The sequence below is a fragment of the Salmo trutta genome, chromosome 24, assembly GCF_901001165.1.
Source record: "Salmo trutta chromosome 24, fSalTru1.1, whole genome shotgun sequence".
In the NCBI taxonomy this organism is placed as follows: domain Eukaryota; kingdom Metazoa; phylum Chordata; class Actinopteri; order Salmoniformes; family Salmonidae; genus Salmo; species Salmo trutta.
Window position 1 is genome coordinate 16,065,274 of NC_042980.1, and position 288,358 is coordinate 16,353,631.

At 43.0% G+C, this 288,358-nt stretch overlaps 8 protein-coding genes and 1 long non-coding RNA gene across 16 annotated transcripts; 4 read left to right on the forward strand and 5 right to left on the reverse strand.

Annotated features, from left to right (window-relative positions):
• Positions 1 to 279: 279 nt before the first annotated feature.
• On the forward strand, positions 280 to 2,109 carry LOC115160808 (2-oxoglutarate receptor 1). The gene is made up of 2 exons (XM_029711259.1): positions 280 to 379; positions 488 to 2,109. The coding sequence occupies exon 2, from the start codon at positions 517 to 519 to the stop codon at positions 1,543 to 1,545; it is 1,029 nt and encodes a 342-aa protein (XP_029567119.1). The 5' UTR covers positions 280 to 379; positions 488 to 516; the 3' UTR covers positions 1,546 to 2,109.
• A 1,339-nt stretch (positions 2,110 to 3,448) lies between these two features.
• hs6st3b (heparan sulfate 6-O-sulfotransferase 3b) lies at positions 3,449 to 104,432 on the reverse strand. Its single transcript, XM_029711258.1, has 2 exons — positions 103,071 to 104,432; positions 3,449 to 7,148 (listed from the first exon to the last, which is right to left on the reverse strand). The coding sequence occupies exons 1-2, from the start codon at positions 103,607 to 103,609 to the stop codon at positions 6,419 to 6,421; spliced, it is 1,269 nt and encodes a 422-aa protein (XP_029567118.1). The 5' UTR covers positions 103,610 to 104,432; the 3' UTR covers positions 3,449 to 6,418.
• Positions 104,433 to 112,212: 7,780 nt separating this feature from the next.
• uggt2 (UDP-glucose glycoprotein glucosyltransferase 2) lies at positions 112,213 to 155,377 on the forward strand. Of its 3 annotated transcripts, none has more exons than XM_029711260.1 (41): positions 112,213 to 112,267; positions 112,778 to 112,908; positions 113,279 to 113,361; positions 113,656 to 113,786; positions 118,357 to 118,469; positions 118,683 to 118,860; positions 120,023 to 120,119; positions 120,212 to 120,281; positions 120,381 to 120,481; positions 122,337 to 122,436; positions 122,771 to 122,831; positions 123,073 to 123,164; positions 123,388 to 123,538; positions 125,324 to 125,443; positions 125,664 to 125,749; positions 125,865 to 126,000; positions 126,284 to 126,415; positions 126,952 to 127,116; positions 127,286 to 127,409; positions 127,505 to 127,603; positions 128,514 to 128,608; positions 130,742 to 130,951; positions 134,703 to 134,834; positions 135,727 to 135,857; positions 136,436 to 136,531; positions 136,733 to 136,835; positions 137,844 to 137,923; positions 139,285 to 139,474; positions 139,588 to 139,746; positions 139,970 to 140,055; positions 143,930 to 144,026; positions 145,393 to 145,475; positions 145,625 to 145,708; positions 147,886 to 147,990; positions 148,150 to 148,234; positions 148,846 to 149,028; positions 149,195 to 149,355; positions 152,231 to 152,345; positions 152,521 to 152,637; positions 153,634 to 153,817; positions 154,158 to 155,377. In XM_029711260.1, the coding sequence occupies exons 1-41, from the start codon at positions 112,244 to 112,246 to the stop codon at positions 154,178 to 154,180; spliced, it is 4,713 nt and encodes a 1,570-aa protein (XP_029567120.1). In that variant the 5' UTR covers positions 112,213 to 112,243; the 3' UTR covers positions 154,181 to 155,377. The 3 variants fall into 3 exon arrangements, with proteins under 3 accessions (XP_029567120.1, XP_029567121.1, XP_029567122.1); XM_029711261.1 differs by lacking the exon at positions 145,625 to 145,708 and adding an exon at positions 145,812 to 145,835; XM_029711262.1 differs by lacking the exon at positions 145,625 to 145,708.
• Positions 155,378 to 157,126: 1,749 nt separating this feature from the next.
• On the reverse strand, positions 157,127 to 174,215 carry dnajc3a (DnaJ (Hsp40) homolog, subfamily C, member 3a). The gene is made up of 12 exons (XM_029711263.1): positions 174,015 to 174,215; positions 170,274 to 170,381; positions 169,985 to 170,109; positions 169,713 to 169,787; positions 167,583 to 167,735; positions 167,231 to 167,412; positions 166,985 to 167,104; positions 163,489 to 163,594; positions 163,234 to 163,357; positions 158,456 to 158,588; positions 158,193 to 158,341; positions 157,127 to 157,649 (listed from the first exon to the last, which is right to left on the reverse strand). Exons 1-12 carry the CDS (start codon positions 174,094 to 174,096, stop codon positions 157,504 to 157,506), a joined length of 1,503 nt encoding a protein of 500 aa, XP_029567123.1. The 5' UTR covers positions 174,097 to 174,215; the 3' UTR covers positions 157,127 to 157,503.
• Positions 174,216 to 175,146: 931 nt separating this feature from the next.
• Positions 175,147 to 176,785, reverse strand: LOC115160813 (uncharacterized). 2 transcript variants are annotated; one of them, XR_003869119.1, is made up of 4 exons: positions 176,370 to 176,785; positions 176,017 to 176,163; positions 175,562 to 175,680; positions 175,147 to 175,449 (listed from the first exon to the last, which is right to left on the reverse strand). It is a non-coding gene; the product is annotated as an uncharacterized LOC115160813 (long non-coding RNA). The 2 variants fall into 2 exon arrangements; XR_003869118.1 differs by having other exon boundaries at positions 175,562 to 176,163.
• A 267-nt stretch (positions 176,786 to 177,052) lies between these two features.
• cldn10l2 (claudin 10-like 2) lies at positions 177,053 to 179,207 on the reverse strand. The gene is made up of 5 exons (XM_029711264.1): positions 178,819 to 179,207; positions 178,407 to 178,568; positions 178,233 to 178,317; positions 178,010 to 178,120; positions 177,053 to 177,846 (listed from the first exon to the last, which is right to left on the reverse strand). The coding sequence occupies exons 1-5, from the start codon at positions 179,048 to 179,050 to the stop codon at positions 177,648 to 177,650; spliced, it is 789 nt and encodes a 262-aa protein (XP_029567124.1). The 5' UTR covers positions 179,051 to 179,207; the 3' UTR covers positions 177,053 to 177,647.
• Positions 179,208 to 180,138: 931 nt separating this feature from the next.
• Positions 180,139 to 188,099, reverse strand: cldn10b (claudin 10b). The gene is made up of 5 exons (XM_029712483.1): positions 187,710 to 188,099; positions 186,238 to 186,399; positions 186,070 to 186,151; positions 180,887 to 180,991; positions 180,139 to 180,797 (listed from the first exon to the last, which is right to left on the reverse strand). Exons 1-5 carry the CDS (start codon positions 187,927 to 187,929, stop codon positions 180,653 to 180,655), a joined length of 714 nt encoding a protein of 237 aa, XP_029568343.1. The 5' UTR covers positions 187,930 to 188,099; the 3' UTR covers positions 180,139 to 180,652.
• Positions 188,100 to 201,570: 13,471 nt separating this feature from the next.
• Positions 201,571 to 248,868, forward strand: LOC115160814 (multidrug resistance-associated protein 4). 5 transcript variants are annotated; one of them, XM_029711267.1, is made up of 32 exons: positions 201,571 to 201,655; positions 202,151 to 202,267; positions 202,807 to 202,917; positions 203,239 to 203,359; positions 203,533 to 203,757; positions 204,009 to 204,098; positions 204,186 to 204,349; positions 205,211 to 205,336; positions 206,559 to 206,808; positions 207,159 to 207,269; positions 207,620 to 207,709; positions 208,204 to 208,395; positions 208,540 to 208,634; positions 208,871 to 208,957; positions 209,091 to 209,187; positions 209,550 to 209,774; positions 212,801 to 212,932; positions 213,099 to 213,136; positions 213,469 to 213,569; positions 214,031 to 214,177; positions 222,004 to 222,083; positions 230,191 to 230,341; positions 231,080 to 231,199; positions 231,310 to 231,420; positions 233,040 to 233,140; positions 236,860 to 237,051; positions 238,325 to 238,480; positions 241,759 to 241,848; positions 242,334 to 242,506; positions 242,830 to 242,935; positions 245,146 to 245,280; positions 246,779 to 248,868. In XM_029711267.1, exons 2-32 carry the CDS (start codon positions 202,194 to 202,196, stop codon positions 246,872 to 246,874), a joined length of 3,987 nt encoding a protein of 1,328 aa, XP_029567127.1. In that variant the 5' UTR covers positions 201,571 to 201,655; positions 202,151 to 202,193; the 3' UTR covers positions 246,875 to 248,868. The 5 variants fall into 5 exon arrangements, 4 of the variants coding, with proteins under 4 accessions (XP_029567127.1, XP_029567126.1, XP_029567128.1 ...); XM_029711266.1 differs by lacking the exon at positions 201,571 to 201,655 and adding an exon at positions 201,749 to 201,790; XM_029711268.1 differs by lacking the exon at positions 201,571 to 201,655 and adding an exon at positions 201,804 to 202,092 and having other exon boundaries at positions 202,174 to 202,267.
• A 30,274-nt stretch (positions 248,869 to 279,142) lies between these two features.
• On the forward strand, positions 279,143 to 281,712 carry LOC115160815 (transcription factor Sox-21-B). The gene is made up of 2 exons (XM_029711270.1): positions 279,143 to 279,651; positions 279,853 to 281,712. The coding sequence occupies exon 2, from the start codon at positions 279,875 to 279,877 to the stop codon at positions 280,604 to 280,606; it is 732 nt and encodes a 243-aa protein (XP_029567130.1). The 5' UTR covers positions 279,143 to 279,651; positions 279,853 to 279,874; the 3' UTR covers positions 280,607 to 281,712.
• Positions 281,713 to 288,358: the final 6,646 nt, after the last annotated feature.

Here is a 288,358-nt window from a genome sequence, read left to right on the forward strand (position 1 = left end):
ATTTACATAAAACATGTCAAAGTAAGACGTTGCACAATTTGGTTTAATGAGTGACCTAAAATCACTCTCAATGAGGTAGTAATGGTATAATTTTCTACTTTCTATTTAAACCCACCAATGTCAAGTAATCTAACCATTGTGTCAAATCACAACTGTACTGTATACATCACTACTACTGATTCTTGTGGGCTTAGTTTGAGTAGATCGTTGATACCTTTAAAGCTGTAAGGACACCTAATGCATCCTGCTGAAGAAATAATGGGTGTGCTACACATTCTTTGGGGGAGGGCTCTGGGATGCTGTTCAAACTGACTGCTGCCTGAAGAATCAGGAAATTCAGAAGTGACACACAGATACTGGAGCAACATTGCAGCTAATAGTAAGAACAGATGCATTTTCCTCATCCGATTTCTTTGTACGATTCTCTATTTCTTTCTATGATTTTTATTGTAATAACATGAGCAATCTCCACTTGTGTTTGTCGTAGGTCATTTTGTTGGCTCGCACAACACAACCATGTCTAGCGATGACAGGGATAATAAGACTCCTGAATGTTTCCCAGTGGATGACTACATAAAGAGATCCTACCTTCCGATCATGTATGGGATCATATTTGTAGTGGGGCTTGTGGGTAACATCACCTCAATCATCATCTACGTGGTCAGGCTGCGCCCATGGAAGAGCAGCAGCATCATCATGGTGAACCTTGCCTTGGCAGACCTCCTGTATGTTCTGTGTCTGCCCTTCCTGGTCCACTACTACATCCACGACGACTGGATCATGGGCGAGGTCATGTGTCGCATTGTTCGCTTTAGCTTCCACTTCAACCTGTACGGCAGCATCCTCTTCCTCACCTGCCTGAGTGTGTTCCGCTATGTGGTCGTGGTTCACCCGCTGAGGGCAGCCCAGGTGCAGAGGACGAGCTGGGGTGTGATCGCCTGCCTGGCTGTGTGGTTCATATCTGTGTTGGAGATTATACCCATGGTCTACATGATCACTGTGAAAAAGACTGAGAACAATATGACGTCATGCCTGGATTTTGCTAGTAATGATCCAGAAGAGGTGTGGGTCTATGGCTGGCTACTCACTGTCCTGGGCTACCTACTCCCCCTAGTGGTGGTGTGCCTGAGTTACGTCCGTGTTGCATGTGAGCTGGCCGGTGGGCCACATGAGAGCCGTCCGAACAGGGTGCGTGCCCGCAGGCTGACTGTGCTGATCCTGGTTGTGTTTGTGCTATGCTTCACACCCTTCCACATCCTCCGTGCCCTGCGGGTGTACACCCAGATGGAAGCCCAAAGGCCGGTGCCCTGTATGCTGCTGATAGGGGTCAATGCAGCCTACACCATCTCCAGACCCCTGGCAGGGCTCAACACCTTCTTCAACCTGGCTCTGTACACGCTGGCTGGAGACAGGTTTCACCAGGCGGTCCTTGGTCTCCTCCGCTGGAGACCCCAGTTTCTCAAGACCAAGAGACCCATCATAGTGGCAGTGATTGGCCAACCAGGAAGCAACAGTATGTCACAGGCTAACGTGCTAAAGAGCTGAGTCAAAATACTACACAACATTTTATATACATATGGTTGATTTATTTCATTTCAAAACACAGAAGTCAATTTTTTGGTGTTGACAAAAATAACTATGTCCTCTTTACTACTTACTAACTTAGTAACTTACAAATGTACTGCTCACCTTTGAGTAACTTTATTAGGTGCTGTCTTTCTAGGGTGACCATGTTTCTGAACGTTTCTGATATTGTCAAAATGTTTTTGCCATGAAACTGGTTCTGTCAACTGCAGTACAAGATAAATCACAGCAGTGTGCTCTTATCTTGAGTAGACTGGGTTCAGTTCTAGGTTTCTGGGTCAGTCATTCATTTTTAATACATTGCATTATAACAAGCTGTACAATCATACAACATACAATAATGTTAACATGTTGGTTTGCTGAAGTTTAATCAATTAAATGTGTTAATCACTGTCAGTAAATATTGGACTTTTATTTTATTTAACCTTTATTTTATCAGGCGGTCATACTGAGACCAATGTCCCTTCTACAGATGAGCCCTGAATTACATAAATTACAGAAAATACCCACATCAAAATATAAATACAAAATGCAAGCAGAAAGAAAAACATCTTCATAAAATGCAAACACATTCATCATTATTAAGATCCTCAATCAGCTTTCTGAATTGCCCTAGAGGCACCAGAACATCACATTTAATAACAGAGAAGACTTACAACATTGGACTCAAGTATTGTCTCAAAACATTGGACTGAGGATAGAACACTGTCATCTATGATCTAGCTATAGAGTCATAGATTTAAAAGAATATCAGACTTCGCTGCAGGTGATTGCCCTTGTGATTCACTTAGAACAGATGTGAGCCTTTTCCTTTCATATGGCTGGCACTCGAGTGGGGAAGATTAGTAGAAAAGCTCAGAAAGCTTTCACAAGTGAATAATAATAATCAGTTATTTAGGGAATAAATACAGTATATATGTACGACAATGGGTTTTATATGACATTATATCCTGATAGTGTAACGATCCGTTTGTGGAGGTGGACAACTGCTTGTTCACATCAGCCAGCAGTAAATAATCAACAGTTATTTCACATTTCACTAAAGGTGCCTGGTCTGTAATAATCCAGACATCTGAACTTCCTCAAACAAACCTAGTAGGATTGGAACCACAAAGCAGGAGCATATAAAATAATACAGTACATTTTATGTTACCTGTCTGAGAAGCTATTCTCCTTGTTTGTGGGTATGAGTCGTTTTCCTTCCTCATACCACAGCTAGGAGGAAATAAGCGGGATCTGTCGGGAGTAGACTAGACAGTAGAGTCTGTCTGTTTGTCTGTCTGTCTGTCTGGTGGTTCCTGTCTGGTGGTTCCACTTTTTTTTGCAATAAAATGAATGAGGTTTTTGAGTCTTCATTCATTCAACTTATTAACTGCACTATGTTGAGAGTCAGGGCAATTTCCTCCATAGAGAGAAGCTTGTATTAGGCAGGTAATAGTCCAATCAGTGTCTTATAAGCAGACCAATATTTCCTTACCTTGTCACTGCTGAATAACAGCAAATGAAAGAGACTGATGATTGTACAGTGCATATACCTGTATATATAAACTGCTATTTCTGGACCAGAACATTCTGAATTATTCTCCCTTGTTCCCTTAGTTCTCCCTTAGTAATAATCTCACTATAGCAACAGGAAAGGATCTTGACTATTTCCTTTAACAAGTAGTGTTCTTCTCAATGGTCCTCTCCTTTCTGTGTAATGTTGGTGTTATACAATGCATATAATATATCTTATTGAAATGTAATTCTCAGGAGACAGACACACACATGAAGTGAAACACATCCACTATACCACACTTCATTATGATGCATGATTATGACAATATTGATGGAGAAAATACAGGCCAAAATCTTGCAAACACAACCAATGCTAATAATTCATGTAAACAAGTTTCATTTCGACACTTTTAGTGTCATCAGTTACTAACCTACTGATGAAGATAGATGTTGGATGCCTGGTCACCTGACTGGGACTGTGTTTATTTGGGCTGTTTGCTAACACAGACAAAGCTAGTGCTTGCATTGCATTTTAAAGGTCAAGACCTCATGAATGTGGTTAAATGTCGTTGAATAACTTTCCTAATGTCTATGGCTTCATACCAATGATTCCAGGCAGAAAAGGGTCATGTTTGTTCAATGCATTTATTTCTAATATCTGAAGTAGTATTCACCCAGCCTTGCAGACCTGACAAGAACATTGCTGATAAAGTATAACACATCAAATGGCATCAAGACTGTCCTTTTCATTCACAATCATTTGAACAGGAACATACAGATACATAAATGTAGAAAGTTCTCCCTCGTGTGAGGGGATTCTAACCTTTTTCCTTTTAGACAAACTCCCTTGTTTGCAATAAATAAATGCAAGATTACCTGTTTTTCAAAGATGTGCACTTAAGTTGAGTGGCAGTTGAAGTTCATTCAAATCACTCTTTCACAACATGGCATTTCACAGGGCTGTGGGGATGGCAGTACAATATCTAGTGTGACATTCTCTTTTTAGGCTTGATTTCATCACTATATTTACACTGAGGTCTGATAAGGATAATAGGTTTGAAATATTCATTTCAGACTTTTCAGACTTTCCAGACTTTGCGTCAATATACACATCACACTACCGTAAGTTTGAGCAGATAACAAGTACATGAATATATAAGCAGTTTTTTTCATCAGGGAGATTGTTTCACAGCACATTCCACCCCCCACCAAAAAAAAAACTTGGTATTGTATCCATAATGTTGATTTGAAAATGCTGGGGCAATGTATAAACATGGTGTGTTGGCTCACTGAAATTGCAGGCAAACTTGTGATCAATATACAATAATGGCACACACACTCCAATAATTGTATAGTTTGAACAATTACTTAAAACTAAAAAAAAAACAGTTTCCTGCAAACAGATGCTGCATTTTCCTGAATGAAAAATTATTTTCAATAGAGCTTTTCCATTTAGCAGGTTTTTTAGTCCAAGAGCAGGCCTAATCTGGATTAGGGATACAAACCCAAACTGTGATAATGGTTACTATTACATTACAGTAAATCAACTAACTGGATACAAACTTACTTAAACAACAAAAAATTACACTCATCGGTTAAGGTTAATGGACCAAAACTGTGCTCAGTGATCAGACAGACCTACATCTTCTGAATTTTTTTTTGTAAAAACAGGATAAATGTGAAAATGAAAGCAGCAGCAAATTTCTATTTTTATAAAAAATATTGCCATTGGAGAGTTGAAATGTTCATAACAGAACAACAGATCAGAATAGCAAATCCAATATTTAATCTAACATGATATCATCATCACAGCCATCTGCAAGTAATTCTACCTTAACAATTAGATTCATCTCCTTTGATACTTTCATGTTTGTTTAATGTTCATTCAGAAGTTACCTGTATTTTGAGGGGGGCAATCAGACATGAAACTAGATATGGTACATTTCATCTCCTTCCTACTACAGGAAACTACTGTATTCTGCTACCGTGTCATCTCAGGCTGTTATTCTGGTAGCATTAGAACCCCCCTCACAGCCCACAATGCCGTTGGCGTGGGCTCCACAAACATGTTAAACCCCGGAGTGTGACGGGGTGAGCACGAGGGCCGAATGCTGATCACCTCATTGACAGTCAGTCCACACACCAACCACACTGACCTGGCTCCTCAGTCCTCACCTAGAGCATTTACCTACTGGTTATCTCTACCTTCTGGAAAAGACAACTTAAACAATCCAAGCTTAACATTTTTGGAGAAATCTTCCTTGAGGAGTTCTTTCCATTTGTAATGTGAAAGCTGAATGTGGTAAGTCTGGTCAGTGCAGAATAGAAATCAGGCTGATTTTCTTCAGGGTAATCCTCTCTTTGTGAGTCTATGATTGACTTCACATTCCAACACACAGATAGTGGATGAGCGGGAACAGCAGTTCCTCCGAGTTGAAACTTGAAAGGTGTTGCATGTAGACAAACTCTACTGAATATTGCACCCTAGAAAACATTTTTGCGTCATAATCAAAACATCTGACATTATCTTGACTGACTACAACTACACTATATTTGTTTGAGGGAAATTGAAATATAATTGAAACTGCCACGATAAGATGAAATGAAATACATCATCTTATTTCTGAGAAGTTGTCAATTTGCAAGGTCCCATTAAGGAAACATTAGCTACGTAAACAAAGACAAATATTTCCTACGTCGGTGTACTTTGGCTCTCATCATTTCTTTTGGAAGTAACTCTCCATCCTCAAACCGTTTCTCAAATATAATATGGACACATGACATGCGAGAATCAGCACTTTTATATTGTTTTCTGTTGAACTACTATATTCCTGCTAGTCGCAACAAAAAAACTGATTGATATCCACCCCTTGACATTGAGTCCCAATAAAAAAGTATTTACTAGCAGCGTCTTTTGATTGTGTCTTCTTTAAGCTTAATTTACTGCTTTTAAAGAGTTATCATAATCTACATGATAATAAATAACCATGACTAAGAGGCAGGAAAGCAAAGGAGCAGCAAAACAATTAATTACAAATAAATACATTAAACCATCCATTTGAAGATTTAAGACACCAAAGGGCACTCCAAGGCAGAGCTTCTGTGATACTGACTCACAGACTTGGCAGTTTCATAACCAGAAAGAAACTTTAGCAGAGCACTAGGATCACACTGAAGCTGAGAAAGAGATGAAGATAGAGATAGTAGACAGAAAAAGATAGAGCGATAGAGAGAAATTGACAGAGGCAGAGAGAGAGAGAGAGAGAGTACCATGTGAGACGATTCTGGAGGTGATCACCAGTGACCTCTCTCTGTGTGCGTGGCCAGGGGTATGACCTCACCAGCGGGCCACCTGGCTGGTGTAGTCTTCAGTGGTCGTGGCCAGGTCGCCTCCGCCCCCGTACCCCCGGCGTCTGGGGAGTGAGGCCCTGCTCTGCTCCCTCTGCTCCCGAAGCCAACGGCGTTCCTCGCGCCTCTTCAATCGCTCCGCCTGGTGCTCGCGCTGGCGGGTGTATTGGAACCGCTGGAGGAACAGGTCCTTGGCGTACTCGTACAGCTGCACGTCCAGATAGTTGAGCTCCTCGATGCGGCGGCGCACGGCCTCGCTCAGGTCCACGTTGGCGGCGCGCGTGCTGTTGATCTGAGTGAAGGCGGCGATGAAGCGCAGGCTGAACGTCCGCTCAAACAGGTACTGCGTCTTGCGCTGGAACTCGGTTAGGCCGTAGAAGGCCATGTTCTTCAGGTTGTTCATGGCGCTGCCCAGCAGGATGTGGTTGCGATCGCTCTCGTTCATGGAGGACAGGTTGTAGCAGCCTACCAGGTTAAGGTCGGCCAGCATGCGCACCTGTCGGTTGTTGGCCAGGTTGGACGGGCAGTCCATGAACTCGGTTAGGGTGACGCCCGACCAGTCGTCCCCGCTGTAGCAGGTGGGCAGTTCGTCCTGTGTGGGCGAGCGCCCGTCACACATGTGCAGGGAGGTCTTCCAGGTGGCGCCTCGCTGCACGTGCTTCCACTCGCTCAGGTAGCGGGAGACGGGGTCACGCAGCATGGTGATGTAGTAGAAGTCCCTGCAGCCAAAACAAACACAGTCAGAGTGCTACGAACACATCAACATCACACAGGCCCACGCAGCATTGTACTGACAGATGGTGACTTTTGTGACTGTGTATCGCACTTCAAGGTTGGATGCTAATTACCAAACTGAAACTTTAGAGAGATTATCAGAGAGGTCTTTTTCCCTATTGTCCTTGAACACAAAAGTGATTTATCGTGTCAATGGTAGGGGACTATCAACAAAGTAATGGGTGTTTTACAACTCACCTAAGGTTGTACTATTTGATCATGAGCATGTCTAGTCATCAGAAATAACCTGAAGCAAAAACCTAGTTGACCAATGATGTATATAAAACATATCGGATCCATTCCTCAATGTTCTGGCTTATCTGAATGAGGATAAAGTATTTTTGACAGAAGTCTTTTGCAGTCCTAATCAAGTGCTTTACCCATCAGTTGTCTACCAAACGAAGCTCTACGTTTTAGAGGAGAAATTCCAGTAGCACTTTGGAGAGGAGAGCTGTTAAATGAAAGATATTATTTTTATACACATCACTGCCTCTCCTACAGAGAGGGACTATCTCCTCAATCATTGTAAGCCTAGGGACAGCCACTAAACATGAAAAAAATTCAATTAATCAGTTTCCTGCAGTGCCAACTTAAGGACATTCAAAGGAGAGGAACTCAGTACAGGCTACAGTAAAATTGGAGAATGTGCTGGAAAAATCCATAGCAGTAAGCAATGTAGTACAGAGTGAAAACATCGTCAAAAAGATGTTGAGAACATACTCTGCAACCTATTCAATAAAAATGTATGTAGGCAGTAGAAATCATATACAGTACTACAATTCCACGATACCTAGTTAAATAAAGGTACATGTAAAAAAAAATTATACACGATACTAACCAGCTCCAAATGGCAAAACATACAGTACCAGTCAAAGGTTTACACACACCTACTCATTACCAGGTTTTTCTTTATTTTTACTATTTTATATAAAGTATAATAATAGTGCAGACATCAAAACTATGAAATAACACATATGGAATCATGTAGTAACCAAAAAAGTGTTTAAAAATCTAAATATATTTCAGATTCTTATAAGTAGCCACTCTTCGCCTTGATGACAGCTTTGCACACTCTTGGCATTCTCTCAACTTGCTTCATGGGGAATGCTTTTACAACAGTCTTGAAGGAGTTCCCACATATGCTGAGCACTTGTTGGCTGCTTTTCCTTCACTCTGCGGTCCAACTCATCCCAAACCATCTCAATTGGGTTGAGGTCAGGTGATTGTGGAGACCAGGTTATCTGATGCCACACTCCATCACTCTCCTTGGTCAAATAGCCTTTACACAGTCTGGAGGTGTGTTTTGTGTCATTGTCCTGTTGAAAAACAGATGATAGTCCCACTAAGCTCAAATCAGATGGGATGGTTTATCACTGCAGACTGCTGTGGTAGACAGTGTGCCTTGAATTCTAAATAAATCACAGACATAGTCACCAGCAAGGCACCCTAACACCATCACACCTCTTCCTCCATGCTTCATGGTGGGAACCATCCGTTCACCTACTCTGCGTCTCACAAAGACACGGCAGTTGGAACCCAACATCTCAAATTTGGACTCATCAGACCAAATGACAGATTTCCACTGGTCTAATGTCCATTGCTCGTGTTTCTTGGCCCAAACAAGACTCTTCTTCTTATTGGTGTCCTTTAGTAGTGGTTTCTTCGCAGCAATTTGACCATGAAGGCCTGATTCAGTCAACATCAACAGTTGATGTTGAAATGTGTCTGTTACTTGAACTCTGTGAAGCATTTATTTGGGCTGCAATTTCTGAGGCTGGTAACTCTAATGAACTAATCCTCTGCAGTAGAGGTAACTCTGCATCTTCCTTTCCTGTGGCGGTCCTCATGAGAGCCAGTTTCATAATAGCGCTTGATGGTTTTTGTGACTGCACTTGAAGAAACTTTAAAAGTTCTTGAAATGTTCCAGATTGACTGACCTTAATGTCTTAAAGTAATGATGGACTGTCACCTATTAATTGAAATGCATTCCAGGTGACTACCTCATGAGGCTGGTTGAGAGAATGCCAAGAGTGTGCAAAGCTGTCATCAAGGAAAAGGGTGGCTACTTTGAAGAATCTCAAATATAAAATATATTTTGATTTGTTTAACACTTTTTGGTTACTACATGATTCCATATGTGTTATTTCATAGTTTCTATGTCTTCACTATTCCTCTACAATGTATAAAATAGTAAAAATAAAGAAATACACTTTTGACTGGTACTGTATAAGAAAAGACACCTCATATAATGTTTTCGTCACTTTACATTGCAAAGACAGCTGTCCATTTACACAAATTCCACAGCTGCTCTATCACCACAAGGCTTTCTGACAACTTCAAAGGAAAAACATCAGACTCCCAAACTCCAGGTCGGTATGTCAAGGCAGCCTGAGGTAGAGAGCAGTGAAGGGCTGGGGCGGGTGTTGGCTGGGCAGGCCTCCCCTAAGGTGACGTCCTCTGAGTGCCAGTGAATATTTAATGGGGCCGCATTCGGATGTGACCCGGGAGAGCAGACTGGCCGGATAAAGTGGGATGTGCCGCTGAGACTTCACACTGATTCCAAAGCTGCTCGGCTTTTCAGGTCCTCCATAAACACACACACACACACACACACACACACACGCAGGGTTGTACGTACGCAGGTATACACGCACGCACACACTCATGGCCCAGTTTATTAACCAATGGTACAGTCTCGTATAGTCATTGTTTTAGGTATTCTGAGGAGGAGGTCCTGTTCCTTGTGTTCTACAACAAATTATATTTCTCCCTTGTCAGTTCTGTAAAATCTGCACTTTAAAAATAAGAGTGCTGCGATTACGACACTGTCATGACCATAGTCACAGTCTGCAAGGATACACCACAAAGTAACATTCAAGAATCTAGAAATCTTTGTTGATGGTCTACACTTAGCTTATTTTGTGTCACTGATCTAGACACAATACCCCATAATGTCAAAGTGGAATTTGTTTTTTACATAATTTTTTTTACAAATGAATAACAAATGAAAAGCTGAATGTCTTGAGTCAATAAGTATTCAACCCCTTTGTTATGGCAAGCCTAAATAAGTCCAGGAGTAAAAATGTGCTTAACAAGACACATAAAAAGTTGCATGGACTCACTCTGTGTGCAATAATAGTGGTTAACATGATTTTGGAATGACTACCCCATCTCTGTACCACAAACATCTGTAAGGTCCCTCAGTCGAAAAGTGAATTTCAACCACAGATTCAACCACAAAAACCAGGGAGGTTTCCCAATGCCTCACAAAGAAGAGCACCTATTAGTAGATGGGTGAAAATAAAAAAGCAGACACTGAATATTTATTTGAGCATGGTGAAATTATCAATTACGCTTTGGATGGTGTAGCAATACACCCAGTCACTATAAAGATACACGTGTCCTTCCTAACTCAGTTGCAGGTGAGAAAGGAAAGACTCAAGGATTTCACCATGGTGATTTTAAAACAGTTACAAAGTTTAATGGCTGTGATAGGAGAAAACTGAAGATGGATACACTACATTGTAGTTACTCCACAATACTAACCTAAATGACAAAGAGATATGAAGGAAGCCTGTACAGAATAAAAATATTCCAGAATATGCATCCTGTTTGCAATATGGCACTAAAGTAAAACTGCAAAAAAAGGTGCCAAAGAAATTAACTCCTGAATACAAAGTGTTATGTTTGGGGAAAGTCCATCACAACACATAACTAAGTACCACTCTTCATATTTTCAACTATGGTGATGGCTGCGTCATGTTATGGGTATGCTTGTCTTGGAAAAGGACTAGGGAGTTTTATAGGATAAAAATAAAGGTAATAGAGCTAAGCACAGGAAAAGTCCTAGAGGAAAAACAAGTTCAGTCTGCATTCCAACAGACACTGGGAGACAAATTCACCTTCCAGCAGGACAATAACCAAAAACACAAGGACAAATATACACTGGAGTTGCTTACCAGGACAACATTGAATGTTCCTGAGTGGCCTAGTTACAGTTTTTACTTAAATCGGCTTGAAAATCAATGGCAAGACTTGAAAATGGCTGTCTAGCAATGATCAACCACCAACTCGACAGAAGTTGAAGAATTTTAAAAAGAATAATAGCATTATATTGTACAATCCAGGTATGCTCTTAGAAACTTACCCCAAAACATTAACAGCTGTAATTGTTGCCAACGGGGATTCTAACATGTATTGACTCAGGGGGTTGAATACTTATCTAATCAAGATATATGAGTGTTTTATTTTTAATAATAACAAAAAAAACATTGTACAATTTTTTTTACACTTTGACATTACAGAGTATTGTGAGTGGATCATTAACAAAAAAATGACAATTAAATCCATTTTAAATTCAGTCTATAACACAACAAAATGTGTAAAAAGTAAAGGAGTGTGAATACTCTGTACATATTAAGACCCCCTGAATATTAGCAACATAGAAAAGCAATATTTATGGCTATTTTTCTGTCTCCAGGCAACACATGGCATCTTCACAGTAATATCATATTATTATTAAATGACACTAAAGTATTTAATACAAAATACTTGTTTGTTCCTTATGCATCAATTACTTAACAGCAATGACACGATCAATCATGATTACCATGATTATCACTAAATCAAATATTGTGAGGAAAAGATTTTAGAAAGTCTACCCTAACACTCCAATCACTCCCATATGATGTAACTATGTGCCATGGCGTCAGTATGTATGGGTGCAGGAGAGTGCAGTGTAGTGAGTGGGTGGTGAGTAGAGCAGAGCACCCTCTCTCTCTCCCGCCCGTGGTGAGTTGGCAGTGTGTCTCAGGCAGTAAGCTGTGATTAGAGCCCCGCTGGCAGCAGCTGTATCCTGGCTCTTCTCTTCCTCCTGGAGTGGATCGCCCAGCCCCGGCTACAGCAGACAGACACATCCTCATTAGCCTGTATCGGGGACACAAACACATGCAGCAAGTGTTGCCTGAGCACGCCAGCACGCTCAAAGGTCATCCGTGTGCACCATCAGTGTCACGGCGCATCAGCATCAAAGTATCGAGAGAGAAAGGAGACTGGCCCTGCATGCCACAGACGGACTTTAGACAGGGGGGTGAGTCGGCCCAGCGAGCTACCGCCCATCGTCCTGTTTTAATAATCACTTCATATAGCCGTTATCTGCAATCACAAGTGGAGCTGGCAGTTGCTATCTTGAATCTTCAGAGATAATAATTGGAGTTTGTTAATATGCTGATGATTTCTCCCTGTTGATTTGTTTACGTGTTGATTGGGTAAACAGAAAATGATTAAAGGACATAAAACATTTTTTAATTTGGCGTCGTTCCGTAAAGCCCCCAGGATGCAGACAGAGACACATCCTGTGCCAAGAATTTCCAGCCCACTTAAAGTGTTTAAGTTGAGAGGCCTGCTGAACCCCAGTTAATCATGGATCAATAATGGATGTGAAGCATATTGCATCTCAGTCAGCTCCAGAATGCTACCTCTAAGAATCTGCAGCAAGACCCAACTGGAGTGGAGACTAACTACAGGTCATTAACATGGAAGAGGACTCTAAGAGCATATTAATTCCAATAAGGCTGAGAGGAAGTAATGCGGCTCTGGATGTTTATGGACGTTTAAACTTTTATAGAAACTGTGCACTATGCACACGAGGAAGACATCATATTTACTGAATCTGATGAATATCTGATTAAAATGTCAGATTTATCTACTATAACTTCAATTCCAATCACTATCAACACAATATGCTCCAATTTCTGCTATTGCAATCGAGAATTTGAGAGAGAGAGAGTTATTTACTGGGAAACAATTTTTTTTACATTTACATTTTAGTCATTTAGCAGACACTCTTATACAGAGTGACTTACAGTAGTGAATGCATACATTTTTTTTATTTTTCAGACTGGTCCCCTGTGGGAATCAAACCCACAACCCTGGCATTGCACACACCATGCTCTACCACCTGAGCCAACATAGCGGCTTTACAGTAGCTGAGGACTTACCTACACAGTACCACTCTTTTTTAGGATTTCTTCCATAAACAAAGCTGGATAAAAGCAGTATGAAGGACATCAGCCTCTCCTAAAGACTGGCACAGCACCACAGGAAGAGTGACAGAGACTTGCCCCTTCCTCCTCCATCTCTACCTCCTCTCCCATCTCTCCACACAGGGACCCATCTGTGCAGACGGTAAACTACTATTCATCCAAGCCAGTGTCAGCTCAACAGCCAACTGGCTTTTAATTGCCTGTAATTAACCTCAACGACTTGATGCCATGCTACTAAAAAGGAAAGTATACATTTAGCCCCAGCACATGGTCTTCACTGAGGTGAGGGAACTGGCTTCACATGTCAACCAACTTTACAAGCATTTTGCTACACCTGCAATAACATCTGCTAAACACGTGCATGTGACCAATAAAATTGGATTGGATTTAGAACTGGAATCAGTAAAGTCTGGGCAGAATCTTGTAGCAGATGCCTGAAGGTAGAACCAAACTACAGATCTGTCTGCTAACTGTGCAGAACTTTGCTATAAACTACTATGCTACTAAATGTCTACCACTGTGTGCCTGCAAATAAGTAAGGCAAACCTTGTCCAGAAACTTCAGCACCAAAGCGGACTGATCTCGTGTCAGGGAGAACTATGGAGTGTTGTTTGAAGAAATTGCCTCTGATATCTTTCCCTTGAGGTTCTCCCTCAATCTGCTCACTTGCTATTGTGCCATGTCTGGTTTACAGTCGCTTTAGAAAAGCTTTGATCGCTTTGTTTGCTAGCTCGATGTGGTCTGCTGGAATTAGAAAGGGGATGTGTAGTGTGTGCTGAGTCTAACTTTATGTTCTGCGGCTGATTAGACTTGCTCGACACCTATTTGTGCTCTCCATCATGTAATAGAAATGAATACGCAACAAATTCCAGCGGACTGCGCTTGAGGTCATTTCAGAGGGGCGCGCTGCGTTTCATCTTGGACCTGGCGAAACCTCAAACCTACTGCTCCCTCCGTCGAAAGCTTGCTGATCAGACCACTGAGGTATAATAAGGATCAGACGCTGCTTTTCAGGAGCCTCAGAAGTTCACAGTCTGCCCAGCAGGGTTACAAGGGTCAAACAACTCTCTGTGCTGATACCTTTATTCAAAGGAGGTCGCCGCTTATTAAAGAGATGTATCACAGAGAAAACGATAAAGCTTGACAAAAGCAAGCATAAACTAGTCTGTGCCTTAAATCATGTGAACGTATTAATATTGGTCTATCCCCTTAGACATAATAAAAAAAGCATTATATCCAACCTTCAATATGCATCGCAGGTCATGCTTTTGGGCAGACACTTCCTGCGACTTGTTTAACATCCATGTCATTGGAACAGGAGTGTCTGTATAAACTTGGCTTATTATGCAAGTGTCATTGTCAATATCATGTCAATAAATCGCCTTAATGAGTTTGACTTTACTCAAACCAATCTAGAACATGTCCACAGAGCAAACACTGTATTATAGTTAGAGGTGACCGTTTCCATTCCCAGTCCTTTGATGTCAATATACAAGAAGACTGTCCAATCACAAGGGTTTTACCTGAGGAGATGTTCTTCCTGTAGATTTATACCTCACTTGACTCCTGGCCTTTCCTCCCTTCTCCACTCTGCTTCTCCTCCATGGCCTACAGACATCAGCGCTCCCTCAGGATTCCCAACCTTTCACTGCTCTAAAGGTTGTCAGATTAATCACGCTTCTGATTCCAGTCGTCTGTCTCTTCCACCACCTCCTTCACTCTACCCATCTCTTTCCCTCTCCCTGTGTTTTGCTCTCTCCTCTCTCTCATACTGATTTTAATAACTGTGGAGCTTTCGTTCATACATTTTAGTGTTAGATCTGGTTGTTTAAAAATATTAAATTGCTGTGAAAAAAAGTCTATGTATGTATCCTAGTGTTGACAAAAAAGAAGCCAAACTCCAGCAGACAGTTTGATTTAATGGGGACAAACAAATTTAGTCTGCTACTGTATGCCTGCCTCATCCGAGATTGCAGCTTGCTTTATCTGAAATCACTATAAGGGAGAATGTGATCCAGTGCAAGCTGTTTCAGGAGAGGAGAAATCAATTCCTAATATAGAAACTGTGCTGACGGTTTGGGACGATGTATTAGTTCTATCATACTGTCTGTAGAGAGATGATTATTTACTCTACTTCATTACTCATATTAGCAAGTTTTATTAAAAACAGTCACTAATTTGGGTTTCATACACCTGAATCAACAACCTAATGAAATGCAGAAGTGAAAGAGATACAGGTCAAAGAAGAAATCCTTGGCTATTATTCTCCTCAGTAAATTGCCACTTAACAAAGTAATGCGGACATAAAGTTCCGCATACAGCCAGCCAGGTCCAACATTAGTGGCACCCTTGACAAATATGAGCAAAATAGACTGTATAAAAGAAAAAACACAAATACTGAGCTATACTTTATGCTCCAAAAAATTGGGAAATTATATTATTTTATACTAATACAATTGTCTAATAAAAAGCAAAAATAAAATGATTTTGTGTAGAGTTGCTGACTAACGGAGAATAAACTCGCACGCTGCATATGTATAACCACCCAGTCATTTATTGGGTAAAAAAAAAACAAAGTTTCGGCTTTCCCTTCAGGGTGAAGAAGGCACAGTGATGCCGAAACGTTGGTGTTTTTTTACCCAATAAATGACTGGGTGGTTATACATATGGAGCGTACTAATTCAGTTGCTCAGAGAAATAGATTTTGTTTAACAAGTAATACTTTTTTACTTGCCAAGGCAGCAGCTACTCTTCCTGGGGTCCAAAAGCATTAAGGCACTTACATTACATATAAAACAAAAGATAAAACAGTACATCATATAACATTATTACACTACTACATATTTACAATACAAAATGTATAATACCACCATACAACAATATTACAATGTACGTGTGTGTAGAGTGTGTGTGCTAGCGTGTGTGTGTGTGTATGCGTGTGTCTGTACCTGTGTGTGTGTCTTTTCAGAGTCTCTGCTGTTCCATAAGGTGTATTTTTACCTGTTTATTTTATCTGATCCTACTGCTTGCATCAGTTACCTGCTGTGGAATAGAGTTCCATGTAGTCATGGCTCTATGTAGTACTGTGCGCCTCCCATAGTCTGTTCTGGACTTGGGGACTGGGAAGAGACCTCTGGTGGCATGTCTTGTGGGGTATGCATGGGTGTCCGAGCTGTGTGCTAGTAGTTTAAACAAACAGCTCGGTACATTCAGCTTGTCAACACTTCTTACAAAAACAAGTAGTGATGAAGTCAATCTCTCTTCCACTTTGAGCCATGACAGATTGCATGCATATTATTAATGTACCTCTTTGTGGCACTTGACCACACTACTGAACAGTAGTCTAGGTGCGACAAAACTTGGGTATGTGGGACCTGCGTTGTTGACAGTGTCGTTAAGGCAGAGCAGCGCTTTATTATGGACAGACTTCTCCCCATTTTAGCTACTGTTGTATCAATATGTTTTGACCATGACAGTTTACAATCCAGGGTTACACCAAGCAGTTTAGTCACCTCAACTTGCTCAATTTCCACATGATTCATTACAAGATTAAGTTGAGGTTTACGGTTTAGTGAATGATTTGTCCCAAATACAATGCTTCTAGTTTTTGAAATATTTAGGACTAACTTATTCCTTGCCACCCATTCTGAAACTAACTGCAGCTCTTCGTTAAGCATAACGACACTGAGCCTTTTTCTGAAATGTTTTATGAGATTGGAGAGCATATTGTAAGGGATCTTAGAACATTCCTCCATACACAATCTTTCCAGATCCTTCATGTCCTTCATCTGCGCTTATTATGGCCTGCCCTCTTCAATTCAAACCACAGGTTTTTAATGGGGTCCAAGCTTAGAGACTGAGGGCCAATGCAAAATGTTGATTTTGTTGTCAATTAACCATTTATTTGTGGATTTTCATTTGTGCTTGGGGTTATTGTCTTGCTGGAAGATCCACTTGCAGCCAAGTGTTCGGCTAAACCAGGTGTTTTGACTAAAATGTCCTGGTACTGTGTAAAGTTCATGATGTTGTTGACTTTAACAAGGGCCCCAGGACCAGTGGAAGCAAAATAGTTCCATAACGTCAAAGATTCACCACCATATTTTACAGAAGGTATGGGGCTATTTTCTGCTCATGCATCCTTATTTAGACTCCAAACCCACCACTGGTGTGTGTGGCCAAAGACATTTGTTTTCATGTCATCTGCCCGTAGCACCGGTTCCAATCCAAGTTCCAATGTCATTTAGCAAACTCCAGGTTTATATTTGTTGGATGACATGAAAATAGACCTCTTTGGCCACACACACCAGTGGTGGGTTTGGCGTTGAAATTAGGACGCAAAATAACTCCATACCTACTGTAAAATATGGTGGTGGATCTTTGATGTTATGGGTCTATTTTGCTTCCACTGGTCCTGGGGCCCTTGTTAAGCCTATCAGTCCTGAGAGCCCAGCAAAAATCGTCTTTTCATTTATCTGACTTACATTTATCTGCATGACCAGCCCTCATGAACTATACCCAATACCAGGATCTTTTTGCCCAGAAACCTGGTTACTTCTGCCAGGAGGGTGAAACTTGGCAGCAAGTGAATCCTTTAGTACGACAATAACCCCAAGGCCACATCAAAATCCATTGGCGACAAAAATCAGCATTTTGCAATAGCCATCTTAGTCTCCGGACTTAAACCTCATCGAAAACCTGTGGTTTAAATTGAAGAAGGCAGTCCATAAGCTGATATCAAGGATCTGGAAAGGTTCTGTATGAGGAATGTTCCAAGATCCCTCCCAATGTGTTCGCCAATCTCATAAAACCTTTTAGAAAAAAGGCCATGTCATTATCCTCACAAGGGGAAGGTGCTGGAGTACTGAAAATGGCTGCCAATCATTTTGACCCCTATCTTTTAGTGATTTGTTTTTATAACAAGATCTCTTTCTCTGAGCAATTGTATTGTTATACTAAACTAATAGAATTGTTCATTTTGTTTTTCATGCAACATATTTTCTATTACTTATTTTATACAGCCTTTTTTGCTCATCTTTATCAAGAGTATCAATCATTTGAGACCTGATTGTATCTAGTATCCCTTAGACAGGCTACACTACCATTAAGCTACAATACTGCATTATTCTCCTCATCTACCCCTGACCGTCAGGCTCACCTGCTGTGCTCTCCTGTCAATAGAGTGTTTCTGTGCTCCCCATCCCCACAGCATCAGCCTCAGTTATTTCACTACCCCCTGACAGGATCTGAGTAGCATGTATCTGAGTACCAGATCATGTCAGGCCTTAGCCAGGCAACAGCATGACATTATGGAGATAGGGGTATGCTGCTAGTGCCACCCCAGGCTAAACTGCTGCTTCGCTCAGCCTTAAGAGCACTCATCCTCCTCGGCCTGCGAAACAACCTTCTAAACGCGCTTGTGCTCAACAACATAGAGTCTTGTACAAACTCAACTTCTTGTGATATACATAGAAAAAGCAGGGCAATGTTTACAGTAGTGTACACATCAGATGGAAGATTCTATAGAGGGCAAACAATGTCCTCTTGGTTCCACCATCTACATCGTCTCATTAACGCAGGAGCGGTATCCTGTGGGAGAAATGTGCTTCCCAGCAGTGAGAAAGCATTGCCTCCTCACCAGTTTATCTGCATGGAGTAAGACACATGAGCCGTGGTCTTACAGCTAGAAAGTGAAGGAGAGGGAAAAAAACACGGTGGTACCTCGTCTTTGCCCTGCTTGAAGCATCTCCCTGGGATTGCCTGGTGTGAAGCCAAGAAATAAGTTCGGTAATAATGTAGCCTGGGGTTATTCACTATAAATACTGCCTCCTGCTCCGCTACACGCTATGGGTCCCAGCTCAAATAAATCTTCTGCTGTTCAGCTAACATGAGGATACATTTCTTTGGACTTAGCCTAGCGTAATTGGTGACCTTCAACATCACTCTCATATTCTGCTCTTCAGACCCATGAGGTTAATGACAGTGTTACAGTAAGACAGAATAAGTGCCCTTCCTAAAGTGTCTGATAATTTCATGAGAAACCAGGGGAATAATTAGGCTGCATTTCATTCACAGTTCTGTGATAGATACACAGCACAAAAAGCAGTTCATAATTTCAACATTCTCATCTGAGTCAATGACAGCCCACAATTATGTTTTTAATTGCTAGCCTATTTATGGCAGTCAGGGTGACAGACATCAGATCTATTGCTGTATGCCCCTTTTGATCTTCCACTGCCACACCGGTGGCATAATCACTTCCACTCCCAAAGAGAACACACACACACACACACACACACACACACACACACACACACACACACACACACACACTGAGAAGAGCACTGAACTGCAGCCAGACCAAACAATGCAATTACATCCCAGGCTTTGGAGAAAGTTTCAATTTCCACTCCCTTGAGAAAGTAAGAAATAGCCTAACCTTCAGGGAGAAGTGTTCTCCACCAGGAACTGCAATCTTTTATCATTTCATCAGTTTCAGCATGCGCTATTGCCAAGGACAGATGTTGTCAGAGTTAGCTATTTCTCTTCTTTAAGTAGGTGAAACATTCTGGCAAATGACACTACAACAGAATCAGTACCTAGGCCTACACTGTTATAAACATAATAGCTACAGACTTGCACTAGGGCAAACTAGCAGATATGTTATTTTTCTTATGATTGATCTTAATTGCTGACGGTAGCAAACATACAGTACAATGTTATTTTTTTCTATCCCTGCTTTTTATCAAATGTATTTGCTTCCACTTAGGCTAATCCACTGACAAGATAACATTAGCGCTCAAACCTCCCTTCATCTCTTCAGTAATGGTTCACTACTGTGCCTGTCAATTTGGGCCAATTATTCCAAGACCTTCATGACCACAATCAAGAAGAAAACTATCCCTCTGTATTTTTCATCTGGCATGATTACAGTGTAAGTACCAAAGGCTTCTCTCATGGTTATTGAAGACATTAGAAGTAAACAGAGAATGGGCATAGGAGACATGGTCTAATCATTAGAGCATACAGCAGAATCAAATTAATTTCAAACTTGAAAGATTCATTTCCTGACTATCATTCTCATTTCACAACCCAAATGACTCACATTTGATTCCCGCTCTATGTGGCAGGTTGACGTTTACTGTCATTCGTCTTATTCTGAAGGCAGGACTGAGCGATTTCCCCTTAGATAGGCTAGCTATATAGGATGTCCATTTCGTATGATATGTTACGGATTACAATTCGTATGACATATTATGATTCGCAATTCGTACGTGTTAAGAATTTGCTAAATGTATGATACGTTATGAATTCCAATTTGTTGTGGCTAACGTTAGCTAGGTGGCTAATGCTAATGTTAGCTAGGTGGTTAACGTTAGCTAGGCTAGGGGTTAAGGTTAGGAGCTAGGTTAAAGGGTTAAGGTTAGGGGAAGGGTTAGCTAACATGCTAAGTAGTTGCAAAGTAGCTAAAAAGTAGTAAGCAGTTGCAAGGTTATCCGCGATGAGAATCGGACACACAACCTCTGGGTTGCTAGACGTTTGCATTATATGCCTGACCAACCACCCTACTTTTGTTTTTGCGTAAGTAACCTTCTGTCTTATGTAACCATACCAAACGTAACATACAGTATCATACTAATTTGTGTGTCCCAGATTGACATTTACTATGTTACCTCTAGTCTATGAGACCAGGCTGGCCAGCTAGTGACCACTCTGCACTGCAGAGCTGCCGAACAAGATTGATAAAAAAAAAGAAGCTAACCTGCCTCTATGGGATGAGTTATAATTTACATCTCTACAGGAGTTTGATGTAAGTACACTTTCCGTCAATACATGAGCTCTAACCATGTGTGCATAGGAATACTACGACAACATATTGTATCTATACCTCCTCTAGTCTATAGGAGGTAGGGGGTATTAAAATCATGTATTATCACGACTCATAACTAATGTAACCAGGGAAACAGGGAGGCTGGTATAAAAGTAATAGAGCCCGCACACTCATAAGCGCCACCACGTCGTACCTTCATTCACAAACATGCTAAAAAGTAGCAAGTAAATGCTAATGGTCCTGTGTGGCTCAGTTGGTCGAGCATAGTGTTTGCAATGCCAGGGTTGTGGGTTCGATTCCCACGGGGGACCAGTACAGAGAAAAAAAATGTATGATATGTATGCATTCGCTCTGGATAAGAGTGTCTGCTAAATGACTTAAATGTTATCTGTGATGAGATTTGAACATGCAACCTCTGGGTTGCTAGACATTTGCGTTATATGCCCGACCAACCCCCCTACTTAAATATTTGTCCTAAATAAGGATTTTTTAAATGTATTTTTGGCTCCTTTAAACTTAAACGCTGAATGTATAGACTGTCCTAATTGGTTCTTGTCCAAGACCTAGGTCAATAAATATGGGTGTGGTACACTTCAGGTGAAATGACCTGATGAAGATCCTTGCAGGATCGAAACGTTGTTTGTTTGTGAATAAAAGTACGTGGTGGAGTTTAAAAGGGATCACACTAAACATGGAGGCTGCACCATAGAAACAGATCCATGCTGTTATGGTAACAGCAAAGTGAGACCCAGCTCTCTCCAGCCCTAATTTCCTTAAAGGAATAATCCACACATAACCACACAATTCTTTCATTTCGTGTTAAATAACACTAATATGTGAGAACGATATTTTTTGTGAACAAATGTTTCATTTTGGCCTTATAATAAGGTTGGTAGCAGCATGGAGAAGTGTTATGGGAATCTGTTGCAGCTCAAATCGACTACAAAATCCACAATACAATTATCTCTATGGGCTGGCAAGCTAGCTACACACAATAACATCAAAGACAATATCAGCATGTAAGGCAGCTAGTTAGCTGTAAAATTGCCTAAACAAAATGCCCTATCAATTTAGGAGTGTACAATCTCACCATATTCAACCTGCAGATTGATGTGGCTCACAGAGTTGTCTGACATTCAGCAACGTGAACATGATTGGTCGACAGTCTGCTGGGTGAGCGTTATACGTTCCTTTATTCATTGGATTCCTATTTCCTTTTTCTAATATCTCTGGCAACGGCACAATGCAATAGCACCCAGGACTAAAGAGCCAGACAAACAGGAAAAATGTTCTAGACCCTCAGTTAAATTACACATTTCTCGAGGTAGGAATATCGCAAAAATGTGATCAATGGCTCATTCCAGAGAAGACATCCTCCCGAGTTATGACATTGGCTAGAATTGAATTCTAACATGTATGATACACCTTTTCGCGATCTAAAAGTCGTATTCCTATTAACTTCCAGTGTAGTGAGAGCGACTATGTCATACTGTCCGGGTATCTGCCTGATTGAACGCCATTATCTGAGATACACATGAAAACAGAAATGACCTAGGGAATCATGTTATACCACTCAGAAATTCACAAAAACAATATAACATTCAAAATGGGTGAACCTTTCCATTAATAAATGAGGCAAATCTTTGTAGTGTTTACTGCTACTCTGGAGAACAAAACATCTGGGAGATATTGTTTATTTCATACAGACTGTAGCATATTAAAATCTTGATAAAACCAAAGACTGATAAATTCGCCCGGACAACTATCCTGCATAACACAGATTCTTCACTTATGAGGTTTAAAAGGAGCTGTACGGTATTTATAAAGTAAGCTACCAAGTCTGACTTGCTCTCCCAGAGGATAACTACCCTTGACACAGTTTGTATTTAATTCCATACTTTGATTAACAGTATAACTGTGAGAGGCATCCTATTTGTGAATAGTCATGTCAATCTTTTGTCTACATAAATCAGCCATTTTTCCATAAAATGTTCACTCTTTTGCAGATGTCTTCCACATGGTCATCAGTGAAGACCCTAATGCTATGGCCCATACAATGGCAGTCATAAACCAGTAGTCTGTAAGGTTTCCATTTGCATAAAACTCACATGCGTATGAAGGCAATTTTGCTCCTCCATTAAAAATACATAAATGCCGCAGAGCCTAATAGCATCTTACAACTAAAAGACTGAGCCTACAGAGTTTTGAGATTCAATTTTAAGATTATTACACTTATAAAACTGGAAGTACTATTATAAACTCAGCACCATTGCCTTTTCATTCCAATTTAGAAGGAAATTACCAAATGTGAAATCCTCCAACTATTTGACTATCAAGTTCTGATTAAGACAGCCAGATGGATGCTAAATTAGATCAAGCTCATATACTGAAATGTGTGCAGTTCCTCCACTGTATTTACAGTGCTTACAAGGGCATGTTCTTAACTGACCCATGAGACTCTGTGGTAAATTGATTTCCATCACTCTCTCCGGATCTTTCTGCCAAGATGATTTTCCACCATGGCCACAGGAAGTGACCCCAGTGAGTATGGGATTTAATGCTTAGCAGAGTGGCATAATGTTGTTCTCTAGCTAATCCACCACAACCCACAGTTTCACCCTACACCTGTTCTCGGTTTACACATCCAAAACCTGGCCAATAAAGCTACAGTATTGCTACAGGGAGATGTGGGATGTGAGGATCGCATTTTAAGAGCGGAAAATTGCTGAGTGTGCTATGCGGGGTTCCTTCAGTGCATGCTGCTGCTCTAGGGTCATTAATGTAATGAAGGGTCACAGCATGAATACAGAGGTTTGACCACATCACATTTGTGGCCAGTTATCAGAGTTCAATACTGTCTGCCGATTCAGTGGTATGTGAGGATTAGGGTTGCCAAATTATGGGAACTTTCAATAAATTCCCTGTTTTTTTTCTTCTCAGAAATCCTGGTTGGATTCCGGCCTTTACTTCTTATTCCCTCCTGAATCCGGAAAACCTCCAACCGGGATTTCGGGAAAACCGAGGAATTTATAGAAAGTTCAAGGAATTTTGCAACCCTAGTGAGGATACAGACGGCTTCTTGTATTCCAATTCCAATGTGACCTAATATGAGAGACTTATCATCAGTCTCAATAACCTTACCGCTGGCGTTATCAATGTCACTTTGCACGACTGCTGATATTACGCCATTACTAAGAGGACCATGTCTCTAACAATTTAGACTCTAAAGTCTATGAATCAGCACCGACCAGTCTGTTCTAATCAGCCTCTGCATTCACAAACACACGGAGATTATGTAGATATGCAGACAGCTAGAGTCATACAACATCGTATCTACTGTGTCTGTATCTGTAAGACGCTAAAGATTGTTGTATGAGAAGGCATTAATTAACCAAGACATTTTTTAAAGACTGATGAGTAAAAATATAGATCTATAGATTCAGATGCGTGTGTAGGAGTGAGGAGGCGACTCTCTGGTGCATCTCTCTCTACATATGTGCGACTTCCCTTCCCCTCCTCCCTCAGACAAAATGAACACGTTCCCTAACGCGGTCTGTTTCCCCCTGGCAGCCCATAATGTGGAGATTCAGAGTTTCTCTGCATCTTGTTCAGCTTTCTGATGGTGACGGAATGGGGACAGTGTGTCACCTGGGAAGGAATAAGAACGAGGGGGTCTTTCATTTACTTGTCAGAGAGCTGGCATAGACGGCACTTGACATGGTGCGCATATTGAAAGTGCTTATACTGGCTGATATCAACAAGGAGAAAAACGGCCCTTTAGCCGAGAAAGACAGACTCCACCCCCTTCCGTCTTGGTGTACACCAGTGTCAAATGGAGTGCCATGTTATCTCTATAGAACTACTGTAAATATATATGTTTTTAGAAAAAGTATATTGAAAATAGCCGATATTAGGACACTGGTCACATTGTTCCCAGTCTAAAATCTGAAAGAGGTGACTTGTAAACAAGATTAGGGCATCGATTATGGTATGGAATCAAAAAGGAGTGAGAGAAAATATGACCTCACTCAATTTAAAATTGTCATAAAATCTTGCCTATTACACATGTCATCATTTGAGACTTTTGGGCTGTAACCAGAATCTGTCCATTGAGGGACAAAGGATTTTCCAAAGCATCTCCACAGACATACAGACAGACGGTTGTGGCTTGACATAAGGAAGATGTACAGTAGTTACAGTCAGCCTGCTCTGAGACATGAGAATCCACTTAATGGATGGTGACAACAGCAAGCACAGACATTTACTGGCTGAACACAGTAAGTCTCTAGTGACAGAGACAAGACTTCAAAGGGCAGTTTCAGGTGGTTGTTCTCTTCAAGAGAATAATAACATTATGTTGTTAAAAAATACACACCTTTAACATTTTGCAATGGAAGAGAATTTGACTAAAATGCACAATACTACAGACTACATGAAATATACTATCATGTTAGATCAATAGGTCCCAACGTGTTAAACATCTGTCTGCCTAACATAGTCATGTAAGAGCAGAGGAGAATACACGTTTTTAGAGGTTACTTCCAAAGTTGTTAGTGCAGCCGGCGCCTGAATGCTGAATACACAGTTTACTTCCAGGAGAATCAACTGAGGAGGCGGCTTAAGGAATGGCCTTTTTAATTAAAGCATCTCAGGTCTATTCTGAATGACTGTCTATCTGTAATGAGATCTAACATCTCTTTCAGCACCACGGACAGCAGCGTCTCCTCGACCCTCTGTTTGTTTATCGGCACAGAACAAGGCTATAAGTGGGTGGCTATGAGATACTAGGTGTACAGGGAATTTACATTTGACATTTTAGTCATTTACCAGATTATCTTGTCCAGAGAGACTTACTACTGAGTGCATTTTGTACTTTTCATTTTCCTTATCTTTACAACTACTCTCTAGTGTTATAGAAATGAACGTTTAGAACTTGAATTCAAGGTTATCACTTGGCAATTCAGTGGTCCTGTATGGCTCAGTTGGTAGAGTATGGCACTTGCACTACCAGGGTGTGGGTTTGATTCCTGGGGCCACACACACTTAAAAACGTGTGCACAAATGACTAAGTCGCTTTGGATAAAAGCGTCTGCTAAATGGCATATAGTATTATTTATGTAACACACAGGTAGAGAATTGATATTCTCTGAAACGTTGAGTCCAAAAAATAGCAATTGTTTGAGGTGAAGTCAGTTGACATGTGAGAAAAACTCTTAGTTGTACTCCGTCATTCTGATTGATCTCTTGTAATTTGAGGCCAATTAGATATTCTAATTTGACAGCACCAATTCAATTATCAGGACACTGAAAAATCTCCTGTCTAATTATGCCCTCTCCTTCATTCCTAGCTAAGATATTTCTCTTTCTCCTCGCTCTTGCTCTTTCTCTCTCTTTCTCCTTTCTCTCCTTTCTCTCTCTCTCTCTCTCTCTCTCCCACTCTCTTTCCCCCTCTCTCTCTTTTTCCAAGAGGCTAGGGAAGGAGGAGGAGGAGACCAGGCCGAATTTCCTTCACACACGTCATGCGATCTCTGAATAAATGATAATGGCAGAAGAGATGCATGTGCACTGGCCGGACTGGGGTTTAAAATGTCACCCAGCACATTACATCACAGTGACTCTATGCGACTCTGGGAGACTTACATCCATCCTAACCTCCCGGTGGCAAAACTCCACCGTTAATCTCCCTTACCATCATGCCTTACCATCATCATCTTCATCACCAACATGATATGCCTTCCACCATCATTTAAAGTGTTGTGAATTAGGTGTATGATATATTCATGAAGATGTGTCAGTAGTGGGATTGGTATTACCAAGTGAATCCTTCTTTAATGCCTGATCCATACGGGTATAATAATCAGCAGATTCTAGTCACACCAGTTCTTCCAGACTTCTTTTTTATGAGCCAGTCATGGAAGCATCCCTCCCCTAAAAGTGGCTACATAAAGCACCTCTGTCACAAAAGATCCATTCCCAGATATACCGTTGGATTGGTATGCCAAGGTGGTAGCTCACTCACTTTTCAGACTGAGAGAATCTGACATCCATCAAGCAACATATCTCTCTTACACAACGCACAAATAATGCATCACATACCATTATTGTACTAGTTTCGCGAGCCAGACACTCAGCACAGTATTCTCTGAGTAATGTTGGCCTGCAGCTCAAGGATACTGACAGATAGTTTTCATTCTTGATTTTGACCAGTCAGTTACTAGTTCTAGACCTGATTTAGACGAGTTGAGTTCCAGATAGAACAACCTAGCAGATAGACTACTGCTGCCCCCTAGTTAAACATTCTTAAAAGCAGGGTAGCCTAAATTACTTTGTAACTATAGTAATGTTACTGTCCCACTTGTTTGACCTCTGGATAACATTTTATGTGCATTACCACGTACTTAAAACCTGTTACTTCCATTAATTAATATTTCGAATGGAATTATTTTTCTGCCTATTTAGCTCCATTGTGGTCCGTGCTGAGCCCGTTGAGGGGAAAATGAGGGTACAATTCACACCATTGAGGGCACATTTCCCTGTGCAGAGAGCCCGTACACTGACTGACTTCATTTCCACTTGACTTACCCTATCCTTCCATCCTCAATATCAGCATATCCTCAGACCTATTAAAACCAACCACTCAATAAAATCCCCCAGGTGATGTCGAATCAATAGCCAACATAGCATGTTAGCAACAGCATTGTCTGTTCAGGTATGGAGACTGAAGTCTCTAAAGGTATGGAGACTGGTATTGTCCCTGTGACTATATATATATAAGACAGCGAAAGGCTAACAATAGTGTAGACTGTGGGTGTCTGGTTGATCCTGGTCCTTCCTTGGCCCGTGGCTCAGATCAACCCAGTACTGGCAGAGCTTCAACTAGGGCTTATTCCTGCTCTGCTGAAAAGCTATAGAATATGGATGGAACAGGAGAGAGAGAGTGGGGAGAGAGAGACGCTCACTCTTAAGTCTCCTTTCCTCAGAGAAGCCAATCAGACGTCTGACAGTGCAAACAGCCGTTCTCCCTCCCTCCCTCTCCGCCTATCTCCCTCTCTGTCTCCCCCTACCTACCTACCTACCTACCTACCTACCTACCTATCTCTCTCTCTCTCTCTCTCTCTCTCTCTCTCTCTCTCACTCTCTCTCACTCCCTCACAGTAATCACTGTGGTAGGGCACTGGCCTCTGAGCAGTCTGCCAGAAAGAGCAGCTTAAGACAGACATGTCAGTCTAGAAGCCCTCACACAAGCTCACAGATAATGACGTTACAAACTGAGAGACGGTTCTACCTACTGTACAATAGCAATGCCCTTGGCCTGCAACAAAAGCATGAGTTACCTAACCTTTTACACACCACAAGAAACATCCTCATATTTCTCTAGGACTAACACATGATAATATGTAACATTTACGTCCATGCGAACGCCGTATCTGATATCAATGGAATTATTAAAAGAAGTATTGCAAGTTATGTTGGCGCACTGAACTCTGAATTTAGGAAGAAGATCATCAGATAATTGCCAATACAATACAGCTTTGCCGGTGCTCTTGGTTGCTGATGCTTTTACCACTAATGTGATAACTGCAGATTAATAATGCATAAGTGCCAGTTTCTCTCAAGTTAATGGAAATACACATCAACCTTCCAAGAGCGCCTGGTTCTGCAAGACATCCGAGTTTAAAGCCATCAAACATCACTGATCTGATGCAAAAGTGATCTCAGACTGGCTGTTACTTTTGAAAACCATTTCAAAACGCGTTCTGAAAAGGTATTTTGCATCTCAGAAACAGAACAGCTAATCAAAATGAATGTTCTCTTTTTAGGGTTCCTCCCTGTCTCTCTCTTTCTCTCTCTCTCCCTCTCTCCCTCTCTCTCTCTCTTCCTCTCCCTCTCTCTTGAAGATGCCCTTTTATTTCCTGTCTGAGCCAAGGCCAGGTCTGTTGGAGGGAGCTGGGGAGAAGAGGTTATAGGGGGCTGAGCTGGCTGGTTTCACAGTGGTGTGTAGCCATAGGGCTTATTGACAGCCAGGGAGCAGGAATTCATCCCCACTCCTCAGATCAGGAGGTTAATCAAACAACAGACACATATCTGAACCTGGAATAGAACTGGATGAATTATTTACAGCTGTCACAGACTTCCTGAGGAGGAAGCCATGTGTGTGTCGTGGGGGATGTGTGTGTGTGGTGGGGGATACGTGTGTGTGTGTGTTGGGGGATACTTGTGTGTGTGTATGATGTGGCGACCCTCCAGGGGCTTGTGCTGTGATTAAATGTGTTTTGAATGAAATCCTAGTGTTATATCCTACATCTGAGAAGTGTATAGAATTGGGGGGACACTGACTGACACAAATACCTTCCTGAGGGAACTAGCATTCTGTGTCTACAATAGTACACCAGAAACTGGTCAATTAAGTAATTTCATTACTTGGGAAAGCAACACAACCATAATATCAATTATTGTGTATGACTCTATCTCATTACTCGGTGTATCATGACAGTGTGTACACAGAGCTGGATAAAGTGCATGGGCTAAGGGTTCCCAAGTTGTCACGATCGTGAGGAAAGACGGACCAAGGCGCAGCGTGATTTGAGTTCCACATGCTTTTAATCCAAAGTGAAACTACAACAAACAATACCGACCGTGAACAAACAGAGTGCACATCAGCACTCAACAAAACAATATCCCACAAAGCAGGTGGGAGAAAGGGCTTCCTAAATATGATCCCCAATTAGAGGCAACGATTACCAGCTGCCTCTAATTGGGAACCATACAAACCACCAACATAGAAATACAATGACTAGAACACCCCCCTAGTTACGCTCTGACATTAACACCATAGAGAACCAAGGGCTCTCTATGGTCAGGGCATGACAGTACCCCCCCCCCCCCCCACAAAGGTGCCGACTCCGGCCGCAAAACCTGAAACCAAATGGGGAGGGTAGGGGGGGTGACTAGTGTCGGTGGCAGCTCCGGTGCGGGTCATAGCCCCCGCCCAGACCACGGATCCGGCCACGGAGTTGGGCTGGACGGCGCACCCGGACTGGGCACCGGCGCAGAGGAAGGCTCCGTCCTTGGAGCGGTCCTGGATGCCGTGCCTGGACTGGGCACCGGCGCAGAGGAGGGCTCCGGCCATGCAGCTGGGTTGGACACCGTGCCTGGACTGGGCACCGGCACAGAGGAGGGCTTCTGCCATGGAGTGGGATGCCGTGTCTGGACTGGGCACCGGCGCAGAGGAAGACTCCTGCCAGGGAAGGGACTGGACACCGTGCCTGGACTGGGCATTGGCACAGGTTGCACCGGACTGTTGACACACACTTCAGGGCGAGTGCGAGGAGCCGGCATAGGTGGCACCGGACTGGTGACACGCACTTCAGGGCGAGTGCGGGGAAATGGCACAGGACGAACCGGACTGGGGAGGTGCACTGGAGGCTTGGTGTGTGGAGCCGGCATAGGTGGCACAGGACTGGTGACACGCACTTCAGGGCGAGTGCGGGGAGCTGGCACAGGACGTACCAGACTGGGGAGGCGCACTGGAGGTCTGGTGCATGGAGCCGGCACAGGTGGCACCAGACTGTTGACACGCTCTTCAGGGAGGGTGCGGGGAGCTTGCACAGGACTCACCAGACTGCTGACAGGCTCTTCAGGTCGAATGTTGTGCAGAACACACCTGCACAACATCTCTGTCCTCTCTCTCCCAACTTCTCCATCGCCTCCCTGACGGTCTCTGGCTCTTCAGGGCGAGTGCGAGGAACCGGCACAGGACGTACCGGGCTGAGAAGGCTCACTGGAGGCCTGGTGCGTGGAGCCGGTGCAGATGGAACCGGACTGGTGTCACGCTCTTCAGCACGCCTGCGCTGCAGCATACTCCTAGCCAACATCATTCTCCAATATCCCTCCTCACCCTGCTCCATCGACTCCCAGGCGGGCTCTGGCTCTCTCCTTGGCTCGGCCGACCACGCCTTGTGCTCCCCCCCCAAAAAATCTTGGGGTTTCTGTGGCCGCGGTCCCCGGCATCGTCGCTGTCCTTCCTGAGTCCTCTGCGACTCCCGCCAAGGAAGGGTCTTGCATCCACTCATGATCTCCTCCCAGGTCCAACTCCCCTTATCCTCCATGGCATGCTGCTTGGTCCTTTTGAGGTGGGATATTCTGTCACGATCGTGAGGAAAGACGGACCAAGGTGCAGCGTGATTTGAGTTCCACATACTTTTAATCCAAAGGAAAACTACAACAAACAACAAACAATACCGACCGTGAACAAACAGAGTGCACATCAACACTCAACAAAACAATATCCCACAAAGCAGGTGGGAGAAAGGGCTTCCTAAATATGATCCCCAATTAGAGGCAACGATTACCAGCTGCCTCTAATTGGGAACCATACAAACCACCAACATAGAAATACAATTACTAGAACACCCCCCTAGTCACGCTCTGACCTAAACAGCATAGAGAACCAAGGGCTCTCTATGGTCAGGGCGTGACACAAGTGGAAACACTGGCCTGTTGTTTAATGAAATATTTAGTTTTATTTCTCAAATTGAGCACAGTGGAGCTCGGAGGGCTCCAATGCACTTGTCCTCCAACTATCAGTGGCACAATCTTCAAGTCAGTATTATTTACAGAGCCTAGCCCTTTATCCACAATATCTAAACGTAATCCAATGAACTGAATGAAGATGAACATGAACTGAATGAAGACGAACAGTGAACGTGGATAAATCATTCTAATCCTATGGTGCTGAAAGGCTGCTGGGGAAATGGCAATTATTCTGTATATTAATGCAAAGCAAAAGACGGTGAGGGCTGATCTTGTCTTGAAGAAACTAGATCAGAAGCACATTTCTGCCACATTCGACAATTATTCATATAAGCCTTGCTAGGTGGTGTCAGACAGGGGGCTAGGCAGGCTCAAAGCCCCTGTCTGCCCTCCCTGTGCTGAAGCCATCAGCCTGAAGCCAACTGTAGCCAACTGCCCCATCACTCTCACTGTCACTCCTCCACAGCGGCCAGGCCACAGACTGCTACACCCATGGATCCAGACACGCACACACCTCCAGTTGTCCCGGGGAGTTGACCTTTCAGGGCTTTATCGATGGGTTTGAGTGACTGAGTTTTGATTACTGCTGGTTCACTGACTCCCTCCGGGCAGACTGCATCAGGGACGCTTGCTCAAGACCTTCATTACACCACAGGTGATCTCTCTCTGTGTGTGTGTGTGTGTGTGTGTGTGTGTGTGTGTGTGTGTGTGTGTGTAATTACTGGAATCTCAAGAACCTGTATGTCACTCACACACACAATCACCACTGACACTACTCTATATTACAACCGCCAGGCCCACAGAGTTTGAGAGAACTTCTGGACCTTTCGGTTAAGTCAAACTGAAGATGCATCACTGATTCTGACTCAAATATAATCAGTCAAGCATAAACACTCAATTCAATTGACCAAGCCAATGATGATGTTTTGGTAAATTTGAGCACAGTGAGAACTGTATTGGAATCTATAAATCATAGCAATAAAATATTCACCCTAGATGTTTTGTTGATGGTTTCAATTATTGAGCCAATGGTTTATTAACATGTCTCTCTGGTCGGTTGTTAAAAGCTAAGCTGAAATCGTAGTGAAGGTTTTCAGGGATGTCACATTAAGTGCAAACCGAAGAAAAACAAATGTGGCAAAAGGGTTCGGCTTGAGGTCTTTTGCACGTTTTAAAGGTCTTGTTCATGTAAATACTTGGGCTAGAGAGAAAGGTCTTGAACTTGAAAAGCACCCTCACTCTAAGACTGCTGTCCTTAAACTAGGAGAGCGATAAGAGCTGCTAACACTGGTTACAGTCAAGGTCCCCATTCAACCATTTCTGACACCGTAGGTGGAGACTGAGCATGGTGCTCTCTCAGAGTTAACTCCTGTTCTGGTTCGGTCAAACTGTCATGTCGGTCTCACAAACAACATTAATGGAGAAAAACATGGAGCTGTCGAGATATCTAATAACGCTGTAATTCATTTACTGACTCCCCATGTGTCAGTTGATGCGATTGATATATAGACTAACAACATAGCCTTGTGCTATTATAGGTAGACTCAGCAAAGATGACGTTGCCACGAGCAACGCTGCAGATATTGGGACGAGCGAGAAGCAACACTTCGCTCTCACACATTCACACCCAGTATCTGCGCATGTGCACTGTTACAGCGTGGGTGCCAGGGGACCAAAACAGCGGGGAAGTTGAGCCTCGCACTTCAACGCTCTTAGTTGTTGCGTAAATTGACCCACTTTGCTGTTTACTTTCTGCATCCACCACATATCACCGAGTCTACCTTTAAGTCGTTACGTTCCTAAAATCCTAAACACATACTCACTCAAACAGTCATTGAAATGATTTGCCAGTTCTCATAATCAATGTTCCGTTGCCTTTATCTTAGCCATTTATTCAGGCTGACAAATCAAGATGGTCTTTTCATGGTCAAATTAACTGAGTCACCTTTGTCTGCTTTGTAAATGGAATGCGATCGATTTCCAGGAATTGTAGCAGGACCTAAAATGTTTTGTCCGTCTGTTCCTTCACCTCGTAGCTTGGTCACGCTGCTAAAACTGAGAAATGAAGACCCTGAAATCAATACTTGCCAAGACAATTTTCCTTCATTATAATCAAGGTCACGGACATTATTCAGAGTCAATTCCAGGAAAATGCATTTAGAATGCCTAATATTTCAGAGACTCTACTATATACACAAGCGCTGTGGAACTCCCATGCATTATAAACCCTTCCCATACCCACAGTAATCACATGCTCCGTACAATACATTTAGTGAGCATCAGTCTGTAATTGTTTCTGTAGGTACAGTACAATTGTGAATGGCTGTTGAAATTTTCCTCACTCTTTTAACATTCTCGGTTCATATGAAATGCCGATGCTAAATAGGCCTATCAATTTCAATAAAATAATTTGCATAATGAAAATGTAACTGTGGTGATTTAAAATTAAGCATTTGCATGATTAAATGCAGATGAGATCAAACGGTTTTGGGAAGGGGGGGGGGGTGAAAAGGAATCTTTATTCCAAAACTTTTTACTAATGTTTAAACGCCCTTTCATGCTTAACTGACATTTCTTTCAGTCATCATTTATCCTGAAGCTATAGCCCATCATTTTTCAAAAAAGCTGAAAACTCCTACGGCAATCACACTGCAATGTCTGCTATGGTATGTATCTCGGTTTGACTGTCATTCAATTGAGGGACTGTAAGGGAATACAATATCTGCATCTGGAGCCGGTTACTTATTCAAGCTAATGATCAATGCAGTGAACACTGCTTTCTGTAGAGAATGGATGTGGATCGATGAGGTTAATCTCCCCTGCTTTCGGATGACTTTAAGTGCATTGTAACCAAGGCAAAGGCAAGGTCTGCTAAATCGCCCCGGGGCCCTGTGGTACGGCGGTCTACACAGGGCAACAAGGGGGCACAGTGGGGCGCGGAGGGCACAAGGGGGCACTGACACAGCAGCAACACCATGTCACAGGGGGGAACAGATATTGATCTCTGCCCTTGGAAATCCCAGCAGCATTAACACTGTGGGATGAGTGACCTGAGAGGGGCTTGGGGACACTTCATACTGAAGGGACTGCTACTACATTAAAATACGCTTACTGTTTATAACACAGGGTGCTGTTCATTAAGAGTGAGAAGATATTACTGTTGAGATAATCATCTGAAAACAGAATAAACAGCAGAATAAAATAAGATTAGGACATGGTGTTAGGCTATGTACTGACATTTAATTACTTGTAATCCAGTGCTTATTTACATTCCATATTTTCATGTATTAAATGATTACATCAATGCATTCCCCCAAAAAATTCAGTGTGCATGTTGACCATTTCTGTAGGCATTTATTATGCTCTTACTTGAAAGGAGGTTTGATAAATACCAGTGAACAGAACGCCTTGAAGACAGAGTTGTCGTTAAATCAGAGTGTCAGCGATAATGAGTGGGAGAGGCGTTTAAAGGCCTGTTTTGTGGCTGTGTTATTGATGTTGCAGATACAGCGGTGGCGTGTTGTTGGTTAAAGAGATATGTGATTTATCTCCCTGGGCTGGTCTCTGTAACAGTGTGGAATCTAGAAGCAGGAGGCAGAAGCCCGGACCCTGATTGAGACAAATAAATCAAGGTGTCAAGGTGATTGGTAACAGTTCCCTCCCTTTGAAGTAAAATCCCACTGAGTTCTTCCTGGCCTTCGTCTATCCTCTATCAATTATTTAGGCTCATCATGCAGGAATGAAGATTGTTCTCTTTGCATGGAAATGAGGCTGGCTGGCTATGTGGTGAATAACAGAAATTCCTATTTGATGGTTCCTCTAATAAAGCTTTTACCTCCAACTTAACCTTAGCTCAGTCTCGGAGATACTTTCCTCCATGCACTGTTGGGCTTCATACATAAGAGCTACAGCAACACAGATAAATAACATCATTGCCTTGTGTATTACCGAGTGCTGTGGCTGAGATGTTGTACCCAGATATAATGGTCCTTTTTAGTCCATAGATTCAGTTAGTCTCGCTTATGTCCAGTTTAGTGTATTAACAATTTCATTGACGCTTTCTGCTCATGGGTGAATGTTCACAGGCCTACCAACGGTAAGTATAAACATAACAGTTAGTATAATATCAGGCAAGGTTTTTTCCCACTGGGTTTTAGAGAATGCCATTGTAAGTCAGTGGTTCAACTGTCCAAAAAAACGGGTATTTCTTTGTTGTGTATGTTGCATACAGGTACTAACGCTCTGTTGCTTCGATGAAGGTCTGTACGTATAACCTAAATGTTGTGTACATCAATCGATTGTAGCTATACCGTACACGGTGTGTGGGAGTCCATGCCACTATTTCAAATCCCATAATCATTTTCAGAATCATGATAAAGACCCCTAAGAAAGACTGTAAATCATTACTCGCCAGAGGTAACCAGGCAACACAAGAACAAACACGCGGCATGGATCTCACCACATTATTAAGTCAATAAATATTTAGTGAGGCTATTCCAATACACAGTACATCTACGCACTGTTTTCCTTATTCAATGATGTACAGTATATGGTCAGTTGACATATTCAGTTTGCTCATTTTGTTCAGGCTAAGTCCACAGGGCTGGAGTTTTGAGGATGAGGCCCCAGTAATAGCTTTGACCTATTACCGAGCTCATCTCTCTTCTCTCCCCACAGCCCAGCCTGCCATCCGGCATCTGTGTTCCTTTAGCCATGTATTACTTCTGCTGTGCACCGCCGTAATCTAAGGGAGCACTTGAGGTCCCTGCCAGGCGTGGCCCAGTGCAAGGATGACAAGGCTCGGTCGTGTAGCCACGCGTTACCCTAATCGATCTCCTCTCGACTTGTCTTCGTCTGTCTCTGCTTGCGCAGAGCTCAGAGCCCCCAATGCTCAGCCTTTTTAAACTAGTGGTCTACGGACTGATGCAAAGTGAGACTAATTCACACTAGCACTTCCTGTGCTCTTTGTGTGTCCCGCTCGCCCTATTCCCTTGTCTTTCCTGGAAAGAGAAAGAGAGAACAGTGTTCACACATAGGTGTTTCAATGGACATGGTCAAATTATTTGGATATCATATTTCACGCAATATTCTGCTCTCTCTTTTATAATCTCCAAAGCCCTTTTGAAGACCTACTATGCATTCTGGACATGCTCTGTGGGACCTATTGAAGGCCGATAGCGGAGGATAAAATGATCTACTGTACTGTATCACTGATTTTGTTCAGAGCATCCTCCCTGTGCAATTCCTACACGGAGACAGTTCCTCATTTGAAATGATGTAGCGTTCAGATAAAGACACAAAGACCGAGCAAAGCGTCCCTGTTCCCCTATCTTCCTAAGGCAACAGGGAATATTCAGAGGAGAAATACGGGGAAGGCTTTTGCAGTCGGAAAAGGGGAACAAGTGACAGTCAGTGAGAGGAGAGGAGAGGAGAGGGAAAGGGGAGGGGGAGGAGAGTAGAGTCCTTGGGAGAGGCAAGGTCGTAGCCCTACCAGGCTAATTACCTCAGAGAGGCCATGCTGCTTGGCCTGGCAGTGGCACAGATCTCTGGATGGGAATACTGGCATCTCTACATACATGGGCACATTTTCACGTCACAAAAAAAGTGCCACTCTAGTCAAAATGGACAGTGTCATTTCAAATAGCCTACGTTGCATTTATTTTTCAGAAGAATTTAGAAAGCAACATACTTGCACTTTTGCTGTTCAACTTTTCCTTACCACTTTCACCTTTGCCCTGTGATTTGACATGTTGAGTGCAGAGTGCCAATCAAGAGACAAATTCATATTGAATTATTCAGTGACAATAATTGCCATTAGTACACTTCCCACTGGGAACACCATGTCAATTTACCATCGACAATTGTGTAATATTTGGTTGAGAAGTTGATTGATGAGATTACAGCCTAAAGTGCATTCGAAAAGTATTCAGACCCCTTGACTTTTCCCCAAAAAATGTATGTTACAGCCTTATTCTAAAATGGATTAAATTGTTTTTTGTCCTAATCAATCTACACACAATACTCCATAATGACAAAGCAAACAAATTGTTTTTAGATATTTTTGCAAATGTATAAAAAATGAAATATAACATTTACATAAGTATTCAGAACCTTTACTTAGTACTTTGTTGAAGCACCTTTGGCAGTGATTACAGCCTTGAGTCTTCTTGGGTATGACGCTACAAAATTGGCACACCTGTATTTGGGGAGTTTCTCCCATTCTTCTCTGCAGATCCTCTCAAGCTCTGTCAGGTTGGATGGGGAGCGTCACTACACAGCTATTTTCAGGTCTCTCCAGAGCTGTTCGATTGGGTTCAAGTCCGGGCTCTGGCTTGGCCACTCAAGGACATTGAGACTTGTTCCGAAGCCACTCCTGTGTTGTCTTGGCTGTGTGCTTAGGGTTGTTGTCCTGTTGGAAGGTGAACCTTCGGCCCAGTCTGGGGTCCTGAGTGCTCTGTTTTAATCAAGAATCTCTCCATTCATCTTTCCCTCAACCCTGACTAGTCTCCCAGTCCCTGCTGCTGAAAAATATCCCCGCAGCATGATGCTGCCACCACCATGCTTCACCGTAGGGATGGTATTGGCCAGGTGATGAGCGATGCCTAGTTTCCTCCAGATGTAACGCTTGGCATTCAGGCCAACGAGTTCGATCTTGGTTTCATCTGACCAGAGAATCTTGTTTCTCATGGTCTGAGAGTGCCTTAGTGCCATTTGGCAAACTCCAAGCGGGCTGTCATGTGCCTTCGACTGAGGAGTGGCTTCCGTCTGGCCACTCTACCATAAAGGCCTGATTGGTGGAGTGCTGCAGAGATGGTTGTCCTTCTGGAAGATTCTCCCATCTCCACAGAGGAACTCTGGAGCTCTGTCAGAGTGACCATCGGGCTCTTGGTCACCTCCTTGATTGATCAGTTTGTCCAGGCAGCCAGCTCTAGGAAGAGTCTTGGTGGTTCCAAACGTCTTCCATTTAAGAATGATGGAGGCCACTGTGTTCTTGGGGACCTTCAATGCTGCAGAAATGTTTTGGTACCCTTCCCCAGATCTGTGCCTTGACACAATCCTGTCTTGGAGCTCTATGGACACAGTAATTCCATTGTCTATTTTCTGTTGAACCCAGGGTTGAATTGAAACAATAGCTGTAGAGGACTTTTCGAATGCTATATATTCCTTGATGGTATATGACTGATAAAGTGTGGTTACATTTAATTTGCTCTGATAAACTTACCCTTTGGAATGACTTCGATAGCAACAATACATCTATTTCATTTTTAAGTGGAAAGAGATGCTGCCCAACCTATAGTTTTTTTTCTTCTTGTAGTGTGTATAAGGTTTAAGATAAGACGTTGTTTTAAAGGTACAAATTAAACATATTTGATACAAGGTTTGTCAATGTTTAAATTTGGTTACCATGGTAACCAAATGTACTGCCAGGCACGACTCCAACGCTATCGTTAAGTTTGCCGATGACACAACAGTGGTAGGCCTGGTCACCGACAAAACGACGAGACAGCCTATAGGGAGGAGGTCAAAGACCTGACCGTGTTGTGTAAGGACAACAACCTCTACCTCAACGTGATCAAGACAAAAGAGATTATTGTGGAATACAGGAAAAGGAGGACCGAGCACGCCCCCATTCTCATCGACGGGGCTGCAGTGGAGCAGGTTGAGTTCCTTGGCGTCCACATCACCAACAAAACTAACATGGTCCAAGCACATCAAGACAGTCGTGAAGAGGGCACGACAAAACCTATTCCCCCTCAGGAGAATGAAAAGATTTGGCATGGGTCCTCAGATCCTAAAAAGGTTATACAGCTGCACCATTGAGAGCATCCTGACAGGTTGCATCACTGCCTGGTATGGCAACTGCTCGGCCTCCGACCGCAAGGCACTACAGAGGGTAGTGCGAATGGCCCAGTACATCACCGGGGCCAAGCTTCCTGCCATCCAGGACCTCTATACCAGGCAGTGTCAGAGGAAGGCCCTAAAAATTGTCAAAGACTCCAGCCACCCTAGTCATAGACTGTTCTCTCTGCTACCGCACGGCAAGCGGTACCGGAGCGCCAAATCTAGATCCAAGAGGCTTCTAAACATCTTCTACCCCCAAGCCATTAGACTCCTGAACATCTAATCAAATGGCTACCCAGACTATTTGCATTGCCCCCCCCCCCCTTCTACGCTGATGCTACTCTCTGTTATTATCTATGCATTGTCACTTGAATAACTCTACCTACATGTACATGTTACTAAACTAAATGCATGCTTTTCAACCGATCGCTGCCTGCACCTGCCCGCCCGTCCAGTATCACTACTCTGGACGGTTCTAACTTAGAGTATGTGGACAACTACAAATACCTAGGTGCCTGGTTAGACTGTAAACTCTCCTTCCAGACTCACATCAAGCATCTCCAATCCAAAGTTAAATCTAGAATTGACTTCCTATTTCGCAACAAAGCATCCTTCACTCATGCTGCCAAACGTACCCTTGTAAAACTGACCATCCTACTGATCCTCGACTTCGGCGATGTCATTTACAAAATAGCCTCCAATACCCTACTCAATAAATTGGATGCAGTCTCACAGTGCCATCCGTTTTGTCACCAAAGCCCCATATACTACCCACCACTGCGACTGTAGTCTCTCGTTGGCTGGCCCTCGCTTCATACTCGTCGCCAAACCCACTGGCTCCAGGTCATCTCTACAAGACCCTGCTAGGTAAAGTCCCCCCTTATCTCAGCTCGCTGGTCACCATAGCAGCACCCACCTGTAGCACGCCCTCCAGCAGGTATATCTCTCTGGTCACCCCCAAAGCCAATTCCCCCTTCGGCCGCCTCTCCTTCCAGTTCTCTGCTGCCAATGACTGGAACGAACTACAAAAATCTCTGAAACTGGAAACACTTATCTCCCTCACTAGCTTTAAGCACCAGCTGTCAGAGCAGCTCACAGATTACTGCACCTGTACATAGCCCATCTATAATTTAGCCTAAACAACTACCTCTTCCCCTACTGTATTTACTTATTTATTTTGCTCCTTTGCACCCCATTATTTCTATTTCCAATTTGCACTTTCTTCCACTGCAAATCTACCATTCCAGTGTTTTACTTGCTATATTGTATTTACTTTGCCACCATGGCCTTTTATTTTGCCTTTACCTTCCTTATCTCACCTCATTTGCTCACATTGTATATAGACTTATTTTTCTACTGTATTATTGACTGTGTTTGTTTTACTCCATGTGTAACTCTGTGTTGTTGTATGTGTCGAACTGCTTTGCTTTATCTTGGCCATGTCGCAATTGTAAATGAGAACTTGTTCTCAACTTGCCTCAACTTACCTCGACCGCACCCGCACATTGACTCTCTACCGGTACCCCCTGTATATAGCCTCGCTATTGTTATCTTACTGCTGCTCTGTAATTATATTTAACTTTTATTTCTTACTTTTTGTAGGTATTTTCCTAAAACTGCATTGTTGGTTAAGGGCTTGTAAGTAAGGATTTAATTCTAAGGTTGTATTCGGCGCATGTGACAAATACAATTTGATTTGATTTGACATAATCCCGTGGTTGAAATTTCACCCTCAAAACGACAGTATTTTCCACATATATTCGACATCACAATACATTGACAAATTGTGTTGAAACAATGTTGATTCAACCAGTTTGTGTCCAGTGGGTTTTGCCTACTTCAAATATTTAAAATGGCAGGCAGTGTATGATTAAACTGTTGGCCTATTCATACATTTTACTAACAACAACAGTAGGCTACAGGAAGGGATCCTCACAGGTCTATGCAGAAATATAGAAATACACAAATCTTCATCTGCTAACTCACACTGCCACAAAACATGTACAGTAAACATACTAATTCCCAACTAATGAACTAAAGAAGCACAACCCATTTTGCCCATGAGAATAACCCATCAGATTGGAATTAAACACAACTTTGGTGCAGAGTTCACCCAGCAGCTATAAGCCACAGAGCACAATGGGAGTAGTGCCATAGTAAGCCGGATATCTCCCATCCAGACAATCTCTCCAGGCTCTACCCAGGTTCCAAACCATAGCTCTGCCCCTTCTCCAATTTGCCACGTATTAAGCATTAATGCGGCTCGTCTGTCTATTGATTTGTTAGCCACGAATTAGCAGTCCTCCTTTGATGTCATTATAATTCCACTGTATGGAAGATTCAATATAAAATTATAGAGGGTTTAGCCCATAAGCTTGTTATTTCAGGGGATTATTGGGGCCGCAGCTGAATTATCATTCTGTTTTTGGCCCAAACTGGATTACGTGTCTCTGTATTACAGCAGCGATATCAAATACTCATCTCTGATTTGCTATTACGGCCATGAACTCCCTCCACAACTGAAGATAGGCTACTGTGATTGGGTCTGGGGAGCTCTCTGTGTAGAGGATCTCTCTGGATTTACCTCTAAAGCTCTGCAGCACAACAATATACACACATGGTGCTTGTGAGCCACGGTAAAACAACAACAATATCAACAAACACATTTAATGCCAAAGATGTACTGTCACTGTCATATACTGTCATTGAATATGTATGTACTTTTGTAAAACACGCCTCCAAAATGACACTGATTCTGTGTTATATGCTCTCATTTATACAACGGGTGGGTCTAATCCTCAATGCTGATTGGTTAAAACCGCATTCCAACCGGTGTCTATTCCACAAGTTACCACCGGCTAAATCTATGACGTTAAAATACCTATTTACCCTGTTCCATCTGACTATTACTATTTTTGTTGCCGTAGGTGAACCCACCATTTTGGATGTTTGTATGTCTGTGTTTATCCTACCGGAAAAAGGAGTCCATTAGATTCAGTTGACCTAGAGGGACCCTATTACCGTCAGATAGAATCCCTCCACCGGCACCAGAGAAATGACCCTCCCAGCCCTCCGCTCTACAGACCCGGCTGGATGCAGACCATTGGTCTGGCCTCTCTCCTCTCCTCAGCATCCCAGCTCTTTGAAAAGGAAGTCTGTTGTGAAATATTCTAGGCTTCAGTGAACTAACAAAGCACCTCCAGAACTACGAGATTCAATGGAGTACAAAAGCAGAGATTCTGCCTTTATTGAAACCATTGCAAATATATTTTCCTTTACTGTAGTCTGGAGAGCAAAAAGGTTTTAATGGTTCATTAATCTCCAGAAGTTTCACCTTCAGTAAAAGTGTCTCTTTGATCTTTTCTCCAAGCCTCTCCCTAGCCTGTATACAGCATCTGGGCTAAAGCCCATTCATCCTTTCTCTTATCTGAGGGAGAAGATCTGATTCACCTTGACATTAAAACTACTCCAAAGCTCTCCCTCTAAAATATTATTCAGTGCGGCACCATGGAAAACGGTTAGATTATTTTAAGGCAATACACAAAGGATTTTGAGTGCTAGATGAAAAGTTCTTCAAGAGACTATTTTTGAGAGGTGTTGAGGAGAGGCCTAATTCTCTCAAAGATTTCATTCCACTTCTGGCAGCTGGTCTTTAGTGTATCCATTACCAGGAACAACCACTTCATTCTCTTGAAGAATCCCAAAAAGGCTTGGCACCTCACTATGCACGATTACTTACCTATCATTAGACATGTGCCAGGCTAAAGAGTGGTATAAAATGTATACTTGTATAGTGGTCTCTGAAATGGGAGTGACTGGGGTGATGCAGCTAAGAGGAGTGTGGATGGCAGGCAGGCAGGCAGGCAGGCAGGCAGGCAGGCAGGCAGGCAGGCAGGCAGGCAGGCAGGCAGGCAGGCAGGCAGGCAGCTCCAGGGCAGTGAAGCTGGTACTGCTGTCTGATTCCTCCAGCCTGCTCACTGCTCTCCTGTGAAGCATAGATAATACTGCACCATTCTGGAGACCTGGCTGATCTACACACTCCCGCAGAGCCAAGTGCATAGACAGACCACATCACAGCTCACACAGGAATCCTCCCAGCAAAACACATCCATGCCATGTTCTGTATAAAACACACATACGGACACACACTCACACACTAACAGTTCGTAGTGGACATGCATTTAATCACAACTACTGTACCAACTCTACTGAGACCCATGTATTATGTATTATCAGATCACACACAAAGGTGTGATGCATAACCACCGCCACACAACTGCTTGTGCATCTGCTGTCCTGTTGAATTCCAGCTCCATCCCCACAGTTTCACAGTGTCTCTGCCATCCTAGCGCCGTTGGCTGTGTGAGAGGTGGAAGGACCCACGGTGACACTTTCGTTCTGCTCCTGCTCTCTGTTACCTCATTACATCAATATATCCCACTGCTAACAGCCCACATTTCCTGACAGGATAACAGGCATGATATCACCACAGAGGAACGTGTCCCGCCCCCGGATTATGCTCAGATTCCACTGTCCTTTCCCCTTGACAAAAATGGGGTTTCAGCTTGTGCTTCGGACCATGTGAAGGGCATTTCTGTGGAAATATGAAACCACCGCTGTGACCTTTCCCAAGGCCTCTAAGGAAGGCTTCTAATTGGCAGATATTATTGTTATGGACTAGGGCAGACAGAGACATCGTGCTGTACTATACACTTGCATGTCGCCCACAAAATACACACATTCTGGTCATTAAACACGAAATGTAATATGTTGCTTTTTATCGATCCAGGCAAGATCTCTGAGACAAAAAAGTTCTGTATTTCCCTACCTTGCCTCAAAATCATGCATGATCAATACCAGAAGGGTAAGATAAACCCTGTTCATCACAGACATAATGTGTGTGGCCATAATCGATAGGGTTCATCATACACAACTATAGGAAAGGTCATACCTCACAATATGCTGGGCCTTTCCTCAATCTTTCAGTCAATTGGGCGGCAGGGTAGCCTAGTGGTTAGAGTGTTGGGCTAGTAACCGAAAGGTTGCAAGTTTGAATCCCCGAGCTGACAAGGTACAAATCTGTTGTTCTGCCCCTGAACAAGGCAGTTAACCCACTGTTCCTAGGCCATCATTGAAAATAAGAATTTGTCCTTAACTGACTTACCAAGTTAAATAAAGGTAAAAAAATATATATAATAATTAAAAATATATATATAAAATTGTGGCATTTCTGCCTTGGAGATATGGTATAGAGATTACAGTACTGGAGCTAATCAGCCAAGCCTGCAGACAGAGATATTTTATCAAAAACACACATACAGTAAGGCTTTTCCTTACAGCTAGTGGACGTCAGGAAGGAGTTATTTGATGCTGCTGTAAAGTGAGTTTTAAAGCCATTTCAGGGTAGTCAAATCAATGTGGCATAATGCTACTCTGTGTTAAGATATGCTACGTCTTGTCGTGTCAGGTCATGTTATGTGTATAATCTTGGTTATCGATAGTGAAGCCTCCAGTAGCCGGGGCGCTGTAAGCTCTGTCATCCCTACCCATCACACCAGATGGACACACAGATGGACGCAGCAACATTCTATTAGTCCGTGGGTTCATACTGCCTCCCCGCCAACACGTCATGCTGCAGTCTATCATAGATCTGGGTCCAACTCCCACAATTAGACATTTATTTGTCTATAAATCACACATTCAACATCATCAAGCAGATGACAGACCATGGAAGGGAAGAGGTTGGGTATCCTATCCTCTGACTGAATCCAGTACAGTTCATAAAGTCCACCATTATAGTGTGTTGTCTCAGAGCCGACTTCAGATGCTTGTTAGTGAAGCTGTATGTCAGGGACACTGACAGGGTCAGGTGAACCTCTTGTGTAATATCCTCTCCTTCTCTCCCTCTCTGTTACGTGTGATGTGTGTCCGCCAAGGTCGAGGAGAAATACAATCCATCTTTTCTGACCATCATTACCAGACAGATGTAGCTAGCAGTAGTGGTGCAGTGTAGCGTTTCATTGTTTCATCGCTACAGCGGCGCGCTCTCTCTCTGCTGCTCCGGAGCATTTAGTTATCAGGCCAGGGCATCTCTGAGAAACCAGGCCGGACGGCTCCTCTGATCCGCTAAGAGTTTGAGTGAAGGAGCGCCGTGGTCCCACTCTCCAGCTGATAACATCAGTGATTTATCTCCCCCATGTTCTCCTGCTCGATTACAGGCCGTCTCCTGTAGCCAGCCGGCTGCAGACAGCCGGGCCAGCGTGCTGCCCCGCAGCCCCGCAGCACCGCAGCACCACAGCACCACAGCACCACAGCACGGCTTCAGTTACAGCCAAATCAGCTCCCCTTCCAGGATGAGATACACAGACAGTCTCAGCCATGTAACTCAAACTACTGGAAACAGGGGGTTTTATAGACTGTCATAAGTGCATTCAGTTGGATGTCTTTAAACACTGGATTATGGTAGAATAACTGTAAGTGGAACGTGAAGAAACAGCCACTATGAAAGTCTCAGCCAACCAAGGTGCAGTCATTTGAGACCGTGTTTGTGTACGGTTTTGATTTGTGGGGACTGTTCAGTCTGTGTGAAAAAGAAAATGCTAATTTCATACCCTGGCATGCATTAGCTTAAGAATAGGACATGGAATGTTTTTGAAGGATTTCATATAGCACAGTACAGTTGAGCAAACAAATCAGTGCTACAGCAAATCTCCCACAGCCTCGCTATGATTACAGGCCAATAGACTAACGGCTCAGTCTGACAGACGAGAAGAACTTTGACTGCCTGCCTCGCTATAGCACAGACACTAAGTTTCATTGACAATCTGAGTAGAAAGACTTGTTCAATGAACAAAGGGATTGGCAGAGCTGACACCCTGATCAGAGGACTACAGGGAGGAGAAAAAGTATGTTCTGCTGGCTGCTACTACTGCTACTCACCGCTGGTTTTCATGTTGCTGTTCTGGAGATGTGCAAACTTCATACAAAGTCCTTATCAGTTAAAGACAACTCTGGCTTGACACTCTGGGGGTGACATGGGAACTCTCGCATACACACAAACACACACAGGCTGGCACTGCTTTCCTCACTCTTCTGTGAGACAAGTTCTCCTTTCACTGTCAGGCTGAGGCTGGCACCTTCTTGGCGGAGCATGGGTCTCTCAGTTAAAGTACATGAAGTATTTGAATAAAAGAAAATGCTGTTCCAACAGATGCAGAAACATTGCAAGACTTTTTTTTTGTTTGAATGTGCGAAGAATACCGAGGCAAACACTGTAAGAGGTCTCTGTAGCGTAATAATGGCTATAACTCAAGAGTGTTGCATAAACAACCTTGTTGTTTGTATTGGTAATGTGATTGATAAGCCAGTGGGGGAGTACTATATACATAATTAACATGAATCAATTATGTGGTTGATCCAATGGCACAGCACAGTTGAAAACGTGAAAGGGAAGTTTTTTTTTAAAGTTGAAGGAGTTCTAGAGACTAAAACACCAAAAGAGTGTCCAATGGCCCTATCGCAGTCCTCCTCTATCTTCCTCCCTTCTTTTAATCTTTTCCTCTGACTGACGAAGACAGGTTTTTATGAAAGCCCAAACTCAGCCACCAGCCCAATGGAGGCAGTGAAATACACTCACACTTCATTTACTGTGCCTGGTGCTTTTATGGCTCCCAAGAGGTACCCAAAAGTCGTCTTTGTGCAGCTCAGCAGAAACGTTCCACTTTAACTGCTCCGTCTGGCTTTAATCTCTATAGGTACCTACCAGACGTATATCAGAGACTGTCAAAGTACGTTTCCTCGGTTCAACCATCCCAGCAAACACTTTTTTATTGATCTCCTGCGAAATACGCCAACACAGAAGGGCAACCTTAAGAGGGGGTGTGAGAGGGATGACGTCAATAAGCTAAAGATGACCACTGTGTGCTATTGTCAACCAAACCTAACTTGCCATAATCATGAAAGCCCAAGGCACAGTATATTTCTGCATGGGGAAAAATATTATATTGGACGTATAAAGCACAGAACTATAGAACAACAAAACACATGCATCCAATTGAACAGCTCAAACCCCCAGCTGTGTTTCTGTAGATGCAATGAAATCCTTCAAAGCTCCTACTGTAGTGAGTCAGAATAAACTGATACAGATGGTCAGACTGATGCATACTGGTCCGAATTCATTGTCCAAACACAGCTGTCTCGTAGGTATTCCAATCATGGGTATTTATATGCTAAACCAGTCTGGAAGAATGAAAGGCAAATGAAAGGTTGTATGTGATGTCTATAGTGAATCTGAATCTGCCCTGGAAGCTCTGAAACCAGCTGTATTCACTGCCAAAATGTCTCTACTCTAGCCATGCCACAGGCAAAGAGTGCCATAGAGGAGAAGGGCTAAATTGGGCTTCGCTATCAAAGAGTTTCTCCATTGAGAGAGAAAATTAGGTTAACAAAAAAGGTTGTTCTATTTTGACCTCAGTTTAATATAAGACCATGTTTCCCAAATGTGGCGGCCCTGCTGGTTGTGGATTTAAAGGTAATATCATTACATTTTCACCCCTCTGGCATTTTAAATTCCCCTAATGTTTCAAATCCTATCGATCTAGCCTTCCTGGGACTCTACAGTACCTGCTCTCCAATTACTCACATAGGCTGGATTGGCCGCAAGTCGTCACAAAAAGCTTAGCGAGGTAAACTAGCAGGCAGGAAATAAGGTGAGGGATGCCAGCCTTTACGAATGGACAAATAGAAGTGCATTCAATTCCCTGGGAGGAGGCAAGCTCTGCAGGCTAGGCAGATTTACACTGTTCTTCCTCCACAGCCCCTCTGTCTGTCTTCTCTTCTCTCTGGAGGCTGACTGAGGACCTTGCTCGCCCAACAAAAACACTGTCAGAGATAGTTCAGCCAGCCATGAAATTGATTTTGTATTAACAAACAAGGGGATCTGTTTCTCCTCTACTGTTAATCAAATCATTTCGAGGAATGAAAGGAAGATGAGAGTAAAATCATTAAGTTCCAAAGGTAAATCACATTCACTGCCAACCTGTTGTCCCATTAACCCTGAAACCTGTTCAATAGCTAATTAAGGCAATTACTTCAGGCATGACACGCCACTTAATCATGAATGTCTAGCCCATTTATAATGGTGGCTTCATTACCATTGGCAGCCTTCACTGATGGGCTCCCCCTCCATCTCTACACTGTGGAAATATACTGTGGGAACAACTTGACTGACTGTCTATGCCTCCTCCTTTATCTCAATAGTCAGCTATTACTGAAGGAATGTTGAAGCTGTTACTGAGGGAATACTGAAGCTGTTACTGAAGGAATGTTGAAGCTGTTACTGAGGGAATACTGAAGCTGTTACTGAGGGAATACTGAAGCTGTTACTGAGGGAATACTGAAGCTGTTACTGAGGGAATACTGAAGCTGTTACTGAGGGAATACTGAAGGTGTTACTGAAGGAATGTTGAAGCTGTTACTGAGGGAATACTGAAGCTGTTACTGAGGGAATACTGAAGCTGTTACTGAGGGAATGTTGAAGCTGTTACGGAGGGAATCTTGAAGCTGTTACTGAAGGAATGTTGAAGCTGTTACTGAGGGAATGTTGAAGCTGTTACTGAGGGAATGTTGAAGCTGTTACTGGGATTGTTACTTAGGGAATGGTGAAGCTGTTACTGAGGGAATACTGAAGCTGTTACTGAGGGAATGTTGAAGCTGTTACTGAGGGAATGTTGAAGCTGTTACTGAGGGAATACTGAAGCTGTTACTGAAGGAATGTTGAAGCTGTTACTGGGATTGTTACTTAGGGAATGGTGAAGCTGTTACTGAGGGAATGTTGAAGCTATTACTGAAGGAATGCTGAAGCTGTTACTGAGGGAATACTGAAGCTGTTACTGAGGGAATACTGAAGCTGTTACTTAGGGAATGGTGAAGCTGTTACTGAGCGAATGTTGAAGCTGTTACTGAGGGAATGTTGAAGCTGTTACTGAGGGAATACTGAAGTTGTTACTGAGGGAATGTTGAAGCGGATACTGAGGGAATGTTGAAGCTGTTACTGAGGGAATACTGAAGCTGTTACTGAGGGAATACTGAAGCTGTTACTGAGGGAATGTTGAAGCGGATACTGAGGGAATGTTGAAGCTGTTACTGAGGGAATGTTGAAGCGGATATTGAGGGAATGTTGAAGCTGTCAGTAAAGCCATAGGTGTAGCCTAAAATCTGCATTGAACAAGCTGCTGTATGGCCTTCAAAAAACACATAATTCATTTTTAGTTACAGTCCAACATAAAGAATGAAAGTCCTCATTGACCTGTAAAACATATCTGCAAGTGTTACACTCTCATTGCCATGCATTATATTCTGACTGTAGTGCTGACCCATCTTTCTCTCTCTACACACCTCTGTCTGGACTCCTCTCTCTGGACACCTCTGTCTGGACACCTCTGTCTGGACACCTCTCTATTTCTCTCTCTGGACACCTCTCTCTTTCTCTCTCTGGACACCTCTCTCTTTCTCTCTCTGGACACCTCTCTCTTTCTCTCTCTGGACACATCTCTCTTTCTCTCTCTGGACACCTCTGTCTGGACACCTCTCTCTTTCTCTCTCTGGACACCTCTGTCTAGACACCTCTCTCTTTCTCTCTCTGGACACCTCTGTCTGGACACCTCTCTCTTTCTCTCTCTGTAGACATCTCTCTTGCTAGACACCTCTCTCACTCTTTCTTTCAGAACCCTTCCATCTCTTCCTCTCTCTCTCTGAACTCTTTCCGTCTCCCTCTCTCCCCCCCTCTCAATCCCTCTGTGATGGTGTGCTCAGTGTGGTCTGACACCTCTCTTGTCAGCAGTTCCCGTCTTGCCTGTGACAGACAATGTTACTGAGGGAGGCCCTTGTAGTGAGCTGTCCTGAGTGGGACTATTGATTTTCCTGTTTGTCTCCTCTGACTGCGGCAGGGCAAGGCTGGGGTAGTCATAGCTGGGATGGCTCCTTTAGCCCTATGGCCCATTCATTCCTCTCTGCTTCCTCCGTCCTCTCTCTCTCTCCTCTATAATAATGACTAGACTCAGATAGAGACTTGTAGAATGTATGTGGGTGGGGCCTCTGTTGCTGTTCGACTGTGGCTGTGCACTCAAGCTGGACGGAGGGAGGCTAGTCTCCTCCTCACACAGTTAAATGTCACTCTCTTCCCCCCGCCACACATCAATAACAGGGGCCGGCGCTGCAGGACACCTCTCACACTCATTTAATTTCCATTTGCTCCCATGAATACAAATTTCAGGAGGACCTGCCACTCTCTGAGGCAGAGGGGAATGTCACAGCACCTCCATCCTGACAGGAAGCCTCCAAATGTGGAGTGACATTAAACACCAGCAATATATATTTCCCCCTGCAGCTCCCAGATGACACCCATTCAAACACGTTGGGGAACAAAAGGCTCACCTCAAACTGCTCAGTTGGGTTTGACTTTGATATACTTTCATTAGACAGCAACGGCGGACAGGTTTATTGCTGTGATTACGTGTGGCACGTTAATTAAAACCAGCGGTAGTTACCCTCCCATCGATGTTGTTTGTCTTCCTAACATGAAAAGCACAGCGCATTCATCAAAGCCCTGTATAAACATGAGCCTGTTTGCGTTAGCTTATCAAGCATCAGCGCTTAGGACCTAAGGGAGCGTGTGGTGCGGCGCCCGTGCTTTTAAAAAAATGAGAAAAGATATACAAGGGGACTGGGAAGGGAAGGAGATCAGGCACACTGCCTAAACTTTGTGACACTGTGCATTATAATGTAAATGTCAGAGTGCTTTATCCTGGGCAAAGACTCCCAATGGACTCAACGTGTTTTGCATTGAAAGACAGCCCAGGGCAGATGGCTTTCATTCATGTCCATATGGTGGGGATATGCTTGACGTCTTGTTAAAGGTCCCACACAGTCATTCTATTTCCCAAGTAAAAATAGCCTTTCAAGGACCAAAACATCACCCATAATATTTTTACCTTATTAACATTTTTTTTTTTTTTAATTTCTCCCTTTTCTCTCATCTCTAACTATCAGGAAGCCTGAAATAACAGGCTGTGTGGGCGGAGAGCTTATATTCATGGTCCACCTATCATTGATGACAAGGTAAACAATGGGCCACATGTCATTCAGAGCCTAAATAGTAGGCCTCAACCCATTTTCTCTGTAAAATGCTCTCATGGTCCACAGAGCTGTCCATGGACTGTTGGATATCAGACAGACAGCAGCAATACACAATTGCATTGTTATTGTTATGGAACTAATTACAGAATGCAGTTCATTGATACACTTCTTCACAATAATTAGTCATGTCTGAGTCACCTTAGAATCTTAGACATAAAGGGAAACGACATACAATTATGGACAATTTATTGGTGCCTCTGCATTAGCATTATGAAATAAAAATAAAATGTTCATAATTGTATGCATTGATCAGACATTTATTTGATAGTTTACAATAGGCCGGTATTGCCGAAATGAGAAACAAATGCCTAATATCGGCACCTGGCCACCCTACACTGTCCAGGGCCCCATCAATTTGTACAATTTGTAACACTCATCTCCCGTCCGATGCTTAAAAAAAACATACAAAGAAACAAAATGTGACATCATGTAAAAGTGAATTACTTAGGCTTTAGGAAATGCAACCAACTACAGAGATTGATGGGGAGTGGGAGAGGGGGGGGGGATACATGTAATCAAGCAGGCTTCAGTCACCCACTTGGCTTCAGTCACCCCCAAGATTGAAGCGGGAGACAAATCCAGCTATGGCCTCCTCTGGGCAGACAGGGGTCCTGGGATGGACAGCTCGCACAGCTTCTCCACATACGGCGCTGGATTAAGGCTGACCTCATTGAAGAGGTGATCCAGGAGCCTGTCTACGTAGCCTGTAATGTTTTTGAAAAGGGAAATGTTTGTTAAATGGGTAGTGAATTTTATTTACTTTTATTTACTGTTCTGAGTTATGATGCTATCATTGATGTAGTGATCTACTCACTCTACAATGTGTTTTATGGTACTTTAGAACTACTCAATTTGAAATATGTAATATTTGGTTGTGGACATTTTGTAAAACTTTCCAATGTTTCATTTGGAATTTCTGTGTGGCTGAAATGCTCAATTGATGCATATTTGAAATGAATAACTATGACTTCCAATATGTTGGATCTTCGCAGCAGATACCCGCTTCTTTGGCTTGGGAAAGCAGATTTTGTATCACAGCACCCAGATCCCAAGCACGCAGTGTCCTCTACGTGCTTGGGATCTTAACATTGTCATTGTGTTGAAGCTATGATACATACAGTAGGTCTCCACCACGGCATATGAACCTATAGTTCTTTACAACTACAGTTGCTATTCTCTGTCTATATCCATCATTGTCTTAGCTTTTCACAACAATTATGAAGAATATTATATTCTGTCACTTAACGGCCAAAATCATAATGCAAATGAAGAGAAGTGGGACAGTGGTTTGCTACTTTCCCCTCTCCTAATTCATCAACCAATTTGAGACGATGAACCACTCTGTTATTCTGGGAAATGTGAAGCCAACCATTTTGGACCTGATTTCCAATGGTTACACTTCTTATTAAGGTACAGTAAAATGGCTGCCACCATGAATTAGGAACACAACAAAGAATGCAAGGCCCCTTCTACACATCCAAGAGTAAACCGCATGGTCCCTTTCCCAGTCGAATGTGACATTTGATCAATACCACCAACGATAAAAAAAAACGACAAAAAACACCCCACACTAAAGTAAACAAGAGCATCAAGATTAATTTATCTCCCAATTAAAAGCTTAACACCTCTCACATGACTGGCTGAGCTGCATTAAGTGGCTTTTATCTCAGCTTTCTCAGCAGGACAATGGGAAGGCCCCACTGAGCTCCAGGCCCATTATTTCAGCGATTGAAAGCATCCCCCCACTGGGAGAACCATTACCACAGCCCATGTTTGGGGCTGAGGGGTGTGAGGTACTGAGGCTTCCCTGGGGGGGAGGGGGGGGGGCTCTCCCTCTCCAATAAAACAATGTCATGTAGCTCTATGGGGGCCATTATACCCCCTGGCAATCATTTTCATGCCAGGTAAAATAACACTTTGGTAATTAGCTCATACCTGTCACGACATAGCTCATTAAAAGTTGGGCTAGAGTGAAACTTTGGCATTGAAATGAGAGAGAACACACAGATATGCACAGCTAAAGTTGCATCACCATGTATAGGATTCTCAAAAATATTAAACTATAGGAAACATACACTGGGGAAAGTACAAAATTAGATCTGGGTGCAGAAAGAATAGGAAAACAGATAGCACCTAAATCAAACTCATTCCACGGAGGGCAGAATGTCTGCGGGTTTTTGGTTTTGCCTTTCAATTAAGACCTAGACAACCAGGTGAGTTTTTTTTTACTATAGTAGCAAAGGCCATGTGTACAGAGACTCAGACAGAGTAAAACAGATGGTACGATATGCACACACTTGACCTTTCTGTCAATGTCAAAGCATGAGTGAAATGAGTAAACCAGTGTGAATTGCATTGTGTGCTCTGCGCTTTCTCTTTGAGCCTCTCTGATTGCATTTCTTTGGCAATTCTCGTTTCATTTCTCCTGCAAGTACAAGCACAGCCTCAAGTCAAATTAGCAAGCGCTATCCAGTTGATATGTAAATAGGATGTGACTGTGCCAGTCAGGCTGTGCCAGCTTCACATCTGTTTCTGGACACCGCAGGATCCGTCTAATGGCCACAGATGATTTTACTTTTTTTGAACACTTCACATTAACTTTTATATTATACCAGCAATTGCTTTTATATTACTTGTACATTATTACCAGCAATATTATACCAGAAATATATTATACCAGCAATTGCTGTATGATTACATTGTAATAGCAGTGTTGCCGCTGTTGACTATGATTAATTGACTCTATCCCTCTGTGAAGATAATATACTGTATTAAATCTGTCATCGCACCAGTTCAATTAGTTGTTCTGTGTGTAGATGCATGTAAGTGAGGGGTTGTGTGTATGTTCTTCAGCTATAGCTGTAGCTAGGATGGTGTTGAAAATTCCACAGCAGTAGACTTTTTTTGGTGTTTATATTTCTTATATCTGAGAGCAAATCCTTAAGCAACACCAATATCCTAAAACTAAGAGTGGGAGAAAGAGCTGAAAGCTCTAAGCATTCTCTAAAGCTAGAAAGTGTCCCTTCCACGGACTGTAGTTGATTGATTCAGGCGCAGTGAACAGGGAACGGAGGGCAAGGAGGGAGAGGCTCTGGGCTGTGTTCGTTAATCATGCTACATTAGCAAACAGAAGGCATTTATCACACAAGACCAAAGGCTTCAGTCTAAAGGGAATGTTGGACGCAATCTCGCAGCTCACGCCCAATCCATCCAGGCCCACAAAAAAGGAAGACTGGAGAGCCAACCACATCCATTTATTGGACACGAAGGAGAAAGACTAGAGTAGAAGAGAATCCCTGGAAATCTAACAGCCATTCAGTTTTTCAGTCTTGCATGTCACATTTGGAGTATTATTGTGTGACACCAATTCACTATGAGCTCAACCGGATCTGGCAGTTATGAACTACAGGGCTTTAGACTGAGGTCGTATGTTTCAAACTCATTCCACGGAGGGCCGAGTGTCTGCGGGTTTTTCTCCCCGTCCCTTGTGCTTGAATGATTAATAAAGTTCACTAATTACACTGAACAAAAACATAAACGCAACATGCAACAATTTCAAAGATTCTACTGAGTTACAGTTTGTATAAGGAAATCGGACAATTGAAATGAATTTGTTAGTCCCTAATCTATGGATTTCACATGACTGGGAATATAGATATGCATCTATTGGCCACAGATACCTTAAAAAAAAGGTAGGGGCGTGAATCAGAAAACCAGTCAGTATCTGGTGTGACCACCATTTGTCTCATGCAGTGCGACACATCTCCTTGATCAGGCTGTTGATTGTGGCCTGTGGAATGTTGTCCCACTCCTCTTCAATGGCTGTGTGAAGTTGTTGGATATTGACGGGAACTGGAACACACTGCTGTAAACGTCAATCCAGAGCATCACAAACATGCTCAATGGGTGATATGTCTGGTGAGTATGCAGGCCAGAACTGGGACATTTTCAGCTTCCAGGAATGCTGTACAGTATCGTGGTGGATCTGGTCACGGTATCTCTGTACATTCAGATTGCCATCAATAAAATGCCATTTTGTCCATTGTCCGTTGTCCGTAGCCTATGCCTGCCCATACCATAACCCCTCCGCCACTATGGGGCACTCTGTTCACAACGTTGAGATCAGCAAACCGCTTGCCCGCACGACGCCATTCACGCTGTCTACCATCGACGACCCCATAGGTGAAGGAGGTCCTGGGCTGGGTGGTTACACGTGGTCTGCGGTTGTGAGGCCGGTTGGACGCACTGCCAAATTGGAGGCGGCTTACGGTAGAGAAATTAACATTTGATTCTTTGGCAACAGCTCTGGTGGACATTCCTGCAGTCAGCATGCCAATTGGAAACTCCCTGAAAGATTTAGACATCTGTGGCACTGCACATTTTCGAGGGTCCTTTTATTGTCCCCAGCACAAGTTGCACATGTGTAATGATCATGCTGTTTAATCAACTTCTTGATATGCCACACCTGTCAGGTGGAAGGATTATATTGGAAAAGGAGACATGCTCACTAACATGGATGCAAACAAATTTATGCACATCAGTTGAGAGAAATAAGCTTTTCGTGCATATGGAACATTTCTGGGATATTTTATTTCAGCTCATGAAACTTGGGACCAACACTTTACAGGTTGTGTTTAGATTTTGGTTCAGTATATAATGATTTTCTGATTATGAATGCCATTCACAGACTTCAGTCAAGGACTTCTCCACAGAGTATTGCTGGACTTGAACCCAAGACATTACTCAATTATGAAGATGTGTAGTGTTTTGTTCTCAGTGGCAGGGAGCACAAAATCACAGACATTCATATTCCTTAAAACTAAGAGGGAAGGGTGAGTTAATTGGCAGGCTGACATATACTCTGAATATTTAAATCCAAGTCACACTGAGATTGACTTTGCAATTTAAAGCTAACCTAACCCATCACCTTATGTATCATTACTGCTTACCAGCGGCAAGAAGTTAGTCTGGCTGACACCAAACTCGAAGTCCTCCTGACTTCCAGGTCTGGAAAGGCTATTTTGATGTTGTCGGCAAGATGCGTCGATAATGAAGGGATGTGCTTTTTTACTGATTGGGTCTCCTCTGTGTCTCTCACTCAAACACCCACATGGACACACCCTGATTTAGTCCATTACAGTAAAAGGTTAATGAGCTAATTACTTGTCATAAAATGACACAAATTAAGAGGAAATAAATCAGTTTAAGCTGTAGAGATAACACACTCTAATCCAAAACAACATCATATGATGTTGATAGGGGTCAGAACAAGGTCAAAGTAAATGAAGCACACCATTACACCTTGCTGGTCATTTTACAGGTTGGATGTTCTGAATGATATTAAACGGCACCTCCTGCCTTGTTGCAGCAGCATTGTTTTTTTACACAACATATCCATGATATGTGGACAGATTATGGCTGTGGCATAAACGCTCAAATCAATCACAGTGTATTTCTGTCCAGTCGATAGCAGGTCCAGGTAAGGCACATTAGTCATGTTGGCACCCTGTATAGTGCTCCTGGGGCTGGGACCCAGCCTTCCCTACATCCCACACTAGGCCAGACCCATGGATGAGAAATGAAGCCATGCCCTCAATGGCCGCACAATTAGAATGTGTCAATCCAGGGTAGTGGGGGTCTCAGGACTCTTGGCCACTGTGACCACTGTGTCTGGTCACCTGGGAATCGCTCGCTAAGCGACAAGGACTAGGCTATGCTGCATTGCACCGATGCTGTCAGTGGTAGAAAAAGTACCCAATTGTCATACTTTAGTAAAAGTAAAGATACCTTAATAGAAAATGACTCAAGTAAAAGTCAAAGTCACCCAGAAAAATACTACTTGAGTAAAAGTCTAAAAGTAATTGGTTTTAAATATACTTAAGTATGAAAAGTAAATGTAATTGCTAAAATATACTTTAAGTAAAAAGTAAAAGTATAAATAATTTTAAATTCTTTATAGTAAGCAAACCAGATCACACAAATTTATTTTTTATTTTTTATTTAAGGATAGCCAGGGTCACACTTTAACACTCACAGACATAATTTACAAACGAAGCATTAGTGTTTAGTGATCAGATCAGATCAGATCAGATCAGATGCAGTAGGGATGACCAGGGATTGTACAATTTTCATTTCCTGCTAAGCATTCAAAATGTAATGAGTACTTTTGGTGTCAGGGAAAATGTATGGAGTAAAAAGTACATTATTTAATTTAGGAATGTAGTGGAGTAAAAGTAAATATTGTTAAAAATATAAAATGTAAAGTACAGATACCCCAAAAAACGACTTAAGTAGTACTTCAAAGTATTTTTACTTAAGTACTTTACACCACTCAGAAGTAAGGAAAAATTTCAGACGGAGAAGAAGTGGGACCACTCAGACCCAGATATTTAATGCCGTTTGTCTGTTCCTTATTACGATTCAAAAGCATGCTTGGCATTACAAGTACTTTCAATGCATATAGTGATAGGACAATTTCCTTTACCACCTTCAAAGAGTAAGCAAACAAATCATCCCTGAATTCCCAGACACTACATGAGGAACTGGGCTAGAATATTGAATAACACATACGTCGCTTGGCAGAAAGTATATGATTCACTGCAGAAAACCAGATAAATGAGAGCAGAGTGATCCCTGGATTTGTGAATGTGATTTGGAGCTGTAGATAGTAGCCCTGTCTCTGGTGCCTCAGGAGGACTGGCTTCAATTGAGGGACATTGGATTCCTATGATGAAGTTTATGTGCTGTATCACAGCCCACACTGGAACATAATGCTATTTGTTCCACATCACCACTCTGTGATACCGCAAGATGTTACTCTATTCTCCAGTGCCATTCCAATTGTTAGGATGGATTTTCAATCCATAGTAATTTTACTGTGGACTGGGGAGCCAATTTATACTGCAATACAGTCATGCCCAGGAATTGATCTACAGTTTCCCATTGCAATATGATATATTATAATAAGGAGTTTAGTCAGCAGAACATAGGACATGCAAAATGATATCTATACAGTAGCAATATCTGCTCTCTCGTCATGTCAGTCCTAAACACTATGATGTGTGACGAGGGGGCTAAAACGATAAACCTTTCCATGTACATCCTCACATGTATCAATATAAGGGTTTGCTTTTTCTTTAAAGTTAAGTGGTTGCAAAACTCTACAAAGTCTTCACTACAAGGTTATTATAGTTTTGTGTTTTTATATTAGTTTTGTATTTCTATTATTTGTTTATATTTTTGAAATTCAGTTTAGTTTCTGTTAGTTTTCAGACCTGATTTACTGGTTTATATTTATTTTTATTTTTTATATTATTTCGTTTCAGTTTTAGTTTTAGTGTTAGGAACATAATGCATGCGTGGGAGGCCAGGAACCGTTGGTGTTTTTTTGTTGTTGGTGTTTTTTTGGACTTCACTTCTTGCAAGTCAGGCTGACGCAACTCACGTGGTTCACAGCAGAGGGCAGAGCTGTGACAGAAAATAAGAATGGCTTCCGTCTTGCGAGCTTTGACTCAACTTTGCTATTTTGTGATTCTTTTGCCATTATCTTCACTTTTTTGCACTAAATGTATCCTCTATTATTTCCTTTGATCAAAAAGAACTTTTGAACATCGGATAGGCAGTTACTAGCCTCAATTCCGGCTTCAACTTCGACTCATCTGCCCTGGGCTCTTTGTGTATCTCTGACCCAATCTTCGGGCTTCTTAAGAGGAAAGGCAGGTGAAAAAGAGACAGGAGAGCTGGCGTCCTGGTGAGACTAAGGCAAAGGGAAAACCGGCCACCACTTCCCTCCATTCTATTGGCCACTTGATAATTAGATTTGCTATGAATGGGACTCTCGTAATGGCAATATTGTCTGTATTTCTGAAACACGGCTTTTGGACAAGATACCCCCTTTGGCTATCCAACTCAATGGATTCTCCATTCACCCTGCGGACAGGACACTGGATTCAGGGAAATTTCTCTTCATCAACAACAAATGACATGCAGACTGTTGCGCAGTGGAAGTCTCAACCTATTGATCACCTGTCTTGGAATACCTGATGGTCAAATGCCAACCCTTCTACCTCCCGAGAGGGTTTTCATCTGTTATCGTGACAGCTGTATATATTTCACCTCAGGAAAACAACAACAACAACAAGCTGGCACTTGACAAACTGTACGAAGCTACGAACCAGCAGGAAACCATACACCCCGAGGCTGCTTTTCTTGTTGCCGGTCACTACAACACGTGATGTCTACCTTCTATCAACACCTCTCTTTCGCCACTAGGGGCAATAAAGTTCTAGACCACTGTTACTCGACCCACAAGCAAGCATACAAGGCCCTCCCTTGTCCCCCCTAATGCAAATCAGATCATGACTCTATACACCTGCTTCCTTTTTACAAACTAAAGCTTAAACAGGAATTACCAATGAATCGCTAAGTAGAGAAATGGTCCTCTGAGGCTATGCCCCAGGACTGCTTTGCTAGTGCTGACTGGAATATGTTGATAACATCGACGAGCTAGCAACCTGGACAAGAGGAATGCCTATGTGAGAATGCTGTTCATCGACTACGACCCCAGTTGGTAAGAGTAGGCAACAACACCTCTGCCACGCTGACCCTCAACACGGGGGCTAACGACACGACGGTGGTAGGCCTGATCACCAACACTGATGAGACAACCTACAGGGAGGAGGTCAGAGACCTGGCAGTGTGGTGCCAGGACAACAGCCTCTCCCTCATTGTCAACAAGACCAAGGAGCTGATTGTGGATTACAGGAAACAGGGGTGGGATGCACACCCCATCCATATCGGCGGGGCCACAGTGGAGAGGGTCAAGAGCTACAAGTTCCTGTGTACACATCACTGAGGACTTAACATGGTTCTCTCACACCAGCACAGTCATGAAGTCACCAGCACTCTCATACTTCCAGTGGGTGGTGCGGAAAGCCCAGTGCATCACTTGGGGCGAGCTCCCAGCCATCCAGGACGTACATGCCAGACGGTGTCTGAGAAAGGCCCTAAAAATTGTCAAAGACTCCAGCCACTCGAGTCATGGACTGTTCTCCATGCTCCCGTCTGGCTAGCGGTACTGGTGCATCAAGGCTGAGATCAGCAGCCTCCTAAACAGCATCTATCCCCTAGCCATAAGACTGTTAAATGGCTAACAACTACTGCTCTCCCTCTCCCAAAGACTATCCACACTGACTCTACGCCCCTTAACAGGTCTCTACCCACTCTGATACACACACCTTCACTGTCACTCTTACTCACAAGCACACACATACTCACATACACACACTCACATGCACCTTCACTCACACACTCATTACTGACGCCACACATTTCCACCCACACCCCCCATCACACCTATGCTGCTGCTATAATGACTATTGATTTGATTTATTGCTACCATTACAATGCTGTTCATTGATTATTGGTTGCCATAAACATTAGTATCTATTTATCCTGCTAATGGTCACTATTACTCCTGCTTAACATGTATACACTGAGTGCAGTGGTGTAAAGTACTTAAGTAAAAATACTTTAAAGTACTACTTAAGTCGTTTTTAGGGGTATCTGCACTTTACTTTGCTATTTATATTTTTGACAACTTTTACCTTTACTTCACTACGTTCCTAAATAAAATAATGTACTTTTTGCTCCATACATTTTCCCTGGCATTCAAAAGTTACATTAAGACAGGGAAATGGTCCAATTATCAAGAGAACATCCCTGGTCATCCCTACTGCCTCTGATCTGGTGGACTTACTAAACACAAATGCTTCATTTGTAAATTAATGTCTGAGTGTTGGAGTGTGCCCCTGGCTATCCGTAAATATGAAATCGAATACAAATTGTGCGCTCTGGTTTGCATAATGTAAGGAATATGATAATGAATACTTTTACATTTGATATTTTAGCAATTCCATTTACTTTGATACTTAAGTATATTTGAAATACTTCCAGACTTTTACTCAAGTAGTATTTTACTGAGTGACTTTAACTTTAGTCATTTTATGTTAAGATATCTTGACTTTTAGTCAGGTATGACGTTTGAGTACTTTTTCCACCGCCGACTGAGTGTATAAAACACCAGGAACACCTTCCTAATATTGAATTGCACCCCCCTTTGCCCTCAGAACAGCCTCAATTCGTCGGGGCCTTCCACAGGGATGCTGGCCCATGTTGACTCCAATGCCTCCTTCAGTTGTGTCAAGTTGGCTGAATGTCCTATGGGTGGTGGACCATTCTTGATACACACAGGAAAATGTTGAGCATGAAAAACCCAGCAGCGTTGCAGTTCTTGACACAAACCGGTGCACCTGGCACCTACTACCATACCCCGTTCAAAGGCACTTAAATATTTTGTCTTTCCCATTAACCCTCTGAATGGCACACATACACAATCCATGTCTCAATTGTCTCAAGGCTTAAAAAACCTTCTTTAACCTGTCTCCTCCCCTTCATCTACACTGATTGAAGTGGATTTAACAAGTGACACCAATAAGGGATCATAGCTTTCACCTGGATTTACCTAGTCAGTCTATGTCATGGAAAGAGCAGGTGTTCCTAATGTTTAGTACACTCAGTGTATATTACCATAAGTACAGTACCTTCAGAAAGTATTCATACCCCTTGACTTATTCCACATTTGGATGTGTTACAGCTTGAATTCAAATGTTTAAATTATTTTACCCATCTACACACAATACCCCACAATGACAAAGTGAAAAGATGTTTTTTTAAATATCAGCAAATGTATTGAAAATGAAATACAGAAATATCTCATTTACATAAGTATTCACACCCCTGAGTCAATACTTTGTAGAAGCACCTTTGGCACCTTACAGCTTTGAGTCATCTTGGATGTGTCTGTATCAGCTATCTACAGTGAGGGAAAAAAGTATTTGATCCCCTGCTGATTTTGTACATTTGCCCACTGACAAAGAAATGATCAGTCTATAATTTTAATGGTAGGTTTATTTGAACAGTGAGAGACAGAATAACAACAAAAAAATCCAGAAAAACGTATGTCAAAAATGTTATAAATTCAAATCAAATCAAATCAAATTTATTTATATAGCCCTTCTTACATCAGCTGATACCTCAAAGTGCTGTACAGAAACCCAGCCTAAAACCCCAAACAGCAAGCAATGCAGGTGTAGAAGGGGTGCGAATATTTAACTTTCAATAAATGTACCAAACATTTTTTAAACATGTTTCCATTTTGTCATTATGGGGTATTGTGTGTCGATGGGTGAGGTAAGAAATCTAATTAATCCATTTTGAATTCAGGCTGTAACACAAGTAAATGTGGAATAAGTCAAAGGGTATGAATACTTTCTGAAGGCACTGTATTTATATATTCCTGCCACCAGTCACTTTTCAGTCATGTTTACATGTACAGTGAGCTCCAAAAGTATTGGGACAGTGGCACATATTTTGTTGTTTTGGCTCTGAAATCCAGCACTTTGGATTTGAAATGATGGGATATGTGACCAAGTACTAAACTTCACTTTAATACACATATATGTGAATTTGTCCCAATACTTTTGGTCCCCTAAAATGGGGTGACTATGTACAAAAAGTGCTGTAATTTCTAAACGGTTCCCCCGATATGGATGAAAATACCATAAAATTAAAGATGACAGTCTGCGCTATAGTCATTGTATCATTTCAAATCCAAAGTGCTGGAGTGCAAAGCCAAAACAACAAAAAATGTGTCAATGTCCCAATACTTTTGGAGTTCACTGTATATCCTACTACCAGTCACTTTTTATGTATAAACCTACCTCAACAACTCCAGTACCACTGCACATTGAATAAGGTATTGACACTGGCTTGTATATACTTGCATTCTCGTGTTTAATCAACCTATATTGTACTTCTTTTTTTAATTGTATGTTTTTATTTATTATTATTATTTTATTCTATTTTATATTATTATCGACAGTATATCAGGGGTGTCAAACATATGGCCCGCGAATGTGTTCAATCTGGCCCGCGGGTGGTTTGAACAAAAAAATAACACAATGACTAAAACCAAATGGAAACTGTGCACAGTCAATGGACCTACATTCATACAGTTTCTGGATTGTCCAGCTCGCTAATAATCTCTAGCCAGTCAGGGAGCATTGGAAATTCCAAAAACGATGGATAGAGGACTATTTTGGGGAAGTTTTGTTGGCAAGGAAGTATAACACATTTTCCTCGTTGAAGACCAGATAAGGCTCCCTAATCTATATTATTATTACTATCACTGCATTGATGGGAATGAGCTCTCAAGGTAAGAATTTCACTGTGCTGTTTTACACCTGTTGTATCCTGTGCACGTGGCGAATAAACTTCAAACTTGACACACTGGTCTGTTGTAAATGCAGTATTCGTCTGAGCTCTGATTAGTTCTCTCAAATGTTTATTTTCTGTTTTTTTTCTTCTCCCTGTTAGGGTTAGTGATAGCTAGTGATAGTGATGCACAAGCTAGGCCTATTTGAAACATCGCCATCTCCTTGTAGCATTTCCCTGGCACATTCAGAAGTAAAAAAAAAACCAAACAGTTTACTTTAATAACCTTGTTTCACTAAAACGTAAAGATTCAAAAATATGTGCGTATCCTTTGATACTGTGCAGTAGCATTAATCAAATATCAGAAATGATCTTGCAAAGGAAACCAGGAACACACACAAGTGCCTATTTATAAACAGAAGAGTCTAAGAAGCAATCTGAGCTGCAATCTGTTCAGTGAGATCATTCTAGCCTCTCACGCAGCCAGTTTTGTACGGTGCCTTCAGAAAGTATTCATACCCCTTTAATTATTCCACATTTTGTTGTGTTACAGCCTGAATTCAAAATGGATGGTTTTTTCCCCCTCACCCATCTACACACAATATCCTATAAGGATAGATTGAAAACATGTTTTTAGAAAATGTTGCTAATTTATTGAAAATGAAATACAGAAATATCTAATTTACATACGTATTCACACTCCTGAGTAAAAACTTTATAGAAGCACCTTGACAGTGATTACAGCTGTAAGTCTTTCTGGGTAAGTCTCTAAGAGCGTTCCACAACTGGATTGCGCAACATTTGCTCATTGTTCTTTAAAAAATTATTCAAACTCTGTCAAATAGGTTGTTGATCATTGCTAGACAACCATTTTCAGGTTTTGCCATAGATTTCCAAGCAGATTTAAGTCAAAACTGTAACTATGCCACTCAGGAACATTCACTGTCTTCTTGGTAAGAAACTCCAGTGTAGATTTGACCTTGTGCTCTAGGTTATTGTCCTGCTGAAAGGTGAATTAATCTCTCAGTGTCTGGTGGAAAGCAGATTGAACCAGGTTTTCCTTTAGGATTTTGCCTGTTACTGTTTCTCTAGGATTTTTTACATTTATTTTTTTTATCCTGAAAAACTCCCCAGTCCTTAACGATTACAAGAATACCCATAACATGATGCAGCCACAACTATGCTTGAAAATATGGAGAGTGGTACTCTGTAATGTGTTGCACCAAACATAACACTTTGTATTATTCAGGACAAATACTGCAAATGTTTTGCAGTATTGCTTTAGTGCCTTGTCGTACAGGCTTCCTTCTTTTCACTTTGTCAATTTGGTTATTTATGTGGAGTAACTACAATGTTGTTGATCCATCCTCAGTTTTCTCCTATCACATCCATTAAACTTTGTAATGGTTTCAAAGTCACCATTGGCCTCATGGTGAAATCCCTGAGCGTATTCCTTCCTCTCCGGCAACTGAGTCAGGAAGGACGCCTGTATCTTTGTAGTGACTGGGTGTATTGATACAACATCCAAAGTGTAACTAATAACTTCACCATGCTCAAAGGGATATTCAATGTCTGCTTTTTTTACCCATCTACCAATAGGTAGATCTTTGTGAGCCATTGGAAAACGTCCCTGGTCCTTGTGGTTGAATCTGTGTTTGAAATTCACTGCTCAACTGAGGGACCTTACATATAATTGTATGTGTGGGGTACAGAAATGAGGTAGACGTTCACAAATCATGTTAAATACTATTATTGCACATATAGTCCATGAACTTATTACGTGACTTGTTAAGCACATTTTTACTCCTGAACTTATTTAGGCTTGCCATAACAAAGGGGTTGAATACTTATTGACTCAACACATTTCAGCTTTTCAGTTTTTATTAATATGTAAAAATGTCTAAAAACATAATTCCCCTTTGACATTATGGGGTATTGTGTGTAGTCCAGTGACAACAAATCTCAATTGAATCCATTTTAAATTCAGGCTGTAACAAAATGTGGAAAAAGTCAAGGGGTATGAATACTGAAGGCACTGTACATGTTGAAGAGACTAGAAGGGGTCTATGAAATGCCATGGAGATTTTGAGTAAAAAACATTACATTTGTAGAAGGGTTCCTCCATGTGCATAATAAAATAGAATGTGCGATTCTTGCAAGAGCCACTAAAAGCACTGTCAAAAGCCTCTGCAAGGTCCCTGTCACAGTCTCCACATATCTGTCGATCACTGTCCACATGCATGAGCATCACACCCCAGGCACCTGCCAGGTCCTGGAATAGGGGTCTCTGAAGCTCGTATCCAGCACAGTGATGGGCACAGCGGTGGGGTCCGAGACACATTTAAATGCAGTGTGGTGCTGTGCCCCGTAGGCTGGCACCGTGACATCATAGGGCTGAACCAATCCCCTGGCAGCAGAGCTGAGGCGGTATGGTGGGCCCGGCCCTGCACTGGAGAGGAGATTAGGCAGTGTGAAGGTGACTCTGTACCTGTACTCACAACGTGCCAGGTTGCTATACCACTAAATTCATGTTAGAAAGACTCACGACACAGGCAGCACCAGCCCTAGCCCAGTTACCGGCAAGCCTCCCCTCGCCGGCCCTGCAGCATAACTTACCTGTCAGCAGCTTGCCCCAAATAAGGACAGATGACCTTTCTCCAGGTTGTTATGATAAATCAGCCCCAGCGCAGGCTTTCCCTGGCAGAAACCTTTCGTCACGCCTTACACGTATCAATTGAAAAATAATAGAGCAAAGTATCTGAGCTGGCGTTTTCCCTGTCGCTGTTTGATCTGTCAGTCTGTCACCTGAATAAAGAAGCAGGAACAACATGCTGCTGAGAGGAAAGTCTATCCCTGGCTGTAGACAGTTAAATCCACCAAGCTTGCCTTATCTTTAAGACTGTGTTAGACAGACACCTACACTCTTAGAAAAAAGGTTTCCAAAAGGGTTCTTCGGCTGTCCCCATAGGAGAACCATTTTCGGCTTCAGGTAGAACCTTTTTGGGTTCCATGTAGAACCCTCCGTGGAAATGGTTCTACATGGAGCCCAACAGAGTTCTACCTAGACCCAAAAGGGTTGTACCTTTCTTCTATGGGGACAGCCGAAGAACTCTTTCAGGTTGTAGACAGCAAAAACCCTTACATGAGATATTGAGTATGACTGCTATGTAACACAATAACATACAATAACAACATTGACTCTACATGACTCACAAACAGTACATACACTGCAACCTATGTAAAGTATAATCCTAAAGAGATGGAGAAATCGTATGAAAGACAGCAATGGTAGATAGCAATGGTAGACAGCAATGGTAGATAGCAATGGTAGATAGCAATGGTAGACAGCAATGGTAGATAGCAATGGTAGACAGCAATGGTAGATAGCGAAGGTAGATAGCAATGGTAGACAGCAATGGTAGACAGCAATGGTAGATAGCAATGGTAGATAGCAATGGTAGATAGCAATGGTAGACAGCAATGGTAGACAGCAATGGTAGATAGCAATGGTAGACAGCAATGGTAGATAGCAATGGTAGACAGCAATGGTAGATAGCAATGGTAGACAGCAATGGTAGATAGCAATGGTAGACAGCAATGATAGACAACAATGGTAGATAGCAATGGTAGATAGCAATGGTAGATAGCAGTGGTAGACAGCAATGGTAGATAGCAATGGTAGACAGCAATGGTAGACAGCAATGGTAGATAGCAATGGTAGAAAACAATGGTAGACAGCAATGGTAGATAGCAATGGTAGATAGCAATGGTAGATAGCAATGGTAGATAGCGCCATTAACTCCCCAAGTACCATGCTTATCTGCATGGTTTTCACACAATATTTTATATTATTCTATGTACTGTAACATCATATATATGTTTCTGTTGAGGTAAACACTATCTAAACTACCATAGTTTATTGATTTTTACATATGCTTGCACTTTCAAGCTTGAGACAATAACACTTTTAATGGGAGACACAAACACTTAAAGGAGTTTTATTAAGCAAAGACCCAGATCTGCAAGACGGCAGAAAAAACAAGCTTGGCTACAACATTGCAGCTGTTTAAGGCTGTTTTCTCCGAATCATCAGAGCAATTTGTTGTGAGAAACTGCTGATCAGGCTATTTTAATTAGTGTTCAGTTCAGAATTTATGACCGCGATCTTAAAGTTGTATCGCCGGTACCAGTGACGTTTGTTTTTTATGAGCATGGCCTTATTTCTATTACAGCATATTGGATGACTGTCAATCATATTCCATTCAGCCAGCTAAATGTAACATCGATAGGTTGAGGCTACTACATGTTACTAGAATTTTTCCTACATAATACCCATCATGTGGTTGCTACAACCTAGCCTACAAATGAACGTTTTTAACGTAGCTGCACAGGTCGAGAGACAATCAATGTTCTGCATTGTTGGGAAAGGGCTCGTAAGTAAGCATTTCACGGTAAAGTCTATACCTGCTGTATTCGGTGCATGTGACAAATACAATTTTATTTTATTTTATTTGACAGACAGTGACACAATCAATGCCACCTTGCACACTCTTGCCTGCATCTAGCTGATCTGGGGTGTAATCTTTAGTTCAAACAGTTGCAAAATGAGAGTTTCTATAGGACAAATTCAGGTACTGTAGGTCCTTCCCCATTTTGTTACGTTTTCTTCCGTCTAAGAAACGTTTTGCAACAGAATCAGCGGAATGAATACACCCCTGATCACCAGCACACACAGTTCACTTTCATAGCAGCCACATACATCATCATCACTTTTCTCGTTGTATATTTCCTTCTCCCATCTACGTGCTCTCCTCCTTTCACTTTTTCCCTTTGCTTCTGGACTTCAGTGGACAACACAACTGTGACCAGGCGCAAAAACTTCTCAGAGCCAAACCTTCATACCATAAACGCTAACCGCTACACAGCCTATATCATTGTCACCATATTAACGTTATAGTCAACAAACTATAACTAACACGTTAGTAAACCCACAATCCAAGTTGTTGAGTAGGTTAATTTAGCTGCATTAGCTGAGTGAAAGGTAAACTAAGAAGAAGAAAACAATAGATTGAAATATAGCTAGCTCTCTCTATCTCTCTCTGCTGCTTCTCTTACATATTTTAAGAAAATAATTTGCTCAAAACTGTTGTCTTTCTCTCGGATTGAGTCAACCACTCACCACACTTTATGCACTGCAGTGTTAGCTAGCTGTAGCTTATGCTTTCAGTTCTAGATTCATTCTCTAATCCTTTGATTGGAGGGATAAGATGTTAGTTCATATTGCAAGAGCTCTGATAGGTTGGATGATGTCCTCCGGAAGTCATCATAACTACTGTGTAAGCAAAGACAGTACAGTATGAAGATAGGCAGAAACTGCTTCTCCAGTATAAATCCCTGATCACACTTGTAGGCCATGCCATGGCGACTTTGGCTAGCTAAGCTCATGCGTAGAAACACGTCATCCGGTCTAATGGTCTACTCACACCAAACTGCACATGTGCAGGGGCCATCAATTCAAAGGTACTCCTTCAATATAAAGTTGTTTTTGACGAAAATGAAAACGTGTCAGTTTGTCACTTTCACGAGGTTGGAGTAATAATGTTAAACTACTTAAGATATTAACCAGGTTTCCATCCAACCTTTTTATGTGAGTAAAGTACGTCAGTTAAAAAAAATGTCTTGACAGGCCTGATGGAAACAAAACATTTGTCAATAAACTTTCCAAATGTCGACAAAACAAAATACGCTAGGCAAGGTGGGATCTTTTTGTGTCTCTAAAATGAATTATACGAGAAACGTTGGTGGAAACACTTTTATGCGGAAATAATAATATAATAACCATTATATGACATGGTGTGTGTTCCTCCCACTACGACTGTTTGGGAAACCATACAGTTTATTAGGCTACAGATAAAATAAGTTATGGTGAACTTCACAGGGTGGTGAAAGTGCAATGTGATGAGCTTGATGCTCCTTTCCAATAAATATCGAGGGTCTTATCCTTGTGACATGATGATTGATGCTTGGCTGCTGTTTGACAAATCAAAATAATCTTTCTCTGTTGTCCATAATAATCTCATCATGTATGTAGGCTATACTGACACTGTATCTGCAGCTGTTGGCTAGAGTGCACGTGCCAATACCAGAGTGGGCACACTCGCTATATAACTCCACGTTTGTTTGTGAGAAAACCATCAGTAGAGTTGAACATGGGATGGAAACCCATTTAACTTGTATTTTTTATTAGGTACATGGGAATTTAACTACAAAAGGTATTTTTAAGTGCACTATGTCATCATGCACAGCCTTTTATCCACAACAAGTACATTTCATGGGAAAATACGCATATTGTTTTTATGCAGATTTTTGAATATTCGCATGAAAATCTGTCGCCAATTGGATGGAAACCTAGCTACTGGTTTGAATATAGGTTGTGCACTTAGATTTCAAGAAACTGAAAACCTAATTTTTCACTTCTCTCATTGACTTCTCAAATGCTGGCCTGGTCTGCTTGGACTGTTTTGCAAGCATTCCCCGAAGTCTCGCGATGTTGCGCCTCTGGGTTTAGAAACTCTGGGGTGTAAGTCTATGGAATGGGGTGAGAACCACGAGCCTCCTAGGTTTTGTATTGAAGTCAATGTACCCAAAGGAAGACGGTAAATAGCTGTCCTCCTGCTTCACCATGGTGCTACCCTAGAGGGTGCTGTTGAAGCTACAGTAGACCTTCATTGCAAACAGTGTTTTAATAAATTATTTTGTGATGTGAATATATTTAGTGTACTTGTATCTAAAAAGGCTAACTGTTTAATGTTTCATTTTTTATTTTATTTTTTTAATTCATTGAGTAGGATGTGTCCTACTCTCTTTCCTCCTCTGAGGAGCCTTGCACTGGCCGGTACAGCTAGTGTACATTTAGCTGGCAGTTTACAGAAGCAAAAAGTCCTTTCCTCATTTAGAAGGAATGTGCACCAAAGTTAATTGCGCATCTGATAATAGGAGTGTTGAGCTCAGTCACCATGCAGGCAGGCAGTCCTCTGGGGGACATGCGGTGCACCATGTCTCTGAGACACTCCACTATGTGTGCTGTGACTCACTTCCATCACATTGATGACTGTATTTAACTGGTTCTCAATGTGTCACACCCTGATCTGTTTCACATGTCTTTGTGAGTGTCTCCACCCCCTCCAGATGTCGCCCATCTTCCCCATTATTCCCTGTGTATTTATACCTGTGTTCTCTGTTTTGTGTTTTGTGTCTCAGGTCCTGCTTTTTCCAGTGTCTCTTTTTCTCGCCCTCCTGGTTTTGACCCTTGCCTGTCCTAACTCTGAGCACACCTGTCTGACCACTCTACCTGCCCCTGACCCTGAGCCTGCATGCCGTCCGGTACCGTTGCCCCACCTCTGGTTTTCTGACCCCTGCCTGCCTTGACCTGTCTATTGCCTGCCCTTGTTGGATTATTAAACCATTGTTAATTCAACGTTGTCTGCATCTGGGTCTTACCTTCATACCTGATAGTACAAACTGGCCAAGACTGACCCAGCAGACCTGGGCCAGCTGCGCAACGCCATCTCCTCCCAAGGAGCCTCCATTGGTAGGCATGAGGAATTGCTTTGTGGTCTTATGGAGGGGTCCAAATGTCTACCATTGCTGTCTGCCATGACCGGGCGTTGGACATGCTACTGGAGCAACTGGTAACCCCACCGCCCCTCAGTAACTCGGCCGCCCCACTGGCCACTCCACCTTCCCTGAAGCCCCGTTTACCTCCCCCGGAATGCTTTAATGGAGAGCCGAACACCTGTCGGGCATTTTTAGCTCAATGTGCCCTCATTTTCGAGCTTCAGCCCTCCTCCTTCCCCTCGGTTCACTCCAAGATAGCCTACCTCATCACGCTGATTTCTGGGAGGGCCCTCACTTGGGCTACCGCCATATGGAAAAAACAGCCGGCCATGTGCGTGAGTCTGGATGGGTTCGTGGGAGAGGTGAAGAAGGTTTTTGATGCCCCGTTCTCCGGGAGAGAAGCTGCCGGAAGCTACCACATAGTCAGCCAGCTCCGGCAGGATGCCTGCAGAGTGGCTGACTATGTGGTAGATTTCTGCACGTTGGCAGCGGAGAGTGCGTGGAACCAGGAGGCACTGTCCGACATGTTCCTGCACAGCGTCTCAGAAGAGGTTAAGTACGAGCTTGCTGGTCGGGAGTTACCCACAGATCTTGACTCCTTCATTGCTTTGACCATCTGCGGTGATGGGCGATTGCGAGAATGACGGATGGAGAGGACATTCGATTTCGCTCCCACGTCCAGGGATTCCACCTCGCCTCCGAGTCATCCCGGAAGTCTCTAACTGTCCCGTTGCCGAGAGCACCGAGGTTTCCCGACTTTCCACGAGAGTCACCGAAGACGGCCGAGGCACTGTTACCCGAGTTATGCATCTAGGCAAGGCTGGGCTATCGCCAGCGGAATGGCAATACAGGATCAACACAAGGAGCTGTCTGTATTGTGGGACTTTTGGTCATTTTGTGTCCTCTTGCCCGGTAAAAGACCAGGCTCATCGGTAGGAGCGAGTACTCTGGTGGGCCATATGGAGTACTTTTCTGCTTCCCTTACTCACACCCCTTTTCATGTCATTCTCATGTGGGGAAACCAGTCCAAATCTCTTTGGGTCCTCATTGACTCTGGGGCCGATGAGAGCTTTTTGGACGCCACACTGGTTTACGAGCTGAACATCTCCACTCAGCCCCTCTCCATTCCTATGGATGTTAGAGCGCTGGACGGGCGCTCTATAGGTCGGGCCACCCATAACAACACTCCCATCAACCTACGTGTGTCATGGAATCACAGCGAGACCATTCAATTCCTGCTCATCAAGTACCCCCAGATTCCCGTGGTTTTAGAATTCTCCTGGCTCCAGCGACACAATCCCCTCATCAACTCGTCTACGTGTGCTATCATGGGATGTAGTCCGTTCTGCCACGCCCATTGTCTGAAGTCGGCACAACCTGCCCCGAGATGTCTTCCTGAGGGCTCGGAAGTTGTTCCGGACCTCTCCACCATTCCCGTGGAGTACCAGGACCTCCGGGAGGTGTTCAGCAAGTCCCGGGCCACTTCCCTTCCACCACACCAACCCTATGACAGCGGGATTGAACTTCTCCCTAGCACCATGCCGACCCGGGGAAGTCTGCACGCTCTGTCGGGACCAAAGATCAAGACTGTGGAGAGCTACATTGGGGACTCCCTAGCTACAGGATTTATCCGTCCCTCTTCCTCTCCCGCTAGCGCAGGTTTCTTCTTCGTGGAGAAAAAGGACAAGACCCTGTTACTGTGAAGAACCGTTATCCAATACCACTCATTTCCTCGGCCTTTGAGCCGCTCCAGGGGGCCATTGTTTTCTCCAAGCTGGATCTACGAAACGCCTACCACCTGGTGTGGATACGAGAGGGGGACGAGTGGAAGACCGCCTTCAACGCGGCCAGCGGCCACTACGAATATCTGGTCATGCCCTTTGGCCTCACCAACGCCCCTGCCGTGTTCCAGGCTCTGGTGAATGATGTTCTCTGCGACATGCTGAACCGGTTCGTCTTTGTCTACATTGATGACATCCTCATCTTATCCCGCTCCCCCCAAGAACACGTGCTCCACGTCCGACAGGTTCTCCAGCGCCTTCTGGAGAACCAGTTGTTTGTTAAGGCGGTAAAGTGCGAGTTCCATCGCTCCACTGTTCCCTTTCTGGGCTACATCATCTCTGCTGGGAGTGTCCAGATGGATCCCGAGAAGGTGAGAGCGGTGGTGGATTGGCCTCAGCCTACATCCAGGGTGCAGCTGCAACGCTTCTGGGGTTCGCCAAGATTTTATCGCCACTTTATCCAGGGTTACAGCACCCTGGCCTCCCCCCTGTCTGCACTCACCACTACCAAGGTTCCGTTCATGTGGTCCTCTGCCGCTGACCGGACGTTCCGGGACCTTAAACACCGCTTCACCACTGCTCCTATCCTGGTTTATCCTGACCCTTCCCGTCAGTTCGTGGTGGAGGCTGATGCTTCGGATGTCGGAGAGGGGGCTGTTCTGTCCCAACCTTCTGCCCTGGACCTTAACTTTGAAACCCCGAGGACAAACCATCCCACTGATTTCAATGGCTGGCACTTTTATAATAGAGCGAAATTGTGCCCGATTGCAGTTCCTAGGGCTTCCACTAGATGTCAACAGTCTTTAGAAAGAGTTTCAGGCTGGTTTTTGGAAAAATTAGCCAGAAATTGTAGTTTTTCTAGGTGGCTCCCATTTTGGCTGTAGTGTTTCCAAGCGCGTGACTGAGAACGCGTTCTTTGGTATTTTTCTCCGGTAAAGACAATAACGATACTCCGTCTTAAACTTTATCATTTATTTGCGTATTAGGGTACCTAAGGATTGATTATAAACGTTGATTGACTTGTTTGGATAAGTTTATTGGTAACGTTTGGGATTCACTTTGTATGCATTTTGAAGGAGGGAAACCGAGTGGATTATTGACTGAAGCGCGCTAGCTAAACTGAGTTTTTATGGATATAAAGAAGGACATTATCGAACAAAAGGACCATTTGTAACTGAGACCTTTTGGAGTGCCAACAGAAGAAGATCTTCAAAGGTAAGGCATTTTTTATATCGCTATTTCTGACTTTCGTGTCGCAACTCCCTGGTTGAAAATGATTTGTTATGCATTTGTGTGCTGAGCGCTGTCCTCAGTTAATCGCATGGTTTGGTTTCGCCGTAAAGCCTTTTTGAAATCTGACACCTTGGCTGAATTAACAACAAGTTAAGCTTTATTTTGATGTATTGCACTTGTGATTTCATGAAAGTTTAATATTTATAGTAATTTAATTTGAATTTGGCGCTCTGCAATTTCACCGGAAATTGTCGACATGGGACTGTAGCGTCCCACTAATCCGCAAGAAGTTAAGCTGCATCCCTGCGCCTTCTTCTCCCACCACCTCAATGCTATAACCCCACGGTTACCACCCCGGAGCCCGAGACCAACCTGCCTGGCGACGGCACTCAGCTGGAGTATAGGGAAACAGGTCCAGGAGGCGCAGCGTTCCAGCTGAACCCTGGGAGGGGGCCCAAGATAACCGGATGTTTGTGCCTGACGCTGTCCACTCTGCAGTCCTGAAGTGGGCTCATTCCTCCAGGCTTGCCTGTCACCCGGGCTCTCGTCGGACCCTGGCCTTTGTGCGACAATGCTTTTGGTGGCCTACTATGGTTCCGGATGTTGCCGCGTTTGTCGCCGCCTGCACAGTCTGCGCACAGAACAAGACTCCTCGGCAAGCTCCCGCTGGTCTTCTCCAACCACTGCCTCTCCCTCACCGTCCCTGTTCCCATATATCCCTGGATTTCGTCACGTGTCTCCCCTCTCTGAGTGCAACACTGCCATCCTGACTGTGGTCGACCGATTTTCCAAAGCCGCCCACTTCATTCCTCTCCCCAAACTACCATCGGCAAAGGGGACGGCCCAGTTCATGGTGCAGCACGTCTTCTGGATCCACAGACTCCCGGTGGACATGGTCTCCGACCGGGGTCCGCAGTTCTCGTCTGGAAGGCGTTTTTCATCTGGAAGGCGTTCTGCATGCTCATTGGGTCGTCGGTCAGCCTGTCCTCCAGAATCCACCCCTAGTCCAACGGCCAGTTGGAGCGAGCCAACCAGGACTTAGAGACGACTCTTCGCTGCCTAGTCTCTGCCAACCCTACCACCTGGAGTCAGCAACTGGTATAGGTTGAGTATGCTCGCAACAGCCCTCCTTGCTCTGCCACGGGTCTCTCGCCCTTCAAGTGTTCCTTGAGATATCAGCCTCCGCTCTTCCCCGAGCAAGAGGAGGAAGTCAGAAATCCCTCTGCCCAGATGTTCATCCGCCGCTGTCGCCATACCTGGAAGAGAGCCCGGGCCGCTCTGTTGAAGACCACTTCCAGGCGACAAGCAGATTGCCACCAGACCCCTACTCCACGCTTTCAGCTCGGGCAGAGGGTATGGTTCTCCACCCAGGACCTGCCCCTCCGGGTGGAGTCCCGTAAACTTTTCCCCCGTTTCATCGGCCCATTCCCCATCTCTAGAGTCATTAGCCTTACTGCTGTTCGTCTTTCGTTACCCCGTACCCTCCGTATTCACCGTACTTTCCATGTGTCTAGGATTAAGCCCGTGTCTCACAGCCCTTTGTCTTCTGTTTCCAGGCCAACCCCTCCTCCCCATGTCACCGATGGCCATCCTGTGTACACGGTGAGATGCCTCCTGAGTGTTCGACCACAGGGCAGGGGTTTCCAGTACCTGGTTGACTGGGAGGGGTATGGCCCGGAGGAGAGGAGCTGGGTCCCTGCTAGAAACATCCTGGACCCAGCCCTCATCGCCGACTTCCACCACCTGCACCCCAGTCAACCAGGTATGCGCCCAGGTAGGATGCCAGGTGGGGCCCCTAGAGGGGAGGGTACTGTCACACCCTGATCTGTTTCACATGTCTTTGTGATTGTCTCCACCCCCCTCCAGGTGTCGCCCATCTTCCACATTATCCCCTGTGTATTTATACCTGTGTTCTCTGTTTGTCTGTTGCCAGTCATCTTGTTTGTCAAGTCAACCAGCGTTTTGTCTCAGCTCCTGCTTTTTCCAGTCTCTTTCTCGCCCTCCTGGTTTTGACCCTTGCCTGTCCTGACTCTTAGCCCACCTGTCTGACCACTCTGCCTGGCCCTGACCCTGAGCCTGCCTGCTGACCTGTACCTTTGCCCCACCTCTGGATTATTGATCTCTGCCTACCCTGACCCTGAACCTGCCTGCCATCCGGTACCATTGTCCAACCTCTGGTTTACTGACCCCTGCCTACCCTGACCTGTCTATTGCCTGCCCCTGTTGGATTATTAAACCATTGTTAATTCAACGTTGTCTGCATCTGGGTCTTACCTTCATACCTGATACAATGTGCTGCCACGTTCTCCGTCCTTTGCCTGAAGCAGGCCGTCTGGCATGATCTCCTTTTGATCGCAAATACAATGAAGGTGGAGGGACAGAGGACGTGGCAGGACATTGAGAACCAGTTAAATATAGTCATCAATGTGATGGAAGTGAGTCACAACACACATAGTGGAGTGTCTCAGAGACATGGTGCACCGCATGTCCCCCAGAGGACTGCCTGCCTGCATGGTGGCTGAGCTCAACAATCCTATTATCAGAGGCGCAATTAACTTTGGCGCACATTCCTTCTATATAATGTTCAGAGACAGCAACAAAATAAAAAACAGGCCCCTACTAGCATCCAGCAGAATGCAATCAACTCTCAATTAGAGGATGTTACAGAGATGTGCTGTGCAAATCATATAGAAAGACTGAAATGCAACAATGTATTTGGTGCATGGACCAAAGCTTTACACCCAGAATTATCTGACTACTACAGTGGAACCCGGGAGACCTGAACACTCACCAAAGAGGAGAGGTCCTGGCCAGCCGCTGGTCCAGTCCAGGAGTCCCCCTTTAATCAGAGGAGAAGAGCTGAATCAACTATTGGAGATTCATATTTGCCGGACCAGCAAGAATTTGACAGCAGCAGCAGCAGTGTCAGATCAGGGGAGCTGTGTGCCTGCCTGGCTGGCTGTTCTGGCAAGCTGCACTCCTTTCATTACCCAGAGTGGCTTTTAGAGATACACTATGAGCCCCGTATCGAAATGTTTCAGATGAAATAGCATCAAATATGCAGAATGGTCTCATAAACATGCAGGGATTTTCATTTTCCCAAATGCAAATAGTGCTGGTCCAGAGCCTGTAATCTCAAATCAGTACTTCCTGCTATTTAATCAAAGCGCACTAGACAATAAAAAAACATGAAGGCAACTTGGTCCCCCATTTTGATGTGTTACGAACCAAGCTAAATATTTCTGCATAAATCTGGAACTATAATCTCCTTTCTGCTGAAAAGACTTCACAGTGTTTACACTAATCTTCCTCAAAGTAACTAGAGATTTAAAATGTCTGAAGTATTTCTATTTTGTGGGGGGGGAGTAGATCAGCTTTAAAGTTGCAATCAGCAGTTGATACATCGATTTGGACATGAATGATATGTATGCATTGATTCTTGAAGAAAATAACTTATAAATGCATCATTAGCTTATTTCAACTGCCGTACTTCATCAGAACCCAAATGTAAGTTTGTTTTACTCCAATGTTTGTCAAAAAAGTGAATGTAAACCAACAATATATAGCCTCAAAACATGGTTAAATCTATAATGTATATCATGGATAGTCAGTCCTTGCATCCATAGCTCTGCCTATGAATTTGAGAGTGCTACATTTCTCCAGACCCATCCTTCAGCTTTTTACCAAAACAAAGGCGGTGAGCACGCTTTGTTATTGTTTCTACTGCCGATTGTCGCTTTACTATTGCAGATAGGTTTTGGGTTCTGTCAATTTCATTGTTTGCATAATTTCTAATCCATTTGTCTCTCTAAATGTTTCTCTCTTTTTCGCTATTGCTGTAATATTTGATCAGGTCTTTTCTGGAGGATGACATTGAAATTGTGTATGACCATCTCTGTATGGCTTCATTTAAAAAGGAGGATACTTTAAACAGGGATCCATTATTATTCCACCGAAACTGTGCGGTTTTAATAGGATTGGAATTCAAAATGGATTCAATTGAGTCAATACATGTTAGAATCACCTTTGGCAGCGATTAAAGCTGTGAGTCTTTCTGGGAAAGTCTCTTAAGAGCTTTGTACACCTGGATTGTGCAAAATTTGCACATTATTCTTTTGAAAATTCTTCAAGCTCTGTCAAGTTGGTTGTTGATCATTGCTAGACAACCATTTTCCAGTCTTGCCATAGATTTTCAAGCCGATTTAAGTCAAAAGTGTAAATTATGCCACTCAGGAACATTCAATGTCATCTTGGTCAGCAACTCCAGTGTATATTTGACCTTGTGTTTTAGGTTATTGTCCTCCTGAAAGGTGAATTTGTCTCCCAGTATCTGTTGGAAAGCAGACTGAACCAGGTTTCCTCTAGGATTTTGCCTGTGCTTAGCTCTATTCCGTTTCTTTTTATCCTAAAAAACTCCCTAGTCCTTGCCGATGACAAGCATACTCATAATATAAAGCTTTGTATTCAGGACATGAAGTTCATTTCTTCGCCACATTTTTTGCAGTTTTACTTTAGTGCCTTGTTGCAAACAGGATGCATGTTTTGGAATATTTTTATTCTGTACAGGCTTCCTTCTTTTCACTCTGTCATTTTGGTTAATATTGTGGAGTAACTACAGTGTTGTTAATCCACCCCCAGTTTTCTCCCATCACAGTCATTAAACTCTGTAACTGTTTTGGCCTTCCTCTCCGGCAACTGAGTTCGGAGGGACGCCTGTATCTTTGTAGTGACTGGGTGTATTGATAGACCATCCAAAGTGTAATTAATAACTTCACCATGCTCAAAGGGATATTCATTGTCTGCTTTTTTATCTTTTTTACCCATCTACCAATAGGTGCCCTTCTTTGCGAGCCATTGGAAAACCTCCCTGGTTTTTGTGGTTAAATCTGTGTTTGAAATTCACTGCTTGACTAAGGGGCCTAACAGATAATTGTATGTGTGGGGTACAGAAATGAGGAAGTTATTCAAAAATCATGTTAAACACTATTAATGCACACAGAATGAGTCCATGCATCTTATTATGTGACTTGTTAAGCAAATATTTACTCCTGAACGTATGTAGACTTGCCATAACAAACGGGTTGAATACTTATTGACTCAAGACATTTCAGCTGTTCAACATTTTCGAAAAACATAATTTCACTTTGACATGATGGGGTCAAGCATAAAGTTCCTGAGTTGATTTAAAACCTATGTTTAATCCTTTATCATGGTTGGTGTCTTGACGGATTTGTCCAAAATCATGTGACATAAAACATTTCCATTTCTGTCCTTGCATTTATGGCAGTGTAAGTTGTCATTATATCATATATTAATCATTAATCAGTTAAATTAGACATTGAACTTGAACCCTGTAAGAATCCTGGATCTAGCTTTTTGTATAGAGAACATTTTGTGTCCTCTTATGTGAAAACTCTTTTCATGGGCACACAAATCCAAAACAATAACAGCGATTCCAAAATCGAATGCTTCTAACCGAGTCACCTTACCTTGATACTTAAAACCTGAATCGATACTGTCACTGACGTGGGTCTTCAATAATTATACATAACACCTGTTGGATGAGCATTTAGTTACGCTGTGATATTTTCACACATCATCATCTGATCTTGGAAGGAATTTTCAGAAAGACAGTCAAGTAATGAACAGCTGTTGTGATAGCGCATGCAATGCAACAACAGCCGAAGTGCTGGAAAAAAGGTATTCGCAAGGAATGTCCATAATATTTTGGTGTCTCATTCGTTATGCCAGTGAAGACAGTTGTGCCTGGATCGACATTGGATGTAAAATCCCTAGAGAATTGATGTTGATCATCTGTTGTTGTCTGCTTGATTTACTGCAGGGTTTACTGCATGAGTTCATGTTTTCATATGTTTATGTGCCTCAAATTGGACACAGACTGTGTCCACTACTGTGTGCAATTGGGAAGGATAGAATATTGCACACCACCCAAATATAGTCCTATTAATTATTCTGGATATAATGACAGCAAATTACATAGCCCAATGGGCTTAGTCACAATATGATCTGGTAATGAAATAACACGACAAATATATTTTGTTATCAATGTTACACCTGCAAATTGAAACAATTCAAGGGGCTTGAAGTAGCCTACTTGAATTTGAAGGTCAGAAGTTGAAGTACTGCAATACCTTGAAAATGTGATATTTCCTCAATTTGGTGCTTGAAAATGAATTGTAATTCTTGTAGCCAATCTAAGTGCACATGTGGAACTGCATGAAAGTCCTTTTTATTTTTGTTTCAAAACATTTTGAAATCTTGATCCCAATGTCACACATTGGCCCCATTATTTATAGAAAGACCAAAATACATTTGCACAATGACCACTAGCTGTCTTTCAAATACATTGTTACAGTTGTTGGTTAGCCAGCTAGCTAGTGATTTTAAGCTATATTAGCATAGACATTACATCAGTCAAAACAACAAGACATGGTATCAATAACAAGATAGAACGAGCTGAAACAAGCCACCTATGATTCCCCATATGGCAGATTCTTGTCATTGTTGCTAGTGATCTGACTGTTCAGAATCATAACAAAGCACACCTTCCGGACACATTGATCGGTGCTCATCATTTTCGTGACGTTGTCAGCCAATCTGTCTATCTGCGCCACCCGGCCCCTAGAGGATGCCGGGTGGCGCCTCTAGGGGTGCCACCCGGCATCCCACCTGGGCGAGCCTGATGGGCCAGCCGAGGCATGGGAGCCCGACGAGCCGGCTGAGGCATGACGTGGGATGGGAACCTGACAAGCCGGCTGAGGCGTGGGAGCCTGACTAGGCAAGGAAACCTCTCAAGCCAGCTAAGGCGTTGAAGCCCGAGAAGACAGCTGAGGCACCTCTGGTTACTTCGTCAGCAGGCCCAGACCAAACGTCACCAAACAAAAAAAAATTAAAATCCCTGATGCTTCAAATTGTGGTGTCAGAATTCTGTGAGGACAGACGCTAGGAGAAGAGAAGTAAGTACAGGGAGTGAACATTTAATTAATAAACAGACAGGAAACAAGACAGTACAGCGTCTGGACATGAAAAACATAACAACATTAGTACTGACACAGGGAACAAACTGAGGAACAGACATATATAGAGGGGGAAATCAACAAAGTGAAGGATTCCAGGTGAGTCCAATATTGTGTTTATGCACGTAATGCGACAGGTGTGCGTAATGATGGGCCGCCTGGCACCCTCGAGCACCAGAGAGGGGGAGCGGGAGCAGGCGTGACAGTATTGTGCAAGAAAAAGTCTGTTATGAATTCCTTAGTTTTTTTAAATAAAGTAATGTCAGTCAATAAACCCTGGTTAAATTTCCAATATCCCCATCCTCGTGGAAAGTCTTTCATAGTTAAATGGAAAGATATAAGTTGATGATCTGATGGCATTCGATCCTCAATCAATACTTTTTTCACTTAGAAAAGTATACAAGAAAATAATCAATCCGACTATCTTGATTAAGCCTCATCCAAGTATATTTTACGAGATCCTTGTTTTTAAGCCATCTAAATATCAGTCAATTACAAAGTGCCTATAATATTCGCAATCTCTTTGAGCACCAGAGGGTGACAGTTGGTAGTATGATTGCCTTTATGATCTATTGACGTAATTAAAACTGTGTTCTAGTCCCCTACAATTATAATAGAGTTATTTGTATATTGGAAAGTAATTTAATTATTATAAACATTTCCAAAGAAGTTCAGATCTTCATTATTCGGTCCAAGTAGATTAACGAGCCATATCTGTTTATCATCAAGCAGTATATTAAATGCAATCCATCTTCCTTGAGGATCTGTTTTAATGGATTACACCTCAAGATCTAGATTGTTTTTTAATAGAATCATAACACCTTTCGAATTCCTTAGCCCATGACAGAATAAGATTTGACCATCCCACTCTTTTTCCCAAGCCACTTCATCAGAGTATATTGAATGGGTTTCCTGTAAGAAATAAATAATAATGGTAGTCCTTCTCCTTTAGCCATGTAAAAACTGCTCTCTTTTTCCTATTTATTATCAGCCAAACCATTGGAATTATAGCTAACTTTTCTCAAAACTCCAATTACCATGGTGGGTTGTATTTGAGAAATGTACCACTATCCTGGCCATTATTTTGAGATACCCATCCATACTTACCAGTACCACCAGAACCTTTGCCTGTCCGTTATCCACGTAGCTGTACCATGATACCCTGCTAAACATACTGTAGCTCCAACTGGCTCTAAGTAGACCTCCAGTTGTCCTCCAATTTCCCTCAAACTTTCCCCCATCCCAAGTAGGGTTGTCATCCCTGTCACTGGCACTCCACCCCCGTACACATGGATCCTATGGCCTTTAAGAGGTTGGGACCCATCCCTTGAAAAGAGCAAAAAAGTGCCACTTACAGAACAAAACCAGGTTAGCAGTTATTAGCGTTTCTAACCCCTTTACCTGTTAGGTTCTGAACTATTGAATATTTGCACGTTTGACGCGGTACGCATCTTCCTTACAGAGATAAACATCAGAATCATAAAACAGGCATATTTAAGACCCGTAAAAACATTACTTAAAAACAAATCAGCATAACTCCCAGAGCCCCGTTTCCACAAGCACCACACATATGAGAAGAGTTGATATGATTGCATGTGATCCTGAGCACACTGTGACTACTTGACTATATTATCTCTAAACGTGTTTTCAAATTGCAACACCGATAATACTGATAATGTATCTAATCTTAAATCATATTTAAAACCTTGACTCCCTTTAATTTGCTTTGTCAAGACAGTGAATAAGTGCTTGACTGATGCTGTAACACCCCCTGTCTAGGTAACACTTAATTATCGAACCGATGACAGCTTGGATTAATGGCACATGAAAAGCAATCCCCACACCCTGAGAAGACTGGCACCACAAGGGCACACTCCACACATAATAAACATCCCATAATCGGGAACGCTCGCCTCGCAGGCCTGCTGATGCGGCCAAGGTTGTAAATCTGTAAAACTTTACCTCTACAGGTTCATCTGTGCTGCCTAGGCACCTGGCCTACAGCCTGCTGCTGCTGCATGTGTTGGGTCAGACCCTTGTTGGGGCCAGTTGCTGTTGTTTCACTGAGCAGGAGATCCCTGAGAGAATAAAACCTTCACTGAGATAACTACTGTATTTCTTATGAATGGAACGTATCCATTTTGACCATTGGGAACTCCTAGATCCACAAATGTACTTATTTACTTACATAAGGCTTCCTATTTACTTCTCAAACATTACTAACCCACCTGTATGTTAATGGCCAAACTAGGTTTTCTTGGCTTTGGTTATGTACACGAGAGATGACAGTACATTTGGGTTATGCCTACCTCACTGACAGAGCATTGGTGACACACTGGCCGACTGCTGTGGTTTGGGCATGTGATGAAGTTATGGAACAGCACTGTATTAGTTCAAAAACACACCACACTGTATCACCACAATTGGTCTTTCTGGGTCATCCTGACAGTCCATGCTCACCCACATGCCCACATGCCGGGAGATATCTAACTGGCTAAAGCCCAGGCACCAGGGGACAGGTGGAGGCAGGCAGACATGGCTGGGTGATCTGAGCGGTAAGTGGTAAGGGGCATGCAGTAATTGCAGCCCTCTCTGCGTAGGCTATAATGAATAAAATATGATGTGGGGTATTATTCAGCCAGGAGCTGGGCAGTAGCGTGTCATCGCTGTGCCATGTGAGTAATAACGGGGCCATTACTGCTGCTGCAGGTTGCTCATTACTCTGATTGTCTTGGAAATGAAGAGGTTGTGAATCTATTATATTCCAAATTGTTTGAGGGGAATGCGGGAGCAGCTATTACCGTGCTGTACGCGCTATGGAGCTCAGCTGAACACACACACACACACACACACACACACACACACACACACACACACACACACACACACACACACACACACACACACACACAGGCAGGCGCACACACACACACACACACACACACACACACACACACACACACACACACACACACACACACACACACACACACACATGCACCCAGGCAGGCGCACACACACTTGCACACACACTCCTGGGCTTAAGACTAGAATCAAAGTATCTGGTGATGGGGTGCCCCTATTTTGAGCTACCGTAAAAGTAAAACAAATAAAAAACTCCTGCTGTTAGGCTCTTTTGTACTTCTGGACTGGTGTTCATAAGACAAAAACAGTGGGTTAATTCATGAAGTTTTTATAATTCATCCACAACTGCTTCATCAGCATCTGCATAGTTAGGACTTAATCGTTAAGCTTTGAAATGTAAATGAGAATGGATGATGAGAAGCACTGCAGCTAATATTAAAGGTACTAATACTTTCAATAATTGAACCTTAAGCAGATTTAAGGTGGGGATATAGAAATATGCTGAGAAATGGCATGTTAATGCACTCCTTTTTCCACAGCTATGCCAGTGATTTGTTAAATGTCAAGACAACTGCTAAACAGAGGGGGCTTCACAGGTAAGATACTTTGTATTCATTTTGGTAAATCAATGAGACAGCAATTTTAGGCCGAGCGGAACTTTGATTTGCCGTTTCACCAAATTTGCAGGGACGTTGTCAATAATTAAAGCAAGGACAGAGAGCCTGCTGGGTAAAGCAGCAGCAGTGGGAAAATCAACAGTCAGCCCTCTCTCTCTCTCTCTCTCTCTCTGGTTAGCAACTAAGGTGACTTGAGCACCCTGCGCTCACACACTCTCAGCTCTCAGTGATGGTGTGTGAAAATCACACCACGCTCCATTCCAGTTGAACAGAGAGCAATCTGACCCTGTTCTGAGAGTGATAATGTAATGATGTTGGGTCTCTTCATGTTCATGAAATATATGATTCTGGGCTTTTTTTGGTGCATAAAAAGGCTTCGGTTGGGTTTCTTTCGATTCATTATTAAGGAAGCAGAGTTGTGTTATTGTTGAGGCTTCGGGCCATATGTTTGGTACCTTTAATCTTCTCCGATCAGATGAGCAGCCCTAGTAATGATGACGAAGTGGAGCAGAAGGTGCATTCTGTGTCTAATAGAGAAGAGCCTGACTCCTGCAGAATGTGATCAGATGACAGAGGACAACAGAGGGGAGACATGAAGCCTGCCTACAGTGTTTCAATACTGTGGAAAATGATTCTGTGCATGGTTTTCATCCAGAGGGAGACTACTGTTATAATGTTCCTAGGCCGTTAAATAGTCATTCAAGACATTGTAGCGTACCCACAATATTTTTACATATACAGTGGCTTCGTAAAGTATTCGAACCCCTTGACTTTTTCCATATTTTGTTACGTTACATGCTTATTCCAAAATGTATTAAATATTTTTTCCCCTCATCAATCTACACACAGTACCCCATAATGACAAAGAAAAAACAGGTTTTTAGACATTTTTGCTAATTTAGATTAAAAAAAAGAATAATAAACACTTATTGACATAAGTATTCAGACTTGAAATTGAGCTCAGGTGCATCCTGTTTCCATTGATCATCCTTGAGATGTTTCTACAAATTGATTGGAGTCCACCTGTGGTAAATTCAATTGATTGGACATCATTTAGAAAGGCACACACCTGTCTATATAAGGTCCCACAGTTAACAGTGCATGTCAGAGCAAAAAACAAGCCATGAGGTCAAAGGAATTGTCCATAGAGCTCTGAGACAGGATTGTGTCGAGGCACAGATCTGGGGAAAGGTACAAAAAAATTCTACAGCATTGAAGGTCCCCAAGAACACAGTGGCCTCCATCATTCTTAAATGGAAGAAGTTTGGAACCACCAATAACCTTCATAGAACTGGACGCCCGGCCAAATTGAGCAATCGGGGGAGAAGGGCCTTGGTCAGGGAGGTGACCAAGAACCCGATGGTCACTCTGACAAGAGCTCCAGAGTTCCTCTGTGGAGATGGGAGAACCTTCCAGAAGGACAACTGTCTCTGCCGCACTCCACAAATCAGGCCTTTTTTACGGAAGAGTGGCCAGAAGGAAGCCACTCCTCAGTAAAAGGCACATGACAGCCAGCTTGGAGTTTGCCAAAAGGCACCTAAAGGATTCTGACCATGAGAAACAAGATTCTCTGTTATGATGAAACCAAGATTAAACTCTTTGGCCTGACTGCCAAGCGTCACGTCTGGAGGAAACCTGGCACCATCCCTACAGTGAAGCATGGTGGTGGCAATATCAGGCTGTGGGGATGTTTTTCAGCAGCAGGGACTGGGAGACTACTCACTATCGAGGGAAAGACGAACGGAACAAAGTACAGGAAGATCCTTGATGAAAACCTGCTCCAGAGTGCTCAGGACCTCAGACTGGGGTGAAGGTTTACCTTCTAACAGGACAATGACCCTAAGCACACAGCCAAGACAACGCAGGAATGGCTTCAGGACAAGTCTCTGAATGTCCTTGAGTGGCCCAGCCAGAGCCCGGACTTGAACCCGATCAAACATCTCTAGAGACCTGAAAATAGCTGTGCAGCGACGCTCCCTATCCAACCTGATAGAGCTTGAGAGGATCTGCAGAGAAAAATGGGAGAAACTCCCCAAATACAGATGTGCCAAGCTTGTAGCGTCATACCCAAGAAGACTCGAGGCTGTAATCGCTGCCAAAGGTGTTCCAACAAAGTACTGAGTGAAGGGTCTGAATACTTACAGTACCAATCAAAAGTTTGGACACAAAATCTCATTCAAGGGTTTTTATTTTATTTTTTACTATTTTCTACATTGCAGAATAATAGTGAAGACATCAAAACTATTAAATGACACATATTGAATCATGTAGTAACCAAAAAAGCGTTAAACAAATCAAAATATATTTTAGATGTTAGATTCTTCAAAGTAGCCACCATTTGCCTTGATGACAGCTTTGCACACTCTTGATAGTCCAAACTTTTGACTGGTACTGTATGTAAATGTGATATTTCATACATTTGCAAAAATGTCTAAAAACCTGTTTTTACTTTGCGATTATACGGTATTGTGTGTAGATTGATGAGGGGAAAAAGCGATTTAATCAATTTCAGAAAAAGGCTGTAACGTAACAAAATGTGGAAAAAGTCAAGGGGTCTGACTACTTTCCAAATGCACTGTATATTTATACACTGAGTATACAAAATATTAAGGACACCTGCTCTTTCCAAGACATAGACTGACCAGGTGAATCCAGGTGAAAGCTATGATCCCTTATTGATGTCACTTGTTAAATCCACTTCAATCAGTGTAGATGAAGGGGAGGAGACAGGTTAAAGAAGTATTTTTGGCACAGTGGCCACTAGAGATCATCCTTGTTCAAGTCCAGGCTCTGTTGCAGCCGGCCGCGACCGGGAGACCCATGGGTTGGTGCACAATTGGTCCAGCGTCGTCCGGGTTAGGGGAGGGTTTGGCTGGCAGGGATGTCCTAGTCCCATCGCACTCTAGCGACTCCTGTGGCGGGCCGGGCGCATGCATGCTGACACGGTCTCCAGGTGTACGGTGTTTCCTCCGACACATTGGTGCGGCTGGCTTCCGGGTTAAGTGGGCGTTGTGTCAAGAAGCCTTGCGGCTTGGTTGGGTTGTGTTTCGGAGGACGCATGGCTCTCGACCTTCGCCTCTCCCGAGTCCGTATGGGAGTTGCAGCGATGAGACAAGACTGTAACTACCAATTGGATGCCACGAAATTGGTGAGAAAAAGGGTAAAAAATGAATAAATAAAATAAAGAAGGATTGTTAAGCCTTGAGACAATTGAGACATGGATTGTGTATGTGTGCCATTCAGAGGGTGAATGGGCAAGACAGAACTTTTGCGTTCCTTTGAACGGGGTATGGTAGTAGGTGCCAGACGCACCGGTTTATGTCAAGAACTGCAACTCTCGTGTGTATCAACAATGGTCCACCACCCAGTCAACATGGGCCAGCATCCCTGTGGAACGCTTTTGACAGCTTGTAGAGTCCATTCCCCAACAAATTGAGGCTGTTCTGAGGGCAAAAGGGAGTGCAACTCAATATTAGGAAGGTTTTGGTATTCCTAATATTTGGTATACTCACTGTATATATATTTATATTCCGGACTCTGACATTGCTCATTCTGTTTTTGCTCGTCCATTTATTTGTATCATGTTTGATTTATTTAACTTTTGGATTATGTGTGTATTGTTATTGTACTGCTAGGTATTGCTGCACTGTTGGAGCTAGAAACATAAGCATTTCGCTGCACCTGCGATAAAATCAGAAAATCTGTCTACGTGAACAATAAACTTTGAAACTTTGATTTGAGATGAATCAAGGACCATTATCTCGTTGCGTGACAAAAGCTGGTGTTGCTCTAGATGTCTCCCGGCTCTGGTAAATCATGCATCTACCCACTCTCATATTAACATGCTGCTCTCCAAACAGCAGCAACTTAAGAGGACAGCTCGGAGAGGCATCTCTCTCCCCAAAGCCCTGCAGAAATGAGCAGTGAGACTTCCCTCGCTGCTCTCCTCTTCTCCTCTGACTGGCAGCACACTCCAGTGGAGCCCCGCTGCAGGACGACACGCTGATCCACTCTGACATGCCTGACCTTTCCCGGGCTGCACGGCTGGGCTGGCTTGCCGTGCCCGCCTGAAAAGGCCATGCCAGTCAGGCCAGGCAGTCAGGCCCCGCCGCCCCATGCTCACCACCCCACCCCGCCTCACCTCAGCCCCTGCACTAGCTGCCATCTCAGGCCTGGCAGGGTGAGCTGCTATGGACACCCACCCTGGACAGACAGCCATTCAGTCTGAGGGGCTCTCAACTGCAAAAGCTTCTGCAGAAAATACATGTAAGTGTTTGAAAGAAACGAATAAATATGCATCCAAATCTATGGCATTCCCATTAATGGTGTCACATTATAGATATCTCATTAACTTATATATCAATCATTAAAAGCTCCCTTCTGAGCTAAAACGATTCACATTTGCAGTCAGCGCACGTGAGATGCATTTCACTTAATTTAAGATTAAGCAAGACAATGAGGAGAAAGGAAATTGCGCATAAATGAGGAAGAACATTTCTCCATAATTTTCTGTTTTAAACAAGTGGTGTTTGGAGTTTTACATTTTCATAATGTTGTCACTTAACTGTCTGAGGTGACATATTTGTTCTCAGAGTCTCAATAGAGGCAGTGGTAATATGCTCTTGGAATAGCTGTTGGGGGCCCATTTAGGAGCCGGGGGGGGGGGATTCAGAGTGCAGAATTGATGCTGCAGCTATGAAACGAGGAGCTGTCGCATCCAGTGAGCGCTTTCCAGAGCAAAGGAAACACTTGGCACTGCAGAAATAAATCATGTGCTCATGCCCTTGCAGTTTAGTGCACCATTGTATTTTTCTTCTTCAAAGCAGGGAGGGAATTTCTCTGCTACAAACACTGCGGTTTCAGCATCAAGGGTGTGCTTCGCATAACACATTTTTCTCTCATTTGCGCCCTTCTCTGACATTAAAAGATCAAGGAGCTACTTGGGTACAATTTACTGTAGGCTAAAGAGAGAATTAAACTCATGCTGAATGAATGAATTCAATGGACTAACTGGTCAGAACAGCCAAAAAACAGGCTTCTTCATTTAATAATTGACTGTGAATCTCATTAGTATAACTCCCTTTTGGTAGGCTGAAACAAAAAGATGGCGTTTTATTTACTGAGACAATCATATATGTGCAAATGTGCATTTTTAATTATCTCCTAAGGCTATATATTTTACATCACTCAGTGAAACTTGTGGATGGTGCTTGACTGTTTTCCACAGCTCAACCTCTCCCATTTTGTCACAGGGGTCGTTGAATGGAGACCAAGGCGCAGCGTGTATAGTGCTCATTCTTTGTCTTTAATGAAATACACTTTACCAACAAAATAACAAAACGACCAACAACAGTCCCGTCAGGTACACTAGACTAAACGGAAACAACCACCCACAAAATCCCATGAAAAACAGGCTGCCTAAGTATGGCTTCCAATCAGAGACAACGATAGACTCTGATTGGAAACCATACCTGGCCACAACATAGAAAATGACAACATAGAATGAAACTCTAGACAACCCACATAGAAAACAGAAAACCCAAAACACATAGACGAAACACCCCCCTGTCACGCCCTGACCAATCTACTAGGGAAAAATGACCTCATACCAGGGTCAGGACGTGACACATTTAAACTCAATTAGGCCTACCAATATGTGTAAATCAAGACCCAAAAGTTGCAAAATCACATTTTATATACAGTGCATTCGGAGAGTATTCAGACCACTTTACTTTTCCCACATTTTGTTACATTACAGCCTTATTCTAAAGTGAATTAAATACACTGCTCAAAAAAATAAAGGGAACACTAAAATAACACATCCTAGATCTGAATGAATGAAATAATGCTATTAAATACTTTTTTCTTTACATTTAAATTTTTGTCATTTAGCAGACGCTCTTATACAGAGCGACTTATAGTAGCGAATGCATACATTTCATGCATTATTATTTTTTGGTACTTGCCCCCCGTGGGAATTGAACCCACAACCCTGGCGTTGCACACACCATGCTGGCATTGCAAACACCATGCTCTACCAACTGAGCCACAGGGAAGCTTTACATAGTTGAGTGTGCTGACAACAAAATCACACAAAAATAATCAATGGAAATCCAATTTATCAACCCATGGAGGTCTGGATTTGGAGTCACACTCAAAATTAAAGTGGAAAACCACACTACAGGCTGATCCAACTTTGATGTAATGTCCTTAAAACAAGTCAAAATGAGGCTCAGTAGTGTGTGGCCTCCACGTGCCTGTATGACCTCCCTACAACGCCTGGGCATGCTCCTGATGAGGTGGCGGATGGTCTCCTGAGGGATCTCCTCCCAGACCTGGACTAAAGCATCCGCCAACTCCTGGACAGTCTGTGGTGCAACGTGGCGTTGGTGGATGGAGCGAGACATGATGTCCCAGATGTGCTCAATTGGATTCAGGTCTGGGGAACGGGCAGGCCAGTCCATAGCATCAATGCCTTCCTCTTGAAGGAACTGCTGACACACTCCAGCCACATGAGGTCTAGCATTGTCTTGCATTAGGAGGAACCCAGGGCCAACCGCACCAGCATATGGTCTCACAAGGGGTCTGAGGATCTCATCTCGGTACCTAATGGTAGTCAGTCTACCTCTGGCGAGCACATGGAGGGCTGTGCGGCCCCCCAAAGAAATGCCACCCCACACCATGACTGACCCACCGCCAAACCGGTCATGCTGGAGGATATTGCAGGCAGCAGAACGTTCTCCACGGCGTCTCCAGATTGTCACGTCTGTCACATGTGCTCAGTGTGAACCTGCTTTCATCTGTGAAGAGCACAGGGCGCCAGTGGCGAATTTGCCAATCTTGGTGTTCTCTGGCAAATGCCAAACAACCTGCACGGTGTTGGGCTGTAAGCACAACCCACCTGTGGATGTCGGGCCCTCATACCACCCTCATGGAGTCTGTTTCTGACCGTTTGAGCAGACACATGCACATTTGTGGCCTGCTGGAGGTCATTTTGCAGGGCTCTGGCAGTGCTCCTCCTGCTCCTCCTTGCACAAAGGCGGAGGTAGCGGTCCTGCTGCTGGGTTGTTGCCCTCCTACGGCCTCCTCCACGTCTCCTGATGTACTGGCCTGTCTCCTGGTAGCGCCTCCATGCTCTGGACACTACGCTGACAGACACAGCAAACCTTCTTGCCACAGCTCGCATTGATGTGCCATCCTGGATGAGCTGCACTACCTGAGCTACTTGTGTGGGTTGTAGACTCCGTCTCATGCTACCACTAGAGTGAAAGCACCGCCAGCATTCAAAAGTGACCAAAACATCAGCCAGGAAGCATAGGAACTGAGAAGTGGTCTGTGGTTACCACCTGCAGAACCACTCCTTTATTGGGGGTGTCTTGCTAATTGCCTATAATTTCCACCTGTTGTCTATTCCATTTGCACAACAGCATGTGAAATGTATTGTCAATCAGTGTTGCTTCCTAAGTGGACAGTTTGATTTCACAGAAGTGTGATTGACTTGGAGTTACATTGTGTTGTTTAAGTGTTCCCTTTATTTTTTTGAGCAGTATATATTTTTCCCTCATCAATCTACACACAATACCCCATAATGACAAAGAAAAAACATTTATAAAGAAAAAAAACCCTGAACTAGTACATTTAAAAAAGTATTCAGACCCTTTACTCAGTACTTTGTTGAAGCACCTTTGGTAGTGATTACAGCCTTGAGTCTTCTTGGGTACGACGCTACAAGCTTGGCACACCTGTATTTAGGGAGTTTCTCCCATTCTTCTCTGCAGATCCTCTCAAGCTCTGACAGGTTGGATGGGGAGCGTCACTGGAGAGCTATTTCCAGGTCCCTCCAGAGATGTTCGGTCGGGTTCAAGTCTGGCTGGGCCACTCAGGGACATTCAGAAACTTGTCCTGAAGCCACTCATGCGTTGGCTTGGTTGAGTGCTTAGGGTCGTTGTCCTGTTGGAAGGTGAACCTTCGCTCTAATCTGAGGTCCTGAGCGCTCTGGAGCAGGTTATCATTGAGGATCTTCCTGTACTTTGCTCCGTTTATCTTTCCCTCGATCCTGACTAGTCTCCCAGTCCCTGCCACTGAAAAACATCCCCACAGCATGATGCTGCCACCACCATGCTTCACCTTAGGGATATTGCCAGGTTTCCTCAAGACGTGACACTTAGCAGTCAGGCCAAAGAGTTCAATCTTGTTTCATCAGACCAGAGAATCTTGTTTCTCATGGTCTGAGAGTCTTTAGGTGCCTTTTGGCAAATTACAAGCGAGCTGTCATGTCCCTTTTACTGAGGAGTGGCTTCCATCTGTCCACTCTACCATAAAGGCCTGATGGGTAGAGTGCTGAGAAGATGCTTGTCCTTCTGGAAGGTTCTCCAATCTCCACAGAGGAACTCTGGAGCTCTGTCAGAGTGACCATTGGGTTCTTGGTCACCTCCCAGACCAAGGCACTTCTCCCCGGATTGCTCAGTTTGGCTGGGCGGCCAGCTCTAGCAAGAGTCTTGGTGGTTCCAAACTTCTTCCATTTAAGAATGATGGAGGCCACTGTGTTCTTGGGGACCTTCAATGCTGCAGACAGTTTTTGGTACCTATTCCCAGGTCTGTGCCTCAACTCAATCCTGTTTCGGAGCTCTACAGACAATTCCTTCAACCTCATGGCTTGGTTTTTGCTCTGACATGCATGGTCAACTGTGGGGCCTTATATAGACAATCAACTTGTAGAAACATCTCAAGGATGATCAATGGAAACACGACGCACCTGAGCTTATTTTCGAGTCTCGTAACAAGGAGTCTGAATACTTATGTAAATAAATACATTTCTAAAAACATTTTTTCACTTTGTCATCATGAGGTATTGTGTGTAGATTTATCAGGAAACATTTTTATTTAATCCATTTTAGAATAAGGCTGTAACGTAACAAAATGTGGAAAAAGTCAAGGGGTCTGAAAACTTTCCGAATTAACTGTACATGGAAGATATACATATACATTCCATGGAATATACATTAGATTGCTATGATGAAACTGGCTCTCACGAGGACCGCCACAGGAAAGGAAGAACTAGAGTCACCTCTGCTGCAAAGGGTACATTCATTAGAGTTAACTGCACCTCAGATTGCAGCCCAAATAAATGCTTCACAGAGTTCAACAGACACATCTCAACATCAACTGTTCAGAGGAGACTGCGTGAATCAGGCTTTCATGTTTTAATTGCTGCAAAGAAACCACTACTAAAGGACACCAATAAGAAGAAGAGACTTACTTGGGCCAAGAAACACTAGTAATGGACATTAGACAGGTGGAAATCTGTCCTTTGGTTTGATGAGTCCAAATTTGAGATTTTTGGTTCCAACCGCCGTGTCTTTGTGAAATGCAGAGTAGGTGAACGGATTAGCTCTGCATGTGTGATTCCCACCATGAAGCATGGAGGAGGAGGTGTGATGGTGTTGGGGTGCTTTGCTGGTGACACTGTCTGTGATTTATTTAGAATTCAAAATCTCCACAGAAGAATTCCCATCTCCACAGAGGAACTCTGGAGCTCTGTCAGAGTGACCATTGAGTGACCATTGGATTCTTGGTCACCTCCCAGTCCAAGGCCCTTCTCCCCCATTCTGCAGCAATAAACCATCCCATCTGGTTTGCGCTTCGTGGGACGATCATTTATTTTCCAACAGGACAATGACCCAAAACACACCTCCAAGCTGTGCAAGGGCAATTTGACCAAGGAGAGTGATGGAGTGCTGCATCAGATGACCTGGCTTCCACAATCACCCGACCTCAACCCAATTGAGATGGTTTGGGAAGAGTTGGACCGCAGAGTAAAGGAAAAGCAGCCAATAAGTGCTCAGCATATGTGGGAGCTCCTTCAAGACTGTTGTTAAAGCATTCCTCATGAAGCTGGTTGAGAGAATGGCAAGAGTGTGCAAAGCTGTCATCAAGGCAAAGGGTGGCTACTTTGAAGAATCTCAAATCTCTAATCTAATTTGATTTGTTTAACACTTTCTTGGTTACTACATGATTCCATATGTGTTATTTCATAGTTTTGATGTCTTCACTAATATTCTACAATGTAGAAAATGAAAAATACTTGAATGAATAGGTGTGTCCAAACTTTTGACTTGTACTATATATATATACACACATACATACACTACCATTCAAAAGTTTGGGGTCACTTAGAAATGTCCTTGTTTTTGAAAGATAAGCATATTTTATGTCCATTAAAATAACATCAAATTGATCAGAAATAAAGTGTATACATTGTTAATGTTGTAAATGAATATTGAACATCTGATTTCTAATGGAATATCTACATAGGTGTACAGAGGGCCATTATCAGCAACCATCACTCCTGTGTTCCAATGGCACGTTGTGGTAGCTAATCCAAGTTTATCATTTTAAAAGGCTAATTGATCATTAGAAAACCCTTTTGCAATTATGTTAGCACATCTGAAAACTGTTGGTCTGATTAAAGAAGCAATAAAACTGGCCTTCTTTAGACAAGTTGAGTATCTGGAGCATCAGCATTTGTGGGTTCGATTACAAGCTCAAAATGGCCAGAAACAAAGACCTTTCTTCTGAAACTCGTCAGTCTATTCTTGTTCTGAGAAACAAAGGCTATTCCATGCGAGAAATTGCCAAGAAACTGAAGATCTCGTACAACGCTGTGTACTACTCCCTTCACAGAACAGCGCAAACTGGCTCTAACCAGAATAGAAAGAGGAGTGGGAGGCCCCGGTGCACAACTGAGCAAGAGGACAAGTACATTAGAGTGTCTAGTTTGAGAAACCAACGCCTCACAAGTCCTCAACTGGCAGCTTCATTAAATAGTACCCGCAAAACACCAGTCTCAACGTCAACAGTGAAGAGGCGACTCCAAGATGCTGGCCTTCTAGGCAGAGTTGCAAAGAAAAAGCCATATCTCAGACTGGCCAATAAAAATAAAATATTAAGATGGGCAAAAGAACACAGACACTGGACAGAGGAAGATTGGAAAAAAAGTGTTATGGACAGACGAATGTAAGTTTGAGGTGTTCGGATCACAAAGAACATTCGTGAGACGCAGAAAAAATGAAAAGATGCTGGAGGAGTGCTTGACGCCATCTGTCAAGCATGGTGGAGGCAATGTGATGGTCTGGGGGTGCTTTGGTGTTGGTAAAGTGGGAGATTTGTACAGGGTAAAAGGGATCTTGAAGAAGGAAGGCTATCACTCCATTTTGCAACGCCATGCCATACCCTGTGGACAGCGCTTAATTGGAGTCAATTTCCTCCTACAACAGGACAATGACCAAAAGCACAGCTCCGAACTATGCAATAACTATTTAGGGAAGAAGCAGTCAGCTGGTATTCTGTCTACAATGGAGTGGCCAGCACAGTCACCGGATCTCAACCCTATTGAGCTGTTGTGGGAGCAGCTTGACCGTATGGTATGTAAGAAGTGCCCATCAAGCCAATCTAACTTGTGGGAGGTGCTTCAGGAAGCATGGGGTGAAATCTCTTCAGATTACGTCAACAAATTGACAACTAGAATGCCTAAGGTCTGCAAGACTGTAATTTCTGCAAATGGAGGATTCTTTGACGAAAGCAAAGTTTGAAGGACACAATTATTATTTCAATTAGAAATCATTATTTATAACCTTTCTATTCATTTTGCAACTATTTTCATGTAAACTCAGCAAAAAAAGACATCCCTTTTTCAGGACCCTGTATTTCAAAGATAATTCATAAAAATCCAAATAACTTCACAGATCTTCATTGTAGGGTTTAAACACTGTTTCCCATGCTTGTTCAATGAACCATAAACAATTAATGGACATGCACCTGTGGAACAGTCGTTAAGACACTAACAGCTTACAGCCGGTAGGCAATTAAGGTCACAGTTTTGAAAACTTAGGACACTAAAGAGGCCTTTCTACTGACTCTGAAAAACACCAAAAGAAAGATACCCAGAGTCCCTGCTCATCTGTGTGAACGTGCCTTAGGCATGCTGCAAGGAGGCATGAGGACTGTAGATGTGGCCAGGGCAATAAATTACAATGTCCGTACTGTGAGACGCCTAAGGCAGTGCTACAGGGAGACAGGACGGACAGCTGATCGTCCTCACAGTGGCAGACCACGTGTAACAACACCTGCACAGGATCAGTACATCTGCACAGGATGGCAACAAAAACTGCCCGAGTTACACCAGGAATGCACAATCCCTCCATCAGTGCTCAGACTGTCCGCAATAGGCTGAGAGAGGCTGGACTGAGGGCTTGTAGGCCAGTTGTAAGGAAGGTCCTCACCAGACATCACCGGCAACAATGTCGCCTATGGGCACAAACCCACCGTCGCTGGACCAGACAGGACTGTCAAAGAGTGCTCTTCACTGACGAGTCGCGGTTTTGTCTCACCAGGGGTGATGGATGATCAGATTTGCGTTTATCGTCAAAGGAATGAGCGTTACACCGAGGCCTGTACTCTGGAGCGGGATCGATTTGGAGGTGGAGGGTCTGTCATGGTCTGGGGCGGTGTGTCACAGCATCATCGGATTGAGCTTGTTGTTATTGCAGGCAATCTCAACGCTATGCGTTACATGGAAGATATCCTCCTCCCTCATGTGGTACCCTTCCTGCAGGCTCATCCTGACATGACCCTCCAGCATGACAATGCCACCAGCTATACTGCTCGTTCTGTGCGTGATTTCCTGCAAGACAGGAATGTCAGTGTTCTGCCATGGCCAGCGAAGAGCCCGGATCTCAATCCCATTGAGCACGTCAGGGACCTGTTGGATCGGAGGGTGAGGGCTAGGGCCATTTCCCCCAGAAATGTCTGGGAACTTGCAGGTGCCTTGGTGGAAGAGTGGGGTAACATCTCACAGCAAGAACTGGCAAATCTGGTGCAGTCCATGAGGAGGAAATGCACTGCAGTACTTAATGCAGCTGGTGGCCACACCAGACACTGACGGTTACTTTTGATTTTGACCCCCCCTTTGTTCAGGGACACATTATTCCATTTCTGTTAGTCACATGTCTGTGGAACTTGTTCAGTTTATGTCTCAGTTGTTGAATCTTGTTATGTTCATACTGTAACGGTCGTCATACGTTGTGGACCAAGGCGCAGCGGGTTGAGTGCTCATAGTGACACTGAACAAACAAAACAAGAAAACGATCGAACGAACATGATTGCAGGCTAAACACAAAGCTATGCAACAACAACTTCCCACCAAGGGACAGGTGAAACAGGGCTACCTAAGTATGACTCTCAATCAGCAACAACGATGTACAGCTGTTCCTGATTGAGAGCCATACCAGGCCAACACAAAGAAATACACAACATAGAAAACCATAGAAATGCAAAACAAGAACATTACCCAAAAACCCCGGAACACGTAAATCAAACACCCCTCTTACATAAATACATATCCCATTAAACCCCGAACCACATAAAACAAATACCCCCTGCGACATCCTGACCAAACTACAATAACCAATAACCCCTTATTCTGGTCAGGACGTGACACATACAAATATTTACACATGTTAATAAGTTTGCTGAAAATAAACGCAGTTGACAGTGAGAGGACGTTTCTTTTTTTGCTGAGTTTATGTTTTCATGGAAAACAAGGACATTTCTAAGTGACCCCAAACTTTTGAACGGTAGTGTACATGGTAACTGGTATAAAACTGTTTGGTAGTTACTGTGTAATTAGAATTTGAAAGAAACTCAAATGGCATGGCATTTGTGCAATATATTGTAAATCACGTCAATCTAAAACTAGGTGGACCTATACCAGCATTAACCGTGCGGCATTTTGTATTGGTCACTATAAACATCACAGCTGCGAAGAAATGTTCACATATTATGTACAACGTGAACACACAAGAACACAGCGAGCCCCTTCAAACTCATAGACAGATCATCAGTAGATCTCCAGACTTCAAAGGCCAGAGAGTGAAGGGAAGGTGTGTGTGTGTCTTTGGCAGGATGCTGCCCACTGTCCAACCTCTGAGTGGACATAGATAGATGCCCTCATCCATAGGGATGTAAAGCCAGTAAAAAATATATAATCACTACAGCTTTACCCCTTCCTATGATCCTAGAGTCCCTGGGTTTTGGTTGATTAAACTCTGCCTTGTGAATTTGGGATTAAAGCTTGAGGAATCCTTGATGCAGAAATAATGATTCTTTGACACTAATTATCTGTATTTATACTATACATACAGATACTGAGTATTTATTATATATTATATCTGCTGTCATTGGAATAACCGATCACATACATCATCGACTCGGGGCAGTTCAGACAAGTTCAGACAGTCAGTGGGCCACGGTTATGAAGTAAACGCAATCATGTCAAATGATTTTTTGAAGAAGGCTGCAGATGCACATTTCAATAATACATCGACAGAGGATCTTAGTGCTCATAATACATATCATGAAATGGAGAAAAGTCTTTGCCGTTCGCCTTCAGTCAATTGCTCCCTGTAATATTTCTAAATGGTAAGAACTGTACTTCTAAATGCACTGCCAACTGTACATGGACAATTCAATGGATTTGAAAGATGTCATCAAAGTAAACTGTTGTTTTGAGGGTGAAATTTCAACCACAGGATTATGTCATCACGGTCACCATATTTCAATATAGACAAACCTTGTATAAAATACTGCATGTTGAATTTGTACCTTTTAAAACAACATCAGATCTTCAACTTAATTTCCACTATCAGAAAATAGAACAATAGGCTGGGCAGCACCTCCTACTGGAGTGTTGATCTATCTACAGCTAACCTTTCGTCTCCTATCCAGGGTTTTAACCAAGCCCAGCCCTCCTTTTGTATGATATTTGTCACTGACTATTACTAATGTGCTATCGTGAGAATGATTGTTGAGAGATCTCCACTTAACAACTAAATATATTCATTGTTGCTATCGAAGTCATTCCAAAGGGTAGGTTTAACAGAGCAAACCAAACCTCAAAGTTAAAGAATAGGACTAAAGTGCATTTAAAGTAGGATTTGATTTGATTCAGTCATATTCTTTAACTTAGATTTTTGGTTGAGATGGAATTATTATTATTATATTATTAATATGTAGAAAAACTGGAATTAAAGCCAGATTAAGTCAGGGGAACAGATGGAACTATTACATCTCCTTTAAATGTTGATATTTGGTTGCGTTGTCAATATGTCATAATGTCATAATTCAATATTACTTTTATAATACAATAAATAGCCTATTAACTTGTCGACAAGTTCACAAATGATATGTTGGATTAATGTCTCCAACTCAACCAAAAATAAAGGTTAAAGAATGGGATTAAGTCAGTGGCTCAGATGGAACTATTCTAAGCAGTACACATATCTTCTTTAAATGTTGATATTTTGTTGTGTTGTCAACCAAACACAATTCCATATTAATTTTGTAATACAGTAAATAGCCCAGTAAATATCCTACTACAGGTGTAGGATCTTTATTTGATCCCCTGTTGCAGCAGAATTTGTAGTGCGATTTGAGGTTTAAAACGGCTTGTGAAGTTTCTCATTTCCCCTTTGACATTTCAGACTTGATTTTCCCTTATGGAAAATGTATTAACCGCGACAAAGATGTCCATTAATTATAATCCACACATAATAACTCACATTTCCTGTTGCTGCATTATTTTCCTGCTGTAGCAAACTGGCTCAAATTAAGATCCTATATCGGTACTGTAACAATATACCGTAAAATGGGTAACACATCCATGGCCACATTTTGAGGTTAAGGTAACAATAAATGTCTTCTTATATAATCATATTAAGCGTGCATGTTCAAGATAGCATGAATAGGTCATCACAGGTCTGTGGAGATCTTCACAATTGCTGTAATAATCTGTGCAGAATCTCGAACTGCATTGATCACTTGCACTATGTACTTATTATGCAATATCAACTGCAATCCAAGTCATTTGGTTGTGCTATTAGATAAAGCACAGTGATAACATGGTTTTCCCATTTGAACTTTGCTGTGCTTTTAAATGAGTGAAAGCACAGTGACAGACATTTGGGTTACAACTAAACCAAAAACACACATTGTTATTCCATTGGAATTTGGTTGTGCTTTAGATGGTTGAAAGCATAGTGAAAACACATTGGAAATTCAACAAACTTTTTGAGTGGGTGAATATAGGTTGTAATCAATGTCTCAACCAAACATTACCCAATTATCCACGTTGAAATGACTTGGTATGCCCAGTGGGCCTCAATTGTATGCAAATCTGTGAATACATGAAAATATGGATCACTTAAAAATGTCACTTTCCTAATCTCTAAAGGTCATGGTTTGATTGCAGAGATTATGTAGCGTTTGGTCTAGACTACATTTATTTGCAGTGGGCTTTAATACCAGGAAATAAAAGTAAGGGCAACAGCAACATGAGCTTTTAGAGAGGTAGGGACATAATGAGGATATGCTTGAGACAGACCTATTTTCTCATAATAGAGGATGCAGACAAAAAGGCAGAGGGGCTTGAAGCCTGCGTAACAGGGTGCTTCTAGGTAAACAGTAGGCAGGGAGAGAACAATGGATATACAAGATAGAGAGATGGAGAGTGGGAGAATGGTAACTGCTGTGACTGTATTCCTGCAACATTGAAAGGTAATTCAAGGACAAAAAAGACTTTGAAAAGTGACCAGAGAAAAATTATGTTTAAGGAAATGAACAGCATGGACACATTACAATTCATGCTACAGACAGTGAGCTGGGGATATACAATTATTAAAGGAGACTATAATGGATTAGAGATTACATGGTGGACATCAGGAGTGTAGAGAGCCTTTGCACAAAAGCAGATACCAGACAAAAGGATATAACCCACACTATAAACGGATAAACTGGCATGCCATTCAGATAGTCCACTTGAATAGCCCACCTGTAATCCTCGAAAAAATCAGAGTGTTTCTCATCGGTGTATACATTCCAGGCTGGCCACCTCATACAATATATTTGAACACTGTCCTTGGCTAAACTGTAGAAAAGACCTAAGAGTAGGGGTGCAACTTTGGTTTTAGAAGTAGGGGGGACATAAATATTTTGCCCTGCCTCTGTCCACAGTGAAAAGTCTCCCCTGCCTAAGAGTAAACTGTCGTTTTTGAGTGTTTGCTACAGCTGTGGTGGATAATGGTGGTGAAGATGTTCCTGAGCTAACAGGGCTGTGTTCTGTCCTCCAGGGAGACTGTGAACCTTGTGGCCAACATAGACATACATCCCTTCTGTTCTACATCCATTTCCATGCTATCCTTTTCATAGCAGTGCATGAGAGTGATGCTTCTTCACACTTGAGATGGATGAACTTCATCTGACTTTTCCCACCCTTCCTTACCTTGCACCCTGTGATGTTTTCAAGGGAAAGTCACACGCAGATCAAACAGAAAGCACTTACTTAGCAGTTCTGAGAATATAGCATGCATCGTCAATTCCTAGCAGTGGCACCATTTTATGGTTCACTTCATTTTAGTTGCAGGAATGCCCATGTTATTGGTAACACCTAATTGGTTTACAAAATCCACTCTGTCTGACCTTACTTAACACTATGACCAACGTTTTTATGTGATTTCATGTTTCTATCACATCCATTCACTGTCTTCTACACTATCTCTTTGTGCTGAGCGATAGATGTCCACCAGCTGCACTGGGAATCTCTAATTTAACTGGTCCACACTCTGTCTATCTCTGAGACCTGTAAGTTATCACCAACAACTCCCTGTTGCCTCAGGTAACTTCAAAAGCCTGTTTTGTATTACAGTTCATAGTCTCAGAGTTCAATGTACATTGGACTGTAGGCCATGCTGTAATTACAGAAGTTGAAGCACATTTTCATGAAGGTAATGCTACGGAAAGTGTGAATATGAATGTAAAGGTATTTCTCTCCCTCCCCTTTTCCCTCTCTCTCTCTCTCTCTCTCTCTCTCTCTCTCACTCTCTCTCTCCACACACACACACAGAGAGAGAGACAGATATAGAGAGAGCGAATAGAATGTTATACAGTACCTTTTGTTCTTTTGAGCTTCCTTCTTGTCCATGATGACAGGTACACAGTTGGTGAGCTCTGTCCAGTCGGCATGCAAACCACAGCTCCAGCCCGTAGAGAATCGAGAGAACAGCCAGGACTCCTCTTTCCCTGGTCGGTGGCATGTACATTTCTTCTGCCCTGGCTTGCAGTCGCATGGTTGCTCCAAACGAATATTCCTAACTAAGTGCCTTCCAAACGTGGTTCCCCCGGTTTTTTGAATGTGTAAAAACACTATCACATCGTATCCTTTGATGTTGAAATCCACGTGCCGCTGAAGGTCTCGTTCAGTAAAGTTGAATTTTGACGGCAATTTCGGAGGGCTGTCATCCTCCAGTTCTGTGTAAAAGTCTTCGGTTGTCCGATATTGGGTAGAAAGTATACTGACCCCTCTCAAATTTTCCCCAGTTTTAAAGTGGCAAGAATTGCTGCCTGCTGGACATATATATTGATAGCCTATCATTACAAAAAGAACAGCTAAAACAGGAACTAAGATCAATTTATTGGATTTATCATCCATGTTAACAAGAATAGGTTTTCATGCCATTAGTGTGAATTATTACACATGATCCTTTCAGTAGCTGCTGCTTGGTTCATCACAATAATGTCTATGGATCTTCAAAGTGCCACATGTTGATCTGGATAAGATTTAGTTATTGTTCTTGCTATCAAATGGCATATTTTGGTCTAAGCAGGTAGCCTACCTTTATGTTTCAAGGTCAGTCATATCACACCAGAGCAGATCATTTCAAACAAGGCAGGCTTGCAAAAAGATGACATATTCCGGTTACTTCTCGTCATGGTTGTCCAACTTCACAAACGGTATTTTCAGTGCTGCACACTGACGTCCCCCGTGCTAGAATTTCAAGTGAAACCGAACCAGTCAACATGTTTCATTCTGATCCCGCAAAATTACAACTTTACATCTCGGGAAACAGTTGTCTGATTCACTTCAGCACCACAAACGTGCTTGTAGGGAAGTGGAGAAATGTCGGCGTTCATATATCCTGATGTCCAAGGCGTGCGCATGAAGGGGCAAGCGACTGCTGCTCCGACTACAGCGGGATGGGTCCTGAAGCATCCTCATACATCGCGCGGTTCAGTTTTGTTCAAATATTGCAGGCTAGCTTAGGCTATTACTTGAAGATGCTGCTGCATTCAAGACCCGGTGATCATGTTACGCCCTCTTCGTGGTAATATACTATCTATCGATTTTTGTGGACATAACCAAGGCTACTGTAACTTGGCTATAGGCTAGCATAGGAGAAAAGGCTCATAATCTTTCTTGTCTCGTAGAACAGATAGTCTACATTCAGCTCTGGCGGATCAGTCAGCACACACAAGTGACTAGACAATTCGATGTTTTTAAACTAAGCTATGATAAATTGAGAACGGAATGTGAGTTTAGTGCCGTGCAATTAATTAACCAATGATGGCTAATCTTACACCAAGAAAATGCAACCAATAGCACTTTGAAGATTGCAACGAAAGCCAATGGCGACAGAATAATACAATACAAACGACATTACAATATTGCCAGCCAATCAAATGGGGAAACAATGTATCCAGTCCAATCCAAATACTGTACTAACTTCAGGCAGCCTATTTCATGCATTGACATGGTTTCATGAGAACCAAAAGCATTTAAACCAATTAGCACAATATTAATAGATAATTAGATTCATTAAAAAAAGAAATACATATAAAAGTTCAAAACCAATCGCTAGTGAATGAACCATCATCACTTACGACTTCAACACCATGGACAGATGCCAGGTATCAAGTAGCAACACAAGAGGTTGTTTGTTGTAAATTGTTGATACATGGTATCTGTCCATGGTGCTGAAATTGGACGCGAGAATGATTCATTACCACGAAGAACACTTAATGTAAAGGTATTCCATTTTAAAAGAGCCTTGTGCCAATACTATGTCATCTAAAAGGCTTTAAAAGAGGAACTGAGAAAAATCATTTTTAGAAAAGTACTTGATTTATTTTTTAAACTGCAGACTTACAGAGTAAATTGCACATGGCTGGTGAAAACAATGGGCGCATTTGAGTAGTAAGGCTACACCAACCAACTGTAGACAAAAGTCAAAGTGTGATGTCAGGGGAGGTCAGGGATGGATTACCTAATGCAAGCCACGTGCCCCGGGGCCCCGACCTCCAGGGGCCCCCTACCCCCAAAAATTATAAAACATATACAGTACCAGTCAAAAGTTTGGACATACCTACTCATTTCTTTATTTTTGCTATTTTCTACATTGTAGAATAATAGTGAAGACATCAAAACTATGAAATAACAGAAATGGAATCATGTAGTAACCAAAAAAGTGTTAAACAAATCAAAATATAGTTTATATTTGAGATGCTTCAAAGTAGCCAGCCTTTGCCTTGATGACAGCTTTGCACACTCTTGGCATTCTCTCAACCAGCTTCATGAGGTAGTCACCTGGAATGCATTTCAATTAACAGGTGTGCCTTGTTAAAAGTTAATTTGTGGAATTTCTTTCCTTCTTAATGCATTTGAGCCAATCAGTTGTGTTGTGATAAGGTCGGGGTGGTATACAGAAGATAGCCCTATTTGGTAAAAGATCAAGTCCATATTATGGCAAGAACAGATCAAATTAGCAAAGAGAAACGACAGTCCATCATTACTTTAAGACATGAAGGTCAGTCAATCTGGAAAATGTCAAGAACTTATAAAGTTTCTTCAAGTGCAGTCGCAAAAACATCAAGCACTATGATGAAACTGGCTCTCATGAGGACCGCCACAGGAAAGGAAGACCCAGAGTTACCTCTGCTGCAGAGGAAAAGTTCATTAGAGTTACCAGCCTCAGAAATTGCAGCCCAAATAAATGCTTCAGAGTTCAAGTAGCAGACACATCTCAACATCAACTGTTCAGAGGAGACTGCGTGAATCAGGCCTTCATGGTCGAATTGCTGCAAAGAAACCACCACTAAAGGACAGAAGAAGAAGAAGAGACTTGTTTGGGGCAAGAAACATGAGCAATGGACATTAGACCGGTGGAAATCTGTCCTTTGATCTGATGAGTCTAAATTTGAGATTTTGGGTTCCAACCACTGTGTCTTTGTGAGACGAAGAGTAGGTGAACGGATGATCTCTGCATATGTGGTTCCCCCCGTGAAGCATGGAGGAGGATGTGTGATTGGGTAGGGGTGCTTTGCTGGTGACACTGTCTGTGAATTATTTAGAATTCAAGGCACACTGTGGTACCCAGCATTTTAAAAAAAAATGGTTGCGGCATGGGGGCTGGGGGGGCAAATATCATAAGAGCACTTCATAAGCAATGGCAAAATGCGTAGAATCACAGGAAATTGGCTTTAAAATTGCAACATTTTCTCTCAGCCTCATGGCAAAATGTGTAGAATAGCAAGAAATGTGCTTTAAAACTGCAAAATGTGGAGAAAAGCATGAGATGATGTCACGTTTGTCGTAGGAAGGAGCAGACCAAAGTGCAGCGTGTGTGTCGTTACACATTTTATTTTCACTGTGAAACTATGCAATACATATAAATAAACTGAATAACAAAACAACAAACCGTGACGCAGAGGTGAAACATACACTAACTCAAAGACAATCTCCCACAAACCCAGGTGAGAAAAACACCTACTTAAGTATGATCTCCAATTAGAGGCAACAATGACCAGCTGCCTCTAATTGAAGATCATCCCAAACAAAACCCAACATTGAAATACAAAACTAGAACATAACAACATAGAAAAACTAAACTAGAAACCCCCCCTGTCACGCCCTGACCTACTCTACCATAGATAATAACATCTTTCTATGGTCAGGACGTGACAGATGAGCTATAAAACAGCATTTTATTATTCTCAGCCCTATGTCAAAATGTGTAGAATTGCTGTAAATTAGCTTGAAACTGAAAATATTCTCTCAGCCCTTTTGTCAAAATGTGTAGAATAGCATTATAAAATGGCACATATCTCTCTCTGCCTCATTTTTTTTGTGGGGGGGTGAGGGGCGCCCTGGAGGTAGGTGCCCAGGGGCCCCAAATGCGGCAGTCCAGCCTTGTGGTAGGTGCATCTGCAAAAGCCTAAATTCAGACACTAACATGCCGACCACACCGCTCGTGTTACGTGCGGGAGAGTTGCAAAATAAATGTACACATACATGTTATTCAATCATTGCATCCACACTGCTCACGCATGTCAACGAGTGTTTGCGTAGCTTGACGCGCTGCAAGTCCCGCCTCTCCTATCTCCTCATTGATTTCTAGGAGCATATACCCACGTGGGTGACTGAACGATGTACTGAGGTCCACACTCCAGTCGGAGGTGGAAATGCACCTTAAAGTTGGTTGCCAACCGCCATTTGAAGTCCAAAGATGAAGAAAAAGCCTGAAGGAGGAGAGATTACTGTGAAACTAACTAGGTTTACACTTTTATCTGTGGATTAATTGTCGGAGTAAAGGACCTTGTGCATTTCAGGTAAAATAACAACTCAATGTTTATATCCCAGGACAAATTAGTTAGCAACAGCAAACTAGTTAGCTAAATTGCCCTAAATGTTTAATGCTTTTAGACCTGTCCCAAATTAATATAGTTGGTTCAGAGTTTATTTTCATATATCAACCTGCGTGTCCTGATCAAGTCTGGTGTGGATGGACAAAATCAACATGCGCGCAGTGGGGTACGCACGTGCCAGGTGTAGTCAGCATGTAATGTGGTTTTCCAACAGCAAGACTCAGATTAACATGGCATTGTTGCCATTGTTTATAAAAGTTTTTCTTTAAAATGTCGAACAAACATGTCTCCAAACCCAATATCACACACTCACCGTCTGAAATCATATGCATGTGTTGAATAGTCAGAGTGAGAGAGAGCCTCAATTGTAGACTATTAATCAAGGCAAAGTTGGTTCCTGTTTCAGTCAAACAAATTAAAAACTCCCTAATGATTGGTTGACAATAGAGCCTCCCACCCTCAATGCAGCCGATGGCTGCAGGATGAAGTTGGTAAAGAGCAACTGCAGAACTGCAGTCAAATCTTCATGACCTTTGATCACAGAATTTTTGTAACGTTCATGCAGTCGACGTGTAGGCCCAAGTTGGTCAATTGTTATCCCCATAATGCAACACACTTTGAAAGGCGGTGACCAACGATGGTCATTAGTCTACAGTTTAAAAATGTAAATTAATACTTTAAATAAATACATTTTAAAAAGAGTAATTGAGTCCATAGTGAAGGACTCTCCAGCTGGTTTAACACAGGCAGCACAATTCTGATCTTCCCCCCCCCCCCACTAATTGCTCCTTTGACCAATCAGATCAGCTCTGAAAAAGAACAGATGTGAAAAGATCTAATGTGATTGGTCAAAAGACCAGGTAGTGGAAAAAATATCAGAATTGGGCTGCCTGTCTAAACACAGCCACTTCACAAGCCTATACAGCAGCTGCAAATCAAATCAAATTTTATTGGTCACATACACATGGTTAGCAGATGTTATTGCAAGTGTAGCGAAATGCTTGTGCTTCTAGTTCCAACAGTGCAGCAATATCTAACATGTAATCTAACAATTTCAACACTACCTAATACAAACAAATCTAAGTAAAGGAATGGAATAAGAATAGATACATATAAATATATGGATGAGCAATGACAGAGCGGCATAGGCAAGATGCTATAGATGGTATAAAATACAGTATATACATATGAGATGAGTGGTGCAAGATACGTAAACATGATTAAAATGGCATTATTAAAGTGACTAGTGATCCATTTATTAAAGTGGCCAATGGTGAATTCTGTTATTTGCTGTTTCTGTGTGGTAGGCTAATGTTGAAGATGCAGTCTCAAAGAGATTTTGATGCAGTCTCAAGAGAGATATTCTATGCATAGTCACTTCACCCCTACCTACATGTATACAAATTACCTCAATTACCTCGACTAACCTGTACCCCCGCACATTGACTCGGTGTCACGTGCGTCGTAAGGGACAGACCAAGGCGCAGCGGGTATAGTGCTCATTTCCTTCTTTTATTTAAAGTGAACACTTAAACAAAAATTAGCAAAACGACAAAACGACAGTTCCGTAAGGTTCACAGACTATACAGGAAACAACCACCCACAAACCCAAAGGAAAAAAGGTCTGCCTAAGTATGGCTTCCAATCAGAGACAACGAAAGATACCTGCCTCTGATTGGAAACCATACTCGGCCACACATAGAAAACGAACATAGAAAATGAAAACTAGAACAAATCCCCTCTAAATAAACCAACCCCAAAACACACAAAAACAACACCCCCTGCCATGCCCTGACCATACTACAATGACAAATGACCCCTTTACTGGTCAGGACGTGACACTCGGTACCTGTACCCCCTTTTATATAGCCTACTTATTGTTATTTTATTGTTGCTCTTTTATTTTTTACTTTAGTTTATATTCTGTAAATATTTTTCTTAACTCTTATTTTTCTTGAAAACGGCATTGTTGGTTAAGGGCATTTCACGGTAAGGTCTACACCTGTTGTATTCGGTGGATGTTACAAATACAATTTTATTTGATTTTTGATCCAAATCTGTCTACGTCTATCTGTCTACATCTGTTTCTTTTGTTTCAGGAATCACATTTAGTGGGCTTAATACTTTAGGGGAACAAACAACCTGATGCAATTCAGGTAGAATAGTTATGAATCCAAAATCGTTTTAAATACTTCACACAAGCTTATAAGAAATCCCGCTATGCCCTCAGACGAACCATCAAACAGGAAAAGCATCAATACAGGACTAAGATCGAATCATACTACACCGGCTCCAACGCTCGTTGGATGTGGCAGGGCTTGCAAACTATTACAGACTACAAAGGGAAGCACAGCCGAGAGCTGCCCAATGACACAAGCATACCAGACGAGCTAAATAACTTCTATGCTCACTTCAAGGCAAGTAACACTGAAACATGCATGAGAGCATTAGCTGTTCCGGACGATTGTGTGATCACGCTCTCCGCAGCCGATGTGAGTAAGACCTTTAAACAGGTCAACATTCACCAGGCCGCAAGGCCAGACGGATTACCAGGACGTGTACTCCGAGCTTTCGCTGACCAACTGGCAAGTGTCTTCACTGACATTTTCAACCTCTCCCTGTCGATGTCTGTAATACCAACATCTTTCAAGCAGACCACCATAGTCCCTGCGCCCAAGAACAAAAGTAACCTGCCTAAATGACTACCGACCCATAGAACTCTCGTCTGTGGAAATGAAATGCTTTGAAAGGCTGGTCATGGCTCACATCAACACCATTATCCCAGAAACCCTAGACCCACTACAATTTGCATACTGCCCCAACAGAGCCACAGATGATGCAATCTCTATTGCACTCCACACTGCCCTTTCACACATGGACAAAAGGAACACCTATGTGACAATGCTATTCATTGACTACAGCTCAGCGTTCAACACCGTAGTGCCCTCAAAGCTCATCATTAAGCTAAAGACCCTGGGACTAAAAACCTCTCTGCAACTGGATCCTGGACTTCCTGACGGGCCGCCCCCAGATGGTAAGGGTAGGTAACAACACATCCGCCACGCTGATCCTGAACACGGGGGTACCTCATGGGTGTGCTCAGTCCACTCCTGTACTCCCTGTTCACTCATGACTGCACGGCCAGGCACAACTCCAACACCATCATTAAGTTTGCCGATGACACAACAGTGGTAGGCCTGATCACCGACAACAATGAGACAGCCTATAGGGAGGAGGTCAGAGACCTGACTGTGTGATGCAAGGACAACAACCTCTCCTTCAACCTAATCAAGACAAGGGAGATGATTGTGGACTACAGGAAAAGGAGGACCGAGCACGCCCTCATTCTCATCGATGGGGCTGTAGTGGAGCCGGTTGAGAGCTTCAAGTTCCTTGGCGTCCACATCACCAACAAACTAACATGGTATAAGCACACCAAGATGGTCATGAAGAGGACATGACAAAACCTTTTCCCCCACAGGAGACTGAAAAGATTTGGCATGGGTCCTCAGATTCTCAAAAGGTTTTACAGCTTCCGTCTAGAGCATCCTGACGGGTTGCATCACTGCCTGGTATGGCAACTGCTCGGCCTCCGACCTCAAGGCACTACAGAGGGTAAAGCGTACGGCCCAGTACATCACCGAGGCCAAGCTTCCATTCATCCATGACCTCTATACCAGGCGGTGTCAACGACTCCAGCCACCCTAGTCATAGACTGTTCTCTCTGCTACCGCATGGCAAGCGGTACCATAGTGCCGAGTCTAGGTCCAAGAGGCTTATAAAAAGCTTTTACTCCCAAGCCATAAGACTCATGAACATCTAATTAAATGGCTACCCAGATTATTTGCATTGCCCCCCCCCCCTTCTACACTGCTGCTACTCTCTGTTTTTATCTATGCATAGTCACTTGAATAACTCTACCTACATGTACATATTACCTCAACACCGGTGCCTCCGCACATTGGCTCTGTACCGGTACCCCCTGTATATAGCCCGGCTATTGTTATTTACTGCTGCTCTTTAATTATTTGTTATTCTTATCTCTTACTTTTTTTAGGTATATTCTTAGAACTGTATTGTTGGTTAAGGGCTTGTAAGTAAGCATTCCACTGTAGGGTCTACACCTGTTGATTTGACACAACAAGTCTCTAAATTAACACATAGGCCTACATAGCCAATTTGTAGGGCATGCTTTATTAATATAAAATTCGATTGTGATTTCCCATTATTTCACAGTAGGTTATATATAAGGTGCAGTAATTTTTTGCAGCATGTTGCCTTTTCGGTTCCATATCCAGAATCCTTCAGACGTCTCTATCCCATTTAAATTATATGTAAAATGGTTAAGGTAAGCGTTATGGATAGGATAGGGGCTTAGGTTTAGGGTAGGGATGTTGCTCCGCAAACCCCTTGAATTAAAAAAAAAGAATCTAACATGTAGGTGGCCATGACATTGCATGTTCCAAAATGTTGTCACCAAAAACGAGTTATTTTATTAACTACGCCCGAGTACACTTCTCAGAAAGGTATACGTTATGTAATACAAAATCCAATACATATTATACAATGTTTATTTTCCTTTGGCTGTTAAAAAGAATAAAAACAAATATGTTTTACAATAAAAGAAGTAGCGAAGGACCTATCAATGGCAGCGGCCAGCATTACCGGGGTAAGGAAGATTAATACATTGTAACCACTAAAAATGTCTGTCGAATGTTCGAAGCTTCATTTGGGAGCATTATGGGCTACAAAGTAACAATCTTGTCGTAGTCCGTTTTCCTTGACGTTATTGTAGCGCTGCTTGAATCCGTTTTCATTCATATAAGCAGCTTTCCTATAGTGTGTGTTAAATGAAACGTGAGGCTATCATTTGCTATCCTGACTAGCCTATCATTTGTTATCCTGGCTAACTGAGACTTTCTCACATGAACGATTTCCTGCCCCTGTTATTTTATGTCACGTTCATTCATATAATTCGGTTCATCTTCTTCAATGGACTGCATAAGCTATCCCTTCACATAATATGTTGGCTGCTATTGCATCTGTAAACAATTGCTTGCTACAGCTACGTGGCACTTTGAGACGACAACATTACAGGGTCATGTTACATTTCACTCTCTTTTCTATAAATCTAATCTATTGCTGAATATGTCAATCTTCTCCATCGTGTCTTGTGTAGAGGATGAGAAACATCTTGTTGTTGTTGTCGCTGCTTCTGCTGAACGTCCAGTATGTCCAGTCCGCATCGAAAGGCGTCTCTGCCAGTCTGAAAGCCAAGTGGAGCATGACGCCTTTCCTCCTGGAGACAAGGTATATTGCACTGAATAAATTAGCTGGAAAACAAAAACTCACGTCTCCTGGATAGCATAGGCCTACTACTCATGTCTCTCCTGAATACCACATATGCAGGCCTGTCCATTTTGTAAGCGTTAGGCTAGACTACATGCATGTAGATTATGCTTGTGTACTAATTACAATAGAAATAGGGACTGCTCCTTATTCCACCAAAACGGCTAAGCTGTATAACTATGTAATTACTAAAGTACAATGTGTAGTAATGACAGTGCTATTACAAGACAGGTATAAGAGCAACTAAATGTAACATGTTGCAGGTCCTCAATCATAATGAACTTACATTTTCCTGTGTTCATGCCTTTTTATTTCCTAATCTTTTGTTTAGTGAGTTTATTGCAGAGGATGGAAATGAGAAATTCTGGGACTTTGTTGACACTGTGAAGGAGTTAACAGTTTACAAAAATGGAGGTATGTGGACACTATGATGTGACAAGCAAACACTTCAGTTTTATTACCACAAAATATGTGTTCTATATCAGATACAATGCTTCTCACACAATCTGTTACATTGCCTCTTTCCGGCACTTCCAGACAGTGCCTGATTGATACAGAAATGTAAATGTGGATTGAATTTGATGAATAATAAAGATCTTTGGTCCATGAGAAAACCTCATAAATCTGTCTACTAACTAATGTATGTGGATTTTGATTGTGAGAGTCAAGATTCTTTGCACATTCATTTGACTCAGATTTCCTTTACAGAGTCTGTGCGCTCCTATTACAACTTGGTAATCAAGAAGGCTGGACAGTTTTTGACGGCGCTCCAGGTCAATCTCCTCAAATTTGCTCTCTCCTTGAGGTCCTACTCACCAGCTGTTCATGCATCCCAACAGGTAGGCCCTGAAATGCTTTTACAACTCACCTCACTGTGATGATCAATTTGAAGAAAGGCGGTTCAATAGCAGGTTGAAACAGTGTTAAACATGGTTTTTGTAGATGTTGTTTAAGGTGATGATTTAACTCTAAACACCCATACGCATACTAGAGCTTATGCATAGGTTTATTTATTAATTACAATTATGATTGTGCAGTTATACAATACATAGCCTATGCATATTACACATAGCAGAAAAACATAAAACAAAACTGATTTAAGGCGTCTTTGGTACATAATTGGTCGAGAGTGTGGACTGTATTATTATGCATACTGGATGGTCTGTTATGCTACGCTACAAAATGTATATCAATTAGTCTGCAAGAGAATTTATAGCCATAGGCAATGCTGTTGGTTCATTGATTGTGGACGGTGGCATACAGTTAGCCTACAATTAGTGAATTTGTATTTGATTTTGAATAGCCTAGTAACGGATTTTTTTATGTTTTCATAATTAATTGGGTGACACATTACCTTTAGCTATACAGAATATCTCACCGCCATGCGTTTCCATCTCCTCCTCTCTCCTGTATTCCTTTCTTGAGTGTGCAGACTAAGCACTGGGTAGCTCCAGGAATGAGGTTGGAGAGCCCATGGCATACAGCATTTGGGTGGAATATCACCTGTCGGGCAGCGAGAGCACACACCTCAAACAGTAGTTGATGTGTGGAATGAAATAAGTGTTGTTATATTTATATCTCAGCTACTCATAATAAGCACATGCGCCGCTATAAAACCGAAGTAGCCTACAAAACGGACCGTCTGGAAAGCGCACAGCCTCCATTTGCTATTTGAGTGCATACAGATGACATGTCTTTTCCCCCCTGTTCCTGTCCATTTGATAATGAGCCATTTTAAATCGAAAGGCAAGATTAATAGTCTGATGGGTGAAAATTATGGTCACTTGATGAAGGAACAGCTGTGAAGCCTGAGGCAAGGAACAGAGCGCAAGCTTTTTTTTGCTACTTTCTCAAATAATCAATAGTCTATAGTCGCACCATGCAGCCCATATATGTTTTCATTTCTAAGACATTCTAAGGTTTGTATCATTCACAACTAAAGTTACCAAATTACTCTAAGTCTAGCATATACAGTGCATTCGGAAAGTATTCAGACCCCTTGACTTTTTCCACATTTTGTTACATTACAGCCTTATTCTAAAATGGATTTAAAAAAAAGTACCCTCATCAATCTACACACAATACCCCATAATGACAAAGCAAAAACAGTTTTTTATAAATTGTTGCTAATTTATGAAAATGTAAAAAAAAAATGAAATATGACATTTACATACGTATTCAGACTCAGTACTTTGTTGAAGCACCTTTGGCAGTGATTACAGCCTCGAGTTTTCTTAGGTATGACGATACAAGCTTGGCACACAAGCTTGGCACACATGTATTTGGGGAGATTGTCCATTCTTCTCTGCATTCTTCCTCTCAAGCTCTGTCAGGTTGGATGGGGAGCGTCGCTGCACAGATATTTTCAGGTCTCCAGAGATGTCTGGGCTCTGGCTGGGCCACCCAAGGACATTCAGAGACTTGTCACGAAACCACTCCTACGTTGTCTTGGATGTGTTCTTAGGGTCGTTGTTCTGTTGGAAGGTGAACCTTCACACAAGTCTGAGGTCCTGAGTGCTCTGGAGCAGGTTTTCATCAAGGATCTTTCTGTACTTTAATCTGTTAATCTTTCCCTCGATCCTGACTAGTCTCCCAGTCCCTGCCGCTGGAAAACATCCCCACAGCATGATGCTGCCACCCCCATGCTTTACCGTAGGGATGGTGCCAGGTTTCCTCCAGATGTGACACTTGGCATTCAGGCCAAAGAGTTTAATCTTGGTTTCATCAGACCAGATAATCTTTTTTCTCATGGTCTGAGTCCTTTAGGTGCTTTTTGGAAAACACCAAGCGTGCTGTCATGTGCCTTTTACTGAGGAGTGGCTTCTGTCTGGCAATTCTACCATAAAGGGCTGATTGATGGAGTGCTCCAGAGACGGTTATCCTTCTGGAAGGTTCTCCGGAGCTCTGGAGCTCTGTCAGAGTGACCATCGGGTTCTTGGTCACCTCCCAGACCAAGGCCCTTCTCCCTCGATTTCTCATTTTGGCCGGGAGGCCAGCTCTAGGAGTCTTGGTGGTTCCAAACTTCCATTTAAGAATGATTGAGGCCACTGTGTTCTTGGGGACCTGCCTCGGCACAGTTCTGTCTCGGACCTCTATGGACTATTCCTTCAGTTTTTGCTCTGACATGCACTGTCAACTGTTAGATCTTATATAGACAGGTGTGTGCCTTTCCAAATCATATCCAATCAATTGAATTTACAACAGGTGGACTCCAATCAAGTTGTAGAAATATCTCAAGGATGACCAATTGAAACAGGATGCACCTGAGCTAAATTTTGAGTCTCATAGCAATGGGTCTAAATACATACAGTGGCAATAAAAATTATGTTAACCCTTTGGAATCACCTGGATTTCTGCATACATTTGCCATCAAAAAGTCACAACAGTAGACAAACCCAGTGTGCTTAAACTAATAACACACAAACAATTACACGTGTTCATGTCTTTATTGAACACACCTTGTAAACATTCACAGTACAGGGTGGAAAAAGTATGTGAACCTTGGATTTAATAATTGGTTGACCCTCCTTTGGCAGCAATAACCTCAACCAAATGTTTTCTGTAGTTGCGGATCAGACCTGGAAAGGGAGAATTTTTTTAACATACCTCTTTACAAAACTGTTTCATTTCAGCTATATTCTTGGGGTGTCTGGTATGAACCGCTCGAGGTCATGCCACAGCATCTCAATCGGGTTGAGGTCAGGACTCTGACTGGGCCACTCCAGAAGGTGTATTTTCTTCTATTGAAGCCATTGTTGTTGATTTACTTCTGTGTTTTGGGTCGTTGTCCTGTTGCATCACCCAACTTCTGTTGAGCTTCAATTGGTGGACAGATAGCCTGACATTCTCCTGCAAAATGTCTTGATAAACTTGTGAATTGATTTTTCCGTTGATGATAGCAAGCTGTCCAGGCCCTGTGGCAGGAAAGCAGCCCCAAATCATGATGCTTTCTCCACCATACTTTACAGTTGGGATGAGGTTTTGATGTTGATTTCTTTCTCCACATATAGTGTGTGTTCCTTCCAAACAACTCAACTGTAGTTTCATCTGTCCACAGAATATTTTGCCAGTAGCGCTGTGGAACATCCAGGTGCTCTTTTGTGAACTTTAGATGTGCAGCAATGTTTTGTTTGGACAGCAGTGGCTTCTTCCGAGGTGTCCTCCCATGAACAACATTCTTGTTTAGTGTTTTACGTATCGTAGACTCGTCAACAGAGAGGTTAGCATGTCCCAGAGATTTGGAAACATTTCTAAAAACCTGTTTTCGATTTGTCATTATGGGGTATTGTGTGTAGATTGATGAGGGGATTTTTTTTTTAAATCAACTTTAGAATAAGGCTGTAATGTAACAAAATGTGGAAGGGAAGGGGTCTGAATCCTTTCCGAATGCACTGTCGGACCTGTTTTCAAATTATCACTTTTACGCCCAACATAGCCACTTGCTCCATAATGGAAAAAATATCCATTATTTTATTATCAGCTAAGTTCAATTATATTATTTTTACTATTAATGTCACGTCCTGGCCAGTATAAGGGTTAATTAGTATTGTAGTTTGGTCAGGACGTGACAGAGGGTATTTGTTTTATGTGGTTCAGGGTGGTGTGTTTGGTTAAAGGGTGTTTGATTTAGTATTTCCGGGGTTTTGGTTTATAGTCTATGTTTATGTATTTCTATGTCTAGTCTGGTGAGTGTGTTTCTATGTTGTGTTGATTGGGGTTGGGACTCTCAGTTGAAGGCAGGTGTTGTCTATCTGCCTTTGATTGAGAGTCCCATATATTAGGGTGTGTTTGTGGTTGTTATTTGTGGGTGATTGTTCTGTGTTGAGCCTATGCTTGGCCAGACTGTTAGTTGTTGTTAGTTCGTTTATTTTTCTTGGTTTGTTATTTTGGTGTTCATTTTGTACTTATTAAATTCTCAAGATGAGCATACACGTACCTGCTGCGTTTTGGTCCTCTTTCACCGACGACAACCGTGACAATTAAACCATATAAAATAATGGCATGGGACTTATAAGCATATCTTGTCAGCTAAATGAACGAGCCTACAGCCTACGTCATGGAGCATAGCCATATAACTAACATACAGTAGGCCAACTCATATTCTGTTCTCCTGAAATACATTTTCTTCATATCATGTTTCTTTCGACCTTACTGAAATAAATAATGAATTTATTGTGATGGTATATATTAAATCGATTTATTATACTTTTTTAAATGTAGATGTTCCAATGGCGCCCATCAGCGGCTTGTATGTGTGCGGGCCTGGAGATGCTAAATGTGTTCATGTTAATTAACGGTCAATTACCGTGAGACCGGCAGTCTTTTGCATGACAACCGGCTGACAAAATATCATGACCGCCACAGCCCTAATGCTGTAGCCTAATTGTGTCGCTCCTCTGCTCTCAACAGATAGGCAGTGATGAGTCTCCGCCTGAGGCATGCCTTGCCTTTGTTTCGGTCCATGGCCAACATGGCTGCAGCACAAAGGATTTGAAGAAGCTCCTGAAGGCAGCTGCAGGCAGGTAGCTACACACCACTTCATTCTCATCTCCTCAGAGGATCTACCTCACTCTAGTGCAAGAGTGAACTAACAACATAAATTATAATAAATTAAATTCAAATCTGTTATTTTATAATTAACAGTTAATAAATGATGTTATTCAAGTTTGATTAGTAGAAATTATAGATTTGTATGTAAATGGTGGAATCTAACTTCTCTTTTTACATGTTTGCAGGCCAAAACCTTATCTATACAAGAATGAGCACAGATACCCTGGACTCAATAAGACAGATGTCCCAGTTGTGATCCTTTACGCTGAGATCGGCACCAAAAAGTTTGGCTCCTTCCACAAGGTGCTGGCTGAGAAGGCTGCGGAGGGCAAGCTCATCTATGTGCTGCGTCACTTTGTAGCTGTGAGTAGTGAGGCTTTTTGGATTTCCTTAACAGCTTTGAACGGTATTTAAAGATTGGTGTGCTTTAGCCAGGGATTGAAGTGGGATTTTATAGGGGGTGCAACAACTGTCCTCAAAACCGGGTTCTTTACCACACTTATTTTGAACAGTAATTTATTAAATGACCACTGTATGGTGTTTTTGATCCTCAGTTTCTATAACTCATAATGTTTGGCTGTGCTCTTGTACATGTGAAAATCTGATTTGGTTTTGTCCAATATTAGACTGATGTAAGATTGCGTGTTGTTGGAAGCTTGGAAGTGTTCATGCTAATGTAGAACAGGCTTGTGCTTCACTGTGCATTGTGGACACTGGTCCCAACTTTGAGCTTTGTGGGAAGATGGAATGGAGTGGGTGACAGGAAGGCCATTGCAGCTTTAAGAACAACATCCACAAAGGGCGAGGTCATCAGGGCTGTACAACAAATGGATTGCATTAGCTGCCAGTGTTCAGCAGGAGAATACAGATAACCATAGGAAGTTTAGCTGGGGCCTGAGTAACGGATGGCCTGACACTGTGAGAATCAGCACTAATGTGTTCTTTTCAGAGATGTACCACAGAGTTCATGAGCTACCGCGTAGGTGTAAAAGACTACACATTCAGAGCGCCTCGTGTCTCTAAGATGTGAATACAATCTGAAGAATCACAGGGTCGTGGAGTTGAAGTTAACATGCCAGGCCCTTTGGCATGCACTACTGATTGGTCCGCTCATGAAGAAAAAAATCTGATTTCTTATAGGCCTTGAAGTGTTAAATAAGGGTTTTGCTTCTCCCTTATTCGGTGTCAGTATGACAAATGTAACAGTGTATGTTCCGTCCCTCTCTTCGCCCCAACCTGGGCTCGAACCAGGGACCCTTGCACCCTGAAAACAACTGACACCCACGAAGCATCGTTACCCATCGCGCCACAAAAGCTCCCCTTGCAACGCAAGGGGAACAACTACTTAAGGTCGCAGAGCGAGTGACGTCACCGATTGAACCGCTATTAGCGCGCACCACCGCTAACTAACTAGCCATTTCACATCGGTTACACAAACACACATCAGTACCATTGGTTCTTAGATTGAATTAAAACAGATGCTTTTATGGTTAGGATTATATTTCATTGCTGATTTCCACTACAGGAGCCAAGGCCTCAAAAGATGCTGTTGTCTGGATATGGTGTTGAATTGGCCATAAAAAGCACTGAGTACAAAGCTGTGGATGACACACAAGTAAAAGGTTTGTTTGTGCATGCCTATTCTGTATTAAAATATATATTTAACTGGTGCCAATTGAAGAATATGAATGGCAACTCTGCTGCTTTTCCACAGATAAAGGAACAGTGAACACTGATGAGGATGACATTGATGAAGTCCAAGGCTTTTTCTTTGGGAAATTGAAGTGAGTTAATGTATTTGTAAGTCAATGTATTTGTAAGTCAATGTATTTGTATAATAATATTAGAACCTTAGTATCCCCTTCTGTCTTGTTCCATCCCAGAAACTCCCACCCAGACCTCCAGGAGCAGCTAGAGGAGCTCCGGAAGCATCTGTTAGAGAGCACCAATGACATGGCTCCTCTCAAAGTGTGGGAGCTTCAAGGTACTGAGCATCCATTAGTTATGCTACAAGTTTTTCCTGACCACATGACCTGACTAGGAAAAACTCAAGGCCCTAGCTAATAGATACCTCGAGTGTTCCAACTCAATATTAGAGTGTACCAACTCAATATTAGAGTGTACCAACTCAATATTAGAGTGTACCAACTCAATATTAGAGTGTACCAACTCAATATTAGAGTGTGTGACTCAATATTAGAGTGTACCAACTCAATATTAGAGTGTACCAACTCAATATTAGAGTGTACCAACTCAATATTAGAGTGTACCAACTCAATATTAGAGTGTACCAACTCAATATTAGAGTGTGTGACTCAATATTAGGATGATGCTCTTAATATTTGGTCAGAAGGGGACCATTGCGCTCTCCCTGAAGCTTGGCTGGTGCGTAAAACCCTTGAATTCAGACAAACAAAAGGTGTAATGGGTCCACACTTGAAAAGATGTCACATAAAGCTTACTTCATTTTTCATTTTTTTTAAATTATTATTTTCACTCTGTCATGGATAGCATACATAGACGTTTAGGCTTTGCAGCCTTCAGGGCATCAGGCATGAACCATTCATTAATCAATTGCCTCAGGTGGCTGCTCACTTGGGTACATTATATCAATTCATGAAATAGCTTACCACAAAGGACATCAGGCTCAAACGTCCATAATTGTGTGGGGCTAACTCATAAACGATATGTCAAATCTGATATGGACAGTGTTGTTGTATACATTTTGGCCAATAGGAAGGAGATGAAATTGAGTTATTCGTTTATACCGTGGGGGGGATACAGAATTACATTTATATACAGTTGAAGTCGGAAGTTTACATACGCTTAGGTTGGAGTCATTAAAACTCGTTTTTCAACCACTCAACAAATTTCTTGTTAACAAAGTATAGTTTTGGCAAGTTGGTTAGGACATCTACTTTGTGCATGACACAAGTAATTTTTCCAACAATTGTTTACAGACAGATTATTTCACTTATAATTCATTGTATCACAATTCCAGTGGGTCAGAAGTTTACATACACTAAGTTGACTGTGTTTATTGACAATAGACTTGATGCCATCACAGCTGTCATTGAAAGTAAGTATATAGTTGACAGAAAACGATTTCTTCTATTTCTCAAGTAAGTTTTATGCAACACCTTTTTGATTACAGACCCCATTATACATTGTGTTTGTCTACACTCAGTGTATACCACCCGATCTGACCAGGAAAATGTCTGAGCCCTTGTTGAGGAAAACCCCCCTGGCCATACCCATTAGTTGTGTGCTAGCCTGTGTGGCACTTAGTGACTGTGAGGATCACCGTGGTGACAGTTTGATGAATGGAATGGAAATGATAGCACTTTACTCTTGAGCTTAGTAAAGCAATCAGTTTATGTTCAGTAGAGACTGTCAAGCACAGGTTCATTGTGCCGGGCTTGGCCGCATGTTGCTCTAACCGTGTGCTATTACTTTGATTGTAAGTGGAGTGGAAATAGGCAGGACTAAGCAAGCTTTCGATAACCCTCACGCCGAATCAGTTCAACACAGAATGGTATGATGTCCTAAAAAAGGGAAAATGGTCTACTATTTGAAATATGTAAAAATTGAGCTAATGATATGTGTACCGACTTCACAGTCCACAAAGTTTCACGGAGTGCCTCAGTCTGAGTCAAATATTTGAATGAAATCAATATTTGATTCAATCTATATATTACAAATGAACATTTTTTTTTTTTTATGCATGGCCATTTTTCACCAAGTACTGTAGGCATCCCAAGGTGATCTACCTTTCCAAGAAAAAGTTATCAACTGGTTCAACTTCAAATGATTTCAACTTCTGATGAAAACATCTGCAGATCTAAGCTTCCAGGCAGCGGCCAGGATCATGTCTGTACCAACGTTTGATGCTCTGAAGCTTATGAGAGACCTCAGTCAGAACTTCCCCAGCAAAGCCAGGTAAAGCTATACACCTCACACTCTTTCTATTTAAAACAACAACAAAAAAACCTTGCACAGTGTAGGAATAAATAAGCCTATTTGAAATGAAGTAAGAAGAAGTTCTCCCGGCTTGTGGACTTGAATCCGATCCTGGAGTGCAACTTGTTTCAGACGGCTGTTATGAACAACAAACCAGGAGTGCTGAGTCAGCGGTCTGGCGCGTGATTACAGAGAGTTGGCTGTAGATATATGCCATCGGAGGGCCCACAGATTTGCGAGATTAAACGGGGGTTTTACTGCTCGATGGGGAGAAAAAAGCTGATGGTGACTACATGTTTTACTGTTCCCACAGATCACTGACAAGAGTGTCTGTGAACCAAGAAATGAGAAGAGAAATTGAGGAGAACCAAAAGGTGGGATGTCAAAAGGAGCAGTTTGTCCCTAAGACTGTGCACTTGTTTGTCTAATGTGAGGTCTCGACGTATCATCTGTTTACGGCTATTCATGTAAATGCTCTTACATTCTTTCCACTGGCATCTTAGAGCGTACAGCCCTTACAATCTATTTCTACATTGTAATATCAGCCATATACTATAGAGAGGATGAGGGTTTGGTTGGCATCAGACTAACAGCAGGGAATCCTCTCTGTTCCAGCGGCTGAGTGAGACCATGGGGATCCATCCGGGAGATGGAGGCCTGTTCATCAACGGCCTTCACATTGATCTGGACGTCCACAACCCCTTCAGGTACAGTAGGAGCTCAACTCAGCAGGGAGGATCAACCGTCAGCTTGCCTGCTCTCTGCTCTCTCTCCCCCCTGGTCTCCCCAGCCTCAGCACTGGCTGCCAACACCTCAGTGATCCAGGGCTACGGGAGTAAAACTAGCCTAGTGCACCGCCGACAGACAGCTCCCCTGCTCGGGGGAAATGAATGCTGACCTGTGATTTCTCTGATTCTCTGTCTTTGGTAGCATCTTGGACACTATCAGAGGAGAAGCCAAGATCCTGGAGGGCCTCCATAACCTGGGCATTAAGGAAGAGAACCTAAGCAAGCTACTGAGACTGCCCATGAACCCAGTGGAAGAAAACTATGCCTTAGACATCCGCCATCCAGCTATAACGGTGAGTCAGGGTGTTCATATTATTTGTTTGCAATATGTGATCTATAAGCTAAGAAAGCTTTATACGCTGTTTATTCGTTTGTGGGGTTTGAAAGGTGTGAGAAGACAACATATTTGGTGAGAATCAAAATATAGGGTACAAAACCAAGGTCCTCGCTGTCTTGGAACCTTGGGACGTCCCAACTCTGACTTTACCCCATTGAAGTTGACATTTACAATGGTTAAGGTAAGGATTAAGGTTTATGGTTCCAGGGTATGGTTAGGATTTAGGGTAGGGACGTCCCAAAGATCCTGGAAAGCACTAACCACAAAATCAAAAGTAGCTCTTAAAGGGCCAGTAGCCTACATTGGGTGTACAATTTTAAATTACAGCATTATTTAATCTACAGTATTCTTCTGCTATTTATTCTGTTACCAATAATATTTACATGTTAATATTATCTTCAAATTATAATTATTACTGTATGTCTCATTTTTTTTAACTAAATCTATTAGCGTCCAAAATGTAATTAGGTACTGTATATCTAGCTGTCCGATAACACGTTCTGATGGAATGGCTTGTCCTGTACTTTGTAAAAAGCCCAGAGTGCATTGAGTGAATGTTGGACAAAGATCTTGGATCCTTCCTGAACATAACAATGTGAAGGCAAAATGTACTCGGACCACAGAATAGGTGAAGTGAACTGGCAAAAGAGTCCTCATTCAAAGGCAAGGGCAGTGTGAATACAAAGAGAACCGAGTTCTTTTGCTCTTTTTTTTACCCCACAGTTCACTTTAAAGAGGACTGAGATCGATGATTTTAAAGAGGACTATATGTTAAAACACCCTGAGAGATGAACCTGTGCCAACAACCACCGTCCTGCGGAAGGGATTGTTTTTTTCTTTCTTTCTCCTGGCCCAGATCAGCATTGCAGGTGCTTTGTCTTGAGTGCTGGCATCGGGGTGTGGATTAGAGGATCAGTCATCAGACTATTGCACTAGTCCCAGTCTGCCAAAACCTCAATTATACACTTGGCAGCCAGCCAAGGAAAGCTACTGTATCAAATAAAAAACATAACTAGCAAACTTTAATATGAGGCCCCTCTGCCATTTTATTATGGAAAAAAACTTGAAGAAAACAACAACAAATGAACATGACATTTCATCTAGAGAATGTCTTCTTCCGATCAGGTTTGCTGTCTGTCTTTTCTCTCAGTGAGGCAAGTAGAAAATGTTACCCTTTGTTTGGGTTGTCTGCTCTGGGCAGAGACGTACAGGAGTGTTGGTATCCCATTGTGGCTCTTTGTTACTCAGGGAGGTTTCTCAGCCTTCTGAGGGGAGAGAGAGAGAGAGAGAGTTATGTTAGTGCCAGTTTGGCTTGTAATGGATTATTAAGCTACAGTAGGCATTTGCTTCCCTACCTCTTAACACTAGAGTCTATACATGTAGCTAACCTCCCATGCACTTTTCACTCAGATGGCTTAAACATAGCACCATCTGCCCCTTGGGGAGTATGGGGTGAAGTGCAGTAGCATTGAATTAATTTGATCGTTTTCAAGACTAAAACTGTAGGTTGCTGTTATGCATGGTATTGAGTTATGGTTGGCAATATTTCTGGCTGATGCGAGTGTGACTTATTTTATTATTAAAATACTGAATTCTAATTAAATGCAGCTACGCTCGCAAAGCTTTCACTGTGCTGATTACTCTGATGTATTTGGGCCTCGGGACACTTAAACTCAGTTTAAGACAAAACTAATTCTCACAACCTTCCACACTAAACCAGCTTTCCTCTTGCCTTTCCCAGTGGATTAACGACATCGAGACAGACTCCATGTACCGCAGCTGGCCCTCGGGTGTTCAGGAGCTCCTCAGAGCCACGTTCCCCGGAGTGATCCGCCAGATACGACGCAACTTTTTCAACCTGGTGGGTCCCAGGAGGAGAGGAGAGGAGAAAGGACAGTTGGGAAGGGTTGTGACACAAAGCCACTGGAACAGTTGTTTCATCTTTGAGAGGAAGTCCTGTATAATAGATGGTGGTCATGTGAATTTCCGCTACAATAGACCTACATGTCAAAGTAAACTGATTCTGTAAGGATGTTTATCTAGCTGAGAAGTTCATCTGTCTTACGTTCTGTTGTTTTCAGGTGCTGTTGCTGGACCCAGTTCAGGAAGAGAGCATTGAGCTGGTGAAACTGGCAGAGCTCTTCTACAAACACAAGATTCCTCTCAGGTACTTTATAGGTTGCAGAGAACTACCCGTTTCTCTTTGCACCTGTCAACTCCACCAGATGGTGACTCAAACTCTGTCTGCAAATTGAAACAATGTATCTTTCTGCTCCTTTAAGGATCGGATTTGTGTTTGTCGTCAATACTGACGACGAAGTCGATGGATCTACGGATGCTGGAGTTGCATTTTTCCGGCTGCTGAATTACATCGCCGACGAGTATGATTTATCACAGGCTCTCATGTCTATGGTTTCTGTGAGTATCTCATGCTTGTAAATCTTTTCCATTTCCAGCGAGCACTTTCTTGTGGAATTATTTAAGCACAATCTTTTGCAAGCTCATGTCTCTTTTGATGTTTCTCAGTTGTATAATAGTGCCCTCTCTCAGTTGGGCTGCTGTCTCAGACATTATTGGACTAGACGAGTAAGGGTTTGCCTGAGGCTTCAGACTATGTAGGCAGGCCTGGAAGTTATCGACAGTGCCTTTGATGTAATGGAGGGTGACGGTCAAGTCTCACTGACGTTTTGTGCACTTGCAGATGTACAACAAAGTGGAGATCGGCGAGGCATTGTCTGTTGACACAGTGTCTGCATATCTCAAGAAGAAGTTTCCCAAAGCCAGTGCTGCAAGGATCTTTGGGGAAGATTCCGAGTATGATGACAAAAGAAAGGTGTGATTAATGGACAGTATGTTTCTATTGTGAATGTACTTGTCAAATGTAAACCATAAGAAAGTATTTTACAGTTTCAAAATACCAGATTAATTTGATTACATTCCTATAAAGATTTCTTCATAATACATAAATCACTCATGAAACAGGAAGCAGAGAGAACAGTCTATGGCGTGGGTGGCTGGAGTCTTTAATGCTTTTCCGGGCCTTCCTTTCACACCGCCTGATATAGAGGTCCTGGATGGCAGGGAGCTCGGCCCCAGTGATGTACTGGGCTGTCCGCACCACCCTCTGTAGCACCATGCGATCGAGGGCGGTGCTGTTGCCATACCAGGCAGTGATGCAGTCAGTCAAGATGCTCTCAATGCTGCAGCTGTAGAACCTTTTGAGGATTTTAGGGCCCATGCCAAACCTTTCAACTTCCTGAGGGGGGGGGGCGCTTCTTCACGAGTGTGCGCGTACTTGAAGCCGAGGAACTTAATCAAATAGCTTGAGTGTCCATTAACCCTGGCGCTGGTCTGTGTTGGGGACAACAGGCAGGGGCAGTATTCTACAAGAAGAGTGGCTTGGGCCCTCTGCCTCTGGCTCTGTTCAACGGAGTCCCACTCAATGCTGAGGAGATGGACCCAGATGAACTGGAGACTGTCATCCTACAGCGCATCATGGACACCACCAACTTCTTCCAGAGAGCTGTCTACATGGTAAGAACTGTTGGGGGAATTGTAGTCATTATCAAATTGTCCGTTTGTGTCCATTTATTTGTGGAAACAGATCTTAGTTTGTTATTGAATATGTGAACTGTTTCTAGGTCAACTGATTAGGTTGAATAGGTTACGTAAATAATGTGATTTACCCACTTCACATGACCAGGGCCAGCTGACTGAAGGGACGGATGTGGTGGACCATCTGATGGACCAGGCCAATATGGTACCACGCATCAACCCTCTCATCCTCAGGACTGACAGGACATATCTGGATCTCACAGCCTCTCCAGGTAACAAATACCACATTCTTGTCCCTTTTGTTAATGTGTATGTTGACAATACAGTCTTCATACAATTTACAATACTTTTCATTTTCTCCTTTCAGTTGTAGATGACTGGGATGACGCCACCATGTTCTCATACCTGGACTCCAAGGACAAGACTGCTGTCATTGCAAAGAGAATGAACTATTTCACCAAAAATGGTAAGAGGCAGGGTATACTTTTGTGGCACTCCTGATTTTTATCTTTTTTTCTCCCTTGAGTGTAAATACTGTAGTGTTGTATGGTTGCGTATACTTGAACAAAATAAACTATTTGTTCAAAAAAAGCTGAGCAGCTTAAACGACACCGGGAACATCTGAGGAGTGTTTGTTCGTCAAACATTTCATTTCACTAGTCGGATCTTCACACTTTACACTCGGATAATATACCGACATATTAGTATGGATCCAGGGATGTGTAAAATTGCCCTTTAGGGGAGCCGTCTGTGCTTGGTCTGAGTTAATTGCACTGTGCCCTGGTTAGTAGTTTGGCTTCAGGCCAGTGGTCCAGCCTCAGCCCCAACTCTGCTGCATCCTGCCAGGGGAGCCCTGCTCAGAGTCAGGCTGGGGCTCTAGCTGGATCTGCCCAGGGAAGCTGAGAGGCTGAGAGGCTGAGGAAGGCGACTGGGGGGGAATGAAGCAGTAAACCCTGACAGGTGGCACAATCTCCTTCTGATTTAGTGTGCTTTCCTCAAGGACTGTGCCTCTCTCTCACTGTCTCTCTCTCTTCTCTCTGGATCATATAACTTGAGCCAGATTTAATTTCCCTTCTCACTGCCCGTCTCCACTGTCAGTAGGTGGTCTGTGTCAAGACCCTTTTAAGGGATTAGCTGTTTTCCCTTATAAGCAAGCTGGAGCTTTAAGATTGCGATCCCTCTTTTAAACTGAGAAAATTGTCAGGAATACTTTCATCTCTTCCTGCTTTATATTTTCTGTCAAGACTGGCTGAGTCACTGTGTATTTGAGCATTTGAAATGATTCAGTGATTTTTGACAATGGCAGTTTTTCTGCTTTCAAAAATGTCACCGTATTTGAAACGTTGCGTTGTACAGTAATTGATGTTGATTTCCAGATGAGGATGGGATTAATGGAGTGACTGTGTGGATCGTTGGGGATTTTGAAAAGGCCTCAGGGAGAAGACTGCTGCTGAACGCACTGAAACACTTGGTGAGATTCTGCTGCTCTATGCTACTTACTGCAGGGTTTTCAAAACTCTGTCATGCCCCCCCCCCCCCCCCCCAAAAAAAACCCCGTGCACTTTGGGGGGGCAGGACTGAGTTTGGGAAACCCTGCTCTACTGCACCTCTTCTACTTTCCCTTATCCACACAAGGCACAAAGGAAATATTTTTCACTGGCAAAGTTTGGAGCTATGAATTAAGCTATGTATTAATTATAATTTACAAATAAAATAAACCAAAAACAGACTTTTTGCTCAGTACTACCAATCAGTCACGCCAGTGTGATTTCGGAATCCTCATTTATTACACTGCAGTGCCCTGCACCACACCAATGCAAATGTAGCTTTTAATGTAGTCGAGCAAGGTAGGTATACCCCTAGACTTTAATTATTATCCAGCCGCCATGGAGAATCTTTGATGGAATGAAAATGTTAAAACTCACGTGGGACACATTTTACCTTGGCCTGAAATAAAAACAAAGGCTGCAGTTGTTATTCTCTGATTAACACCCACATAAATATTCCATAGTTGATTTAAAATACAGCCAGGGTTATACCTCGCTTTACTGCAGATAAGGAGAGAAAGACTATTAGCAGAGTCTGGGCACTGCAAGCTATTGAAGCTTATTTTTAAGAAGGTATATTTATTGTGAGCTCTCTACTGAGACAGACAATACCTTGTCAACAAGAGACAAGAATGTTATCAAGTTAGAAGAATCTCATCTAGTCTCACAATAAATCTCCTGCCTGCAGTAATTTCAAGGACGTCCTCAAAATGTTTTGTATAGGCAAAGTTAAACGTACCTTACTGTGATTTTTTTTTTCTCCAATTAAAATGGTCAAAAATAAACACAGCTTCTTAGCAAACGGCAATTTCTCAAGCAAGAATTTTGCTAGGACTGTGTGGCAGTGGGAAAGGGAAAACTGAAATGAGCTGTTATTGGCAGTGAGGTTTGGAACTCTCTTATTGGTCTATTAACTAATCCACTCCTACAGACAGTGAGACAGGCATCAAGGATTTCAATTACTGTTCGATTGAACGTGGTTTGATCATCTGTGCCAGGCGCGCCGAATCCAGTATCTCAGAAATGGCCGCAATCTTGGGCTTTTCACACATGAAAGTGTCTCAGGTTTACTGAGAATGGTGCGACAAAAACAAATATCCAGTCAGCGACAGTCCTGTGGGCAAAAAGAGTTTGTTGATAAAAGAGATCGAAGGAGAATGGCAAGAACCGTGTAAGCTAACAGGCGGGCCACAAACAGACAAAATAGTGGCGCAGTACAACAGTGGGGTGCAGAACGGCATCTCAGAACACACAACTCGTCGATCCTTGTCATGGATGGGCTATTGCAACTGAGGAGTGGAAAAACATTGCCTTGTCCAACGAATCCCAGTTCCTGTTGTCATGCAGTCAGGATTTGGCGTAAACAGCATGAGTCCACGGACCCGTCCTGCCTGGTGTCAACGGTACAGGCTGGTGGCGGGGGTGTACTGGTGTGGGGAATGTTCTCCTGGCACACGTTAGGTCCCTTGATACCAATTTAGCAACGATTGAACGCCACAGCGTATCTGATCATTGTTGCTGACCAAACCCAATAGAGTATCTTCGGGATGAGATGAACTGGCTGTTTGCAGCATGTATGAACCACCCCAATATGTAGCAACTGTGTGATGTCGTAGCGTCAGCATGGACCAAAATCCCTGTGGAACGTTTCCGAAACCTTGTAGAATCCACACCCCGAAGAATTCAGGCTGTTCTGGCAACAAAGGGGGGTCCGACCGGTACTAGATGGCTGTACCTAATAAACAGTCCAGTGAGTGTCTATAAAATACAAGCAAATCACGTTTTTGACTACACTGGGCCTTTAAGCTTGACATAATGCTGTGAGCAGATGTGAAAGCTCTCATGGTGCAGACAATGAGAGAAGGATGAACATTACAGCAGTTAAACTGATAATGTGTTGTCTTTACAAAAAAGAGAATAAATCTTGAAGGTTATTTTAATTAAATTAACATTTTCACCCCTTTCTCGACACCTCCACTCTGTAAATAGAAGTGTGTAGTAAATCAGTACTAGTCTGAGTGCTCTCTAACCTTGTGTGTGTGTGTGTGTGTGTGCAGAGGGCCAGTGCTGGTGTGCGTGTGGGGGTGATTGATAATCCCAGCGGTGGTGTGCCCAGCGAGGACAGCACTGTGCTCTACAGGGCAGTGTGGGCCGCCCTGCTCACCCAGAAGAACAAGGCCGCAGTGGAGTTTGTGCAGAAAATCCTTAAAGAGGAAACTGTCCAGCTCCTTCAACAAGGAACCAAGATGAAGAACCTACTGGTGAAGGTAAACTGGGGATGAAAAACTGAATTTGATGATTGTGTGACCAGGGGGGGAGGTTCTTCTAAACTAACATAGGATCCCTGTAGGTCTATACTAGAAAATATAAAACATTTTTTGATAAAATATATAATTTGACCATTACTACTTCATCCCATAGAAACACAGTGAATAACACATTCATAAATGATAAAACAGATAGTAAAAAATAAATCATAAGGAATAAGGTTTTGAAGTGTCTTGTCACGGCTGTTGAAAGAACCGGACCAAAGTGCAGCGTGGTTGTAGTTCCACATTTTATTTAATCCGTGAAACTTTGCAAAACATAAATAACTGAATTGACAAAACAACAAACCGTGACGCTGAGAGAAACAAACACTACTCAAAACATAATAACCCACAAAACCCAGGAAGAAAAACCCCTACTTAAAAATGATCTCCAATTAGAGACAACGAGGACCAGCTGCCTCCAATTGGAGATCAACCCCCCCCCCCCAAAAGCGTAGAAATAGAAAAACTAGAACTTAAACATAAAAACACAAAACACCCCCTGTCACGCCCTGACCTACTCTACCATAGAAAATCACATCTTACTATGGTCAGGACGTGACATGTCTGAAAGCTCTGAAAATATATATATTTATTTTGACACATATTTAACCCCCTTTTTTTGTTGGCACAAAACGACCTCCACACTTCCATTCATCTTTTTAAACCGAGTCCCTTGTGGGGGTCATAGAGCAAAACGGAGAACACCATCGTGGTCATATCAGTTTGTAGGCCAAACCATTTGGACGCTACTGGCTTTTTCTTGAGAAGACCGATTTTTGGCGTGACTCGTGGTCTGATAAACACCGCTGCAGCTCGACTACCTTCCACCACAGATACGGAAGGCCGACATAGGCGGATACGGTAGATTGAGACGCAGCCCATGCAAAAAATCAGATATATCTAGCTTAAACTGACTGATTTTGATGGGGATTTTAAAAAAACTTACGGGTGCATCAAAAGACTCTTACTTAACTTGAAGAGTGAGAGTGGTGCCTTTCCCCCCTGACATAGACAATACAGTGCCTTCAGAAAGTATTCATACCCCTTGACTTTTTCCACATGTTTGTTGTGTTACAGCCTAATTTAAAATGGATTAAATAAAAATGTTCTTTCACTGGACAACATACAATACATTTTTACAAATGAATGACAAATGAAAATCTGAAATGTCTTCAGTCAATAAGTATTCAACCCTTTTGTTATGGCAAACCTGAATAAGTTCAGGAGAAAACATTTTCTTAACGAGTCACATAATAAGTTGCATGGATTCACTCTGTGTGCAATAATAGTTTAATGTGACTTTTGAATGAGTACCTCATCTCTGTACCTCACACACAATTATCTGTAAGGTCCTTCAGTCAAGCAGTGAATTTTAAACACAGATTCAACCAAAAAGACCAGGGAGGTTTTCCAATGCCTCGCAAAAAAGCAGACATTAAATATCCCTTTGAACATGGTGAAGTTATTAATTACACTTTGGATGTTGTATCAATACACCCAGTCACTACAAAGATACAGGCGTCCTTCCTCAGTTGCCGGAGAGGAAGGAAACCGCTCAGGGATTGCACCACGAGGCCAATGGTGACTTTAAAACAGTTCATGGCTGTGATAGGAGAAAACTGAGGACCGCTCAACAACTTTGTAGTTACTCCACAATACTAACCTAATTGACATGGTGAAAAGAAGGAAGCCTGTACAGAATAAAAATATTCCAAAACTTGCATCCTGTTTGCCATAAGGCACTAAAGTAAAACTGCCCAAAAAATTGCAAAGAAATTACTTTTATGTTCTGAATAGAAAACGTGATGTTTGTGTCAAATCCGGCACGACACTTCACATAGTTCCACCCTATATACTGTATTTCCAAGCATGGTGGCTGCATCATTTTATGGGTATGCTTGTCATCGTTAAGGACTGGGGAGTTACTGTTTAAACTAAAATCGTCTTGAAAATCTATGGCAAGACTTGAAAAGGGCTGTCTAGCAATGATCAACCACCAACTTGACAGAGCTTGAAGAATTTTAAAAATAATAATGTGCAAATATTGTACAATCCAGGTGTGCAAAGCTCTTAGAGACCTGCCCAGAAAGACTCACAGCTGTAATCGCTGCCAAAGGTGATTGTAACATGTATTGACTCAGGGGTGTGAATCCTTATGTAAATGAGATATTTCTATATTTCATTTTCAATAAATTAGCAATCATTTCTAAAAACATATTTGTTTTCACTTCGTCATTATGGGGTATTGTGTGTAGATGTTAGAAGACATTGAATCCATTTTGAATTCAGGCTGTAACCCAACAAAACATGGAATAAGTCAAGGGGTATGAATACTTTCTGAAGGCACTATAGTTGGTTCATAGATTTGACATGGAGCCCTTGAATTATTAGCTACTGCCGAATGACTGGAGACTCATCTCCACTGTTCTCTCTGTGAAGCCCTGTGCCACAGGACTGGTGACGGTTGAGCACCTCTTCTCATTTCTCCACACCCTGAATATTATGTGGTAGTATAAATATTGAGCATGCCTGACAGCTTCCAGACAGGGGATGCATAGACCTACTCACTGTCAGTTACACTTGATCAGTCAGAGCGTGAGTAGTGAGCACAAGCTCCACGTGCTGAATACTTAACGACCAGTGTTCTTTGGATACCCCATCCCCAGAGAGACCGTGGTGGCTGAGCTGTTACCTGGTCTTCGTGGCTGTGTGGTTCAGCCATGTGCCTGATCAAGCCTGACCACGTCTCCCCTCCTCCACTCTCCTCTCAGCCATCTCTACAACCACAGGTGTTCTTTTTGCTCTCAGTCTGTCTCCACACTATTATGGTATAGGATTCATACACACTGGCAGACTCATAGCAAACCTCCCTCTCGGGGATCGATCAGCCAATCAACTGACAGGAAATCCCCCCCCCCTTCTCACTCTCACCAGTGAGAACAGCCATCCTGGTGAGCCTAGTGAGTGTTCAGCCAGGGGCCTTAACGCAGAGAGGCTGGGACAGTTACCACAGCAGCCCGGCCTTCAATTTCTGGCCTCGTTAAAGGAGGGAGGGAGGAAGGAGGAGGGGAAGGAGGGATAGTGATGGAAATATCAGCAGTGGCGCTGTGTGTGGAGCTCTGTGGGTTGGGGTTTGGGATCCAGAGAGCTGGGGATATGATGTTATTACTGGCTGCCAGACAGACTTGCTGACAGAGTTGGGGCTGACATTATTGGTATTTCACCTGTTCTCCTTGGGGGCGAAAAAATTGTTTGAGAAACTAATAACCTGACTCTGCAAACTGAACACTCTCTCTGGTGGCTGATTTGTTATGGACAAAATGGCCAATGTTTAATTAAAATTGTGTTAGATTAATTACAAATTGATTAATCTCTCTTCTGGATTTTTTTTCTCCCAGCATGCGCATTGCTATTAGCTCAGCCGGCTCTGACTATGAAATATTTATGTTTAAAAGCAGAGCAGTGATTGCTCTCATGCAGGACTTCAACGATTTGTCAATAACAAAGTGATTTCTAGCCCGGCATGGATCCTACTTTACATCAATACGATTCAGACTTTGTTTCGAGTGGACTGGAATGGGAGCGATGTCCTTCAGGAGGCCAATCAGATCATATATCACCCGTTCTTCAGGCATGTACAGTACGATTGCACTCAACATACCTGCTTAGACCAACAGTGTGCCGTGTTTCTTTTTCTCCACTGCAGGGCATGAACGCGGACGCCTTTGAGAAGAAGTTCAACACCATGGAGGTGGATTTCATCCGCAGTCAGCAGCTGTTCTGCAGAGATGTCCTGAAGCTGCACACTGGACAAAGGGCCGTGGTCAGCAACGGCAGGGTGAGTGGACAGGACTCTACAGTCCCTGCTTTACCAGTGTTCTAGGGATACTGTTCACTGCAGTGACATTAACACAACAGGGAATATATCAACTCAGCACTACTTTACTGAGTCATACTAAACATCATAACAAAGAATTATATGAACCGTGGATTACTGTCAGTCAGGAGAGGTAGTAGAGCACGTTGGCCTTTCGGTAAAGTAAGCGCTGTCCGTGTTGTCAGGGGGAGATGAGATGAGCGGGTTATTCCACAGTAAGCTGCTGTAGCAGGGGAGTATTATTCTCTCTGGTGTTTCACAGAGCTCCTCTAGACTGTCCAGTCAGCATGACCTCTGTTTCCCCAGAGGTCACAGGTGGCACAGAGGGCTGCAGCGTGTGAGAGTGTGTGTGTTTGTGTGCGCGCCTGTCCGTGCGTCTGTGTGTGTGTGTGTGTTATCATAGAGCAGAGCTGATCACGGATGTCTTGGGAGCAGCAGCAGTGCTGACAGCGAAGGATGAAGGGGCCAGACCCTGAGATGGCTGTAACAATTAATATCATTTTCCATTCCTCTGCAGTCCGTCCGGCAGGGTAGGGGATGCTCTCTCTCCTCTTAAAATAGAAAGGGAAAATGGAGAGGCAGCAGCCCTGGAACACAGTGACCATATGGCAGGAAGAGACGAAACACCTCCCTTTACATTAGTTCTTTATTTTAGATGGCTGCTCTGTACAACATTCAGTGTCTATAAACAGGTACATCAGAGCACATTGTTGAACTTTGACATTGTTGAGGAACGCATTCTATTAGTGAAAATTGTGAAGGGATTTTATTTCTGAGGGTTGTTTGTTCCATCCCTCTGAAAACATTGAATGTATGGCCTGACCATGATTGTATTCTCTTCTCTCCATGCTAGATCCTGGGGCCATTTGAAGACGAGGAGGAGTTCAACGTGGAGGATTTCCATTTGTTAGAGAAGATTACGCTGAGCACCACAGCCGAGAAAGTCAAAGCTAGAATCAAGCAGATGGGAATCAAGGGAAAGCAGTGCGTTAGTTAACATCTCTCTCTCTCTTTCTCTGTTTGGACTCACTGTCTGTAGCAGTGCCCTGTGCTTCACCATCGGTGATGGACACTGATACACAAATCCTCATTTTATGATGAAAGTCAAGTGAAAATCACTTCTCATATCCTATGATGAAAGTCTTCGTTTCATCAATTTCCAAATCACTTCACAGTACCCCTAGAGCCTCACAATACGTTTATTTTCTAAACTACTATTTCTCTATAAAAAAGACTACTGTTTTTGGAAAAACATGTTTTTTTTATGTGGAGAATTGTCCGTTTTTGAATATTTAAGGATCTGTCTCGAGCCATATTATTCATTTGAATAATATTGAAGTCACAACTCTGAGCCGAGGACAGATGTCTCTGGCTGTGCTCCAAAAGGTACCCTATTACCACATAGTGCACCCTATTCTCCCTATGGGCCCTGGTCGAAAGTAGTGCACTAAAAAAGGAATAGGGTGCCATTTGGGATGCGTCCTCTGGCTTCTCTCTCTGACCACCTTAATAAGCGTCATCAATAAGTGCCGGAATAACCCTTGTCCTCCTCTGCCCCCCAGAGCCAGCGATCTAGTCATGAAAGTGGACGCCCTCCTCGCCGCTGCCCCCAAAGGAGAGGGCAGGAGAGACTTCCGCTTCGTCAAAGACGAGCACAGGTGAAGGATAGCATTCTCACTCGCCACTATGTCTCCCTCTACTGCACTTTCAGTTTCACCGGGCTTTCCTTTTGTCGTAATGGGTCGGGAAATTGCTAGTTCTATCATTTTGCTGTAGTAATAGCGAGAGTGCTTCGTTGAAGTAGAGCCGTATTGCCGACGTGTGGCTGAGTGTTGACACTGCCTTTTCGTCCTCCCCAGCGTGCTCCATTTCGCCCCTCGGGAAGACGAGGTGTTCTACGACGTGGTGGCCATCGTGGACCCCGTGACCCGGGACGCCCAGAAGATGTCACCGCTGTTGATTGTAAGCAGCGCCCACTTTTTCCTCTGTCACCCGTAGTTAATTCTGACTACGTCAAGGACGTCAACGTTAGGTTTCATTTGCAGGAAGGCTACAGAGATATTGACAAGCTCCGACAAGGGCAAGCGTGAAAGTGCAGGCTGAAGCGAAAATGTTTTCAAACCCATAACTGATGTTATTACTTTTCATTCTCTGCAATCTCACTGTTCTTAATTTTATATAGGCTGGCTGAAAAGGTACATTTTCAATTCTTTACAATTTCATCATTCATGAAATGCGACTTTCCCTAAATGGACGTTTGTAAATAGATTCAGAGATAACTCTGTTGCTCTGCGAGGGCTATTCCATGCTAATTATCCAACTTGACAGATATTTGCCAGTTATTTTTGCTGCACAGTGTGAAATGTACAGCTCTGAGTTCCTCTGGGAGAAGGAAAGGACGCCGTTATTTGAAGCTGCCTGCTTATTCAGTCTGATGATGATTCACGGACACCAACCCACTGGCTGCCCTCTGTGCATTAGCTGCCCGCCTGCCTGTTATATGACTGAGGTGAATTCTATGAGTCACCTTGCTATCACTTCCTGAGCAGCCACTTCTGGTGTGATGTGGAGTGTGTCGCGGTGGCCAGGAGAGTGTGTTTCAGTGTGCATGTGATGCGGAAGTGATCACCCTGCCACTCAAATCAGCTGCAGGCAGCCAGGCACGGCTGGGAAACGCAGGAGAGAAACAGCTGTACACAGTCGCACACGCTGTTCTTATGCCCTCACCTCTGTTTGAGTCTTTCTGTCAACCTGAGCACTAGTCACTGTGTTTATTAAGGAGAAACTATGTATTGTGTTAGCTAGTTCTGTCAGGTTTTCACAGCGGTATACAGTAACCGAGTAGAGATGGACAGCAGACTTTGAGCTTCTCTGTAGAACTTTGAGCGTGTAGGTTTACCCTGCCTGCTGAGTGTGGTTTATTTCGCTGTGCACGCTAACTGGGTCGGGCCGCCCACTCCCCTCTTGCAGGTGCTCAGTCAAGTGGTCAATGTGAAACTGCAGGTGTTTATGAACTGCCGGGCCAAGCTGTCCGATATGCCCCTCAAGAGGTAAGCTTCCTCCTCTGCTCCTAATTAAACTTACTGCCCCAGTACTGGTGTGTGTGTGTGTGTGTGTGTGTGTGTGTGTGTGTGTGTGTGTGTGTGTGTGTGTGTGTGTGTGTGTGTGTGTGTGTGTGACCACCCAGGACCTCTCTGAGACTGCCCCACAGATACTATCTGTTTAATAACACCACCTTATTGCTCTGGGCCTCCCCTGAACACATGTGTTAGTACATTGAGGTATGGAGGTTTTAAGGTAGATGCGTTCTCTTGATCACATAGTTGCAATTGAGTGGAGTTTCTTTCTTAACATGAATGATATTTGATGGTATCCGTGTGTAAATGTTAACTTAATTTGTGGGTTTAGGAGAATAAGCAACAATGAATAATAAGGCAATTTAGACTGCAAGAGTCCTTCCAACTACAACGCCCCAGCAGTGACTGAGGGATGCTAACTCTTTCGCTCACTATTTGTGATATTTTGCTACTGGCGAGCACAGGTGCATCCCATCCGTTGCCATTGCGAGCACATTGTAATGTCTTCCAAGACTTTCATGGCTTGAGGGGGATGGCGAGGAGGATATCAGTTCAGTTGGCTGCTTTCTTCAGCTCTTTCTGACTTTTCTCTCTGTCTAGAATTGGTTCACTCTTCCAAATTGGGACCAATCCAATAAAGATAGGGGGAGAGAGAGAGAGAGTTTCCTCTGGAGACTTGGTTATGGCTCAGTAATTTAATCCTCTGTCCCCTCTTCCCCCTAACTTCATATGCACCAGCCTTCTCGCTCTCTTCCACCCTGGAGTCAAAGCGCTCCTCTCTCTAACTCTCCCCAGCAGCAAGGCAAGCTGCTGCAACTGAAATTAACTTTTGAAAAATCTTCTCGGGAGGAAATGTGAGGATCCTTTAGCCTCTGGGATCGGATGGCAGTTTTAAATACAGAGAGAAGGTGTTAGTAATATTGATCGTCTGCCGCGTTATCTTTACTCATTACGACTTCACTGTGTCAGAGGGCAGATTGAAGAAAAGCAATTAGCATAAAGATTAGCAGACAATAACCTATGTGAAAACTGGCTGACTAATACCATTGAAGTAGTATATACTCTATATCTGGGGTATACGTTGCTATTATTGGCCGATACGGTTTCAGATACCTCCCTTTTAAAGACACTGTATCCTCAGCGGTCACAATAGAATGACTCTCTTCCCTAGAAAGTGAAATAGTGTACAACATGTCTGTCGATAGCTAACAGAAGCTACTCAGTTGTGTTCCATCTGTCTCCAATGACCTAATCGTGATAATCGTTAACACTCGCAGTTTTAGGTGAGAACCGATCGACTTCTGTCACTCCTCACTTAACTCTTCTCTCTTTAGCTTCTACCGTTTTGTGTTGGAGTCGGATGTGTCTTTCCTGGCCAATGAAACAGTGTCTGCGGGACCAGTGGCTCACTTCTTGGAGCTCCCTGACTCGCCCCTCCTCACCCTCAACATGATCACCCCAGAGAGCTGGATGGTGGAGGCTGTCAGGAGCCCCTATGATCTGGACAACATCCACCTACAGGAGGTACTGAGCTAGGCTAATGGGTATTTGAACAAAGCCCAAACCAGAACAAACCAAGGGAAGAGACATGACTCCTCCTTAACTCTCTGACCTCTGACCTTTTAACCTCTGTTCAGATGAAAGGTGTAGTGACTGCAGAGTACGAGCTGGAGCACCTGCTGCTGGAGGGCCACTGCTTTGACCTGTCTACGGGCCAGCCGCCCCGCGGCCTGCAGTTCACCCTGGGCATGAGCCAGGACCCCCTCATGCAGGACACCATTGTCATGGCCAACCTGGTGAGAATCACTAGTTGTAGTAGTTGAATGTGCGCCATCTTGGCTTCAAGTTTCATGATGGCTCAAAAAGGAATTTGAATGGTATTGTTATGTGTTTGGTGCTCGTATGGAGGACAGTTTGCAGAACTGTGTACAGCTATGCTTCTGATAATGGACTCAAGGAATGAAAATAGATGGATCTCAGATCATTCTCTGACGTTATCTTAAACCATGTTGTCAATAGGGATACTTCCAGTTGAAAGCCAATCCTGGAGCCTGGATCTTGAAGCTACGGGAGGGGAGGTCAGAGGATATCTATCAAATTCTAGCGTGAGTAGAGTGAGTCTACGGAATCAATATTTTAGTTGATTTTGCATTCATTTTCCTTTGAATCTCCCAGTGTGCCATCACAGTTTTTTTTTCTCTCATCATATCACTGCATTCCAGATAGGAGTTAGTAATTTGTGTGAACGCATGCAGAGCCTGCTGGTAATTAACTGTCTCCATCTGTACAACATCTGAGTTTTTTTTTTTTTTTTACCTCAGTAACCGCTCGCTGGAGGTACCAAGCACATCGCTATGGTAACGCAGGGAGCTGCTGACTTTGTTGCAGCTCAAGGTTTTGATGAGCGCAGGGAGTTGTGCTGTGTGCGTATGGCCTCAGAGACAGACATGGGTGGGAGGAGGGAGGGAGGGAGGGTGGGAGGGATGCTATTAGAGGGAAGACCGGGTGGAGGGATGATTCAGCCGTTCACCTGCCATCCCATCTTCTCTAAACCCAGGAAAATCAGCAGCACAAATCTTCCTGGCTGCTAGGAAGGGCGTGGGTGTGGATCGCTGCTAATACAGGCAGCGTTGCTGTTTTAATATATCCCATGATGTACATGCATATTAACTGTAGTCGATTTTAGACATTCCTCTCTAGGGTTGCGGCTTGGTCAAGCCTTTTTGAAATTCCATGCATTTATCTGTCTGATGTCTTAAAAACACATCAACCTAATGACCAAATGTATCTTATTAAAACCCTCATAAATGTATCACTCATGACACCACTTGCAGTTCTGTGCATGGAAATCCTAGAGAATATGATTGGACAATTCCGTGATTCCATCCGTGGATCCGTACGTACAGTACATTGGGTCTCCCAGGTATTACCCACCCATTCATCTCCACACAGGGAAGATTTAGGACACCTCCAGCCCTGGATTCCACCACAATCATATCAGACAACAAGAGTTATTCCCCAATCCTCCAGGTGAAGCTAAAAGGTGATGTCATTTTTCACCTTGGCAGTGCCATTATTCTTACGGTTAATGGCGCTCTGCTCTGGTTAGGGGGGCCGATCGGAGCCGAGTGGGAGTGTCTGTTCACTGCGAGTCCCAACGCCATGCTCTCTCCTGTAGCGTACTGGTCCTGACAGCGATGAATGAGACGCCCAGCTGTCCCCGGATACAAATTGATCTCTTGCGCTTTTCCCACCACAGCCCCTAATGGCCTCGGTGGAGGCGACAGTGGACCAGTCCAAACCAAACAGCACTTTCCGACTGTGGAAAATGCACTTTGTGCCCCATGCGGGCTGACATTTATCATGGTGATACGGTTAATTCTCTGCCGTTAGTAAGCGCTGAAGTGATGATGGTTTGCTGAGTCACAGCCTATTGATCATCTCTGGCTGCAGGTTGTTCAGTGGCGTTGTAACCCTCAGACCTTAGGTGTCTAATGTTACTTACCCCACAGAGACACTCTCCACTGGACAAGGGTTAAGAACAGAACACTGGGTCATCTTAAAACAATTACAGCCAAAGTCCAGTGGCCACGCCATTGACACTCAAGGTGTTTCCTCATAAAGAATGCGTCAATAGATAAAACAGAAAGAATGGTTGGAAAGTAACCACTGATAAAATGGAATAAAGGGGATGCTGAATGACGAGCAGGGGGGGATTAATATGATCAGAGCGAGACCTTGGCGGAGTTCCCAGAAAGGCCTGTTTGCATGCATCATTCTGTTGTCTGTCAATGTACGCCTTGTCGGTGGTCCCCAGTGCTTTTCTCTCACCGTGTGTTTTCTTCCTGAGCATAACCTTTGTTGTTGTCCTTGTGTTTTTCCCCCTCCCTCTAGATTGATGGGTTTGGCTGGGAGTGGGACACTCGTGCTGTGGGCTTCTTCACAGTTAATGGCATGTTAACTGGTGGCCTACGTGTGTGTGGATACTACAATATATTGAGCTCAATATGCTATGCAAGTGATGCGTCGTTTTCCAGGAAGCAGCCTTTTAGTTTTTCGTTTTTTTCTAGACTTTTTGAATGGTATTCAATGGGCAAAAACGTAGTGCAGTGGTTTTCAGGGCAAAAATCATCATAAAAGCCATCTGGCAGATGAAAATTCATCCACAAACTCAAATATAATTTTATATACAGTACCAGTCAAAAGTTTGGACACCAACTCATTCAAGGGTTTTCCTTTATTTTTTACTATTTTCTACATCGTAGAATAATAGTGAAGACATCACAACTATAAAATAACACATGGAATCATGTAGTAACCAAAAAAGTGTTAAACAAATCAAAATATATTTTATATTTTACATTGTTCAAAATAGGCACCCTTTGCCTTGATGACAGCTTTGCACACTCTTGGCATTCTCTCAACCAGCTTCATGAGGAATGCTTTTACAACAGTCTTGAAGGAGCTCCTACATATGCTGAGCACTTGTTGGCTGCTTTTCCTTCACTCTGCAGTCCAACTCATCCCAAACCATCTCAATTGGGTTGAGGTCGGGTGATTGTGGAGGCCAGGTCATCTGATGCAGCACTCCATCAGTCTCCTTGGTCAAATAGCCCTTACACAGCCTGGAGGTGCATTTTGGGTCATTGTCCTGTTGAAAACAAATGATAGTCCCACTAAGCTCAAACCAGATGGGATGGCGTATCACTGCAGAATGCTGTGGTAGCCATGATGGTTAAGTGCACCTTGAATTCAAAATAAATCACAGACAGTGTCACCAGCAAAGCACCCCCACACCTCCTCCTCCATGCTTCACGGTGGGAACCACACACGCGGAGATCACCCATTCACCTACTCTGTGTCTCACAAAGACACGGTATTTAGAACCAAAATCTCAAATTTGGACTCATCAGACCAAAGGACAAATTTCCACCGGTCTAATGTCCATTGCTTGTGTTTCTTGGCCCAAGCAAGTCTCTTCTTCTTATTGGTGTCCTTTAGTAGTGGTTTCTTTGCAGCAATTTGACCATGAAGGCCTGATTCACGCAGTCTCCTCTGAACAGTTGATGTTGAGATGTGTCTGTTACTTGAACTGCAATCTGAGGTGCAGTTAATTGCCAATTTCTGAGGCTGGTAACTCTAATGAACTTATTCTCTGCAGCAGAGGTAACTCTGGGTCTTCCTTTCCTGTGGCGGTCCTCATGAGAGCCAGTTTCATCATAGCGCTTGATGGTTTTTGCGACTGCACTTGAAGAAACGTTAAAAGTTCTTGAAATTTTCTGGATTGACTGACCTTCATGTTTTATAAGTAATGATGGACTATCGTTTCTCTTTGCTTATTTGAGCTGTTCTTGCCATAATATGAACTTGGTCTTCTACCAAATAGGGCTATCTTCTATATACCATGCCTACCTTGTCACAACACAAATGATTGGCTCAAACGTATGAAGAAGGAAAGGTATTCCACAAATTAACTTTTAACAAGGCACACCTGTTAATTGAAATGCATTCCAGGTGACTACCTCATGAAGCTGGTTGAGAGAATGCCAAGAGTGTGCAAAGCTGTCATCAAGGCAAAGGGTGGCTACTTTGAAGAATATCACATTTAAAATATATTTTGATTTGTTTAACCATTTTATGGTTACTACATGATTCCATTGTGTTATTTCATAGTTTTGATGTCTTCACTATTATTCTACAATGTAGAAAATAGTAAAAATAAAGAAAAACCCTTGAATGAGTAGGTGTGTCCAGACTTTTGACTGGGACTGTAGCTATATACATCTTAAATGGCCGCGTTTTCACGAATTTGATGATATAATCATCAAAAGATCAGGGGACATGATCTGGAAGAGGTGATTACTTTCACAGGGTATTGAGGGAGAGGCAAATGAGAGATGCTGTTCTGGGAATACTATGTCCGTGTTATAACTATATACTATTACAACTATTTCCCCCTAATTGTTGTCTCTCTGACAGGCATGATGGGACTGATTCTCCCAGTGATTCTCCCGCTGATACCGGTGACGTTAAAGTTGTGCTGAACAGCTTCCATAGCAAGATCATCAAAGTCAGGGTATGTATTCTCTAATGACATACACTATAAATACAAAGGTATGTGGACACCCCTGCAAATTAATGGATTCGGCTATTTCAGCCACACCTGTTGTTGACAGGTGTATAAAGTCAAGCACACAGCCATGCAATCTCCAAAGACAAACATTGCCAGTAGAATGGCCTTACTGATGACTTTCAACGTGGCACCGTCATAGGAATGCCACCTTTTCAACAAGTCAGTTTGTCAAATTTCTGGGCTGCCCCGGTCAACTGTAAGTGCTGTTATTGTGAAGTGGAAACGTCTAGGAGCAACAACGGCTCAGCTGTGAAGTGGTAGGCCAAACAAACTCACAGAACGGGGTCGCCGAGTGCCGAAATGCGTAGCTCGTAAAGATCGGCGGTCCTCGATTGCAACAGTCACTACCGAGTTCCAAACTGCCTCTGGAAGCAACGTCAGCACAAGAACTGTTCATCGGGAGCTTCATGAAATTATTTTCCATGGCCGAGCAGCCACACACAAGCCTAGGATCACCATGCACAATGCCAAGCGTCGGCTGGAGTGGTGTCGCCATTGGATTCTGGAGCAGTGGAAACGCGTTCTCTGGAGTGATGAATCACGCTTCACCTCCTGGCCGTCCGACGGACGAATTTGGATTTGGTGAATGCCAGGAATACGCTACCTGCCCCAATGCATAGTGCCAACTGTAAAGTTTGGTGGAGGAGGAATAATGTTCTGGGGCTAGTGAAGGGAAATCGTAACGCTACAGCATACAATGACATTCTAGACGATTCTGTGCTTCTAACTTTGTGCCAAAAGTTTATGGAAGGCCCTTTTCTGTTTCAGCATGACAATGCCCCTGTGCACAAAGCGAGGTCCATACAGAAATAGTTTGTCGAGATCAGTGTGGAAGAACTTGAATGGCCTGCACAGAGCCCTGACCTCAACCCCATTGAATACCTATGGGATGAATTGGTACGGCGACTGCGAGCCAGGCCTAATCACCCAACATCAGTGCCCGACCTCACTAATGCTCTTGTGGATGAATGGATGCAAGTCCCCCGCAGAAATGTTCCAACATCTAGTGGAAAGCCTTCCCAGATGAGTGGAGGCTGTTATAGCAGCAAAGGGGGACCAACTTCATATTAATACCCATGATTTTAGAATGAGATGCTCAACGAGCACATGTCCACATACTTTTGTCATGTAGTGTAGCTTTAACACAGGCACACACGCCAAGACAATGTCGTTTGGAGATATTCACCCATTTTTCTTAGTGCAATGTGTCATCTTCTAATCTAAGGATATTGCATGGATCCAAGTGTACTTCCAAGCTTCAGAGAGAAATGAAAGAAATAAACAGAGTGCCTCTAATTCCCCACTGTAGGTTCAGAAAAAGTCTGACAGAATCAGCGAGGACCTCCTAAGTGAAGCCACAGAGAATAAGGGAATATGGGACTCCATCGCCAGGTAAGAGTGTGGCGCATTCTCACATGCAGTTGCTATATGTTACATAGACTTCATTCGATCAAGTTACATCAATAGAATGGTGGTAAGAGCATTGATTTGTGGGCGAGTTGATCCACTATCTATGGACACTAATAATGCTGCGGTTTCAGCAGGAGAGATGGTGCCCTCGGAGCCAGGCTGAGATATTACTCTGTAAAATCTATTGCCAAAAAAATGTGCTACTGTAGACCTAGGTATGTGTGTATGTGTGTGTGTGTAGCGTGTGTAGCGTGTTGTTTCCATTGACACACCCTAACTGTGTGATCTGTCTCCTCACCTAATGCTTGCTGTGTGAAGTGTGTGGAGCACTTTTGAGAAAAGGTAGGACGTGTGTTGCTGCAACTACTTAACCTGTCTGTTTACCATATTGGTTAACATAGACGTGTCTTGTAAATGAATATTGGTTGCTTCCCAAGCTCAGTTCCTAATGATAATTATGCTTTATTTTTGGATATATTTTTTTGACATTGGTTATTTTCTTACTGTCACATTGAACTTCAAGTCACTGGTATAAACCCTTATTTTATTGAACATGATATTTTCTCATGAAAATAATATGCTTTGACGTAGACAGACGCTGCTAGAACTGCCCACACAGTAAACTGACGTTGTTGTGACTGTAGTAGGAACTGAAATGTGGAGAGTTACAATCCAGCTCTGGAGTTCCTCTGTAATTGTACTCGGGCTGTGGACGGCCGGAGAGTACTCTGAGGGTTGGGTCCTTCCAGAGGTCTGGATTATCTGGTGCATGTCGGCCAAACCGGCCCTCACCTGAAAAGCTGAAAACCTAAAGCTGCTTATGTGGGGTCCCGCTGGAGTGGAGCACTGCAGATGGCATTATCTGGCCCTCACAATGGAGGCCGCCTCTCGCCCCTCAGCCCTCGCCCCCTCCATAATGACAGGCTTAGCCAGGCCAGGCACAAGGCATCCTCCGGACCACAACGGTGATGGCCCAGCAGCCAGCTCACCAGGGCAAACAGCAGTGCATTGGTGGGGCTTACAGTAACACTGTGAGGCTGGCTCTTGTATGAGACATAGAGAGATGGAAGAGAGGCAGGCTTTAGCCTTGTATGACAGGGAGGGAGGGAGGGAGGGAGGGAGGGAGGGAGGGAGGGAGGGAGGGAGGACGGGTTGCTACAGTATTGTGTGTGAGGGCAGAGAGACTTTCTTTCCCTCTTCAATTCTATGCGCTGGAGCCTCTGGGCCTTTCTTTGCACTGCTGATTGAGTGTGGGAGGAGAGACTCCCCTCATCAGCAGTCTGTTACAGAGAAGGACACACAGTTTGACTGCAGACATCACTGCCCCAAGCACACTCCCTGATTGGTTTCCTCCAAATGTGCCCTGCATGATCTTATGAGTTTGGACAGTGTCTGGTTTGATAAACACTTGCCTGTACTCCTACCTTTAATCTTAGTTCAAGGCATCTTTTTTACTGTTTTTAACTGTTTGTTTTTACAGCGCTTACACAAGTTAATGATTTCATTTTGTTTATACTACACACTATCAAATCAGTTTAGGCTAGATTTGGATTGGAAAATGATTAGAACCTGGATACAGCACTTCCTTCCCAGCCTCTGGGGCTTGCACGCTTCTCAAATACTCTGTTCACATGCCATGTCCACAATATATCCATTCAGTCAATACACCTGACTATCCCAGAGGGTTCACCAATCTCATGACTGAGTCCAAAAACATCTGCCATTAGCAGCCGTGTGGGGATAGAGAGGAGCTAGTGCTCTGGAGGTGTTGTGAGAGTCTATTTCATTATCTGTTCTTTATTTGATATTTGTGGAGGAAAACAGAAGGGGCCCCATAAAAATTACAGCTGCCTTTTATTGTGTCTCTGCTGTAATCAGTTGATTACTCTGGAGGAGAGCCAGCAGGAGAGCAGTGGCACGTTCTACTGTAGAAGACACTAACAACTGATCCAGGTCTAGCAGAGGGGTGTCACGATCTTTGTAATTCTGTCGCTCAGTAAACACTACTCAAGTGTAAATATAAGGGATTTATGGTTGGAGAATCATCTATGTTACTGATGTGGTGTATTATGGTTCCTTCAGGCTGTAGCTAAACCATGCTGGCTAGACGGGGCGGCAGGTAGGCTAGTGGTTAGAGCGTTGGACTAGTAACCGAAAGGTTGCAAGATCAAATCCCCGAGCTGACAAGGTAAAAATCTGTCGTTCTGCCCCTGAACAAGGAAGTTAACCCACCGTTCCTAGGCCGTCATTGAAAATAAGAATTTGTTCTTAACTGACTTGCCTAGTTAAATAAAGGTAATAAAAAAAGGACTGAGGTAGTAGTGTTTGTCTGAGGAGGTTACTGAGCAGTCTACTTCAATCAGGCTTATGTAACGCGTATGGTCCTTTGTAGCATCGCAGGTGGTGGGTCCAGTTCAGAGGATGGAGAGAAGAACAGGGAAGATGTGCTCAACATCTTCTCTGTGGCCTCGGGCCATCTATATGAGCGCTTCCTGAGGTGAGACGCCCACACACAGAGACATACACTGCTGGTCTGGAGGCCCCATGCGCTTCTTGCCTTTTCTTAGCCCTCCTCCTCTGAGACTTACTCCCTCTCTCCCTCTCTCCCTCCCTCTCGTTCTCTTTCTTTCTCTCCCTCTCTCTCCTCCTGTTCCAGAATAATGATGCTGTCCGTCCTCCAGCACACCAAAACCCCTGTGAAGTTTTGGTTCCTCAAGAATTACCTCTCTCCGTCCTTCAAGGTAACCGCCTCACGGCTTGACTCCACACAAACTTTCTGCCTTCCTGCATTGTCGTGATAACTTTCTCCTCGTTGCAGCGCGACCCCTGGGAGAAATAGATTTGTTTGTGTTGAGGGATGAAAGGAACTGCGGTAGGCCTTCTCCTTTGTGATTGTGCTCTTTTTATCTATCTGTTCTTCCCACTATAGGGATGAGTCCATATACATGAACACCTACTAAGCTACATCATATATATACATCTAAAATAGTCAAACGAGCCACAGGAAAGGGCGAGTATTATAAAAATGTTCTGCATTTCGATTGTTTCACTATTTATGAAATATTTTATACGACTATTTTATGCCTCAAGGGCGTTCTGCTTGATCTGTGAAATGTGCATTACCAAGTGCTCAGTGTCTATATATTTACACTGATCAAGTGTAGCCTAGTTCAAAATATCCCAGCTGTTTTTGGGGGGATTTTAGTCAATTTCTCACAATAATTATTTTCTGAGACCAAATGTCAGAAAATATTGTACATTTTCTCATAAACCTAAAGAAGAAAATTCATTATTTTTCTGCTAGGCACGATCTATTTTTCCTCTCATTATATGAGGTTTTATATTTCTTTAGGAGTCCATACCTTACATGGCTGAGGCCTATGGTTTCCAGTATGAACTGGTCCAGTACAAATGGCCCCGCTGGCTTCACCAGCAGACTGAGAAACAGAGGATCATCTGGGGTTACAAGATCCTCTTCCTGGATGTCCTCTTCCCCCTGGCTGTGGACAAAATTATCTTTGTGGACGCTGACCAGGTAACTGCCTAGTGAAATCAAGATACCGCTGTTACAAAACCAAATGCATAGCCATAATAAAAATAGTAAATCATCTAGAAGTGGACCTGCAGGATTTGTGCATGTCAACTGTACGGTTTTAGTGCTGTCCGTGGTGCTGATTTACCGTTGTTCCTGGTCCTCGCAGATTGTTAGGGCCGATCTGAAGGAGCTGAGGGATTTGAACCTGGAGGGCGCCCCCTATGGGTACACTCCCTTCTGTGACAGTCGGAAGGAGATGGAGGGCTACCGCTTCTGGAAGACTGGCTACTGGGCCTCACATCTGGGGAACAGGAGATACCACATTAGGTAAACCCTGCTACAATAACTACACAGTTTGACGTTTTGATTTGTAGCGCTGTGTATGCCATTAATGTCCACCAGCGCCTGGAAGTGCATATTTACAATGTTACTATTGCGTAGTAAGCACATATTCTTTACTAATTCATACAAGCTTGACAGTTATGGTATCCTCCTACTTTTTTTTCCTTGTTAAGGTCGATCTACTGTCATTGTATTGATATTTAATTTAAGTTATTCACAGAAGATATGAAGGAAAATACAATTCAAGGAAAATGTGTTCTCTCAATGTATTCAGCAGAATAAATGCATACATTTGAAAACATTAACGTTCACTATTTGACAGTGACTCCTTTGAGTCGGCTATTGGCGGTTTATACAGAAACGTTCATCGATTATTTCCTGTCCTTCACAACAAGGCATAACATGGTTCTCAGAGGGAACAGTGGGTGAGGAAGATGCAGCAGGATGCTACCCTCTCTGCATAGATAAATTACCTTCTCTGATAAAACATTCCCTTTCTCACGCAGACGAGAATATTTGTATCACAACTACAGTATCGCACCTCTATTCGCTGCTTGGGGTTGGTCTTCATTAACATGTGTTATTCCTTGCACTCTGTGAGACTAACCCATGAAAGCCATACAATATGTATGTGGAACACCACATTGAAGAGACCGTTACTTCCAGAAGTGAGAAAATAGCTTTACTTCAGCTTCAATATTTACGGCCCTGTATCCGCATTGCTATACATGAATAACTAGGTGTTTTAAAGGGACTAGTGCACTGGTTCCTTGTTGGGGGTGCTGGTGGCCCATTTGAAGTGGCTTAATTCAGCCAGCCAGCTCTGCTGAACAGATTAAGCTCCCTAGCTAGATGCTCTATCCACTGGGCCAGGGCCAGAGCAGGAGTCCACTGCCTGGGAGGCTAGCTAGCTGGAACAAAGGCCGCCAGCGAGTCAGGAACATTTGTATTGGATTCCAGCGGGCTGCACAGCTGCATGGGGCCAACCACAGCCAAGCAGGGTGGACAGGGTGTGACATGAACCAAACCACACAGCTTGCTGAAATGCCAATAAATTCTCCTGTATGAGTCAGATTTAATTTAGACTGTCATGATCTGTGATGGGAGTCATGGCACATTAAGTACAGTGGCAAGAAAAAGTATGTGAACCCTTTAGAAATAGCTGGATTTCTGCATAAATTGATCATAAAATTTGATCTTCATCTAGGTCACAACAATAGACAAACACAGTCTGCTTAAAATAATAACACACAAACAATATGTTTTCATGTCTTTTATTGAACACACCGTGTAAACATTAACAGTACAGGGTGGGAAACGTATGTGAGCCCTTGGATTTAATAACGGATTGACCCTCCTTTGGCAGCAATAACCTCAACCAAACGTTTTCTGTAGTTGCGGATCAGACCTGCACAACGATCAGGAGGAATTTTGGACCATTCATCTTTACAAAACTGTTTCATTTCAGCAATATTCTTGGGATGTCTGGTGTGAACTGCACTCTTAGGTCAGACCACAGCATCTCAATCGGGTTGAGGTCAGGACTCTGACTGGGCCACTCCAGAAGGTGTATTTTCTTCTGTTGAAGCCATTCTGTTGTTGATTTACTTCTGTGTTTTGGGTCGTTGTCCTGTTGCATCACCCAACTTCTGATGAGCTTCAATTGGCGGACAGATAGCCTAACATTCTCCTGCAAAATGTCTTGATAAACTTGGGAATACATTTTTCTGTCAGTGATAGCAAGCTGTCCAGGTCCTGAGGCAGCAAAGCAGCCCCAAACCATGATGCTCCCTTCACCATACTTTACAGTTGGGATGAGGTTTTGATGTTGGTGTGCTGTGCCTTTTTTTCTCCACACAGTGTTGTGTGTTCCTGCCAAACAACTCAACTGTAGTTTCATCTGTCCATAGAATATTTTGCCAGTAGCGCTGTGGAACAGCCAGGTGCTCTTTTGCGAACTTCAGACGTGCAGCAATGTTTTGTTTGGACAGCAGTGGCTTCTTCCGTGGTGTCCTCCCATGAACACCATTCTTGTTTAGCGTTTTACGTATCGTAGACTCGTCAACAGAGATGTTCGCATGTCCCAGAGATTTCTGTAAGTCTTTAGCTGACACTCTAGGATTCTGCTCATTGAGCATTCTGCGCTGTGCTCTTGCAGTCATTTTTGCAGGACGGCCACTCCTAGGGAGATTAGTAACAGTGCTGAACTTTCTCCATTTATAGACAATTTGTCTTACAGTGGACTGATGAAGATCATGTGTAACCCTTTCCAGCTTTATGCAAGTCAACAATTCTTAATCTTAGGTCTTCTGGGATCTCTTTTGTTCGAGGCATGGTTTACATCAGGCAATGCTTCTTGTGAGTGTTTTTTAAAGGGCAGGGCAGCTCTAAACAACATCTCCAATCTCGTCTCATTGATTGGACTCCAGGTCAGCTGACTCCTGACTCCAATTAGCTTTTATTGAAGTCATTAGCCTAGGGGTTCACATACTTTTTCCAACCTACACTGGGAATGTTTAAATGATGTATTCAATATAGACAAGAAAAATACAATCATTTGTGTGTTATTAGTTTTCTATGTTTGTCTATTGTTGTGACTTAGATGAAGATCAGATCAAATCTGATGACCAATTTATGCAGAAATCCCAAGTAATTCCAAAGGGTTCACATACTTTTTCTTGCCACTGTACGTGGCACCTTTGTGTATGTTAACATGCTACACTAAATACACTTATAAATGTGGATGACTGGGATATTTAGCTTCGGTTTATGATAGCAGTATTTCCCTCTTGGTGGGTTATCCATTTCAAAGCATTTTGACGGTTATGAAACAGTCTCCTCTCTCTCTCTGTGTGACCAGTGCTCTGTATGTGGTGGATCTGAAGAAGTTCCGCAAGATAGCAGCAGGAGACCGACTGCGTGGCCAGTACCAAGCCCTGAGCCAGGATCCCAACAGTCTGTCCAACCTGGACCAGGTGAGAGGGGACATCACACACTTCTCTCTGTCTCAATGGCAGGACATCTACTGAGTTACAATGACATCCCCGTAGCAGAGGATCTGTTTCTGCTTACCTTCTGACAATTCTGTCAGTAAATGTCTAATTACTATTAATTGAAATGTAGAGTAAATGTTTGATTTCATTCTGATAGGACCTGCCCAACAACATGATCCACCAGGTGGCCATCAAGTCCCTTCCCCAGGAGTGGCTTTGGTGTGAGACTTGGTGTGACAACGCATCCAAGACCACCGCCAAGACCATTGACCTGGTGGGTCTATTTTCTATCTATCTATCTATCTATCTATCTATCTGACTGACTGACTGAAGAAGGGAATCTCATTACTATGCCAGACATACTCTTACTGATGGAAATGTCTCTTCAACACCCCCCCCCCCTGAACAGCAGCAGAGATATAGAAGTCTCCATCCTCTACCCCTGCAGGAAGCAAGAATAATCCTAGCTGATATTTACCAGCTAACACAGTCAAGAATAGAAGTGTCATTTACACATTCAATTCCACTGCTGTGAGCTGCAACAAAAAAACTATTATTTTAGTTTAGTTGGGGATAATATCGAGTAAAGTACATTTTTATAGAGTAGCAGTTGACTGTCCTAGTGTGGCTTTGTCAGTTACAACCTGACAGTCGTAGCAACTTCCACATTGGGACTATAGCTGTGAGTCCACTTGCGCAAAGAGGAGGCCATCATTTTCTTAGTCTATTCCGCAAGGTCTTGTAAAACTTAGCAGTGCTAACAACCTCCCGTATTCATTTTTATTGAGGAAGAGCAATTCATACTAAGTGCCAATATCCTTAGTATGCATTATCGAGTGTGGATCTTATGTAAACTCCATGATTTTGACTCAGTTTTATTGCATATCCTCTTAGGCTCCATAACTTCTATCATCCATCCAGTAATGCTAATGTGTTTGGCATTTATCGGCTCTAAGTTTTTGTGATGACAGTAGAAAATATGGGAAATTGGTGTTATTTCCCCCATCTCCTAAACTAATTATGAGTATAGAGTGAAGAATTGGCTGTGGGAATATCTGACAGGCTCACAATGACTGGAAAGTGAAGCATACTATTTTCTGACCCTGAGACACCACTGGGCACCACCGATACATGAGAAAGACTAATGTCTCTTTAATGGAGAAGGAAATCAGATCAGCTTTAAATGGTAGCTGCAGACACCGGGGGGGGGGGGGTCCATTGTTCTGGTGGAAGAAGTCATGACTGATGTGTCTGTCTGCGTTATCTGCAGTGTAATAACCCCAAGACCAAGGAGCCCAAGCTGTCGGCGGCCGTGAGGATTGTGCCTGAGTGGGTGGAGTACGACAACAAGATCAAACAGTTACTGAGAGACGTCCAGGAGCAGAAAGACAATGACCGAGCAACGCAGACGCAGAGCCCGATGCCTGAACCCTCCTCCTCACCAGAGAAGACGGGTTAGTATACAGAGTCAGAAGACTCACTCAGTTTCTAGTCCCGTTATAGCTGCTCCCAAACAGGAGAGGTCTCTGAACATATCAATCTATATCCCAATGGGCACAGATGCCAAGTCAACGTTGGTTCAACGTAATTTCATTGAAATGACATGGAAACGATGTTGATTCAACCAGTGTGCCCAGTGGGATGTGTGTATCCATTTATTTTTGTCCCTTTCTTTTAGCTTTTTTTATGTAGTTTTCTCTACTTATTTACAGTTACACCAAATACAACCCAATGTCCTGACAGGTCTAAACTGTACCAGATAACAGCAGTCATTTCTCACCGTCTAACTTCCAGGCAGCGAGCGTGATGAACTCTAGCACCTGCCCACAGTGCTGAAGAGGAGAGAGGCATATTTGCACCTAATTCTCCGATGAAGCTTGAAGACTACAAAGATGATGTACATTTCCCACAAACGTACATGGCCAAGAAGTATTACGCCCTCCCTTGGAAAAGACAGAGGGACACGAGAAAATCTTTTTATTTTTTACGAAGGAAATCATTTGACGTAACCCTTTCTTATGGTTTAATATAAACTTTATGGACAGTAGTTTGCTTCATGGTCTTCTCTTATGTAAAGAAGTATAAAGGGTTAAGAGGTCACTGTTGGTGAAAGCCATTTGTAGTCTGTAAAAGACATTTGAAATGATTGCACTGATACTGTATGCAAAGAATCAAATGAATACGGCTCATTCATAAGCTGACTTTGGGTTCTCTGTGCTCTGTTAAGATCAGCTTACATTAGAATTTTTATGACAACATTCTTAGCATTTTCGAGCACCAAGCCACATCTAAATTGCCTGGCAATGTAGGCTGCTAATGGGCCTTTTAGTTTGTCTGTTATTGATTGGTGCGATATTGCCATTGACTTAAATGCCCATCAGCGCTTGGAGACGTTACATTTTGATAATTGATTTCTTGCACTACTTGCAAACAATTGCAATGGGGGCTCACATGGCTCATATCTGTACATTAATGTTCTCTGCTGTATAGGGGATGTAATCAACACTACACACACTGTGGTCCGAGAGTCCCACAATGCTGTCTGTCTGAATGATTGCTTCACCAACCATTTCAAATCTCTGCCAAGTGATGCAACACTACAAACACTTTGTTGCCAGATAGGAAACTCCTTTTCCTGTAATCACTGGGAGGACAATGATCTCAGCATTTCACTATCCATTTGCAAATATACGTACGTCACAGTAAGGTACAATCTCAAACTATTAAATTATCATTATTTACATACCTTGTTTGTCGGTTAAAGTATGTTACATTTTAGACTGCATTTTTCAATACCTTGAAATGTACAGCAAATCTTCTCAGGAATGAAATAGGTGTTGATGCATTATCAAAACTCCTTTTATACCTGTCACTGTCTTGTCTTAACAGCCAATAGCTTGCTCTTAAGTTCAGCTTTTCACCTCACTGTGTGTCAAAAGAAGGTGTTTCTTGTCTTTGTCAATTTCAGGTGTGAGGAATAAAATCTCTTTGCTACCAAAACCTCATTACGTATATGAACTGCCATTGTGTCGGTGTGTGATTGATGGAGGTGTGATGTGTGCCCTGGCAGAGGTACAGAACATGCTTATGAATTCTGATATTACTTGTCTGAGAGAAAGTGCATTATTCTGATATTTTCAAACTGGTTATCACGACCCATTCTAATTTACTTGCAGTCTCTGCACTCCACAAACAGAAAATTAGGTTATTGAGATCACGTGTAACTGTATCGTTCCATTTCCCCTACATAAAGTCTCGTAGGCCTAAGTTGCTAGAGTCGGACATTCACTATTAAAATGTGTTCTTTACGGCCCGCAATGAAAACATGTTGAGTATTTTGCAGCTCTAGGAGTTGATACATGCCGTGATATAGCAGACGCTGTTTGCTACTGCTCAGACAGCGACTCGTGTCTCGGCAGACTATTTTGCAACGTAACCTATTCATGACTCAGCTACAACCCTTGTAATTTATAACTGTTTTCGATACGTTCCCTGCCTTTGAGTCAGTATATTATATACCACCATCTTTGGTTTCACCCTTCTCACTTGTCCTCCAGTGGGTGGCCTAGGCGCGTCCAGGATACCAGCGTATCCATTTTTGCCGCAGCGTGGGAGAATTCAGGAAGTGCACACTTCGGGAGAAAGGAGAGATTTAAAAGCCCGTTGTACACTTTACAGTCAGCACTTGTATATTGAGCAGTTCATTTACAGTGCCTTTGGAAAGTATTCAGACCTCTTAAATTTTTCCAAATGTTTTACATTAGCCTTATTCTAAAATGTATTACATTTAAAAACAAATCAATCTACACACAATACCCCATAATGACAAAGCGAAAACAGGTTTAGACATTTTTGCAAATATATATACGTACACACCATATTTACATAAGTATTCAGACCCTTTGCTATGAGCTCCGGTGCATCCCGTTTCCATTGATCATCCTTGAGATGTTTCTACAGCTTGAAGTCCACCTGTGGCAAATTCAATTGATTAGACATGATTTGGAAAGGCACACAAACCTGTCTATATAAAAGGTCCCACAGTTCACAGTGCATGTCAGAGCAAAAATCAAGCCATGAGGTCGTAGGGATTTTTTGCAGAGCTCTGAGACAGGATTCCGTCAAGGCACAGATGTGGGGAAGGGTACCAAAAATGTTCTGCAGCATTGAAGTTCCCCCAAGAACACAGTGGCCTCCATTCTTAAAAAGAATAAATTTGGGACAACCAAGACTTAGAGCTGGCCACCTGGCCAAACTGAGCACATCAGGGGAGAAGGGCCTTGGTCATTGAGGTGACCAAGCACCCAATGGTCAGTCTGACAGAGCTCTAGAGTTCCTATGTGGAGCTGGGAGAACCTTCCAGAAGGACAACCATCTCTGCAGCACTCCACCAATCAGGCCTTTATGGTAGAGTGGCCAGATGGAAGCCACTCCTCAGGAAAAGGAGAAACTCCCCAAATACAGGTGTGCCAAGCTTGTAGCATCATACGCAAAAAGACTTGAGGCTGTAATCGCTGCCAAAAGGTGCTGAATACTTACGTAAGTGTTATATTTTTAATAAATTAGCAAACATTTCTAAAATCCTGTTTTGCTTTGTCATTATTGGGTATTGTGTGTAGATTGAGGGAAAACATGTATTTAATCCCTTTTATAAAAGGCTGTAACGAAACAAAATGTGGAAATATCAAGGGGTCTGAATACTTTCTGAAGGCACCGTAAATGTATAAATGGGACATTACTGAATTCCACAAGGAATGCAATGATAATATAAGCATAAATAGATCTTTATTTACAATTCGCAATGACTCCATTCATATAAAAATAGTATCTATGTACACATTAGGAATGGATACCAATTTTCAGTGTACACCACAAATGTGTAGTCACTTTGGAATTAACCCAGAACTCAAATTGTGAGATCCCTGAAGATGGGAGTTGCTGCAAAGATTAAAAAATGATTCATAGAGTTGATTCAGAGAATGTAGCTCCAAAAACATTTCATTCAACAGCAAAGACATCTTTAATCTGGTCAAGTTGTCTCAGACACGTCATCATGAAGGTAATTGTGCTCTCCCTGAACGAGAGAGAGGTTAAGCTTCAACCATACTGGATGACTACTCAGAAGCTCCTCTCTTAAGGCTCACTGGTAGTTGAATTTGAAGTTGAACTGTCCGGAGCTGAAGGGGTTAAAGCCCTGGAAACCGCTGTGAAAGTTCTGATGGTGTCCACCCTGCTGGCTCTCTGGGTCCATGGGGTCCTCGCCATTGTCAAACTTCTGCCTCATCTCTGTACAGGCACACAGACAGACACAGCATGTTAACAGAGCAACAATAGGCTGAGTGGAGGCATTCAGCGTTTTGAAACTGAAAGACCAATTTGAAACAACAAGATTGAGAGCAGTTGAGAACCCAATGCATATTTGACAGGTGGCTGGTTTTTCATCCATATGACAGGAGACACCATTTGATATTAATTGAACAGGTAGGTAGACAGCACTGAGTCCTCCCAACCAGTGTACTGCTAAATCAATACAACTAAAGCACAAATTGAAGGTTTGACCATCTACCACAAAGAGGGTGACACATACAGTATGCAAAAATAATTCCTAGAAGTATACTAAGTGACATTTTATATAGAATGTCATGAAAGTATTGACTGGTAGATGAAGGATAAACATTTCTGCTGCGTTGAAAATGCACTAGAGAACTTGGATGGTGAATGAACTCTGGGTTATCTGACCCTATACATCTGTCTGCTTCAGCCTTCATTGACATCTGGTTAGTGAACAGCTGCTGAGGGGGGAGTAAGCTCTGCCCATAGGACATTTACCTGGATCAGTGAGCACTTCCTTGGCCTGAGCAATGTCAATGAACTTCTTCTCTGCCTTCTTCTTCTCTACAGGATCCTGGAAGTTGTCTGGGTGCCACTGCTGCGCCTGTTTCCTGTAGGCCTTTACGATCTCCTTCTTCTGGGCAGTCCTGCGACAGGGTCAAACAGAGGTAATACAATTGTGTTCTACTATACAGTGTTCTACATGAGCTATGACTAGCAGAGCACCCCAGTCCCGACCAGCATAGCGGTTTGTAATGCACCTCTTAACTCCCAGGATCTTGTAGTAGTCTCTCTTCTGGGACTGTTTGAGGAGGCGCTGTGCTTTTTCAAGCCCTTCCTTGATCTGCCGGTCATTCTCACTGTGCTCACGGGCAGTCTCATAGTCCTTGATAGCTGCAGAGAGAGAGTAAACCCCCATAAATAACCTGTAATACGCGTGTATTAAATGGGGGGGGGGGGGGGTGGTCTGTACAATACCCCCATTATTTTTGCAGTACCGAAGTCTAGTTCTGGTGATTAACCAGGTCTACATAATACGCTGTCTAGCCATGGAGTAAACCCAATCATCTTAAGTTCAGTGTTCTGTGCATCGATTCTAGCAGCCTGTGTGGACTAGAAGGTGGCGTGTGGTGGTTGAAGGCAGCCGTACTCTGTGAGGCGGACGGGCGGGCGGCTGGGTGAGAGGGAGGATTTAAGAGATGCTGCGGTTTACTGCGCCCTGTGGAGCCTGACAGTTTAAAAGCCCACATGACTGAGTCTGTGATGCTACCACCCACCCGCCGCTCTCAGAGTTCACGCCTAAGCAGATAAAGTGCCTTAATGACAATTTACGCCTCCTCTGCTGCCCAGTCAACATCCCCTGCGGTTGCTAGGCTGGTGTTTAGGAGATGGAGCCCTGGTGCGGGTAGAGCGCGCAGTTCTGACTGCCCAGATCGCCTGTGGCTACATGGAAGCTGCCTGAGCCACATCGCAGGCAGCCACACATCCATGCTATTTATACACCGCAAAGACTCACCACAAAAACATGCCTCCTCCGAGGCTAAGAGGGAGCTTTCTAAATCACCTGATTGGCATTGTTCCAAAACATTCACACTTTCCTCCTTTTAAAAATGTTAGCACCCTTGTATAAATGTACTATTTCAAGTCTACATCCATGACTAGCCTTTCAACGATTTGTAGTGAGAATTGTTGGTAGTTAGAATTGTTGGTCTAACGTAGTAGTAGGATTTGGAAGTACACACCTACACTGTAGCAACACTACTCCAGAGCCAGAGACCACAGGTAAGACTTGGCAAAGTGTTAAGGTCCCTTCCATTTGGACCGGTACAGATGGCACCACTGAGCCTGTGATTGTGAGTGTGTTGGCTCTGCCACCACTGAATTGCTAGTGGCTTGATTAACGAGTGGCTGTGCAGCCTGGGAGGCAGCAGAGCTGTATATCACTCCAGGTTTTGCTTACTGCTTACTAGGGTCCAGATCAGAGGGGAAATTGCTCCCTCTGCATTTATAATAATATTGCATCACTTTGAGCTGACTAAATCACTGTTCAACAGAAAACTTAAAGTTATGTACTATCTTTTCCTCCCATCCTTTTTTTAATTGTAGTAGCAATGTGTCTAACAAATAATTGTTTTTCATAGACTACAGATGAATGTTACTCCGATAGTAAAACAGTGCCCTCTACTTTCATCCTTCAGAATAAATCAGTCTACAAGCCTCAACACCACTCCAAAAAAATAACTGCCAAGACAATGTTGAACAGCAAACCTGACAAGATTCCACTGATCGGCATGTCGTATGGATAGAGACTCATCCACGTCAGGAAAAGGTCAGATGCAATTAGAGGTGAGTTCCTCCCATAATATGTAAAAGTGCTTTAAGCACTTGAAAAAGCACTATATACACACTGTGCATTCGGAAAGTATTCAGACCCCTTCCCCTTTTCCACATTGTTAAGTTACAGCCTTACTCTAAAATGTATATATTTTTTAAAATCCTTATCGACACACAATACCCAATAATGAAGCGAAAACAGGTTAGGAATGTTGGCAAATGTATTAAAAATAAAAAACAGATACCTTACAAGTATTCAGACCCTTTGCTATGAGACTGGAAATTGAGCTCAGGTGCATTCGGTTTCAATTGATCATCTATGAGATGTTTCTACAACTTGGAGTCCACCTGTGGTATATTCAAAAGATTGGACATTATTTGGAAAGGCACACACACGTCTATATAAGGTCCCATAATTGACAGTGCATGTCAGAGCAAAAACCAAGCCATGAGGTCGAAGGAATTGTTCGTAGAGCTCACAAGACAGGATTGTGTCAAGGCACAGATCTGGGGAAGGGTACCAACAACAATTATGCAGCATAGTGGCATCTATCATTCTTAAGTGGAAGAATTTTGGAACCACCAACAACCTTAGAGCTGGCCGCCCAGCAAAACTGAGCAATAGGGGGAAAAGGGCCTTGGTCAGGGAGGTGACCAAGAACCTGATGGTCACTGACAGAGCTCCTGAGTTCCTCTGTGAAGATGGGACAACCATCTCTGCAGCACTCCACCAATCAGGCCTTGATGGTAGAGTGGCCAGACGTAAACCACTCCTCAGTAAAAGGGCACATGACAGCCTGCTTGGAGTTCGCCAAAAGGCACCTAAAGACTCTGAACATGGAACAAGATTCTCTGGTCTGATGAAACCAAGATTCAACTATTTGACCTGAACGCCAAGCGTCACATCTGGAGGAAACCTGGCACCATCCCTACGGCGAAGTATCGGTGGCAGCATCATGCTGTGGGGATGTTTTCAGCGGCAGGGACTGGGAGACTAGTCAGGATCGAGGGAAAGATTAACAGAGCAAAGTACAGAGAGATCCTTAATTAAAAAAAACAAAAAATGCTCCCAAGCGCTCAGGCTGTGGCGAAGGTTCACCTTCCGACAGGACAATGACCCTAAGCACACAGTAAAGATAACGCAGGAGTGGCTTCGGGACAAGTTTCTGGATGTCCTTGAGTGGCCAAGCCAGAGCCCAGACATAAACCCTATCTAACATCTTTGAAGAGACTGAAAATAGCTGTGCAGCGACGCTCCCCATCCAACCTGACAGAGCTTGAGAGGATCTTCATTGAAGAATGGGAGTAACTCCCCAAATACAGGTGTGCCAAGCTTGTAGCGCCATACCCAAGAAGACTCTAGGCTGTAATCGCTGCCAAAGGTTCTTCAACTAAGTACTGAGTAAAAGGTCTGAATACGTAAAGGTCAGGTTGAAGTCAGAAGTTTACATAAACTGAGTTTAAATGTATTTGGCTAAGGTGTTTCACAATTCCTGACATTTAATCCTAGTCAAAATTTGGTCTTAGGTCAGTTAGGATCACCACTTAATTTTAAGAATGTGAAATGTCAGAATAATAGTAGAAAGAATGATTTATTTCAGCTTTTCTTTCATCACATTCCCAGTTGGTCAGAAGTTTGCATACACTCAATTAGTATTTGGTAGCATTGCCTTTAAATTGTTTAACTTTTGTCAAACGTTTCACGTAGCCTTCCACAAGCTTCCCACAATAAGTTGGGTGAATTTTGGCCCATTCCTCCTGACAGAGCTGGTGTAACAGAGTCAGGTTTGTAGGCCTCCTTGCTCGCACACGCTTTTTCAGTTCTGCCCACACATTTTCTATGGGATTGAGGTCAGGGCTTTGTGATGGCCACTCCAATACCTTGACGTTGTCCTTAAGCCATTTTGCCACAACTTTGGAAGTATGCTTGGGGTCATTGTCCATTTGGAAGACCCATTTGCGACCAAGCTTTAACTTCCCGACTGATGTCTTGAGACATCAGCTTCAATATATCCACAATTTTCCTGCCTCATAATGCTATCTATTTTGTGAAGTGCACCAGTCCCTTCTGCAGCAAAGCAACGCCGCAATATAATACTGCCACCCCCGTGCTTCACGTTTGGGATGGTGTTCGTCGGCTTGCAAGCCTCCCCCTTTTCCTCCAAACATAACGATGGTCATTATGACCAAACAGTTCTATTTTTGTTGTTTCATCAGACCAGAGGACATTTCTCCATAAAGTACAATCTTTGTCCCCATACGCAGTTGCAAACCGTAGTCTGGCTTTTTTCTGGCAGTTTTGGAGCAGTAGCTTCTTCCTTGCTGAGATGCCTTTCAGGTTATGTCAATATAGGACTCGTTTTACTGTGGATATAGATACTTTTGTACCTTTCCTCCAGCATCTTCACAAGGTCCTTTGCTGTTGTTCTGGGATTGATTTGCACTTTTCGCACCAAAGTACGTTCATCTCTAGGAGACAGAACGCGTCTCCTTCCTGAGCAGTATGACAGCTGCGTGGTCCCATGGTGTTTAGACTATTGTTTGTACAGATGAACATGGTACCTTCAGGTGTTTGGAAATTGCTCCAAAGGATGAACCAGACTTGCGGAGGTCTACAATTTTATTTCCCCTGAGGTCTTGGCTGATTTCTTTTGATTTTCCCATGATGTCAAGCAAAGAGGCACTGAGTTTGAAGGTAGGCCTGGAAATACATCCACAGGTACACCTCCAATTGACTCAAATTACGTCAATTAGCCTATCAGAAGCTTCTAAAGCCATGACATAATTTTCAGGAATTTTCCAAGCTGTTTAAAGGCACAGTCAACTTAGTGCATGTAAACTTCTGACCCACTGGAACTGTGATACAGTGAAATAATCTGTCTGCAAACGATTGTTGGAAAAATTACTTGTCATTCAAAGTAGATGTTCTAACCGACTTGCCAAAACTATAGTTTAAGAAATTTGTGAAGCGGTTGAAAAACAAGTTAAATGACTCCAACCTAAGGGTATGTAAACTCCAACTGCATGTATACACACATTTCTAAAAAACTGTTTTTGCTTTGTCATTATGGGTATTGTATGTAGATTGAGGGAAGAAAAAACAAATTCATCCATTTTAGAATAAGGCTGTAACGCAACAAAATGTGGAAAAAGTCAAGGGGTTTCAATACTTTCCGAATACACTGTAAAGCCATTCAATTATTACCTTCCTCGTACTGTTCATCCAGTAGGTAGGCCTCTGCTCTGTCTTTCAACACATTCACATTCTGAGGGTCAGACTGAAGGACCTCACTGCACACTGTGATGGCTCTGCTTACATCCTGCTGCTCCTGAACAAGGACACAAAGGGACATGCTCAAACTACAAAACCAAACCCAGTCAAAATACACATCTACATTTCATTTGTAATTCAAAAAAGGTTTATTGTCCCGTCAAATCTACATTAGACAGATAGTCATACCTGTGCCAGACAGTGGCAGATGCGCTCCTTTGCGTGGTGCGAGTACTGGGGAACATTTGGCTCAGTCTTAATCACGGACTCGTATTTACTCACTGCATCTCCATACCTACACGTGGGTTTGGGGTAAAATAGGAGTCTTAGTGACGTCTTGCCACTAGAATTGTACTTTTATACAACCTACTCCGAGAATATCACCACACCCCCAGACATACAGTCCCAGTCAAAAGTCTGGACACACCTACTCATTCAAGGGTTTTATCTTCATTTTTACTATTTTCTACATTGTAGAATAATAGTGAAGACATCAATACTATGAAATAACACATATGGAATCATGTAGTAACCAACAAAAAGTGTTAAACAAAACATTTTATATAGACACCCTTTGCCTTCATGACAGCTTTGCACACTTGGCATTCTCTCAACTGGCTTCATGAGGTAGTCACCTGGAATGCATTTCAATTAACAGGTGTGCCTTGTTATGTTCATTTGTGGAATTTATTTCCTTCTTAATGGGTTTGAGCCAATCAGTTGTGTTGTGACAAGGTAGGCGTGGTATATAGAAGATAGCCCCGTTTGGTAAAAGACCAAGTCCATATTATGGCAAGAACAGCTCAAATAAGCAAAGAGAAACTACAGTCCATCATTACTTATAAAACATGAAGGTCAGTCAATCTAGAACATTTCAAGAACTTTGAAAGTTTCTTCAAGTGCAGTCGCAAAAACCATCAAGTGCTATGATGAAACTGGCTCTCAACTAGCCACAGGAAAGGAAGACCCAGAGTTACCTCTGCTGCAGAGGATAAGTTAATTAGAATTAACAGCATATCAGATTGCAGCTAAAATAAATGCTTCAGAGTTCAAGTAACAGACACATCTCAACTGTTCAAAGGAGACTGTAAATCAGGCCTTCATGGTCAAATTGCTGCAAAGAAACCAATAAGAACAAGAGACTTGTTTTGGCCAAGAAACACGAGCAATGGACATTAGACCAGTGGAAATCTGTCCTTTGGTCTGGAGTCCAAATTTGAGATTTTTGGTTCCAACCGCCATGTCTTTGTGAAACACATCATCTCTGCATGCGTGGTTCCCACCGTGAAGCATGGACGTGGTGTGATGTTGCTTTGCTGGTGACTGTCAGTGATTCATTTAGAACTCACGGCACACTTAACCAGCATGGCTACCACAGTATTCTGCAGTGATACACCATCCCATCTGGTTTGCGCTTAGCGGGACAATCATTTGTTTTTCAACAGGACAATGAACAAAAACACACCGCCAGACTGTGTAAGGGCTATTTGACCAAGGAGTGCTGCATCAGATGATCTGGCCTCAACAATAACCCAATTGAGATGGTTTGGGATGAGTTGGACTGCAGAGTGAAGGAAAAGCAGCCAACAAGTGCTCAGCATATTTGGGAACTCCTTCAAGACTGTTGGAAAAGCATTTCTCATAAAGCTGGTTGAGAGAATGCCAAGAGTGTGGAAAACTGTCATCAAGGCAAAGGGTGGCTACTTAGAAGAATAGAAAATATAAAACATTTTGATTTGCTTAACACTTTTTTGGTTACTACATGATTCCATGTGTTATTTCATAGTTTTGATATCTACAATGTAGAAAATAGTAAACATCTATAAAAACCCTTGAATGAATGTGTTCAAATTTTTGACTGGTACTATATGACTCCATCTGCATTTCTAGTAGCTGATGATGCTAAATGTGATGTCAGATCCATTTAGAGAGACAGTCTGCTTTTAATAGCTTATTGGGGGAGAGGATATGTATGAGGAGAAATAAATAATTTATAGGATACACACAGTATATACAATGGATGTGTTCTCTGCTGATCCAAGGGTATATTATAAATACACACACACACACACACACACACAGGGACAGACAGACCCCCACACACACAGACAGGGAAAGACCCACCCCCACACACAGGGACAGACAAAACACAGGGAAAGACACACAGACACGCATGCACGCACAGGGACAGAGACAAGGACAGACACACAGACGCACACACAGAGGGACACAGGGACAGACGCACACACAGGCGCGCGCGCACAGGGACAGGCGAGCGCGCACAGGGACAGGCGCGCGCGAGTGCGCACGGGGACAGGTGAGCGCGCACGGGGACAGGCGCGCACACAGGGACAGACGCGCACACGGGGACAGACGCGCACAGACACACAGGGAAACGCGCACAGACACACACAAAGGGACAGGCGCACAGACACACACAAAGGGACAGGCGCACAGACACACAAAGGGACAGGCGCACAGACACACAAAGGGACAGGCGCACAGACACACACAAAGGGACAGGCGCACAGACACACACAAAGGGACAGGCGCACACAAAGGGACAGGCACACACAAAGGGACAGAGGGACAGGCACACACAAAGGGACAGGCACACAGGCGCGCGCGCACACAGGGACAGACGCGCACACAGGGACAGACGCGCAGACACACAGGGACAGACGCGCAGACACACAGGGACAGACGCGCAGACACAGGGACAGACGCGCAGACACACAGGGACAGACGCGCACAGACACACAGGGACAGACGCGCACAGACACACAGGGACAGACGCGCAGACACACAGGGACAGACGCGCAGACACAGACGCGCAGACACGCAGACACAGACGCGCAGACACGCAGACGCGCAGACAGACGCGGACGCGCAGACAGACACACAGACGCAGACGCGCAGACAGACACACAGACGCAGACGCGCAGACAGACACACAGACACAGACGCGCAGACACACAGACACAGACGCGCAGACGCGCAGACACAGACGCGCAGACGCGCAGACACACAGACGCGCAGACACACAGACACAGACGCGCGCAGACACACAGACACAGACGCGCGCAGACACACAGACACAGACGCGCGCAGACACACAGACACAGACGCGCGCAGACACACAGACACAGACGCGCGCAGACACACAGACACAGACGCGCGCAGACACACAGACACAGACGCGCGCAGACACACAGACACAGACGCGCGCAGACACACAGGGACAGACGCGCGCAGACACACAGGGACAGACGCGCGCAGACACACAGGGACAGACGCGCGCAGACACACAGGGACAGACGCGCAGACACACAGGGACAGACGCGCAGACACACAGGGACAGACGCGCAGACACACAGGGACAGACGCGCAGACAGACAGCGACGCGCAGACAGACAGCGACGCGCAGACAGACAGCGACGCGCAGACAGACAGCGACGCGCAGACAGACAGCGACGCGCAGACAGCGAGCGACGCACAGACAGCGAGCGACGCACAGACAGCGAGCGACGCACAGACAGCGAGCGACGCACAGACAGCGAGCGACGCACAGACAGCGAGCGACGCACAGACAGCGACGCACAGACAGCGACGCACAGACAGCGACGCACAGACAGCGACGCACAGACAGCGACGCACAGACAGCGACGCACAGACAGCGACGCACCTCTGCTGCTGGATCAACTCCTCTGCAGACTGGATCTGTTTGTTGAGCTTCTTCACTTGTTTGTAGTGGCTGTAACACTGTTCATGGTCTGGGTCCAGCTTGAGACATTCTCGAACCTCACTGGAGACAGAGAGGAAACAGAACCAGAAGAACCAGTCAGGTATCCTCTCAATGAATTACATCTAGGGATGCAGCTTTGTCCAAAAGTACCGTGTGTGTCAATCTCACATTCACGGACAGTCTTACTTGAGGGACATTTCGTGGTCTCCCAGGTGGTAGTAAATGGTGCTGAGTTTGTAGAAGGCCTGGGTGTTGTCACTCTTCAGTTTGGAGGCAGCCGTCAGGTCACTGATGGCCTTGCCCATCTCTCCCATCTGGATGAAGCACTCTGCCCGCAGCTCTCTGGAGCTGACGTCCCACACACACGTCTGGCAGGGAAACAGGACAGCTCAATACGTGTCAACACATTTGGTATAATGTTCTGTTAGTGATGACAGTGACAACATCTAGTCTCAGGAAGAACAGCCACAGATCATAGTGTATTAGCAAGACGTGCTTTATCTCTGACATTAGGAGTTGAGTCAGGTGTGCCACTCACTTCAATAATTAGGTCCAGGTGGGCCACAGCGGTGATGTAATCCTTGCGGTCAAAGTTAGCCCGTGACTGAGTCACCCACCTCTGGATTTCATCGGATTTCATGAGCCGACTTTGGGCCTCGTTCTCATCTTTGTCACTAGGGTTCGAATTGAGCTGGAAGATAGAGCAATTCCTTTTAACCAATAGAAAAGGGAAGCACACCAGATACTACAGCCTATTTACTTGAAAAAAGTAACATTCCTTGAAAAGAATGAACCCTCTATTGAAAATACACTTCAAATAACGTTCATTCTTAAAAGCTTTACCCATCACTCCTCCCTGTACTTACAGTCCTGATCCCTGAACCCATTATTCACCAGCATAGTGGTCATCATCGCCATGATAGCAATCTTAGTTAATGGGAAACACTTTACAAATAGACTTGGCTATCCTATTAGGATTTCCTGCTAGCTCAGCTCTAGCAGGGGAGTGATGAATAAATGTGATGCGTTACACCATGCCTGTGTAATAAACTGCTGAAGCAGCAGGAGCGCGTGCACCTCTAGCCCGACTTGTCGACAACACACTGGCAAAAATATGGCACACATAAAACTGTACAGGTCAAAATGCATATTGCCCTCCAACTATGACTCAGTGCCACGCAACACCAGGAGCATGAAAGTTGACTTCAATTATGGAACTTTCCACACCTTGAGCGGTCTCTTAAAATCTACTAGCGTTTTAAAAAGCAGCATTACATTTTGTCCGGGAAGCCACCTGGGAAGTGTCCTTGAATACTTCATTTTAAGCCAACCAAAAACACCGACTCTCTCAATCCTGCTATTCTACATTGTAATAAAGCACATTATTTTGCATAGTGTTCCTTATTGCTTCCCCTCCCTGTATCTGAAGAAGGCTGTGTAAATGACAAGGGCCCAAGGGGCTGCAGACCCAGGACAATACCTAAGGTGACAAGTGACTGACATTCAAACTCTACTGCTAGAGGAATTAGACTACTTCAAGATGTCCACTGCGTATACCTACCCTAGAATACCTAACCACTTAATGGAGTCAAATCATTAAAAACATACAACTGCAAGGGCATTTATGTCTTCTGGCAATGTTATGAGGCTCCGGGCATAAATGGTAATACTAATGGAAAATCTATCAGTGATTTTCACTCTTCATCCTTAAAAATGGGCACCTGAAAACTATCCCCAATGGGCAAGAGGAGAGATGACTAGACATCCAATTAAGCTTGGTTTGTACATTGTCTGTCCTACTAAACACAATTTCAAATTTCCAATGTTAATTTGGCTTATTGAATATGTCTAATATAAATTATAAAAATACCAGGCCATCTAATTTCATAACTGCATTTCATTATCCTTATTTCTGTTCAGGTAGGCATTGTTAAATCTTAGCCTTAGGCTATTTGCCAATGAATATGGCAAACAACAACACCAGTATCTACATTAGTGCAAGTGCATTAGGTTGATCTGAAGAAGAGAAAGAATTCCCATGGAATGTTCTGTAGATGGAGCTGTTTCCACTGGTCAATACTGACATCTCCTGGCTGCTACTCCTTAAATTCTGCCATTGAACAAGTCACCAGTGGTGTAAAGTACTTAAGTAAAAATACCTTAAAGTACTACTTAAGTAGTTTGGGGGTATCTGTACTTTACTGTTTATATTTGACTACTTTTACTTCACCACATTCCTAAAGAAAATAATGCACTTTTTACACCATACATTTTCCCCTGACACCCAAAAGTTCATTACATTTTGACAGGAAACTGGTCCAATTCACACACTTATCAAGGGAACATCCCTGGTCATCCCTACTGCCTCTGATCTGGAGGACTCACTATACACAAATGCTTCATTTGGAAATGAACGTTGGAGTGTTGGAGTGTGCCCCTGGTTATCCACCAATAAATAACAAAAATAATATTATGCCGTCTGGTTTGCTTAATATAAGGAATTTGAAATGGTTTATACTTAAGTACATTTTAGAAATGCCATTTATTTTTAATACTTAAGTATATTTAAAACCAAATACTTTTTTACTCAAGTATGACAATTGGGTACTTTTTCCACCACTGCAAGTCACTTCCAGTGAGATTGTTACTGTATGTTGGCATTACTTACAACTTTCTTAAAGTCGCTCTCTGCTTCATCTAGTCTCCCCTGCTTCAGGAGTAGATTGCCTCTCTGAAGTCTTGCCTGTTGGAAGAGTGAGAGGCGATAAGAGCGTGTTTGCAGTGGTTCTTAATGAAATTAACTTTAGTTAGTCTTCCTCTAGTCTAAAAAGACGTTAAACTACTGTTAATCAACATTTCAAGCATACACTGACCTTGAAACCGTAAAAAAAAAACTCATCCTCTTATGTTTCTGCTACTTAAAGTAGACAGTGGACTCACCGATGTGAAGTCTGGTTTGAGTTCAATGACTTTGCTCAGATCCGGCAGAGCAGATTTAGATTTGCCCATGGCCAGGTAGACTGTAGCTCTCCTGTAGTAGGCCATGTAGTTCTCTGGATCCCCATCTGAGCATGATCAAACACAGGCAATGGCAAAACAAGAAATATATTATTTATACTATATATTAAACAAAATGATGAATCATAAAACCCTTTTTACTTTACTAAAAAGTACACATGAAAATTCCATTTGATTTTACTGTCAGCAATGTAAACCCTTCAGTACTGACCAATTGCAGCATGGAAGTGAGAGAGTGCATCAGCCAGCTGTCCAGCAGCAAGGAGTTTCTTCCCCATCTCCAAATGGTTCCCCAAACTTTCATCCTTGCCACATACCCCTGAAACCAAGGAGAATGTCATCCAAAATGTAAGTAACCACAATTTGTGCATATTACAGTATTTCCACCTTGTAGCTAGTCTTCCATTGCCTTGTGATTTGAAACAAAGTAGCTAGCTAGCTACTCCACTAATGATTAAAGTATGTGCTTTTAGCAACTCGGGTGTATTTACATACACTAGTGTTGTTTTCAATTGTATTAGGTTGCACAAAAACAGTCCATTGGAAGCAAGATGTTTAATACAATGACTGCCATCAATCACGTGACACCATGCATTCCTATGTGAAGACTCAATAGCGCATTGAAGCTAAATGAAGTCGGTTAAGATGGCCAAAGGTGGTTTAGTTACAGTGAGGGAAAAAAGTATTTGATCCCCTGCTGATTTTGTACGTTTGCCCACTGACAAAGAAATGATCAGTCTATAATTTTAATGGTAGGTTTATTTGAACAGTGAGAGACAGAATAACAAAACTATCCAGAAAAACACGTAAAAAATGTTATAAATTGATTTGCATTTTAATGAGGGAAATAAGTATTTGACCCCGCTCTCAATCAGAAAGATTTCTTGCTCCCAGGTGTTTTTTATACAAGTAACGAGCTGAGATTAGGAGCACACTCTTAAAGGGAGTGCTCCTAATCTCAGTTTGTTACCTGTATAAAAGACACCTGTCCACAGAAGCAATCAGATTCCAAACTCTCCACCATGGCCAAGACCAAAGAGCTCTCCAAGGATGTCAGGGACAAGATTGTAGACCTACACAAGGCTGGAATGGGCTACAAGACCATCGCCAAGCAGCTTGGTGAGAAGGTGACAACATTTGGTGTGATTATTCGCAAATGGAAGAAACAAAAGAACTGTCAATTTCCCTTGGCCTGGGGCTCCATGCAAGATCTCACCTTGTGGAGTTGCAATGATCATGAGAACGGTGAGGAATCAGCCCAGAACTACACGGGAGGATCTTGTCAATGATCTCAAGGCAGCTGGGACCATAGTCACCAAGAAAACAATTGATAACACACTACGCCGTGAAGGACTGAAATCCTGCAGCACCTGCAAGGTCCCCCTGCTCAAGAAAGCACATATACATGCCCGTCTGAAGTTTGCCAATGAACATTGAATGATTCAGAGGACAACTGGGTGAAAGTGTTGTGGTCAGATGAGACCAAAATGGAGCTCTTTGGCATCAACTCAAGGAGGAGGAGGAATGCTGCCTATGACCCCAAGAACACCATCCCCACCGTCAATCATGGAGGTGGAAACATTATGCTTTGGGGGTGTTTTTCTGCTAAGGGGACAGGACAACTTCACCGCATCAAAGGGACGATGGATGGGGCCATGTACCGTCAAATCTTGGGTGAGAACCTCCTTCCCTCAGCCAGGGCATTGAAAATGGGTCGTGGATGGGTATTCCAGCATGACAATGACCCAAAACACACGGCCAAGGCAACATAGGAGTGGCTCAAGAAGAAGCACATTAAGGTCCTGGAGTGGCCTAGCCAGTCTCCAGACCTTAATCCCATAGAAAATCTGTGGAGGGAGCTGAAGGTTCGAGTTGCCAAACGTCAGCCTCGAAACCTTAATGACTTGGAGAAGATCTGCAAAGAGGAGTGGGACAAAATCCCTCCTGAGATGTGTGCAAACCTGGTGGCCAACTACAAGAAACGTCTGACCTCTGATTGCCAACAAGGGTTTTGCCACCAAGTACTAAGTCATGTTTTGCAGAGGGGTCAAATACTTATTTCCCTCATTAAAATGCAAAACAATTTATAACATTTTTTTGTTGTTATTCTGTCTCTCACTGTTCAAATAAACCTACCATAAAAATTATAGACTGATCATTTCTTTGTCAGTGGGAAAATGTACAAAATCAACAGGAGATCAAATACTTTTTTCTCCTCACTGTATAACAAAGAAACCACCGCGTGTCATTTCAATTGGAAACAAATGAGTCAGAGGGCAGAACAAGCAAGGAGGTGGGCAGAGCCAAGCATGAGCTAGCAAGATCCTATTGGTGCGTTCTAGCATGCATATGCATATTGCCATTAGGGAACACCCACCCTGCCAAGGTGTGCAATAAAGCAATTCACCTTTGCACTCCTAAACACCACCATTGTTTAAACTTTGGCAAATGGTAAAGTCTACAAAGCTTAGTTCACAACAGATTTTAGTTTTGAGAACAGAAAACTGTATTGAGATCAAATGTTTAAATGATGAGAAAATTAGCAGAATGGCAGACAAAATCCATCTCGTTCCATCTTCTCCCACTGCCGGCCACTGGGCTTCCTCTCACTACCATATGAGTGGAAACGGTAAGCGGATGCTTCACATTTATACAGCCGGTGAAATATCTGTCTCATCGTTTTATTTGTGAGAAGGCATCTCATGGAAGAATTTACATCCACACTTGAGCTACTCCAGGAAAGTGGTGTTGCAGGCTAGCTCAGTGCTGCCCCTCTCATTAAGTAACTCAAGTTGAAGGCCCACCGGGTACTGCAGGCTGCCATTAGCAACTAAATTATCCTTAACACTTCTGTATGCCATTTTCAAACAATCAGTTCAAGGACATACACCTTGTGTATTAGAAGCAATTATTGGTACCATGATTGTCTCCGAAACATTTTTGTTTTATTTACAGGAAGACTGACCACTAAGAATGCAATTTTCCTTTCACTATAATGGGAATCCTGTTTTCTGCTGACAATGCCTGCAGTACAGCAGTCGGCCTATAACTACCATGGCTTCAATGAGAGGGGGCAGTTATTCTCCCCTAGTTAAAAACAATCCCATCTCAATTCACTGGACCGGTGGACCACAAGTCAAGTATTTCTGTCCACATATGCGCATGTGCAGTACTTTGATTTTGGCATGAGGTAAGCAGAGAGGACATGGGTATACAACAGACCCACGTTTGGAAAGTATGTTTAATAATACGATCATTTGTATCAAATCCCCCCAGTCATAATGACCAACAGTCCTGCCCACCAGTACAGTAAGTTTAAATATAAGTGTATTTCAACTTCTGGCTTCCCACTGACTACACATCTCATATCTTTATACTGTACTCTATACCATCCGGCCATCATTCATATTTGTATGTACATATTCATTCCTTTACAGTTGTGTGTATAAGGTAGTTGTGAAATTGTTAGGTTAGATTACTTGTTAGACATTACTGCATGGTCGGAACTAGAAGCACAAGCATTTCGCTACACTCGCATTAACATTTGCTAACCATGTATGTGACATAACATTTGATTTGACTGTGTAAATACACCCAGGTTGCTAAAAGCACCTTAAGGCAGCTGTGAAAGTGGCAACATTGTTGCCATGTAAATATAACTCCGTGGTGTAACGTTAGCAAGCCAGGTACCTAGCTAGCAAACAAACGTACCGTATGTTCGCAAATGATGGAATGCATGAAGCACATGCAGTTGTTAGCTAACGTTAGCCTTACAAACTAGCTAACGGTTATCTCCCGTGAAACTCAATCCGGCAACCTAGCTAGTTATCTACTGTAACTAGCTACTAGCTAGTATACTTTTTGTAGCTACTGTCTGTAGGGCAGGTTACTGGACCTGGTAGCATAACTGTAATAAAACAGAGGTTGAAATCCATTGTCTGAGAAGGCTTACCTTCGTATCGCAGGTCAATCAAAACAAGAAGAAAAGGAACATAACTTAAAATTTTGTGCACAGCTGGGTTTACTGCAACCATACTGTAAACGGTCTATAGTTCTTAGAAATAAAGGAAAATACTACCTACGACAATTCAAACTCTCACGAAACACTTGACAGTCCCATATTAGCTAGATGACAGCTAACGTTACTCAGTTAACCAACCAGACATACAGCGGGTCCAACCGGTCGTGGGTTGCTCTGATTGGGCCATTTGTTGGAAAACTCCGCCCCCCACTGTTCGTTCAACAGAGTCGAGCCACGGCAGCACAAAAGTCAGCAGTAGGTGCGTGTCATTCAGTGAAGGGCCAGAGGCTGGTATGAAAATGCAGTTATCTAGCTGTAGGCAAGTTCAGTCACGGTTTTGAATAGAAGGCTCAGCCAACAATTAAATATTTGTCTCTGCTGTAGCCTAAACTGATGATGATGCTTATTGATATGGGGGTGCAATGGACATCAAGTACAATTTAGGTTAGGTAGGGTTATGAATGATTGGAACATATGATCATCAATGTTTGTGATCTTTTATTCACGAATAAAATACATTTCAGGACATGGGATGCAATACAAAGCGTACAATGGAAAAACAGTTGACCATTGATTAATACCTTCACGGTGTATTTTAGAGTTTAAGGCTTCACAGCAATACAAATATCTTATGAGTCTACAAAACATTAGGAACACCTTAATAATGAGTTGCACTCCCTTCTTCCCACAGAACAGTCTGAATTAGTCGGGGCATGGACTCTACAAGCTGTCAAAAGCGTTCCACAGGGATGCTGGCCCATGTTGACTCCAATGCTTCCCACAGTTGTGTCAAGTTGGCTGGATGTCCTTTGGGTGGTGGACCATTCTTGATACACACAGGAAATTGTTGAGTGTGGAAAAACCCAGCAGCGTTGTAGTTCTTTACACATACAAATCAGTGTGCCAGGCACCTACTACCACACCCAGTTCAAAAGCACTTAAATCTTTGGTCTTGTCCATTCACCCTCTGAATGGCACACATACACAATCCATGTCTCAATTGTCTCAAGGCTTTAAAAAACATCTTTAACCTGTCTCCTCCCCTTCATCTACACTGATTGAAGTGTAGAAGTGACATCAATAAGGGATCTTAGCTTTCACCTGGTCAGTCTCATAGAAAGAGCTTAATGTTCTTTTTTACAAATGTCAAACTGCAGGCCACAAGAGCAGGTCACAACACATACGTGTTCAAACTGGAGGGTGTCTTGCTGCTGCTCCTAATGCTCCTCGTCTAACTGCTGGTCTTGGTCTTATGCTCTCTCCACCCTCTGTGAGTTCTGTTGACACTGGTAGGTACCTCTGTTTAGATGGAGGTGCCATGCAGTTATCAGGGAACTTGTAGACAGGCATGCGTTTGTTCTTTGATCTGTGAAGGTTGGATTGGAGATGGAACCATCATTAGATACCCTAATTAGGCACATGATTTGAAATCTAGAGCATGTAATTTAAAATAAAAATCAAATGTATATAAAACACACCTTGATTGACACCCTTCCTTCTGTGCAAAGAAACTGCAAATTAGGCCCCCAACGACCAGTAGGTTCGAGCCTCCACATCCAATGGAAAAAACTACTTCGATTTCTTTACCTATTAGTATCTGATTTAAAAAAATACCATGAAGGTGTGTCATGCATTTTCATTGTTTACAGCTCCATGTCCCTCCCTTATACCATAATAGCTGTGACATGCTTTCATATATTACTGAATTCAAATCTAAACCCCTCTTTAAGTATTGGATCTACATAGAATTGATAGATATTTACTAACTTTTGTGCCCTGAAATTGAGATCCTGAAATTCTGCTCTTACTTTGTTTCCATAATAAGAGAATGTAGTCATGGAACACAACCCTGAAACAAGACAACTCGACTGTTCAAGTTCATCCAGGAACCCAATGATCAGAATAACAACATCAACAAAAATAAAATGTTTACCAGACACAAGATAGTTAAACCCTCCATCAAAAGTCCCACTTGCGTTTGTAACCTCAGATCCTCCTATCTTAGTGCAGAAGATCCTCCTATCTCAGAATCCCAAGATAATAGAGGTGATGATCAGAGCCCGGTGCATATGGATGCCCCCTGTCCAGGAGGAACAAAGAGACCATGGTTTAGTCACAAACCTTTCAATTCCCTACTGCACAATACCTCATCCATTGTTGTACAGCATTAAGATACCGGAGTACATTTTCCTCTTACCTCTCAAAGAACCTAATGCAGTTTTATTATTTTGACATGCTGTTATAATAAAAAAAAGACTCCTTCATCTACTTGAATTGTTCACTTACAGTTCAATGCGAACATTGATGGGGATACTCTTGCAGTTGGATACCCCTGTTGAATCAGAAGTGCAATCCTTCCAGAGATTGGAGAAGTAGTTTGAAGTGGTCAGAACGATGCTGTCTACCTCAGACCAGGTCCAGATCTCAGTGGCATTGTAGAGCAGACCAGGATCCATCCACTCACACAGAGCACTAAGCAGCCAATCTCCATGTACATTGCTACTGTCCTGTAGGTGATTGCGGCCTCTCTGTATGCATCAGACACCAGACAGAGGGAGAAAGCCAAGTAATGGCAGTTGAGCTGTTGCTGTCCCTTTCAGAACTCAAACTGAGGAGAACTGTGAGCTATAGGGAGAAGGAAGGCTCACCTTCTTCCACCACCCCCGCCCCTCCTCAACGCATTGAGAGCGTGTCTTTGTGTATATCATTACACCTCCTCGCTCCAAACTGATGGAAAAAGAGGCAAGGTGTATGCTGACCGATGACTTTTCTCTCCATGAGGGCATGCCATGTTTGTTATTGGTATAATATCCAGGATTCTAGCAACATTAAGTTAGTTTCGTGTAGGCCTAAAAACACAGGTCGTGTTCGTGTTATGACTTTGCCATGATTTTCCTTATAGGTTTAAGTCTGCACTAGAGGTTTTACGAAATAGTAAGTTGACTGCTGTATCTGCAATAATCACTCCATTATTTCTATTGCATATCCAAAGTTGTATTTATATTCATAAAAATATCAAACATATCATAATTGCGTACAAAGATCCTTCTCATGTCATACTTTCACAGGATCTCATCTTTTCTGGGTGTATCAATCATACCGACAGAAAACAGATAAGCGTAACAGTATGTGGCAGATTTGTAAATTAAAACCTATGGCATAGCAATACAATACATAGCAATACTATCTTCATTTGACCAGTTAAACAGCAGGAAAATAATCCTGCAGGGACAGGAAATGTGAATTTTTATGTGGATTATAATTAATGGAGTTTTTTGTCGGTGTTGATACATTTTTTTGTTATGATAAAGCAAATCTGACATTTTAACATGGAAATTACAAACTTTAGAAGCATTTTAAAACCTCAAATACACTCGAATTAGCATTTCCTTCTGTGCAGGAACATTCTCTGCAACAACAGAGTGATCAAATTAAAATTGACCTGAAAAGACGAGATCAAATTATGTAGCTGGAAAAAAACAATGTTCACAATTTCCTTAATAGACTTCATCTTAATGGTATTTATAAACACATTGTCTGGAACTAGTACTGTAGCCAATGCCCCTACACAAAAGCATCTCTGTCTGACAGTTTCTCCGGTGTTATCTGGGAGATCCTAGTGAGTTTAGAGCTGCTGGACATCCCTGAGCCGTAGGATCTGTACTCTCTGGGTGGTCTGTAGTATCCAGTGTAGAAGGTTCTGCCTTCGGCCCGAGAAGCCATGTATGTTCGTGTTCCAGGACCACCATGGGCGAGCACCACTCTGAAATAATGAGACACACAATAAAACATAGTTCTCATTGTTCTCATTATTCAATGAAGGCAATACAACGATGGCATACTAGAATGATGGGATCTTACTGTTCAGAGATATAATGAATATCTATCATTCTGATCAAATGGCTTGTTCAAAACAGTTTTCTTACGTTGCTTTAGGGAATAGGACTTTGTACACAGTCACAGCATAGAGAATGGCCCCTAAGAGGATGCAAAAAGACCCAACCAATCCAATAAAAATGGGAGGTCCTAAGTCATACCTTAGAAAATAGTAGAAAGCATACATCAGTACAGTTACTAACATGTGCAGCTGTTAATTTGTATTTTTAATTTCAAACAGATTATTGTAGCCATTTGAAATACTAATCTTACTTTAGGATTCCTGGAGAAGATTGAGTGAAAGTTGTCCTTGCGACTTTGTTGATGTATAAGCAGTATGCAGCTAAGTCTGACACACCTGTGTGAAGAGGTTTCAGTCATACTAGGAAATGTTGATGGAAAAAATAAGTAATCTGGAGAAATTAACATACCATGGACAGTACTTACCACCGACAAAGTGAAATACGGATCCAGCGAACAAAAGCATATCCTTGTTTTTTCCCCCCCCTCCAATATAAGTGCACTCCATGCCAACAAAGCAAAATATTGCACCAAAAAAACCAAGGGTTAGTCCACACATCAGCAGGCCTCTCACTCCCTGGACGATAGCTGTAAAAAATATATATATATATATATAAAAAAAATTAAAAGGAGAAGAAGATATGAGTCAACATATCATCGATCAGCACAAAGTTGTTGTTGTTGCTCTTTCCATTAGAAAAGAACTGCAAGCTCTCAAGAATTCAAAGTGATGTTTGAGTATGAAATTATGCAACAGCATGGTGATCAATTTGCAGAGATCCTACAATGTAATATATACCAGAAACCCTTAAGTCAGATGTTTGAACAATATTCTTACGTTTGACAGACCACAGCACAGGGAAGTCTCTGCAGTTAGTGACTGCTGTCGAGTCTGTGAAGCAGTCCTGCCACAGGTTGGACCAGTACCAGGCCACCTTGATAATGAATGAACCTCCCTGGCCACCTATCTGGGTGATCCTCCAGTAATCCATCGCCATAGTACAAAGTACAAAAAGCCACCCCAGCGTTGAGATGAGGAAACCAGAAACCTGGATCAGCCTTTTCCTCATGGTTCCAGAAGAGAAAGGATGGGTGTGCTAACCTACTGCTCCTAGGCACTCCTGAAGAGGTGCGCGTGAGGGATCGAGACTCAGGACACACGTGATGCCGGGACTGCTGCAGGATGTTGGTGCTTGTTGTCTTGTTTCAGTAGGTGATAACACGTCTCTCTGGACTGGATGACATGGTGTGTGTGTATAAGAGAGTGCTGATGTGGACTCTGTTGTCGAAGCCATGATGGAAGCTGTTTACTGTAAACAGAAGGAGTGTGGGTCCAACTTGAAATGAATCACATCACAAAGGGCAAGTGTTTCATTTGAGCCATGCTGGTAAACTCTTTGTTTTAATCCATTTATTTAATATGTAACATTCTGAAACAACATATAGACTTTCTATATTTAGTGGTAGGAATTCACTTTGAACTATTGTAATGGCATAGTAATGACACATTTTAGGGAGAGAGGAATATTTGAAACAAGCACAAAAACACATGATTTTATAATAGGTTAAATACAAGTTGTTTAGGTTTTTCTGAACTAGGTGCCAGTTGAAATAGGACTGTAAATAATGAGTTATTAAAATATACAAGAGGTACTGTAAATGGATAACACTTTTCCAAAAGTAACTGCAAAGATATTTTGATTGCAGAACAGGCTGTAGTTTATGGTTATGTCAATGGTAGGTTAGAAACATGATGTTTTCCATGTTAAACATAGTTTTGAATGTTCTGTCATTAAAGATTAACAGCATTTTAATGTGTGTCTAACAGTTAAAGAGACAGGCAACACAAGACAATATGTCACAGGCGTCAAAAGGATTAGACCAAGGCGCAGCGTGTTGAGTGCTCATCTTCATTTATTTTATGAATGAAAGCACTTAAACAGCAAAATAACAAACGACCAACAGTTCCGTCAGGTAAAACAACTAAACGGAAAATAACCACCCACAAAACCCAAAGGATAACAGGCTGCCTAAGTATGGCTTCCAATCAGAGACAACGAAAGACACCTGCCTCTGATTGGAAACCATACTCGGCCAAACCTGGAAAACAAAACATAGAAAATGAAAACTAGAACACATTCCCCTAGAAACTAACAAACCCCAAAACACACAAAACAACCCCCCTGCCACGCCCTTACCATTCTACTATGGCAAAATGACCCTTTTCACTGGTCAGGACGTGACACAATATAACAGTTCACATCCTCGCTTTAATGTCAAACAATTATCAAAACATTTTAAAAAACTCAACAATTGTACAGAAAAGGGGTTATTATTGACACTATTTCGATTCGCAGCATAGGTCTACCAGAAGGCTCACATATTATTATAAAGTAAATATCAAAGCCAAAAATCTCAGCCAATCTCTTATGAACTCAAAAAGGCTCTGATTTCCATTGGGCTCAGCATAGAAATTAGTGCTATCATAAATAGGTGAACAGGGGGATCAACTCCAATATAAAGTGATCTCTTTCTGATCTATCATCATTTGTGACACAATGGGCCAGCCAGTCATTTAGCAGATTGTTTCTCCTCCTTTTAACTGGTATGGCAGTAAATCGGCCTCTCGAGACCATGCCGCTGTTCAGGTTCTGCATTTGCCCTATCATCCCTTATACATAGGCATTCTTATCAAAGTGCTGTACTCTAGAAGAGCTACTGTACTCTGGTGGAGACCTCTGGCTCATGGGCTGTGTATACTCTCTAGGGTGAGAAGAAACATTAGATTCAGCTCCTCTGTAGGCATAGCCTGTGTGACTAGAGGGAGAGGAGAGAGAAAAAGGTTAAGTAAACCAATCATGTAATTGACCAAATATCATTATATATTATTGAACTTTATGACTTACCTTGTAGTGGAACTATCTGCTATTGAGAAGCAGAGTATCACCCCTCCCAGAATACAAAGGATAGATCCTGCCCAGCCAATGAACAAGGCCACCCCCAGTTCATACCTGGAAAACAGGGGAACAAAGGAGACTAGTTAATTAACAAGCAGCATTACTTCATCCATGATCCTGTGGGTCACTGCTGTACAGTGGCTTGCGAAAGTATTCACCCCCCTTGGCATTTTTCCTATTTGTTGCCTTTCAACCTGGAATTAATTGTAAAAAAAATTGGGGGGGGGGGTTGTATCATGCCTTTGAAAATGCAAAATATTTTTGGGGTGAAACAAACAAGAAATAAGACAAAAAACAGAACTTAAGCGTGCATAACTATTCACCCCCCCCCCCAAAAAAAGTCAATACTTTGTAGAGCCACCTTTTGCAGCAATTACAACTGCAAGTCTCTTTGGGTATGTCTCTATAAGCTTGGCACGTCTAGCCACTGGGATTTTTGCCCATTTTTTAAGGCAAAACTGCTCCAGCTCCTTCAAGTTGGATGGGTTCCCTGGTGTACAGCGGTCTTTAAGTCATACAACAGATTCTCAATAGGATTGAGTTCTGGGCTTTGACTAGGCCATTCCAAGACATTTAAATGTTTCCCCTTAAACCACTCGAGTGTTGCTTCAGCAGTATGCTTAGGGTCATTGTCCTGCTGGAAGGTGAACCTCCGTCCCAGTCTCAAATCTCTGGAAGACTGAAACAGGTTTCCCGCAAGAATATCCCTGTATTTAGCGCCAGCCATCTTTCCTTCAATTCTGACCAGTTTCCCAGTCCCTGCCGATGGAAAAACATCCCCACATAGTGTTTTCCTTGATGGCCAAAAAGCTCAATTTTAGTCTCATCTGACCAGAGTACCTTCTTCCATATGTTTGGGGAGTCTCCCACATGCCTTTTAGCGAACACCAAACATGTTTGCTTATTTTTTTTTCTTTAAGCAATGGCTTTTATCTGGCCACTCTTCCGTAAAGCCCAGCTCTGTGGAGTGTACGGCTTAAAGTGGTCATATGGACAGATACTCCAATCTCCGCTGTGGAGCTTTGCAGCTCCTTCAGGGTTATCTTTGGTCTCTTTGTTGCCTCTGATTAATGCCCTCCTTGCCTGGTCCATGAGCAGCCCTCCTTGGCAGGTTTGTTGGGGTGCCATATTCTTTCAATTTTTAATAATGGATTTAATGGTGCTCCGTGGGATGTTCAAAATTTTGGATATTTTTTTATAACCCAACCCTGATCTGTACTTGTCCACAGGATGCTAGCATGCTAGTTAGCTAGTTAGCTACGGCGTCATAGGACACGGTGCACTAGGTGGGTGTTCACGGAAGAATACTGTACCAAGTTATCTAGCGGAATAAACTAAGTTTGAGCCTATTCCTGGAAACATTGAACCACTGTAGTTTACATCAATTTTAATTTCTAGTGGTAGCTAGAAAAGTTATATTTTAGCGTTTTAGTGTTTCAGTGAATTGTTAGTGAGGGAGGCCCTGCTCTCTCGCTTCCCCAGTTGTTTAGTTAATTTTCATGCCAATCTCCTTTGCATTAGCGTAGCCTCTCCTGTAGCCTATCAACTATGTGTTGGTCTATCCCTGTTCTCTCCTCTCTGCACAGGCCATACAAACGCTTCACATCGCGTGGCCGCTGCCACTCTAACCTGGTGGTCCCAGCGCGCACGACCCACGTGGAGTTCCATCCCAGCGCGCACGACCCACGTGGAGTTCCAGGTCTCCGGCAGCCTCTGGAACTGCCAGTCTGCGGCCAACAAGGCAGAGTTCATTTCAGCCTATGTTACCCTTAAGTCCCTCTACTTCTTGGCGCTGACGGAAACATGGATTACCACAGAAAACACTGCTACTCCTACTGCTCTCTCCTCGTCCGACCACGTGTTCTCGCACACCCCGAGAGCATCTGGTCAGCGGGGTGGTGGCACTGGAATCCTCATCTCTCCCAAGTGGACATTCTCTCTTTCTCCCCTGACCCATCTGTCTATCTCCTCATTTGAATTCCATGCTGTCACAATCACTAGCCCATTCAAGCTTAACATCCTTACCATTTATCGCCCTCCAGGTTCACTTGGAGAGTTCATCAATGAGCTTGACGCCTTGATACGTTCTTTTCCTGAGGATGGCTCACCCCTCACAGTTCTGGGTGACTTTAACCTCCCTACGTCTACCTTTGACTCATTTCTCTCTGCCTCCTTCTTTCCACTCCTCTCCTCTTTTGACCTCACCCTCTCACCGTCCCCCCTACTCACAAGGCAGGCAATACGCTTGACCTCATCTTCACAAGATGCTGTTCTTCTACTAATCTCACCGCAACTCCCCTCCAAGTCTCCGATCACTACCTTGTATCCTTTTGCCTCTCGCTCTCCTCCAACACTACTCACTCTGCCCCTACACAGATGGTATTGTGCCGTCGCAACCTTCGCTCTCTCTCTCCTGCTACTCTCTCCTCTTCCATCCTATCATCTCTTCCCTCTGCTCAATCCTTCTCCAACCAATCTCCTGATTCTGCCTCCTCAACCCTCCTCTCCTCACTTTCTGCATCCTTTGACTCTCTATGTCCCCTATCCTCCCGACCGGCTCGGTCCTCCCCTCCTGCTCCGTGGCTTGACTACTCATTGCGAGCTCACAGAACAGGGTTCCGGGCAGCCGAGCGGAAATGGAGGAAAACTAGCCTCCCTGCGGACCTGGCATCTTTTCACTCCCTCTTCTCTACATTTTCCTCCTCTGTTTCTGCTGCTAAAGCCACTTTCTACCACTCTAACTTCCAAGCATCTGCCTCTAACCCTAGGAAGCTCTTTGCCACCTTCTCCTCCCTCCTGAATCCTCCTCCCCCTCCCCCCCTCCTCCCTCTTTACGGATGACTTCGTCAACCATTTTGAAAAGAAGGTCGACGACATCCGATCCTCGTTTGTTAAGTCAAACGACACCGCTGGTCCTGCTCACATTGCCCTATGCTTTGACCTCTTTCTCCCCTCTCTCTCCAGATGAAATCTTGCATCTTGTGACGGCCGGCCGCCCAACAACCTGCCCGCTTGACCCTATCCCCTCCTCTCTTCTCCAGACCATTTCCGGAGACCTTCTCCCTTACCTCACCTCGCTCATCAACTCATCCTTGACCGCTGGCTACGTCCCTTCCGTCTTCAAGAGATCGAGAGTTGCACCCCTTCTCAAAAAACCTACACTCTATCCCTCCGATGTCAACAACTACAGACCAGTATCCCTTCTTTCTTTTCTCTCCAAAACTCTTGAACGTGCCGTCCTTGGCCAGCTCTCCTGCTATCTCTCTCAGAATGACCTTCTCGATCCAAATCAGTCAGGTTTCAAGGCTGGTCATTCAACTGAGACTGCTCTTCTCTGTGTCACGGAGGCTCTCCGCACTGCTAAAGCTAACTCTCTCTCCTCTGCTCTCATCCTTCTAGACCTATCTGCTGCCTTTGATACTGTGAACTATCAGATCCTCCTCTCCACCCTCTCCTAGTTGGGTATCTCCGGTGCGGCTCACTCTTGGATTGCGTCCTACCTGACAGATCGCTCCTACCAGGTGGCGTGGCGTGAATCCGTCTCCGCACCACGTGCTCTCACCACTGGTGTCCCCCAGGGCTCAGTTCTAGGCCCTCTCCTATTCTCGCTATACACCAAGTCACTTGGCTCTGTCATATCCTCACATGGTCTCTCCTATCATTGCTACGCAGACGACACACAATTAATCTTCTCCTTTCCCCCTTCTGATAACCAGGTGGTGAATCACATCTCTGCATGTCTGGCAGACATATCAGTGTGGATGACGGATCACCATCTCAAGCTGAACCTCGGCAAGACGGAGCTGCTCTTCCTCCCGGGGAAGGACTGCCCGTTCCATGATCTCGCCATCACGGTTGACAACTCCATTGTGTCCTCCTCCCAGAGTGCTAAGAGCCTTGGCGTGACCCTGGACAACACCCTGTCGTTCTCCGCTAACATCAAGGCGGTGACCCGATCCTGTAGGTTCATGCTCTACAACATTCGCAGAGTACGACCCTGCCTTACACAGGAAGCGGCGCAGGTCCTAATCCAGGCACTTGTCATCTCCCGTCTGGATTACTGCAACTCCCTGTTGGCGGGGCTCCCTGCCTGTGCCATTAAACCCCTACAACTCATCCAGAATGCCGCAGCCCATCTGGTGTTCAACCTTCCCAAGTTCTCTCACGTCACCCCGCTCCTCCGCACACTCCACTGGCTTCCAGTTGAAGCTCGCATCTGCTACAAGACCATGGTGCTTGCCTACGGAGCTGTGAGGGGAACGGCACCTCCGTACCTTCAGGCTCTGATCAGGCCCTACACCCAAACAAGGGCACTGCGTTCATCCACCTCTGGCCTGCTGGCCCTCCAACCTCTGCGGAAGCACAGTTCCCGCTCAGCCCAGTCAAAACTGTTCGCTGCCCTGGCACCCCAATGGTGGAACAAGCTCCCTCACGACGCCAGGACAGTGGAGTCAATCACCACCTTCCGTAGACACCTGAAACCCCACCTCTTTAAGGAATACCTGGGATAGGATATAGTAATACTTCTAACCCCCCCCCAAAAAAATTATATAGATGTACTATTGTAAAGTGGTTGCTCCACTGGATATCATAAGGTGAATGCACCAATTTGTAAGTCGCTCTGGATAAGAGCGTCTGCTAAATGACATAAATGTAATTGTAAATCTTTGTCCCTGACCTGTTTGGAGAGCTCCTTGGTCTTCATGGTGCCGCTTGCTTGGTGGTGCCCCTTGCTTGGTGTTGTTGCAGACGTTGGGGTCTTTCAGAACAGGTGTATATATACTGAGATCATGGCCAGATCATGTGACACTTAGATTGGACACAGGCGGACTTATTTAACTAATTATGTGACTTCTGAAGGTAATTGGTTGTACCAGATCTTATTTAGGGGCTTCATATGCACGCACCACTTTTTCAGTTTTTTTTACATATAATTTTTCGAAACAAGTGATTTTTTTCCATTTCACTTCATCAATTTGGACTATTTTGTGTATATCCATTACATGAAATCCAAATAAAAATCCATTTAAATTACAGGTTGTAATGCAACAAAATAGGAAAAACGTCAAGGGGGATGAATACTTTTGCAAGGCATTGTATGTCTGATCCTATACATCAAATGAGTTACTCACTTCTGAGCGACAAACATGGGGTTAAAAAACTCAGATGTTATCCTGTGTGCATACAGGGAGCATGCAGACAACGAGCAGAGACCTGCAGAGAAGAAAAGAACGTTCAGTGCTGCAGACTTGGTAAACTACGCCAGTATTGTCCATCAATGGCTGTGACATGATAGTTACCGCTGAGTATAAAATTGACCCCGGCAATGCAAGCTGTCCTGGCTTTGCTTTGGTCTGATCCCCCAATCTTGGTGCACTTCATTCCGACCAAGGCGAAGACAGCACCAAAGAAGCCCAAACATACAGCAGTGATCATCAGACCCCGGCAGGCCTGGATGTAGCCTGGAAGAACAAGCGTGGACCACGTCAGACATCTGTTACACATACCTTTAGGTCATGCTTCTTGATTTGATGCATGGTCAGCTGTTGTTATAAGCATAGTCGAAGCGTTCTCAATAGCTAAATGTCCCCCAGCCACATTACACCAACATTCAGCAAAAAGTGAAAGCTAAATTATCATTGACAGATCATTTTGCTAATTTTAATAATTGTGCTTATTTTAACCTATTAAAGGCTTAATTCATTTAATTGATCTTATTTCAAGATATTTTACCTTAATTGTCTTATTAAGGTAAAATATCTTGCCAATATTGTAGCTTGGTAGTAAAAAAAAAACACATTTTAAGTGAATTATCACTCAACGTAAGATATTTAGGCTTGCTTAGACTTCGCTTTTCATTTGCTCGGCTAACTGTGCAAGCAACAAATTGGTTCAGTATGAATAAACGATAATTTGTAAGCATAACCAGTAATTGTTTCTTAGTAAAGAGATGCTAATTTGCCAATGTGCCCTTGAGCAAGGCACAACCTTAATTTGCTCCAGGGGCGCTGTACTACTATGGCAGACCCTGTAAAACAACACATTTCACTGCACCTATCCGGTGTATGTGACAATAAAACATATTTTTTTTGTAGTCTTGAAATTGGAGCTGCCTTTGAGATGTGATTAACAGGGAAATACTAGCTTGGTGGTTAACCCCAGAAATTAGCCAACCATGGGAGAAAGCCCCAAGCTCCCAGTAAATCTAATTTATAGCCTTCAACTCCCATGAAGTTAGGCTAAACATTGACATCTCTGAAGGTAGATGAGTTGTCCCTGGGAGAAAACTTGCATTGTACCTTCCCCCAAAATCTATTAGCGCTGGCAAGCTCTGAGCACTTCTCTTTCCAAGTAATGAGCCCTTCTCTTTCCAAGTAATGAGCTTGAAATTGAACTGTGGCACAGTTACACTGAGGTGGCAGATCCACTGACCCTCATCTGAGACACGCTGACCAGATGCTGAAACACTGCTAGCCTGCAGACTACACTTTCATTAGCACCCGTGAAGTTGAGTACAATCCATGTAACAGGCTTTTACAACTAGTCCATGCATAATGAATGCATTGAGATGTAATCACTTGATCAACTGGATCAAAAAATGGGAATAACTATACATTTACACAATGAGGGCATTAGAAATCACAATAATAAGGAGTTCTTACAGTTTAAAAGCTGTGTATTGTATCACCGTAGGCAAGTAGGCTCTCTTAAGCTTGCAAAGCAGCTGCTATAAGACACTTTCCCAATGACAAGAAATAAACTTTGAGCAGACCGTCCAGTGCCAGCATGGAGGGAAAGTCCTTGCAGTTGGAGACTCCTGTTGAATCAGTGACACAGGTCTTCCAGAGGTTGGACCAGAAGGTAGCTGTGGTGATGACCGTGCCATCCAGAGAGGACACCTTCCAGTAATCCGTGGGTATGGTGGAGGAGATCAGGACCCAGCCAGACGTGGTGAGAATAAAGGCCAAAATCTCTGTCACCATGTTACTCATTGTGTACAATAGAGTGCTTACTACTGAAGTTGGTGAGATCTTCAGACAAAAGAGTAACGGTGTGACTGACGGTCCACTGGCCAATGAATATTGTTGAAGACAATCCCAGGCATGGGCTCTAGAGTAGTAACCCAGGTTAAATGGCCATGGTGGGATTGATGGTTAATATGTCCTGGGACTGTTTCATATTCAGTAGGGAGGGGTTTAGCCCTCATTATCGACTGACCAATGGTGTCTACCTTCCTCCACCCCCTCACCTCACACACGTCACTCACTGTGATAGAGTTGATGGCAGCTAACTGTGCCAAATGGTCAAAGATGGTGGATACACAGTCTTGATGTGTCAAAATGTCTCATGATGACTTCATGATGCCTCACATAACAAGAGGATGAATATACATGATTCAGAACATTTAGAACTTATAGTCCGAGAACTTAATGAAGGCACATAAACAGGCACAACCAGCCTGAAAGCCCCTGTGCATCTCAAAGGGGGATCATCACATATAGCATGGAGAACATCATACAGCCACTTTTGACTCTGTCACAACAACCTGTGCATACAATACATTTTTGGACTCGCCTTGTTGTGCTCACTTGAACAGGAAGGTGGCACGGCAGTCCTTCGTGGGCAAATTTTGTCATCAAAGTCTGGCATTCTCTGGATTTATGGTGCTTTCAAAACAACTGGGAACTCAGAGAAAAACAAGGTCGAATCATGATGACGTCATTGATCTTCAGGTCTTAGCTCTAGAAAGAGGCCGGATTCATTAACATAAAAAATAAAAAATCTTTCCACTTTGACATTAAAGAGTATTTTGTGTAGATTGTCGACAAAAAATTACAATTAATCCCACTTTGTAACACAATAAAATGTGAAGAAATGCAAGGGGCGTGAATACTTATGATATACTGTACAGTACAATGCCTATTATTCTTGGATATCCAAATGTTTCAGTTGTGTGTTTTAAATATTGCAGTTTTAGTTTAGTTCCTGTATTTAACAAATGGATGACTTATAAAGATGATCATGCTTCAATACATCAGTTCTGCACATAGAACTCTGTCATGCATAGCTAAGAGTGTTGTAGACACCATCAACTGTCCAGATAAATCATATGCCAAATATGCTTCATTTAATTGTCAGCTATACATTCAAGTTTATGATTAGTCCACTCTTAGAAAAAAGGGTTCCAAAAGGGTTCTTCGGCTGTCCCCATAGGAGAACCCTTTTGGGTTCCATGTAAAACCCTCTGTGGAAAGGGTTCTACATCGAACCCAAAAGGCTCTACCTGGAACCCAAAAGGGTTCTTCAAAGGGTTCAACAGATAAAAAAATGAGAAGAAATAAAATGCCCCAAGCAAGCAAATTACACAGGGGACATGTGTTCCACAGAAATGATTTACACTAAGGAAATCTTGCCTCACACCATTTACTGAGAAGAGATGAAGAGACATGGCCCATAGTGAAAGAATAAAGTCAACTGACGGTTATGTATTAAAAAAAAGGCACATTTTTGAAAGGTGTTTCTTTTTTCTTATTTTTAGTCTTTTTTTGTGCTCTCCAGATTTGGTCTTTGAGTGAAGTGAAGTGTCATACTAACATAAAAAATATATAGGACAATCAGTAAGCCATAAGACAACCAGTAATGTGACAAAGTCCAGTTACTAGTAAACGATTGCTGCTTAGAGAAAGATAAACTTGCTGCGTTCATAACCAAGTGGGAGGTGGGAATTTACCAGTTGTGAAGTCGTAAATACCAGTTGGATGCACTGACGTGCTTTGAACTCGTTGAGAAATGCCGATTGGCTAATGGCTAACAAGCTGTGTCAACCATAAACCAAAAGTACAGCTATAATGCTTGTAAACAAATGATAGATTTTAGAAACCATATTAATAGATTGCTTTTTATAAATCATGTTTTCTTGTTACATTTAACTGTCGAAAATTCTGTTAACAAGGTAATTTACTTAGTAGGCGATGTCAGAAGTCAGCATGTGGGAGAAGTTGGAGCTCAGGAATGATATACGAGTTTTCCACTATTAATTATCAGTTCAAATCAAATCAAATTGTATTGGTCACATACACATGGTTAGCAGATGTTATTGTGCGTGTAGCGAAATGCTTGTGCTTTTAGTTCTGACAGTGCAGCAATATCTAACAAGTAATATCTAACAATTCCACAACAAATACCTAATACACACAAATCTAAGTAAAGGAATGGAATAAGAATATATAAATATAAATATATGGATGAGCAATGTCAGAGCAACATAGGCTAAGATGCAACAGATAGTATTGTTCGAAGGGCATTCAAGTGATTTTTCTCCCATTTGTATTTGGTAAATTCCCACTTCCCACTTGTTTACGAATGCAGCATTAGGGTAAAACTACCTTTCGTTTGACCTTAAAGAAACATTATAGGCTATAAACTCACTATTATACAATGTATATGTGTTACAGAAAGAACCCCCCAAAATGTATGTCTTATGCAGACTGGTTAATTCAATTAACCCAAATGCAAATGTCAGGAGCTGACTGTCTTAATTGGGTCAAATTCATGTTGAAATGGGGCCCCTGACAGAAACTCCATATCTGGGCATAGCTGGCTCCTGGGAAATTTGTGTTGAATTGGGGCCCTATCGGGAACTCCAGAAATGGGCCTAGCAGGAACTCCATATATGGGCATACTAATTATGTCAGTAATTCATCACACCTGGGCGCAATCTGAGTTAGGAATCTGATTGGATAGGCCTTTCTATTTAAAAGGGGATTTCAGGTTGGTAAGGGTTTAGAGCCTTTCATTTGAATGTTGCTGCAAGCCTAATACAGATGCACATTTTGTGTGTAGATCGTCTTTGTCTGTTTGGGTTGCTGGAGAGTCTCTGCTGCTGATGGGAGAGTAGTAACTCACCTGTGATATACAGGCACACCAGGCCTGATACAGATAAGGGATTCATTTGTGAAGTATCAGTGACTCGTTTGATACGGAAGTGGTCCAATGAAGCGGATGCAAAGCTACAGGACTGTTTTGCTAGCACAGACTGGAATATGTTCTGGGATTCATCTGACGGCATTGAGAAGTTTACCACATCAGTCACAGGCTTAATTAATAAGTGCAACGACGACGTCGTCCCCACAGTGACCATACATTACAAACATATCCCAAACAGAAGTTTTGGATTACAGGTAACATCCACAATGAGCTAAAGAATAGAGCTGCCACTTTCAAGGAGCGGGACACTAATCCAGACACTAATCCAGACACAGAGACTCATACTACACTAGCTCTGATGCGTGTCGGATGTGGCAGGGCTTTCAAACTATCATGGATTATAAAGGGACACCCAGCAGCGAGCTGTCCAGTGATGTGAGTTTAGATGAGCTAAATACCGTTTATGCTTTCCTCGAGGCTGCTTTCTTCCATCACTGAACCATGCATGAGAACACCAGCTGTACTGGATGACTGTGATCACGCTCTCCGTAGCCAGCGTGAGTAAAATCTTTAAAACAGGTTAACGTTCACAAGGCCGCAGGGCCAGACGGATTACCAGGATTACGTACTCAGAGCATGCACTGACCAACTGGTGTCTTCACTGACATTTTCAACCTCTCTAATACCTACATGTTTCAAGCAGACCACCATAGTCCTTGTGCCCAAGAACATCAAGGTAACCAGTCTCTAAATGACTATTGCCCCGTAGCACTCACATCTGTAGCCATGAAATGCTTCGGAAGGCTGGTCATGGCTCACATCAACATCATCATCCCAGACACCCTGGACCCTCTCCAATTTGCATAGCACCCCAATAGATCCATAGATGAGACAATCTATATTATACTTCCACCTGGACAAAATGAACAGCTGTGAGAATGCTGTTCATTGACTACAACTCAGCGTTCAACACCATAGTGCTCGTCACTAAGGTAAAGACCTTGGGATTAAACACCTCCCTCTGCAACTGGATCCTGGACTTCCTGACTGGCCACCCCCATGTGGTGAGGGTAGGCAACAACACATCCGCCACAATGACCCTCAACATGGGGGATTCTCATGGATGGGTGCTTAGTCCCCACCTGTACTCCCTGTTCACCCACAACTGCGTGGCCACGCTTAACTCCAACACCAAGTTTGCCGACGACACGACGGTGATAGGCCTGTACACCGACGACGATGAGATGGCCTACAGGGAGGTCAGACCTTGCAGTGTGGTGCCAGGACAACAACCTGGCACCACAGAGGTCAAAGCATAGGGTAGGGCAATGTGAGCAGGACCAGCGGTGTCGTTTGACTTAACAAACGAGGATCGGATGTCGCAACCTTCTTTTCAAAATGGTTGACAAAGTCATCTGCAGAGGGGGAGGGGGAGGAGGATTCAGGAGGGAGGAGAAGGTGGCAAAGAGCTTCCTAGGGTTAGAGGCAGATGCTTGAAATTTAGAGTGGTAGAAAGTGGCTTTAGCAGCAGAAACAGAGGAAGAAAATGTAGAGGAGGGAGTGAAAAGATGCCAGGTCCGCAGGGAGGCTAGTTTTCCTCCATTTCCGCTCGGCTGCCCGGAGCCCTGTTCTGTGAGCTCGCAATGAGTCGTCAAGCCACGGAGCAGGAGGGGAGGACCGAGCCGGCCGGGAGGATAGGGGACATAGAGAGTCAAAGGATGCAGAAAGGGAGGAGAGGAGGGTTGAGGAGGCAGAATCAGGAGATTGGTTGGAGAAGGATTGAGCAGAAGAGATGATAGGATGGAAGAAGAGAGAGTAGCAGGAGAGAGAGAGCGAAGGTTGTGACGGCGCAATACCATCTGAGTAGGGGCAGAGTGAGTAGTGTTGGATGAGAGCGAGAGGGAAAAGGATACAAGGTAGTGGTCGGAGACTTGGAAGGGAGTTGCAGTGAGATTAGTAGAAGAACAGCATCTAGTAAAGATGAGGTCAAGCGTATTGCCTGCCTTGTGAGTGGGGGGGGGGGGACGGTGAGAGGGTGAGGTCAAAAGAGGAGAGGAGTGGAAAGAAGGAGGCAGAGAGAAATGAGTCAAAGGTAGACGTAGGGAGGTTAAAGTCACCCAGAATTGTGAGGGGTGAGCCATCCTCAGGAAAGGAACTTATCAAGGCGTCAAGCTCATTGATGAACTCTCCAAGTGAACCTGGAGGGCGATAAATGATAAGGATGTTAAGCTTGAATGGGCTAGTGACTGTGACAGCATGGAATTCAAATGAGGAGATAGACAGATGGGTCAGGGGAGAAAGAGAGAATGTCCACTTGGGAGAGATGAGGATTCCAGTGCCACCACCCCGCTGACCAGATGCTCTCGGGGTATGCGAGAACACGTGGTCAGACGAGGAGAGAGCAGTAGGAGTAGCAGTGTTTTCTGTGGTAATCCATGTTTCCGTCAGCGCCAAGAAGTCGAGGGACTGGAGGGTAGCATAGGCTGAGATGAACTCTGCCTCGTTGGCCGCAGACCGGCAGTTCCAGAGGCTGCCAGAGACCTGGAACTCCACGTGGGTCGTGCACGCTGGGACCACCACGTTAGAGTGGCAGCGGCCACGCGGTGTGAAGCGTTTGTGTGGCCTGTGCAGAGAGGAGAGAACAGGGATAGACAGACACATAGTTGACAGGCTACAGGAGAGGCTACGCTAATGCAAAGGAGATTGGAATGAAAATTAACTAAACAACTGGGGAAGCGAGAGAGCAGGGCCTCCCTCACTAACCATTCACTGAAACACACAAATATAACTTTTCCAACTTCCACTTTAGAAATTATAATTGATGTAAACTACAGTGGTTCAATGTTTCCAGGAATAGGCTCAAACTTAACGCTGCTGTTAACGCTGCTGTTACTGTTTATTATCCTGTTGCTTAATCACTTTATCCCTACCTACAGTGCCTTCAGAAAGTATTCATACCCCTTGACTTATTCCAAATGTTGTGTTACAGCCTGAATTTAAAATTGATTAAATGTATTTTCTTTTCTCACCCATCACACAATACCCCATAATGACAAAGTGAAGCATGTTTTTGACATTTTTACACATTTATTTAAAATGAAATGCGTAAGTATTCACACTCCTGAGTCAATACTTTGTAGAAGCACCTTGGCAGTGACTCTTTCTGAGTAACTCTAAGAGCTTTTCACAGCTGGATTGTGCCAAATTTGCCCATTTTATTCTTTAAAAAATTCTACGAGCTCTGTCAAATTCGTGGTTCATTTCTAAACAACTGTTTTCAAGCAGATTTGAAAATATGGAGAGTGGTACTTATTCATTATTTGTTACTTTTATTTATTTTTTTATTTTTCTTAACTACATTGTTGGTTACGGGCTTGTAAGTAAGCATTTCACTGTAAGGTCTACTCGGTGCATGTGACAAATAACATTTGATTTGATTAGTTATTTGAATGACTACCTCATCTCTGTAGCCCATGCATACAATTATCGGTAAGGTCCCTCAGTCGAGCAGTGAATTTCAAACAGATTCAACCACAAAGACCAGGGACGTTTTCCAATGCCTCGCAAAGAAGGCACCAATTGATAGGAGACATTGAATATCCATTTGAGCATGTTGAAGTTATTAATACAACTGGATAGTGTATCAGTACACCCTGTCACTACAAAGATACAGGCGTCCTTCCCAACTCAGTTGCCGGAGAGGAAGGAAACCACTTAGGGATTTCACCATGAGACCAATTGTGACTTTAATACAGTTAGAGTTTAATGTCTGTGATAGGAGATAACTGAGGATGGATCAACAACATTGTAGTTACTCCACAACACTAATGTATTATCTAACAGAGTGAAAAGAAGGAAGCCAATACAGAATAAAAATATTCCAAAACATGCATCAAGGCACTAAAGTAATACTGCAAAAAATGTGGCAAAGCAATTCACTTTCTGTCCTGAATACAAAGTGTTATGTTTGGGGGATTGGAATCTGGTAAAAGATAAGATCTGGTAAAATATATATTTTTTCCTAATCTTTGAAATGCAAGAGCAAGGTCACAATGTATTATTCCAGGTTAGGTGCAATTTCGATTTTGGCCACTAGATGGCAACAGTGCATTTGGACTTATTTAATTTAACCTTAATTTAACTAGGCAAGTCAGTTAAGAACAAATACTTATTTACAATGATGGCCTACACCGGCCAAACTCAGATGATGCTGGGCCAATTGTGTGCCGCCATCTGGGACTCCCAATTACGGCCGGTTGTGATACAGTCTGGATTCGAACCAGTGTGTCAGTAGTGACGCCTCAAGCACTGAGATGCAGTGCCTTAGACCGCTGTGCCACTCGGGTGCACGAAAGACTGATCCAATGAACCATTGCATTTCTGTTCAAAATGTTGGATCAAGTCTGCCCAAATGTGTCTAATTGGTTTATTGATACATTTTCTAGTTCATAACTGTGCACTCTCCTCAAACAATAGCATGGTATTTTTTTCACTGTAATAGCTACTGTAAATTGGACAGTGTTGTTAGATTAACAAGAATTTAAGCTTTCTGCCCATATCAGATATGTCTATGTCCTGGGAAATGTTCTTGTTACTTACAACCTCATGCTAATCACGTTAGCCTACGTTAGCTCAACCATCCCGCGGGGGGACACTGATCCTGTAGAGGTTAAAGAGCAGCAGTAAAATAACAATAGTGTGGCTATGTACAGGGTCAATGTGCGGGAGCACCGGTTAGTCGAGGTAATTGAGGTAATATGCACATGTAGGTAGAGTTATTAAAGTGAATATGCATAGATAATAAACAGAGAGTAGCAGCAGTGTAAAAAATAGGGGGGGGGGGGGGTATTGCTGGGCAGCCATTTGATTAGATGTTCAGGAGTCTTATGGCTTGGAGCTGTTTAGAAGCCTCTTGGACCTAGACTTGGCGCTCCGGTACCCCGTGCTGTGCGGTAGCAGAGAGAACAGTCTATGACTGGGGTGGCTGGAGTCATTGACCATTTTTATGGCCTGCCTGGTATGGCACCAGTGATGTACTAGGCCATACGCACTACCCTTTGTAGTGCCTTGCAGTCGGAGGCTGAGCAGTTGCCATACCAGGCAGTGATGCAACCAGTCAGGATGTTCTCGATGGGGAAGCTGTAGAACCTTTTGAGGATCTGAGGACCCATGCCAAATCTTTTCAGTCTCCTGTGAGGGAAAAGGTTTTGTCGTGCCCTCTTCATGACTGCCTTGGTGTGCTTGGACCATGTTAGTTTGTTGGTGATGTGGACACCAAGGAACTTGAAACTCTCAACCTGGTCACCTTTCACATATCTGCATTTAGATAAGATATTTACATCCAACATTTAATTGTGTACATGATTAGCTTTGTTTTGATCTTTCAGGTACCATCTTACATTTTAGTCATTTAGCTGACGCTCTTATCCAGAGCGACTTACAGTAGTGAATGCATACATTTAATTTTAATTTCATGCATTTTTTGGGCTCTGGTAGCCAGATATGGCTATATTGAAGTGTCAACTGAAAACATTCTCACTGCACTCAATAGTATTGGGGTGAAGTACTTTAGGTGAAAGGTCAACATCTTGATAAGGTGAGTTCAGTTGAAATGTCAGAACACAGACGGGGAGGATTACTTTGGTGAAAACTGCTGTCAAACAGCAGAGGGCAGTACAGACAAACAAGTACTAGAAGGTGATGATAGGCTGCTCCAGGCAGCGGTGTGCTTTATGAGCATGCAGACTCCTCAGAGCGGTCGGGTAGGCTGTTTGGAGTGTTCATCCGACTGGATTAAAAAATGTATAAAATAATAATGTCCCCCCACTTCTAAAATCAAAGTTGCACCCCTGGTCATAAGAGAACTTTTGGCAATTTGACTGATCTTTTGAACATGCAAAGCACAATGCATACAAGGAATAGGTTAGTAATCGAGGTAGACAGTATTAGGGAGCCAAGAATACTGGAGACATATTATGAATAATAAATCAATATAATTGCAAAATATACTGAACAAGAATATAAGCACAAGACGTTAAGTGTTGGTCCCATGTTTAATGAGCTGAAATAAAAAATGACAATTTTGCTGAGGAGTATTTCTGTCCGTAATAAAGCCTTTTGTGGGGAAAAACTCCTTCTGATTGGCTGGGCTAGGCTTCCCATTGGGTGGGCCTGGCTCCCAAGTGGGTGGGCCTATGCCCTTCCATGCCCACCCATGGCTGTGCCCCTGCCCGGTGATGTGAAATCCATAAGGCCTAATTAATTTATTTCAATTTGACTGATTTCCTTATATGAACTGTAACTCAGTAAAATCTTTGAAATTGCGTTTATATTGCGTTTATATTTTTTGTTCAGTATATTTTTTTGTCTGCATTGAGTTTGAAGTACTGTGTTTTTAATATACTTAAAATGTTGTTTAAAACAAACCCCACCAAAATCGTATTACGGATTTGGTACATATGGCACAATCAACAATAAAAAAGGATGCCGGGTAAAGCAGGACAGTCCAGCCAGTGTCATCTCTTGAAATAAGTATACCCCTATGGGCTATGGCAGAGAAGGAAGAGGAAGTGAGACATCACACTACCTATTTTTTTCTGGTTCATACAGGCAATGAACTAAGCAGACCAGACCCAGCTGCTATGCAGAGTACCACAGTGTGAGTCATAATACCCATAAAACCTAGCGGTCAAACAGGGAAATGGTTCCAAACATTTTTCCACTGTTCATTTTTCCCAAAGCGGATTTTAGAAACACTTAAAATAAGAGCTGTGTTTCGTGTGGGCTTACCCTGGCGTGACGTTTTGATAACCTTGTAAATCTCTCTAGGACAAGGCGTGCCTCCATCTTGTCACTCCCCCACTGTTGTGAAAAATATTTTCTATGCTGTAGAAATGCATATTATTAATGTCTACATTCATTTTTTGCCACATTTATTTTATTACAGACACCATCATGCATACTTTTAAATTATATTATGTGAGCTAAACAAACAAAAAAACGTAATATGCATTTTTTCCCTTAAAGTATACATTTTGGAGATTACTAATGTTATTGTCCACACTACAACAAAAACATACTTAAATACATGTAATTCTGCCCTTGAAACATTTCATTGAAATACTGTAGAATTCCATTCATTCCTATGGAGGACTGCACCTTCTGGGGAGTGCCAAAATGGCCACTCAATGGCTTTGGGCTCCCGAGTGGCGCAGCGGTCGGAGGCACTGCATCTCAGCGCTAGCGGCGACACTAAAGACATCTTGGTTCAAATCTATGCTGTATCACAACTGGAGTCCCATAGGGTGGTGCACAATTGGCCCAGTGTCGTCCGGGTTACGGGAGGGTTTGGCAGGGGGAAGGCCGTCATTGTAAAATAAGAATTTGTTCTTAACTGACTTGCCTAGTTAAATAAAGGTTAAATTAAAAATATGTAAAACAAATAAATGGCCAGGGTTTATATACATCATTGGAGCCACCACATTAAGCAGACCGGACCTGACAACTTTTTCAATGGTGAACGGCCCACATTGGGACATCTTCATTTATCCACTATCTTCGGCTGTGGCTCGAGGCTAGCTAGCAAGAAGGAGGGGATTAGATTAAACTGCCCGGGTTGAACCCGGCCAGAGAAGATGAGGACGAGAGAGGCCCAACTCGGCGGATCATCTGTCTCCCTCCAGCAGGTGGCGTTTTTCATTGTTTCGCTCACCAAGCAATGAGTTTTTGTATGGAGGTCAATGAGTGTCAAATTTGGTCGACAAAAAAATGTAATGGCTTATTTGCAACGTGAGGTCTATGTGAACAAATATATGTTTCAAAATGCTTAAGCTGTTACAAGTGTACTGATATAAATAGGACATGTGACATCCCGGCAACTTTGAGATTTTTTTTTTTATATCGAGATGGCTATTCATTATATCAATGTCAATGAGGCTAATAGCACAGCATCTCTCTCAAATGAATACCGGCGGTTGACGTCAACAACCCTCATCGATTATTCCAAAAAAAGATGACAATAATGAGATATATCCACCAATCCAAAGAAAGGATAGGTGGGATCTAGACAGCCCGGAGTCGGTGAGGGAGGCGCGCCATGTTCAAATCATACTGTATTCTGCTCCGCTCTGTATGGGACGTCGTTTGGATCTTTGCGTGTCAAAAAGGATACATGTCAATTAACACTATTTGACGCGTTAAATAAGCTTTTAATTTGACACGTCAGCAAGCCAAACGCCACCACTACTATCAGTAGCACTGCCAAAGCTGTACAAAAAAAGTCTGCAAACAAGTAAACACCGGCCACGAACGATGTATTTACAATACCGCGTTAGTAATAAAGTATTATTTGTTCGACTGCAACTTCTGGGGTAGCTAGCTTTAGCTTGGTACCAAGCTATCACCAATACAACCAGCCTGAAAACAATGACCAGTAGAAACTGCAGTCATTTTCATTATTCTTAGCAATGATTTAGGAATCATTGTAAGTATTAGCTAGGTAGCCACCTGTTGTTCGCCTATTGAAATTGAACTTCAGTTCATGAAAAGAAATAGCTAGCCAGCTACTTAACCGTGTTGCCCAAAGCTATAACGTTATAAGCAGCCAGCTAGCTTTATCAGGCTAGTGAGGCTCGACCAGACCGGGTTATGTGTTGTGAAAATAGCCACAATAAGGAATAGACACAATAGTGTAATTTGCGGTTTGCCTTCAAAATAAAAGTTCCTCTTTGAAAGTTATGCAGAAGGTTACAATTGGTGGAATCATGCCATTAGATAATGTTAAACAAGGTTGTGACATAAAATACGAGTGATAGTGTAATCAATGTGTAATAACTACGTACAAAATGAATGAACGCATTAAATTATTATGTGACGTGCAGTCATATTCAGGTCCTGATTGGTCAACAAGCTTATTTGACATGTCAAATAGTGTTATTTGACGTGTATCTTTTTTGACACGCAAAGACCCAAACGGCGTTCCATGGCGCTGTCATATTGATCACGTTCCTCTGCTCAAATATTGCATGCATCAACCAATGGTTGCATGCCACTTCATCGACTGTGCCGTCAGGCAACAGATTTCTATGCCGCGTTCAAAACAACTGGGAACTGGGAAATCTCCAACTTCCAAATGCAATGCATTCAAGCCAACTGGGAACTCTGAAAAAAAGAGCTCAGACTGAGGAAAATAGCTTTGAATGGTTATCCAACTCGGAATTCCAAGTCGGGAACGGGGCCTCTTTCTCAAGCTCCGACTTTCTGATTTTACCTTGTTTTTTTGTTTTGTTCCCAGTTGTCTTGAAAGCACCACCACGTGGTTAGCTGATACATAAACTATCCAGGCATTGTAAAATCTGGAATGCGTTAGGAATTTCCGGTTATGTCAGCGTGTCTGGACGGTCTCTGCGGAGAAGATGGCGGAAATGGATGCTAAATTCGAATCAAGCAGTGCGTCTAGCAAAGTAGGCGAAGACAAATGTTCTGAATGGACAACAGTAGTATCGAAAACTGAAACAAAAAGGAAATTGTCTTAAATTGGAGTGGAGGATACGTGTATGGATGAAAATGAATCGCTTCTTGCTGAGATGCGTTTGTTGAGTAAGGATGCATATGTGGGAGACCGGTTTGAGTTGTTGAAAATGATGAACTATGCGCTTGGAAAAGTGGAGTCTGTCAGAGTGATCTTATTAATTGTATTTCTAAAGAACAGAGGAAGATTGCAGTGGGCCAACATAAATGTTGTGTTTCAAACTTTGGAGTAGAGCACCCGTCAAAGGAGTCATCTTAGGCGTGATGACAGATATTGCGGTTGAATACCTGAAGAGAATTCCAGGTGTAGTTGGTGCCCAGCGTCTGACCCGCTGGGTGAATGGAGAAAAAGAAGAAAGTCTGTCGGTCCTGTTGTTTTTTGATAAAGAGCAAATATCTACGCATGTGAAGCTTGGTTATGTAAGACAAGCTGTATGAGCACTTCTACCCCCAAACCACAAGACTCCTGAACACCTAATTAAATGGCTACCCAGACTATTTGCATTGCCCCCCCCCCCCCCTTTTACACTGCTGCTACTCTCTGTTGTTATTATCTATGCATAGTCACTTTAAATCTACCTACATGTACATATTACCTCAACTAACCGGTGCCCCCGCACATTTACTCTGTACCGGTACCCCCCTGTTTATAGTCTGGCGATTGTTATTTTACTGCTGCTCTTTAATTACTTGTTACTTTAATTTCTTTTTCTTATCCGTATTTAAAACTGCATTGTTGGTTAGAGGCTCGTAAGTAAGCGTTTCACTGTAAGGTCTACCACACCTGTTGTATACGGCGCATGTGACTAATAAACTTCGATTTTGAAGTGTACGAATTGTAAATGATTTGTCCATGTTTGAAGTGTGTGCAGATGGACAGAGTATACTGAAGAACGATGTGGAGGCGATTAAAAGAACTGAGAAAACAAGTGATGCTAGTGAAGATATGGTACTGGATGCACCACAGTCTGTAGTAAATGTTTGCTTACAGACAAAATATCCCAGGTGTGTTAAAAGGTGGATTTTGTTGCGTTCATTGCTATAGTTATAAACGGTACACCACAAGTCTCAAAGAAGTCTAAGAAACTGGACATTGTGGCTGCAGCAGAAAGTTTTGGAGCCTTTTTAAGGATTTTACATCTGAAGACTTGCAAAGGGTACTGGCGACAGAAGACCCGCCCTCCCAGGTTCCCCTTGAGTCTGTAGGGATCAGATCGGTTTTTATTTTTTAACTTAATCAAACGTCGTTTGATTTATTTTTTGGTAGGTTTATTTTCTTTAGTTTTGGGGGAAATCCTGTTTCCATCCCGCACAGTAGGTGGCGGGATGTACATTAAATAGTGTAATCGCAATATACCATAGAAGAAGTTCTGGCATGCGTTAGCATTGGGAAGTCAGGTAAAGCGTTTTTTATCAAAAGCTATTACTTTCACATGTAAAAACACGGAATCCTACTCATTGGTACACGTTATTAATCTATGTCGCTTTTGTTTTGAGCCGACTTCGCCGTCGTCCAGAACAGGGCACTCTGCTCCAAATTGAATGCAATCAACGTTAACCCGGTTCACCAGGGGCATTAATCGAATCCCCTCAATGGCGGGGTGCGCGATGAAAACCGAGCCGCGGCTCTTATGCACAGTTCATTATCTAGCTTCACACGGGTCTTATTATCTGTGTCGATTGTAGGCTATGTGCTGCCGGTGAGAGAATAATCTATATTTTCTATTAAGTTGCCTTCTGTATTTAATATCTTTTCAGCTACATACAGAGGTTGTTTTCAGTTTACAGTCACTGTCAGAGCATGGAACATTTGCGGAAAGAGGCGAAGGATAATCCATCGGCTACAGCTAATCTTCTGTCCAAGATTTTCTTCTGGTAAGGAAAGTACAGTAGCAGCAATGTTTGACAGCTACTGACCGACAAAGCCGACTAGGTTTTGACAGTTGCTATGAATGTTTAAGTGTGAATGACGCTTGCAGTATCCTACCAGCTCCGGTGCCATAGCCTTCTAGAGCGCAAGGACACGGACGACTACCGGTAGATAAGGTGCTCAGACAATGGCCTCATCACTACTTCTATGAAAGTTTAAAACGTAACAACTGTCTGTCCACAGGGCTGTTTGGGTTGATTGCTGCGAGTGTGCCTAAAGTAAACATTTACATTTGAATGGATTATGGTACTTTGTTTATTACTCTAAAACGAATGGACAGAACATGCATTCAAATGTGTTTTAAGTGTAGGCCCTCTTTATGCTTGTGTGAATAACAAAAAAATCCAACATACTGTTTGTTATCCTCTAACAGTATAACTTTACATTAATTATTAATGATTAATTATTTAACACTGAACTTTACATTAATTATTTACTGTATACATGTACTGTACATGAACACATACTTGTTCCTTGTCACCAGCTGGCTGAATCCTTTATTCCGTATTGGCTGTAAGCGGAGGTTAGAGGAACATGACATGTACAAAGTTCTCCCAGAGGATGGATCTGAGAGACTGGGAGAAGATTTACAGTGGTAAGTCACACCTTAATGCGCTCCCGAGTGGCACAGCGGTCTAAGGCACTGCATCTCAGTGCAAGAGGCGTCACTACAGTCCCTGGTTCTATTCCAGGCTGTATCACATCTGGCCGTGATTTGGAGTCCCATAGGGCGGCGCACAATTGGCCCCAGCGTCGTCCGGGTTTGAGCGGGGTAGGCCGTCATTGTAATAAGAATTTGTTCTTAACTCACTTGCCTAGTTACATTTAAAAAATGCAACCAGACACATTCTGAGAGTTTGATGAACGCAGTGAGTTGGATGCTGTTGTTTGAGTGTTACATTGCTATTATCTGTAGGTACTGGGATCAAGAAGTACAGAGGGCTGCTAAGGACCTGCGCACACCCAAACTAACCAAAGTCCTCATCGCGTGCTATTGGAGGTCCTATTCTGTCATAGGAATATTTACTCTCATTGAGGTACCACAAACACTGTCTGCAGGCATATACTTACAATTTTCACAGAGTAGCTTACCCATGAATATGTAACTGGTGTGAAATGGCTAGCTAGTTAGTGGTGTGTGCTAGTAGCATTTCAATCGGTGACGTCACTCTCTCTGAGACCTTGAAGTAGTTGTTTTTCCTCTCATCAGGAAATTATCAAAGTGATTCAGCCAGTACTTCTTGGGAAGCTCATCCAGTATTTTGAGAGCTATGACCCTGACAACATGGATGCTCTGTATGAGGCCTGTGGCTATGCTGCAGGCGTCTCCCTGTCCACCCTGGGTCTGGCTGCTCTGCACCACCTCTACTTCTACCACGTGCAGCGAGCCGGCATGAAGATCCGGGTGGCCATGTGTCACATGATCTATCGGAAGGTCAGTAACCTCCAGCTCTCAGATTAAAGCCTATTTAAACAGGGCCCTGAGTTGTTGTTGTTTTTTTTCTTTCTTTTTTTTCTTCTTTCTTGTCTAGTCACTACGGAAACACCCTTGGCTATAATGACAGGTCATTCAGCTAGTCATCAGCAATCCTTTAAATATCTTTACAGTGCATGTTTATCACATGAGGCATACAAATTGACTGTTGCATGAATCTAAATCCACACGGTCCTTTGATATCTCCAAAGGCCCTCTGTCTTAACAGCACAGCTCTGGGAAAAACCACCACTGGACAAATCGTCAACCTCTTATCCAACGACGTCAACAAGTTTGATGAGGTACGCGCTGAAAAGACACATTCAAGATATTTGCATATCAAATGACACTGCTCAATAACATACAGCTCTTCTCCCATCCTTCCACAGGTCACTATCTTTTTGCACTTCCTCTGGGTGGGTCCTCTACAAGCAGCAGCTGTGATGGTGTTGTTATGGTATGAGATCGGCCCATCATGCCTTGCAGGAATGGCCGTCCTGGTCTTCCTGATGCCTATACAGACTCTGTTCGGTCGCCTGTTCTCCTCTTTCAGGTACTGTACATGTATCATAATGTATCAATTCAAACTTTATTTGTCAGATGCACTGAATACAACAAGTGTAGACCTTACTGTGAATTGTTTACTTACAAGCCCTTAACCAACAGTGCAGTTCAAGAAGAGTTAAGAAAATATTTACCAAATAAACTAAAGTAAAAAATAATAAAAAGTTACACAATAACAATAACGAAGCTATATAACGGGGGTACAGGTATCGAGTCGGTGTGTGTGGGGGTACAGGTTATAGTCGAGGTAATTTGTACATGTAGGTGGGGGTGAAGGGATTACGCATAGATAATAAACAGCGAGTAGCAGCAGTGTAAAAAGAAATGGAGGGGGGGGGTGGTGTGTGTCTGAACCAGTTTTGCGTTGTAAGTAGCTACGCATTTCATGTGTGGATACCTTGACACTGTGAAATAGTAGTGGTGGAGGAGACTTTGATGCCTTTTTACTTTGATGCCGAGGGTTTTACAAACTTGTCTGGTTTCTTACTTTATCCATGGGTGCTGTGTCCTGTTAGCCTGCTACTTGTTCCAGATCGGTTATTACCGTATGTCCAGGTCTCTTCATTTAAGTGTAGATCAATTGAGCTTTTGACCCCAGATGGTTCCTCTAGCCTGCGACATAGCCATACCTCCTTACCAACCTACAAGGTTGATTCATAATTATGGCCCAGTTTTATCAAGCTTTAGTTTAAATATCAGTTGAAACTCTAAAATGAAAGTCAAAGTGATGAATGAAACATGAGTGTGAAATGGGAAAAAAGGTTTCTCCTGTCATCTGCTGAATGGCAAACATTGCACTGACCCGAATGCCTAGATAAAAAAAAAGTGATTTGTCTCTCACAATGTTTAGGGGTACAACTGCAGCCTTGACAGACAACAGAATACGCACAATGAATGAAGTGGTCTCTGGGATCCGGATCATCAAGATGTATGCCTGGGAGAAGCCTTTTGCAGCTCTGGTAGATGAAGTCAGAAGGTCAATTCTATTTGATTTACTTATTTTGTGTTTGATTTACATGGTTTACGACGATTGAGTCTGAATTGTGTAGATTGAAGTCATATTTGAACTATTCAAACTCTATCAGAACAGTTCTACCATTTCCCCGTGCCTAATCAACCCTATTTTGCAATATGCATTACAAAGTGGATACTATCCCAACGCACAGTATTTCACATGTTGAAGTTTGTGGGAATGGGTGTCCTTATGCCTCTCAACTTGTATACATGAATTAAAGGTAGACTCAGCCATATGACGTAGATGCAGAAAGTAAACAGCATAGTGGGTAAAATTCCACAACAACTAAGAGCGTCGAAGCACGAGGCCCAACTTCTTTGCTGTTTTAGTCCCGCGGCTACTACGCTCTAACAGCAAGAAACAAATCTGTACGCATGTGCAGATACGTTGTGAGAGCGAAGTCTTGCATTATCTTGCGGTGCTGCTTTTGGCATCGTCATTTCGCTGAGTCTACCCTTAAGTCAGTCATCATCGTTAGCCTGGCCAGGCGTGAGGACCTGAGCTAGTCACAACCTGACAGTGTCCTGAGTTTGACTTGAAATGTGTTCGGTTAGTGTTTCTCAATCCTGGTCCTGGAGACCCAAAGGAACGCACATTTTTGGGGTCTTTTCCCCGCTGAGACTTTGCACGCATAAACCAATGGTTGCGTGCCACTCATCGACAGTGCCGTCGGGCACCAGATTGCTAGAAGACATGTTAGCTGATACGTAAAATACCTATTCTGTCATGCGTCAGAAACGTCTGAGCAGAGGAACACAACCTTCGTTTTTGCTGTAGAACTACACACGTGATTCTACAAATCAAGGGTTTGATGGTGAGTTTATTACTGGAATCAGGTGTGTAATGCTAGGGGCAAAAAAAAAAAGGTCCCTAGGACCAGGATTAAAAAAACAAAACAATTAAAGACCTCTTATACGACACACAAGTACTCTCGTCATTCAACAGAATGTAATCTACTGCCACCACTCTCCCCACCACAACCTTAGTCCCCTTATTCTAAGAGGGCACGTTAGACAGGATCAACACGTTTGTTCTAATATTAATACTGTAGGCTAAACTCGAGGTCAACATCAGATTTGTGGCCTAGCAGCCTTCTGCTCCTTAGGCATGGAACTCATAGTACTGTAATATCTTTGCAGCAAAACAAACATCTGAAAACCTCTCCCTCTCCTTGTACTTTCAGGAAGGAGATCTCCAAGATCATGAAGAGCTCTTACCTGAGAGGCCTCAACATGGCCTCCTTCTTTGTGGCCAGCAAGATCATCGTCTTCATCACCTTCACTGTCTATGTGTTGATGGGGAACAGGATCTCTGCCAGCCGGGTGTTTGTGGCCGTTTCTCTGTACGGGGCTGTGAGACTCACCGTCACCCTCTTCTTCCCCAATGCCATAGAGAAGGTCTCTGAGGCTTTAATCAGTATCGGCAGGATCAAGGTAAACGCTCTTGGATTATATTTCTCCTAGCTGCAGATCTAGTGATCATCTTCCTCTTCCCCCAATCCTAGCATTAACAGTTTGTGGGGGAAATGCAAAACTGATCCACGATCAGTGTCTCAGGGCAACTTCACCCTACACTAAAGTAAATGCACACAGGAATGAACTAGGTACAGCTGGTAGAGTTGAGCACGATACTGTTGTGATTGGACACCTGTAGGCTAGAGTACATTGTTATTTTACCTAATGGTCTTATATTCCATTCATGCAGTGGTGTAAGGTTTATTATGTGCCTAAAATGTGTGTGTGGCCAATCGGAACATTACGTTTTTCTTTTTTTTTTCTCACAGAATTTCCTTGTGTTGGAGGAAGTTGGGTCGGCGCAGGATCTTGGACTCCCTGTGGCAGAGAAGAAGGACTGTATGGTGGAAATAAAGGATTTAATCTGCTACTGGGATAAGGTGGGGAAGCCTATTTCAGTATGGTTGTTTTGACCAAGACTCGAGCTGTTTCGGCATCACTAGAAAATAGTGCATGTACAAGCCTGCACTGGGATTTGATACCATGCTCCCATCCGTTATTTACACTCTAAGCCAACCATACAACCCTCCTAGAAAGCCTCGAGCTTATCTCTTCAGTAAGGAGAGTTGACCTTAGATCTCAGTAAGGTAATTGTCATGACGCAAATTACCAAACAGTGTCTGCCTTGCTCTGTTGTACATAGGCCTAACCTTGAAGCTGTACGTGTACAGTAGCCTATGTACTGTAAGGATGTTGTTCACCCGCTCATGTTCCTCTGTGGTCCCTACAGGCACTAGACTCTCCGACGCTGCAGAACCTGTCTTTCACTTTGAGGTCAGAGCAACTCCTGGCTGTCATTGGACCAGTCGGGGCTGGAAAGGTCTGACTTTTTGTACTGTGAAAAGCTCACTACAAGTTAGCGATGAAGATGCATACAGTATGTGTTACAGGGCATATGCGGTAGTATTACTCAAAAACCTGAGAATATATCAATGATTATAAGAGCGAGGGTATTACCTTGCCTGTGTTTTTGTTCTTGACAGCAGGCTATGCTGAAAGCTTGACCTTAATCCTCATTAAACCCTTAAATGGGCAGTATGCCACTGCATTCCTTAATCGAATTACAATTTACTTTCTAGTCTTACTTTACACCTGGTAGTTGTGCTGCTTAATGCCATGTCTTAACTTCTGAAAGGCCCACTCAGAGTGTTGCTGCTCTCCACTGCTGCAGGAATAAAAGGCAATTGAGGAGTAACAATATTCTGTGTGCGAGCCTCTCATTTCTTTATCCAAGTATTAGTTTTGCATCTCAATTGTGGGATGTGCATATCACCCTCTTTTTCTTCATGTCTTTAATAACTTCTCATATCTTAGTCCTCTCTACTCAGCACCATCCTGGGGGAGCTGACCCCAGATAAGGGCGTGGTCAAGTTCAAAGGTGAACTGACCTATGCATCCCAGCAGCCCTGGATTTTCCCAGGGACCATCAGGAGTAACATCCTGTTTGGCAAAGCGCTCCACCCTCAGAAGTATGAGAGGGTCCTCCGAGCCTGCGCCCTCAAGAGAGTAAGACTCTCATTGACAAACATCTATCGTCTGAATCCTTGCCTTTCTAGATGCAATATATCACTATAAACGTTCTGTGCACTGTGTGAATGTGATTGATTCCCCATGATAAGTGTCGTAGTCTGTTACTGTCTGTATGTGTAGGACATGGAGCTGCTGCCTGATGGGGACCTGGAGGTGATAGGGGACAGAGGAGCCACCCTCAGCGGGGGACAGAAGGCCCGGGTCAGCCTGGCCAGGTACGTCTCTCTCTGTCCTTTATATCCAACAGCGGAAGTGGAACACATCCTCTTTACATTACAAATGGGGTCAAGCGGTTTCCCTAGCCAGGTCACATGGTCAGGAAAACCGATTTTTGCTGTAATTATAATATATATGATGTATTGTTTTAAGTTAAACTTGTATTATAGCTGTTGTGTCATTGGTTAAAGTGAATGAAGCTGTGTATATATGTGTGCGTGTCCTTCCATCGCAGAGCGGTGTACCAGGATGCTGATATCTACCTGCTGGATGACCCTCTCAGTGCTGTGGATGCTGAGGTGGGGAAACACCTCTTTGAGCAGTAAGTCCTTGAGCAGCTGCAAACATTCCCACTAGCACAGCATCTCTCCCACATTCATTTGGAATACTTTGACAAAACCAGTAAGCATATTTCTAACATGGTTTGTTGTGCTGCTATCTGTCTATTTGCCTAGGTGTATCTGTGGCCTGTTGCGGAAGAAGCCGCGCATCCTTGTCACCCACCAGCTGCAGTACCTGAAGGCTGCAGACCAGATCCTAGTTCTGAAGGAAGTGAGTGTGTGTATATGCGTATGAGGCTCAAATGCTGTGCCCTACCATCTCTATTCATGGGTTGCACATTTCGTCACTATTGTTTTTTTTAACATTTTGTTTAAGGATGACGCCCGGCTGAACGTTCTACTCGGTGCATAGCAATGTCATCGTGTTTTCAGGCCACTAGTGTAATTTAGACGAAACGGTCATAGGCCCCTGTTCAGAATGGCTGGGCATCTCTGGACTTTTGGGCACCAATATGGCTGCGGTGTCTGTAGAACATTCATAACAATGGCAACGACGTGGCGGAGGTGCAAACCATGAATAGCACAACTTGGTGAACACACCTCAGAGGGCTGACTAAGAATCTTTCTTTCTAGGGTCACATGGTGGCGCGGGGTACGTTCACGGAACTCCAGGGCTCTGGATTGGACTTCACCTCGCTGCTGAAAAAGGATGAGGAGGACGAGGTGGAGGGGAAGGGGGGCACAGAGCCTGCCCCAGGCACACTCACCGGCTCCCCACACACCCTATCCCAGAGCTCTATGCCCTCCCTCTCCTCCTCCTCCATGCATTCTGTGATTGAGGGAGTGGACCAACCAGAGGTGGGTAACAGTGTAGTAACACCCTCCCCCACACATTTCTGTCTGATCCCCTGGGAGAGCACTCACCTTCCTGTTCTGTCTTGTTTGTCAGAAGAATGACAGGGGATCATATCTGAGGTAGCATCCCAAATGGCAACCTATTCCCTATTTAGTGCACTACTTTTGACCAAAGCCAATACTTTTGTCCAGCCTCTTCGGTGAGGCGCCTGGGAGTCCTGTCGGAGAAGAAGGAAACAAAGAACCTGATGGAGAGGCAGACTTGGAGGCATCTTAGTGAGATTGAGACGCCTCCATTACCAAGCATGCTTCTCGAAAAATGTTCAATCATTGAACAAATTGACGAATTGAGAGCGAGGATCTCCTTCCAGAGGGACATCCGATTTGGCCTTCCTCCTACATCCAAATGGATTATATACAACCAGCGGGGTTTACAGTTCATTGAGCGAATTAGGAAGCTGACTCTCTGGCAAGAACATAGGTGGTGGCGTCTGCTTTATTACCAATAACAAGGGGTGTGATGTGAAAACATACAGGAACTTGCAAGCTTCTCCACGGTTTTGTATATTCAATCCCGCCTACTAACAAAGACTTGAGGGAAGTTCTGGTGGTCGTGTCTGTTTTTAAATGCTGGTCTGACCAGTCAGAATCCATGCTCCATGACTGTTTTGATCACATGGACTGGAATATGTTCCGGGGTGCCTCTGGGGGCTAAATCAATGAATACACAGTCACCGGATTCATAAAAAAAAATGCATCGATATGATACCGATTGTTTCTTTCAAAAACCGTGGCTTGATGGCATCCTTGTAGGGAAAAAGGAGAGCAATGCTGCTTATGAACACGGCAAGGAGACCGGGGACCATTGCATGGTTAAACAGTACAAATATGCCCTATGCAAATCGATCAAGATGGAGAGACACAAGTATAGGGACAACGTGGAGGAGCAATTCAGCGGGTCGGACATGAGGTGTATGTGGTAGGAACTTCTAACGATCATGAACGGCGCCCTACTGGATGAACTAAACGCCTCCCGCGTCGAGCATAACGGCTCTGAACTGCCGAGGAGAGCCCCTGAGGACAACAAGGGCTACGTCCTCAAGGTCTCCACAGAGGATGTATGGAAGTGTTAACCCTCGCAAGGCTGCCAGCCTAAATGGTATTCCTAGCTGCGGCCTCAAGAGTATGTGCAGATCAGCTAGCTGTTGTTTTCTGAAAACTTCTCTCTGTAGTTCAGGCTTATCCTCACCTTCTTCAAGATGTCCACTCTCATCCCAATGCCCAAGAAAGAGAAAATAACTGAACTGAATTACTACTGACCCGTAGAAATCATTTCCGTCGCCATGAAGTGCTTTGAGAGGCTAGTCAAAGACCACATCATCTCCTCCCTCCCAGACACACTCGACCCTCTCTCTGACAGATCCACAGACAATCGCCATTGCACTGCACACTGCCTTTACCCACCCGGACAAAAGGAATGGATGTGTGAGGACGCTTTTCATCGACTACACCTCGGCCTTCAATACAATAGTGCCCTCTAAGCTCCTCACTAAGCTCACAACCCTGGGACTGAACTCCTTCCTATGCAACTGGGTCCTGGACTTCCTGATGGGCCGCCCCCAGGCAGTGAAGGTTGGCAACATTACCTCCTCCACACTGATCCTCAACACGGGGGCCCCACAAGGGTGCGTCCTCAGTCCCCTCCTGTACTCCCTGTATACCCAAGACTGCGTGGCCTCACATAGTTCCAACTCCAAGTTCGCTGATGACACAACGGTAGACGACATGGTGCCAGGTAAACAGCCTCTCCCTCAACATCAGCAATACAAAGGAGCTGATTGTGGACATCAGGAGGAACCAGGTTGGACATGCCCCCATCCTCATCAATGGGGCCACTGTGGAGACGGTCAAAAACCTTCAAGTTTCTCTCCGTACCCATCTCTGGTGAGCTGAAATGGTCAAACCACACAGACACCGTGGTGAAGAAGGCACGGCAGTGACTCTTCAGCCTCAGGAGGCTGAAATTCGGCCTGTCCTCGAGGGCTCACAGTGTTCTACAGGAGCACCATCGAGACATACTGTCGGGCTGCATCACGGCCTGGTACGGCAACTCCACTGCCACTGACCGCAAGGCTCTACAGAGTGTGGTATGCTCAGCCGAACGCACCTTTCACAGGAAGGCCAAGAAGATCATCAAGGACCTCAGCCACCCGAGCCACGGCCTGTTCTCTCTGCTTCCATCACTCAGACGCAGGCAGTATAAGAGTATCATGGCAAAAACTGTCAGACTGGCCAATAGCTTCTACCCCCAGACCATCAGGCTGCTGAATAGTCACGAGACAGCTACCTGCTTCCCTTCCCCCTTCTTCCCCCCCGGACTTCCTACCCCTCATTCACTTCTCTTTTTTTTACCTGAACTGTTGGAGCTCGGAGCGTAAGAATTTCACTGTACCCTGCGACTACATCTGATACCCTGTGACTAAAACTCATCTAATCTGCTGTAGTTAAAACATTTGTCTGCTGCTTTCTCTTTTCTCCCACTAGAGAGCAGTAGATGGTCTCACTTGATCTACCATCACAGTAGGCCTACATCAGGGTTCCCCAACTGGCCGGCAGATTTGGCCCGCGGGTTGTTTTATTTGGCCTCCCAAGTTTTTTTTTTTTTTTCTGAGGCAAAAATAAAAAAGTACATTTTTTGTTGGACATAGCACGCTGTAATAACACCAGCAAATCAGCTCTAAATGATTTTAGTTTTGGATATCCGTTCCAAAGTATTCCCACGCATAATAGAGATCTATGTGATACATTTGTAAGCTAAGCAAGGTTTGAAATTGTTTTAGTCAAATATTATAACTTGTCAATCTTCTTGCGGTCGATTTGCAGTCTACAAATTATTTCCAATTATGTTCTGGTCCCCTGATCATCTGCTCAAGAACAAAATTGTCACGCAGCTGAGTCTTTTTGATTATTCCTGGTCTACATGTACAGAGTAACAATGATTTCCATGACTATTTGTGTGTTTTTTTTAGCCAGTGCAACACATGTTGGAGGAGAGTCGTTCAGAGGGATCCATCGGTCTCCATCTTTATCTGAAGTACTTCAGAGCAGGTGCTAATGTCCTGGTTCTCCTGGCCCTAGTTTTCCTTAACCTGCTGGCACATGTGAGTGGCTTTTACGCTACACAGTGAAGGTATTTTAATGTAGCAATAAAACAAAAATCACAAGTTGGCTATTGAACATTTTCTAACGTACAGTAGGAGATCTGTGTGAATGTAAGGAATAATGTGGAAGGTAGAACTAATGTGCTTTTTCATATATATTTTCAAGATCACATATATTCTACAGGATTGGTGGCTTGCTTACTGGTGAGAAATTCAATGTTTTGATTCCGTTAATACCTAAGTTCAGTTGCTGAATTTGTCCCAAAAATGATATTGAGTTAACATCATAACCTGTTTGCTTACAAATGAATGAAAGAATTGGTCAGAACCATTTGAGCGCTCATGGTTGATTGGTCTTATGAAATACCATTGTTTTTATGATCCCGATCGATGGCGTTTTTGTGGACTTTGATGTGTTGCCGTTCAGGCTGACCTTTTTATCCCAGGTTAGGAACATATTGCTTTGTACCCTGCCTCCAGATTTCTGCTTTCTTCTATTGATGACTTTGTGGCTTTGATTCCTCTGTGCCGGGCAGGGCCTCTGAACAGGAGCATCTCAATGTGACGGAGCCCATCCACAATGGCAGCAGTGCCACTCAGCAGCTGGACCTTGACCTTTACTTGGGTGTTTACGCAGGTGAGGCTCAGTGAGCTCAGCTCCCTTTGTCTGCCACTGAGGCTCCGCACAACCCAGCCATTCACTGAGCACATCCCCGGGCTTTGGCTGGAGCCCAAGGCCTTCAAGGCCCAATGTCTGTACTCTGTGTGTACGGGCCTCAGCTGCTAGGGAAGATAGGAGTGTTTTTCTTGTCTTCAAGAGTTGGATTGCTCTTAGGTCTGATGTGATTGTCTTCCCATGACTCCTCACCTCTTCAGTTTTCCCCTGTGTTTGCAATCGCTATTGGCAGCTCAGCCTTCAAGAATGAAAAATGAATCACTGAGGGAGAGATTGTAGTGGAATATAGCCCCATTTGGAGTTTTCAGTCCCAACAATGGTGCAGTGAAGTGAACAGTTGACCTACTTGGAGAGGGGAAAAGTACTAATGTACTCTCCTGATGTATTTGTATCTTTTTGTACCCTGTTCTGTTTGTGTGTAGGTTTAACAGGGGCCACCATCATATTTGGCTTCCTGCGTAGTCTTGTGTTCTTCAACGTCCTGGTGAACTCAGCCCAGACCCTCCACAACCGCATGTTCACCGCCATCCTCCGCACCCCTGTCCGCTTCTTTGACGTCAATCCCATTGGTAAGGGGCCCGGCCATCTCAATGTTATACATTTCTTCAAGGACACACAGTATAACCACATCTGTTAAAACCACAACGGGCCAGTTCATGTTTCAAGGCGAGATGCCATCCTTACCTATTTAGTTTTTAAAGTACAGTAGGTTTGCTTACATTCTGAGTCCTCTTAAATAACCATTCTGCCCACTAGAGTGCAGACTATTCCTGGGACATACCAGCTTCTCCATTGGCTTACATATACAGTAGGCTAGACGCACACCTATGTCTGTCCCCACTTTACAACTGCTCTCCACTGAGGTAAACACAACAAAAACGCTTTTAGACAATTGATTTATATCTGTATAAAATTCCAAATGTTTGATTTGATTCAGAAATCAAATACATGCACTATTCTTTAGTAATATTGTGTTATTAATCAATCTAAAGAAATCGTTCACGTATCCCTGCTAGATATGGTTACAATTCCTGGGTGACTATCACAGGCTTATCTTGACTTTAAAGAGCTGCTTGTCACTTGTTAGTTATATGGGCAGTGTTTAGGGGTTAAGGACAATGCTGTCTATTTGGGACATCCCAGAGTTGATTTTTGTTTCAAAGAACTGCTTCATATAAACTGTAATCATAAAACCAATCACCCAAGAGTTCAATTGTGAGTCAAAATGCATGTGAAATAAGTCTGTGCTTAGGTGTGACGTCTTTTGAAATGATTGAGAAGAGGGTTATCTATTAACCGTGAGCGCGAACCAAAAAGCAAACAGTGATATTGAATGAATACTGTTTGCTCTAGGTCTTGGACAGAGTGTGGTATTTGAACGACAGAGCTGAGCAAATACAAGGCCAATTGAACTGTATCAGAAATCTTTGTTTATTTAATTAGCTTTGTAGGCTGGAGCTGTTTGGACAGAGTGGAGTGGGCAGATGGACATGAGTTTAAAACTGAGTCAACACTAGAACTAAGATGACCCGCTCTGAAGGACACTTCTTCCTTATCTTCACGTAACAAGGCTGCTTCACAATACGGCTCCATAAAAAAAAGACCGTTTCAACAAGTCTACCTAAAATTGTTGAAATTGATTTTTCCCCATTTTTTTTTTTTTATAATTTTTTTCAATTTGACAATTCATCTGAAAGTTGTTGATGTTTCTGTGGTAAATGTACGTTTTATATATTTTCTCATTGCCCTTTTTCATTCATAACCCAGGTCAAATGTCATGGGCCACTTTGATAACTACTCTTTTTCTATGCCATTGTTCACCTGTCGGCACATAATTACTCAGGCTAATCTCTCCATAGTGACATGCATGTACAGCACAATCAGCACGGTTGAGCATTTTCAGCACGAAGGAAACTTGGCAGTATAATGAGTCATAATAAGATGGTAGCAAAACTACAAGTATGATTTGAGGGTGCTTTTTGGTAGCGTTGTGGTTTCTGCATTAGAAGTGTGTGTAGTTAGTGATGCAGGTTTCTTTAGGACGTTGCGTTTGGAGCAAACCGTGTGGGGGTCTTAATCTTTTGGGTTTTGTTTTTGCTGCTGCCGTTCTGTTGTGTGCTCGTCTACCTGACGGCTTATCTGGGCGTGTACCTCCCTGGTAATCTACACATAGGAGGAGCACAAACAGTTTGAATAATGTAATCATCTGTTTAATAGCGCAGTAAAGGAGAGGCTTAACAGATGCTGCTATCTGATTACTGTTGTGTTGCTATCAGTAACCATTGATGGACCGGTCCAATCCTTCCAGCTTCAGCCCTAGACTGGAAAACACTCCAGTATGTCTGACTGGATTCAGATCAGACACAACCTTTTTCTATTAGAATATAGGTTCGCCTGTGGGCTTGCCCCCCCCCCCCACCTAAAATAAAATGCTATTGACAACCTATCAAACCACCACAACATAACATATCTCTGCCTTTTTGAATGTCATTTCTAAGGTTTGTCTTTATCTGTTATGAAGTCTTCTGAATCATGCTGTACTTTTCGCATGCTGTAATTGTGAAGCAGGTACTCCCCTTGAATTAATAGAACAGACGATAGACAGAGCTATTGTCATCAGGGGTATTGTCAGCGCTGGTATTACTGTCTCTCTCGCTGTTGTTTTCTTCTCCCAGACTTGGTCTGTGTGACTTTCCCTTGTGTTGCCAACAAAGTGTGAGTGATGCGTGCGTTGTTAAGGATTTGACAACTGTTTACACTTGTAAGTGATGTGTGCTGCTGCTGAACAGGCCCTGTGTTTGATACATTGTTGGCTGCCATACAGTCTGACTGGGAGTTAAACATTACCACTGCACAGAAGTCTGTCTTGCGATAGATGTGGTTTGTATAACAATTTAACTAATCGATGGCGGATTATGATTGATGGATAGCTATTGTAGATAGCCGTTGCAGCTCCGCAATACCGTTTGGCTAAATGACTTGCTAGGCTTTTTTTTCTTCAAATTATACAAAGTTATTGGATTGTTTGACAATCTTATGATGCCTCGACAGATTTAGTCGGTTATGATGCATAAAACGACATTTGAACTTTCACGGAACGTTCCAGATATAACACGCTAGATTATTTTTTTTAGCATGATACTTATGAACGTGTTTTGTGATTTTTAATCACTGCTCAACCGATCTGTTCCATTGAAAGCAGCATTATAGAGCAGTGGACGTGTTGAGCTGATGTTGATCCCTTTAATTTAGTGTCGTTGAGTGGGGGGCCCCCCCCCCCCGGCCCCCCCGCCCAGGCCGATCAGCACAGTTCCATAGTGAGGTACCAACGGTCATCACTCACACGCACATGCATTCAGGCAACACACACACTCATGTAAACACACACACACACACACTCCCCCCTTTAACCTCTACCCTCACTTATCAGCCAAGATGGTTCACCTCAGCACCAGATGTCAGTGTCTGTTGACACAGGGAAGCGTCAATACAATGTCTATGTAACGACGGGACAATCTAATTGTCTACGGAGGCAATGTTTTTAATGTCTATATTTGTGGCTCCAGTATCGGTGTATGAGAGAAGTGGTGAAAGTGCTGCAGAGAGTACGATGATATCGGAGTGTGCAAATTGAATGTGGAGATGGAGCCGTGTGTGTGTGTGCACTGTGGCTGATATAGCTCCCCTTCGCTCACCACTTCCACTATTTAATTGCATGAAAGGGAAGTGGAGGAGATTGCAGGACCCTGGCGGTGTGAGCGGAGAGAATGGATTTAGAATGTATTAGTATTGGCAGCAAGGTGCCGGCGGTGGGGTGGGGAGGCGGCCCCGGCCCCCAGGCCTCTGGGCCTTCGCAAGAGTTCAGGTGAGTTGTAGCCCACCACCTCAGCAGCCTCCAGCCCCAGCAGCAGTCAGCCCGCTCCCCAATTCCCCTGCATTATCGCTTCCGCCTCAGTGAAAGGCCGGCCCAACAGCAGCGGGGCCCACACATGGAGTGGCTCGTAGTGGCCCCCTTATCTAGATGTTTACAGGGAACAGCGATTTGCCACACACCCTGCTCCAGCTCCAGACCCCACTGTTCCACTGCTTCAACTCTGATCGGAGAGCCCTGCCCGCCTAATGTCTCCACCCAAGGGGCCGCTACCTCGGTCGGAAAGGCCTGACATTTCGCCAGCCCCTCCCCAAAAAAGGGGTGCAAATCACCCCTGGAGACTAACGCCATGAGAAATGGTTTGATATTAATGCTGCTGATATCCTGAAATGTCTATCCCCCTCCACCACACAATAGGTGATATTGTTGACAGCAACCAGTCGTGATTGACGCCATTGTTCCGGACCTGTCTTACCTCATAGGCATTTCCACGCACTGAATGTCTTTGTGTAACTGTATCCCTGAAATGGATCTTACCTATAGTTTGTGGAGGGATGTCAACTGTATCGCAGTTGAAAAGGCGAGATGCTAGTAAAACAGCTGATTTGCTCTGTGATGCTCTCTGGCGTGTACCCCCTGAAACCATGGTATGATGTAACTCGGGGTAATGTATCCTTTTTCTGTACGCTTTGTTTGCTGGATTCACATGGATTTAGGTCATCTATGGCTTAGACAGTAACATTATACATGCATTATAGGCTCTTCCACAAACACAGTTTGACAAATAATTCACCCCCCCCTTCCTGTTTCCAGAAGAAAGCGGAGAGACTAGGAAAATAACAGTCAGCCGCGTTACTTCCCCCTTGGCTTGAGCCCTCCCCTCAGGAAGTCTGCATGCTAAAGGGCCACTCACACTGTGAATAAGATTAGTCTGCCTCCAAGTGTACAACATGCTTACGCCACTTGACTTTGAATCAGCGCTGATTTGGAAGCATTGCTGGGTTGTAAGGGGGAATAATGCTCCGGCTGAGTTTATGCAATGGCTGTTATGAAAAGCCCTGGCCTCGTCTGCATGCATGTTTTTAGGCGGGAGCGGGGAGCGGCAGCGGTGGTTTTGGATAAAGCTGTAAGCTGCTTACGTCCGTGGAGAGTAGTGATTACAGGCCCACCACCATGGGACCCTCTGGGAGCCGCCGAGACAACTTTTAGGTCACCTCCACATCCCGCCAAACCTCCCCTCCATTCTCCCTGCCTTCCTATAGTCAGCTAGTTCCCTCCTGGCTGCTCTAACTGAGATGGCAGTGTGTTGTTAGAGAATGAAGCTCACTACAGGGAGCTGAGGCCAGCCTTGCGTACTCCATTTATGAACCAGATACTACTACACGGGCTGTTGCGGTGACCGTATTACCGCCACACCGGCGGTCACGAGTCATGACGGCAGTCAAATTCCACATGACCATTTAGTCACGGTAATTAGGCATCTCCAAGCTCTGATGCTGCTGCTGGTCATTAGTGGCCTACCAAACTGGAGTAAAGCCTACCTGGCTGGCATGAAAATATGCCAGGGGGAAAAGCATCCCCATTCGCTATTTAAGTGCATAGACGACATGTATTTTTTCCAGCTGCCCCTGTTTCGATACAGGTGCATGGTAATGGTCCATTCTAAATCAAAACAAATGTCACACATATATTATTTAGTATATGTAAAGATTAAATCAAGAATAGTCTGATGGTTGACAATATTAGCCTATCACTTGTGAATGGTGCCCAGCATAAGAAACAGTGCCTTTTTTTATTGTGACTTGTTCGAATCATAGTTGCACACCTCATGTAGCCTAGCCCATAGTCCTATATGTTTTAATAAGGTTTATATCACAACTAAAGTGCCCAAATAACTCCTTTAAAATTAAGCACATTACTCCGCTTTACAAGGGGTGTAGAGGCTAACGTGTGTGTGTGTGTGTGTGTGTGTGTGTATATATAAGCAGCGGGTGAATTTCAAGTTTGGGGAAGGTAATTTTCACCATAAAAATTCACCTTTTTTATAGTAAAAGCATTACATGCATAATTGCATTTGCGTTCGCTTTTGATAATGGTGTTTTCCGCTAATGGAACATTTGTGCTTATATCCTACTACAATGTGTGCATTGCTGCGCTTATAATGTGAAGAAATAGCCTAATAGTTTATCAACATTTTAAGCTAAATGTTATGATCTTTTGCGTCAGCCACATTGCATAAAAACTGTTTTGATACAAGTGGTTGTATTAACTTGGGATCTATCGCATCCCGCAACTGTCCCAGACTATGTTTGGAATATTTATTTCTTGCATAGAATAGGTTGACTTTTGTACTATGGGGGATATTAGATTGACATGGGATAGAGCTTTTGCTGTTCGTTAGGCCTACTCATCTTGTTGCCTGGCAAAGAAAATGTGGACAGTTCATCCAATTTCTTCAATATTCACCTGGGAATTGGATAAGGACGTGTGCAGTTGCGTCCCCGACGTGTCGGTCTTCACTTGTAGCCTGTGAGAGAACCAATCACCTGACAGAGAGCCGTGTGAGAGAGACGCTTTGGATTCCGCAGCACACTCCAGGAGAAGCGCACAACACAGCATTCTGGGCCGCAAAAGGCATGGCTTTTTTGGGGGGGGGTGCATTACGGTCACAAAGGGGATGCTACCATGAAATTTGAGGCATTATGGGCTTGTCAAATTGTGAATGAGACACCATTGGCGTGTGTACAGCCTGCGCAAAAAAAAAACAAAGCAGAGCTCATGACTTTCAAACTACTTTATTCAAATCATTGTTAGTCTCATCATGCATCCTTACGATGTATTAAAAATAAACATAGAGCCAACAACAATTCAGCGTATAGGAGTACCTATTTCTTTGTTAACTGCTCGACACAGAATAGCCACATGCGCACTCGCTCAAATCATTTGGAGAAAATATTTTGATTTTATTCAGCTTTGTTCAATTGTGTTCTTCATACTATAAAATAATGCCACGGAATTAGAAGCTAATCTTGTCTGCCAAATGAACTAGCCGTTTGGCATAGCCACATCAGGACCTAACATAAGGGCAACTCAGAGTATACTATTCTGTTCTTCTGAAATAAACTACTTCTGAAAAGGTTCTTCATATCATGCTTCTTTAGACCTGTCTAAAATAATGGATTTGTGAATGTAGAGGCTATATTACATGGATTTATTAGACTTTCTTAAAATGGCTTGTAGGCTATGTGTGGAAGCCAGGAGATGCTACATGTGTTTATGTTAATTAACGGTCAATTACCGTGAGACCGACAGTCATTTGCTTGACGATCACGGGCTGACGAAATGTCGTGACTGCCACAGCTCTAGTGGTGGCCTGACATATTGTGAGTGTGTTGTTAAGGTGAGTCATTCTGACTCTTCTGTTGAAGTAAAAGGGATGACGATCAACGTGCAGTCTGTTCGTGTCCTTCAGCTTATTTAAGTGACCCTACATGGTGCTGAACAGCATCCAGCCACACGGTCCAATCTGAAGTCTCCTTCCTCCAAGCCAAGAGATATGAGAAGCTCTCCTTTCTGTCCTTCCAGCCTCTCTGCCCATGGCTTTGGGATTAGCTAGGACTGGGCCTTACAGTAAACCGTGTGTGATTGTGTGCGTGTTTGTGTGAATGCAGCTGGAGTGTAATCTTATGTGCTCGGGGATCAGGCTGGGGAGCAAAGTTTGTAAAGGACGCATAATAAAGGGCGGCAGGAACACCTGCAGAGCCCCGCTCCCTCCCCCTCAAGAATAATGAACACCTGAGCAGATTGGACGCAACTCAATTAACGTCATTGACTCTGGCAGTCAGGACAGAAAGGCAGGTACGGCGGTTCTGTCTCCCCTTTGTTCCCAAACAAAAGGGTCCCCGACGTATTCAGTTTAGAGTAGGCCAGGCTTTATGCAACCCAGACCAAATAATGATTCATTGTTTAATTTAGATAAGCCTCTCTATTTGTCTATCTGATATCGCCCTCTCAAGGTGTATACATCATTATATTAATATAGAGGCCACCTAGGTAACAGATTTCATTTCCATAGAAGCAGCGACAGACTGTTGCAAAAGGAATCTAAAACGTTGAGTAACGTCTTTACGTTGTGTGCAAAGTCTGCGAACAAATTAGTCGCCGGATTAGAAATATAATGTCGTTTTGTTCCTCCCAATGTACGACAAGCTGACTTAGTGGTGTGATTTCAACAGAAGTCGAAATGAGTCATGTGTTTGCCCACCTCCCTGTGAATAGAATTCCTACTACTGTAAGTATTAGACAATGTCACATCAAGCTTTCCTAAGGTTTAACTGACAACTCAAATAATCACACCAATTTGTCTTTTCTTTTTTCTTATTTTTTTTTAAACGTTTTCTTTTAAGGTAATGCTAATCAACATCACACAACCTAGTGAAATTAGATGCTACTACTTGGCAGAATACTCTTTGGTCCACATGTCTAATACGTAACCTCTGTGCTCCATCACCTGTTGTGACCCAGGAAGAATCCTCAACAGGTTCTCTAAGGACATCGGTTACCTGGACTCTCTGCTGCCCTGGACCTTTGTGGACTTTATCCAGGTGAGTCTCACCTCACTAGGTTCCTACTGCCTGCCTCTCTACTACTGCATGGGGAGGCCATTTCATGCCTGGCTAGTCCTGCTTTGTGGTCCGGGTCCCCTAATCTGGAAACAATTACTGTAGGATTACCCGCCAGTGCGGCCCAGCGCCCGCACAGATTTAATAAAAGTGTCTGCACATAGGCAGAGGGTGTGGCCGCGGCCGCCTGGCGGTGCCACAACACAGGCCGCGTCGCCAGGGAACGTGTCAGGAGACTAGCAGAGTGATTGAGAGAAAGAAAGGTGCCACAGAGGAAATAGTGGCTACAACAGGAAGATGTGGAGGCGGTGGGAGAGTAGGAAGGAGAAGGTAGGAGGATCTCTGGAGTGGCAAAGAGAGGGAGTGTGAGTAGCAGCCATGTAATATGTGGACGGGTGGACGGAGAGGTGCTGGAAGGGAACAGGGGACGAGGAATGAGACAGGTCAGTTGAAAAGGAGACTATCCTCTGCATCTTCTCCTGGCTGCTAGTCCACTGCAGGCCTGGTAGCCGCGGCCCACCCTGACGCACAGCCAGGTAAAGTTACCCAACGCCACCACACAGCAGCGCAATAATCTTCTCCCAGGAAAGAAAGGCCCGTGAAGATGAGCCAGCTCATGCACCTAGCACCACAAAAGAGGGAATGTTCGCCGCACAATCCAATGTAGAGCAGCAGGCATGGCTCCTTGGTTAGGGCCAAAGAAAGGAACAAAGCTGGGCTGAAAATGAATCCCTCCTCCACAATGCATGAGTGATGTTTGTGGCAGATACCCATCTCACAGGAGACAAAAGCCATCTTAAATGGTGAAAGCACAAAAGATCATAAGCACAAAGGCTTTTTGTCCACCATAGTTCCCCCGTTTTTAATAATAAGGTGGATAATGGGCAGGGTAAAAGAATATCAGTTAGTGCTACTGGCCTTCCGCAACGTTAAACTGTTAAAGATAGACTAGGTCATGACAGAACAGAGGCTTGTGTTTGTGTTGCACATACACAATATATCTTCATGTTTAGCCATCTCTTATTGTAGAAACACAACAGAAGTTTAACAATGCGCAAATAACATACACTATCTTTTAATTATTGTAATTTGTTCTTTGGTTTGCTGTGAGAATGTGTAGCCTAGGCAACCCATGTTAGAACTAGGCTTTTGTTGATTTGAACTAGCTGGTCAAATGTAATATTGGAGCCCAGCCAGATACCTTGCTGGTACTATGCATACACAATGGGATCTTATACTGCAAGATAAATAGGGGCTCGTTGTGTGAGTGACAAAGATGGCATAATTTCCCTTGCAAAAAAATTGGCATGTGTTTTTATTTTGTATCTGTTTTACATGTGAAATAGCTGTTTTCACATGTTGACCTTATATTTCACATGAAACCATATTTTCATATGTATTCAATTTAGAGTTCAACTGTTAACACCACTTTTTTACGTGAGTTGCACATGCAAAATGAATGGTTTCGCATTTTAACGTTCAGTGAAAATCACATGCAGCTTTACATGTGGGGGGGGGAAAAATTCATATGAAAATCTAACTTTCAAATGTGGAATTGCAAGTTCACATGCGGCGGTGAAATTGTTTTCTCCTTACATGTGAAATGATGGCGTTAACGTGTTGAAGAAGCAATGTGTCCACATACAGTATGGAATTGCAAATTCTGTATAAAGTTAACTTAGCCTAATAATAAAAGTGTGTTAAAAGTATTATTTCTGATGTCTGAGCTATCAATTCAGAGTGTTACTGTTGTCTTCATACATTGGTCAGTGACCGTTGGAAGAAGCCCAGTGAAAAGAACAGAAACTATTGCTCCTTGTCTCCGTTTTAGAATTTAGCACTGTCAGAGTTAAAAAACAAACATCCAAAATATGTCATCTATACAGGTAAAAACAAAAATGTGATGTCAAAATTAGTTTACTTTGAGGTGTGTTTTATCAATTTACCTGATTTTGCAAACAGTTACTTTGGACAAAATGTAGGCAGCAATATTCTTGCAATGTTTTTTGTATATAAAAAAAATAAACTTAAATTACAGCTCAATTTCAGCAAATTATGAATTTGCGATTTAATCACAGCAAATCCTGCAATAAACGTAATTACATTTTTTATAAATCATTTGACAGCCCTAGTTGACATTCCGATATGAAAATGCACATGTGAAAGGGTAGTGGACATGAGTAGGTCATGGTTGCTCATGGTCACATGATGAGGTAGCCCCGCGTGTGACTTCAACATTAGTGTTGGACCTCTTGGTTCAGTGGTCAAGACGTCAGCATCTCCCGTGGGAAACCCAGGTTTGAATCCCGCCAGTTACAAAATCACACATGTGAAATGTCTGCGTCATTTTTCATGAGTCAGACAGGCGCTTTTCGGACACGTGTGACGTTTCAAATGAGTTTTTCATGGTTTTCCCATGTGACATTTTTCTCATGTGAAAAATTCATGTGAAACATCTCACGTGTCCACAAACCATGTCTGACTCATGAACATTTCAAATGTAAAAAAAAAATATATATATATATATATTTATTATTATTATTATTATTATTTATTTTTTTACTTGTGAAATGTTTCAAGTGATTTGTTTGCACGGAATTATGTAATACATGTGTCTGAACCATGTTTTTATACGTGATTTTATTTTTTGTAATGTTGGACAAGTGCTTTTGTTAGCCAGCTCTTCCTGCTCTTGTTTGCAGGTGCCTTTTTTATGGAGCACTCTTTAATGCTTTCAGGAAGGAAGATTTTATCAAAGTATTAGCTGGACAGAAAAGCTGCTGATCCTGACCATTGTTGCTCATTCTCGGAGGGACATTTCCCCACAGTCATTGTTTAAATGGTTGTCAGGGGTAATAAAGGTAAACTCCATAAACAATGGCCTAAGTGGTTTATCTCCCTCTTTGGGGAGAGGCTGCCTCTGTGTGGGGATTTGCATCAGAGCTGGGCCCTTTATGGTGGAGTGAGCACTTCACAGCCATCAACACTCCCCCATACATTTCCTAACAAGGGGATTCCCTCAACTTGGGGAACCCAGTTCCATTCCAAAGCCATATTTCTTTCACGGGTCTCATTTAGCCGCAATTCAGTATATTGAAGAAAGTGTAATTTTCTCTTCCCTCTGTTATTTGGACAAAGGCAGAAATGTCAATTAAAAGCACCTCAGGCAGTGTAGACGGCCGGGCCTTTGTGTGGACTTGACCTTTAAATCCTGGGTTGCCTGTGCTTTGAGGGAGGGGGCAGGAGAGGGGGGCAGGACAATACAGGAGGCTCTGAATGGACCCTTCCCTTGTGAAGGCTCTTGCCCAAGTCACACTAACTGTGGGGTCCCTGCCTACATTCATTGGCCATCAGTTAAAATGTAGTTTGTCAGTAGAATCTGGGTAAGAGACCAAGTCTGTTTGGACCTATCCCTACATTTTGCAGTGCTTTGGGGGATTTTGAGCTAAATATTCCAATTTGTTTTCTGGTGACCTTTGGTTTGAGTTGGGCTGACCCTGGTCTCACCAGTTAGTAACAAGCAGTGGCCAATGCAGCCACCAGTCATAAATTACAGCAGTAAAACATCGGTGGTCTGGAGGAGGGAGGAGAACAGTCTGGGTGTACCAGAAACACTTTGAACGCACACAGGGCAGAGGAGGATGGCCATTGTTTGAAAACACTGACGGGTGGATCAGTGATCACTGTATATTGTGGCACATTGTGTGGTGGGCCTCTTCTCTGGTTTTGTGGGATATGAGAACTGCTGACATAGCCGTGAGTGCTGTGTGGGATGGGGTTTCGCTGGCTTTCTCTGGTGCCTTTACCAGCCGGGTGACAGAGGAAGTGAAGAATGCACTGGCTCCAGGCACCAGACATACCTGGTTAGTCAGAGAAACACTAGAGGTGTGTGTGTGTGTGTGTGTGTGTGTGTGTGTGTGTGTGTGTGTGTGTGTGTGTGTGTATATATATATGTATGTTTGATAGGAATTTATGAAATATATCATAAATTCCTATTATATCATAAATTCCTATTAAACATTATCTGACAGGACTATTGTCTTGCTGCATATGGTGGAAAAACATGAGTGACACAAAGGTGAGAGGCTGAAAATATTCAGGAAACTAACTTGGGTTGTAAACTACACTTTAATTTAGAGCGTGTGTGTGTGTGTGTGCGTCTCTCTCTCTCTCTGTGTCTGTCTTTTCTGTGCATTAGGAAGGGTAGTTGTGACTCTGACACCTAGCAGTACCACTCATGGTCATGTGATGGCGGGTAGACACTGGCCACCTGTGAAAAGATCCCAGTCTCTGTGTGGTCTGGTCTCCCATGGCACTGTGGTCTGGCATCTCTCCTGACTCAGCCAAGCTGGACAACCACTGCTATGAGCCTGGGAACCTGTAGCGCGCGCGCACACACGCCCTAGTCTACTAGGCTTTGCCCTGAGACCGCACCAACAACTCTGATCAGGAGGAGGATGATACCAAATGATGGCTTTGACGATGCGGTTGCTATTTTGTTATTGTGGAACATGCATTGCGGTTTCCTTCCTGTTTCTACGAAAATGCTCATGTATTTGTTGGTGTGTGTGTGTGTGTGTGTGTGTGTGTGTGTGTGTGTGTGTGTGTGTGTGTGTGTGTGTGTGTGTGTGTGTGTGTGTGTGTGTGTGTGTGTGTGTGACAGAGAGAGAGAGAAAAATGGCTGATTTGTATATTCTGTATGTGAGGGCATGCAGAGTGCAGGGCAGCTGCTTTTTGGTGGATGCTAGTGATTTATATGAGAGAGGGAGCATTTCAAAGCTTTCTCTTATTTCCAAAATGGGTGTGGAAATCAGCAGCTTGACTGAGCTCAAATAAGTGACTTATCTTACCTTTTCACAGCACACAAAGGCCTAATCCTGGGACTACTTGAGCCGCCAATGTAGACGGCGACCGAGACCACCGCAGTATGTGTCGGGCCCTCCTCACCACACACAACACATTGACTGCAGCTTTATGAAGTGAAAATGGCACAGAAAGGGAAAATGTGAAGGAGGTGTCCACAGTAATTTCTCCCAAAGAAAGGCCCAGCATCTGGGCATTTAGGGGTAAAATAAAGCTCAAAGCAGAGCAGAATGGATTGGGTCACTCCTATTGTCCCAGAGCCCAAGTGGAACGGCCTTGCTTTGTTTCAGTACCACTGACCCTTACATTTTATTGTGCCTACTCTGTCAGGGAAACCCTACTCTCAGGCAAAGTGTGTGTGTGTTGAAGAAATTCCAGCGACGACGGAGGATTTCTTTACCCTTTTTCTCCCTCCGTTTCCCGTTATGTATTTTTAAAAATATATTTTTTTCTCCCCCCAGCAGCCGTCTCTCTCTCGCTCTCAAACACTGCACGCTGTCACTAAAGAAAGGGAGGATGAAAAAAGAGTTGTAAAGAAGCGTACCGAGTCCTCATGTCCGGAGGGATGTTTAATTGTCGGGAAGTGTTTATGCTCCGCTCTGGAACAACAGTCGCTATCAGCGCCCAGCACAAATATAGCAATTAACTTCAATTTTCTACATTTATTTGGACATCAAAGACCTGATGGTATCACCTCCCAAAATAAAGCAATTAGGGTTCAGTGGAGATGTGAATGGTCTTTGGGCCCAGCAGTGTGCCCTGTTGGCATGAATGGGCTGTATGGCATCGCATACCTACAGTAGCTTTCTTCTCTGGCTAAAGGGCAATTAGAGGTAATGCTTTATTTAAACTGTTTATATACAAAAGCTTTTATCCACATTTATGTGCAGCTGGCTATGGCTCGCCTCGGACAGGGAGTTGTCCTGTTCCTGTGTGGGGGCTGGGGTCAGGGTCTATGTGATGTGGATGAGGACAGGGGGTTGGTGGGTGAGGTAGGTCAGTGCTTATCGGGGCTCATCTGTGTGTAGTGTGGGTGGGGGTTGTGGTTTTCTCCGATGCTGACATGATAAGCGGCAGACCAGGCAAATGCCTGAGATGAAACGGCTAAGGCCTTGGCGACAGTGTTGCCCAGGGGAGCAGGAGAGGCTGCGGCAGGACTCCTCTCTCTAATGGATCCTACTGCTTCCTAGACTCCTTCCTTCCTCTCAGATGACCCTACTATCAGACACTCACAGTAGACTGTACTGCTGTTGGGCCCAGCAGCTGTAGACCAGAATTAGATTGGCCTGGTGGTGGTGTAGTGTAAAGCCTGTTTGGGCCCCATCTCAGGGATGTGAAAAGGACTAAACTAGTTTTACGTACTGCACATCATGACACATCACTGTAGCAAAGCTCCAAAATATTTTTGCTGTTGTAAAATATAGTGTCATTTCAACTATTGACAGAAAATAAAATAGACCAACACATTTTGCTGAAACGTGTAAATAGTTGTGCCAGTCACTCAGTGTGAGCTTGGATAACATGCAGTAATAGTGTGCGTCGCTCCCATCTCACTTTGCAGTCCGGTAGCCTTCCATCATAGCCCAGATTGAAACTTATGTACTGTGAAATTCTCGGGATCAGTTGTGCTCACTAGTTTCCACTCGCTGCTTGATTGTGTGTGCTGCAGCGCGGCAGTGGTGGGGCTGGTAATACCCTCTTATCTGCACTGTAAATGGAATTGAGTGGCTTTTCATCATAAAACGACATTGAAAGTGATCATGCTTAAACGTGCTCTTAAGCGCCCGATAACATCCATAATTAAGGTGCTAAATTAAATGTTCATCTCGGAGGGCTAGTCTGAGACCATTGAAGGTAACATACTGATCCTAATCTGTTCCTCTTAGAAGTCTTCTGAGTTTGTTTCTAATTTCAGGGTGTGAGGTTTCAATTTTTATCAGCTATCTAGTGAATATCAAATATGCCGCGGAAGTATATCTTTAAGGTAGAAGCTGTATTGAAGGACTCTGTCTCATACCGGTTGATCATAATGCAATCTACCAAGTTAAACTGTTTTTAGTTAAATAAAACTCGTTTTCAGGTTTTAGGAGTATTGTTTGTACTAAAAGAATACTACATACAAAGATCATATTTGTGAAAAGAGTCTCTTCACTATCTACTCTTTCCACCGAGTTAAACTAATGAGAGTTGTCTGATATACAACAGTGCATGAAATAATGCACTGCAAGGTCCTCAATCTGTCGTCGGGCAGGAAACGGGTGTCTGCAACCACCAGGGTTTCCGGTGCTGCTGTATCACTTGCCTGCAGCCCCACCCGTTCTGGCATCAGATTGCATGTGGCTAGTGGTCTACCTGTGTCAGGTCAGGTGGCCATTAACAAGAGTGATGAGTCATTGTGTTATTGAGGCCTATGGGAGGGCTATGCATTCTGTGTGTACTGTAGTATCAGACACCCACAGTGTGGTTCCCACAACTCTCATCCAGTCACAGTGACTATACAATGCCTACTGTCTGGGGCCACAGCGACTTGGCGAGGGAGGTTTAAACCTCAGGTGTTGAAGGCAAAGCCCATGGGGGTTAGGGTTAGGGAGGCGAGCCACAGAGGAAGAGCGGCAAATTGTCACCTGCCACTAAGTGCCATCGTCCTCTCACCACTGTGACACACACACACACACACACACACACACACACACACACACACACACACACACACACACACACACTCTTCCCAAATATGCTGCTGCTACTCTGTTTGTCTATCCTGATTGCCTAGTTACTTTTTCTCCTACCTACATGTACATATTACCTCAACTACCTCGTACCCCTGCACATTGCCTCTGTGCCGGTAGTCCCTGTACGTAGCCTCGTTATTATTATTTTTTGTGTTATTATTTATTTTTTATGCACATTTTTCTTACTTTTTAACTCTGCCTTGTTGGGAAAGGGCTCGTAAGTAAGCATTTCATGGTAAAGTCTACAACTGTTGTATTTGGCGCATGTGACACATACAATTTGGATTTGACACACACACACTCTCCTAATGTTGCTGTCACCTTCTGCCTTTGGCGCTGTGACAGAAAACAAGTGTGTTTCTTACATCATCCCTAGTGTAACGACAGGCCTCAAACTTCAGCGGCAGCCCGCAAGTCAGCAGGAGTCCATTTACTGAGCTGATGTTGCTCTCACCACATCGCTCTGTTCTCTCCCTCCGTGTTCTCTCTCCCAGGTGTTCCTGCAGATCCTGGGGGTGATCATCGTGGCGGCCGCCGTCATCCCCTGGATCCTCATCCCCGTCGTCCCTCTACTCGTCGTCTTCCTGTTCCTGCGACGCTACTTCCTGCAGACCTCCAGGGACATCAAGCGCCTGGAGTCCACTAGTAGGCTTCACTGTCTTTAGGGACACGTCTGTTTAATGGTGGGAGACAAAGGGAGCGCTTGCACGGGAATGCTAATAGACCATTGAATAGCATTTGAAGAAGGCCTTGGGCATTAGCATAAAAGGATAAAGGTGGCTGTGGCCCATGGGTTGCCCACACACAGTTTCCTTAAGCGCTGGGAGTTCATGGCATCAGATACAATGGAGGAAATGCCAAGTGGGCCCGTGGCAGGCACTAGTTCATCGTCTGTATTCATCCTCTGTATTCATCCTCTGTATTCTGGGCTGATAGCCCAAAGGCACACAGAAGGACAGGTCTGCTGATCTTAAAGAACAAAAGTGACTGTTAAGAAGTTCCAATGGAACATTCAGGCTTTGTCTGTTTTTAATGAAGCCTAACGTTAATATATCTGGACAACAGGAATGCTAATATTAGTCATTTTCCCTTTTTTAAACCATTTATTTCAGAAGCACTGCTTTTGGTAGCAAGGTGTACATGAAAATGTATGGGAGACGTGCATGAGGGGCTATCGCGTTAACTGTCATGTCAGCTGAGCTTTATAGCAAAACAGACAATTGAATGTTTTCATTCGTCTGTATTGAAGCCGGATGTAACCGTCTTTGTACAGTCTAGAAAAATGGTGTGTTCTTTTGAAAGGAATGCATAAACGCTGTGTATACTAGTGGTGCTTTTAAATATTCACGTCTTCATTCAGTATTTGTTTGTTATCCTCTACAGCCCGGAGCCCAGTTTTCTCCCACCTGTCCTCATCCCTCCAAGGTCTGTGGACCATCCGTGCCTTTAAAGCCCAGCAGAGGTTCCAGCAGGCATTTGACGCACATCAAGACCTCCACTCCGGTCAGAACCAGAACTGACATCTAACCATAACTACTACACATAGAATTGCATGTTATAATTTGGTGTAATAACTATAGTATACAACCAGTAACCATGCTGTTCCTTTGCAGAGGCCTGGTTCCTATTCCTGACCACATCCCGATGGTTCGCTCTGCGTCTGGATGGCATCTGCTCCATATTTGTCACCATCACTACCTTTGGCTGCCTGTTCCTCAGGGATGGTACCGTATGGGTCCTATAACAACCGTAATGTTGATCACCCGGGCCATACATATAACCATACAAACAGTACCAGTCAAAAGTTTTGACACCTACTCATTCCAGGGTTTTTCTTTGTTTACTATTTTCTACATTGTAGAATAATAGTGAAGACATCAAAACTATAGTATGAAATAACACTTATGGAATCATGTAGTAACCAAAAACAAAATATATTTGAGATTGTTCAAAGTAGCCACCCTTTGCCTTGATGACAGCTTTGCACACTATTGGCATTCTCTCAACCAGCTTCATGAGTTAGTCACCTGGAATGCATTTCAATTAACTGGTGTGCCTTGTTAATTTGTGGAATTCCTTAATGCGTTTGAGCCAATCAGTTTTGTTGTGACAAGGTAGGGGTGGTATTTGGTAAAATACTAAGTCCATATTATGGCAAGAACAGCTCAAATAAGCAAAGAGAAACGAGAGTCCATTATTACTTTAAGACAAGGTCAGTCAATCCGGAAAATTTCAAGAACTTTTTAAGTTTCTTCGAGTGCATTCAAAGAAACCATCAAACACGATGATGAAACTGGCTCTCATGAGGACCGCCACAGGAAAGGAAGACCCAGAGTTACATCTGCTGCAGAGGATAAGTTAATTAGTGTTAACTGCACCTCAGATTGCAGCCCAAATAAATGCTTCACAGAGTTCAAGTAACAGACACATCTCAACATCAACTGGTCAGAGGAGACTGTGTGAATCAGGCCTTCATGGTCGAATTGCTGCAAAGAAACCACTGCTAAAGGACACCAATAAGAAGAAGAGACTTGCTTGGGCCAAGAAACACGATCAATGGACATAGGGAAATCTTTCCTTTGGTCTGATGAGTCCATATTTGTGATCATTTTTTTTTTGGTTCCCGCCTCCATGTCTTTGTGAGACCCAGAGTAGGTGAACGGATGATCTCCGCATGTGTGGTTCCCACCGTGAAGCATGGAGGAGGATGGTGTGGGGGTGCATTGCTGGTGACACTGTCTGTGATTTTATTTAGAATTCAAGGCACACTTAACCAGCATCGATACCGCAGTATTCTGCTGCGATACGCCATCCCATCTGGTTTGCGCTTAGTGGGACTATCATCCAGATTGTGTAAGGGCTATTTGACCAAGAAGGAGAGTGAAGGAGTGCTGCATCAGATGACCTGGACTCCACAATCACCCGACCTCAACCCAATTGAGATGGTTTGGGATGAGTTGGACCGCAGAGGGAAGGAAAAGCAGCCAACAAGTGCTCTGTATATGTGGGAACTCCTTCAAGACTGTTGGAAAAGCATTCCTCATGAAGCTGGTTGAGAGAATGCCAAGAGTGTGCAAAGCTGTCATCAAGGCAGCGTTGCCTTGATTTTTTTTAACACTCTTTGGTTACTACATGATTCCATATGTGTTTTCATAATTTTGATGTCTTCACTATTATTCTACAATGTAGAAAATAATAAACATAAAGAAAAACCCATGAATGAGTAGGTGTGTCCAAACTTTTGACTGGTACTGTATAATCAACAATATACATCACAGGCTCTGCAGTACTTAGGTGAACATGGAGTACAGTGAGTTGGTTTCTCTCTTTCCTGGTGTGACAGACTTGAAGGCAGGTGCTGTGGGCTTGGCTCTGTCCTATGCAGTAACCCTCATCGGCATGTTTCAGTGGGGAGTCAGACAGAGTGCAGAGGTGGAGAACATGGTAAAAACCTTTTTTATTGATTTAGACCAAAACTCAGCAAAAAAAGAAACGTCCTCTCACGGTCAACTGCATTTATTTTCAGCAAACTTAACGTGTAAATATTTGTATGAACATAAGATTCAACAACTGAGACATAAACTGAACAAGTTCCACAGACATGTGACTAACAGAAATGGAATAATGTGTCCCTGAACAAAGCGTATGTCAAAAGTAACAGGTAGTATCTGGTGTGGCCACCAGCTGCATTAACTACTGCAGTGCATCTCCTCCTCATGGACTGTACCAGATTTGCCAGTTCTTGCTGTGAGATGTTACCCCACTCTTCCACCAAGGCACCTGCAAGTTCCCTGACATTTTTGGGGGGAATGGCCCTAGCCCTCACCCTCCGATCCAACAGGTCCCAGACATGTTCAATGGGATTGAGATCCGGGCTCTTCGCTGGCCATGGCATAACACTGACATTCCTGTCTTGCAGGAAATCACGCACAGAACGAGCAGTATGGCTGGTGGCATTGTCATGCTGGAGGGTCGTGTCAGGATGAACCTACAGGAAGGGTACCACGTGAGGCAGGATTGTCTTCCCTGTAACGCACAGTGTTGAGATTGTCTGCAATGATGACAAGCTCAGTCCGATGATGCTGTGACACACCGCCCCAGACCATGACAGACCCTCCACCTCCAAATTGATCCCGCTCAAGAGTACAGGCCTCGGTGTAACACTCACACCTGGTGAGACAAAACCGTGACTCCTCAGTGAAGAGCACTTTTTGCCAGTCCTGTCTGGTCCAGCGACGGTGGGTTTGTGCCCATAGGTGACGTTGTTGCCGGTGATGTCTGGTGAGGACCTTCCTTACAACAGGCCTACAAGCCCCCAGTCCAGCCTCTCAGCCTATTGTGGACAGTCTGAGGGAGGGATTGTGCGTTCCTGGTGTAACTCGGGCAGTTGTTGTTGCCATCCTATACCTGTCCCGCAGGTGTGATGTTCGGATGTACCGATCCTGTGTAGGTGTTACATGTGGTCTGTCACTGCGAGGACGATCAGCTGTCCGTCCTGTCTCCCTGTAGCGCTGTCTTAGGCGTCTCACAGTACAGACATTGCAATTTATTGCACTGATGGTAGACCTCCAAAAGTCTGGTTCAATCTTAGGAGCAATTTAAACACCATGGGACCACGCAGCCGTCATACCATTCAGGAAGGGGACGCGTTCTGTCTCCTAGAGATGATTGTACTTTGGTGCGAAAAGTGCAAATCAATCCCAGAACAACAGCAAAGGACCTTGTGAAGATGCTGGAGGAAACGGGTACAAAAGTATCTATATCCACAGTAAAACGAGTCCTATATCGACATAACCTGAAAGGCCGTTCAGCAAGGAAGAAGACACTGCTCCAAAACCGGCATAAAAAAGCCAGACTACGGTTTGCAACTGCACGTGGGGACAAAGATCATACTTTTTGGAGAAATGTCCTCTGGTCTGATGAAACAAAAATAGAACTGTTTAGCCATAATGACCATCGTTATGTTTGGAGGAAAAAGGGGGATGCTAGCAAGCCGAAGAACACCATCCCAACCGTGAAGCACGGGGTTGGCAGCATCATGTTGTGGGCGTGCTGTGCTGTAGGAGGGACTGGTGCACTTCACAAAATAGATGGCATCATGTGGAAGGAACATTATGTGGTTATATTGAAGCAACATCTCAAGACATCAGTCTTGCTAAGTTAAAGCTTGGTTGCAAATGGGTCTTCCAAATGGACAATGACCCCAAGCATACTTCCAAAGTTGTGGCAAAATAGCTTAAGGACAACAAAGTCAAGGTATTGGCGTGGCCATCACAAATCCCTGACCTCAATCCTATAGAGAATTTGTGGGCATAACTGAAAAGTGTGTGTGTGTGTGTGAGCAAGGAGGCCTACAAACCTGACTCAGTTACACCAGCTCTGTCAGTAGGAATGGGCCAAAATTCACCCAACTTATTGCGGGAAGCTTGTGGAAGGCTACCCGAAACGTTTGACCCAAGTTAAACAATTTAAAGGCAATGCTACCAAATACTAATTGAGTGTATGTAAACTTCTGACCCACTGGGAATGTGATGAAAGAAATAAAAGCTGAAATAAATCGTTCTCTCTGCTATTATTCGGACATTTCACATTCTTAAAATAAAGTGGTGATCCTAACTGACCTAAGACAGGGAATTTTTACTAGTATTAAATGTCAGGAATTGCGAAACGGAGTTTAAATGTATTTGGCTAAGGTGTATGTAAACTTCCGACTTCAACTGTAAGTTGTCACCCCTCTTGGATTTCTTCACATTTTATTGTTATAAAGTGGGATTAAAATGGACTTGTCCGTTTTTTTTGTCAACAAACTACTCTTATTTCAAAATGGAAGAAAATTCCATGTTTCTTTTAATGAAAATAAAAACCAAATATTCAGTATATTGATTAGATCATCATCTACTTCCCTGAGTCAATGCATGTTAGAAACACCTTTTGGCAGCGATTACCGCTGTGAGTCTTGTTAGGCAAGTCTCTAAGAGCTTTGCACATTTTGTATTATTTTCTGAATTCTTTAAGCTCTGTCAAGTTGGTTGTTGATTGTTGTTTGGCAGCCATTTTTAAGTCTTGCCATAGTTTTTACTTAAATCTGCCTGAAAAACCTAACTAGGCCTCAGGAACACTCTGTCTTCTTGGTAAGCAACATAAATGTACATTTGGCCTTGTTTTAGGTTGTCTTGCCGAAAGGTACATTCATCTCCCAGTGTCTGGTGGAAAGCAGACTAAACAAGGTTTTCTGTTTTTTATCCTGAAAACCTCCCCAGTCCTTGCCAATGACAAGCATACCCATAACATGATGCAGCCACCACCATGCTTGAAAATATGGAGCGTGGTACTCGATGATGGATTTGTTCCAAAGATACCTCTTTGTATTCAGCACAACAAGGAAAATACTTTGCTACATTTTTTGCAGGTATTACTTTAGTGTCTTTGCAAACAGGATGCATTTTATTGAATATTTTCTTATTTTTATTTTGTAAAGGATTTTTTCTTTTCACTCTGTTTTATATTAGTATTGTGGAGTAACTACAATGTTGATCCATCCTAAGTTTTCTCCTTTCACAGCCATTAACCTATGTAACTGTTTTAAAATTAGCATTGGCCTCATGGTGAAATCATCTTTACCATCTTCCAATCGATGCTCTTCTTTGCGATGCATTGGGAAAAGCACAATGGCCTTTGTGCTTGAATCTGTGCTTGAAATTCACTGCTCGACTGAGGGACCTTACATATAATTGTGTGTGGGATACAGAGATGGGGTAGTCATTATAAAATAATGTTAACCACCATTATTGCACACAGTGAGTCCATGTAACTTTTAATGTGATTTGTTAAGCACATTTTAACTACTGAACCTATTTAGGCTTGCCATAACAAAGGGGGTGAATACTTATATGTTTTTTGTTAATTTTTACATTTACATTATTGAGCATTTTTGTCTAGATCAGTGACAGAAAAGCATAATTTAAATCCATTTCAATTCCACTTTGTAACCCAACAAAATGTGAAAATATACAAGGGCTGTGAGTGATATGATGATCGGCACTGTGGGTGATTCTGTTCCACAGAATGAAATGGAACAGAATATTCCCTCATAGTTAATATGATCTTGACGTTAATGACCATAGAATAACAACGATTTTGTAATCATGTTCTGACACTCCCAGATGACTTCTGTGGAAAGAGTGGTGGAGTACACAGAACTGGAGAGCGAAGCACCTTGGGAGACAGACATACGGCCTCCGCCTGATTGGCCCAGGCATGGTTTCATCACCTTCGACCAGGTCAACTTCTCCTACTATGCGGACAGTCCTCCGGTCCTAAAGAACATTACTGCGGTCTTCAGATCCAGAGAAAAGGTGCCCACTACATATTCTTCTGATATGTGTCCATGTTTATGACAATGCACAACACACCCCAACACAATTCAGTTGATATGCAGCCAGTGTAATAAGTGCGGTGCTGTTCTTCTCTGTCATTATTTTTCAAATCAATTATTTAGGGGACACCTTATTGTGCCGCTGATTCCCAAGGAATATACCATTTGTGATTCATGGAATACATATCATGCAATTAAGACTAGTCAAGTGGATCCATTTGTTCCCATTTGCATTCTAGGAGACCTGGCGGTGACAACTGTTTATTCACTATATGAGAGAGAGGAGAGAAGATGAGGGAGAGAGAGAGAGGTAGAGATGGTTGAGGGTGATTGAAACCCAGCGTTTTTAATGCAGGGGGTGTATTTTGCATGGCCACGGTTCGCAAGGGCGGCTGATTTCACAATGGATGGGTTGATAAGTGAAGAGGCCTGGGCTCTGACAGCCCATGGGAGGGATCTTCACCCGATGCCGTGGGCCTGAACAGGCTTTGTGTGCATCCTGACAGTCCCCCTGAGACGACGCTTTCACAGGGGAACGAGCACCTATCTAGCACTCTGAACACTCCTCTCTCTCTCTCTCTCTCACACATACACACACACGTGATTTGGTACATTTACTTTTAACTGTTAACTATGAATTTTCTTACATGTCTTACTATACATTTCCATACTTCCAGTGTAGTGATTCCACAAGGTGATTTATACATTTACTTTCGATAGCCGTTGCATTCTTTGTTTGAATCCACGCGGCATTGTAATATTGCTGATTTTAGTGAGAAGCGCATCTTTGGGAATCGGAATCCGAGCTTATAGTCTACTGTAGGAAGGGATATGTGATTGATCCATGCGGAACATGGCTGATAGCACCTACAGAAAAGACACTGAAATAAATGCGTTACGATAGCATCTTATACTATCATATCAACTTCAGCGGTATTCTGCTGTTTTAATGTCACACGGCTTGTGGGGCTGTCACCTTAACAACTGATGTGCTGATATCAAACAGGAAGGAACATCTCAACAAAGAGAATCTCTCATTCTGTTGGAGAACTGGCCATGAAAGGCAAAGGTTCCATCATAAAGGACATAGATGATTCAGTTTACAATGGCGCAATGGGAAGGGAAGTAGACCTTGAATTTAGCACTTGGAAGTCAACTTTATACAAGGAAGTCTTGACATCAGATTTTATAGTAGAGAAAATGTGTTCAGAGAAAAACGAACTAAAACACTTTCTCCGTATGTTGAACTCTAGGTTGGCATTGTGGGGCGGACTGGCGCTGGTAAAAGCTCCCTGATCTCTGCTCTGTTCCGCCTGGCTGAACCTGATGGCAGGATTTCCATCGACGGCGTTCTCACCGCCGAGATCGGCCTGCATACCCTGCGCCAGAGAATCTCCATCATCCCCCAGGTATGTACGTTCTCTGCCCTCCCACTGCCTATTGTGGTCTATTGGCTAGGCTGCATTGTATAGCACATCTCTGGTTTCTTCAGCATAATCCTGGAAGTCCTTCGATAGGACATTTTTATAGTACACATGACATGACTATGGAAGCTTTAGAATGGCCAAAGAACATTACCTCAGTCAGTTGTAGAGCGTTGAGTAAAAACGTTAAAGCCTGAATTTGGGAGTTTCAGGGTTCTCTGACATGATCTATTATATATCTTTAGCATTCCCCAGACATGATGCACATTCAGTGGGCTAGGTGAACGTCCATTGGTAACCCAAACTCTCCCCCCTTTGAGGTCTGGCCTGCTTTTTACGTCCCTGTTGGTTTCAAAGCAACAACAGGCTGAGGAGAATTACAGTCGTCATTTTGGAAAGTGACACAAACGGATGCCTTGAGACAGTTTGACTTTTATTTCCGCTTGTTGAAAATGATACGGCATTAGGAAAATGCCACCCCCTGGGTGAGTCAGCGCTCTGAAGACTCCCACAGCCCAGCTCTGAGAGGAGAGCAGAGCAGAGTAGCTCTCTACCCGTCAGTGACAGGAGATTAGCCCTCTACCCCCGAAACATCAGCAAAGCTGCTTAGGAGACTTCTCTACCCATCCCCATCCTCACAGTCCCACATAGGCCTACCAACATCATTTAGCCCAAGTTTTGAACATTTCACACACTGCAGCCACGGTTTCCCAAAAACAAGTTCATTTAAAGGTTTTTGGTGTGGCTTTGATGGGTTTCTATGATCAATACTTTCCCAGATTAACTTTCACTTCTGTATTGCAGCTGGTTATGTTTTCCCACTACCTGAGTTATGTCAAGGGGATGTTTTCCTATTGGACGCTGCTCGTTCTGACAGAGGGACAGACAGTTGCATCATGGGGTAAAGCAGCAAACGGGGTGGGGAAAGAGGGGGCATATTTCCATGACTTTTTGTTCTGAACTCATAACTGAAACGTTGGCTTATCTAAGAGGAGCAGCGCTGTATCTGTACACAAACCGAATAGCGATGATCTATCGGGTTTGATTATTGTCCTATTTTTCCGCTGTAAAAAAATTCAAGCATGAAAGACGCAGAGTATGATTTGCTATTACTAATATTACAAGGATTGGATTTCTACTGCTTATATTCCCATTTTTCACAACTTCCCTTAGAAACGGAAAAGGTCATTTGAGCCCCCCCCCCCCCCCCCCCCCCCCCCGTGTAAGTGATATTCACTCAGCCTTTTAAATGGAAAATGACTTGATATAAGATGCTTGTTGCCCTACCTTGTGATTTGGAATTCTCCGATTCTGATATGTATTCTATACATTGCCGGTGGGAACTTTTATTCTACAGCTTCCCCCAGATTTGATTATGATAAACTTTTATTAGTATATGGCATTAAAAAAGAATCCATTTCAGGTTCTATTGAAATCTCAGGAATGACTTCACAGTAAAAAATGAATTCGGCGGCAAACAGAGGGCTTAGAATTGTTGGAGCACATAATCGGTCTTTGGAAAGCTGTGCTTGAAAGCAGTTTTTCCAACTTAACATTGAATCCTCAATTAAAGTGAGTCACAAAACTAGTTTGAATTGGGACTTGAGCTGGCTTAATGACAAGGCAGTCTGCTGGTGGCAGGGGTAAAGCTCATTGGGAGTAGAGAGGTGGAACAGTTTTTAGGCTGTAGAGAGAAAGGGATGAACTCCTGAATGCTTAAAATTCACAGCTATGTTTTCAAGGAATCTGCTCAAAGTTAAACACTTGCCATGGGTTTGGAGACTGACACACAAGTCTGTGTGTGCGTTGTCATCTCAACCTCATGTTAGTGGTGCTGTCACAGTGTTGGCTCAGAGCCTATGACCTGCATCAAAGCAGCCAACGGGGCATGGGTGTAATGAGTCACTCTCACACAACAGTATTCTTCTAACCACGAGGCATGATTATGAGGATAACAACAGCAGTAAACACCTAGTGAGTCTTTCCAGTCACTATGTGCTTTACTCCTGTGCCTGGCTGCGTCTTGCCGTTGCCAGGTGAACGTTCTTCTCTTGATAGGTCAGATTAGCGTCTTGAGTAAACTTGATTTATTATCGTCTTCCCTCCACTGCATTGTGGATTGACCGTTTCTCCATATCCTCCTTTATCTCTATTGCTACTACACAGGCCTATGCAGACTCGTTAATGTTTTTTTAAATGGTCATTATGTCATTTTAAAGCCTCATAAACTCTGTGGTGTGTCACAGAAGAAAAGCCCTCAACTATTTACTTAGTGATAAAACAATGAGGAAATGATCCTGTGGAAATGTAATCTAGCTTTATATTGTTCTGTGAACGCTGTGACGTTTTGTTTATGGCTCGAAAGGAGAGTCCCCTTTTTATTTAGTATTTTTTTTTAAATCGCTTTTACATTGGGCTAGGATTTCTGAATAAATATCTTCTAAAGAGACTTGGCATGAGGACGTGTAGCTGTGCTCCTGTTTGCCAGGTTTACAGCAAACACAAGGGCATGCTGGAACAGTGCCTTTGGAGTGGAGAGCTATTTTGACTGCACTATAATAAAGAGCTGTATTTGCTCTCTTAAGGGTGGTTGTATGCCTGAACCTTGATACAGGTGTGTAGCTCACTGTAAATACACAGAGCTCCCACAGAACTGCTCCAAGCTGTTTAAAAAAATAAATAAAAATTATAGCATGGAGAAAAGCCAGCCAGCTGAAGGATAACTCCTTTTTACTCATGCACACATTTGTCAACTAAAAACTAGGGATGTTGATATAAACTTTTTCAACTGTAATTTAGAGAGGGCACATCTAACTTCATGAATTTGAATGAACATTGTGAATTTTCTTTATATATATATATATATATATATATATATTTGTATTTTTTATAACAGCTTTTTGAGAGATTTTAAACATGACTATAGTTGACCTTTTAGGTCATTTGAGAAATGTTTTATGATTTACATGCACCTTTTCTATGCCCAGACAACCTCTATACAGATCCTCTGCTCTCAAACAAGACCGCAGCACAAGCTACGGTTTCCAAAGTAAAAAGATCAACTTAGTGTTGGCTAGTGGGCCGGAGCCGAGTATTGAATCGGGCTCCTGAGTGTGGCATTGCAGGCCCCATTGTGAACACCTCTCCCTCACACGTAGCGCCGCTCTATACAGCCTGTCTTAACCCTCTTTAAACGTCTCCCCCTCGTCATTATCCTAACTGGCCATGGCCTTCTCTTTCTATATCCATCCATCCCCATGCAGGACCCGGTCCTCTTCACGGGCACCATGAGGAAGAATCTGGACCCTTTCAGCCAGCACACAGACGAGGACCTGTGGAATGCACTGGGAGAGGTACTCCAGTGTGGGCTCTGAATGCTTCCCCCTCAGAGGCCCATGGGGGGATCCCTCTGTCCCCCTCCACAATGCTGCCATTCAGCCTCCCTGCTCGCCACAAGTCATGGGGGGGGAAATCCCATTAGGGCCGTGGGGCCCAGCTCAATGTGCGGCTTGTAACTGGGAGCCATTCAAAGTGCTGGGGAGATGTGTTGTGCTGCGTTTGCCAGTTAGGCACTAGAGGATGAAGGCAGGGTTCCCCCACAGTGAAGGGCTCCGGCTCCTGGTCCCCAGTCTCCCCGCTCCTCAATGGGTTTACTGGCCTGGATTAAAGCAAGAGGCTGGTCACAAGGGAGTGGTGGCCAAGGTCATCAGTGGACCTGGCCCTGCATTGTGCCAGCCGGTTAATGGGTGTGTGTTGGATGTTTTTTTTAAGATACCCCCCCGGGAGGCCTTTCTACAGGGGTAATGGAGGGTCCCTGCTTCCTCTCCTCTCCCTGCAGGTGCAGCTGAGGACCGTGGTGGAGGAGCTGCCTGGGAGGCTGGAGACCATGCTGGCTGAGTCGGGCTCCAACTTCAGCGTGGGTCAGAGGCAGCTAGTCTGTCTGGCCAGAGCCATCCTCAGACGGAACAAAATCCTCATCATCGACGAGGCCACCGCTAATGTGGACCCCAGGTGAGAACACTTTGACCCACATATTTGTGCTAGTTGTCATTGTAGTGTTGTAACTCATACATCAGTATATTCCATTTTAGGACAAACACATACCATATAGAGGTAAAAATATCAAGGTTTAACACCTTGATGAATGAAGGTATGGCCCCTGGTTCTCTGACACTGTAACTCTATCCCATTTTCCTTTAGTACAGCTGCACATACCTGGCTAAGGATTAGCCATTGTTTTGTTGTGTAAAGTAAAATCCCTGCCCAGGGGTGTGTAGGAAGAACGTATTGTTTCTGCATGGGTGCCGAGGTATTCTCTTCCCCTGCTCCTTTAGAACCGACGGCCTTATCCAGCAGACCATCCGGGAGAAGTTCAGGGAGTGTACTGTGCTCACCATCGCCCACCGACTCAACACTATCATCGACTGTGACCGGATCCTGGTGAGGCCTCCCTCCAGTGTTAAGTAACTATATGGCTAGCACTGTGTGTGCTTCTTCACTGAGCCATACACAGTACACTCAATATGAAAACGCTTGCACATATTTCTGCTTCCTACTATACAGTAGAGGTCTTCACGGATCCACCTGTACCCCAGACCCGATCCGGGAACCGAGCAGCCAGAATTCTAAGTAATTTCACTGTTCTGGGTCAGATCTGATATGATTGTTACGGGTCTCGGGTATGTGTAATTTTAACTGACTTGTCCGGAAAGACCCATGCAGATCCGACCGCGATGGAGGGGGAGAGACTCTTTTTACATGTAACTTGTTGTTGGCCAATCATAAATCATCAAAGCGACAATTATCTACAGTCATAGAACCTCTGTGTGGGGAAAAAGGTTTGAGATGTTTAATCAATGGATTATAATCAATAGAGATATATATATATATATATATATATATATATATATATATATATATATATATAATCAATGGAAGATGGATTTAAAGTGATGGAATTAAAAGTTGATGGATAGGCTACAACGATCTAGAGCCAAACAGTAGGCTGCTACTTTATATTCTGAATGGAGTTGTTTGTAACTGTGTAGGACGAGAGCGTGTATGCAGCCTCAATTAGCTTAACTAGCTTCTCGCGGTTTGATGCGGTCAAGACGGGTACTACGTAATCATATTGGATGATAAATAACCTAGCTATTAGTCTACTATAGCGCAAGTCAGCTTGGTTGGTTGCCGTCACTCTCCCTCCTCCCTGTGTCACTCACAGTAGCCTACACACACAGCACAGCCCCTGGTAGAGCATCACCTCTCTTTACCTCATCTCCCTCGCGCTTTCTTAGTTCTGGTTAATATAGTAGCTTACAATTGGACTTTTCTGTTGCTCCCTCACTCGGATCGGAACGGGTCTGGATCTGACCAGATCTTTACGGAATGGGTCTAGTTGTCCTCGGGTCTGTTCGGGAACGGGTCTCTATATTTACTTAATTAATTTGTGCATACCGGTTCCGGATGGGAAAGCCCCAGGTCCATTTTGGAACAGGTCCAACTTTTTAGACCTGTCAAGGCCTCTACAGTACAGTATCTAAGAATAACTCAGGGTCAGACTTTACAACCAGCCCAGTCAGTGAAGTACTAAGAGTTTAGCTCGAAGTGACAGCCGGCCCCATTACTCCCTAATCTCACCCCCTCTTAGTGGGGCCAGGTGGGCAGTGACCAGGCCAGCCCGTGCCCCCCATGCCCTCGTGCCAGTTGATCTTTGGCCTCTTCTAGCCCACTGCCTGCAGAGGTGCCAATTAGTGCCATTTGTGGCAGCATTTGTTTCCTGTCCTCCAGGACACTGGCTGACCCGGTAAATGGCTGTTGAGATGGGCAAGAGGAAAAGCCAAATGTCACACAGCGGGAACGTTTCCACACCTGTCCCCGTGTCAAACGCCCCCAGATTGTCACGCTGTTTGATAGAACAGACTTGGGACCCACCTGAATTGCCTCATCCAAATGATTAAGCGACACCCCTGATGAATGAGAGAGTTTTCTTGAGTAGGAAACTCTTTGGCCTGCATATGTACTACGGAGCTAACTATGGTAGAGAAATGCAGTGTTCTGTTGTTGTTCACACAATGCTATGTGTTACTGTTCCAAAATGAGCCTTAAGATGTAACAGAGTGGGCTTTGCCTATTTTCAGGAGATCTCGCTCCTTTTAAAGGGAGACCGAATGTAATGCTAGGCCTTTATGGAGCTCTTTGAATACGAGATATTCTTTGCCTGTTTTACATTGCATGTGATGACAGAGACATGATGGTAATTTTCTGAAGCGTGCTGAAGGTGTGATTGTTGCCTTTGACACAGTTGAGGACCACCCTTGCGGTGCTGAAATGCATGCATGGATAAATGCATGGATAACCTTGCTTAGGCCTGATCTTCTGTCTGACACTGTCAGCGCACACTTTCACAGCAGCTACAGGGAATGTCCACAGCCCCGTCAGGCAGAAACAAGCCCTGGTGTTTGTTGTTGGCGTGAGTCACATGAAATGGATGGTTCCGAGACAGCAGAGAACTACTGTTTCTCACTCGACCTCTATTGTCTTGTGTGGATCACTCACCAGTGAAACAGCTGAAAGGCTAGTTTTTAAGCAGTAAAGTATATAGGCTGTGTGGCCCTCGCCCTACTACTCTCTCCTGTGTCTGATTGCAGGTTCTAGATGCTGGGAGGATCCAGGAATATGATGAGCCCTACGTTCTGCTTCAGAACCAGGAAGGAGTGTTCTACCAGACGGTCCAGCAGACAGGCAAGGCAGAGGCAGCATCCCTGCTCCATGCAGCCAAACAGGTAACCGACCCAACCAACCCCGCCCTCCTCCTTTGTCCTAACTCAGTCAGCACTCTTAGTGCACACAGCTACACTCACCCTAATCCTTATAGCACACGCCTTATAACAACTGGCGTCCCTTTGCCCAAAACAACAGTCAGTCGTACACACAAGGGAGTTCTGTGAATATTTGTACTGATAGTGTGTAGTGCTATTTATGTAGCTGCATTTCTATATACTATACCATAAGTTTTAATTTCATGCGAGAAATGTCCCTTTTGTCATTTTACATGACTCTGATATTATCAAATGGATCGTCCGTGTAATCTATTTCCAAAAATGTAATTTTGAAATCATTTCAGAGATCATTCTAGAAAAGCAGCTTTCTTTGCTCTTTATCTATTTTGAAATATTGGGTTTTAACTTTGTCTCGATTTGGGATAAACTTCCTATGGGGATTACTGTAATAGAGCACATCCTTATATATTTTTTTTGCTTTGAAATTCATTTGTGATGTATTTCCCCTTCAGCCACTCTCCAGATAAGGGCTGGGTAGCTATTCATCGTTCAATTCCATTTTTATGTGCATCTGTCAGGGACTACAGATACGATATTGCAACTTCAAACAGGTCTTTGTGAAATAAGAAAAAGTAGGCATCATTTCATTTTCTCTCTGTCCCTGGTACAAATTTATCAGGAGAACTGTATCTCCCCAGCCACAGACTGAAATGGGTAAAATACTGATTTCAAAGACTCAGCACACTGTCGTATTATTTGGTATCGTCTTCTCCTGCACAGTGGCGGATTGGTAGAGACATTGTTCAGGCCCTTACGTCTCTTTCTTTATTGTGGGCTGCTCTCTCCAGATCAGATTACTCCAACTCCCAGAACCGCTCTCTAGCACCACTTATTAAATACTGAGACGTCTCACAAACCGAGTGGGAACTTTCTATAGTTGTCAGTCAAGGTTTAAATACATTAAATCATCTGATACCAACCTCTCGTTCCTTTTGTCTGAGCAGAATGAGAATCCCTGAGTTGGGAGTATATCTGATATTGTGGCTAACCGTTTTCACCTGTTTTTCCCCTCTCCGTGTGCATTCGTGTTGCCAAAATACTTGGTTTGTCATAGCCTCTTTGTGCCGGCTGGAACTAGATAAAAGGACACCTTTTGGCTCTCTGTGGAAAACAACAGTATTTCAATAGCCATTTTGAATGAGTGTTTTGTATGTATCAAGATCATTTTGCTTTAGATCTTGTGTCTGTGATAAATTATCATGTTAAACAGCATAGTCCGTAAGAAACAAGTGTGTTGAAGTCTACATTATTGTTGTGATTATCGCCGAAGAATTTCAAAGTTCTTAAGAGACCAAAATAACCACTTTGCGTGCTCCTGTGGAAGACAAATTCCTCAATCCAGTCTGAGATCCATCCTAAATCAGCCATTCACAGATTCTACCTCAGACGACAAGCTACAGTAGAATCTATTTGTGACTCTGCTCTCCTTATACCCTTTCAGGTTCATCTGAACAAAAGCCATCCCAATGTGATCAACGGACTGACGGACCTGAGCCTGTCCGAGGGGAGCTGTGTCATCTTTGAGACGGCCCTGTGACACCGTTGTCTGACCTTTTCACCCCTGTAATGTGGCCCTCTGTGCTGGCCACACCATGAGGATGCCTCACACACTGTACCAGAGATGACCAAATATTATCCAGCTCTTGATTTCACAATGCCTTCTTCAACACCGCTGGCAAAGGTGTGGCGATCAGGCGTTTTGCTTTTGCACTTTTCAATTATATGGGGCAGTGCCCCACCCGTTATAATTTGGGTTAATAATTTTTTTTAAATAGGCAAAAGTGTTGAAATTGGGGACAAAGTAGGCCTACTGTTTTTTTTTGTTTTAGTTTTTTGCCTTACCTCCTAATCTGTCAATTTGCGCACTATGTCCTTCTCATCAGAGTGCTGTGTGGGTGTTGACCTGTCAGATTCATGAAAACCACAGGTCACGCGAATCGGGCACGTCTATAGACTCGGATATTATTTTAGCAAACAGGGTAAGAACTCACTCTCGACAGACCCAAACAAAGCCTCTACAGAAACGTTGTAGCAGCCTACACCTAAACATCAGTGATCTGACCTGCTGTATCAGTCTGAACAACTGTAGGCCTAGCCTCTATGCGACCTGTCCCATCTGCCTAGGGGAAATGAAGCGGTAACGTTCACAGCCTAAGACAATTCCAATGGAAGGAGAGCGGTGAGAAGCAGTGGGCAGGGGAACGTTTGGGGGTGACGGGAGCTGAACGGGGCGGGACTAAAGTTGGGCAAATCGTATCACGACGCGAGACAAGTTTGGTTGTTTTCAAATCCCAAATCCCCTGCCTAATGGAACAGCCAAAGAGAAGGCTCAACTTTCCTAACTGCCATAAATGCCATATCGTCTGCCTTTCACTTAAACAATGGGGATAAACAAGAAATATTAGTTTTAAGCTTAGCGTACTGGAATTCCTTACATTCTTGTTGTTTTCAGTAAAACAAAATCACCTGGGGCGACTTTAGAACAAGCTCAACTTGCCCGAATGCTCAGTTCACTTGCCCCAGGCAATAGGGCAACCCTTAAGGTCCCTGCTATAACTAGGTTCTGGAGTTTTACTTGGTTACCATCAGGAGAAGAAAACAAATTCCCCAGCACTCTGGGAGCTGTGGTGCCACCTCGGTGTGTCACGTGATCAGCATACGTAGGCTATGGGTCCATAACTGCCCAGGAGCAATTGTTTGAAGCAATGTGTGCCTTTATTGAAACAAATTACTGGTTGTGTTGTATTGATTGTTTTGCGATATTTGTTTTTGTATGTGTGTTGCATGGCCCCTGGGGTAGGATTATTCACAATCCTGCATTTGGTTGCATGTAAAGATTTAGGGGTGTGGAGTGTTTACTGGTGCAATAAAAAAGTAGCTCATACTGGTTGGATACACATTTTAGGTTATTCCGAGTAAAACCTACCTAGCTGACAGTGGGTTTGACCAGTGAGTGAATAGTTTTAAGTTAAATTAGATTTTGTACTTGTTTAAAAAAAGAGCATACACATGTCTTATTGTTTCCAGTAATCATTGTGCCTTGATCAGAATATCGATCCTTCGTAATTGCACTGTATTCATTGATTGTCTTTTTAAGACCAGATTTGGTCTTCTTGCACTCTGAGTAGAATGACTATTGCTACCTCTGTTTTTGGAACAAAGCTGTGGATGAAAAGCAGGTCAGAAGTAGATGGATTGTGTGTTAGCATGTATACTAGATGACCACTCAAAGAGCTTATGAAATGATGCGAAAGGCATGACTGCTTTAGAAGAGAATCGTTGTGTGTACTATCAACATGTTTTTCCCCACTCTGATCATCTGAGCTACATATGCTGCTTGTGTTATATGTATGCGGTTATGGAACTGTAACCATTGATTCACTGTTTCAGTTTGTGGGACTACTACCATCAGATGATTGACTCTTTAAACTTTCTCAATAAGCCATGCAAAAAATCAAGACACCATATGACCGTTAAAGATGCAATATGAATGTAATCCAATGAATAAAAACTGTATTAGTTGAATACTTAGACAATGATTTGTTGTATTTTTTGCTTAGCTTTTTTATGATCTTGCCATGAGTAAATATACTGCACAAAAATATAAACGCAACATGTACAGTCTTGGTCCCATGTTTTAATGAGCTGAAATAAAAGATCCCAGAAATTTCCTATACGCACAAAAAGCTGATTTCTCCAAATGTTGGTGCACCAATTTGTTTACATTCCTGTTAGTGAGCATTTCTCCTTTGCCAAGATAATCCATCCACCTGATAGTTGTGGCATATCAAGAAGCTGATTAAACAGCATGATCATTACACAGGTGCACCTTGTGCTGGGGGCAATACAAGGCCAATCTAAAATGTGCAGTTAAGTCGCACAACACAATGCCACAGATGCCTCAAGCTTTGAGGGAGTGTGCAATTGGCAAGCTGACTGCAGGAATGTCCACCAGAGCTGTTGCAAGTGAACGTAATTTTTCTCTACCATAAGCCGCCTCCAATGTTTTAGAGAATTTGGCAGTACGTCCAACCGGCCTCACAACCGCAGACCACGTGTATGGCATTGTGTGGGCGAGCAGTTTGCTGATTTTAACGTTGTAAACAGAATGTCCCATGGTAGCAGTGGGGTTATGGTAAGGGCAGGCATAAGCTACGGACAACAAACACAATTATATTTCATCAATGGCAATTTGAATGCGCAGAGATACCGTGACAAGATCCCTGAGGCCCATTGTCATGTCATCTCATGTTTCCGCATGGTAATGCACGGTCCAATGTCGCAAGGATCTGTACACCATTCCTGGAAGCGAAAATGTCCCAGTTCTTCCCATGGCCTGCATACTCACCAGACATGTCACCACCTATTTAGCATGTTTGGGATGCTCTGGATCGATGTGTTCGAAAGCGTGTTCCAGTTCCAGCAACTTGGCACAGCCATTTTAAGAGCAACATTCCACAGGCCACAATCAACAGCCTGATCAACTCTATGCGAAGGAGATGTGTCATGCTTCATGAGGCAAATGGTGGTCACCAGATATTGCCTGGTTTTCTGATCCATGCCCCCACCTACAGATGCATATCTGTATTCCCAGTCGTGAAATCCATAGATTAGGGCCTGATGAATTCATTTCAATTGACTGATTTCCATATATGAACTGTAACTCAGTAAAATCGTTAAAATTGTTGCATGTTGTGTTTATTTTTGTTCAGTGTACAACCTGTCATAACCTTATCATTAGTGTCTTATCATTTTCTTTAGTTAAATCCATATCTTAAGTTGTGTGACTGTCGTTTCACCTCAGGTACCTTACCCTTTAGTTAGCAGCTGTGTCGAGCGGCCTTAGCCCTGACGCCCCCAACACAACAGGCTGTAAGTGGTACAAGGTCAAACCATACACAATAGTTGAACAACATTTTCACAATGAAACATTCTTAGTTCTTACCTTTTATTTTAATCATCAAGGAACGTAACCAAATATGTTATAATTTAAATATGCTGTTATCTCTTCAAATTAGGAGAGGTACTTGACTCCCCTCAAACTGAGAGCAGTAATCATCCCAGATTTGGAGAAGGGTGTCAGTAAATAGATATGTCTAAATGGCAGTATTTAGCCTTGGTTAAGTAGGATCTAAAATGGAGCCGACATGTGGGTTCGTGAACTGCAAGCCATTAGGTGCTTTTAAAGCTGACTGATTTACACAATTCATTAACGGTAGTGAATTTTTAGCCTCCGTCATATTAAATGGTTACTTACTCTCAAATAGACCCAGGGGAGTTGAATTGTTGAGTTGCGAATAGATTAAAGTTTACATTGAAACAGAAATTGAATTCCGAGGTAATCAATAGCATAATGGGCCAGTGAGAGGAGCCGGCTGCCTGAAATGAAATTTCCATATTTTTAATCTTAATTTTCCACTCTGTTTATCTGACAGTGTGGATGTGCAATCCAAACAGATAATGAGAGAGTGGGATATTGACACTGCGATCCTCTGGAGTGCTTGTTTCAGTGATTAAACGCTGTGATCTGTGATTACTTTGTGTCGGGTGTCAGGCTGGTGGCCAGGGCCCTGGGAGGGCTTCGGCGCACAGCAGCTGGAGCAGCCTGGCTCTCCGAGGTGCTAATACACCTGACACAGCGTTGACAGCATTCACAACCTATCTGGGACTGCAGCGCACGCCACCCGCCACAATAGGAATACTCGGGGCACAATCTACAATTACAGTCAGCGTATATCCCTATGCTCGCCCCTCGATAACGTTCGCCGCGAGAATGGCAACAACAAAGTTGGCACAATAAGTATTATTAACCTGATACCTTCCACGTTTCACATAATAGGGGAATTTTAAGACATATCTGAATAGGTGGGAAATAGCAATGCTGTCAACGTAGTGCTGATGTAGCTCTAATAAATAATAGCCTTCTGAGCAACAGAAAGAGAAACCTATCCGGCCACACAATGAAGTTAATCCCAAAGAAATCAAATACAAAATCAGAGTCAGCACAATGAGGAGGCAATGAATGACATGATGGATGAATTCAGACTGTGTCAGTCAGCCCGTCTGCATTTTAAGGGACATATGATATGGTGGTTGCTGATTTTAAAGAGGTGTAAGACATTCTATTCTGTGAAAAGGTGTTTCATTATCAATTGAGTGAAAACATAATGTAACAAGAAGTATCCATAACAAGAGAAAGTACTGCAAATTGTGGGAAGTTGTTTTGTTAGGGCTAATAAAGAGCTAGTCACGTGGCCATTTTGGATTGATGGGACAATGTTTTTGTAACTTTTTATTGTGCCAGCATTTTCTTTTGTGAGGGATACTGCTGTTTGACAAATGGAAGCAAATTGCATGGTGTAGGGAAGTGAATGGCAGGGAGTTGTTGTGTCAAACTTTGTGCTGAAAGACGACGTAGCGAGAGCCGCTGGTTTTTGTGGGCGGCTCAGACTTGACTGATCCCAGCATAAAGTACTTGTTGAAGAGAGGGAGAAAAGGAAAACAGGATTTTGACAGGCTGTAGTGAAATTAGGAGAAATGACTATGGGGGCTTTGTTCTTCCCTGGTGACATGGGGGAGAGATTGGGAGTCTTGAGGGATTCCCCTGAGACTGTGTGTTTAGCTTTTCTAAAGCGCCGGCAAACTGAATATCTGATAAGTTCCCAAGGCCTTTCATGACTGTCTATGTACCGCTCCGAAAAACAAACAACAAATGGCACCTTTTAAGAGACTTGCTCTGACACTGGATGAAATATGATATGAAGTGGCATTATATCTTGTTAAAAATGTTATATTTTTCCCCGTGTTGATTCATGTCTGTTAGACTAGAATTATTACCACACATTCTTGTTTATTTTCCCTGTAAAAGTTAAACTCAAGTGGCACTGAAAAACTGGGGGAACTATGTGACTTAACTTTCTCGATTTCCTCTAAAATCTTTGTAAATAAAATGGTTAGCCTTCACCCCACACTTTTAATCAACATGTTTTGTATTAGTCTTGTATGTAAGGGAATAGAATCTAAAAGGTTGAAAACGTGAAAGGTTTGACATTAACACATGCTTCCATTAACACAAACGCTGACTATTTATTGTTTATGCCACTTTGTCATCACTTCCCTTTCTATTAGGCATACCATGCTGTCTCAGCAGTTTTCTCCCCACCCCTACCTGACCTTACTAAGACCGGGATACTACTTACACCTACAATTATATAGCTAGGTGGCATGTGTGCTTGTCTGAAGTGCAAAGGTAAGCTCTCTTGGCTGCTGTATGCTCTATTACCTTAAACTGTCTTTGGACAGAGCCTAACTGTCAAATCAAGATTAGTCATTTTTCATCGCAATTTCATGGAAATTAATCAGATGCAGCCACCACATTTTGTAATCAATACCACTTTGTAATGCATAGTTATGAAATTCCAGGAATGCATAATTTATACAAAAAATATGTGATCTGTACAAAATTTGAGAAGTCACAATACACACTAAATTGTGAGTTTCATACTTTTCCCCAAACTAGCTTCATGAAATAGCAACTATGAATTTAAAACATCACATACAAAGTAAGCCTTATTATACGGTGTAAAAAAAGAGGAAGATACTTTGGAAAAACAAATGGTTTTAGAGTGGCAATGATCTCTACCTGGTCCTGTTGCTTTGAACTGACTAAGCCTGTGGCCATGTGAAAGGCCACCAAATAGGAAACCCTTTGTATGCTTTAGCTCTGAATCCTGTGCATGCTCCGTCACCTTAGCAAAATGCTGTCTGATTCCTCCGCTGCGAGAGAGAAGAGCAAAGTGGAGGGCTAGACAATAGGGAGGGATTATCTCATCAGTAAATAAGGTTACTTATTGCTTAAAGCTTGAGGGAATGCTTATTGGTGATGTCATCCCTTTGTAGAAGATTGATGGAGCTTGAGGCAGGGTGTGTGTGTGTGTGTGTGTGTGTGTGTGTGTGTGTGTGTGTGTGTGTGTGTGTGTGTGTGTGTGTGTGTGTGTGTGTGTGTGTGTGTATACACATGGGCCCATGTGTGTGTATATGTGTGACAGTCTACAAGTTTTCCCTGTTAAACTATATATTACTTTAAAAGTGTGAAATGTATTTTAACTTGCTTTTAAAATTAATGGATTTCCTGTTAAATCTTTCCAAATTTACTTCAAAGTTCCATCTGTCCAGGGCCTTTTAATCAGGACCATGAGTGGTGATGTTCTGTGCATGTAAACGTGCAGCATTGGGTAAAGGTGCAGACAGCTTGTGTTCCCTGTTATTGTTGGCCTCCATTTACGTCAGTCCAAGGGCCCAGTGTGTCTTTTGGGCTTACTTTCTCATCATTTTTCCTAATGTAGAGACCCACAGGGTTGGTGGCAGGCCCACAATGGCGCCGTTGTATGGTTACTGTCAGCTCTCTCAAATAAGGCTTCCTGTTCATTAGACTTCTTTTCACCTCAGCACAATGCGCCGGCTTTGCTGCAATACTGAGTCGACGCCCATCTCTTCAATGCCATGTGAACAGTTCTAAATGGTGTTTATGCAAGCCATTGTTGCCTTTTGTATAGTCAGTCTTAATGCACAGTGATTCGTCTGCTTTTGTGGCCTGGGATACATTATCTTGCCTGTGTGGCTTCAGATGCATGCCTAGTCTTTCAGCCAGTAAACAGTCGGTCTAAAGTTAACTCCCCATGGACAATGGTCTAGATGCCTGATAAAGTGGGACAGAGTATACTAACTGGGCTGTTTTGTGTTGCTCTACAATTGCTCAAACAACTTCCGTTTGTCCATTCATTACTGTTTTAAACTGTTGTTTTGTATCTCTTCTCATAGGACTTCTCATATACTTATTTTCACGTTTTGTTTTTCCAAAAAGGAAATCGCACATTGTTCACGCAATGAACAGTCGTGCTTTTCACAAAAGTTTATTTTGCATAAGGTAGTTAGTCACTTGCTTTTATCTTGCAGTTTTGTCACTGGAAATGTGATATGTATTTAATACCGTGACATTCTTAGATTATCGTGACGCTATCTGCTGAAACGACTGTCACAGAATGCTCACACACAGGATGGTTTGATATAAGCCTTATGTCTTTATAATGCGTCTGAGTGAGTCTGAAACAGTAATACAGATGGACTGGCAAACTAGATAATCTGACACGTATTACAGTCATAGAATGAAAAGAAACAGTCAAAAACCTTAGATCTCCCCCCCCAAAGAGCTTATATTACCTGATAATGTCAAAATATTAGTCTTTAATGCCAAGAAAGGGTATCTGTTGCATGTACACAACTTTCTTGCTCAATCGACGCTACATCTGTTCGGAAGTGAAAGTTAGAAACTGAAAGTTTGAAACGGAGAAAGCGAAGTAAAGGGAACAACTCTGAGCCCCGGTCTTGTGTTGATGTGAATGTGTGCTATTATTACCAGTTGAACGACCCCCTTCTCCCAAGTCCCCTGAATTTGACACAGTGAACTGAACTAGCCCTGTCCTTGGCTAACTTTGTTTGGTGAGCTCGCGACGTCTAAAGCGGCCTGTTTATGTGGAGGTTTGTGCGCGACACTTGGGAGACATTCTTTTTTTAAGTTGAGTCAATTTGGATGGAAAGATAAGCTTGTGTTTTTGTGGTCCTGCGGAGAAAGTTAGATCCAGTTATTATCTGTGAGGAGAACAATTCTTTTGAAGACAAAAAAAAAACCTTTTGAAAAAGGACACGGAACAAGAATGGACAGCGTATCACGGTCTTAATCTGTTTGTGACATTGTTCTAGAGAGCATCTGCATCACCCCCAGTGTGTAACCGATAGGCCTAGCCATTCTCTCCTTGGATAGATGCACAAAAGCAGAAGATATCTGCAGCACGGATGACATTATACCCAGTTCAAAAGCATTCGCTGGAAAAGTATGCAGAAGTCCCCCTCCATTGAAAAACGCTTTTAATGCCGGCCAATGATTACAGGTGAGAGATGGAACTGATATTCAGGGCCATTATTGTAGTGAGATGTGGTATGTTTGACCCCCTGCAGCATCCTTTACAACCTAATCTGGCCCAGCCAGACCCTGAGGAAAGGAATGTTATGATTGCTCTCAGTGACTTAATGGACACTGATACAATAATGTCACGCTATATACCTAGTTAGGTTGCTCACCCTGGGTAGTCATGAGAAGGTGTGCTGATAGATATTGTAGGACAGTGCAGGAGAGTCTCTGTGGAAGTTGTGTTTATTTACAGTATGAATGTGCTGTAGCAAAGTGTTGTATTCCTGTGGATTGTTTTGAGTTTGTTTTTCAAGCTATTGCTTGTGGTGTCGCTAAGTACATAACATCCTTTATCAAGTCAAGTGTTTTCCACTTTTATTTAATGAACTCGGGTGTTGTGGTGATTCCTTGTCTCCTGCTAGAACCCTGGAAGTGTGTTCCGTGGCCTGAAGTAGGAGTGTTGACTTGTATCGCTCCTGGCTGATATTTTCATTAACAGCCATTTTATCAATTAATGAAATAATCTGTCACCTGCCCAGTTTCCACAGTAATGTCTTGTTTCTCATACCAGTTAATTGAAGAGCGCTGCGCTACATACTAATGCTATGTACATCGGAATAATCCGAGACAATGAACCTGTCTCTCTTGTGTCCCCCTCAAAACCCTCTTAATTACACTCAACCGAAATAAACCAACGTTAATTGAAATGTGAGCATCCCAATTTGATTGCGGAAAAGTGTAAAATCACTAATGTTTTGTTGTTCAACTATGATCTGTTAGCTTATGGCCATTTAGCATCTCCCAAATGGATCGTTCTTAGCGATGCAACAGGGGTATAATAGGAAGAAATCTCTTTACCGTGGCTATACTGAGGAGACAATGTATGCAACCCCTCCATTGATTTGGACAGTAGCATTAATATTCACACACCTCCAGATAATCATAGGACTGTCTACATGATTTGTTTTCATTGATTAAGTGTCATTTCCCCAGCTCCTCAAGTCATGGTTATTAATATTGTTTGCATTGATATTATATCCACGTTAACAACAATTCCACCAAGTGGGAGAAATTACTAGACACATGCAAAATAGCGTCACCTCTATGGCGCTGAAACCGATAGCTTTAATCAGAGTCACTTTTGATCCAAAATCTTTAGCATTTGAATCAATCTTTGTGGGCAGACCTTTTAGCCGTATGTATATTTGACCAGCGTGGTTTTAAAGAGGCAGTACCACACTGTCAGGGGTTTGCTAATAGTTTAGCAAATCGCAAATCATTGTAGGCATGGCAATGAGGTCGCATGGCCAAGTGATCACTTTGCTATGCAGGCTGTACTACCTACAGCTTAGGTTGCCTAACAACGGTAGTCAGTTGGTTGAAGGTTTGATTGATGCAGGTATAATGGGATATAGTATACTGAAAACAACTTGGCAGTAATAATGCACAAACCGGTATACCACGTACATACACCATAATACTATCTGTGGGCTGTGAGGGAAATAGCTAACAAAAACCGGTGGTAGTCTTTAGATGGTGTTCTAATGTTCGTCACAGCCTGTCTGTTGCTATTTGCATTTGTGTGTCTGATTGATAATTCTGACATGTTCCTAAAATCAGCCTCCTACAGTGGCACTCCCACCAACCACCATGGTGATTAGCTGTCTGGTAAGCTAACAACCAGAACACATGAACACACCACAAGCCTGATGCAACCCAGTACAATGCCAACCTGTTTTCTTCTGAGATGTACCCCACACAATGGAACACCCTGCTATTTTCCATCAAGGCCTATATGTCAAGACTTGTATTGTTAGTTACACTGGATATGTTCTTACTCCTTAAGTAATGGCTTTAACTTCAGTGTATATTCAGTTTCCACCCAATGTCAGACTCTTTTAACACCAAGGCATACGTCTGTTTATTTATTTCGTCTTTTAGTTCTTTTTGGGGCGGGGGGGGGCAGCTAATTTCCTACAATTCTACACATTTTGCCATGGGGCAAAGCGAAAATGTGCTCTTTTAAAGCTCATTTCCTGCAATTCTACACATATTGCCTTTGGGCAGAGAGAGGGCCCCCCCCGCCTTGCGGGGGTGTGCAGTACGCCAGTGACTACACCTGATTTGATCCTTTACAGTAATCCTTTACAGTAATCGAAAGGAAAAGCGTTCCTCCATATGGTAGAGTGTACTGGGTAGACTATCAGAGCTGTCAGAGGCAAAGTGGTTTCAGATAATCAAACGTTGCCAGAGGCTTTCTCAGTGTCTTAAGGAGTATTAGTAGTGTTGCGAGTGGCAGAAGGTTATCAGTAGCGTTAGCCCCTTATGTGTAAAGCCAACCAGTTCAAGTAATCACACTGACCTTCAGTCTGCTCAGTCTTGTTATCATTGGTCAGACCAGAATGGTTTCTATGGGGAAAAATGAAAAAGATGACTGCTGCCTGAATACTTATACACTCAGAGATACAGTTTGTATAGTAGTCTGTCTACACACTCACATAGGAATACACACAGTTGTGTACATAACAGGGCCACAGAACAGGGCAGGACAATTTAGAGCGCGAGAAGCTAATAGTGACAGCACTTCCTGCATTTTAGCGCTGTTGTTGTATTACCACAGAGAGGATGGAATAATTCAAGTACAAATCCATATGATGTGTTTGTTCAGCCTGGTGTACTTTACCTGGTATTGACCTTATGGAGGAAACAGGCCTATCGGATCACACTCTGGTAGGAGGCAAAACTAGCATGGGGCTGAAGGGTCTTATCACGAACATCTAAAAGTAGAGAGGTTTCCTGGGAAATGCTGCAATTTCGACTTAAAGATTTTGCCAGCAGACCAAACTATCTGTTCTCTCTATTTCTAAAAGCATTGATCATCGGGGCATAGCCAATATGGAGTATAATCCATTCCAGAGTCTATTCTATGGGTTTCTTATGGAAGCATATTTACTTAGGGCAGTCATGCAAATTATTACTTACTGCCCTGTAAGCTGATAACACAAATTAGATACCCATTAAAGTTGAACAATGTATATAGAATTAAAAAAAGATTGCAAGTGATACCTGAAGGGATGCTTAAGTCATATGGTATTAAATATGCCTCATGCTTGCAAACTTTAAAAGTGGGGAAAGATGTTTATCCCTGGCACTGTAGATGCATAATGGTAATCTCCAATGCACAGAGGCAGCTGCTAAGTGGAGGGTAGCTTATGAATACAAATGATTACAGGGACCGGGAAACATACTCACACAAAGCAGTGACACACCACCTTTTTTTATCAACAACACTGTAAATGTGCATATGCGTCCACAAGAGAACCCTCAAAGTATCAAAAAAGCTATATTTATGGTTACAATGCATACACGTTTTGATTTGCAGGATTCCATTATGAGCTCCAAAAGTATTGGGACAATGACACATTTTTGGGGGGGAGGCTCTGTACTCCAGCACTTTGGATTTGAAATGACACAATGACTGTCAGCTTTAATTTGAGGGTATTTTTATTCATATCGGGTGAATCGTTTAGCACTTTTTGTACATAGTCCCCCCATTTTTAGGGGACCAAAAGTCATTCTTTCCGTGGAGAATAGAATGTTCCTTAACACTTCTACATTGATGTGGATGCTACCATGATTACGCATAGTGCTGAATGAATCGTGAATAATGATGAGTGAGAAAGTTACAGACCCTTGGGGGTATGATATTTGCGTGTCTGACTTTGGTGCATTCTTTTTTCTTTTTTTTTGTAGACTAGACACGTGTTTAGGAGAGTTTCTTAAAAGTTTCTATTTTCTTTGGAGTTTAAGACCTGACCTGAATTTGGGTTTGAGAGGTGAACAATAGAGCTGTTAATTCGATCCTGCCACCTGAGGGGCCTGTGAAATCAGTGCTCTTCTCTGACAGCTACACCACGACTCCTCCACTGGGGTTCCACCTGCACACAGTCACACTCCTATCAGATGTACCACTTTAATTAACGTGCCAAACTCCTGCTACAAGTCCTCTCCGAGGTGGCTGAGTAAACGTAGTGCAGGTTTAAAAGGTGACTGGAGGAGCTGCTAACACGGTTTGGTGGAGTTAGACAAGAAGCGGAGTGCCTCAGGGCTCTATTAAGGAACCCCTGGTAAATACTAATTTTGATTTGTCTGTTTTCTTTTCCCAATTTCTGCTCTACCGGCTCCATGATAGGGATTCATCTTAAAGCCTCCTTTTGTCCGACGGACGGTGTAGTCAGCAGTTATTCTCTAACTGACGACTTTGAATGCGGTGCTGTGAAAGTGATGAAGCTGAAACACAAAGAGAAATTAAGGGTACAAAAACACTCGCCATTGTCCCATTGTTGTGGGTCACAAATCGTCGAGTAAAAGCCACACAGCGTGGTCAAAATGTATTCGCCTCCATCCCTCTCTCCCTCCCTCCCTCCTCTCTCTCTTTATATTCATTAGATTCATTATAGGCCACAAAGGATTGCCAACAAAACAGCTTGTGATTTTAGTTGAATCCATCCCCCTCTGAGGCCTGCAGGGAAATTAAAGTAGGTGACTACCACTGGAGGGGGAGCAGCCTTGACATATCTGAAGCTTTCAGTGATGCTAATAGCCAAGCGTATCCAAAATACACAAGAGCTGACCCCAAACAGATTGTGGGGGTTTAAATCATTAGTTTGCAAATGAAGCAAAAAGTAGACAAGGTGAATGTAAGAGTCAGCCCCCTCTGAACCTTTGATTAGTGTTTGTAAACGCCCCTTTTTCTTCACACTCTCCCGCCCACAACCATTCCAGAAATTAATAAAGGAGACATCGCAACACTTTGGAGGGGAAACGCTTGCATCTCAAGCACCTGTTAAACAAATGCACTTAAGGCTGGAATCAAATTGCAGGCATGTTCAAATTGCTACAAAATCTTCGTTTAGATGATGTCCCCGGGACCTGCTTATTACTTGAGATTTATATAGCATTAGTTCTGCCTCGCAAATGTGCTACATTCCACCTCACTGAAATATGAAGTGCTTCGATAAAGAGCTACAACAGATTCTCTCATTAAAAAAACCTAAACCTTTTATGCATTCATTAATTGAACTTGTGGCGTGCAGCACTGACATGCAGAGAGCTCTCTGCCTGTGCCTTTGGGCTCTATACAGTGTAGGTTGATACTGTTAGGAGGATGCTGTGGTTCATCTGAAGAGGATCGGGAAAGCAGCAGTGGACTCTGAATCTACAGCCTCAACACTGCTGGTGATGCATTGGATCCTATTGTATTGTGGCACGTCTGTTTAACATATAGCAGGACTGACATTTGTTGCACAATCTAACTACTTTAGATACTGAGCGTGTGGCATCGTACCTGTTGGTTTGTAGTCTAAAGTTTCAGGTTTGAAGCACAGACAAAACAAAAAAAAGACTAGCAATGACCTGGCATGCTGGTGTGAGTGGAGCGATTCAGGGTTCAAGCTGTAAGGGAAGCGCCACAAAGGCATTTCAATTGTAGGAGTCCCCCTATTGAGTCCGCGTGTTTCAGTTACCAGTCTGTTTTATTCTGGATTCTTTTTGATTTATTTACATTTGGCCCCTGCCGGAGAGGGACAGTCTATTGATTTATTGTCCCTGCTTCCTGAGAGTGGCGTTAAGAGTGCACAAGGCCATCCGTCTCCCGGCCCTGCTCTGCATCACTCCTGCATCATGTCCCCTGCTCACTGGGCTCTGTCTCAGAGATAGGCCCTGCCCAAATATCACAGGGACCCCACAAGAAAAGGACCCCAAGCTATAGGCCTAAGAGAAGGTGCTCGTGCATAAAGTAGCCAAATCTGAATTGTGTCCATGGATCGTTTGCTTCCCACAGAACACTTTCTTTTTGGGGGATGGGATTCATTTAATTGCTCCCTCCAAAATGTGGATGCAATCATTTTGGAATTTCTTAAAAAGAAAATGTGTCTAGATGCTATAAAGATATCTATCATCAGCTATTTGTATAAAATGTTGCTGAGTTCTAGTAAAAATACAAACATATATTTCTTGAATTGATAAATGCAGCAACAATGTTGTTTATATTTACCCTTCATGCAGCAATATATTATTTGTATTTGTCCTGGGTGGTTGCTATTCATATTCGATGATGTCTCCTCTTGCAGATTAATATTCACTTTGAAAAGCACCTGCCTCAAAATTCTAAAGAACAATTTATGAGTGAAAAGAATCATTTCAGATGAAAGTTAAAATGTTATTGTAAAATTGCCTTTTCTCTCCTCCTGCTTGAAGATAAACAATTTTCCATGAATATAAGGCAGGGGCCCTATCTCTCACCCAAATCAGAATGTGTCCTATACTGAGCTTATTGTGGTCTATTAAAAGAAATCCTTCCCTGTGGCAACCATTTTGCAGGTTTCAAGTAGATAAATGCCTTCCAAGAGGGATAAGAATGCATTTCTACAAAACTGCATTAAAGAGTAATGTTTGTCAACGACTCCGATAAAAACTTCACAGTCACAATTCTTTTTAGTTGCGGCTAACGCATTGGCAATGCGCAAAGCTGATTGGTCCGGCGAGGCTGCCTACAGGTTAGCAGGCCTCATTTCCAATCTCTGACAGCAATATGTGTCGCCGCACGCTTCATCCCGATTGCTCATGTTCAACACAAACCCTGGTCACTCTATATATGGAAATCACTGTCTTCAGGGCGAAAAAAAATTAAAAAGGTGAGATTGGCACTTTAACCTCCATGGCCCCCTGCAAATATGTTTTAGTCTGATACATTATACTATTGCGAATTATTTATCAAGAAGATACAAGCTTGATATTTCAAAAAATAATGAGATGTTCAGGTGGCAGCTGGAATGTTCTGCTCCAGCGAGCAGCATCTATGAATCCGGGGAAATGAAGTAAATATGGCGGGCCGGGACACACCATGCAGAGAATGTGAAAGAGTGGAGTGCACTGTTTTGGGTGGCATCCGCCCAAAAAGTTTGGAATGGAATATTGCTTTGTGATCTCGGTTTAATCTCTTTTTTCAGAATGGAAGAAACTAGCGACATTCAGACCATGCATTAACAATGAACCATTATCATAATTCACCCGAAATCAAGGTCAAAACCTGGGAAAAAACGACATTGTTGTGCCGAATACTACTTTTGAAAGGATACTTAGGATTGAGAATGATGATTTTTTAAATGTTTATATCATACAATACTTTAGACTTGAAATGCCTCAATCTTAGTGTTAAAATTAGAACATTGAGAAATGTTGAAGCTTCTGTCAGAAAGTGTTAATCGCTCACAACATGATCAAAGGGACATAGAGATTCAAATGTATCAGACCAAACAGATGGTGTTGCTCTAACTCTAAGTTGACAGGCCACCTTTCAACACAAGCTGTATTCAGAGAACAAATCACTGAAGTTATACCAAACACATCACAACAAATGAAGAATCGAAATCACTTCACACACCTTTTGAATCCAGTTGAAGTACAGATGTAGGATCTTAATTTGAGCTACAGCAGGAAAATAATCCTTTAGCAACAGGAAATGTAATTTATGTGGATTATAATAAATGGACATTTTTTGTAGGGGTTGATACGGTTTTTATTAGGGCAAATCAAGTCTGAAATTTCAATGTGGAATTTCCAAACTTTAGAAGTCTTTTTAAAACTCAAATATACTACAAGTTTGCATTTCCAGCTGTGTAGGAGAAAGCTCAGCAACAGAATGATCAAATTAAGGTCTTACATCTGTATGTCGCCCTGCAGATAATTGATATAATAAGGAACAAAGCAGACAAAGACTTTTAATTCAGACACTGTCAGTCATTGTGTGCCCTTCTGTACAGCATGTCACATTTCATACCGGAGCCTCATAATGCGTTGATACATGTAATACAACTATTATAAACAGATGAATAACTCTTTGTTTGTCTTCATGTGAGACAGGTTTTTGTGGATCGATACTGTAGTTCATAATGCTATCATTAACATGTTTATCTCGTATTTAAACATTTTAAATAACCTGTTATCTTGTAAAAGGTTTATCCCCCCAAAAAATCACACTTTTCTTACTTCTGGACTGATACCCAGCTCTTGACCCAAAACAAGTATGTGCCATATATCAAAAACATCAGGCGTCCAAATGATACCTTTCAACTTGTAGATTTAGAAAAGTACATCGAACCACAGGGAAAGAAATTGGTTTGTTTCAGACCGTTTCCCTTCGCTCCCCAACTCCTTTCTTTTCATCTTGATTTATTTCATCCTCTCCGAACGTCCCATTGCTTTTCAGGGCCCCCTTTGTTCTTGGTGAAGGGCCCTTTTTATTTGGGAGAAATCTCCCATCTCAGACCCGCGCTTTGCCTTAATGCAGATCTTCATTAATCTCCTGGGCCACTGTGGCCTCTGTGGCAACCAGCAGTTTTGATGGGAATTGAATTTGATTCTGCATTGTGGCTTGTATGGATGCTCACAATGGCCTGTGTTCCTTCCTGTGTCTGCACACAATCAGAGAGACCCAATTAAATAATTTGGTCCAATAAAGTGGAACAAAAGGATATGCAGGCCTAAAGTGAGGCCTCCAACATTTGCATTCTACCTTTTTTTTGTATCATGTTAATTAATTTGCTTAGAAACCATAGGGAAAAGCACAATGAAAAACAGAGTAGCTCATTGAAAGTATGTTGGATAATGCTTTATATTCAGATGATGTGCTAAATCAACAATGTACAATAGAATATTCTCTCTATTTCTCTGGAGCGCAGATAACACTCTACCAGTGGCAGAATAAGGTAGCATTTAAATGCTGTTGCTATTTTTCAGTCTGTAATTGCTATGTTGGTAATGTGAGCTTTGGACTTGGAGGCCAATAATTATCACATTTATGAAATATGCCCACATTTACAGCTTACTCTTTTGTTTGTTTTGTGTATGTTTTATAATGGGTATTATTTATTCAATCCAATGTCTAACTTGACTGGATATTCTATTTGCAAATACATATTGTTGGGTGTTAACATGTGAGAAGGAGAGGACTTTTATCAGCGTATCTTTTAGTGGTAAATGACCACAGATTTGACTGTTATCACATGATCATATGTGACTGCTATCTAAAATGCCTCGGAGAAAACATGACCTGAATTAATTATTAATAGAATGTTAATCCTGAGATAAATATAACTAACAACTCTTGTTTACAGACAGGATGTGCACCCATTTGTCATCTCCAATGAAGGCTATATGAATAGCCCCTGAGTGGCCCGTGATAAGCAGTGATGGCTGTGTGCATATGGAGCTGTCTGTGGCCCTCTGTTAGGCTCTCCTGGACCAGCCAGTGTAATTGAAAGAAATGAGCCATGGAACTGACACATTAGCACTTTCCCAAGAGACTGCATGGGAAGACTGGATGGCACGGGCCTCGGCTACAGCACAAATACGCACACACACACACACACACACACACACACACACACACACACACACACACACACACACACACACACACACACACACACACACACACACACACACACACACACACACACACACACACACACACAAAGCCACCCCCTCCATACCCAGTGTACAAATACTATTAGACCGGTGGCTTCAGCCCAGGTATCACTGGTATGCCTGGAGTGAGCCAGCAGCACCCAGTGAGAGTGAGAGACAGACGGGCTAAAGACTCAGGGCCTGGGTGGGTCTGAGGCAGGTACAGGGATAATGAGAAACTGCCCTGCAGCGAGTTAATCAGCTCATCCCTCTCCCTAGCACTCCCATTTATTTGCTGTTTATTCCCCAGTCTACAGCCCCCAGGGGGAGGACTGTCTGTGAGGCAGCACCTGCAGCCTCCCTGCTCCGTGATTTAGGGCTGTGAACGCAGCGTGTGGACTAGATTACGCTGGACAGTGATCAAACCTTATTTGCACTGTGATTAGACAAACTGCTCCCTGCACTGACCAGACTGAAGCAATTCCCCTTTAGTAATGTTATACGGCTGGCCGTGGTAAAAATGATTAACAGTGACTGACTGAACGTGGCAGCCGGTCGTTCACCTCTCCGCAGCAATATCCTAGCAGCACTGCCCGGGTCCTGGGAGCAGCCTCACTCTCTCTGATCACACCATTTATTCACTTTTTATGGACACACTGTGTATAGATAAACATAACTCAATTCATCTTCAGTGCATGGATAATTTTTATCATCATTTAGACGTCTGATGCTATAACTGTGTATTATTATACATTTCTAGACCTATAGGCCTATTTGTTTTTTTGTTGTTGTTGCGTATTGGTGGTTTGGAGTCAAGCAAACGAATCCCCTCATCAGAACACTGTCTTCATGTGATAGTCTGTGGATATAGTAGGCTACAGTGTTGAGCAGGCACGGTTTGGCCTGTATGGTAGGTGTTGGGTGGGCCACCCAGTCTGTATGTGTAAGAGAAACAATGACACACAGGGACTGGCTGAGTCAGCAGGACACTGGTCCCTTTCACTGATCTTATCACACTCCCTAGGCCCAACAAAGGCAAACTTAGTGGGCCTTTCCGGTTAAAAACACTCAAACCTGCTTTGCCGGAGTTCTTCCGGACAATGTGGCCTGACAAGGAACAACTCTGGGTCCTAAATGAATGAATTCCATTTAGTACATGTTATAATAACTGGCCCATAGTGAGAATACTGAAAACTGCCCTTCATGTTGGTAGCTGTGTTCATACAGTGCATTCGGAATGTATTCATACCCCTTGACTTTTTCAACATATTGTTATGTTACAGCCTTATTAACAATTGATGAAATTGTTTTTTCCCTCATCAATCTAGACACAATACCCCATAATGACAAAGCAAAAACAGGTTTTTAGAAATCTTGGCAAATGTATCAAATAAAAAAACTGATATGACATTTGGCAGTGATTACAGCCTTGAGTCTTCTTAGGAATGACTCTACAAGCTTGGCACACCTGTATTCGGGGAGTTTCTCCTATTCTTTTCTGCAGATCCTCTCAAGCTCAGAGACTTATCTCGAAGCCGCTCCTGCTTTGTCTTGTCTGTGTGCTTAGGGTGGTTGTCCTGTTGGAAGGTAAACCTTCGCCCAGTCTGAGGTCCTGAGTGCTCTGGAGCAGGTTTTCATCAAATATCTCTCTGTACTTTGCTACGTTCATCTTTCCCTCGATCCTCGCTAGTCTCCTTGTCCCTGCCGCTGAAAAACAACCCCATGCTGTCACCACCATGCTTCACCGTAGGGATGATGCCAGGTTTCCTCCAGACGTGACGCTTTGCATTCAGGCCAAAGAGTTCAATCTTGGTTTCATCAGACCAGAGAATCTCGTTTCTCATGGTCTGAGAGTTTTTTAGGTGCCTTTTGGCAAACTCCAAGTGGGCTGTCATGTGCCTTTTACTGAGGAGTGGCTTCCGTCTGGCCTCTCTACCATAAAGGTCTGGTTGGTGGAGTGCTGCAGAGATGGTTGTCCTCCACAACTCTGGAGCTCTGTCAAAGTGACCATCGGGTTCTTGGTCACCTCGCTGGACAAGGCCTTTCCCTCCCGATTGCTCGGTTTGGCCAGGTGGCCAACTCTAGGAAGAGTCTTGGTGGTTCCAAACTTCTTCCATTTTAAGAATGATGGAGGCCACTGTGTTTTTGGGGACCTACAATGCTGCAGAATTGGTTTGGTACCCTTCCCCAGATCTGTGCCTCGACACAATCCTGTCTCGGAGCTCTACGGACAATTCCTTCGACCTCATTGCTTGGTTTTTGCTCTGACATGCACTGTCAGCTGATATAGACAGGTGTGTGCCTTTCCAAATCATGTCCAATTAATTGAATTTCCCACAGGTGGACTCCAATCAAGTTGTAGAAACATCTCAAGGATGATCAATGGAAACAGGATATACCTGAGCTCAATTTCAAGTCTCATAGCAAAGGGTCTAAATACTTATATAAATAAGGTATTTCTGTTTTAGAATTTTAATAAACGTGCAAACATTTCTAACAACCTGTTTTCACTTCGTCATTATGGGATATTGTGTGTAGATTGATGAGGAAAACATTTGATTTAATCCATTTTAGAATAAGGCTGTAACATAACAAAATACGGAAAAAGGGTTGGGGTCTGAATACTTTCCGAAGGCACTGTACAGTGAGGGAAAAAAGTATTTGATCCCCTGCTGATTTTGTACGTTTGCCCACTGACAAAGAAATGATCAGTCTATAATTTTAATGGTAGGTTTATTTGAACAGTGAGAGACAGAATAACAACAAAAAAATCCAGAAAAACGCATGTCAAAAATGTTATAAATTGATTTGCCTTTTAATGAGGGAAATAAGTATTTGACCCCCTCTCAATCAGAAAGATTTCTGGCTCCCAGGTGTCTTTTATACAGGTAACGAGCTGAGATTAGGAGCACACTCTTAAAGGGAGTGCTCCTAATCTCAGAATGTTACCTGTATAAAAGACACCTGTCCACAGAAGCAATCAATAAATCAGATTCCAAACTCTCCACCATGGCCAAGACCAAAGAGCTCTCCAAGGATGTCAGGGACAAGATTGTAGACCTACACAAGGCTGGAATGGGCTACAAGACCATCGCCAAGCAGCTTGGTGAGAAGGTGACAACAGTTGGTGCGATTATTCGCAAATGGAAGAAACACAAAATAACTGTCAATCTCCCTTGGCCTGGGGCTCCATGCAAGATCTCACCTCGTGGAGTTGCAATGATCATGAAAACGGTGAGGAATCAGCCCAGAACTACACGGGAGGATCTTGTCAATGATCTCAAGGCAGCTGGGACCATAGTCACCAAGAAAACAATTGGTAACACACTACGCCGTGAAGGACTGAAATCCTGCAGCGCCCGCAAGGTCCCCCTGCTCAAGAAAGCACATATACATGCCCGTCTGAAGTTTGCCAATAAACATCTGAATGATTCAGAGGACAACTGGGTGAAAGTGTTATGGTCAGATGAGACCAAAATGGAGCTCTTTGGCATCAACTCAACTCGCCGTGTTTGGAGGAGGAGGAATGCTGCCTATGACCCCAAGAATACCATCCCCACCGTCAAACATGGAGGTTGAAACATTATGCTTTGGGGGTGTTTTTCTGCTAAGGGGACAGGACAACTTCACCACATCAAAGGGACGATGGATGGGGCCATGTACCGTCAAATCTTGGGTGAGAACCTCCTTCCCTCAGCCAGGGCATTGAAAATGGGTCGTGGATGGGTATTCCAGCATGACAATGACCCAAAACACACGGCCAAGGCAACAAAGGAGTGGCTCAAGAAGAAGCACATTAAGGTCCTGGAGTGGCCTAGCGAGTCTCCAGACCTTAATCCCATAGAAAATCTGTGGAGGGAGCTGAAGGTTTGAGTTGCCAAACGTCAGCCTCGAAACCTTAATGACTTGGAGAAGATGTGCAAAAATCTCTCCTGAGGTGTGTGCAAACCTAGTGGCCGACTACAAGAAACGTCTGACCTCTGTGATTGCCAACAAGGGTTTTGCCAGCAAGTACTAAATCATGTTTTGCAGGGGGGTCAAATATTTATTTCCCTCATTAAAATGCAAATCAATTATAACATTTTTGACATGCGTTTTTCTGGATTTTTTTGTTGTTATTCTGTCTCTCACTGTTCAAAGAAACCTACCATTAAAATTATAGACTGATCATTTCTTTGTCAGTGGGCAAACGTACAAAATCAGCAGGGGATCAAATACTTTTTTCCCTCACTGTATGTCTGCCATCACACGAAGGCTAGACCTTATTAATGATATGAGTATTCAAAATAAATTAGGTTATGATTTAAGCAACTGATTTCGCATAGAACGTTGCATTGCGTAAAACCGAGGCTCGATGGCCCTCTTCAAGCGCTTGCACACTTTCACGCACACACACATACACACAAAAACACACACATCATCTCAAAGCAAACAATATCTCATGTAACCTTCATGTGCATTGTGCTTAAAGGACTAAGGTCACTTACTGCATTCTGAACAGAAAGCACTCCTGCAAAGACATTGTACAGCAGATTTCAGTGCTTCAAAGGCACACAAAGCCTGCCTCTTTCTACCCAACGATCAGGCCGTCTTAAATATTTACACAATGCCCCCGAGTCTGAATAGGTACTGTATATAGTGCCCTGGCAAGGTCTCTTTTCTTTCACCTGCCTAGAGAAGTATTAATGAAGCAGTTTTCTGATCTGCTAGCTTTGCAGATGTAGGACCTTAATTTGATCACCCTGTTGTAGTGTGTTTTATGTTCAAAAAGGCTTCTGAAGTTTGTAATTTCCACTTTGAAATTTCAGACTTGATTTTCCCTTAAAAAAATGTTTACATCACCTTCAAAAATGTCCATTAATTATAATCCACATAATAATTCACATGTCCTGTTGCTGCAGGATTATTTTCCTGCTGTAGGATACTGGCTCAAATTAAGATCCTACATCTGTACCTTGATCTTCCCCCATAATGCCAAGCAACAGCATTTCTCCATCATTTCTCAAGTATTTATTACCCTAGCCCTGATGCAAGGTCCATTTAGAAAAGCCTCTGAAAGATGGGGAAACATTACGGAAAATGTATAACAGCTGAGAAGAATTGATGGTAATGTTCATAATGGAATCTGAAAGCTTTCATTTTTGTTCTCATTGTCTCTCCTTCCTTTTCTAAACAACCTTCCCTTTTCCAGCTATCAATGCGAAGTTCTTTGAGAGAAAATGAAGTGCATTCAGGCTGCCTGAAAGGGGCTTTTAAAGTTGAGTACAGCTCTGACAAAGGGGAAGGTAGGCTAGCGCTGGCCTGAGAATGACTCAATGTGTATAACCTCACCATGTAAGATTCAAGACCCCTAAGAAATGGATGAATACTCTCCACCAATGAATGAAACTGGGTCCAGCGTGTATAGTAACCAAACCACAATACCTGTAGCTCACTCTGTATTCAAAGACAGATTTAGATGGAAGAAGAACAAAGGGGAAGTGATGTATCACCAGTGTTGTAGAAATTGTGAAATATTTTAAGATTACAAGAGTAGAGTTCAAGCTTTGCTGTCACTTGAGAAAGACACAGACATTATTGCTGTTGAATTCTGTCTGTGGGCTGACAATGAAAGACTATTTTTCCATAACAATTTTTTGGAGGGAGATATTTCTCCAGCATATTATTGCAGTATTTCTATTGATTTGGAAGCTTTGAAAAGATATGAATCTTGAAGATGAATGTACATTTACGATAAGATACAAAGAGCATTTTTCTTAGCTGTCAGCCCCTCTCCCATAGCTCACGGCCCCCTTCTCACTTCATTCTGCTAACTGGTGCTCAAAGCTTCCCCGTCGCTGACCAAGCATCAGCCTCCCTGCACTGATAAATGGGCTTCTTTGAATTGATGGCAGGCTGGAGGAAAAAGAGATAATCCTAGATAATGTGGATACAGTTTTTATTTCTTGTCACCCAATTAAACTGCAATTATCCCAAGTGGAAGAGAGGAGAAAAGTGGAAAGAATGGCAGAAGAATGGAGGACTGAGGCTCCCTGGGACTCTTTCTAGCAGACACATTAGCCCAGATTTGCTCCATTCTGATAAAAGAGACCATTCCTTGCACTTGGCAGTGCACAGCAAGTGGCAGACCAGCTGCAACCTGCGGCTTAGAATAGAATGCCTGTACAACGTTTGTGCCATGCCTCAAAGTGGCTGGGAAGAAAAAGACCAAGATGTATACAGGTTGTCTCTCATCTAAAGCAATATGGCATTTGGATGGGGGCCCTTTGTGCCTTCAGTGGAGCTAAGGACATCAAGGTTTTAGCCCCAAATAGTCCCTGTGGACTTTTTGGTTTTATGATGCAAATGCCCAGGACACAATGTCGGAAGCAAAACAAAAGTGTGTATTATGGGGAACCTTTGTCATCACTACATTGCCAGTGACTGATCAATGTAAGAACCCTGGAGTGGACTACACAGGGGTTCACAAACCTGCTTACGATCCCGGGGCGAACCCAAATCTGCTTTGACCCTGAGCCTGTGTGTGCCTACTGTTCCTTCGAAGAATCAACCTGGCTGCTTAAAAAGAGAAGCTTCCTCTTCACATTGTCTGCCTGCAGATGAATCGGGAGCATGTGAAACCAACCACTGGCACAAAATCTAGGCAGTAAATGAATGGTCTTGTAATTACTGTCCTCGTAGTAATTATCACTGGGCACAATTTATGGATCTCATTATTGATTTGACTTGACCCTCGGCAGAGAGTGCTTAATTTGGAGTGCTCAGGCAGACACTCTGGGCTGTCTGATGCCTTATAACAGCTCTGTGGGACTGTAGGGAAGCTGAGCTCTATGGACGTGGCTGTCACCGGCGTCTTTAGCTAAGGACGTCCCACCGGATCACTCAATGTGCTGTGCGAGGGTGCAGCTAACCCTAACCCTTTGGTGTGGCCAGTCGGTTGGGGTGGTGCTCTGCACGGGTATCGACTTTTGCCTCCCATAAAAAAGCAACGGCGGTGGAAACCAAAAGGAGCGTTCATAATGACCCAGCATTAATCCTGACGCAACCGTTTAGAGCTTTGAAGTCTTTGATTTGTGAAGGCCCCTGTTCCACCGTATCACTACCCCTCCCTCTCGGGCTCCGTAGATTAACAGATTATTTAACTCATTAAGCAAACATTATCTCAACGCCCAAATACAGACTGCTTGCCGTAGAATACTGATAAGTATATCCCCTTTTGCATTAGCATCGAATAACACTGCAGCAGCGTGTGCTGCTGTCTGCACAGTAACAGCTCCAGCCGCATGGCAGTAATGTATTGCTGATTATGGAGAGGAGAGTCTACTTTGTCAAAATGTGATCAATAATCCACATAAATGTCTCATGTGCTCTGCATTAAGAACAGGCTGAATAAGCAACATGTGAGGGCCCTGTGTGAATGGAGCCTCTCCACTTGCTGTGGCCATCAAATCATGAGATCACCTGAGACAGCCCCTGTCGCAGCCCCCTCACACAGGACGCGCTGACAGGACACATGCCCTCCCATTGATCACACTGTCATTCAAGCTGCCACGCTCTGCTTAAACACACACATATGCTCACACACTGTGTGCACTCCCAGTGTGTGTGTGTGTGTGTGAGCTTGCGTGTGTATTTAAGCAGAGCATGGCAGCTTGAATGACAGTGTGATCACAAACAAATACCTACAGTCCATATGCATCAGAAATATATTCATAACGCAGCAACTAGATGCTGTGCTGTTGATTAAAAAAAATATATAATGTGTTGACCTCCATGTTATAACCCAAAACCTTTTGAAAACATATCCCAGTCTCAGGAATGGCCACTTGTTTTGTCACTTTGGCATGTCAGACACCATGGCTATAATAGGTTTACCTTGAGAGATGTGACATTCAGCTGCAACAATGAGCCATCTGCAGGAACACTGTTATTTTAGTCTATTGAAAAGAGAGAGTTTTTTTCTTCTTTCTTTCAATGACATGGTTATTATCCTGGTCACTTAATCTCCTCAAATAAGATTGATTTCCCTTTTCAAGCAGTATTAGAGTGGCTCTGTTGGAAAGATCCAGGCCATGGGAACCATAATCAAGGTTCCAATGCATCCTCACAATTCCTTCATTTGCTAGAGGTCACAGCTACCATGGTTGCTCCCTTGACATACTGATGGCCGAACATACAAAGGCTCCTTCATTGTTAGAACTGGTTGAGAAGAGCAGAAATACCTCCACAATTCATGCCTGGAAAATATATGGTTTTGTGGGTGTCATATAAATGCAAATTCTCTTTATGTAGGACAATCTGGTGCATCTTGATAGACATATAGATGACAGTAAAGAGATGACCTTGGTCTAGTTCTGTGATGTTATTGTTTTACACACAGTGGAGGTGACCATACATAGGAGCTGTTTTTGTTCTTCCTTTCATTCACATTTCATTCAGCGTTTGCCAAGTGACACTAGCAGGACATAACCCATTTGCAAATCCATTACATGTAAAGTTATACATGTTGTAAAATAGCTCTTGAAATGCATCCTGGGTATTTTGAGTATTCATTAATAATGAATTTATAGGCCTAAACTTGTGATCCATGCATGTACAGTTGTATACCATTTATGTAATGGTCCCCATTGCTTCCAACACCCTGAGTCACATCCACACATCTAAAGTCAGAACAGTAAGGCTTTAACTGTGGCGCTATTGTGACACAGGTATTCACATCCCTTCAAGGCTCTATTTTCAGGCCCACAGTAACATCAGTAAAAAGTATTAATAAAAGTCAAAGGTTGAACAAGATAGATGTACTTTCAACCTTTACATAGAAGTGCCAACGTTGTCTCTGCTTGCCTTTGAGCTTGCGTACAATGTCACAGATGAACAAGGCATTCACTCTCTTTCGCAGAAGGACGATGGCACAATATGAAGGACCAAATAGCATGTCAGTGCGCTGCTACAGGTTCAAGGAGATAGGATCACTTTTTGTGTGCCAAACGGCCTCAATTCTGCCTCCACAGAAAAGGGGAGAGAGACTCAAAGAGGACTGAGAAAGAAGAGCCTTTGTGGGGGCTAAGGGAGAGGGTGGATGAAAAATTGCCTGGGTGAATCAGTTTCCCTCTGATCCCAACTGGAACTATAAATGTATCTGAGAGATGAGCTATCTATCTATGGCGCAGCTGCTTTCTTCCCTGTGTGCCTGTGATGAGTTAGCAGGACCTGGTGATAAAGCTGATGGAGGGGGTGCTATCAGGTGGCAGGGTGGGTAATTACAACTCTCTATTTGGGCTGTGTAGCGATGCCGGGCTCGATAAGGAGGGAATAATGAGGAAAAGGGGGCAGCGATAATGCACCCGCTAAATGGTGGGAAATAGTGTATCATGGCAAAAGTCATCTTGATGCCTGCAGGGATACAAGTGTCTTCTTTGGGATTTAAACCATAGGACTCAGCAAGAGATAAAATGTTGTTTTTTTAAGCTAAACGTGTGCCCTGTGGGAGGTTGCCGGGATATCTGCGTTGAGAAAATCTGACTTTTTGACAAAAGGCTCTGAAGGTCGCTCTATAATGATTCAGGAGGTCTGTTTAGCCGCCGCTGTTATTTAGTTTTGCCTCGAGGTGTGGCGATATCCCTCAATGGAAGATTATATGTAATGCACTGACACGACTTGGTGTTCTTATCAACCTTGTGATTTCCTTGTCCTCCCTCCTCTACAGCTCTTCTTGTTCCATAATGTGCTTTCAAACTTTTGGCATTATTTGTTGTACCTGCCAATTCTCAGGTCCAAAAAGATTGAATTGACAAGCACCCCTCCTCCCCTCCTCCCCTCCTCCCCAGCCCCCAACAACCCCACATCAATTCAGCTTCTTGCTGAGTGAAGCAGGTGAGTTGCTATTACATCCAGTACCACTGCTGTATCACTGCTAGACAAACGGCGTCTACAATACGGTAGAATGCAGCATTCTTCAAGGTAGAGGCCCCTTTACTTGGTTTACTTTCTTTACTGTTGCTTTGATTAATGCTCCGCTTTATGAGAAGATCATTTTTATTCATTAAATCGTCTTGATATGCATAATATTTAGGTTTTGGTGGGGTAAATGTGTTGGTTCTTTACCACAGTAATTCACAGTAGAACAAAGACACTAAAGTCTGCCCTGAGGAGCAATAAAGACTGTATGATTAGAATAATTACAGAACTGGAGAAGTCATTTGGCACATAGTGAATGTTTTAAGAACACATCATGCAAAATAGGTCACATTTAAAAAAAAAAAAAAAATCCACAACAAAATATTAACTTTGCTCACATTAATTATGTATTTATTCCAAGCTCAATATGGCTCATTACAAGTAATGCAGGAGACCTTATTGTTGATTTGCCAAACCTGACATTATGTACCCTGACACTTGAGAACATTTACTAGGCATTGTATAAACACAGAACACATGAGACAAAATTACTTCTAATCTAAATGCATACATCTTTAAATAGTAATCAATTGGATTTTACACACGACTGAACTGTTTAAGCCATTATCTCCATCTCAAAAGCTGACTAGGTATTAAGATAAGATTCTGAAGCAAACAGTATTTAATGGATGACAAATTGAGTTTCAATAGCGTCTGGCTCAGGAGATCATGCAGAGAACATTTTATCCTCTATGTTTAATTAGATTACATTGAAACTAAACAGCTTTCACTGCTCTGGCGTTTTTTCTTTTGAAATGTAAAGAATTCTGTCCTAATTTCTAATAGCTTTTTTGTCATTGTACCCTAATTCTCAATACACAGTACTGCTCAATGCAGATACACAAAATGGGCTATGTGAGGTAAGCTGGCTGATCTCTCGTACAATTATAGAGAAGAGAATATTGAGCCTGTTTCATTTCAACCTTATCCACAATATATCTCAATACCATCTCAACGATGCAAACAAAATTGTTTAATTAAAATAAATAAAAAATGATGTGCTCATGCTTTACTGTACATTGACAAGCAGCTTTAAAAACAGGGAAAATAAGGATGCCTTGAAATGTTTTCAAGAAAAACACATAAAACAACATGAATACCACAACATGACCACCTGACTACCTTCCTATTGATCTAATTGGTTTAGATCTACATATAGATTTCCTTACTCTCTTCCTTGTTGTCAGGAAGGAGATGATACAGTAGGGTGAAAGGAAGAAGGCAGTGCTGTGATCATCCAAGCTGAAAGAAAAGGACCACCACATCAGCTACATGATCTGGACCCCTCCCTCTCCACATCTCCAACCCCTAACCATAATAATGACCACACTTTCATGTTGGAGTAAATATGGCCGAGTCCTGTGGTTTGAAGGGGTTGACAGTAGCTGGCTGTTGTTTACCCCAGATCAGTTCACTGTGTAAAAGAAAAGATGACTGATACCAGGAGGACAAGTCATCTGCTCTCTAACAATTTCCTCTGTGGAAATTATTTGTATCTCTTCCCTCTCTGCTTTGGAGAATGGCAGTAAACAACAGGGTGCAGCTATGCCCTGGTAGTGTAATTATCAGTGAAAGGAAAATGAAGAGATAAACTCCACATCCTCTAAGTGTCTTTGTAGATGGGTTTCTTTATGTCAACTGCAAGATCATAGGGTAACGTCCTTGTCAGCGATGTAATACAGCACGCTGCATATTACATACAAAGCTATAGGGATTTTGCTGCAAGTAAAACAACCAACTTGTGCTCCTATCTGCAAATTCTCTCACCTCTCACCCATTTCAGACTATATGATGGCTAGAGCTTTGGAGTGAACTGTGCGCGATCTCTCCATAAAAAAATGTCCCCGTGTGCTTGTTGTGCTGTCTGCCTTCCATTTGCATGCAATTTTTCTTTTCAGCCTTATCACCAGACAGTATGCTGTGAGGTGGGAGTGCTCTGCTCCCTTCGTTTCAGAGGATGGACCCAGGCTTTATCACAAGGTAATTCTCCCACTCTCACTAGCCCATCTTGAATTATTGAACTGTTATTCCCATTCTAACCCAGGCCCCGGGAGAGGGAAACGCAACAGAAAAAGCTTTAAAAAAAAACACTAATTTACATCAATTTATTAGATCTTAATTACACGTGTTTGCCAAACTGGGAAATAGTGTTACTGTGTCATTAAATAGAAAAGGAAATAAATGAATCATTGGCAATCTGCTAAATCAAATCGGGGTGAGGTTCAGGTGTGGAAATACTAATTGAATTGAAGGTTTATTCAGCAAGCCCTTATCATTTATAAGAACTATGGGCATTTTCAGTTAAGTCAATCTCTGGCTGCACACTATAATCTCCTGGTCACGCTTCAGCAACAGGCTATTATGATTCTGTAATTATACACAGTATTAAATACTGCTGAGTTCAGAATTAAATGTGTGTTTTATTTCCCCCCCAACAAATTGCAATAGTGGGGGAGTAACATTTATAAGGTTCATGATTATGAGAGGATGAAAAACACAACTTTGTGTGCTCAATGGACTGTACGCTTACACACTTACTATCTACAGATGATAACTTTTCCCTTAACTTATTCATATAATTCATAGCTATTTGCGTGTTTGTGTCATAAAATGAGATGCTCTTCAGAATGATTCGCGCGGTTCACTGCTAGAATGTTATCTAAGGCAATGACAGCCCCACAATAGGAGCACACCACAGTGTTGAGAGATGCGCATACTTTCAGTCAAGGCAGCAGCTTGTCTCTCTCAGAAGCGTCATCGCGCACTTGTCAATCAGCGGACGGTCCTTTTGACGCGCATGATCTCCACCTGATCATCAGGTTTCCTCCATGTTGAGACAATGAGCGGTCTTTCAGTGCCGAGGGCACTATTTCCCGGACACAATGATACAACATTATTCTCGCTCGTTTAGGCTTATTACATTTGAAAACGTATATCACACCAACTGAGAGAAAACGACAGCAGTCAATGGAGCTGTATTTCCCTTCTAAATAGCGCATCCTATTGAGTTCATCCGATGTCATTCAATCACAACTTTTTTTCTTTCTTAATTGTTATCATGCATGATTTATAGCACATTATCTCAACGTATCGCATCAACCCCTCCTTGTATTACTGTTGATTTCAACACTGTAATGGCTGATGGGATGTGCTGGACATGAGAGTTTTCATGAGAATTAATTGAAATTGATGATAAGACTTTATATAGGACACAATTTATATGCAACAATAATAATAATGATAATGATACTACTACTACTACTACTACTAATAATAATACAACTAACAATGAAATAATTACAGGAGGAATAAGACTTAATATTGCCACTGTTCAGTATCTTACCAGCTGAGGTATCAGAAATCCTGACTCAGCCTACAAGTGCAAATAATTCTTGAAAGACGACTTTATATTTAATTCAATTTGGCATTAATTCATACACTATATCAAATAAAACGCACTGACTATAAATCGGCATTGTAAATTGTTTGATGCAGCCTTATTTTCACTTTCATTTTAATAATTATGCACAACAGAGAAGGTACGGGAACAAACCACTTAAACATACAATTTACTCAACGAGTCTTTCAGATAACTGTAATTGCTTAGTTGAATATTCGACAACCTAATTTCGGTTGTCGATTCGCCGCCCTTGGGAAAGTCTTTTGAAGTGAAAGTGAAAGGGAGAATTCAGGAAAAATAATTAATTTCACCAAGCACGTTTAGAGACACTCTAGCCTCCTCTGTATTTAGGCATATTTATGACAAAATGCTTTTGCACAATATCAGAAAATTAAAGAAGACATTCTTTACCACGTTATCTTGCGTCTAGACGTGTAACATTTCTGTAAAGCCAGTGCCACCCATTGAACAAGGGACAGGCAGAAGCCTACCATTCAGGAAGAGATGAAATGACAATATAGGCTACTGTAGTTGTAAGAGCCGGTGCATAGTAGACTATAACAGTAGGTTATTTAGATCAAATAACAAGTAAAGACAATAGTTATTTAGAAATAAAATAGCGTGCACTCGGGGAAGAGGGAGAGAGAGAGGAGCAAGAGAGTAGAGCCTATTCACGTTTCCATCATCACCGCTCTTTCCCCTGTCATTGAGCGTCTTATGCAATCAATTGTTTAAAAAAAACTTTTATTTAATTTATGGGAACCTCATGCTCTTAGTCATCTGAAACTTACTGTATATCTTGGGCTGAATTTTCAACGTGCTTGGTGAATTACTAAAGCTAGGCCTAGACAACACTTCTCAGGAAACGTTCGCTTTTGGTTGCAAGCCATGTATATGTACCTGAATATGTCTAACTATACTAAAATGAATACTTACCAAAAAACAGAGTTTGCATTACTAATAATAATTACAAATGTATTATAATATAATAATATATCGTGATAAATGATCCTTATGATAACATGGATAAATGATCCTTATGATAATATGCTTTAAAGACCTGTACGATTAACTTAACTATAAAGGGTTTATAGGATATCATCCAGCCAAATATATGGTGACGCATTTTCCTCCGAGTCCCTGGTCCTCCTCGCGCTCAGGGTGGGATTAAAAGAGCGCTCAGTGTGTGTTAGACGTACTGCGCATGCTCCTGTCGCACTTTCACTACCTGCCTCTGAAAACCTTATTTCACATGGGGCAGCCCGGAGTTATCAACCATTTGCGTAAACGCTGGATTCAAGTGCTGAGTGGCGGTTAACAGTCTCTGGCGATATCAGCAAAACAAGATAAGAACTGCAGCTCTAGATATATTGCCTTCTGTCTTCGATGCTATATTGTCCTCGTCGGATATCAACATGCATCAGAAAACCTAACTTTTATAGAGTTTCTCACCAGAACGCTGCGCATTGCTCTTTTCAAAACGGATATCTTACTACGGTGTGATGAAGCACTGATATTTTACGTAAGTAAAGGAAATATACTTTTGAAGCATTTTATCTCACACAATAATGTATTTCTGCGAAATATATTTAATTGGAATACTTAGTTTTATTATATATGTAGGCCTATGTAACATTTTACCGTGTGTTAGGCAAACAGACTTTACTGCCACTAAATATTAGAAAGAGACTTGACATATTGTCTGTGATATTTACCTTTTCAGACCAAAAGTATTTTGTACCAACATGTCTAAACCAATGGATCACGTAAAACGCCCGATGAATGCCTTCATGGTTTGGTCCAGAGCGCAGAGAAGAAAAATGGCTCAGGAGAACCCAAAAATGCACAACTCCGAGATCAGCAAAAGATTGGGAGCGGAGTGGAAACTTCTCACCGAGTCAGAGAAAAGGCCATTCATTGACGAAGCTAAACGACTGAGAGCCATGCACATGAAGGAACACCCTGACTATAAATACAGACCTAGGCGGAAGCCAAAGACTCTGATGAAAAAAGACAAGTTTGCCTTCCCAGTGCCCTACAATCTTGGAGAGCACGACGCGCTTAAAGTTAGCGGTCTATCTCATGGAGCACTTCACGAGTCCCTATTAGGGAACCCAGACAAGGCAGCAGCGGCAGCGGCGGCCGCAGCAGCGAGAGTCTTCTTCAACCCGTCCATGACCACGAACCCCTATTCATTTTTTGACCTCGGGTCGAAGATGTCAGAGCTTTCCTCTCCATCGTTTCCTTACCCATCTCTGGGGTACCCTGGTGGCACGGCTTTCTCTGGAACTGGTAGTGTTGGTGGAACACACACTCACACTCACTCTCATCCAGCCCCGGGCAACCCAGGCTACATGATCCCCTGTAACTGTACGGGCTGGCCCTCTGCGGGTCTCCAGCCACCGCTAGCCTACATCCTGCTGCCTGGCATGGGCAAACCTCAACTTGACTACCCTGCATATGCAGCGGCATTATGATAGCCTATATTGGATTTAGGAGACGTTTAAATGTGAAGAAAAAAATATTCATGCAAGAGTTTATTATGCATGCACAAACTTGTACATGTGATGAAGTGCTCGTTGTCTCAGATATCACATGTGTATGTATATTGATTAATGCCTTTATCTAAGGTAATTCTTATATAGCGAACTCTCTAAACTAATATTCATACATCTCCGGGCAAATCCCAGAGGGACAGAACAAAAGGATGGCAGAAATACTGAACTGTGGAGGAAAGAGTAGGAGATCTATTTGCCCGTGTCAATGTGAATACTCATTTGAAAGGTACCATATTTGATTTATATCTGTTGCAAATGCACCTGCTTGACTTGTTGTTATCAAGTAGGCCTAGTTTACTGCATCCCACAACAAATCAGATATAGGTAAACATGAACTGGCCATAATTGTCTTCATATATTGTACCTGATAATTCAATATTGTTTAAAGAGTCTAATCACTGGCTATTATGATTTATATTGTTGGTCAAGAAGGAATGAGAATTGTTTGTCCGTCTGGCTTTCTTGTTTCAATCAGAATGACATAAGCCTGTAAATGTGTACAGATAAATGATGCTAATAGTTCATTTGCCATTAGGCTAGTGCTTGAGATAGGGCCTGGGACTGACTGGGTTGTTTGATTAGAAATCCAGTGTATATTTGGAGTTTTTAAACGCTGTTTTATAGATGTCTGTACTATTTATTGTTTAGTGGAATGATTATGGTGACCCTGTCGATTGAACAGAGGACATACCTTGTCCTGTAACATTTGCACAGTAAATAGGAAGTGCTTATATTATGTAATTTATTTTCAAGAATGACGAGCCCAAAAGTTTTTTAATTCGACTACAATCGTTCGCCTTTCTATCAACATTGGCAAGACACAAAACTATCTCTGATCATTTTTGTTTCTTGAGACCTGTGCATTTACGTGCATAAGGAGCATCATTCGTTTTTACTAACTCTTAATGAAGTTGTCTTTTTGTGTTTTATTTAACACCACTTACATGTACTTTAAACTCTTAAATGCTATTCTTTTCATTTGTTGAACAAAGGATTATAATAAAGCGTATGCGGAAGAACAGAAAGAATCGCTGTAGTTCTTGTTGAATTGCTAACAAGATTTGTATCTGAATTGCCCTGATGTGGTCAGTCCAGGTGGAGTGTAAGGTATCCTCCAAAGGCCGCTTTTGTTCGTGTTGTGAATAACATTACTCGGGAATCTAAATCAACCCATTGTAATCAAGAGCCAAAACCTGATTTATCACAATTTTAATCGTGAAAAGGAAGGAAGATACAACTGAGTGGGTTTCTTTTAAGCCCTCTATTCCCAGTAGTAAAAAAAGTGAGCTCTTCGGGCCTGTAGAACAGGCATCTCTTTGAGGTATAAAACAGGGCCTGAATTAGATCTAAGTGCCAGCGTCCAATTACAAAACACAACTAATAGCATTGTATTTTTCTTATTCAATGAAATTACTTCAATATTCTTAGCTGTGGCACAGTTTATCACATCTGTTGTGTGTGTGTGTGTGTGTGTGTGTGTGTGTGTGTGTGTGTGTGTGTGTGTGTGTGTGTGTGTGTGTGTGTGTGTGCGTGCGTGTGTGTGTTTGTGTGCGTGTGTGCGTGTGTGTGTCGGGGATATCTGAATTTATGCTCATTATGACATGTAATACATTGGGCATGTTATTCAAGCAAACTACCCCTCATAGATAACATTAAGAAGTTAATTCATATGGATCAGAGCGATTATGCAAAACTAATTTAGACTGTCCAGGGATAATTATCTCCGACACGGTTAATTAAACCCTTTCACCACTCTGGATTCTCTATTGTAATACTCCGATCACTTCTCTCCACGGAACTTCCTACTTTGCTCTGGAAATAACGCGCAGTTGAGCTTGTTTCATGCAGTATAAAATAGAAAAATAGCAAACATTTATCCTCTCAAAATTATTTCTGCACATTTGAATGCTTCACGGGGGACTTTTATTTGTATCTTTGGTCCCCATTCTGACACCAATATTTTATAACTTGCTGCTTGGCCTTGTTAGATAAAAGGCCTAAACATTAATAGACGAGAGTATAGGCTATTGTGTGATTTTATTTCGAAAACAGAAAGGATTTGTCTTTTGATTGTTTTCTTGAAAGGTAGGCTAGCACTTTATCGTTTTTGGTTTGAAAGAAGATATTTTGAAAGGGCAGCCAACAGTTTGCTGACCAAAACGCCTGAGAAGGTCGCCAGGTTGATAAAAGAGCGCGCATTACCAGCTCAGTGACCATTTCCCTCTCTTTCTTTGCCCTTTTATTATATTTTACTTAAGGAAAGGGGGAAGAAACCCTGAAAGAACTTTTTCTTCACTGGGAGCGTTTAGACGGTCGAGGAGGTTTTGTCTGGGAACAAAACGTGGGTTGGGAGGTTTTTGTGAGAGTGTTGTTTGTTGAAGTGGAGCTCAGCAAAAAGCGGCTGCTTTCCCTCATTGTGATGAAAGCAATCAGTGGTATTTGGAAAACTGTTAGCATTGTGCACTTCTCTGTGTCCATTGTGGAGGATTTCTTTTCACAAGGTTTTTTTCAGCCGATCCAGCTGGCCGGAGTGAATAGCACTGCAATGTGTACACGCTTTGTCCCTCCAAGCCCTTCAAGTAGCCCACTTTGAATAGAGTGAGTTGACACTGCATGACAGTGAAACAACACAATAAAAAATACATGAGCACATGAATAGAAGCAGGAGCATAAATAAATAAAATGGGTGGCCAAAACTGGATAAACTGAATGACAAAACGGTGAAAGGGGAGCAAAATATATATTTAACACGCCAGATTAGCATTAGAATGCAATCTACAAGGCAGAACAATTGATGAATAGGTTACCCGGCCAAGAAAGAAAAGGACTAAATGCCTTTTGAATAGATATGCTTTTTCTCCATGGAAGAAAAGTGGACTCAATGGGAAAGGTGGAGATGCAACTATGCAAATAACTAGGCGGAAACTTTTTTTTCCCAGAAAATGTTTTTCCAGAGTTGATTCCAAGATAGGCAAGTCATAGAATTACAGACTTTCAGGGCTGAACTCCCTGAATGTGAGTGCCAATGTTGAAAAGGCCTAAAACCCTTTAAACAATCATGCTCATAAACAAGATAGTATTTCAATATAATTTGACTTAGAAAAAATGTTCTTAAAACTAAATGCACCAGACTGACTGAGGATCTTCATCAAATCCCTCAATCACAGCTCAACATTGTATTTAATGTCTCTGATTACTGCAGCATAACCAAACTCAGTCTCATATCCAAAACCATGGCCGCAAAAACACCATCTGTCATGCAGGCTCACACTTGTACAATCCAGAATGGCTGCCGCGGTATGTCTGTTATGTGGCAGTCCAAAAACATATTGTAGGGTGTACAGAATAAATCAAGCTTTGACCATATTTTTTTGAAATGACATAATGTAGGCATGTGAACTGAGGGCAGTGTTTGAGATGGTCATCCCTGTCTGTCAAATTCATCCCATGGGGAATGAAGGGTTTTACTTTGACCCTGCTGAGGTGAATTTAGCCAACAGGTCAGCATGGAAGGAAACGGCTTGTCTGCAGTTGATTATGATGTTACACTTTTTGTCCAGACTTACATCTACCAGTATAATTCTATTCCGGTCTGAAACTAAATATTTTAATACGCCTCTGTAAATAAACTGCATGATTCTGATACAAATTAGAAATACTGAATTTTTGGCTCTAACTAAGACAAGTGTCAAACTCATTCCATGGAGGCCTGAGAGTCTATGGGTTTTCACTCCTTCCTTGTACTTGACTGATCAATAAGGTCACTGATTAGTTAGGAACTCCCCTCACCTGGGTGTCTAGGTCTTAATTGGACACAACATTAAAAGGATATAATGAAAACTAGCATACACTCGACCCTCCATGGAATGAGTTTGACACCCGCGCTCTAAGTGAACAGTCATCAAGCAGCCTTGTGGCAGTACAAGCTTTCTGTCTCGCTGTAATTGGCAGATGGTCACTTGCGTGTAGATAAGGGAAATTAAAATGGAACTAGGGCCTTCAATCAGATCAAGCATTAACCAGAAGTGGAACTGCGTCGGAGCTGTCAAATCGTTGAGCAGCTGCTCTTGTGATCATTGTGTCGAAGCCACACCCATCCCACTAACATTAGAAGTTCAGAACGAGAAAGTGTAGGTTATATATATATATATATATAATATATATATAATGACTCTCAAATTTAAAATCATTAAACAAAATAATGAGGATTTCTATTTGCCTATGCTCAGGCATAGGGTTGCAAAATTCTGGAAACTTTCAATAAAATTCCCTGTTTTTTCCTGAATTCCCGAAATCCCAGTTGTTGGATTCCGGGAAGCAGCACATCCGAAATCCCTCAACCAGGATTTCTGGAAAACCAGGGAATGTATTGACAGTTCCCTGAACTTTGCAACCCCTGCTCAAATAAAATAAAAGTGTATTGGTCATGTACACAGTTTTGCATATGTTATTGCAGATTAAGTGAAATGCATATGTTTCTAGCTCCAACAGTGCAGCAAAATCTGGCAATACAATAACAATACACACACAATTCCCACCCACCCCTCCCCACCAAAAAGAAAGAACAAGAAATGAAGACATTGGAACTAGCAATATCGGAGTCTGGAACATAAATAAATATATATGTATGTGAATGGTGTGTATAGACAGTATGGAGCAACAGTGCCTTCAGGAACTATTCATACCCCTTGACTTATTCCACATTTTGTTGTGTTACAGCCTGAATTCAAAATGGATTAAATGTTTTTTTATTCTATCAAACATATATACACAATACCCCAAATTTGAGCAAATTTAATGAGAATGAAATGCAGAAATATATAATTTACATAAGTATTCACACCCCTGAGTCAATACATGTTAGAATCATCTTTGGCAGTGAGTTTTTCTGCATAAGTCTCTAAGAGCTTTGCACAATTGGATTGTACAATATTTGCACATTATTCTTTTTAAAATTCTTCAAGCTCTGTCAAGTTGGTTGTTGATCATTGCTAGACAGCCATTTTCAAGTCTTGCCATAGATTTTCAAGCCGATTTAAGTCAAAACAGTAACTAGGCCCATCGGGAAAATTCAGTGTTGTCTTGCTAAGCAACTCATGTATATTTGGCCTTGTGTTTTAGGTTGTTGTCCTGCTGAATGGTAAATTTGTCTCCCAGTGTCTGTTGGAAAGCAGACTGAACCAGGTTTTCCTCTAGGATTTTGCCTGTGCTTAGCTCTATTCCGTTTCTTTTGATCCTAAAAAAACTCCCTAGTCCTTGCCGATGACAAACATTTCCATAACATGATGCAGCCACCACCATGCTTGAAAATATGAAGAGTGGTACTCAGTGATGTGTTGTGTTGGATTTGCCCCAAACATAGCACTTTGTATTCAGGACATACAGTTCATTTCTATGCCACACTCTTTGCAGTTTTACTTTAATGTCTTATTGCTAACATGGTGCGTGTTTTGGAATATTTTTCTTCTGTAGATGCTTCCTTCTTTTCACTCTGTCATTTAGGTTAGTATTGTGGACTAACTAGAATCTTGTTGATCCAGCCTCAGTTTTCTCCTATCACAGCCATTAAACTCTATAACTGTTTTAAAGTCCCCATTGGTCTTATTGTGAAATCCCTGAGCTGTTCCCTTCCTCTCCGGCAACTGAGTTAGGAAGGACGCCTGTATATTTTTAGTGACTGGGTGTATTGATACACCATCCAAAGTATAATTAATGCTCAAAGGGATATTCAATGTCTGTTTTTTTTTATTTTTACTTATCTTCCAATAGGTGCCCTTCTTTGCGAGGCATTGGAAATCCTCCCTGGTCTTTGTGTTTGAAATTCACTTCTCAACTAATGGACCTTACATATAATTGTATGTGTGCGATACAGAAATGAGGTAGTCATTCAAAAATCATGTTAAACGCTATTTTTTATTAAACTACTATTATATATGATGAGCCATGACTAGAATACAGTATATACAGTACCAGTCAAAAGTTTGGACACACCTACTCATTCAAGGGTTTTTCTTTATTTTTACTATTTTATACATTGTAGAATAATACTGATGACATAAAAAGTATGAAATACCACATATGGAATCATGTAGCAGCGAAAAAGTGTTAAAAAATCAAGGCAAAGCTGCCTTGATGACAGCTTTGCACACTCTTGGCATTCTCTCAACCAACTTCATGAGCAATGCTTTTCCAACAGTCTTGAAGAAGTTCCCACATATACAGAGCACTTGTTGGCTGCTTTTCCTTCCCTCTGTGGTCCAACTCATCCCAAACCATCTCAATTGGGTTGAGGTCGGGTGATTGTGGAGTCCAGGTCATCTGATGCAGAACTCCATCACTCTCCTTGGTCAAATAGCCCTTACACAGCCTGGAGGTGTGTTTTGGGTCATTGTCCTGTTGAACAACAAATGATAGTCCCACTAAGCCCAAACCAGATGGGATGACATATCGCTGCAGAATGCTGTGGTAGCCATGCTGGTTAAGTGTGTCTTGAATTCTAAATAAATCACTGACAGTGCCCCCAGCAAAGCACCCCCACACCTCCACCTCCATGCTTCACGGTGGGAACTACACATGCAGAGATCATCCACTTACCTACTCTTCGTCTCACAAAGACACGGCGGTTGGAATCAAAAATCAAAAATTTGGATTCATTAGGCCAAAGGACAGATTTCCACCGGTCTAATGTCATTGCTCGTGTTTCTTGGCAAAAGCAAGTCTCTTCTTATTGATGTCCTTTAGTAGTGGTTTCTTTGCAGCAATTTGACCATGAAGGCCTGATTCCATGAAGTCTCTGAACAGTTGATGTTGAGATGTGTCTGTCACTTGAACTCTGTGAAGCATTTATTTGGGCTGCAATCTGAGCTGCAGTTAACTCTAATGAACTTATCCTCTGCAGCAGAGGTAACTCTGGGTCTTCCTTTACTGTGGCGGTCCTCATGAGAGCCAGTTTCATCATAGCACTTGATGGTTTTTGCGACTGCACTTTGAAGAAACGTAAAAAAAATCTAGACATTTTCCGTATTGACTGACCTTCATGTCTTAAAGTAATGATGGACTGTCATTTCTCTTTGCTTATTTGAGCTGTTTTGCCATAATATGGACTTGGTCTTTTACCAAACAGGGCTATCTTCCGTATACCACCCCTTCCTTGTCACAACACAACTGATTGGCTCAAATGCATTAAAACCTGTTAAGGATAGGGGGCAGTATTTTCACGGCCGGATGAAAAACGTACCCAAATTAAACTGGTTACTACTCTTGCCCAGAAACTAGAATATGCATATTATTAGTAGATTTGGATAGAAAACACTCTGAAGTTTCTAAAACAGTTTGAATGGTGTCTGTGAGTATAACAGAACTCATATGGCATGCAAAAACCTGAGAAAAATTTAACCAGGAAGTGGAGGATCTGAGAATTGTAGTTCTTCTTTCGTGTCCCTTTCAAAACTACAGTATTTGTGGGGTCACGTTGCACTTCCGAAGGCTTCCATTGGCTGTCAAAAGCCTTCAGAAAGTTGTTTGAACATTCTCCTGTCACTGGGCAGAGTATAGGAGTTCAGTTACTGAGTGGACTGCCTGGGGACAAAGAGATTGGATATGCGCGGTCCCGCGAGCATGCTGTTCCTTCTTTTTCTCCTTGAATGAATACGCTATTGTTCAGTTGGAATA

What these genes read in the sequence shown, in the direction of transcription:
- dnajc3a (XM_029711263.1), bottom strand. Translation starts at nt 174,096, where the DNA reads ATGGTTGCAGTAAACCCAGCTGTGCACAAAATTTTAAGTTATGTTCCT. An exon ending in TCACTTCCATGCTGCAATTG is followed by an intron (nt 170,110 to 170,273) that starts GTCAGTACTGAA and finishes GATCATGCTCAG; the next exon opens with ATGGGGATCCAGAGAACTAC. An exon ending in GAGTTGATCCAGCAGCAGAG is followed by an intron (nt 163,595 to 166,984) that starts GTGCGTCGCTGT and finishes ACCCACGTGTAG; the next exon opens with GTATGGAGATGCAGTGAGTA.
- LOC115160808 (XM_029711259.1), top strand. Translation starts at nt 517, where the DNA reads ATGTCTAGCGATGACAGGGATAATAAGACTCCTGAATGTTTCCCAGTG.
- LOC115160814 (XM_029711267.1), top strand. Translation starts at nt 202,194, where the DNA reads ATGGAACATTTGCGGAAAGAGGCGAAGGATAATCCATCGGCTACAGCT. An exon ending in TAATCTGCTACTGGGATAAG is followed by an intron (nt 207,270 to 207,619) that starts GTGGGGAAGCCT and finishes TGGTCCCTACAG; the next exon opens with GCACTAGACTCTCCGACGCT. An exon ending in GACCAGTCGGGGCTGGAAAG is followed by an intron (nt 207,710 to 208,203) that starts GTCTGACTTTTT and finishes CTCATATCTTAG; the next exon opens with TCCTCTCTACTCAGCACCAT.
- cldn10b (XM_029712483.1), bottom strand. Translation starts at nt 187,929, where the DNA reads ATGAGTAACATGGTGACAGAGATTTTGGCCTTTATTCTCACCACGTCT. An exon ending in CTCCATGCTGGCACTGGACG is followed by an intron (nt 186,400 to 187,709) that starts GTCTGCTCAAAG and finishes TTGTTCTTCCAG; the next exon opens with GCTACATCCAGGCCTGCCGG. An exon ending in CCCATGTTTGTCGCTCAGAA is followed by an intron (nt 180,992 to 186,069) that starts GTGAGTAACTCA and finishes CCTGTTTTCCAG; the next exon opens with GTATGAACTGGGGGTGGCCT.
- hs6st3b (XM_029711258.1), bottom strand. Translation starts at nt 103,609, where the DNA reads ATGGATGATAAATCCAATAAATTGATCTTAGTTCCTGTTTTAGCTGTT. An exon ending in GAAGCTCAAAAGAACAAAAG is followed by an intron (nt 7,149 to 103,070) that starts GTACTGTATAAC and finishes TTTTGGCTGCAG; the next exon opens with GGACTTCTACTACATCACCA.
- LOC115160815 (XM_029711270.1), top strand. Translation starts at nt 279,875, where the DNA reads ATGTCTAAACCAATGGATCACGTAAAACGCCCGATGAATGCCTTCATG.
- cldn10l2 (XM_029711264.1), bottom strand. Translation starts at nt 179,050, where the DNA reads ATGAGGAAAAGGCTGATCCAGGTTTCTGGTTTCCTCATCTCAACGCTG. An exon ending in TGTGCTGTGGTCTGTCAAAC is followed by an intron (nt 178,569 to 178,818) that starts GTAAGAATATTG and finishes TATTTTTTACAG; the next exon opens with CTATCGTCCAGGGAGTGAGA. An exon ending in GTCCTATTCCCTAAAGCAAC is followed by an intron (nt 177,847 to 178,009) that starts GTAAGAAAACTG and finishes TCATTATTTCAG; the next exon opens with AGTGGTGCTCGCCCATGGTG.
- uggt2 (XM_029711260.1), top strand. Translation starts at nt 112,244, where the DNA reads ATGGCAGCGGCCAGCATTACCGGG. An exon ending in AACAGTTTACAAAAATGGAG is followed by an intron (nt 113,362 to 113,655) that starts GTATGTGGACAC and finishes TTTCCTTTACAG; the next exon opens with AGTCTGTGCGCTCCTATTAC. An exon ending in ACAACATCCACCTACAGGAG is followed by an intron (nt 139,475 to 139,587) that starts GTACTGAGCTAG and finishes ACCTCTGTTCAG; the next exon opens with ATGAAAGGTGTAGTGACTGC.